Genomic DNA, 288,358 nt, shown 5'->3' with positions numbered 1-288,358 from the left:
GTGAATATTATTATAGTGGGGAGCAGCGAGATATGAATGTAGCTCACTGCTACAGAAAGAATATGACATTTTTCCTTCACGTGGAATCCATCTCTTCTAATGAACCTTCATACCAGCAGTATTTATGAATAATATATGGATTTATGAAAAAAAATAATATCTAAAAGATTTAGATCCCTTATTATGCATTATGGGTCCAATATTATGCAAGGTGATGAATTGAATCTTGTATTTTGAGGTATTAAGCTAGCTCCTGGCAGGGTAGGATGTCTACGTTAAGTTATTGCCCTACTCTGTATTGGTCTAGCTGAGATACTTGACTTTCTTCACTAAGCATCAATTATTGTTCAATGCTGACAGGTCAGATATCAGATCTAGTTTTCCCCACCAGTAGTTTGGATTGTTCTTCAGGAGAACTATTTCATTACAAATGAGCAGAAGTTTCAGACATTAAAGTCTACTGGAGTTAAAAGTTATTCTGTTTGTATTCTCCGAATCCTGATGCCCATGGTTCTTTAATTTCTTTTCCAATGGCGGTAGAGGTGCTTCCTACACCCAGAGCTGCACCCATCCTACATCTGAGTTCGAGAGCTGAGAGGATCTGTGTAGCACACAGAGGTACCGCTTGAGCCTCTACCACATTTGCAGATGTTTCTACAACATCTTCTAAGGGTGGGTGCATGAAAAACAAAGCCCAGTGAACACAAATGTAGCAGTGATTGAGCAGCAAAAAGGAAGAATACACGAGTTACCTGTATATAGATTATATACAGTTATATAATATATACTATATACTTTTATGCAATATATATGATACCTGTATATAATAATTATAATATGTAATATTATATATACAGTGTATATTAGATGATGTCTGTAATAATTATACTATATAATATACATGTGTGTATATATATACACCCCGAGGTATATTATATCCATTCTATATAACAGTGTCCTGGTTTCAGCCAGGATAGGGTTAATTTTCTTCTTAGTAGCTGGTACAGTGTGTTTCGGATTTAGTGTGAGACTAATGTTGATAACACACTGATGTTTTAGTTGTTGCTAAGTAGGGCTTATCCTAAGGTAAGGATTTTTCAGTTTCCTGTGCTCTGCCAGCAAGCAGGTGTACAAGAAGCTGGGAGGGAGCAGAGCCAGGACAGCTGACCTGAGCTAGCCAAAGGGATATTCCATACCATAGAACGCCATGCTCAGTTTATAACTGAGAGGAGTTGGCCGGGAGGGGCGGATCGCTGCTTGGGCATCAGTCAGCGGGTGGTGAGCAATTGCATTGTGCATCACTTGTCTTTTCTTGGGTTTTATTTCTCTCTCTTTTTGTTTGCTTGTTATATTCCTTTTCATTACTATTATTATTATATCTTATTATTTTTATTGTTATTATTATGTTTTATTTTACTTTAGTTATTAAACTGTTCTTATCTCAACCTACGAGTTTTACTTCTTTTTTTCGATTCTCCTCCCCATCCCACTGGGAGCGGGGAGGAGTGAGGGAGCGGCTGTGTGGTGTGTAGTTGCTGGCTGGAGATGAACCACGACAAACAGTCATGGAAAAGATTGTTAATATTATTTGAATAACTCTTCTCTGCAGAGATTCTGTCTAAACTGAGAAAACTTTTGAGTAAGGAGACTTTAATAGCTGGTCTGATTGGAAGGGCACAGATAAAATGAGCAGCTGGTCCTGGTGATTTTATTTGTAATTTCATGGATAGCATTCGCCAGAAAATGTCAGAAGAAGATGCATGGTATTTCATCTGTATGTTTTGCCTTAAGCCTCATCTATGGAAGTGATCACTAGTGTATACACAACTAATTTTTTTAAGGTTCAACAATTTGCAATATCAGGGAAAAAAATTGTGCTAACACTGAGGCACTAGGATAGTAGAAAAATGACTGACAGAAAGACAGCTCTTTTCCTGGCAGTGCAGTGCCACAGTCAGTGGTTGCTCACAGTCTCAAAACTGCATAGGGAACTTTTTGTCAACACAGTGTCAAAGCAGTGTCTTCTGGGACAAAATTGCATTATTTATGGGGACAAAAATTTCTTTTCTGTTAATATGGAAGAAGCAAGGACAACCAAATCAGAGCTCTGTAGGTTAGCCTGTTTTGAAAGAGAAAACTTCAGTCTGGAATCCCAATCATGTATGAAATGACTAATTAAAAGAGGACAAAGTTATTTAAACGTTGTTAACTTTGATCAGGCGGAACAAGAGGGAGGGTACATATGTGTGCACATACTCTGTGCCTTCATTAAAGGCATAAATCATTAGTCTGGCTTGGAGTCACGTAGAATATTTCTTGGTGATCTGGCTATGTCTGAGTCCCATTTTCAAGAGTCACTTGGATGCTCGGGCACTTCAATGCCTCTGAACGTTGGAGTCAGAGGCACACTGGGGTAGCTGGTTAAGATGGGACTTTCTCGGTTGCCATCACTGAGGTCTGGGCTTTGGCTGAGTTAGACTTGCATGTAAAACTGCTGCAACTTTGAACTATTTTTTTCTTTAGCGTTGTGTTCCTGCTGCTGTATGAATAATAAATTCTGTTGTTTCAATAATTTTGGCTGGCCACTGTATACTACTGGTTGCTGATTCTTGAAGGGAAACCACCAAACTTGCCAAGGGCTAAGAGCAGTTGGCATACATGGAAAGCTGTAATTGGATCCTCATTTAAGAGGAGGGGAGTTATGCAATTAGGCAATTAGGCAAGGACAGCATAAATGTAAGCCTGTTCCTGACAGTGAACATGCAGAGACCAGAAAAAAAAGGTAACTAATCCTACAGCTGTGATATGGAGGGACATGAATTCCTGTAAGGGAGAAGGCACACTCCTGATGACCAAGTCATTCTCCTGACGCTCTCCATGTGATTCTGGAACAAAACAACAGCATCTTCTTCTGTTTGTGGCCGAGTTTTGTAAGCAGTTAGCCCTTTTAAAACAAGAACATTTGGTCCACAGCTGCACTGAGCTAACATCAACCTTCACCTCACGTTTGTGTTGCTGGAGAAGGTCACAGGCCTGCTGTGAAATCAGCAGCCACAGGTACCTTCTCCACCCTGTTACCCGCAGAGAGCCCCGGGGAGGGTACGAGGGTGGCTGCAGCCCATCGGCACAGCTGCTGCATGACGGAGGCAAACAAGGGATCATCGAGAAAGCCATTCTGCCCATGCTCAGGCTTTTAGAATGTCTTTCTTCTTCAAATAAATAATAAAATAGTTAGAAAGCTCTGCCTGAAAACTAGGAGTGAGGGAGAAGTGACAGAGAAGAATATCAGTGTGATAGGACTTGAAAGACTTTTTTTGAGTTAAGAAATATTGTTTCCGTCTGGGACCCCAGAAGGTGCAGACACAGGAGAAGCAGAGATATTTTTGCTTCAGATTATGCAGGCGCTGGGGATAATGGTAATTAGTTCATCTGCTGCAGAAATGTAAAGTCTCCTGGCTGGAACTCAGGCATACTGCCTCATACCTTGGAGGAGATTAAGTATTGTTTTAACTTGAAGCCCTACAGGGAAGACAGGTGGACAGAATATAATTACTTATTTAGCCAGGACATCGAGGATAACTGTCTACCTCTGAAAAAGTATATCATGCTCTCTTTAATAGCTGTGAGCAGACAGGATCTTGTTTTTTTCATCTGCAACTCAGATTTCAAATAAATTCATAACTTTCTCTAGTGTGCTGTATACATTTGGAAAGGGCAATTTTTGGAATGAAGATTGAAATTTCAGGGACAGCACTTGCTGTCATGTAAAGAAGGAATTTCTAAACTGTGGAGGGGATCATCCTTTAATATCTCAAGACAGGAGCCCTCAAAACTTGATGCATAAATCTTGGTCTCAGTTTGTTTGAAGAGATCTATACTAGATTGTCTTATCCATGCCTCCTGCGTCAGTACAAGACTGAATTTCGTTATACCTAAATCATCCCTAGTAAATTTTAGCACAAGGGTCCAGTCTGGTTTTCATGGCTGAAGAGTTTTATTTGTTCTGATTTATTATTGAAACGGCTTTTTTCTTGTAGCGGAAAGTGTGATAAAAGCAGAGTGAAAAAAATGGGCAGGCAAGATCAGCTTATCAGTCACATTGATGGTTTGTCGGATAGATCATACGTATGTCTCTCATCTTTCAGTGAGTGTGACAGCAGTTCTTCAGGATGGTGATTATGAGGTGAAAATGTGCATGGTGCCCACCTTGGTGTGGCACAATCCCATGAAGTGAGGAACAGCCTAAAAGCAAACATTTTTCCCAAACTTCAAAACCTAACAAGGACATATCCTTAGTGAACTTTTCCCCACTTCTCAAACCTCAGTTTTGCATTAGTGGGAATGGTGCACACTGTTGAAAAGCATCGTCTAGCCAAGAGAACTGAATTTAACTTAAAAGTTACTCAGACTCAGACAACCATGTACCTAGAGGCACCCACACAAGTGCTTTGGACAGTGAAAAAAGTGGTGACTGTGATATCCATGAAAGAAATAGAGAAGTGGAGATGGGCAAGGAGGGCCTGGCAAGTCAAACTGTTCTGAAATTGCTGAAACAGGATCCCACAAATCTACAAACTGATTAGTGATGGATCTGGTTAACAAGGACTCAGTCACATCTGTGGATGAGAAGAACAGGGCGCTCTGAAATCCAGTAAGAGTTTTACTACCTTGAGTTCAACATTAAAATTATTTGTGGAAATAGGAAATGCTTAAGACTGACAGATGCTTTGTGTCAGAGTAGATGAAAAATTGGAACTATGATTTTAAAGGCATTAATTCATTGTTATTTTGTTTATATATACTTGCCACTTTTAAGGAAGACAATATATAATTTTTCAGTAGGTGACAGTCCAAGGGTAAAGGAGTGTATGTGCAGAGTAGCTGGAAGGACTCTGAGTGGGTGAAGAAACTCATAAAATGTGATCTTTTAGCAGAGAGAAGAAGCTGTTAGCTCAGTATACTGTGAAACACTTCCAATTTTCACTACCTTATTTTTTAAAGTAAAGGCTTTCTTTTCTATTTCAGTGATTAAAAGGAAAGAAAAAAAAAAAATCACACTGGTGCAAATGGCCTGGAGGACGAATGCCCTGTTCTGCCATAAAGGTTACTGTAGTGAGACTGTCTCCCACAGGCCACGCAGCAAACCTGTGCATCATCTGCACGTGGTGCTGAATGACAAAGAAGGCATTTTTTTAGAACTTGAAAATTTTCTTGTAAGAAAGCTCTATCTAAAATTTTTAAAGTGGGCAAAAAACTTCCATGTCTATGCTGATCCTTACAGAGGTCCCCATTCCATGTGGCATTTAAGCACATCTTTAACTGTTTAGCTAGATAAGGACTGCAGCTTTCGTGTTCTTTGCAAATATCATATTCTATGCATGAGCTTACTTTTTGTGATTCATTTCCCCTGTAAAATAAATTACAAACCTTCAGATGGGATTTAGTCTGGATTTCAGAGATAAGTGTGTGTACATTTTTATAGATCTGGTTTGTATATGTCTCTGCAAATATATATAGTTATTTTATTATAAACCCCTATTATTTGTTTTCCATCAAAAATTGCAGTCAAACCCAAGAGTTTGGTTTTGTCGAGAAATCTTTTGATCATAAGTGATACTACATGTGCTCTGACTGATGAAATGCATGACAGAAGAAATCCTCTCTACCAACTTTGTGGTCTCCCTATTGCTTATGGAAGGACAGGACGTGAGGTTATTTTCTTCTAAGGCCTCAGAACTGTTTTTCATGAGTGATCTTTGGGGTTTTTGCAAGAGTTTTCTTTCTCTGACTAGAGAATTATCCTTTGGTTTGTGGGGAAAAAAAGCATAATGTGTGTAAAATGTTGTAGTGGAATTCATGAAAAGCCTCTCTCAAGTTATTTTTATCCCTTCATCTGGAACTATGGCATGAACTAATTTAGCTTCCCTTCCTTGACCAATGAGGTCAGTACCTTTCAATCTTAAGGGAAAACCAGTAAATTGCACTTACTTTAAATTCACTCTTGACAAGACGCAGTGACGTGGAGTCAAATGTACATACCCTGTAGGTTACAGTGCCGTTGAGCAATCTGCTCCATTTAGCTATTCTGGGTCAGACGGAGTGACCCAGAGGAACAGCCGTATATTGGAAAATCACAGTTTCTCCTCCACTCCCCTTACTTCTGCGGCTGTCCTCGTGTATGTGGGAAAGGAGAGCACTTTTTCTCTGCTGTCCTACAGAAGCTAATTTCCCATCACTGGTGTGGCATTAGGGCATGGGTTTTTGAGCAAAGAGTAAAATGACCCTGCTTGTTTATCCCATGCTAATTGCCAGCTGCCAAGGGTCCTGCTTTCACCAAGCTCACGGATGGGAGCGGGTCCGGGACCTCACTCCCCATTCCCAGGCACACAGACAGAGGGAAGCAGCCTGCGGCTCTCCTCCTGCTGACACCTCTGATCCCAGCAGGCATGAAAAGAAAGGTGAGTGGTGGGGCTCACTCCAGGGAGGGCCTCTAAAAACCGGTATGGGTGTGTAGGGCACATCGGCAAGGCAGCAAGTTGAAAATAAGCTGCGGTTTCAGACCCCTAAAAGCTAAGTATTTAGCTTAAGCTAGTTGTAACCATCACAATCAACAGGCAATGCTACAGATTAAGGATTCATCCCATCATTCTCTGACAGGTGCCTAAAAGAGACTTTTCCAACCAGAAATAAAGACACCTTCCTCCCCACTGGCTGTGGCAGAATCCAGAGTATGACTCTGGCTGGCGAGGGGAGGTCAATGTGCTCTGTCTACAACTTGAGATCCCTTCAAATCATCTTTCTGGTAGATAAGTAATGTTTTTCGCTGTCCATTAAGGTATGTTTTTAAGAGGGGGTGAAGGACAGGAGTTGGCAATGGTAGGTACTGACTGAGAGCAGTAGGGGAGGCAGGAGAGAAAGCGTTAAGATTCCGATGCTGGGCATAGACGCGGGAGGCACTGAAGGTGGCAGAGCAATGTGGCTCCAGGCAGGTGTGGACTGACACAATCAAACCTCGCAGAATGAACTTGGGCAGCCTTTCAAGGCTCCTCCTCGATGACTGTGTTTGAAGAGTGGGAACCAAAGGAGGGACAACATTGTCCCAGGAACAAGTCCTAGGACAATCTTAACAGCATGTTAAGTGAACCTCAGGGAGTCTCGGTTGTTGCTGTAGAAGCCAGAGGAGAAGGTGCCTGTGATAATCAAAGTGAAGGGCTGAAAAGGTTTTAACTTGAAGCCCTACAAAAGCATTGGCAGAGTGGGAAAGGGGGACAGGTTAGGTACAAAGATGAACAGATAGAACCAGAAAGATCCAGACTCCAGGTGGATATACAGATCAAAGGAGAGAGCTGCATTAAAGATGAAACAGAGAGTAAACGCTTGAATCAATCTCCTTAACATCTGCCAGTGCATGAAATCTGAGGTGTGACATACATAATGAACACTTTAATTGAGAGAGGGGGGAGAAGTGGCAACAAAGAAATGAAGGACATCCCCAAATCTGGGAGAGGTACATTGCTGTAGCTGGATGGAGCTTTCACAAATTAGAGGCCAGCCGTGGTGCTGTTATTCTAAGCAAAGCCTTTTGATCCAGCAGAGGCAAATCTTCCTCCAGGTTCAATGGGAGCAGGTTGAGGCCATGTGTTGAGGGATAAAAACTTAATGTGTGACTTGATAGTCACAATCACCTGTAGTAAGAGCAAAATACAGGACTAGTCTCATATGGCAGTGTTTTGCACCTAGCTGCTGCGAGTACAAATGCATACATAAAACGCTGAGTTGTGGAGAGTCCAGGTGAGAGACTTTTAATACCAAGTGAAGTAGGTGTGCCATATCATTGCCATAACAAAGAAAGAACTAGAGAGATGTGTTTAAAAACAAAATCTAAATCATTAAGTCTAAACAACACCTTCTTACAATTAACCAGGCTTTTCCTATTCATTAACAGCCAGAAGTTTTTGCACGTCTACCACTGCTTTCTCGGTGCAATAGGCCTATGGTCATCAATCCAAAGCAATGTGTATACTTCGCCTGGTAAGATAAATCTTGCAGAGGAAGGAAACAGTGCTGCAAAGTCATAGGAGAAATTCTTATCTAAAAAAAAGTCCTGTGTTCTGAATTTAGTCAGGACACCAGCAAAGAGGAGTGAATTAAATATACAGCGTATGAAGCACTAGTTCAATTGCTGAGTGTAAAACTATGAATAATGTCCTATGTGTTATCAGTTGATTCACTCAGGGAAATTTCACTGTGTTTTAAAACCACAGTGACTGTCCCAGCTGGTATCAGAGCAATGGCATTTCTCCTGATGACCTCAGATTTGGTTTGATAAGCTCTTCCATCACATGTAGTGACTGTGGAATGGCAGCCAAACCTGGACGCAGCTTTACAAAAAAGCAGACATCAGTGTCAATATTCTCATCTTGTTTCTCATGCTCACAATAGGATCAATAAATTGATGGTAATCATCTTTAACTGCAAAATGTATTTTAACAGCAGCTTGCAACCGGCTTTAGAATGTGTTCAACTTACACCATTTTGGAATCTATCATTTAGACATCTTATTCTGCATTTTGATAGGAGAGCAAGGTCTTCTGCTAAAGGAAAGAAAGACAATTGATCAAAATAAGTCTTAATAGCAGCAAATATAGCTTCATGGTACAGGACATGTGTGCACCTGTGTGACATGGGTAGGGGGGTTAGGCTGGGAAGTTGTATGGTTGTCTGCATGCATTTGTCTCAACTAAGAAGCAAACTCCACCTCACCGACCATGGCTCTGTGTGGGGTGGCTCAAATTTGTCTGTGCTTTTGCGCACAGGAGACATCCAGGCTGAAGCGAGCCATCTCTCTCTCACTGGTGTGTCAGAGGGCTCTGCTTCACGGTGAGGGTCAGGGCAGCCCCCCAACCTTTGGAAAGATGCTGCACAATGAGGAAATCTGGGCAAATGTAGATCTCCTGGAGAACACCTCGCAGGCCTGGAGGGGGTGGCCAGGGTTTTGCAGGCAGGGAGCAGAGGTGGGAGAAATGCCCCACGGCTGCAGGGCTGCATCGGCAGTCTTAAGAAGACCCTGAGTTCACCCACTGCCTGCCCAGCCTCCAATTGCTACAGCACATATTGCTTGGGCTATGTGCAGGGTCTGCGGTCAACATTGGGCATGGATTTCCACATGGAGAGGAGACAGAAGTGCAATATATTATAGGTGAGAACATTAGAGGAGAAGAGCAAGAGAATTTGATGTTTATGCCTCCAGGCAGGGGCAATAGATAATTTTGATGAGTACTTGTAACCACACAGCAAAACTAAACTGTGATCAGTAATTTAATGGTATGGTAAAATGTTTTGTTGGTAGAGGAGAGCTGGTGCCTGCAATCAATCACTCGATAAACAGAGACAAGCCTGGAAACTGATCAGGACTTTTTGCAGATAGGCAGAGATTTAACCAAAGACAAGGAGGAATCCTTGACTCATTTGGTGTGATTAAATGCAGGTTCATGTATTATCTGTTACAAAGAATATCTGTGACTGTGAAAGATCATTGGTAGTGAGGCACACAAAATGTCAGCTGCTGCTTTCAGGGAGTTGAGCAAGATCTATTGCCTGGTGATAATTAACTATCCATCAATAAATGATAAGTGCTCCAGGAAATCAACATGAGGAAGAAGTTGTTCAAAGGAGAAAAGCAAGTCATCAGAAGGAGCAAACGTACTAGAACATTTACAGGAAATAGATAGCACAGATCTAATACACATGAAGGTGGTGGAGGGTTGGTAGGAAGATGTCAGAGTTGCCAGCATCTGGCTGGAGGCTGCAAAATGAAAAAATGATGAAAAGAAAACTTCCAAAATAGGCCAGGTTCATTGCACTGCAGCGATGGAATTTGACACAGAATCTGTCCCTGTTGCACCAGGCTGACTGTTGGCAGAAATATAAAGATATTTAAAGGTAACATTTGCCAGCAGAAAGAAAAAAACCTTAACACTTCAGTTTTCCACAGATACAGGCCAATCAACTCCGGTAGTCCTAACCTCAACCCCTGCCAGACACTCGTGGGGCTTCTCCAGGCAGGCAGGAGCATTTACTAGCAGGTGCACCTCCCAGTCAAGCTGCTGGTCTTCCAAGAGCACTAAGCCTCCATTAGTCACAGGGAAACTCCATGTTTCAGTGGACTTTCCTCTCCTCTGGTAAGTGCCTGATTCATAAAGCTTACTCCAAGACCTTTTTTCTCCTTGTGAGCCTCTACAAGAACAACAGTTTGAAATAGCCTTCGGCTTCTTCTTTTCTTCTATATGGCTCCTTCTGTGTCTTTGGTGAGCATCTTTCAGGACTAAACAATTACAGCGAATTACATTAGACCACTAGGTAGGGAGAAAGGTGAATGAACCTCGATGTTTCACCTAACATGGGGATGTGGGGAGGACATTACCCTTGCCTGCAATGACTACTGTCTCTCGGTGCTGCTGAGTTTAGATTACAGTAACTGAGTTTTAGTCCCTCAGTTCAGCAGTGGCAGAGCTGCTTGCAGGTGGAGACGGACTTCTAAAGCGTGACAGCGAAGACGTGAGAGAAAGAAGGAGACAGTGCTTGGAGTGTCAGGTCTGACTAACCCTTCTTCTGCTTGCAAAAGGATTGCTCAGATGCAGGATTTCTAAGTTCTGCAGTTATTTCCTGACCCTTTTGATATTGCAGGTATTAGAGGTAGGTGGAAGCAAGTAGGAAGTCATTAGAAGCACAGGAATCACAGTTCTGATGTTTGTTAAAGATGTATTTCTAGCCCTGGTGAGGATGAAGGAATGGCTGAAAACAGAGACATGGCCTGTCTGGCATAGAAATTGAAATGGAGCTCCTGGTCCAGGTAGCAAAGCGCCTACTCTTGGCTGTTCCGCTAACAAGTGTGTTTGGGCTTTCCCTTGTGCCATGGCAATCATGTAAGGGACATGCAGGAACCCAAATTATTGATGGAAGCAAAGAGCTTAAAGGGAAATAAGACAAATCTCTAGAGAGCCAAGCTTTATTAATCCCACTGCCTGTGGAGCGACTCATTTCTTATTTCATTTTTCAGATATTTAGATTTTTTAAAGACAATCCCTAGGTTTTGGAGGTTTTGATGTGAGTCTGGGGTATCTAGGAGTAGCAAAAGTGGAAAACAGCTCTCTAAGGTATTGTTATAAAGACAAAGCAGGGAAAAAGCACAGTAGAGACTGTGAACATGTAGAAAGAGGAAAGAAGTCCTTAACATGATCTACATGATGGTAGTTTATTAACACTGCAACCCATCAGCAGAACCAGATTTCTGATAATAGCATTCGCGTCATTTCCACGCTGGCCACGCAGATTTTGTTGTTGGAAATCACTGCACTTTGTGGCATTGTTGTAATTCTCAACTCAAGTACCAAAGGCATAAGGAAGGCTAGTACTTAAGAAAAAAAACCTTAATGCAAGGGTACTCTGCGAGTGATAGCTAGCCTAGGGCTTTCTGCCGGGCTGGACTGGATTAAATGTTCCAACTCCCCTGCCTCAGAAGGTCACTTGGTGGTTGAAAACCTGGGATTGCGTTTGCAAAATCTCTCTCATACTGGCTTTCTTGGTGCACCAGCAAGCTGGCTCCACGGCTCTCCTGAGGGCCCCCAACCCAGGGTCTACCACTAGTCCTGGCATGGAGTTTTACACCCTTCAAGCCTTGCTATTTGGCCTATCATTTTCTTGGAGTAGACCTAACAATACCGCAAAACCTCATTCCTGCCTTTCCTCGCATCCTCTGCCTGTGCAAGGCACTCTCATCCACTGGTCCTGGCATTGCTGCCGGGCTGCTAAAGCTCTCTGGGAATTTCCCAAGCAACCCCCCCCCAGCTACTGTCAACTGAGGTTTTAGGGCAGCAGGCCTCAGTATAGAAATGGCTGTCACCTACTGTTTGCATTGTGGTAATACAAGGTCTTCTGAGGGGTTTGTTTGCTATCAGGTTTTAACCATGCTAGGTGAAGGCACTGTGCAGTTAATTTCTATTCCTTGTACAAAGAGCCAGCTTAGTTCATCTCACACATGTCGATGAGAGATCAGCCTGAATCAAGTTTGTTTTAGCTGTTAAATCACATTTTTCAATTATTTAAATAGTTCAGACAGAATTTGCACAGTAACATTTTAGCTTTTTATAGCTGTCAAGAAGTAATACAAATAATTACCACCTTCCCTGGTGGGTTTTATCTGATTAAAGTGACATGTCTGCTTGTGTAAGATATTTGAATAGAGACATTCAATAAAGTCAGTAACATTTAATTTCCCCTCTCCTCCTCTTTTTTCTTTTTTAAGCTACATTTCATATTTATTTTAAAGTCTTGTTTTGAGGTTTGGAATATTTTTCTTAAAAGACCTTACAAAAAGAAACAATTTAGCAGAACATTTTATATGCTCGTAATGAAATATTTCCTCACAGTATAGCAACGTACTAATGTACCTTGTTCATCCTAAGGAGTACGGCACCTGTCTGCACTAACTGCTGTGGAAATACCACTGGAGTAAGGGGTGAGCCAAGGTGGAAGCCAGAATTTTCTCCAGACTGCAACTGGGAACTGCTGAAGGAAGCAGGTATTAATCCAGAAGCTGCCTGTGGTGTCAAGGGCTTGGTGAACTTGCATAGAAGAAGCCTTTTGTAGCATGTTTTGCTGGTGCAAAATTCCCTAGGATTATATATTCTTGAATGCAACTTTCCACTGTTTCATCTGTTACCTGGCTGTATATACAGAGACATTTCTTGCAAAAGGCTCGATGCCTGTGTCAGCTTTCAGGGTTGGGCTCATTGGCACAGAGATGGTAAAAACGAGGTGTTTAAATTCCAGTCATAGTTTTGACTCTTAACTCATTTAGACAATAAATTGTCAGGTTCTGTGGCATAGGATTTGCACCGTACTCCTGCAAGAAAGAGTAATTCAGACATCTCTCTTAATTAGTCTCTCGGGCTTGTGTTCTCTAGAAGGTCAGATCAGGTTGCCACGGTGGTATTTTTGACTACAAAATATCTTTCAGGTTATGAACAGCAGGAAGGGAAAAACGAGCCTTTTAAAGTCCCAAGCAATATGCAACAGCTATGAGACCCATGCTTTCTGTTAGTCCTAGCTGGTGTTTACATGCATGGTTTAGCAAGCACTGGCTAATATATCTTGTCTTAGACAAAAAAGCAGATGGCAGACTTGAAGCTTGCCCCAGGGAACCTTGTGGCTCAAATTCCCTTACAGAGGGAAGCTTTGGCAAGATGAGAAACACATGAGAAAGCCTGTCTGTGGGGCTGAAGGAGCCGAGGCCGCCCCTCTCCGTGCAAAGGGGAGATGCCGGTGCTGGGGGTCCCCGGAGCTCCCTCTCCCATGGCAGGGGGCTGGGGGCCAGGGCTGTTTCGTGTGTCCCTGTGTCTTTAAGCTGACATAAAATACTGCCTAGCTCTCATCTTTTCTACCCGCTATTAAAATACCCACCAGATCCCCAGCTTCTTTTGTGCTTTATTTCCTCTTTTTTATGGTTTCGGTTTAGATGTGACATTTCCCTTGGTTTTTTTTGAGACTGCTGAAGGTATTTCGCTCCATTTTAAAGCTGTCAGTGGTCTGCATTTAGATTTCTGAGTAGATTACGTGAGATGAGTGAGGTTGAATGGTTTATAGCTCCTTTCCTCCCTAGTGCTGCCCTGTGCTGTGAATCCTGTAAGCCAACACATTGATACCTTGCCCATAAAAATGATTCTATGAAATGCAGTTTCTTATGTTACTTTATTGTTACTAATGTTCATTGATTTCTACTAAAAATCCTTCACAAATACTAAAACACTGCATGGAAAGACACAAACATCCACAGCAGAAATGAAAAACGGTATTTCTTTTTATCGATGCTGTATTTCTTTGAATCTGATCCTCGGTTACACTGAGGCCACCTTAAGCTGTTTCAGAGTATAAAATAAAAAAGCACCACTCAAAGGGATTTTAGATATAATTTAATCCTACTTTAAGAACACTTTTCCCTGTCGGTGTAATATAAAGTGGTCCTGGTTTCAATGAGAACCTTCCCTTACTCTTGCAGAGACTCAGGACACTGAGGGCAGGGCAAACAGAATTTATTTACCATGGATTTTAACTCTGTACATCAAAATACAAAATACTCCTCATTGGCCTATTCTAATAATTCTGCACAACTGACGAGAGAATCCAGGAGGGCTTCAGTGCAGCACTATAATAAGCAACTGCAGAAACGTTTATCATTCCTGATGGCAAAGATTAAAAAATTCACCATTTATTTCAGAGAGATAAGTATGACACCTTAACAATTCTGTCTTTTCCTTACTGCAGACATTTCCATTTCAAGCCTTGACAATATTAAGGAGGAGATTTATTGGAGTTCATCACACAGCCTGGATTCTTTGGAGCCAAGGTATTTATAATGATGTAAAAGTGACAGTGTCAACAGTGATTTAAATCATTTAGTCACTATGATAAACACTGTGTTGCCCTAAAATTTAAGGGATGCGCTGAGAACATAAGTCATCCAGAATAAAAAACAAAGTCAGTGGCAAACGGTTTGGGTTTGCAAAACCCATCGTGACCCAAAATAAAAGATTGAATGAGAGGAGCTAATGATGAAGTCATAATATCCATGAGAGAAACGCTCATGATATCTCATGAGCCCATGAGATAAAGACAGATGTCCTGTGTGAACGCAGTACCTACCTTTATACCTGAAGAAGTCAGTACTGCATTTATCAGCAAAGAGCTAGAGCAGAACAGTATAAAGTACAGACAAGATACTTGATGCTTGACAGACAGCAACTGCTCTGGTTATCATTTTGCTTAATGAAGGTTTGATGTAGATCAACTCTTGATCAATCTGTTAGGTGTAGCCTGGGATAAATTAGAAAGCAAGATACGGAGATGGAGGAAAAAAAAAAAAAATCAGACTTCCACCCTAAACTTCTGTACTTTATATCAAGGTAGGAAGAGATGCAAGAGAATGAGGGAAGGCAGGAGATGTCACTCAAGATGGCTGAAAGAGAATAAGAGAATTGATCTGAGAATGATCAGAGAAATTAACAACGAGGCAACAAAAATGTTACAAAGAAATATTTTGAACTCGGGAACCTTGGAGACAGATCTAAATTCAGAAGTCCTCTCTAGAGGCTTAAAGAGAAGAGACACCGGGAAAACAAAGCAGCTAGGTCTCCAACACAAGATACAAGCAGGTGTTTCTGTAGGACACCACATCAGGAGCTGGGAGAGCAGGGGAAGAGCAGAGAGGTAAAGAAGTGTCCTCAGCAGCTTGAGATACCTAATGGCCCAGCTATGCTATGTTCAGTTTGTCCAGTATTTCCTCCTGTTCCCTGGACTTGATTCCCCAAATTTCCTTCCCTCCTTACTAGCTAAGCTTGTCACTGCCAACACCATCTAAACAAACCATGGTGCTCCTCAGAGCACACCTCACCTAATCGAAATACACTGTACCAAAATCATCCTGCGTAAAAAGTCCTCACCCATATAATTTGGGTTTCTAATTTGTAATTTTTAAAAAGTGTTGTTGTTCATACATTTCTGTTCACTTTTCAAAGAGGATCAAAAAATAATTCATGCACTGAACAAGCTGTAGGAAAGTTTGTTACTATGAGGTTTGTCAGAAAATTTCTTGTCCTCTTACAAGATCCTTCCAAGTTCTTCAAGGCCAAAGTGTCTTGAATACTTCCTCCTTTCCAGCAAATTAGGAATTAAACTCAGCTCACCTTGGAAAGTTAATTTTCCATCAATTTTGTGTGCAGCTGCCTATAGTGTGATAGAAAATGCCCTTCAGCAATTTTTATACTTCAGCCAGTCAGTTGTGGTTCTGAAAAAAAAAAAAGAAGAAATGACAGGCCACACGGGTGCTATAAAAAGCATTTAGAAATGTACTTACAACAGGGAGCTGGATGTTTCAAGACTCAAAATTAGTAGCTATTTCCACCTAACTTTCTAGATTCAAAAGGAGTACTTAAAAGCAATTGAAAACTGTTGGTTGAACTTGGCATGAAGTCAGTATGGACAGAAGCAACATAAGAACAACAAATGGCTGTAGGAAAGCTATCCTGAGTGCATTTTCATTATGCCTAAGTAGGTATATGATTGCTTGCGTAAGCCTGCAGTGCACGTTCATTGTCAAAAGCGTGTTTCCACACAGTCTGGCTGCGGCAGTCTCAGCCTCCCCTGCAGGGATCACTGAGTCAGCGGCAGAGGACAGGGGCTGAGAAGCTGTTTAGGTGGGCATGAGTCAGGTCCAGCGGCTAAACATAATAAATTTCTTTATCTCGCCCCAAATAAATAAAACCAAAATCGATTTCTACGTTGTAGCAAATTGGTATGGTTGAATTGTTTGGAAAACATACTAGCAATGGCTCAGCTCGGGAGAACTGCCCTGGGAACACTACAGAAGAGCCTTTTTGGTTTTGTATAGCCATAAACAGGAAATATGCCCTCAGCTTTCAGGGTGTAGTCCTGAAAAGATTTACCCTATGGGAACAGTTTTAACAGAGAAGAACAATCCCCTTAAATGAAACTGTCTGCTACAGTGAATAAAATAAATATCATGTAGGAGTTTTTTTAAATCAAACCCATAGCTTTTGCCAAATTGTTTTAATTATTAAGGAATTATTTTAGTTATTAAAGAATTACTTGCTGCCTCGAGCAACATTTGACAGAAGATGATGTAAGAGGTTTTGTTTTTTTTTTTTGAAACAGTGGACTGTTCTATTTCAATATCTCTCAGATGAAATGTTATGATTTCCATCTTTCAAAATACTGGTTCAGACGTCTAACGGAAGGTTTGCAAGGCACAAAATGAAAATTCAGCAGTCAGCAAAAGCTCTGGTGGAGAAAGCAGTGGAGGACAAAACTGGGCCTAACTCTTGAGCTTTGTCTGCTGCCCTGTTTGTGCCCATCACTGGTACCTAAGAAAAGCAACCAAGAAGCAAGCAAGAAGAAAAACTGTGAAGTGAAGCAACATCAGTTCCCAGAGCTTGTCTCCCCCAGTCAGCAGTGGGGCAAGCCATGTCGGTGAGTGGTCAGGGTCCTGGTGTAGCCTGGAGACCCTCAGTTATTGATGGACCCCACAAAAGGGATGCACGCTGCTGGCACAGGCTGCACCATCTCTGGCCTGCTCCTGTTTACGCTGTGGCTGAGAACTTTTTTGGTGCCTCCTTTTCAGTGCCCCTCTTTCCACTCCTGTCACAGCTGTGAGCAGAGCGCCGCTGGCCCTGAGATCCTGTGCAAAAATGGACTCCCCCAAATTCCTTCTGGGTCCTGCTTTCAAGCAGGAGAGGCAAAGAAATCCCTATCCTTTCTGAGATATTGTATGCCATGAAAACACAACAGCGAAGAGGAGTAAAATGTTAAATAAGACAACTAATGTTTTCTAGTACCCCATGAGAAGTGACAGACTCCCACTTACATCCTGTATAACGTTGCTATCTGAGTTGCTGTGTGTTTGAAGCAGGTGGCTGCATCCGCATCCTACATCTGCAAATCCCTAGCAGGCTGCTTCGCCTTCTTTTTGCTTTTGTGTTATTTCCTTAAGACACCTCCCATTTTTACTTCTAACAGCACATTTGTTGATTCTTCAGAGCCTAGAGATTTGACTTTTCGCTTTGGCTGACGGCACCGGTTTGAGGCCGCAGCAGTGGAAAAGCCCGAGGATGAGTCTCGCTGCTTTGCAGCAGTGGCTGCGTGGGGCTGCTCACCAACTGGCGTTACCAGCCAGGGCATGCAGGGGCTAGTGAGACAAAAGCGACCTGCTTTTGCACCTCTTCCTGGCCAATGTAACTCTGTTTTCTGGGGTTAACTTTTGTCTGCCAGCTAATTAAAGCAGATTCAAGTGTTTTGCACTATGGGACCATCCTTTCTCTTTCTCCCTAGTGATTTCTGAAGGTATTTGGGGAAGCACAGCTGAAGTTAGGCTCTGAAAGAAATGTTCAGGCCACCAAGGGTCACAGTGGGAATTGGCTGCTTATGGACTCTCAAATGGACTTCTCTGTGCTCTGCACCTCTCTTTTGGTACTACCTCTGTTTAAAAATCTGACTCATGCAGCTTTATTTGTCAGGGCAGATGGAGAAGGACAGAAAAGAGATTAGTTTTAGAGCTGGCTTATCCTGAGGTGATAGCTCTTTGAAATGTCAGCACTATTGATGATGGGCCTACTTCATCCACGTAATTAAACACGTCTACTGAAATGTCACTGCTGCCGCCCAGCGATCTGATGGACGGCTCTGGTTGGGGGATGTTCTTAAACGGCACAGCCAAATTGTTGGGATGCTGTGGTCTCCGTCAGATGTCCCCTTGGTTCAAAAGTGATGAAATGCTACTGAAGGTAAGGAAGGTTAGTCAGTGTTACATGAAATGATTAGTCTCGGTGTCTAATTGTCCTGTCTCTATTAAGGAATGGATTCACATGACCTTTTCCCACAACTCCCAATTTTTGACACATTCTACTGCCTAAACCTTGTTTTCTTAGCCCTGATTGAGCAATGCGCATGGACTCCCTTCAGCAAATGACTGACAAAAGAGACTGCCTCTTTGTTGTAATTTGGATTTTATTTATTTACTGAAGGTACAGAAACCCGTTCAATGACACTCAGCAATCTCTTACTCCTCAAGGACGATGCTAGGATTTCCTCCTCAACCTGAGTTATACCTTGCCTTGCTGTTCTTCCATAGGAAGGCTAACAGAAACTGGCCCAAGGAGATTTCTAATGGGAAGAACTCCCTACTGAATATCAGAAAGTACACAAAGCTCAATATTCAATTTGGGAAAAGTAGGTCATGAATCTCTCCTCCAGTCATGCTGTACATCTATCTTAAAAGGAAAAAAAAGGGGGAAAAAAAGCAAAAAAAGAGAACCCTTAGCTCTTAGTCTGGCAAGAAATGTTCCAGGAAATGAAAATCTTATAACTGCTGCTGCTCGTCAAAGACCTCATGAAAAAGAAATGGAAGACAGTCACCAAAGGAAACTTGAGATGAGTTGTGGGACCTACTGCGCATTTTCTTTTTCCTTTGCTCTTCGAGGGAATTGCTTTCACCAAGCAGTGCAAAATATCAGGGTGCGTGCAGACAGCATTCTCCTGGAATTTGTGACAAACTGCTGCGGAGCAGTGTTAGATTCCACCATTTATGTGCAAGATCTGGTTTTGGACATAGTTTTTAACATTGCAGGCCTATATTGCAAAAAAAAGAACGAGCCATTTCAGCTGTCAGTCTCATTAATTATTACACTTTCTAGTATTACTGCTATTTGTTGAGGCCAGTCCATTTTTTCCTAAGCTTTTATTTTTCAAAAGTCTAACCCCTTGCCCAGACCCACAAACCTCAGGATGAAATATGTGCAGATTTTTCTTCCCTCAAAAGAAATATACTATTTGAGTTTTGATCTGTTGTAGTTCTGGGTGAAATATTCCAACTTTCATATAAGAAAACCCAGAGGTGCAAATGGCATTCCTCCCTACTTCCGCTGTTGGACAGCGATAGCTCTCAGAGGCTTCCCAGCCGAGATGAATGACCTGTTGTGCTAGACTTCATCAAACATGTAGTAGGAGACTGCGTCTACCACAAAGAGATTATTTTCTAGATGGAAAAACTGCATAAAGGGCAGTCAAAGGAAAGTATTGTTAGCTATATTTCACAAATAAGGAAACGAGACACAAACGTTAAAGCCCAAAACTCCTCAGATGCATTGAAACCAGTGGGAGCTTGGTGGATTATTGCTTGAATAAAGCAACATAACCTATGTCACACAGGAAGTCTTTGGCAAAGAAATGAACGGAGATATTGCAGAACCTGTGCCAGAGATCAAGAGTCTAGCTTTCTTTTTGAGGAAGAAAAGCTAAGAAGGAGTGAAAATTTCTGTCTGTGGGATATTGTGCTGACACACACAAGCAAGCAATTAGAAGGATAGAAGAATACGGTTATTCTGGAAAGTTACTCTGCAAAAGAGTTTTTCTGCCAATATTTGGTGAGGCATCTCACGAAGTAGGCAGAAAATTAATTCCATGTTTGTCTAAGTCGTCGTTTAACCCCAGCCAGCAATTAAGCAGCATGCAGCCGCTCGCTCCCTCCCCCCTGCAGTGGGATGGGGGAGACAATTGGCGAAAAAGAAGTAAAACTTGTGGATTGAGATAAAGACAGTTTAATAGGACAGAAAAGGAAGGAATAATAATAATAACAACAACAATAATAATAATAATAATAATAATAATAATAATAATACTAAAATATACAAACCAAGTGATGCACAATACAATTGTTCACCACCGATGCCCAGCCTATCCCTGAGCTGTGGTGCCCCCCCTGGCCAACTCCCCCCAGTTTATATACTGGGCATGATGTCATATGGTAAGGAATACCGCTTTGGCTTGTTTCAGTCAGTTGTCCTGGCTGTGTCCCCCACCCAGTTTCTTGTGCACCCCCAGCCTTGGCTGGCAGGGCAGTATGAGAAGCTGAAAAGTCCTTGACTTAGTATAAGCACTTCTTAGCAACAACTAAAATATCAGTGTGTTATCAACACTATTCTCCTCCTAAATCCAAAACACAGCACTATACCAGCGACTAAGAAGAAAATTAACTTTATTCCAGCTGAAACCAGGACAGTCTGGGAGTTTTTTAACCTGTCCTGGACCTTACAAGACTCAGTGATGCCATGGAAGAGCAGGCTGGAAGAGTGTCAGTAGGTTTGCTTCCAAGCTGTTCACTTTGGTTCACTCACTAAGCTTGAGTGTGGCTTGAAATTGATACAGGCACCACCAGAACTAAAAGCGTATATTTCTAAAATTTGAACTTCATAGAATCACAGAAGGGCTGAGGTTGGAAGGGACCTCTGGAGGTTATCTGCTCCAAATCCCTGTTCAAGCAGGACCACCTACAGCCAGTTGCCCAGGACCATGTCCACACAGCTTTTCAGTATCTCTAACGAGGGAGATTCCAGCACCTCTCCGGGCAACCTGTGCCAGTGCTCAGTCACCTTCACAGGAAAAACGTGTTTCCTGATATTCAGAGGGAACCTCCTGTGTTTCAGTTTGTGCCTGTTGGCTCTTGTCCTGTCACTGGACATCACTGAAAAAAGCCTGGCTCTGTCCTCTTTGCACCCTCCCTTCAGGTGTTTATATACTTGAGGACCAATAGGTCAGATGCTTGAAGATATTCAATATGTGCATCTTTACGCACATATACAGTTGTTTGGAATAGCCTGGGCTTGCTTTTTTCTTTTTTTTTTCACACATTCTTTTGGAAGGGTATAATTGATGTCAGTGGGAATTATAGGCAGAGTTGTTCTGGGTCAATCTCACAAAGCCCTTTACTGCATTTTTAGATAACCAAATAGATTCTTTAAAATCTACATTCTTTAAATGCTACATACTGTTAAAAATCTGGCTACAGTCCCGTTGTATGAAGCACTCATGTATAAACATATTGCAGACTGAGAGCAGATTAGAATATGTAGTGTGCAATGAAGTGCAAGTTATAGCAGAGTATTTAAGACAGACATGAGCCTTCACAATGCCAGTTTCTCAAACCTGCAGGAAAACAGACCATTTAAAAAAAACCCTATTCCATGGGATTATCCTGTGATCTGCCTCTCCTCTTTCAGTTTAATGTGCTCCTTTTAATTACCTTTACTAAATCTACATTTGATGAGTATCAGATGCTCTACTATTACCTTTACCAGCATTTGATCATCTCCCACAATGCTTTTCCAGTCCAGATGTTTTTTTCCATTCCACAGTTATATCAAAAAGTCTTGGATGTCTGGAACCAAAATGGAGTAAGAAACAGAAAACATACAAACAAAATACATATCTCTGAAACTTTGAACTAGAGCTTGTCTCAGAAAGATTTTTTTTTGCTAGGTGGCAAAGGGGAAATGAGATTTGAAATACTGAGGAAACCCTGCATGGAAGAAATGAAAAAAGACATTTTCTTGAACAAGGTATAATTACAACTAGACACAGTTAAACCAAATACTTTTCCTATACAGTGTGTGTGAGTACAGTGACAAACGCAAAGAAAGAACATACTTGGCTACTTGCCGTATCAGTATAATTCTGGTTAATGCCCACTGCTACTTTTTCAGACAATTATAACCACTGACCATGAAGCAGGGTCTAAATGAAGCCTGAATCCTCCTCTGAATACACCATTCATCTCCTGTAAGAGGCAATGAGTGAAACAGAAGTCTACTGCATGTGAGGCTCTGTTTAGATCTTTAAAGTAAGAACACAGAATAAGTAAATTAAGCTGCGGCACTGTTTATTACAAACAGGCTGTATATCTTAACTTTTCCCAAAAGATTGCATAACCACAGATCCTAAAAAACACAGACACACACACAGACATGCACACACACACATTTTTTATTAGACTACAGCCAAACGAATTATAGCATAGTATAAAGAAAGAAGTTGCTATAAACTGAAGTATGAACAAACCCTGTTTCATAATAACTAAGGTATTGACACATGGTTTATAGATAAGCATAAATGGCATTTTCCTCTTTTTTTGGTGGCTTTTATTACTTTTTCTGTTGATATTCTAGGAACATAACTTTGAACCACTGCTTTGTAACAAAACTTACACAAGGTAGAAAGACTGAAAACCATCAGCTTGGGGGAGAGTGCAGAAGATAGAACAGAGAATACGAGGAAAATTATAGAAATAGGAACTACAGATATGGTGAGTGAGTAGGAATAGAATTGATATGTCCAAGGAATCACAAGGAATAGAGATACATGTTTTTTCATAATGTACTGACATCTAGATCACAGCCAGGCCCTCTGCTCAGTTCAGTACCTATAAAACCTGCTTGGTATTACCCCAAAACAGTCCACCTGTAGAAGGCATTCTGCTGATACTGGGTGATTTTGGTTTAAACCCTTCCAAAACTAATAAAGGTGAAGTGAGAAAAGGTGCTGTGCATTACTGCAAGTTGGGTGGCACCTGTGCCTGTCCCCCCACTGTGGTTTGGAGCAGCACCCTTTGGGATAGAGCCTTGAGGCCGCTGGGGCAGTGCTCCTACTGCTCAGCTGCACCCCAGCAGGCTGAAAATGGAAAGCAAGAGTCCCCTTTATACAGGGATTAAAATGAGAGGGGAGAGAGGCAGGGAAGATTTTAGCACCCAGGTGACAGTAGAGGGAGAACATCCTCACCTGTCAGGCTTGGGAGAGGAGAGTATCCTCACAGCTCCTCCCTTTGGTACCACTGGAGGAAAGCAAGCTCTTCCTCCTCTTCCAGCAGTCTTTAACTACATACCCTGCTCCCCATCCTCCATGCCAGGCTGGGGAGTTTCTGTGTTTTATGGGCAGATCTTTGACAGGACTCGAGGCTTCACAGTGGAGTCAATAAGGCTACATTTTGCCATGCCAAGAACAGTGAAAAAATTGTTCTGTTCCTCTCTGTGTCCTCCATGTCCTCACGAGCATGTTGGGATGCTGAGACCAAGGTAGCGTTCCTCTGCCATGACAGGCGTCCATCCCACTGATGCCTGTGTGTGCCTGGCTCTTGTTTTCACCTGCTTCTGCCAGATTTCCTTTGCCAGGAGTGAGTGCAGGCACAAGCACAGCTCTGCAGAGATGTGCTAGTGCCACAGGCTGGGGAAGGAAAAGGAAAGTGAGCACCGCCAACCTCCAACTCTCATCTTCAGTCTTGATTTGTTCTGCGTTCATAGGCCTGAACTCAAAAGTGTTTACAAAGATTGAAGCACTTCTTGTTGCTCAAGAAATTGCTGCACTGTCACAGATGAAAGTTTCAGGAGCAAGACAATACCCACATCATCTCTGCTCATCTACCGTGTGATACATTTATTTGCAACCATTCCATTCACTTGGCTTTACATAGGCTATTTATGTTACGTGGGTCATAGGTTCTCTGGATATTATATAACATGGACTTTTTTTGGACACCTTCTTTCTGCTCATCTTTAATTCCCAGTGGCAAGTGACTATCATCCCTGTGGCAATTGCAGTGATGTCTATATAGAAAAATAATATTAGAAAAATACTTAATACTTAGCTTCCTGAAAACAACTCCAGCAGTTGAATAAAAGGAGTCAACATCCCAGGACCAGAGAGTTTTCCCTACACCACCTGCATGTGCTAACGTAGGCTTCAGATAGATAAAGAGCATAGATTTGCAAGGTTGAAAATGTTAAGCTGAAGGAATAATACAACATATGTGCTTTTGTGAGTCCCTGCAGCACGTAGACTTTTAGATAAAAGAGAATGTATTTAGGGGAATTAAGTATTTCTCCCGAGGTGAAAGGAAGAGAGAGTTTCAGACACCTAATAGGGAAGAGTGACTTGTAGGTGAAAGAAGGCAAGGAAGTTTGTGACAAGGCAGCTCAAGGCAAGAGGACAAGGAACTAGGGGACTCTAACCCACACTTTCTGGGCTTCAAAAGTTGCATTGCTCCTTCCAAAACCCAAATTATGGTGGAGGAAGAGCTCACTGTTGTTACTTAAGTTTGAAAGCACAAGCACATTTGGATGTTGAAGAAAATACCGATGTATCGGTTGTCTTTTGACTTCCTCTGAAAAAGAACAGGAGGTATCCATTCACTTCACTCAGAAGACAACTCCTTGAGTGATTTTCTGTGACACCAGAGATCAGAAATCACTACTGGATTCCTGTGCTTTCAGCATTTTGTTTCTGTGTTTCAGGGAAGCTCAGCTAGCCGTTTCTTTATCCATGCCTTTATTTTACTTGTAGCTGGTGTTTCCTGTTGCCTGAAGTAGAGATTTTACCCATCAATTCATCTCTTTGTTATCATTTGTGAACATAAGAAAGAATAATTGATGGCATTGGTGTATAATCCTACATTTAACAATTTCCTGAGGGTTAAAGGCTTTTCTCTCTATTGCTTTAGAGATAAAAAAAAAATCCCATAGGCTCAGGTCATAATTGAAAACACACTACTTTCAATATAGATTAAAGCACACACAGGAATGAATGTCTTTAATTCATGTAAACCCAGCCCTGAAGTCCCCCTTTTTCACTGTTACCGTCCGTTAGCCACCAATTTGAAAACAGCAGAGAAATGATTTGATTTCATAATCAAATAGCTGAGCAGAAACCATTTCCTCCAGCACAGCTTTTACATTTATATTTAAATGAACTGCCTGTGGCTGGGAAGTTCTGCCTCATTTAGAGACAGGAGTTAAAAAGACCTACTGTGAGACACAGGGCAATGCAGAATTAAGAGATGTGGGTGAATTTCAAGTGTCTCAGACCCAAAAGAAAACATACTACTCATTCGAGTGTGCTGAGGCTGAGTCCGGAGAAAGGTTGGACCATGGTGCGTCTGGTCTCGTGCATGGAGCCTGGCCACCACAGAGCTGCCTACAGCTGGCCCGGGACTGAGGGACCTCCAGGAAGGGACCTGCTTTGGTGTAACCTGGTGTAGCTCTAAGCAATACCATCTTACACCACCTGCAGCTCACACTGCGAACACGGCCTGTGGGAAACTTTGGAGAATGATGGGAAATAACTGAGAGCTCATCCAGCAGGTAAAGGAGTAATGAACTAGCTTTGGATTCAAAGCAATGGACTGGAGACCTGTCTCTTCTATTTCCTCAGTAAAGCTACACTTAGCAAAGAGCTATTAGCTTAAACACCAATTTAGTAACATTAGTGTATCATGCTTGGTCCTCCCACAGACATTTTCTTCTTCACAAACTGCTTTACAAACAGGAGTTAATTAATACTTGTAACACACTTCTCAGGGGAGAGCATAACAGTCTTACCTCTCTTTACAGTCAAGGAAACTCAGGTATTGGAGTAATTTGCCCAGTGCCTGCCAGGATACCAACTTGAGAGAAATGAGACGAGCTAGCAGCGATCGGTGATCCTATCCAGCTGCGGATGGAAATGACCTCCTGCCAGGCAGGACCTGCTGCCTAGCTTTGTTCCTCCTCTTTTCCCACAGGGATGCTGGTGCTCTCACTACATGACAAGTCACTGTAATTTCACAGGAGAGAGAATGACAATATATAACTAAAGCATAACGCAGGACGAAAAGGTCAGGATGGGGCAGAACCCCTCTGAGAGAAGTCTTTCAATAACCCGCTCTCTTCCTTTGCATGCGCTTTGTCTCCAGGTGTTAAAACAAGAAGGTTGCCACTCATACCTGGTATTCGCTCCTTGACTCAGGTCTCTGGTTGCCCAGCCAATTTTCCCAGTCAAGTATTAGGAAAAGTATCAAGTACTGAGAGCTCCTGCTGCAGACTAAGTGCAGTTATTCTGCATGTGCAGGCTGCTGCTCCTGCTGAGCCCTGCAGGGGAATCGACTGCATGGGCACCGAGAGGAGCAGCAAAAGAAAATGCCAAGCCAAATTTACTTGGGCGGGGAAAATATTGCCTTCCTGGCTGCTTCTAAAAGTCTTCCTGCTGTATTTTATTGCTGAAGAGAAGAAGTTAACTGCATGAGTGTGGAAGTTTGCAGGGAACCATAACAAGATGTAGGCAAAAACTTAGTGGTCAACAAGCTTTCTGCTACAAGGTGAAAGAGGAGTGAGACAAAGGGAAGGATTCCTCTGAAATAAAGTCTCTCTTGCTGCTAATATGTATGCTTTAAAATGGACAGAAAGGTTACGGCACTGTGCAGCTGGCTATCCTGGAGAACTGAAGCCTAGTGGCACCTACGTGGGAGAGAAGGCAGGAGCGATGGAGTTTGTTGAGGGGGTTGCATACTGGCCAGTGTATTTGTCAGCCCTCCAGGAAATCTTCACACTGGTGTTTCATACTTCTAAAAATTATGAGATAGTGGTTTTGGAAAAAGGAAGCTGGAGTTACTATTTTCACCATTGCTTTGTCTTCTTTCTGTCCAAAGCCTTCTTTTAAAATTAAAATCATATATATATATCTCTATGTTTTAATTATATACATATATATGGTTTTAATTATATATTGCTTTAATTATATATATATATATAGGAAAAAGAAAGATAAGGAAAAGGAGAAAAAAAGTCAACATAAAAATAAATTTAACAGAAAATACTCCCCATATTCACTGTGCTCTGTAAGATGCAACTCAGAATTTATAAATTGCTTATAGTTACTTCCTCCCCAGCTATTCTCCTCACCTCTTTCTTTCTGAATTTCTATTAATTTCTGCCCATCATCAGTGACTACTATTGGCACTGTTATTTGCATTTCCTACCTCCAGGTAGCTCAGAGCAACTTACATCTCTTTTTACTCATCCTCATGTGATACAACTTCGAAAGAATAAAAATACAACAGTTACCAATGGCTGAACTGCAGAAGATCAGTGATAAATTTTCATTTTCTTCCATGAAAATGTCATTAAAATTTGTTATTTTCTGTGTAACACTCACCCTAGGCAGAGTCTAAGCAGAGAGCCTGGACTCCTAAAGAGTTTTTCCCTTATCCAGTTGGAGCAGGTATTACAGGGGATATTTTTCCTAATGCTGGCTGGCAAATCTATTTTGGTGCAAGTTAACAACAGCAGCAATTGTTGTTAAACAAAATGGATAAACAGCAAGGCCTTGACTTTTGGAAGCATATTTCAAACTTCAAACAAATCACTAGTCAATGTATTTGGAGAAAATTCCTTCCATGTCCTAGTGCACCTTAATAATAGTTTGTAAGCCCTTGGGAGCAAGCTTGAACAGGATTTCATTAGAAATCATGCATGTCGTTACAACTATTCTTCTTCAGAATAGGTTGACTCCATTTAAAATGTTGATCACTCTAATGGTACTCCAGGAGAGGTGATTTGCAATGAAAGGCTTATGATAGTGTCTAGCAACTGAAAAAGCAACAGAAAGTGTATTCTGAAGACAGTATACTTTGAAGAAAGCAGTATGTGTTCTCAGCTTCTTTCCTTCCCTTGCCCGTCCTTTGGACCCAAAAGGGAGATGGGTCCAAACTGCACTGAGGTTGTCCAAGGTGCAGACGTGGAGGTGTGGAGGCTGCTGATGGTCAGAAGGGGAGTCACCGAAGGGCACAAGACACCTTGAGCGCCTCTAACACTTCTGATAAGCTGAAGTCCCACTGATTGTTTGCATCCTCCTTTTTTATAATCAGCTGGTTTTAGCCTCCTAAACAACAGGACTTGGGCTATCCCATGCTCTCCACACGTCTCTTTGCCTTTCAGGGTGCCCTCCCCATGGTAATGCTTAAGGACTTTGTTTAAAATCAACTCTATTTTACCATAAGGTCTCAAAGGTGGTAATTTCCTTAAATCTGTGGGGACTGAAGAAAGTGCCCCATACTAAAACAAGGGCCCCATACATATAAGTATCAGTAGATATTGAAGGGAAGACTAATGCCCTCACCATTTATTAGCCATCAGAGATTCAACTGGTGGGAGAGATACTGAAAATGGGCCATCATTACTGCCGCATCTAAGAAGCTGCTAGTCAATGCTGGGGACGCAATGTCTTTTACAGTGGGCACCAGTCTCATTTCTGTAGAAAGTTGATTAAGTCTGGGACGTTAAAGCCAGCAACATGTTTTTCAGATGGCATCTGGTGGCACAGTGTAATAGACTATGCTATTTGCTACATCATTGCTCATGAAATATTGTTAGCAGGGTGCAGACCATTCATCCATTAACACCCCGTGAAGTCACCTTGAATCCCATGTTTCCAGAACAGTGGAAAAGACTTCTATTTCACAGCTGAAAAATAAACCATTTGGATGCTTTTAGAGTGCCTACCACAGAATTTACCTATTTCAACAATGCTCTCTTACCTATCACAATTTTTCAGCTTTAAGATCTCATCTGGAAGAGATGCAAATATCACTCCAGTTGCTCCGAACAAGCAATATGCCAGAATTTAATATGACCCTTTGTCTCTTCGGTGATAGTTCTCTAAGAAGATATTTTTAAAGGTATGTACCATACATATATTATTATATATATTATATCAATCTATTCTCTAATCATGCTGGGATATGGAAGAAAATGTTTAATTCCCATGATTTGTTGCAGCTTCAACACACCATTCGCATGCATATTGCTATCTATACAAAAGAAACAAATCCTTGAAATCAACAGTCACTAAAGTAATCTATCTGGAGAATTTTCCTATCCATCCAGTTTGGAAGCTGATGGCCAGGGAGATAGACAGCTTTGAACTCTGATATCTGCTATGAGAAATCATGGACAAAATAATGATGGTCCATTAGTCCATATTTGTCTGGAACTGCAATACTCCCTCCTCCTGCCCTCCCTCCCCCCTACCCAGAAAGCATTTACGCAGTCTTATCTTGAATTTTGACTTGCTCTTGCCAGTGGTGGGCAGAGTAAAATGAGGGTAGTTCACACTTCTCTGTGTGTATGTCTGGTTTTCCGTGGATGCAGCAAGACAGTGCTGCACTGGTTCAGGGAGAGGTTTCCTTTGCAATTAAATGCTTCATTTTTAGAGTATGAAAAATTAAGGTTGTCAGAAACTGATGGCCCTCTAGAGGTAGAGTGCACTAGAATTGAGTTAACAGTGATGTCTAATTTCAAGGAGAGAGAAAAGTAACCATACAACAATTTTACAGCTCCCCATTGCTCTAATGTTTCACTAAGAACTAGACACAAGGTCAAATAAAAAGAGTCAAATATTGAACAGATGAATGAAAAAGGAAGGAGTTTCTTTGAGCAGAACTACATGAAACCTTGGAAACCTTCCTTTCTCACTGAAAAAAAGTTCACACCTTTTGAAGTTCAAACAATGTCAAGAACCAAATCTGAACTTTGATATCAGCTGTGAGACACAACGCATAACAAAAAGAATGTCCATTACTCCAGATTTTTCTGTAATTTCTGTCTGGCTTTTGATCTTTTTTGCAAATACCCTTTTTCCTTGATGGCAATCACCGTGGAAAACCCTTGGGACAGCTAGCATAAGCCACACAACTAATCTCTGGCTGTTCTGATGCCACTCCACATTTGATGGAGGCACTGAGGGCTAGGACCAGCCTCATACACTTTGCAAAGGATTCAGTAAAGAGTAAGAGATGAGACTGAGAAAAGTGAGGGCTTCTGCAGCTGGAGAGTGGCCAGATGAAAGTGTTAAACATTATCAGAAGTCTAGAAAACATGATCTAGCAGGAAAAAAAAAGATCAGAAGAAAGGAAGTGGCACAATTTAAGTGATTACAACAGTGGGAAGATGTCATAATAAGTCTTCAAATACATAAAAAGCTGCTACCAGTGGGACTAAGACAAGGAATAATGGGTTTATACTACAGCAAGGGAGGCTAATAAAAAAAAATGAGAGAGCCTTTGAATGTTAAGGATAGAGAGACACGTGAACGACTTGCTTGGGAAGACTGAGGACCCCGCATAAAAGCTGTTTATAAAGGACAGGTGATGTCTACATCTGTTGGAAATTTGATCCTGGTGAGGCTGAGAAGGACTAGATGACTGCTTTTAGCTCTCTTGTTCTGTGTTTCTACATCTTTATTGCCCTTGGGCATTGTATCCCTCACTAGATTACTCACTACACATTTCTTGAAAGCTTGGCTAAGTTAGCTTACTCTTCCTCCTCTCGAGATGCTCTAGCTAAAGTAACATACGGTGGAGCCTGCCATTAACTTTTGTCCGTACATTTTTCTGCTGGGGAGAGCTGGTTGCGTCCCCAGCCTCTTTTAGTACTACCAGAAAATGGCGATCATAGACAGATATTTGAGGAGAGGCTCAGGTGCCTAAACTGGGGTGTTTAGTCCCATTTTACACCAGGGATCAGTTTCTAGAGCACCCTGCCTGGCCTCCAGCTGCCACTCCATCACTTTGGTAGCAACAAGCTATAGTTAAAAGAACTGTTCCCCTAGAGTGACAACTGCTGTCCTACGCATGTTCTGACATCACGGACCGTGTGACAGCCCTGATTCAGCACACTGCGCAATCATGCCAAGAGCGCGCAGAGCAGGGAACACCTGGCCGGGTCGAAAAGGGAGCAGGCTGCATGCACCTCTCCACAGGTGTAAAAGGCTGTGCAGAATAAAACCCTGTAGGAAACCAGATCTAAACGTTCTTGTTATTCATGCCCACTCCTCTGGGCGGCACATTCCTTTGTTTGCACATATTAGCTGATGATCTGATAAGTAATCCTGCTGAAATCAGTAAGATTATTATTACTAATTCATGTGGAGTCCTTAATTACAGTGACTGAGTTAGACACACACACTTTAGTGAGTGCAGGACAGAGTCTCTCTGCCTTTGCCATAGGTGCTGTGTCAGGTGGATTTTGCAGTGGTAAGGCTGGTGTTTGCAGGCTGGCTTATTTGGTATGAGTATGAAACGTGGTGCTTCCACCTTCCATGTCTTCACAATGTTATTCTTGGCAACATCCTAAATTAGCTATTAATTTCCTTTACTTATTTTTGATTTGAGGCTCTATTTGACTAAATATTCCAGATAGAATGAATCATAAGTACCTGAGTTTAAAGCTTCATATTGTACCAGCTGAAAATTTATGTTGTTATTTAGTTATACAAGAAAAATAAATAATCTGCACTGTGTGTACTCTGATCCAATGTCATTGAAGCATTTTTGTCATTGCCTTCAATGGGAGCATGATTAAAATTCTTATAAAGTGTTTCATTAAAAACTCAAGATACCTGTGGAAGTCTGTGATAATTAGTTCAATTAAAACTGTATTCTGAAAAACCAACTGCAGTAATGACAGCCTGGCATTCGGAGATTTTGTGTAGTAACTCCAAACTTTGCTTAATTTGCATGCTAAAAGCAGAGGCTATAGCCCCCCCCCCCCCCTTCCTTAGGCATGATTGTCATGAATATAAGCTAATGAGCAATCACCAACACTAGCAGGCTCTACGGCCCCAGTAAATAGGCTGAGATAGATTTACGAGATGGATCTGTGAGCATGGGTGGGTAGAGCTGGGGGACCTGCACCAGCCACCATCTTTCCTTGCCCATCCGTCTCCCAGACTCCAAAGGGAATCGCTGAGCTGCACTCAAAGCAGTTCCCACATCGCCAAGGTTTGGGGACAGTGATATTGCCAAACCCCAGCACTGGCTGCAGTGTGTCGATGCCCAGTTTAGCCCCTGTCTCTTAGAAGAACTGAACCAACTTGCTCAGCTCAAGAAGTGGGACTTGCTTGAGACAGAAAACCTTATTCCACCAGGTTTGCCTGGCATTTCTGGCTCAGTAAACACTGAAGTGGTGTTACCGAAGGAGGAATCTTTGCAGGGTGTCTGATTACAAGAGACTTTTAGTGTGAGCTGTGGATGCAGCAGAGTAGAAATTTATCATCTTTGCCACTGCTCTCAAAAAAGAGTGGGCTGAACAGACCCAGAGCACAGATTTTCAGCTGCCAAAGGCCAGGATTAACAGCAGCTAGACTTCACCTTTACAGGATGGCTCTGTGCAATCCACCCCCCCACCAAAAAAAAAAGATTTTTCCAATAATAAAGCAACTGTCAATAGAAGCCATAGTTCTCTCATTTGTTCCAGTGGGGGTGGTACATTTTTCTCCTTTTACTGTGCTTTAACTTTAACTGCACTTTCACTTTATTATCAGTTTTAATGGATGGGTGACTAGCTTCAGAAAAATCCAGTCTGGTTTTCGTGTAGCTTTTGTGCCCTAAAAATAATTTTCAAGTTTGATGTGGAATCTGTACAAAACTAAAACATCTTGTGTTTGAATCAGGGAAATTCAGTTAAGTCTGCCAAGTTTTACTGTGCAAAATTGGATTATTCCATACCTAACATGCAGTCAAAATTCACAGTTGGGAACACACAGAAGCATAGCCAAAGCATGCAATAAAAAGAGCTGTGGGTCTCCTGTATGCTTAAATGAAACAATATTTTTGATCCTGTAGTCTAACATCTCAGCATTTAGTAATTATTGCACATAGTGGTCTGTTGTACCCTCATGTGTTTCATTTGCAGGGCACATAATTTAGGGTTTCTTCTTTTTTAGCTTAGAAGTTAGTTACTTGACTTATAACCATTCTGGGTTTCTAGTTCATATTTCAGTCACTTTCCTTGTGGGTCCTCTAAACTATATACCATACTTCTCAAAGATCTCTAAAATACAGAGTTTTCATTAGCTGGTGCTCTTAGCATTTGAGAGGGTTAATAATTCCCTTCCTTCTCAACTAAGCTATCTCATTTTCAGCTTGTTGCCAAAGCACAAAGGAAGTTCAAGTTTAAAGATGTGCAATCTCAGAAAGAATGAGTCTTAAAAATTAATTGAAAACATACACCTTTGGTCACTTTTAACTTACAAAAATCAGGATAATCTAACATGCTGGGACCGGAAAGATAAATCTTTTCCAAATGTGACCAAAAATATCTGAGAACAAACAGAACCAGAGGAACAGAGTAAAGGTGGTTGGGATGGCAGAGAAGTTGGCTGCAGCCAATTACAAGGACTTCTCTGGCAATGTGTTATCCCATAGATCAATGTGATGCTGAGAGGAAAGAGGAAAATAAGAAGCCCAGGACACATAAAGGTAGAATAAAGGCAAGAAGGCTGAATGTGAAGAACAAGCACCAGATTGTAAGTACAGATAAACTGTAATAAATCCAAAGGTGAGCAACTTTAAGGGAAATGGTCCTATCATTATCTTTTGATTTTCTTTCTGTAATGTCTCATTTGCTGAAAGTTCTTCAGCAGCACTAACAGTAATATCAGTCCATTAAGAACTCCTACAGCACTGAAATACTTCTTTGCTGCGGTGTCTGTAAATGGTAGAGAAACAGTTCAGTACTCCATGTGTATAAGTGGTTCTCTAATATCAAACCCTTGGGTTGAGGGAATGAAATGAACTTCCTTATCACGTTTGACACTCATTGTTTTTCATTTAGTTTCTGTATCTTTTTTCCTTCTGATCTTTTTAAAATGATGATATATTCTGAGTTCTGCAAGACCAAAGCACAGATATCTCTCTCTCTTTAAAATGTTCTGCATTTTTCAACACCATCACCTCAGTGCTTTCAAACCTCAGAATAAAAATCTGAGCTGATACCTCCCACAGTGCCTTATCAGGAGACTTATTGCCCTTGTTTCTACATTATGTCTCTGGTAACCTGCTGCTGATTGTTAATCACAACTAGTTTCTTTTGGTCTTCCGGAGGGACCTGCAGGTGTTATCTCCCTTCTGCTTCACTACCCACTTCCCCTTCGCTGGCGACTTTCTGAGCATCCACATAAAAATTCAAAGCACACACAGGGCAAAGTCATGGAGCTTTAATCTTGGTCCGAAGTTAGTCCTGGATCCATCACAACTGACACTTGTGGTAATTTGACATTGAAAAAAGAGTTATCCTGGGCCCCAGTTCTCATAGAACCGCTGAAGCTGAGCAGTAAATAATGAAGTGTACCATCTAATTGAATTAGGCATTAGTGCTCAAGGAGCACTTCTTGAGAATAAGCATATGGAAGTATCAGTGAACAGTGACAAATAACATAGAACTGAGTTTCAAGCTGGACAGCCTTGATGTTTTAGCTGGACTCCTTAGGAAACACTTGGCCTTCCTGTAGATCTCACTTGCCCTAGAAAGTGCTCAAACTTCTCTTAATTACTTCAGCTTACAGCTACTTAATATATTTCTTTACATAATCAACTAGACACATCCTGTTTGCTGCTCACTGTGACTTAAAAAAAATTAAATAAAGAAAGCATAATTAAATAACTGCTAAATAATCTTTTATAATGTTACTACAACAGTTCTTTTGTAAGTTACTAATCACAATTATGCAAATGTTAATTAAGGTTATTACTGCTCAGTTTCTATTGACTGGGGAAAAACTAATTCATAGGCACAACCAGCTGTATCATGTTGCCTTAAAAATTTTAAGTCTCTGCACTTATTGAAACAAGAAATCGAGACTCTTATGGGACATTATAGTCACTGTACAGAAGACATGCATTTTCTGGAGAATTGGCCTTCCATACCATTTCCCTTCCTTATTTTTCTTCTCTCATTTTACTTCCTAGTGAAGTATAGGACCTTTCCAAATAACATTAATGAAGGAATGGGGTAGGGAGAATGAAAAGAGTGGAAGAGATGAGAGTTTCCATCTGAGCTGAGCCGTGGATATTAGCCAGGGTATGCTCAACCCTGCTGTCCTGGTTTTGGCTGGAGTAGAGTTAATTTTCTTTCTAGTAGCTGGTACAGTGTTATGGTTTGGGTTCAGTATGAGAAGAATGTTGATAACACACTGATGTTTTCAGTTGTTGCTAAGTAGTGTTTAGACTAAGTCAAGGCTTTTTCAGCTTCTCATGCCCAGCCAGCGAGAAGGCTGGAGGGGCACAAGCAGTTGGGAGGGGACACAGCCAGGGCAGCTGACCCAAACTGGCCAAAGGGGTATTCCATACCATGTGGTGTCATGCCCAGTATATAAACTGGGGGGAGTTGGCCTGGGGGGAATCACCGCACGGGGGCTAACTGGATGTCAGTCGGCGGGTGGTGAGCAATTGCATTGTGCATCACTTGTATATTCCAATCCTTTTATTATTATTATTGTCATTGTATTATTGTTATTATTATCATTATTTTTTTATTCCTTTCTGTTCTATTAAACTATTCTTATCTCAACCCATGAGTTTCACTTTTCTTTCCTGATTCTCTCCTCCATCCTACTGGGTGGGGGGAAGTGAGCTGGTGGTGGCTGCATGGTGCTTAGTTGCTGGCTGGGGTTGAACCACACCACCTGCTTTAACAGCTTCTCTACTTCAGGATCTAGTCAGGTGGTAATAAGCTGAATACTACATGCCCCTTCCATATTTCTGAGGGTGCCTCTCAAGTCATTCCCTTACACCAAACTGTTTCTCATTTTTCTAGGTTTGCTGCCCATTTATACTCCCAGAAAAGTGTAAAGGGGCTGTGCATAGTAAGCAATTATATATCCCACTAAGATCACAAAGAATGTGGCGCGAGTAGTTCATCACATACCGAGCAATATCTATAGGTCAGAAAAAACAGCAAAAAATGCTGATGCTTTGCAAACACTGGCATAGAAATATTTGTAAGAGTAGTAAAGAAAGAAGCTAGAGTAATGCAAGTGGGAGGAAAAAGGTACAAAAATGTCATGTAATTCCTTGCCTCAGTGACACATGCTGCCACCTCGTTGGAGACCTGTGACTGCTCAAGTTGCCCTGTAAGTGGATAAAAAAGGCCTAAAAATTTCAGCAGCAGGTTGAGCAGGATAAAATAAACTGCTAAGGTCCTGGAAAGTGCATGGCCATGCTCACACACAAGCACAAGCCATTTGTCAGCATTACTAGAAGGTAAGCAGAAGCATCAAGCAAAGCCTACAATTAAGGCCAGAGTAAAACGCTGTAGCACGTGGCCCTCTTAGGAGAGGCCGAGTTCAGTGCCAGCAAATGCAGGCACGTGTAGCGTCCTTCGCTGTGGGCTTCTTGGCATTGCTCAGCTTCTCTCTCTGTTGCCGCAGAGGCTTTCTCCTCAGAGCCCCTCCTGCTTGCATGAGGGCACCCATCAGTCTCGGCACAGGCATTGGCATCCCATCTTTTGCACACAGCAAGTGCTACACAGACTGAGCGAAGCACGGGCAGCCACTGAGGGAAGTTCAGCGGAGCAACAGCTTGCTGTCAGGGGCTATGCCAGCTGCCTCGAGGACTACGTGGAGTCAGGCTGAGCCATGGGGCCAGGTTCAGACAACCAAAAAGAGAGTCGCTTGATGGGGTGAGGTTTCCTCCTCTTTAAATACACGTCCACCAGCTGAGTAAATATTGAACTTAGTGGCATCTTTCACCACTCAAATGAGCTCGTTTCTTCCTCCCAGGCAGAGGTCATGGCAATCCCCATGTGTCAGAGCAATGGTCCCACCTGTCTGGCACTGGGAAACCTAAGGCAGAGATAGGGTGATTAACCTGTACTCCTCCCAGTCATGTGTTTCTGGACATGTCTGATAATAAATGCTCCCTTTCCAGGATTAGACTGAAGCTGCCAAAAGTGGGAACCCAGCCCTGTCTGGTGGTCACCCCATATTGACAGAGGCAAGCCCTTCCTTCCTCCCTCCCTCGCTTCCCTCTCTCACCACTCACCTGTCTCTGGTTTAGCTGTAAATGAGTCAATGAAAGGGCAGCCACTTAGCTAGGGTTTTCACAGCGATGCCAGAGCCTTACTGCGCTACTAAGGAAAACAACCAACTAAGCCTTGCTCCAACTACTGAAAAATACCAAATTAAGAGGCAGAAACAGATTCCTGGTCTATGTCTTCCGATATTGATTCAGTCCCTTAATCAAGGGCCACGGCCAGAGCTGCAGACTGCCCTAATTTAGATCGAGTCTGCAGCCACCGTTTGTCCTTCAGATCAGATTGCCTTGCAGAGACTGGGACAAAACTCAGTCCTTGTCCCCGAGCTCTAGGCACTCTCCCCTCTTGGGTTAGCTTTGGGTATTATGTACGTGGGCTCATGTTTTGAACAAATATATCTTTAATTTAGCCTCAATTCCGTTAGGCCCCTAAGTTTTGGGGTGTCTGCAGTCTTCTCTGTTAGCTACTGAATGTATTTAAAAGTATGTGGAAAGTAGCAAAATCTATTGATCCCTTAGGGCATTCAATTTGCCTCATTTGTCAAAGCAAAAAGCACATATCAACACACCACTTGAGCTAAAGAATATCTAGGAGAGTGTTGCAACCAGACAAGCTCTGGTTTCCACTGAGTAAATGCTGTAATTTCTTTTGAAGTGCCTGGTGATATGAAATAATGAACCAGTAAGCTTTGGACTAAATTGACTATCCATTTTTGTCTCGCTGGTTAATGCTGCATTCTGTGATTATCTAGTCTCATCCTCTTACTTCAGCCAAAGAGGAGTATTTTTAGCACAAATCACAGCATCTCTCTTCATCAAAGGCCAGAGAGTTTAATTGTGGCTGGTCAGCAGCAAGCACTTAATTTTGAGAAAGGGAAGACCAGCTCCACGTGTGCTGCATCAGTGTTCTGCTCCAACAGGTTAGCTGGAGTACTAATTTCACACTCAATCCATTCATAGAAAAAACATGCTACTTAATCCTGTCTCCTGGCCCTTTTATTCACTCTGCTCCCCTTAGCTCCTCAATTTACACTAACTACCAAGTGAGCAAGTGTAAGTGTTAGTCAGAGCCAATAAAGTCATTGCAGGAAGCAGAAAGCAATACTCTTCATCTCCCTGAAGTGAGCGAAACACTTGAGTGACGTTAGAGTGACAGCTCTGGAATTGCAATCTGTCTTTCTCCCACGTGTGGCAGGCACATGGCTGAACGGGAGTGCAACACTCTTCTGCAAAGCCACACTAATCTAACTCAGCTTTGAATTGCAAGGACCATGGTAGAGGTAAAAGGACAGCTTCTTTCTTAGGTTTGCTCAACATTCAGAAAATCAAAAAGCTCATTTTCTACCACTCATTATTGTGGTTACTTCGGCCCAACTGTGTAAGGCACATGCATTGGAAAAAAAGAACAAGGTTTTTCTTCAGCTTTTTAAGATTGGCATGTATGTAGCCCTTTTTTCTTGTGTAAGCAAGAGAATCTGGTACCATACCTAGAGAATCATTTTCAGGGACTCACATGAGTTAACAACCTGGGTAGAAAAAACCATTAATATATTTTAGACTAATGGCACGACATGGGCTATCTAGCGACTTCCAAATCCTGGCCTGAACAATGATTTTTAAATTTACAAAGCATGTTTAACATAAATAATCAATTAATGAATACAGTAAGAATTCTGTTTTATATTTTATATAACTATGTATAGTTATACTATAACTTTAGTAACCTGTCATTTACTAGTAATTAATAGCAAACAGTTCCTTGTGATGGTATCTAAAGAGCTGTAACCTGATCAGTCCTCTTAAATGCTTAGTATTTTAATGTATAGACATGCAATAACCTAGTCTTTGCTTGAAAAGAGCAGTCCGAAAGACGAGATGTATAAAGAAGAGGATGGAAAAAACAGGATAGCAAATAAAAATAGTAGCAACCCAGATATACAGATCCTTCCACAGCAGTAGGAATGGCCAAAAAAAACCCCCAAAACAAAACTCCAAGTAACAATTCTCAGATTAAAGTGCCTTTACAGAAGTTAAACCCCCATATGCCTTCCAACAGACATACTAACGCTGCCCAGTGCTGCATAAGGAATTGAACTTGAAGGACAAGTCTAAAAAGTGACACCTATTTTAGTCCACATAGTAAAAACCAGCAGACTTGGCAGTCATCACCATGTTCACAATATGCTGCCTAGAACTTCATGACTCAACTCGAGGTATAAGATCCAGCTCCTGAAGCAGGAGGTCAGACCCCTGTTTTCAGCTGGAAGTTGGCAGCACAGTTGAGATGACACACAGCTGAACTGTGTTTTCCAAACTGGCAAGTTAAAAAGAAAAAAACGCTGTGAGTGAGCAAATTCAATACAGCAGAAAAGGAAAAACTAGATCTTTCTAACCAGTCTCCCCTGCTCATATTACAAAACCAATGACAAGCCATTTTCCAAACGTAACTGCAGCCCTGGGTCTTTTGTCTTTGATCAAGCCACAGCATGCACTGGCTGTAAGCCTGACCTCGGGCTGGGTCCTGTGGTGGGTGAAGTTTAAAGCAGCGCCGGAGCACACTGCTGGGTGAGCTGGTGGCAGGTCTCTCCCCTGCTTCCACCACCACTCCTCTCTCCATCTCTTGCAGGCCATGGGCATATGGTCTCCCTAGTAGTGCCCCCAAAGCTTGATAGGTGAAAGGGTGGAGGACTGCCCTCTGTCATGTGATCACTTTTATCTACAGAAAAAAAATCTCTTACAGACATTCTTCCCTGCAAAGAGAAACCCCTTAGGGAGAAAGAGAAGTTTTTCACTTCCAGTGCGAAGGGAAGAAAACTCCAAGGTGAACTCTGCTGTGCGGGCTGAATGCTAGATGAGGTAAACATGCAGCTGGAGAGCGAATGTGAGTGATCTGGCTCTCTTGGGGCTTCTCTGATGGGGTCGTAGGAGTTAGAGAGACCAACCAGAAAGGTGTGGTTTGGTTAAGGTCATGCAGGAGGTCAGCGGCTGTGCCAGAAACAGGACTTAAGGCTGCCTTTGTCCTGCCCAAGGCTAATGCTCTTTCGACTAGATCGCTCTGCCTATTCTGCAAATAAACCCTGCCTTTCCCTCTGCCTTGAATGTACTCCTGCCTGTTCCTATTTATAAAATCAAACCAGATGATCCACAGGACCATGAAGAAGAGAAGATAAATTAATGGCCCTCAAAGAACAAGAAGTGCGTGCACAGAGCATTTGTATGAGGTAGAGGAGCAATAGTGTAGAATTTGCAAAACAGAGATTTCTATCTTGAATATTTGTGAGTAATGTCTCCAAGAGCATGATGGTAGGATCTATAATTGTTTCTTTCTCTTTTTCTTTCATTCCCCCTTTTCATCTCTCGTCTTCATCAACCTTTGACTTCTGCCCAATAAAAATTCTTTTGTGCCACTCCTTTGATTCAAGTATTAAGGGAAATGAATAAAACTCTTAAGCACTTTTCTGTGAGCAAGTTTAGTGTCCTTCCTTTAACTGATTTATTAGCAGAAAACCACAGGTTCCTCATACTGTCTACCTTACCTGTGAAATCTTTCCCTTGCCCTCCCTTCTGGGCACACATGGGTTTCTGTCCAGTGTTTGTAGCGTGAGTTGTGCAACAATGCCCCACTTCATGGCAGTGTTTCTGAGGCAGAACTGCAATGCCTACAATAACAGCAGCACTTTCACAGCACACAGCTCTCCTTTACCTAAAACTCCCAGTGGGGGCTGTCAGCTGCCAATGATCTTCCTGAAAGAAAGAGGAGCTGAGAGAAACCTGACTGACTTTTAATCAGATAGCATATGGTGCTGAGAAGAACAAAGAGGCCATTTTAACATTTACCAAATTAAATGGTTAAGTAGGCTGGAACGGGCCTGACGCTGATGGCAGACCTACAGCAACAGCCCATTGGGCACTGCTGTTTGCAAAACATGTGCTGAAGTTTGGACACTCCTTGCGTCAGTGGTGCGAGGGAAAATGAAAGCATAGCAGATGGCAGATTGGCAGTTTGAAGGGAGATACAGCCTGGCTTGTCTTACTATTTCGCCATACCTAGATCAATATTTTATTCCCTTGTTCCCAGGCTGCAAGTGCTCTGGCTTGTTCGGTGTGTCATAAAAAAAGTTGCTGTACAGATTTCAGCTGTCGCCCTGCTAAGTGGTGGCAATGCGGCTCCAGGCAGCAGCAGGCACTGCCTTTGTTAGACTTCATTACTCGGGAAAGGAGTTGTCAACAGCTGTACCCAATTGCAAATCTTCTGTATCAGCACTTTCGAAAACCTTTGCAATTTCAACAGAAACACCAGCAGCGGGAAAGAAAAACAGTTTCTTTTCTTCATCAGTTTGACATTTTGGGAGACAAGAGAGCATGACAGCAACTGAGATGACTTTACTGCTTGATAGGACAGGCCAGCAATAGCTAGTTGGCAGAAGTTTCCTCAAGCTCTTCTATCCCACTCTCTTTTCCCTCATGCCGAGTCCTTCAACACCAATATTTGACTTGATTTTAAGGAAGCCAAGTCTTCGATCCCACCATGCTCTGGATCAACTCGCATGCTGCAAATTAGCCCAGAGTGCCCCTTTTTGGGGCCCCTATGCATTGACCTTGCCTCAGTGTCACACACATGGCTTATATTTTGTCTTTATCTTCCTCTGGCAGCTTCACTGTGCTCATCTTTCAAAGACCACAGACCACTTGGAGGGCCAGTGACCTATCTGAGCACTGGGAGATCATTTCTTGAAATTATCCTTTGGGTTCATTAAGGCTTTGAAGTTTGAAGTGCAGCTGAAGGCCCTGTGCCAAGGGGCAGCAATGCACTCATAGAGGCTGTTGTGAATTCAGACATTTGCCTTTCATTCCTCTGCCTGGGCCCAATGCACTCAAAGCCGCAAGTGAAATTACCCTGAAAATCTAAAGCCAGTCGGCAGCAGAAAGTAGATTACATCACAAAGCAAACCTAAGCTATGAAAATACCAATTTTCTCTGCATAGGAAAATTTTGGAATCGGGATGTACAAGATGTTTTCAGGTCTAACAACAGTTATTAGAATAACAGCTTGCATACTGTACAGATAAAACATATTACTATAATAAAAGTCAAGAAAAACATATCCATGTGAATAATGGTTTTGCTGAGTTTGCTGCTAACCTGAAGGATCTCACATTAATTTTTATTTGGGTTGACCTAAATCAGAAATGATGACTACTTTCTTCAATAACAACAACAACCATGAACCTGGAAATACACTCTTGGGTTGAATAAAACATTTTGTTTGACTTACAGCATTGTTTGCTTTGGGGCCGTAATCTTTTTTACTGTTGTTGATATTTTATCTTTTTGTTTTGAACAAATAGACCCATTACAAAACAAGAGCACTTTAAAAAAAAAAAAAAAAAAAAAAAAAAAAACTTTCAACTGTTTTATTCTACCCCTATGTTTCTGGCCAAAACTGTTCTCTAACAGATTCAAATGAGTTTTGGCCTCTACAAAATTGAATTTCCTGATAAATTTTGGATCAAACCCCAGTCAACTTTCTCCCAAATCTGATAAAAATCTCCAGCTAATGCTTGCTCTTGGTAAAACAACAGTGAGACAGCAAAGACCTAAGGGTGATAACAAAGAAACATTTTGGATTTCGTATGATGTATCTCTAAATCAAAGAGTAGTTGCATGTCTATGTTTTTTCCATTCACTCGTTCGCTTTCTGTGTTTGGGATTAACATTACCTTTGTTCATTTTGAGGGGGTGGGGAAGAATTTCTGACTCAGGATTCAAGCCTTTGGAGCATTAGCTGTAAATTAAAACAGATGCTTTGCTGAAGATAACCCAATCAAATCAATATGGAGCCAAAGGAGCCCCTCACATGATGAAAGCTGGCTTTTAAAGTACTGTAAAGCTGTTTTACTCTTCAGTCCATCGATTTCCTTTTCCTGCTCAGCTCTGATACAGGACAAGTTGAGGCCACTGACCCTTCTGCAGAGCCCAACATGGAAAGTTCCCCACGAGACCAGCAATGCGGCTGATATCGCCGGACAGATCAGCGGAGGGTTTATGTGCTCTGTAGGACGAGGTTACGGTGCTTTTAGCTGTGTTTCGTATTGCTCTGTATTGCAAACTATGGTCAGATTCTCGTGTGCAGAGCTCAGCACCAACACAAACACTGGCAAGGGGAGACCTGTGATCACACACAGGCACCAGCTGCTTCAGAGGTGTCTGCTCCACACTTCTCTGAGCACTTGGAAAAGCCACACGCTGCCTCACTGCAAAGCCCTTCTTTTGCCATATCCTGCCCCGAAGAAATCAGGCCGTGTGCTGTGGTCACTCTGCACGCCAGCAGCCACTTGGCAGTTTTGGGCCTCCCTCGGGCTGCAGAATTGCAGGGATGGCTGCCCTTGGAGGCACAGGGTCACAAATGCCAGCAGGGAGAAAGTTTCAGGGAGAAGCGTCATTAATGCTTGCTCTTTAATTTTCAAAAGAGCCAGCATTTGGCATTTTTCTTAAATACCCAGCTCTTGGAGTCATCGGATTACAGGATAACTTCCAATGCATCTTTTCTTCTTAAAGTAAATTTCTGACCTCATGTTTGCAGAGAAACTCTGCAAGATATCACTCCTGAAAGCCCAGAACAAGGCAACAACACAAAAAGAATTAACTCTATACAGTTTTAAAAAACCTCAACTCACAACTTTTAAGACAGTTTCATAACTACAGGGATCAAGACAGTATTGAAGTAATCAGAATGAAAATACTTCCCTCTGCTTCAGCTTGCTTATCTATTTTTATCTCTTCCTGGTTTGACTTAATTATTTCTGGTATCCCCCTTCCTCTAACTAGCTAAGAATTGAATTGTTTTCCCCTGGGTTTAGCTTGGCATTTACAGGCTGGCTAGCTCGGTACTAGATTCTGTAGCTTGTTTATTCTTGACTTTTTAAGGACATTTTTCAATACCTTTGTGAGTAAGCAAAATAAAAAAAAACCAACAAACCTCTGCTGCTGCTGAATGAAACACCTTATTTGTGCATATTCTGTAAAAACCTGCCTTTTAGAGGAATTATATTCTTTAGAGATTGAGGGTTTACACTTGCAAGTATAGATCCTTATCGCTGCTAGAATTCATTGCAATTTTAATTCATTGCTATGATTGCAGAGGGATATTCTAGGATCTCTTTAAAAAATGGTAACTTTAAAAAATGTACATTACAATTTAAATTTTTAAAAATATTTATTTTTATTTGGAAAAAAGTGCATAGAGCCACTGAGGCTTTTCTAGATTTTCCTTTTTTTGCAAAAGGGTTCAAGTTTTAAATTTAAGATTTTAATTTTCAGAGCAACATTTTCAGAAAAAAAGGTAATCTTTCCTGCTTCTCACTTTAAATTTTATTTCTTTTCCCTTCATGCTTCATTTAGTCAAAATCACATCTTAGTCTGAACAGTATGCAACTTTCTTTATAACTGCAGAAGTTAGTTAACTCACAACGTCAGCTAGCTTTCGGTGTGGTCTATTCTGAAAGCATAGTCCATATATTATATACACAGCAATCCATACCGACAGCTGTCTCCCCACATCAGCTCTCCGGTTTGGCACCAAGTTGCATATCAATATATTTACAACCTAAGTCACCGGAGAAAAATATTTATGAAAGTCATAGTCTGCAATGTAAACATAAGATGGTATGCCCAGAGCTGTCATCCGCACAGAGGACTTTAGCTAGCTAAAGTTTTAGAGGACCTTTTGTATAAGAAAAGACAGGGATTAAAAAAAAAAAAAAAAAGGATTCATATTAGGAAGAAAGCTTGCCAAATGTGAATGCAACTTATGAGAGAGCTTTCTGGACACATGCATGTGGGACAATCCTCCTGTACTTTAGTAAAGCTGGCTTTTAACTCCATCATTTCTCTGCATAGTAGAAAATTAAGGCAACTCAACCTACAAAAACTTTACTTGGAATCTTGGCTGTTCTTGGCGAATCTTAGATGTTCACTTTTTAAGTAAGACTAACTGATAAGTTTTGCTATTTCAAACATGAATGTCTCTTTGTTCCTAGGATACTGGAAACAGCAACAGAATTGAAAAGCGACTTTACAAAGCTCTGAAAGCCAGGGAGTAGATCATATGTTTTGCCTGAAGCTAAAGAATCTACTTCCACAGCAAAAAAGGAAAAGAGGATATACTCTAAAGATCTTACCAAATAAAGATGTAAACTAATCTGAAGGATGTACGATGACTGTGGAAGGAAATGCAACAAGAGAGACCGTATTCAAGGTGAAAATGGGTAGATCTTCATAGAAGTGTCAGATGACATCATAATTTTTATTTTTTTTAGTATTATCCAAATTATTTACAAGTTATACTAATTACTATTTCATACAAGTGACAATCATCTAGGGTTTATTCCACAGTAAGCTATCATGCAGCTCCCAGAAAATTTCCTAGTAGAAGTGGGTCTTTGTGAAGAATCAGGGAGAGGGAGATGAGCTTGTAGATTTGTTCTAGAAAGATGTTTACATTTATGTACTATATTATGGAGACAGTGACAAAATGGTGGATGAAGGTAAGTATCACATGTCATCCAGAAAGCATCCTGAACAGGGTACAGGAGGATGAAGAGGGTTAAACATACACAGTACTTTGACAGTAAGCATATGATATTCCAGTTTGAGGTCGCAGGGAAATAGGATCTGTCGGTGAGATCTCTACTTCTGATTCATACATATCTTCTTCCTTGTTTTAACATGGGGCACACACAGACTATCCTTCAGATGAGAAAAACAAGATCGGGCTTGACCCCCAGTACAAAGAGTTATGTAGCCCTCACATCAGCGTGACTCATGAAAATAAACTCCCCTGGCTCCCCATCTGCCATACATTAGCCAGCAGCAACTTGTCCTTGAAATGAACTAAGTACAGGTTTCCATCTGGCCAGTGACCAATTAGTCAGCTTGCATGGTGACCTTTTGCCTTGTGATTGCTTTTAAATGAAGTATCCAAAATCTGTATTGTTCTGGGTAGGAAACATCTGAAACCACTTTCCAAAGAGCGCTTGGCACCTCCCCACTATTATACCATTGTGCAATTTAAAATACATCATCTCACTTGTTGTTCAATCTAACCATTTGATCTATAGCCCTGCTTTCTTGCTGTAGTCATTCCTCTGGAAACAAAGAGATCTTCCATTCCTTTCAAGATTGAATTAAAACTGCTGTCCCCAGGCGTACTTCTGCTAGATCCAAATATCCAGCAATCTACAACATACTGAGACTGCCTGTCACCACTACTAAGAGACAGGTGGGAGGAATCCTAAAAGTAAACTTTCTTTTCCTAATTTTGGACATGTGATGGTACACCAGACTATATCAGTAAGGTTGAACTTGGAGCCCAGTCCTAGAGGTCATAGCGATAGCTTACAGACGGCTTGAAGATTCAAGTCAAAATAAGTTTTATTGACTGCTTTTGTTGTTAATGTATAGTAAAGCACCCACAAATTTTTGCAAATGCTACCATTTCTTAAAAGTATTTAGTTTTTTCAGCCTTACCCCCTGATAAAACAAGTAATGGGATGAATAGTTTCTACCCATGACTGGATTTGGAGACACCAAAATGATTAAAGACTGACATTAAAAAGAGCAAAGTTTTCTGAATACAGTTTGCAGTGTAGTATTCACTCAGATGCAGTAAACTTAAATGCAATTGTAATCTGTAAGCAGTTACCTTTGTTTTAGATAAGGTTTTTTTTATATTATGGTGCTGCCTTATACTTTTCCCTTTTGTTTAAAATATTTAGCTTAGTTCCTTGTAAAATGATTTAATAATACATCATCCTAACTAGCAAACACTCTCTATCAGAAAAATCAAACATATATTCTTTAAAATACCAACTATCAAACCAATATTATAATTTCTAACCTCTTACACACTAGAAGTGGAAAAAAACACCCAGCCAATATAATTGGTTGCATACAATTCATCTTTGTGGTCACAGGATGGATTAGATGGCCTTTGGCTCCCTTCTGAACTTTTCTATGATGGTGCAGAAATATAATTAAGTGATGCACCTAGAACATTTCTGGCATAGGCCAGTGGAAGGAGGCACTGCCTTTCAGCACGTCTAGCTGGGCAATGCGTGTGGCACCAGGTTACTCTCCTAATTTGCCTGTTGAACACATTTTGGTATGATGTAGTTACATCTGAGTAAAGCTGGAGAGTTCAGACCACTGAATGTATCTTTTCTAAGGTGTGGTTTACAGGCAGTAACATGCTATGTAAGAAGTATTAGGAGGGAAAATTTCAGGAGTCACAACTTGGACACATTGTAGTGCAAGATACCACACAAAAGCAGAGAACAGCCTGCTCGCTTCAAGCAAAGTCTGGGGGGGAACGTCTCAAGAGACATTCCCAACAACATATGCTACACTGACTGATCAGACGGTGTATGTCTTTATCTTTTGGCTCGGGTTCAGCTCTTTTGCCTTAGCACAACTTGTACTGGCAGCCTATGTTGTCAGTGAGTCACCTTTAATGCTTGCAAAACCCTGTGCCTGAGGCTCACCTTCATGATGTACAGTCTATGGATTGCCCTAAACAGTCCTTTAAATTCCCATGGGTGTCCTGGCACCCCGAGTCATATAAAGATGTTTCTCTCCTCTGTGCTTAAGATGGAGGCGAGTGGTATAGCACCTGTTCTGCTATTTTGTGTCATAGAAGAATTGCTTCAGCATGACAGGTTCCGTCATCTCCTCATCTTTTGTGTGATACACCTGTGATGGAGCTGTCTGTCCACCTTTACCACTGAAGACTATCCACTGATAGTGTGACTGAAGCTACAGCTACCTGGAGTCCTATGTTCAAAGCCTAATGAAGACCTGGCGATTGTTATGCACCTTGTTTGGCACTCAGGCAGATGCTCACTCCTCCTGTTGTCCCTCTGGCAGCTCTTAACTCCTCTATATTCTCTATATGACTGGGCTTCCAGCAAGTGTGTGTATTTGGACTGAAGTTCAAACCAGGCACCAAAGACCTCTGTGGGCTTCCATCAGTGCTAAAAGGGTTGAGACAGCAGCAGTGTCACAACCAGTGTCACTACAACACATCAGTGGGGCAAAAAATGTGGTGAGGAATTGAGAGGAAAGGACAGGAACCATGCAAGAAGAAAGTGGGAGAAACAGCAGCAATGGGGAGAACCAGAGAAGGAAAGAGGAAATGTGTTGAGATCCTACGCTGAGGAAAAACAGAAATGAAAATATTGATGGGAAGTAAATGAGAAGAGCTAGAGAAAAGCAGAAGCAGTTGAGGGCTTAATGAGGGAGCAGAATGGGATGACAGGAACCAACAGAAAAGCCAGGAGTTACTGAAGCTAACGACAACCTGCATGAAACTGGCAGGAGGGTTCCCCTCTGCTAAGCAACTGTGTCCATCTCAGGCTCCCCTGGTTAGCTCAGACCGCCTCTGTCTTCCCAAAGGTCCTTGCCCAGTCTTCTTATGAGGCTTGCTGCAATTTCTGCCTCTCCACATCTGCTGTTTCTGCCCCAGGGAATTCTGTCAAGCATTTCGAGTCTCCATCTGATGCTGTTCACTTCTGCCAAAACCCTGTTTAGCAAAACCAATGTTTATGGCTGTGCAGACAATATAGGTAAACATGCAAATCAGATCATTAAAGAAGCTGCAGAAAATGTCTGATAAGCAGCTGCACAAAGCTCAGCGCCCACATCATGGGGAAGGAGCAGTCTGCATCTTTCCCAAGGGCCACGGAGAGCACACTGTTCCCAAGCAGCTCCGGAAGGAATGGTTGTTGCCTTGTGTAAAGCCCCACACTGCCCCTTGCACAACCTTGTGAGTAAATCCAACCCTTTTTTGCTTTGCTAAAAGCTAACATACAACAAAACCAGATATCGGTAGGAGATGTCTTTAGGGGTTGCAAGTGACCAAGGGTCACTGCATTAGCACATTTTAATTAGACTGACTCTGGAGGAAGCGCTATGTTGTCAGGCATCCAGGTTTCAAAGTCTCAGCATCAAAGCAAAAGAACTTGCATTACCAGAATGACAAATAAATATCACTGAAGCATTCCCTAACAATAATGGAAGGGCTGATAGCTGAGAAAGATTGAGCCAAATTCACTTAGCTCGGAAGGCCTCAAGAAATTGGTGTAATTTGTTAGCTCATAGCTACATGAGTGGAAAACTAAATGTAACGCTTGATAGCAAGAGTTCCTGCCACACAGAAAACAATGGAAATCAAAAAAGAATTGCTGGAGCCAGGAGATATGAGTAAAGATTGGAGTTTTAGCTATATCAAAGAGTATAGTCTGAAAGGAAGAAAAAGTAAATAAGGATGTAGAAAATGTCCTGATACACCAAACAGTTTCTATTGAATTCCAAAAGAAATGGAAGTTGGCATAGTCCATTATCTAGAAATAAAACACATTTTTAGTTCAAATGCAGCCATTTTTCACAAGGTCAAAAAGACTCAAATCTACTAAGAACGAAATATGAACAAAAAATAGGCTAGCTAAAATTGCATTCTGAATTTATTCATCATTCATTTGATCACAGATGGCATATAGTTCAGCAACGATCTGATTATATGATAAATAGTTGGTTACTGCTGTGGCAGCAGAAGATACACAGCACGAAGAAAGTGCACTTTTACCGTATTGTTACTGAAAGCTGAGATTTTATCAAAGTGCAAAGGGTAACTGGAGCAGGGCTAATGTTAGAATCAGTAACTTCCAAGAAAAACTTAAAAAGCTCCAGGTCCTGACAGAATTATGTGATCAGCAATTATTAGTGAGTACTGAACAAACGACTTCATTATACCCTGAGAAAGGATGGGACTGATGGCACACTTCAGATGAGGTGTAAAACTGATCTCATGAATACCTCTTGTCCTTAATTATCCCATCAACCTTTTGGCTTGAATGGAGATTCAGTCCCAAAATCTTGACCCAAATGCCTCCTGGAACACATCTGACAACGCAGTATTAATTTCAGCTTCATTCATGTCACAATATGCCCCTTAACGTGCAGCACTTCGCCGTCCCAGAGGAGCTGTGTTTCAGCACGGCATGAAGTCATTCTTAGAGAGGCAGGTCAAGTTTTACAAGGCACTCAGCAATGAGATATTTGAGGATGGAAGATGTCATATGATTTTGTTGGTAGAGAGGCAGAGGCTCAGAGAGTTCAGTCCAAATAGTGATCATCTGACCTGACCATTCTGTGCTCTGCTGCTTCTTCTTTCAGCATATGTTCTGCTCATTGACCCCTATAACTGAGGGTGAGGGAAAACAAAAAGTGGGTAAGACCAAATCAATATGTTGAATTTCTCCCTGTAACAGGATTTATTATTTATCCAAGAGAAATGAAGAGAGGGAGAAATGGGGAGATCAATTGCTTTTAACCCACCACTAGAGTTGACCTCACCTATATTTCTAAGGTAGCTGTTGTTTTTAGAGGTATGCCGTCAAGGGTGGACACAGCTTCAGTGTTCCTGGTGGGGGAATGAGGCTAGCAGGACAGCAGGACTCTGATGTAATACCCTCCTAGTCATTCCATAAATCTATGTCAGACATATGCAGCTGTTACTACAGCTACTTCTGATAGTGAATTGTTCTGTGGCCTTGCCTAATCCTGCATTAAAGCTGTTATTGCTTATACCTTGGTGTCCTGGTTTCAGCTGGGATAGAGTTAATTGTCTTTCTAGTAGCTGGTATAGTGCTATGTTTTGGGCTCAGTGTGAGAAGAATGTTGATAACACTGATGTTTTCAGTTGTTGCTAAGTAATGTTTAGTCTAAAGTCAAGGATTTTTCAGCTTCTCGTGCCCAGCCAGCGAGAAGGCTGGAGGGGCACAAGAAGTTGGGAGGGGACACAGCCAGGGCACCTGACCCAAACCAGCCAAAGGGGTATTCCAGACCATGTGACATCATGCCCAGTATATAAACTGGGGGGAGTTGGCCTGGGGGGATCACTGCTTGGGAACTAACCGGGCATTGGTTGGCGAGTAGTGAGCAATTGCATTGTACATCACTTGTTTTGTTTATTCCAATCCTTTTATTATTATTGTAATTTTATTATTGTTATTACCATTATCAGTTTCTTCCTTTCTGTTCTATTAAACTATTATCTCAACCCACGAGTTTTACTTTTTTTTTCAATTCTCTCCCCCATCCCACTGGGTGGGGTGGGGAGAGTGAGCAGCTGCATGGTGCTTAGTTACGGGTTGGGGTTAAACCATGACACCTGGGCAACTATGGCAGCACAGAGCTCAGGACCCACCTGAAAAACAGGACAGGTATTTGGGCACCTGGACTTCACATCAGCCCACATGCCCACTGCTTAATGGAGATGAAAGCTGAACAAGTCACATTAAAACCAGCACTACACAGCAGATGCAGCCTATGAATGCAAGAGTATGAGCACTGGAATTCAAGGTGGGAGGAACTCCAGGGCACTCAAAGTTATACGTGCTGTAAGGATGGCTTTGGCTTTGCATATTTATGCTATTTCAAGCTGTAGAGTATGATTTCTCTGGTGTAAATTACTCCTCCAGCCCCAAATTATTTCTAGGTACTTTCACAGGTTATAAGAGTTAAAATTCTCACCACTAATGTCTTGTGCCTTCTGAACCACGTTGACACAGTTACAAATGAAAAAAAAAAAGAGCAACCATGGTTAAACAAATAGGCTCTATGGAGGCCTAATCAGGGTATCACATCAGCTCTCTGCACCCTTCCACTCTATCCTTCTATATGACACTGCAGTGTCATGTTATTCCTGAGGCCCATAGAGGAAATAGGACATATTATTATCAGGTTGCACTTCTAGCTGAAAGAAAGGGTATAAAAGGCTTCCACAACAGAAAGATGTGGTCAAACCTTTTGGGTTCCTTCCAGGAGCTCAGTCTCCATGAATAAAGATGATAGATATTCACAGAGAATACAGGACGGATGGGGATAACAGTGTATCATGTTCTGGCTGCTGCCCACTGCTTTGCTCCTGTGAGTGGGCTGGAAAAGGAAAATATGAAGAGAGCTATCTTTGATTTTATGCTCTCTCATCAATGGAGGAACCCCAGCTGGGAAGCTACAGGCAGCACAAAACAAAGCAGACCAGAGAACCTGGTCCTTATGCAAATATTTAAAACTATGCATGCTGTTACCATATGAAACAATACCCTGAGGTTGAGAACTGGAGGAAAGCATTTTAAGGCATACTGTGAACACTAAACAAATGTAGGCTTTTAACCTGAAAAAAAAAGAGATATAGTCTGATGTTCTAGATTCTTTGGTAACCCTTATAATAAAGAATTGTACTTCTCTCCACCCTGCATTGCAAGCAATATTTAGTTCTGTGGTACTTTTTTACAATAACGATGCTTATTGTAAATCTGTACAGTGAAGAAACTTTAAATGCATGGTCTAAAGAGCAAACCAAAATACTTCAAAAAAGAACAAGCACGAGATCTACTTTTGCTGTAAAGGAGCATTTCTAGTAAATCACATCTCACTACTGATTAAAGTTCCGCCATCTGGAGTTCACCAAAGTGGCATCTGGCATTCCAACAATTTTAGGAAATATGCTGGAACAATAATAATAAAAACGAACATCCTGGTTTTAAGCAGGCAGTTTCTCCAGCTGATCTTTTTAAGAGATATGCTCCAGTTCAAGCAGAAGGCTTGGCACACAAGCAATGATACTTAGTGAAATTCTATGGCTTATGTTGCACTGGAGGTCCACTGGCTGAACATAATTCTTCCTTCTGGCTTTAAAACTGTGGCTTAAAAGCCTCACCTAACTGAATTGCTTTAAGTATATAATCACCAGAGGAACCCTCTATTGTCCAAGGCCATAGGCACCTCCAGAGCATGACTGAGCCCCATTAAGGCATGAATTATCTTTGAGAGCACCTACTTACTATTCTCTATTGGATAGAGAGACTGCATTCCTAAATTATTTACGATTAAGCAGAATGCATTTGGGTCTATGACTATGCATACTGTATCAAAGGCTTGATCTTAATTAAGCACTGCTCAACCTATTGCATTAGGATCCTTTCTATATCTCTGCTATTTATGATCAATAGCACGGACTGCTGAGTAATTAGGCTGGGATCAAAAAAATTCCAGATGCTAAACCTTCAAAAGGATGTAGGTACCTGATGTTCCCAGGTACACACAATCCTGCCTGACAGTATTTTAGGGCATCCAAAGGAGTCCTTCCACATATCTCCAAGAATTCCTCAGTCTTGGCAATGCTAACTTAACACAGAAGCTGCTTCTGGCCAACGCAGCACAACAGGATCCACAAAGCAGATTTTTACCCACACGATGAGGTTAGGGATGCTCTGAATATGACTAATTGTAGTCATGGAAAACAAAAACATGGCCATCATTTACATTTTATAGCACAGTGATAGAAGGGGAGAAATATGAGTTGTTCTCCCCCTTCTTTCTTTTAAACAATAGATTAGTGGCTAAAGCCACCATAGAGAAAATATGGGACTACTCTGGGTGGCTGATTCTATTTTCTGGAACTGGATGCAGCCAGGTAGGCTAGACTTAAATGAATTAAGTACAAATAGACTATTTATATTCAGAGGCTTTTGTTATTTGGATTTATGTCATTACAAGAGGAGATGCCTGGTTCTGACATCGCAATAACTGACAAATAATCATGCATCAAAAATGTATTGTACCAAGTTATCCTCTTTCCACAGTCCTGTTCTTCAGCAGTCCTCTCAAAAAAAGTGTCCTATACAATACACGCTCTTTTTTAAACAAATTTCTTTCAGAATTAATTACTTCTGTGTTCCCTAAGCTCCCTTTGCTAACACAATTGTACATCGGCATGTCAGTGATCCATGAATTAAATTGACAGCGATCAGAGCAGTACCAGTTCTACTAGCCAAAATGTATCTTTTCTATTGATGACGCCAGTTGTGAATATACAGTTAGCTATTTATAAGTGAACTCCCAGTGCTTCATGAATACGTGCATTTCCTCCACAATTATATGAATAAATTTGTTCACAAGTCTGGTATATTTACAAATACTTTGAGAAAATCTCAGTGTCAGCTGGACTGAACTTCAGTGAGGTCTTCTGCATTCAAATGTCACTTTATATAAGGATACATACTAGAACTTCACAACAGCCATCAAGCATTACTTGTATTTGAATAATAGCAAGCAAAGTTCTGCTTCTGTATTTTAAGTGCAAGGTATAGTAGTATATTAATAGCCTTAAAATAAAATAGGAAAACTAAATTTTATGTGAGCCTTCAGTCAATTTTTTATATTTTCTTGTAATAATAATATCACAGACTATTTGTAGTAGCTTGAATGTGACATTGAATATGTGCAATGCATTTTTCTTCCTTGCCATTTTTCTTTCAGTCAGTCTCTCTGTCTCTCTTCTATAGCTTTAACCCTTCCTACTTCTCTTTTCTGTACTTTCCCCAATATATGCACCCTACTCTTTTCATTGTGAAGTGGCATACGTTTATGCAAGACTGTTTACCCTGAAGGATGTAAAAGTACTCTGCAAACTTCAACTGATTAGCACATCGTAAGCAGGCAACAACACCGTCACCCTGATTTTACCACCCTTGGGTTAAAAATTACAATACTATTTAACAATACACAAACTTCAGGGTCTCTTTTTCAGGTTGAGGTCAGCAGCTTGTGTGCAGGATTCTTCCTGTGCTCTGGATGATATCTCTAGCTGAGCTTATGCAGATGTAATTACCCAATGCAGATGCAATTACCCAAACTGGAATTTTGCCAGGACACGAGGATCAACACGTTTGTGAAATGTGCCATGAAGTCATTCGCGAAAAGTAGTTGGAAGCTCATTTTTAAAAAGTGTCACCCCAAAGGCAAAAGAAACAGAACTGCTGGAAATCATGGCACCTCCTTGGAGTTTTTCCAGCACCAATCATGCCCTGGTCTCACTTGTGATGGGATCTCTCCCTCATGGCTGGGAGTGCAGAGGAATACACTGTGCTACAGCCTTGGCTTCCTTCTGCAAGTGATTTCCTCGCACAAAGAGGAAAGAGTCTCAACTCTTCATATTTTTTTAATAAAATGTTTTCCTCTACATCCTATTCCATTGCAAACTTCCAGAAATAAAAAGCACGTTTAAACTTCTCCAGTTTCATTTTTCTATGTTTTGTGTTTCTTTTCTTCTGATGTTTTTGCTTTCATCTGCTGACTTTATTATACCAATTTAGCTGCCGCAGATGTTTTTTTCCCCTTTTCTTTTAATGGGTATGGCAGTGAAATGACTGCTTCTGGCCTTCTGCCCACAGCCGCTACTTTTTGGTGTCTCCTTTTCCCCTTACTATCTCTTTAAGTGACATTATGCAACGAATCTTACAAGCACTACGACATGCTGACAGCTCTTTGTCAGCAGACTGAGCTCCCACTCAGCATTGAAAGTGGTATCCCACGCCATCTCATCAGCCAAGGCAAATTGTCACATCGTCATTGATTTTCCTGAAATCAGCAGAACTTAAACAGTTTAATTCAACTGGATAAATGGACTGCTGAATTCCCAAAGTACACCCAGAGACTAAGACTAGGTTTTTTGATAACTTCAGCAACAGCAGCAAAATCATAAGCTCATCCTACGTTTTCTCCTCCCCACCCTTTAGAAATCTCCCATGGAGATTTCTCCATACTGGACTCTGATTAGTACCAGCCAGGGTCACTTTCTTTTCTTTCAGGCTTAGTGAATTAATGGCAGCTAACTTGCCTTGCTGCAGCACATCAGTGGGACTCAGCAGCACTTCCCTGCTACATTTCATGTATTTCCCCTGTGTGACAAGGGTTTGGAAGAGATGTTTGTGATAAACACTTCCAGCATCTTGCAGCCACAAGCAGCCGTCAGCTGTGCAGCGTGGCTGGCACAGGACTAGAGCAAGGTATAAGACAGGGCCCTGATGCAGACAGCTGCCAAGTTCTATATCCCGATTTCCCCCATCTTTGCAGCATGGCGGTGGACCCCCTTAATAGGGGACACTTGATAGCAGCAGCTGGTCAGCCCCTGCCCTGGGCCTTGAGAGTCGGAAAGTACAACATGAGAGGACAAGGGAAGAGCTCTGTGATGCTACTCCTGCTCAATGCTGCAAGGTTTTGACAGAGAAATGCAAGTATTAACATTTCAAAATGTCTTCCCTGTTTCTTTAAAACCTGAAAGTTGTTGAAGATGGTCAAAACTGAAGGGGAAAAGTAGAGAGAAGTTTGGCAAATCTTACCATTGTACAATGTTGTAGAATATCTTCTACTCAATTTGACAGCTATTTCCTAGGAGAGCAGATAGTACTCTGTGCACCCCACATAACTTAAAACAGCAGGCCAAAATCACAGCCATATGACATCTCTATTACTTGTTAATTCAAAGGATTTCTTTTTCCTTTAGGTTCCCTCCAGCTCTAAATGCAGTTGCATGTTCAAATATAAAGTTTCCTGACCCTTAAAATTCTGAGGGAATAAAATCTGAGCTGCTGGTTTTAGTTTAATCTTTAATCTCAGAAGGAGCTGGGCCAAGGAGCGAAGAACTGCATATTGCCGATCTGAGCCCTTCTGAACAGCATAATCTAGACGTTATATATAACACCTCTCCCTTGAGAACTTCCGTGTGTTTCTCAGATTTTACAGGTAGGAACACCAAAACTCCAGATGGTAAAAGTGTTTTGCCTGAGATCATGTCAGTGATTACGGAGATATTTCCTGACTCTCATTCTAATTGCTACGTAAAAAAATCATAGCTAAAAATTGTAGCCGAAGCCCTACTTCTTTTCCTTCCACTGTTACATTTTCCCTGTAATGCAACATTTTGGTCTTGCTCCTTTTCTATATATGATGGTCAGGTCCTTCCACAGTAGTATCCTTCTTGGATACAATTCCAAGTAGTTACTGTTGATTTTAACAAGCATATTACTGCATATTTGGCTGACCACAAGCTACCAGAAGTAGATGAGGTTTTATACTGCTTTTATTAACTGCTTTCAGATCTACTAAGTTTTCTTGCCACATGGAAAGATAAAATAGAGATGAAGGCTACAGCTGTGTTCTATTTCTTGGTTTGTAAGACCAGCATCAGAGTTTGTTTACAATCCTTTATAGTGCTGTTCACCTGCGGTCTACTCTACTGCCCAAGCTTGCTATTGACTTCAGTGCTTTCGACAATGTCTACAGATGTATCCAAGAAATGCTTGGAATCAATAATGTGAAAAGGGAAATTATAAGGTTTGTTTGTGAAAACGTTGTGAGGAATATGCTTGCTTCCTAGGAAACTGCAACTGAGACAAGAAAATGTTGAAGAAAAAGACCAACCCCATAGATCTCCATTTTCTATTTAAAAAATGGTGGTTCCATTTCTGCTTGGTTCACCTGAGGTGGAAAGTCACAAGGAAGAAGGGAGATGAATCATTCCCTGTACCTGAAAATGACAAGAAAAAGAAAGGGAAAGGTGCTCAAAACAAAACAAAACAAAAAAGAAATTGCTAAGCTCTTAAGCTTTGGAAAAATAACCTATAACCCATGGTTGGACAGAATGACATGACAGGTCTGGGTATAAAGCCATCACTCAGGACATTTATCCAGGAACAAACCCATACAACAAATCTGACTGCAGGCAACTCCTTGGAAATCACATCTCAGTCGGTTTATCCTCATTTTCTTACCAGTAATATGTTGCTGGGATTGCCACCAGCCACTGGGATGAACCACTTCTAACTCAGAGTACTTCACATGAAGCAGCCATGTTCCTTCCCCACTATGGCACTTATGAGGCAGAGTGTCCTTATTGATATTCTGTGTCTTGCGAGAAGTGGTAACACAGAAGCAGCAGGGTGCTTATTGCTCTTGTCTGCTGAAAATCCTGATCTGGAATCAGAAAAGCATATTATGAACCAAACAGACTGTGTTGAAATTGGGAAATATTGCTTGATCTGTTCTTTCGTAAAGAAATACATTGAAGATAATTTGCACCTAAATAACTTAAGCAAGTTATTAGTGGACTGTTTTTCACTAATGAGATTTCCAACAGCACCTTAATTCACCTTTTTGCTAAGTATCCTCTTGCTTCAGCTTCTTCATTAAAGCCAACTATTTTTTGTTTGTTCTAAAAGCTCTCTCAGTACAGGCTATAGCATTAATTATTTTTCTCCCAGTCAGATAATGACTGTAACCTAACATTTATACTTGCCTCCTTCCTCATCAAAGATGATAAATGTTCCTTGGTACTAAGTATTGGTGAAAGCTGAAAAGAATTCCATTAGATCTTCAATCCATGGCAATAATTTATGTGATAAACCAGAAATCTCACAGTAAACCAAGGATTTCCTAGCCAGAAGCCTTAAATATTCTAAGATGAACACAGATGGTAACTGTACAGTTCCCAGGAGCTCAGGAGGAAACACACTGTGATACAAAGATAATCAAATTATTTTCAAGCTTCTCAAGTGCTTTGTGAATCCCTATATGTCACTAAATGTCTCCCACACACTAGTTTCTACTTTCTTTAAATGAATTAAAGTTGCAAAACTTAAAGAGCTATCACATCATCCAATTTAGAAAGTTTAGAATGGTCTACACATATATCCTTATTAAAAAGCAACACAGAGGTTAGTTTGAAAGGGTACTGTTGATACCTATATAGCTTGGCCCAATTTTGTAAAATGTTATAAAGATCTGGCTGGAGAATTCATGTGTGATTAATGTCTCAGCTGTGTGCCATTGGCCTTCTGCTGATAGTGAACACAGGCTGAGAGTTGGGGTTGCTCAGCCTGGAGAAGAGAAGGCTCTGGGGAGACCTTCTAGCAGCCTTCCAGTACCTAAAGGGGGCCTAAAAGAAAGCCAGAGAGGGACTTTTTACAAGGGCATGTAGTGATAGGACAAGGGGCAATGGCTTTAAACTGAAAGAGGGTAGATTGAGATTAGATGTAAGGAAGAAGTTCTTTATGGTTCGGGTGGTGAGGCACTGGAACAGGTTGCCCAGAGAGGTTTTGGATATCCCATCCCTGGAAGCGTTCAGGGCCAGGCTGGATGGGGCTTTGAGCAACCTGGTCTAGTGGAAGATATCCCTGCCCATGGCAGGGGGGTTGGTACTAGATGATCTTAAAGGTCCCTTCCAACCCAGACCATTCCATGATGACTCTATGATGAACATTTTCCATTTACTTCAGCTGGCAACAAATTCTACTTTTAGGGAACTGTGTATTTGCTATTCAGTTCCAAGCAGTTGTATCATGGAACACTGTGAATCCAGTGATACAATGTGAATTCATTAATTTCTCTGATGCAAATATTTCCTTATTCTATCCTTACAGACGACATAAACATATTTTGCCTTTTGTCTATGAGTGCTTCTGTTTCTAAACCGTATACCATATTCAAAGACATATCGCTACAATTCTACAGTTAATACAAACTACATTTCCATTAGCATTTTGGTGCTTCAGTTCATTTCATTCTTAAACAAATTAGTGGTTTCTAAATCAATTTCTCTCCAACCGTTTGTAATAGATTGCATGGGCTTCCTGAGATCCTGCTTATTTAAGTTTTCTAAGTGAACTTACAGCAAGGCAAAATAAAACAGTAAGCGACATACTGTAAGGAACAGTTTTATATGAATATAAACAGGTAGGAATAGGTAAACTCATTAGTCTTTTCCTATGCAATTTACATATGTCATCTCCTTCTGATTATGCTCAGTGTTTTTGTTTTTCTTGTGCACTGCAGCAGATAACCTTTTGCTTTATTGCACATGTATCTGTGCACCTTAAGTATCACCTGAAATTTCTGGGTTTGAATAAATCTCAGGTTTCAAATGAAGTCTTAGACAAAGCCACTGTATTCTGTGTGGTAATGGATAGTGTCCTGGAAGCCCTTGTAGTTTAATTACAAGTATTCCTCCACTGACAAAGTCTATATTTATTGAAAATTCAGCTCAGTTTCTCTCAAAGTTCATCCTGCCTGTTCGAGTCTTGAACTCGATTTGCCACAAGATTTTGTAGCCTGGTTTTCAGTGAAACCTCCAGTCCAATGAGTTTTCAGTTTTATTCGGTTCTGCACAGATCCAATGACTGTACATGTTCACAGAAAGTATTTGTTAAATCTCTAGTATCTACAAAACACAATTTTAAAATATTTCTTTCAAAAGTACAACAGCTTAATTCCACAGAGATTGACTCCAGGTCTGTTCTTGTATCAGTAGCAGTCCTGGGTAATCACTCTGACAAATGGCACATAGAAAGGCAGAATTTAAGTCAATGAGTCCTTTGGTTATTAAAGATGATTACAATTTGGTTATTAAAGATTATCATGATGACACAGCCCACCTTGTTTAATACTTACAGTTCTTGAACTTTTTAAACATCTAGTTTCCAAGAGAGGAAAAACAGAAAAAAGAAGAAATCTGGTAGAGCCACTCTGTCACTGAAATTAATCCTCTTTTGTTTTCCTTGCTAAGGAAGTCTGATGGTGCCAGCTCATAAGCACCTAGGATTTGGAGAGGCTGTTGGTTTCCTTATATCCTCATACATGAGAAATGCAAGTGATGATACTGATACCACCACTCATGGTGGTTTTAGGAAAGGATCGAGAAGCCAACAATTTTTCAGAGGCCTTTTGTCTTCCTGCTTTTTCCTATCTGCAGAAACAAGAAACTCCTTCTAAATGGGGGCCTTATCATTCCAATATTCTCCTATCAGGGCATTCAAATGACTAGGAAGACAAAATTGAAGGTTTTTTCCTTTTCTAAAGAAAACTCTACCGCTTCCATGAGGTATTCAACTCTGCCTTTACTTCGCATTGTCTGTATTTTCCAGTGTATAATCCAAGGCTTTATTGCTGGCATCTCTAATTTTTTTAACCAATAAGTTTTCCTTATAGCAACAGGAAAGATAATTCCATTGAAGTGAAAGAATAATGCAGCCTGAAAACCACAAATATAAGTGCATCTAGATGAACAGTGATAAAAATTAGACATGTATATATTAATATTTTGACAACGGAAAAAGAACAGAGAATGAGATAAGACTTCTTAAAAAAGAAGTCCTTAAAAACAGAAGTTATCTAATTGCTTATTTTACCTAGAGATAGAACAATCTATTTCTAGCTATCACATAGTAATGAGAATCATTATCTTGAACTCTTCTTTAATTAACATCAATCCTGATTAGTCAGAATATATTAGGCTTTTTGTCTGTTACCATAGTAGTAGAATCTCCAGTAAAGGAGGTATTCAATCAGACATTATCATTTGCGCACCACTCCCATGTAATTATTATTTTACCATGTTTCATGGATTTTTTTTTTTTTTTTTCCATTTTTGAAGGGTGAAATCTATTATTGGTCAACCCTTTCTTCCCCAGAGCAGATCCTGGCATGCCAAGTCTTTGCGTGTTGTAGGTGAGTATAATGACCTAGAAAATGTTAATGAATTTTAATCAAAATGGATGCCAAAAGTCCGATGTTCAGAATACCTGTAGTTGTCTTGTACTATGTTGCACCTTGAGGTTCTCTAACTTTTTTATGCTGAAATTTCAGGTTACAGAAAGTACATAAAAATAAAGCTGTTTAGACAGTGTAAGCTATTGACTGTTCAGAGAAATGAACGGTTTGCTTCCACACCAACTCTTAACACCAGGATGCATTTGGATGCACCTGTGATCAGAGATGGATTGCAGGGTAAGGTCTAGATGAGCTAGCTGTAGGAGCAACGTAGGAGACAAAAAGATGTATAAACCATTCTTCATTTTGCTTGACTTTTTTCCTGCTGGCATATTCTTTTGTTGATTCTTACCTTTGTGGTTATTAATAAGTGCTATAAGTTTTTGTAGAAAATAGCAACTTCAGAATAACTTCCTGAAACTATCTGGTGAAATTTAACAGGGAATAACATTTTTGCTAGAGCATTCTACAGGCGGGTCAAAAATTTTTATGAATAAGAATATTTTTTTTTTATTCTAGTAAGTTCCACAGGCATTTGGAGTAATGTCTGTTGAACCATATATCAAACCATCTGTAATGCGATTGATTTCATCCAGATTGAATGAAAAAGAACACCAGACCTAGTGTTACCAAGATGCTAGATCACCAACCTATGTGGTGCTACATGGAAGCATTGCCCCTGAGCAGGGCAACAGCTGAGCAATTCTGAGCAGGGCTGAGGGAAATTCAGGTGCTCCATTTGAGACACACGGTATCAGAGAGCCAAACCATACTGACTAGCCACCTGGGCTGTAAATGCTATGGGTCTTGGATGCCTTCTACTTGGGACAGGCTTGAACAAAACACAGCCCATCCAGTGGCATTGTGGCACTTTTGTTCAGGCTGAAAGTAGGTGTTTTTCAACCTTCTCATGCTTGGGACAGAATAAAGGGACAAGGTTGATCTTACCATTACGCAGCATCTTATGCTCTCCCTAATTAATTGCCAAGCAGGAGGGCAGCTTGGCTCTCCTATAAACAGAAGAGTTTTGAGTTGCTCTAGTCAGTTATTATGGGCTGGCAATAATCGTGCAAAGGTTGCTATGCTTATTTTGGCTACATTTTCTTCTTCAGGGTACTATCGCCCAGGAGATCGTGTAGGTAAAATACTGATGCTGTCTTTCTGACACTCAGGGATTCCCCTTCATCTAATCATAAGGCAAGTGCCCATTCATGCAGCCCTTTGACAGCTGCACAGTCTATGGGTCAGTTTTATCACTAAATGAGCAGATATGGAAGAGCATTACACTTTGGTAAAAATAACTATACCCTGCAAAAAAATCAATGCTTCACTTCAAGTTACAGATGTAGATTAAGGGCACTTAAAAATATGCCCATTAGCTACATGCACACTAGTTTTGCAGGAAAAAAAACCACAAGAATATTACCAACTTTCATACGACTCACATTTCAGCTTTACTACAGTTCCAAGCAGGGAATAAGGGATTCAGTCAAAGAGGAATTACAAAACTAAAACCTCTTGCAGCGCTTTGAAAATTGAGACAGACACAAGTCTCTAGTGAGCTTAATGAAGTATCAGAGTAAAAAGTGATTTAGCTTCCTAAAAACAGTACTTTTGTTTTCTATTTAAAGTAGGAAATCAAAGGCCTGTCTTTAAATATTTTATTCTGTGAAGCAGCCAAAAAAGGGTTCACTTTCAAGCCTGAATAGTGAATATGGAGATAAAGTAGCACTTTTGAGAGCCTTTCATATGACTTTCTCCTTGGTTGAAACACTTGAAATATGGAAGTATAGTGTTGCCACACTCTTTCAAGAGGAAAAGGAAAGGCTATAAAATGACTTCAGTGTTTTGTGATGTGATTCAGGAACACAGCACTAGACAAATTTTCAGTTTAACTGGAGGATTAAAGAATGGGACACAGTCAGAATGAATATTTTGCTTCCTTCATTTTCTATATGTAAATACATGAGCAGTCCTGCTTCAGCAATTAAATACTACCCATCTGTTTTTTTGAACTTGGAGTGATAGCTCTTAGTAAATCAATTACAAATGTTCCAACCAATATAACGGTAACACAGCCTGAAGTAGGAAAAACTACAATTGAACTTGTCCTTATTCTGTATTAGAGAGCGCAGCATTTAGGCGGTTCTGGTTTCCAACAAATCCAACAGCCCCCTCTCTGAGCTCTCTGTTTAGCTTCACCCTACTCTCAATTAACACCTCGTTAAAATGCACACATGCTAGGCCTTATTTGTTGACCATCACTTTTAGTGCCTTAGTATACCTGCATTATTTCCTACAGTTTTATCTGAACTGCAAACACAGCCATGGAAAGTCCTGCTTGAGAAATCATCAGAAAGTGGAAGTACTGACACAAGTGCATTTGCCATTTGCCTCATTATTTGTGTTTGGGTTTCCAGTGAGATGTGGATATTAAATCAGAGGTAGAGCAGAACAACAAAAGGCATCCTAGTCTGTCAGCCTACATGGCTGCTTCAAGACTAACTCTTTCCACATATTAACACCCACATTAGCTGAGACATTTTTTTCCTCTGAGGAACAACCACCACCACCAAAAAAAAAAAAAAAAAAAAAAAAGCCCCTAAAACCCAAACCCCCAAACAAGTAACAAGTGATGAAAAAAATACGTTCAGACTCAGTGCACACTGAAACTAAATGCTCTGAATTCTCCATTGATTGCTGGTTCTCTCCAGCACAGCTGAATATATATGCCACTGTGTCAATGAATGTTTGGTAAAACTTGCAGACAATAGTGTCAGAGGTGACTGGATTGAACAAATCTAATGACTTCATTTGCAGCAGTCAGTCCTTCTCATCTGACAGCTGTCCTCTGCAGAGCATCACGTAGCAAATTGCTGCTTCCACACGGACCTGCAGCTAGTGAAGGCTGGCTTTTCTGATAGCACAAGTAGCTGAATTTCTCATCTGCTCCACACTACAGCCCAACCCACCCTCTCTAGACAGACTTGCCCATTCTTTGTGTTTAACCTTTTAAAAAAGAAACAAACAGGACAGAAAGTCAAAGCCAGTAAATACCTATTCCCCAGAAAATTCTTGTTGCCTATTCACTGTGACATTTGTGGTTTCTTTCTCAAAGACTGCTCTCCACCTCCCTTAAACTTTTCCAGTTTAAACCAGTCTGTATCACTGGCTGTGCTCTGCAACCTGGTCTCTTCCCCATCATACAACAGTTCCTCTTTTGACTAGTTATATTCATATGAAAAACTAGGAGTCATTTGAAGTCCAATGAATTACCCTGTTATGAAACCAGTGTGGTGCTAATCTCTTTGTCATATATGGTAATTTAATCATTCAGTTCTTAACTATACCCCCTTATTTAAAGCTAAGTCTTCAGCTAGTTGAGACAGGGCTAGCTTCTTGCAAGTCAGTAAGGTTCTTGTGATTTGACTCCATGCTGAGGACTTAAGTCTTCAGTATCTGTAAAAATGTGCATTGACGCTATAGGTACTCTGCTATAGATGACAGACTTCAAATGTCAAGAAATGGTAGGCTGCATTTGAGTGTTTTGGACCCTGGATTTGGGTGCAATGAAACACTGTTGACCTTGTCACCCACTAGCCCCACCAGGTCTACTGAAGGAGATAGTACCGTGGTGGATCCAGACCCCAGAAGTATGTATCATCAGGAGTCTACTGTTTCCAATTTTAATTTCTTTTTAATAGCTACTTTCTTCAGTTAACATCTGTACTATTTTACTAAATCATGTTTTGTTCCATCCTGACCTTCTCTTCTATCTTTCAAAATCAGCTGTCTTGTAATTTGATAGAAAAGGGTTTTTTGTGCTTTTCAGATTTGTTCACTGTTTTTCTCCTCATAAGCCTCCTGGGTTTTGGTATATCTGCCGTAAATAATTTCATATATTCTTCACTTAGCTGGTTTTACTTTTTTCTCTGTGTGTTACTTAGTCATTTAAATGTTACAGAAAATCATGATGCTTCTGTTTGATTTTGCAAAGGTGAAATCCATTTGTTCAACCAAAAGTCATTCTCATACCTACATATTTCCTTTGTTCTTCTTGTATTTATTCAATTTTACCCATTAAGCTGCAGGAACATGGTAAGAGTTTCTTGCAGTGCATTTCTGAAGGAAGCAAACAAGCCTGCCACAGAGAAAACAGGATGCTTACCTGTCAGGGACTGATCTTTGTAAAGCTCAGGCTATCCCCGTAAGCACAATCTGAGCTGAACCTAGGTGATGGGGTAAGCTTCGTACATCGCTTGTCACAATCGCTTGTCACAGCCTTGTTCAGGTGTTAAAACAGTATCTTACTTCACGAGCAGACACATTAAAAATCAATCAATGTCACTCCTGAGGGAGCAAGTCCCTTCTCAGCATGAACTATGGCTCCACTATTCCTAAGAATTTTGACTTTGATGACTGATTTGTTTTTCTCGATTAGAAAAATATATCTGACAGCCTCTGTACTTACTGACAGAGAATGCAGTTCAAAGCATTTTAAAAAGAAGCATCCTTGGCAATTACACCTACTAAAAATAAGTAGTGCTTTACAATGCCATTAATTACTATAATTACTGTGCTTTGAGTGAGGCTTGCAACAGGCGAGGATCGTTTCAGCACTATGCATTGTGGCAAAGCACAGCTATGAGACATTCAGTTTTCACAGTGCATATTTTCTCCCAGATCCCTGAGCATAAATTTCATCAACATTAATATGAATTTCAAAACCCATATCCAAGTGCAAAGGATCTCACGATGCTTTTATACTCTCAGGATCTAAACTATAATTTCAACCATTAACAAGCACCATTTAGCATTAGATTTGCTAATGTTATATTATAGTTCTGGCAATTCTGTACAAGATGCATTACAAGCTCAGTGAAGACTAAATTGTGGTACTGAATAAACACTCTAAATAATGAAGCAGAAATAAACAGTGAACGTTAATTTAAGCATTTTACTTCAAATTTTCTTTTAAATAACAAAAACAAGCATGGTTTGCAAAACTCAAATCATACCACACCAGTAAAAATCAAATATATTGCTCAGGGATCCCTGTAGGAACAAACTCTAGCTGCACAATGTACTTCCCATCATCTAAATTTTGCCTAGGCTCAGATTTTGACCAATATGGTTCAAACTGTTAGCTCCCGTCTGTGGCATTACATGGGCCATTTTGCCAATAAAAGAACAAGTCAGGTACTAGCTGAATCAACACTGATGACATATTTCAAAAGACTTTGTTCTCATGGTAAAACCCTGTGAAACAGCAAGCAAATATACCTGGCAAGTCTTTGCATACATAAACTAAGGGACTGCTATCAACATTTTTCTTTTGGTTAGTCCCTCACTGAGAGAATATGACTCTGTTGTGTTACTATGGGATGTTTCCACTGTCACCTGCACTCACACAGGCTGCTTTAATCTTGGGGTCCCCACCAACAACAAGCTCCAGCCACTCTGTGTCTTGCACAGACTGATATCAGCAAAAAAATTATGTGACAGCATTTGCTCCTCCAGCAATACATATTCTATCAAAATGGTTGAGTCAACGTTTAATAAATGATATATATTAGCCAAATGTATACTTTGCCATGAAAACAGGTGCATCTGCAAATATTTTTCATTAGAAATGTAATTAATATGCATAAACTTGTTTGTCAAGCAATTTGCAAATGAATCAAGAATTAAATTAAAGATGGAAGCCTCTTCCCTCCCCTGCCCCCCTGCCCTTTCCCTGTCTGGATTAAATAGAATTTAGAGAAGTTTTCTGTGTAAATTTTTGAAATAATCTCTTTGACTCAAGCTTGTTGTTGTTTCAAACTTTTCTTCATTACCACAGTAATTCTCAGATAGTAGAAAGTTTTATTTCTAGAACTGGTTTTCGCCTGCAGCTAGAGTCTCCTGATAATATGGTGGATATACTGCCATGAACAATGAAATCTACAGTCTCAGATATGTAATAGAGACAAAACAAGGACTGCTCTTCACAGAGCTCAATACCATTCCAAAGAGGCTACCCCTATGGAGAGAGCTCAAAGTGACTCAGTTGCTTACCACAGAGACGAATCGTTATGAATCAGGTTCCTTTCCTTGCTAATGAATTGTTAACAAGAACCTCGCCTTGAAAGATATTCTTTATTCACAAATATTTGCTAAATAATTTTGATTAATCCGTGTGCCTCTGACTGTTCGCTGCTGTGCGTTTAGTCACCCAATCACACAGTACAGCTCCTGGTCCTTGGCTGGAGCACTGAATCCTTTTAAAAGCAGAGTGACAGAGAGCAACTAATGAATAACCAGGACTGGCTCAAGCTTCTGTGATCCTGTTGGCAAGATGGAGTTTTGCAGCCCTGCGGATGAAGGCCAGAACTGCGCTGCTCTGTTCACAGAAAGGGCACAGAAGGGAGAAGGGATAGAGCTGGGAGAGAAAGAGAGGAGGAAGGTCCCTGAGAAGACATACTTGCTGGGATGGCTAAGGATGGAGATGGGTGGACTAGGACCAGCAATGGCTACTTCTGGGAGAAACCCCTGCCTTAGCAGTAGTTGCCATCTTACAAACCCTGATCTTGGCTTCCCAGTACACTGTATTAGGTAAAGCAGGTTGTGCGGCTCTGACCCATTTGCTGCCCCAAGCAGCAGCTCATGTTGCCCATACCTGGTGTCACTCTCTGAAAAGCATTCTTCCAGTAACAGCGTTTGAATAAATAATAATTTTGTGCTAACTTCCCCCATGTTTTTGCAATTCAGACACTGTGCCAGCAGTTGCCAGCAGTCATGAGTAACGGGAACCCACACATTAAATCAAACCAAACGTGGTTTTGGGTTTGGGGTTTTTTTTAAAGACTTAGTAAGTGGTTCCTTCCCACTATTTTTATACTATCAGAATGATTCATCTCTTTTCCATGATCTATTAAAACTTTGGCTGTTCTGGACACACATTTGAAAAGGGTGAAAACCTATTCCCAAAAGAATTACCTCTGGACTGCGGACAAGACTTCACCACTAACCAGCCCTCGCACAGTTTCAGCTTGGTTAACCAGCACAGACATGCCGTAACTCTGGGAGACAAAAAGTTGCACATTCCACTGCTGGTCTCCCAAGTCCTTCAGTTTATCCTTAATAAATACATCCACCGCAAGAAACACAGCTTGATAATCTTCTTTCATTCTTCCTCCTACTACATCACAAATCAGAGAATGAATATTTTGAAAGGGAAGTTTAGAGACCACTCTTTTGCTGCTCTATCACAGCATCAACAGTTTCCCCCCCCCCCCCAGTTTAGTTTACTTTGATCATGTGTCTCTAATTTTGGTTATAAATTGGCAGTTTCTCTTGCTCCTCAGCAGAAAATGATGGTAGGTGGTCAATGAAAGCAAAGATGGAAAAACCCAAGCTAAACCATTATTATTAACCAGTAAGTGAGATGTTTGCATAAAGCGTCACAGTTCTGTATCCAAATGGATTTTTTGTAGAGCATGAAATTGCACAAAAGTAGCTTTCAAAATTGTATGAAATTATTTCTTCAGCTGAAATATCAAATCCATAGATTTTGATGATTTAGAAATAATTGTGTGGATCTTAATTTCTTCATTTCTGTGAAAACCAGTATATTGTGCTTCTGGCATCCCATTCAATGGAACTAATTTTAAATGAAGGATTGAAGCATGAATTCAATTGAAAAAAGGTGCCTCATGTAGGAGAAACATAAACTGATTTTTCTTCTATCATCATCAGTGACAGTCAAATTGGCCAGCACTTTAAATTAAAGTCCACATCTGAACTACTCAGGTAGTGAACAAATCATATTATCTATCTATATCAGTTCACCAATACATTGAAAAATTCATTATTTGTTCCTCTGCCTTCCCCATTAATTAGTTAATGTTTGTAAAATGCTTTGAAAATGAAAGAAGCTATATAAGCAACACTATTATCATTACACACTTCAGGGCAGATAAAGAGTAAGCTAATGAAAGTCTGCAGTAAGAAGAAAATGGATGAAATTTAAATGAGGTGTATTCTGCAGGGACTGGGAGGGTGACCAGGTGGCACAGGGAAATTCAGATAGGACTTAATCATTACACTGTGATTCTGCGATTTGTTGAATGCCCAGCATAGAAATAAATTGGTGATCTTAATCCATATCCTAAAGGACAAGGCTCTCCTTCATATCAAATCATCACCTTTTAATAGGGTTTCTCTACAACTGAGAAAATAGCACTTCTGCAAAGCGTACAGCGGACAGTACAGGAACCTTCTCCCCCTTCCTGCCTCAATGCCTCAATAGAGGTCTTCTATTTTCAGGGCCATCTGAGTAGCTCTTTCTAACACCACCAAAAATTAAAAAAAAAACCAAACCAAACCAAAACAAAAAAAACCTCAAAAATGTTTCTTTTCCTCCCTTTCCAAACAGGAAGTGAATATGTTTCTATAAATTGCATAAAGGATGAACATTATGAGACTCTGGGGTACCCTACAGTAACAGAAAACTCAGTGAGGCTATAATATAAACAGAAAAGATGCAGATTTACAGAGCATCCTCTGTAGTTTGTCATCTTCTATTATTGTCCTCATCAACCTCTGTTTATTAAATCTTTAAAAATAGCTACAATAGCTTATGTTATATTGAGCACATTTCCTGATAAGATCAGGTACAAAAGATTAAAACAAAGTGGGCAGGAATAAAGCAGGGCCTTACCAGAAAGGGGTTGGAGTCAGAAGTTAAGCAGAAGTGGAAATGGGGAATCAAATGGGAGTGAATGAGAAAGTTTGGGTTGGGACTGGGTTTTGGCACAACAAAGTTGAGGAAGTGTGAGCATTGTTCACATTTCTTTTCTATCCCTACCACACTTACTATCCTGGTACATGATTTTTCTTTTTTTTTTTTTTTTTCCTGCTTAACACTTGCTAGTGCCTGTAAGTAAAAATGACATTCAATTTTAAGCACCAGTGCATAGCATTATGTAATGCTCTGTGATCTTGGGTCTAAGGGAAACTGTAGTTGGTAGCACAGCCATTCTTGACTGTAATTAAGGCCTTAAGAAAAAAAGCCAAGGTGGAATATTCATCAAAATGTTTTAAGACATGAGGCTGCACCTTAAATACTTATTTCTGCCCCTTTATGCAGGTGAAGGGAAATGCATGCAGTGCCTGTTTCCTGGTCAGGGTGCTCTTGACTTCCAGATCTGGATTTGTGTCACCTGGACACTTGTCAGAAGTATTTCATTCATGGTCCCACTCACCCTAGACTTCTTCCAGTCAATGGACAGGGATGCATACCTCCTGAGACTGACTCCATTGCCCATCCAAATCTCTCCAGGTAATGAGGTTTTAAGCTCCTATGCTGCAGTTATGAGGCAGAGGGAAGGTGGGATGAATCCAGGACCTGAGACAAGCATGGATCATCATTGCCTCATTGGAGAACCACGGCTTCATCTCTTCTCACTGGCTCTGGGAGAGAAAGACTCAACTGCATTAATATGGGATGTTCCCACAGCCACCTGCACTCACACAGGCTCCCCTAATTGAGGGGCCCCCACCAGCAACCAGCCACGGCCACTCTGTCTTGCACAGCCTGAAAACAATTCGTTCGTTAGACGAACGCTAAAAAGCCACAAGCTTCATGGCATAAGACCAAGTCTTCAGTCACTCTGGGGCATCCAGGACCCTCCTTTGGGCTTAGCTGTTCTGGCAGGGCTAGTTCCCGCTCTCCTCAGTTGTCACTCATTGTCATCAGCCACACATTAGGCTGGATTTTTTCTAGATCATGACCCAAAACTTGTCATGACTGCCCATGTGAAGTTTAAGATTAAGGATATAAGGTAGCAATGAAATTTAAGAGAATAATCCAGTTTTTAGGTCTCTAGCTATTTTCACTTTAAAATAAGGCATTCTCCAGATTTGCTGGTTTCAGAAGCTGAGATAGGTTTCAATATTTTGTTGCAGCTCTTTGTGAGTTTTTTCTATGAGGGAAGAGTTAAAGACAGGGTGTTAATAAGGTACTTTAGGAAGTAGACATGCTGCCAGTCATTTGTTTATAGTTAGTGGTTTGTGGCTGAATCCAGCTTTACTATTTTCCTTCCAGCCCTCATGAAGCTGAGTTCATCACTTGGAAATTTACTTTTTAAAAGCCTTTAATTGTCATTTAATATCTAAAACTCTATTTACACACAACTGCTGAGCTGCTGCTAACCACCACCTCTTTTTGATTAACACAGTTCAGTCTGTAAGATTGGTAATTACACATTTAGGAAGAAGGACGGTATAAGAGAAATGGTCAAATCCAGAACTACAATCCCTTCATTTTATTACCTCTTTTTTGATTCTGCTTTTATGTCATTTTGCCTCTAGACTTTTGTTTCCTTCTGTAGTTACTTTAGTGCCTTACTGCTATAGCTTCTGTAGACAGAATATCTGGAACTCTCCATGTTTTCACATTTTCTTTCCATAAAAAACACTACTGCTCCCTTCCTGAAAACAAGATCTCAAGAGGGGAATAAATGTTAATAATGAAATCCCAAGGGTAATGGTCGCATTGATTCTAGTAGATCTAGTGTTGTCTTTACAGTCTGATCATACAAACTCTGGGAAGAAGTTTGAGGATCTCTTTCTTCCTGAGACTTTTTGCAAAAACTCTTTAGAGAAACCCTGCTGGTTCTTCTACTCTCAACATACATGCATGCTCTGCTGCAAGACCATTGTTCATTATTCATGAGTTTTGGAGACCTGAGTTTAAAAGCCACTTGAAAACCTCTTTCTTGAATTTCATCTTTTCAAGGATTTAAATCCTTCGGATACTTTGTATTCTGTGTTCCTCAATACCTTAGTTGGCAAAAGCCCAAGGGATTATAAGCAATATTAAGCAAAACTATTTCTGCCAAATTTTCTCATGGAGAGCATGAAATATGGCTCTTTCAAAAAATATACCTCAACGTTTTATACAGGAAAAGTATATCAGATCAGGGTGTCAGAGTTAATGGTAGAAAACTTGGAAGATCTGAGGGGTATGCATTCCACATTTATACACTCCTAAGTGTTCAGCCACGGTTCTGCCTCATTTTGACCCAAAGATGGAATAACATTTTCTAATCTTTCATAACAAGCTTAGGAAGAGCCTGATCAGCCAAACTTTGAACAGATTTAATTAATATGATTCTTAAATGATTATATTTAGATATATAGTTTGTCAATACCATATGCACAGTATTTTTTAAAATTTATTGCAGTACCAGTAGTCAGGAGACAGAACAATTAGACACTGACCTATCTGCACTGCTAAAAGATATACACTTTCCATCCTGTAGTTACAGAAGGCATGTTTCAGTCTGAAGTCAGAGCAGAGAGAGATTCTTGGACTAACCAAAACTTCCACGGCCAGTGAAGGTTTGGTAGTTTAATCTGACCTTTTGTCTGATTTCCAGGAGGTTTCTCTGGAAAGGCTTGCCAGTATTCTTGGCACAAACCACAGAAAAGTTGATGTTTAGGTTCCATACCATTTGCATTATCAAGGGAAGATGACAGAGGAAACACACTCTTCTTAAAAAGAAACAAAATTATTAGTAAGCTCATGGGAGAGACAGGCATGAGTGAGAAGAGAAGAGAAGAGAAGAGAAGAGAAGAGAAGAGAAGAGAAGAGAAGAGAAGAGAAGAGAAGAGAAAAACTCTTTCCAGAAATAACCTAATATTTTAAAAAGCAGCTGCAGTCAATTTATTTTGCTCTTTCTCCAAAGACTTAATATACAGATGTCAGCCAAAACTGGGACAAGAAACAGCAGGAACAGTTGCATAGGCACTACTACATTGTAGTAAAAAGAAACAGATTTTAATGCAAGGATAGATGTATTAAGAGATAGATTCATGTTCATTAAAAGGAAAGCAGGAGAACTGCAGAAATAAAACCAAGGTTCCCTTTAAAAGCACTGAACAGTTTATTTCTCTGCAATTTGTGTTCTGTACATTCAGATCAAATCTATGCTTTTGTGGGGAACTCACTGTGAAATTACATAGTACCACCAACACGAAGTACTAGACAACAACGTCAAGGTTGAAAGTCAAATGCTCAGCAGCTGGAAAAAGCCAAAATAAGGGTTACAAGGGCAGCCTCAGTTGGATTCTTTTATATGTATATGCTCATTTTGAAAAGGAGCTGCCATAAAACTTTAAAACAGCACTGAACAAATTTCCTCCCCTAATCTTATTCTTGGAAGTGGCAAAACTGTTGTTGCTGAAAATTTCAACTCAATAACTCCAGCTGAGATATATGCTTAACATGACAAGTGTCAATCCACAGGATTACATTTGAGCAAAGTTGTAGGCAATTAGGGAAATAAAAGGTATTATTATGATAAAAGGAAGTACTGAGCAATCTCAGCTACAATCTTAGCTACTAGTTCTGCATATGATACAGTCCATTTCTTTAACGCATACTTCTCACTGCTGTTGCAAGGATTAAGAGCACTTTATGTGAACCAAAGTGTAACCAGCTGTCACCAGATCATGTTTTCTTCATTCCCTGCTTTCAGTAATAACTGAGTTCAATACATGCACATTTTAAAGAAAAAAAAAAATAATCAAAGAGTGGTTGAAAGAAGACTCAGATGTAATTATTTTCATAGCCTGCTCTTGTTTCTGTTTCTAAGAAATAGAAGACTATTTGACTATTGTCAAATGATAGACTGTAGTAGAATACACTCAACTTATCTAGAGCATGCTGATATAGGAACAGGTATAAAAAAAAGATAAGAGAAAGAAAGAACAGAAGTGGCAGTCCTGGTTCACCATCCTGGCTCCCTACTCCTCCTTCCACCTCACTAATTTGCTTTGACTGTCATTCTGATGGTAGGACTGCTGCTCAGTCTCCACCTCTGCTTAAGTCTTGGCTTCCTTGAGGCAAATTACCTTTGCTTAATAAAAGCACTTAACCATTAACAAAAGATCTGATACTAACCAGTTTTCCCTGCTGGACCCTTAAACAAATAGGTTTCTTAGATAAGCAGGAGACCAGGAAAATTCATGTGTTTTATCTTCAGCCGACAGTTCTATTCTTGCTATATAAGTACATCTTATTTATCCCCCTTTTTTCCCTTCTCATGTGGCTTCCTAGATGATGACCAACCTTAGTTGTTGTCAATTTTTGCCCTGCACCTTATTTTAATGCTTTCTTCATGCCATACTTTTACACGGTCTCTTCTAAGCTAGTTTAAAGTAATTTTCAAACTGTGAGGGGGAACAAAGAAAAAGGACCCTGATGTTGGTTTTTACACTTTCAGGATTCATATTCTAGCCTGTCACCTTTTTCCTTACCTTTCTACTCTTCCCTTTTTAATTTCTTCCTCCTGCTTCAGTCTGAATCAACTGTTGTGCTGGGAACACTAAGAACAGTCTTCATGCATTTCACCTATGCCACATCATAAGCCTATGGATTAGAGAAAGAGACAGAATGTCCTCCCCAAGGCACATCCCTTCCTCACTGCTATGCAGCCATATATTGAATCATAACTACAGTCCCCTTTCTGTAGTACATAAATGAAGCTGTGCATGGAAACATGAGGTGGTTCTTCATACATCAGCATTTAGTCTGCCCTAAAAAGTGGATCAAAATCAGCTACAGACTCCTACAAAAGGACCAAGGATTCACTCAACAAGTCTCTTCCAATAATAAAGGCTCCAGAGACCAAACGAGTCCACCATTCCCACCTGTGAAGCTCCAGGTTCTTCAGAATTACAACTTTTCAACTTTTGTAGCACCTTACCAGTCAATGGTGACACCACACCGGTGTTACTACAAAGAAATTAGTAAGTCTTCTTGCTGATGATGCACAAGAAAAATCAAGAGCTCAGCTCACTCTTACTTTTGCCCCCTTTTTTGTAGCACTCCTCCAATAGTAAGAATTTATTTTAATTATACACATGGAAAGAACTGCCAGTTTTACCTAACGCCTCATTTCAGAATTTTCTGACTTTTGTGCAATTTAGCTGTAATTTTAATATAACTGCAGTGTGTGTTAGTGAAGGGGAAAATGTTGCATTAAAATTACAGGTTAGACAGCTGAGGAGTAGTGTGTAATTCAGATTGTGGCCTTAGTATCCATTATCTGATTATTTCCTTGCCAGCACTTATACACACAAGAACAATTGGTAGTTTAATGAAATAATCATATCCATGCAATCTGTTTAAAATACAATAACTTAATAATACCATCCACATAAAGTTTTAGACTGTAAGTGCGTTACTTCTGGAACATTCTGCAGAAGAAATTAAATTGTAATCAAGTAATTATCTAATGAGGTGTTACACAATACATTTTTGCCAGCAGTAAAATGAGAAACAGAACTAAAACAGATTAAAAAAAACTTCCTCCAAAGCGATAAAAAGTTTCAACTCTACAATATTAGAATTATGGCAATGCCTAATCACTGTTTCAGACTCAAACATTTTATGTAAAAGCCATAATGTACTTGTCCCACAATTTGTACATGTACATTTGTACATGAAATTTCATCTGAACTTCTCCAAATATGATATGAACATTAAGTCAGCCTCAAAATACCTATCTGAAAACAGCATTAATACATTAGGGTACATAAGGGTAAACTGAGGCACAAAGAAGTTGACTGAATTCCTTAATTTCTGAAGACTGTGTATTGCTTTCAGTAATATATGGAGAAAATAAATGTTTTAACCTTATGTCCAGATTTCACAAAAATGCCAGCACTCTCACAAAGAGCCAGATTTTCAGAAGAGCAGAGATCTTACTTAGTATTTTGAAATGTAAAAAATAACTAACATATCTTGTGTAAGGTCATTCAGTTCAGCCCAGAGTTTTAAGGATTTTTGTGTACCTAATGAGACTTTTACTTGCCAGCTTTTATGTGCTTTTGCAAATCCTGCCAGCTATGTATTTGCATCTTCACATTCCTACACAATTCTGTGTATTTGGTCCTTAGACTCAACTTTTTGAAATACTCACATGCATACCTGTATTGGTTTTGTTGGCAAGGTTTTGGTAGCGGGGGGGGGGGGTTACAGGGGTGGCTTCTGTAAGAAGTTGCTGGAAGCTTCCCCTGTGTTCGAGAGAGAGCCAATACCAGCCGGCTCTAAGATGGACCTGCCGCCGGCCAAGGCCGAGCCAATCAGCGATAGTGGTAACGCCTCTGTGATAACATTTTTAAGAAGGAAAAAAAAGTTGGGACAGGCAGATTCGGCAGCCGGAGAGAGGAGCCCACAGAGCAGGTTTTCTGGCAGGACTTGTGACCCCGTGGGGGACCCACGCTGGAGCAGTTCGTGAAGAACTGCAGCCCGTGGGAAGGGCCCACGTTGGAGAAGTTCGTGAAGGACTGTCTCCCGTGGGTGGGACCCCACGTTGGAGCAGGGAAGAGTGTGATGAGTCCTCCCCCTGAGGAGGATGAAGCGGCAGAAAACAACGTGTGATGAACTGACCATAAACCCCATTCCCCGTCCCCCTGTGCCGCTGGCGGGGGTTGGTAGAGAAGCTGGGAGTGAAGTTGTGCCCGGGAAGAAGGGAGGGGTGGAGGGAAGGTGTTCTGAGATTTGGTTTTATTTCTCATTACCCTACTCTGGTTGATTTGTAATAAAGTGAGTTAATTTCCCCAAGTTGAGTCTGTTTTGCCCGTGACGGTAAGTGATGAGTGATATCTCTCCTGTCCTTATCTCGACCCACAAGCTCTTTGTTATATTTTCTCTCCCCTGTCCAGCTGAGGAGGGGGAGTGATAGAACGGCTTTGGTGGGCACCTGGCAACCAGCCAGGGTCAACCCATCACAATACCTAAAAACACATAAACTTAATTTCACAGTGTGCACGACTATGATGGCAGGACTGGAGTCTCAGTGAGAGGAGCGGATATGGGCTGCTTACTGGAAACTGTACCATGTACCGATCCTGGTACCCTGCTCCCGTGTGCGTGGGTCTGAACAATACATACATGTGCATCCAGCTGTAAGGTAATGAACTAAATACATATAAATGTATTTTACTGGTACTTTTGATAAGTCCTGGATGAGACTTCTGACTGCTTCACTTAGTTTTGTTTCTAGCTTAATTACCATTCTTAGTCTATTCAAAATCCTTTCTGAAATTCTTTAAGTCAGCCACACACTGCAGACTGTTCAGCTTGGTGGAATCTGGCTCAAGGTGCTCAAGCAGGTCACCTACCTGCTGGCCCGAACTATTAATGAGAGTCTCTTCCTCAGGTTGTCTAGAGATCTGCTGCAATTCATGTCTACCTGTAAACATTATACTCAGTAATATCTGTGTTTAGAAATAGTTATGTACAGTATCCTCAGCTAACTCCCATACATGATGTCTTGTTAGGTCACATCCAACCTAAGCATGAAGAAAATTGGAATAAAGCTGTAAAGTCAGACTAGTTTCTGACTATCCTACTATTTGGATAGTGATCCAAAATAGCGAGAGAGAAACTGGTCAAATTTTGTCAGTGGTCTGGAGATTAACCACTCTAATTTCTGTAAAGAAATCTAATCCTTGAACAAAACTTTTTGTCAGACCTTTAGGATGAGCATTTCAAGAGAGACCAATAGAGAATAAATCCCAAGTCCATACAGAATATTTCACCCATGAAGGGTGAGTATTATGTTTCTCTCATGAGTGTAAAAGCTCCAAAAGTCATGACTGCACAGGCGTGAATGAATTATGAAGGTCTTTTGCTTTAGTAAAAGGAGCAGATCAGCATTTGTAGGCAAGACATTCTATTTATTCTATCTATTTCTCTATCTGTTTTAATTTAAAGTTGTTTTAAACTGCCAGTTCTACTACTAAAGAAATGATCATAGAGGAAAATAGATCAAATTCATTAGAAACACGTAATATGGGTTTCTACAGGTGATCATAAATAATGTTGATTTCTGCAAATGGTTCTCAATTCCATTTTTCAATGAATGGCAGGCATTCACAAGACTCTCTTGTTTCATTCACTGCTGCTCTTCTGCACCAAATGAGACAGGAGACCTCAGAAAATAAATAAATGTGGGACTGTGTCATTTAAGACCATCAGAATTGGAAATTGCAGAAAAACAGAGCTTTTGCCTTCAGAAAGTCTATTTCATCTGAGTTCTTATCCTGAATTGGATAGAAAGTGCAAATAACAATGCCTTTGAGAGAATAAAATGTTATGAACTGTGTCAACTGGAAGAAAAATACTGTAAAGTTACATTTAGAGCTGGGTCCCCAATGCTTTTAATGACAGTGCAGGCTCCCACGGGGCCTCATGGGAGCTGTAGTTCAAAGTTCCTCACATCCTTCCCCTCCCCACTCTTTTCCAGAGTCCCCTTGCACTCTGACTGGGATCGAGGCAGATCCCAGCACACCTTGGTTTTCCCTATACTTCATTGCTCTCCCATCTGGAGCAATAGGATTCTGTGGAACTACTTCTTTCCGTTCTTCTAACTGAAAATCCTGAAGTTCATCTTTTCCCACAGAAAACTTTCTAGCAGGCATATTTTTCATCTCCAAACTTTCTACCAGAGGAAGAATGACTTAAGAGGGAAGATACATCAATGTTATGAGGCAAGAGGAGGAAAGAAGAGAAGGGGAAGTGAAGACCATGCAGTTATAAGGCTAATAAAGAAGTCCCTGAAAAGTTTTAAAAATAGAAAAATGGTTTTGCTGCACATATGCTTCAATGTTTCATCAAACATTACCAAATAAATTTCAGTGAGGCACTAGAAAGAACACTTTTGCCTCCAACATTTCTGAAATTTTCATACTAGCTCTGGCCGACATATCCCTTTCAGAATAATTTTAAAGTTGTTGGTTTTTTATATTATGTTGTAATGTAGTTATGGCAAGCCCTTTTCTTCTCTTCTTACTTTCCAGATGACCTGAGCTCAGGCTAACTCCCTGCTTTTGATGGGTCCATCCTTTTCTTATAGATGTTTCCAGCCACCCATCTAAACTTTCACTGCTAGTAAACAGATGAATGTATCTGTTTAACAGGAGGATGAAGTGTCACCACAGTCCCTGTAGACAATGGCAGTCACCATCCACTTCCAGCTAAGCATATGCTGTGTGAGAAGAAAGTATTGTTCTGCTTTTCCAAGTGTTCAGATGATAGACACTAGGCCCTGAAGTAAGATGACAAAAAAAAAAAAAAAAAAAAAAAATTCGTTTATCTTTTGCAGAAAACTTCCACAGCTGGTGCTCTAAAAAACTTGTGCTGGCCAAGATGACACCGGAACATAGACATTAATTACCTTATTATTTGATTTTCTTCATCCTCAGAGTCTTCCCATCAATCTTTAAACTCTACTCAATAGTTCAGAGTCCAAAACTGGCATCAGGTTGGTTTATTAGCTTCAAATAAGCGAGAATCCCTCTTTACATGAGACAAGCCTGAATTGGAACTCACTTAAACTGCCATAGACTTGTAGCCATCTGACACTGGTATTTTGTTTGTTTATTTGTTTTGGGTTGGTTTTTTTTTTTAATCATCAAAACAACTGGTATTTTTGCTGCCTGGTATCTCTTTATTCACATTCAAGTCAAAGGTCTCCAAAGTACTGTATGCTTCAGCGTATAATGGAAAAAAACCAACCACAAAACAACAGCTCCAGGGAGAAGTCCAATATAATGAAAAGCAATGGCAACACACACTTTCATGAACATAAGCTTTTCAACTGCCTGCCGGTTTTGGGATCAATGAAGTGTTTTAAGGAGAAGAATGTATTTGAAGAGCCACATTTGATGCCTGTATCTTTTGTGCAGAATTTACTCTACTCTTTCACCTTGTCATACAGACACAGATCACTGCAAAACAATGATACACCAAGTTGGATGGCTTTGTCTCCTTCCTCTTTCTCAGCAGCAGTTCCAGATCACAGTGCTTTTGATTAAAAGGAGGTAGTTTTGTTTGGTTAATTGGTTTCTTGTTCTCCCAGAACTTCAAGGAAGCAATAAAGAACCAGTGAAAATGTTTTCTAAAAGCTCAGAACTGTTTTGGTTCTATGAGCATCACCAGTAACCACAACAAAAAACCCTCCTGAACCTAATCCTCCAGCCTGTCAACCAGTTTTAAAGCATGCAAACGTAGTAATCCATGAAAAAAAAATAACCCAGGCAATCCAGATTTCAGAAGGAGAGTGTTGTGTATACTGTTAGGAGCATAAGAAGGGACAGAGTCCTTTAAACTACCTTTTAAAGCTCAATCAGACGTAACTAACCCCCAGGAAAATGAGTCCAGTCCACACACAAGTAATTTTGCACAAATGCTAAAGCACAGGAAAATATCACTGTCAGATGACAGGTAAATAATATGATTAAATTGGGTCTCAAAATAAGGGGGGAGTCTCCAGGTAGCCAAAGGAAAGATTAGAGACATGCAGGATAGGCATCAATTAGAAACAGAAACCATAGAATTAAAAGCTGATCCTGAAACAACAGGGATATAGTTCAGATTAAAAAAAAAAAAAAAAAAGATCCCCAAATGCTCACCTACAAGAAGGCTTATTGACAGAGATGGGTAGATACTATTTCAAAAACTTTAGGTTGGGAGTGCATTACTGTGAAAACCCCCTAAGACATTCCTGCCATGTGCCATGTTATGACACAAAGAATTGCTCTAAACGAAGGTATCATCTGTCCCAAGTCTGCTGTTGTATGCTGAAGGCTTACAGCTCAAAGAAGCTCTGATCTAACTAGCACTATGTTCCTCGCAGTGCCTGTGGGCTCTGGGAAGCTGGGAGTCACTGAAACAGAGTGGATTCGGCTGACGCCTCTCCTTTTCCAAGGGTAGCCTCCATTTGAAGGAATGAGAAGAGGGCCAGTCTGGCAGCATAGTGCCGCTTGGCAGTGTCTCCTGTGGGTTCTTGATGGCCAGTAGGCTTCAGCTATCAATGATAACGTATTAAGTTCACTCCATGTCACATGGCATTTTCAGATAGCTCTAAAGTGTGTTTCAAGGATACCAGCCATATGTGGAAAAAATGCTAAAGGTAAGAAGGGTTGAAGCTCTGAGATCCGTGGTGCTTTGTTACTGGCTGGGCTTAAACCATGACACTGAGATAAAAGGACCTCCAGTCCCTGTTTCACTCTTTGTTTGCCCTATACACTACAGCACATACAGATAAAAAGACACCTAAGTACACTTTCTCTGCTCAGTTTATCTTTTGATCATCTCCCTAGCTGCTCCTAAATTCTAAAATGGGCTGTAGGGACACAGTCCTATGGCTACACGATAGCACCAATGACAGCTGCAAAGGCATATCATAGCAAAATATTCAGAGGCTCTACTTGTGTTGCTCTCCCTGCTCTGATATGGCTTGCATGCCTCTTCCTGGGAAGGCAGGGAGCTTAGCACCTTTCAGGGTCCTGACACATACAACTACAGCAGGAATGCTAAATATTTGCAAAGAAAACCTTACTCTTAGGCTCACTATTAAACAAGAGGCATCATACAAAGTGTTACAAGTCTGTTGCAGAGACTCTGAAATCCCTGGGAATTGTAAAATTATTTCCAAGATTCCCCCCATGCTCCTCCTCTCTGCCAGCTCAGGCTGAAAAGCCAGATGCCTGGCAGGAATGACCATGAGGACAGGGAGAGCTCCTGCTCACTGATCCAGTTTGCTGCAGTTGACTGATGAGGGTCTTGGATTTGTTTGTTGTTTTTCAAGAGTTCCCACTATGCTCTTGCCAAGATGTTACCAGACTGGAAACTTTTACACTGAACACAGCTGGGCATGTTGTATTGTTAGCAGAAAATTAATTAATTAATATGATTTATGTAAATTTAGGAACTGTTTAGAAGGCTTCATTCTCAATGCAAGATTCAATATTTGTTTAATATCTTGTCAGACATTAATTATATCCCCAGATAGGAAATTACACTCAACTGTCGCAAAATAGTTCTTACCATTAATTCTGTCAGAAACAGGGAAAGATTAACTGTACTATGTCTGGCACAGATTATTTAGCAGTGCACAGGCTATTAGTATGAAAATGCATGCATCTTCTGAAAAACATATGGAGTAAAAAGGATTGTAATTCCATTAAGCATAACAAGATGAAACTAGTTTAAGAAGGGGAAAAAAAAAGGAGGAAACAAGGTGTTTAACTAGAGACAAATAAAAATTAAAACCATGAACAGAATTTATGGATTTTTAGAGACAGACTAAACCTTTTAAAAAAGTAATTTTGACCACTACTCAGATGCTGTAGAATATCTTTGATCTGGTCCATATCTATTCCAGTGCCATCCTTCAACACCTGTAACCAGCCTTAATTATAATAATTTGTACTAAATCAGATGCATATTCCATGTCAGGAATAACCCACAGTTATATCTGGTTTACTACTACCAGTTCAAAATCCGCTGAACATTTTGCATCTAGGCTTGTGCCATCCAGAATCTCCTGGAGTCAAAGTTCACTTCAGTTCTGCAATTGATTCATGGTTCCTATGGGATACTGTATTGTGGAAACATCAAAATCCTGCCTGCCATACACTTCTTACCCAGTTAATATGAACTTTTTCTAATCAAAAGTAGAAATGAGAAAAGCATGTACCAAAATCCCAAATTGTTTATCTGGTCTTCTACAAATACAAATCAATCAAAACAAATAATTTAAAGGCTGCTTTTAAGAGGACCTTTTGCCAATTCAAAACATTGGCCTCTTTCTTCCTTTCTTTTGTTTTATAAAGGCACATCAAAACTATTATGATTGACCACTATAGGCTTTGTGCAGCTGCACAGCTCACATGCAATGACATACTTAACCCAGCATCTCCTCCCACCTCACTAGCATGAGAGTTAACTCCATCATAAACTTCTCCTGGACATCATAAAAACAGTGTAGCTGGTCTCTAACCTGGCATTTCAACTAATGTTTACAACTGCCAAAAAATGAACTGTAGATTTAGTCCACATAGTAAAATGCAGTAAGCACAGAACAGGGAACTTTGATATGCCAGTATACTCCTGAAACTCCTATTACAATTTTTGCACATGTCTGCTTAATGCTTTTTACTCATTCATGCCTATAATAATTAAAAAAAAACAACAGGCGGTTGAGTTTATCTTATTCCAGGGCTCACAGCTCCCTGGTACCATTCCTCTGTAACACCAGGCAAATGCATCTTGTCCTTGCCCTCGTAATCCATCTTTTTGTTTTGACTCGTTAGTCATTGCCTTTTCTTTGAAAGACAATGTCCTTTTGATCACACTCTCATGCAACATGCTTTCCAGTAAGAAATTCCCAAAACTTCAAAAAGATAGTTAAATACTCCTGCCCCATAAGTAAGTCTCAGCTTCAATCGTCTGATTTTGGCTTCCATAAACTCCACAGCAAAACTTACAGTTTTCTGTGGAAGAAAGACCTTTTTTTGTGCTTTTAGGGTGTATCCAGTGATGTGATGGATTAGATACCAATACCCACAGCTATCTCCAGAAGAGCCAATACATCTATGAAGTGCAGTGTGGCATTGTGCTAAAATAAATGCCAGGAGTGTTACAGCCACCTTAGCCTAGCATCACTGCCTCGCAGAAGAAGCAGTTAGTTCAGGTGCAGCATCAAAGGGAGGCATGCACCCATCAGGTGAGGTCTGCTCCCAGTTTTGAAGCCAGCTCTTTAGGTACTAGCTCAGCGGTCTCTGCAGTATGTCCCATTTGCTGTGCTTATTTATAACTTAACGTACAAGATACCAGAAATCAAACTTGTTTCCAGCCTTGGAAACTGACAGTTATTCTGATGCTTGTGAGAGATGAAGGAGACTTGGTGAAAGATTTGCTTCACCTCCTCGTTTTTCAAAGTACATGTACTTTCACCTGCAAAAATTAGCATCAACATTAAAATACAAAACGTTTGAAAAAAATTACATAAAAATTATTGTTACACTGTAAAACTATCCTCCTTGAATATCACCTTGATCAGATAGTTGTACAGGACTAGAAAGACTAAGAATGAATGAATCATATCTTGCTCTTAGCTCTGCATTAGTAATTTGATGCCTCCGTATAGCACCTCACCTGCATATTAAAGACATAAAGGGGCTTCTAGTTTCTGCAGCCTGCCTCAGGAAAGAGAAGTGGTGCAGAGGTAGCACTTGAAGAAAAGAGGAATTTACCCGAAGAAAAGAAGGGATTTGACATCTCTAAGCAGGACTTGGAGAGGGTGGGACCTAATGTTTCAATTTGTATGATAAGCTAAAAACAAATGGAGAAGGAGTATTGCCAGTCATTGCTTCAGTTCATAAAGTTTCTTAATATACCAATTCCCGTTCAGCTTTTCTTCCACCCCCACTTTCCTTTATTTGTTTGGAAGAACAGTCTCTCCGTTGCAAAGTCACTCAGAGTCTTTCATTTCCACATGTCTAGCATAGGAAGACACCTCGCACAAATATTCTTGGTGATTTTGATTCAAAACAAGATCCTACACACAGCAATGCCAGTTCCTTTAGTATTCATTACTAAGACACATCCCTAACAATGATTAGGCTTGCAGGACACATGGAAGAGTATCAGTATAAAATCTATTCCTACTCCATACAATTTCTCTTGCAAAACAAATGCATGGCATGTTGCCCTGATGACAAATCCAGAACAGTTTTGCTGAATTCAGCAAACATGAGGCATGTGAATATGAGATTAAATTGGCTCTGGGAGGGACGGCGCACAGAGCAGATGTGTGGATATGAGGATGTTTGAAGTTAGAATGCAATCTGCTTGCAAAGGTGGCCCTACGGATCAGGTGCTCCGTAACAGCTCTTCAGTGGGTGCGATGAGGTAAAAGTGAAATTGCTATCTGAAAATGCAGAACTGATAGATCCAGGAGAAAAGTGATAAAGAGCTCTGAAAGGTGACAGTATTACTCATTGACTGTGTAAATACTTCTGGTTCTTTCCTGCCACAGTGCCTTTGTGGTGAGGTACTCATTTTTCTTCTGAACACAATGAAAAACTTTATAGAGATTAAAACATGCAGAATGTTTCAAGTGCAAAGTTAAATTTGAACTTTTATTTTAAAACACTGTTACTGAAAGCCAAAAGTAACATTTTGTGTTTCTATTTTAATGAGCTACTGACAACTTTTCCACCCCATTTAGGTTTTAACACTTCTTTTCTTACAAGCAGTTATTTTAGCTGATGGGGAGCAAGGAAGACTCTCGTTCATCCATACATTCCTGGTGAAAATGCCTCCCTCATGCTTTAGATCCGTGCAGAAATCTTAAAGAGAAACTTTCACAAAAGTGAATTATCTAACTTCTTCTCAATCTACATCTGCAAACCAGAAATATGCACATAAAAAGTTGTAATATGTGATGATATTTTGTAATAATAGTTTACAGCAGACTTGGGGCTCCTTATTTGAGGACAAGAGAGTCTGTAAAATAATTCATGTTTCTGTGCAGCAGGTCAGAAACACCACTTCTGCCACCCCCAATATTGCCCAATAACAACTAACAGAACATGAGGACTGACGCGTGTTTCTGAGCAGGATCTTCCCTTTTTCAGGATTTAATTTTTCTGCTAGGTTCCAGATGAAAAATGAGCTAATATTATTCTGGTGGGATTACATTATGGTTTAATAAATTTATTATAAAGACGGAATTGCCTCAGACATGCATAGGTCTAAGCTATACAATATTTCAACACACTACTGAGTAGCTTCATTGAATTCAGTGGGATTACCCATTCAAGTAAGGATTCAGCTAGCACAGCAGGAGGTTACAAATCTAGTTCATAATTTTTAAGGCTGTAGATTGGAATATGACACAGTTAATATACTGTAGCCTGAAGTTCTGGTGATTAAAAAGACACACATTTAAGCAGAAATAATCAGAAAAAAGAATTCTTAATTAGAAATTTATATGATTATCAGCAAATCACTTTGAGATCCTTTGTCAATGAGAAGTGCTATATAAATGCAAATTTCTTTCATGGTATTAATATTATTTATCCATTTAATTGGAAAAAAAAAAACCCAAGATTTTTATTGTATTTTAGTTAGTAAAATACTAAATATGAAGGGCCAAATACATCCTTGTTGTAAGCTTTTGAAACTAACAGAGTTATGGCACAATTGAATCTGACCCTAGTATCTAGAGGATACTAGGTTTGTTCAGTGTAAAGAAGAGGAGACGGAGGGGTGATGTCCTTGCTGCCTACAACTTCCTTATGAGAGGGAGCAAAGAGGGAAGTGTTCATCTCTTCTCTCTGGTGTCCAGTGATAGGACGCAGGGAATGGCTTAAAGCTGTGTCAGGGGAAGTTCAGATGGGATATCAGGAAAAAGTTCGTCACTGAGAAGGGTGGTCAAGCACTGGAACAACTCCCCAGGGAAGTGGTCAAAGCCCCAAGTCTGTCAGTATTCAAGAAGTGTTTGGACAACGCTTTTAGATATAAGGTTTAACTTTTAGGTTGCCCTCTGTGGAGTCAGGAGTTGGACTTGATCCTCATGGGTCCCTTCCAACTCAGGATATTCTGTGATTCTGTTCCGCCAAATGTCTACTATGTATTATTGAAAACAGTAAGCAATACAATTTTAGCATAAGAAATATCATTTTCTTATCTAATCCAAGCTCTGTGCCTTCATCACACTTTCATATCACTTGTCCCTTTGTACTCCTAATCTATTTACAAATGCAGTTCTGGTAATTTAAACTTTAAAAAGTTTTTTAAAAACTGTGGCCTGGCCTGTTTACTCACATTAGTTGACTCAATTCCATAAAATACTGTCACCAACATGTTTTCTATATGAAAATGACTTCTTATAAGACCTTTCCAGGTTGGAAGACTCAGATGTTTTGCTGGAATGGAGGAAAATACCCAAGATAAATATTTTCAGCAAAAAAACAGTAGGAAGGAGAGTTTAGGCCTTTTTTTGCCTATTTAAAAAAACAGGTGGTTGGAATAAAAATGTTAGATACAGAGGGAGAAGTGAGTGTTCTTTGAAACCATAGCAAGACATGGAAGCATATCCATACAATGTGTTCTGTTTTATAGTAATACTCAAGAGAAGGACCAAAAAAGTGATCATTACTAATGCTTTCCTTCATTTATTCTACAAAGTTAGTAACTTGTGTTATGGGTCTCTCACCTTAACTATAAGGAGTTTCAGACATATGAAGCCAGACCAACCCGTAGTGCAGCAGGACAAGTGAATGTTCAAGGGAGGCCTGAGCAGGTTAACAAAGAACTAGGTCACCCTTCCCACTCACTTTGTTTGATTACCAGCTCCTGCAAAGCCTTGTACCTGAAAGTCTCTGATGAGCTTCACACTATGAAATGTGAAACATCTAACCAATGTTTGCAGTGAGTGATACAATAACTGTGCCGTACTTTAGAAGGACTCTTCAGGGGGACAGCATGGAGGGTAGAAGTCTGTCACTTAGCACACATGGAGGGGGAGAAAAAAAAATTGGATCACTAAATGGCCACTAGAGATCAGTAAGAGAGGTTACAGAGCTGGAGGGACTTGATGCTGGCTGTACCCTGCAGTACTGGTTACTATAGTAAGCTCCTCTTTCTGGTTGAACATGAGGGAATTTAAGCCTGTTTTTCTGGAAACAGTTATCGCATTGGTGCTTTCGGAGGAAAACGTATCCCACTTATCCTCAAAGGTAAAAGTAGAAATGACAGTCCAGACACTGGTCAAGGTGTTAGCATTACTGTAAGACATCACATGCCTATGACACTGCGTAATTCTTTCACAAATTGGCACTCTCCACAAAATGTAGAATGTCCCATTCTTCACATACTTTACCTACTTAAGGATTATTAAGAGCTCTTAAAAATCAAAGCACCCTGAGATGAGATTTGGTCAAGCAGAGGGCAGGGTGCAGAGGGTGGAGGGATTGGTTTCATTCAAGAACACAGTAAAGAAAGCATGAAAAGGAGTTCATGAAGTGCCTGAAGTACAGTTGAATGGAGGAGAGGAAGAATTTTGGAACATATCCTGTGCATTTGCTAGCACAGTGTACTGAAAAACACTTTCATTTCAGATAGCACCCTGATATCTGCTTTCACATCCCATGGCATTATATAGCTGCTCTAAACCAGAGCACCAGAGTTGATAATAGTTTCCTAAACACATAGACACACAATCAGTTCTAGCAGTACCGGTCAGACTATCCAAAATCAGAAACAGAAAACTCCATGCAGGAGGCAGCAACACACATACACACACGCACACATATTTAACATCACTATCCACACACTAGTTTTAAAACTTAAACCAAAAAAAGGTATATTCCTTGAATATGTATCATAAATGTAATAAACCGTTATTTAAAAAGAAAAACAATGGTAGCAAATGCAGAAGTAAAGGTGGTATGAAGCTTTTATGGTTACGTTCATGCATTGAGGAAGAAAGGCAGAAATGAATGTTCTTGTGGAGGATGCTTATTACTGTTTACATCAAAGCAAACTACCATTTAAATGTTAATAATTGCATTCTCTGCCAGCAAAGATTGTCTTAAAGGAACAGAATGATAATCCCAAGGGACGTTCAGAGATGTATGTTAGATCTGGACTGACAACAAATTACTGCTGACTCTTTGAAAAGAATAACCAAAGCATTTAAGGATGAATCTGCTGAATTTAATAAAAAATTTCCAGGTGATTTCATTAGATAATGAGAACCTTACTACATACTAAGTTATCAGAAGGTCTTTGAAAAAGGACAAATAGTGACAAGTACTAACAATACAATACACTGTCAGCATTTGTTTCCAGTCCTAAGACCAGATACAGGATCCTTACTGCTTAGGGAAACGCTGCATTGCATTACATTATGAAGTCTGATCTTGATTTTATAGGCTAGATATCATAGAAAAATATTTTTTTTATTTCAAGGCCTTTGGTATATTTTCTTTACCACACATTTCTAATTCACTAATCATTCATAACTCCTCTAAAATCCCCAATAATATTTTGAGTTATCATCTTCTACCTGCTTTAGTAAATCACTTAGCTTAAAGCTAAGTCTGAGGTGGCTCCTTTCCAGGGTCCCATTAAAGGCACCAATTCTGCATCAGGGAAGCCAAAAATCCAGGCAGCTGCTAACACTTTTAGCATCCACTTTATTTAAGAACATAAAACCAACTGAAACAGGTCAGACTAAAGATCCATCTGGCCCAGTACTATTCCTCCAACAGCGAACAACAGTAGATGCTTAAGCAAGTAGATACTTTAGGAACAGCATAAACATATCATAAACATGACACTTCAGTATTATTCAGTTTCTGGAAAATTTTTGGCTCAAGAACTTCCTGCTTTAGAGACCACCGACTTTGTGTTTAATACCCCGATAGATTTTTCTTCCACGAATGAGTCTAATTTCTTTTTAAATCGACATAAGCCTTCAGCGTCCCTGACATCCCATGGGTATGAGCTCGATAGCTGAACTACATATTGGGAGAAGGACTTTCTCTGTTTGCCTTAGCCTGCCTCAGGCCAGTTCTGTTTGTTCTCCTCAAGTAAGCTGTCATTCTCTCCTCCTCCCTCCCTAGCCACCCACAATATTATAAACTTTTTCCATAGCTCCCCTCAGTTTTCTGGTTTTTAGGCAGCATCTTCATTTATTTACCACAGAGAAGCCATTCCATACTCTACGACCGTCCGTCCTTTTTTAGAAAACATATCTGTAATCAGCAAAGTTTTCACCAAACTCACTAACTGTTGAATATATACAAGTAGGTGCATAACAGAAGCACACAGAGTATTCTCCATGGCAACAGCATTATACTGCACTATACTATACTTCAGTAACTTTTTGGTTGATTTTAATTCCCCACCTACTTCTGCAATCAACTCAACAGTACTGGTTGGGTATAAAATCTGTTTAGATACCCAAGACCTTTTTTTTTCTTCTTGTGCTAAGAAAAACACACATCTCTCTATCTTTTACCAACTGTTATAAAAATAGTAAGAAGAAACGTTAACACTGCCACAGATCTGCCACTGTACCAACATGGATACCCAGCCTTGCCCACAGAAGGCATTACAGGGGAGAGGACAATCCTAGGGACTTCTCTCCCTAAGGAATATTTCTGTCCTACATGTGGTCTGAAATGATCTTCAAAATCTAGGTCCTCAGCAGAGAAAAAGTAAGTTCACTGTTGAATAAATGACTGTGTGAGGCTCCTGTGCTTTTAGACCTCAGCAGTAGATAAAACGTGCAGACAATGAGATTAATAGTATAGACAAAAAGACAACAAAGACATCTAAAGCTGAAAGAAATTGTAAATAATTATCTGAATAGAAAATAAGTAAAGAAACTGGAAAAACTAGAAAGCTTTAAGTTATCACCTGGTTGTCGAGTTGTGGATTTTCTAAGCAGTTTTGTCTCTAAGACTATGGCAATTAAAAGTTTTTAAAAGCTCTTTGGAAAACGGATAGTACTGAACATCTATGCCAGCAAGGTAAAAGAATTCCTGTGCATAAATCTAGAAATAAGGATATATGGGCAGCAACATCTGCCCATTATCTGGAATAGGATAAGACTCAAAACAAAAAACAGCAAAAGCAGCAGGAGATGTTAGCTATAAAAGCAATACAATCCTGATTTTTTCCTGACTAAGGGAAAGACATCATTTAACTTCATTGGGTCTTGGATCTGGCACTAAGTCCTATTATACAGGCCAGATGTAAGGAATTTATTCCCCTTAGGAGAAAGCAGGAGAAGCAGATGGCTGTTTCTAGCAAACACATTGCAAGCCATAGGAAGATGCTGTCTGTATTTCCTGTGAAAACTAAAATTTCACTAGAAATAAGAACATCTCTAAAACCAATGCATTCATTTAATGGCTCAGAAAACAATAACTTACTTATTATCCCATCATGCCTAAAGGTATTAAACATCATATGCTGGATTTGTTCCTTTGCTTCTTAATTCTTTCTGTACTTCAGATGGTGGATGGTCTCAACTTTTGTACTGCTGTACCCTAATCTATTTTTAATATCTCAGTGTTGTAGCATTCAGCCTGCAGGGCACATTTAGTTTTAAGCGGGTGAGTAAGTCCCATTTAATTCAATGGCCAATTGTGTGCTCAGATAACTTGCTGAATCTAAGTCATTTGCATTCACCAATAAAAAGTAACAAGAAGTTAGCCTTCTCTCATTTGGGACCTGAATGTTAACGTGTAACTCGGCAAAAGGACTGACACTGGGAAATAGGGTGCTTGTGCTACTGCATTACCCTTTGCTAAACAGAAGCTGGAAAGTCCATAACTAACAGAATGATGTGTTTTGAATTTTGGCTGTGTTTTTTTTTTCCTCCTCATCTCACTAATGGTTTGCAAATATTGTTTGCATTAAGGCAGCATCTTAAAGTGTTCATCAGTATCAAAAATGTATTGGAAAAACCTTTATACTCTTCTGTTCTGTATTTGCTGAATAAAGACCAGTTTAATACCAATCAACAGAACGTAAGTTGACAGCAGAGTGTGGCTGAGAACAACCACTTCCGATGCTGCATTTCCTGGTGTAATCCAAAGGCCTGAGCTTTCAAGTCGGGGTTGTGACCAGACTGCAAGAAGAATCTGAGACACTCTCAGGGAAGAAATATTTTATTCAAAGATGTACTGCTGCTAAAATAATAGCAGAGGGGATACTGGGAATTGCCAGCCATGGAAATTGTGATTTATTGTAAAAAGAGTCCACAGAATGTATTGCTTTTTGAAATTGTGCTACTATAAAACATCCTCTTGAAGCTTGCTAAAGTGAGACCTAATTTAAGGCATGTCACTGCATCTTTGCTTTACATTGTTCTCTGTATGTGTTACAGCAAGAGTTACAAAGGATCACAAGTTGCCATCATATTTTTCTTATGACTAACAATATAGCTTAAAGAAAAAGAAAGGAAACCTTAACTCTGATATTTTTTTCCCCTGGAGTTTAAAAAAAAAAACCAACAAAAACCCACCAATGCTGTAAATGTTATTTTCATACCTTAAGTTTCATGTCCTTTATACCTAAACCAAAAGGAAAATGTTACATTGTGCAAATAGATTTTAGTAGCAGCATTAGGAAATTCTCCTGTTCTATATGGATCAACAGCAGAAAAGACAGCTCAGGATCCATCTGCTGTGCCTTTGTTTACATAGACATAGCTCTACGTGTCCCTTCTTTCCTGCAGTTCCTGATGCGAGGAATAAAATGGGCTTGGTAGCTTTCAGGGTGGCAGTGTTTTACAAGATGTCAGACCAGAATTAATCCTTAAGTGGATAAGGACGTTTCATTATCCTACCATGGCTAGGTCACAGTGCAAAACTAGTGTGTAAAACCAACTATGTCATGGTGAAGTCCATTCACTTAGTATAATTTCACAATCTAAATTTTCATACAGTGCTATTGAATTTTCTCGAGTGGTTATCATCTTGGGTATGGCTTTGCTTCAACCATGGGACCAAATGGTATTACCTTATCACTTGTTCAATAGCACATACTAATGGACTCAGCGAGAAAATTATTTGTGCCAGTAATAGATTTGTAGAGTCTGGCTCCTGTCAGCACAACAAAACTCATGGAATCACCTCATCAAAGAGCCAGGATGAACAGCTGTTCCTAATGAAGTGAATGGGAGGCTTGATACTGACATTAAACAAGAATGCACCTGAAGCTTCTGAGAAGTCAGCAAGAATGCGCAGAGAACAACTCAAGGCCAAAGGTAACATGTTACGGTTAGCTTCATCCTTCATAAACAGAGCTATAGCTCAAAAAGGACTCAGGAAGACATTAACTTGCTTTGTTCTGTAGATAAGTTTATTTCAAGGCTTCTTTCTGCTTTTCATTCTCTTTTACCTTTCTGAAAAACAACACTATTTCCAGATGAATTCTCCATACTTGGTCTCAGTTCTAGAATGATTAGGGTTTTTTAGGGAAATAGACTAAAATCTGCTTGTCTATTTTGATTTATAGGAGAGTAAAATAGTTCCCAATTGTTTAAAAAGTTATTTTTAATTTTTTTTTTTTTTTTTTTTGCTTGAAGATTACTCAGATACAACTGCAGTTGCAAAATAATCCCTTCTATATAACTGCTGTGCACTGAGGAGAAAAATCCAAGCTAATGAAGGGCAGGGCAGGGCAAGGAAGGGATAAAGTTATATGAGTCTGCAGTTGTAACATTGAGTTTATGATCAATAGAAACTGTCCATTATTTTACACTTAAATTTTTAGGACCACAAAATATTGTAGGCATGTAAGAATGGTGTAGCATTGGCATTAGGTTTCTGTTATGGACTGGCTTAAACCTCATTGAAACTGGTGTATTTATATAGGATAAGAGAGAAGTTAGGTACATTTTTCCACTGAAAGGTGAATGCAAGGCTGCTGGGAAAAATGAAGGCCTAACATTAAGGAAAGCATTTCAGAGTATTATTTTGTGTGAAGGAAAGTGTGAGAAGTGATGAAAATTGAGCAACAGTGAAAAAGAGAGGAGATAGATGAAAGCCTACCACCACTTAGACTCTAATGTTATTAATCTGGCCTTCAGAAAAAGCAGAATATGTAAGCCAAGTTGCTGACTGAGAGAGTCAGTGCTGTGGCCTGGATAAACATCTTTGGGATTTTCTGATTCCTCCTATGTTAAAGACATGCATTCATGGCCTTTAAAAAGAAACAGAACAAGAGACCATCTACCCCAAATAACAGAAACTCAGCTATGAAGACAACTAACTCATTCCCCAGTTTTGTCTCCAGCTGGAATAATTCAGCAGAAGACTAGGAACTCCAGTGTAAAAGCTGGCCATGATTTTGACCATCCAGCTCTGGAAGGACAGTGAAGTCTTTATCTAGAAAGACAGCATCTAAACACAATATCATTCTTATTGCTGTGTCCTGATCGCAATTTAAATGGTTACGACTGCAGGAAATTAAAATGTAGATGTTTCATAGTAGTCATGACTTCACCAATCTAAACAAAAGTATTATTATTCGTATTGTTAAATGTCCATTTTAACCACAAATACTGATCTCTGACAACTCTGCTGTGAGAGAAGCAAGAACTAAATCAGAACTCCCTTTAGTAGGTGGACATACTAATATTCCTGGAGTAGTTAAAGTTCAGTATTTCTACACTTTCAGAGCAAGAAAAGCAAATATCTTTGTGTATAATATTTATCTCGTAATGGATTCAATGGATTCCAACACATTTCACAGAAAGCAACTTATTTTATTACCTTATAGCTCTAAAGAGAAAGACACATGAATACAACCTTGATTAGGAGTATTGCAAATAACCAATTATTTTTTATTACTTTCACTCACTGTAGGCAAGCTAAATTAATGTTCCGAGATAAGAGACTTGACTAGACAAGGAGGGAGGGAGAGAGTGCTGCGAATGACCTTCAAGGTAAGACATTGTGCAGTGACGAATAGGAAAAGGTAGAACAGTAAGTGAAATGGGAAGGGGGAAGGAGAAAGGAAAAAAAAAAAAAAAAAAAAGGAGTTGTATGCTCAGAGCATCAGAGCAACAGGCAAAAGAGAAGAACTCAGCAGCTGCATTTTAAATGGATAAGAGGTCAAAGCCCAGTTATTGTAGTAAGAAAAAGTAATCTAGTAGGAAGAGAGCATGATTGGCGCTAGGATTTTCTCCTGTATTTGCTATGGGTAGCGAGGACAGAGAACCATAGATGATCATTGAAGAAAGTCATCCACAAAATAGTTTCCTGAGATACTCATGCAGACAAAACCTGCTCTTTATTTCCTGAAAGGTACAGGAAAGGCAACGCAAACAAAAATGGTACAGGTGTTTCCCTGTTCCTAGCTGTAATAGAAATCACAGGACTAAGGACTTCCAATGCCTCATAGATATTGATGGTGAAATTTTGATTTAAGGAAAAACAAATACATTTGGTTTCTTTCCAAAGCAGGATTATCCTTTCACTCCAAGTAGAATCCAAGAACGTCTGCAAAAACAAGTCAAGACCTGAGCTGTACTGTGCAGTAATGTCTCCTGTACTTCCGAAGGGGCACATATGTAAGATGCCCTTCATCATCCTTACCCAATATCCTTTTTTTACTGTCACCTTCTTTTTTAATTTTTAATTCTTTATTTTAAATCCTCACTTTGAAAAACATTAAAATGGGACTTTTACTTCTCCTTGCTCAAGAGAAGGAGAAGCACTTGCTTATGACATCCATTCATTAAATTCTCTTACATCCAGGAAATATATACTCACCACCTCTTCTCAGTAGGGAAACTCTTCATTACATGACACCTTACTGCTATGTCATATATATCTATATGCCTCATCATGCTCAGCTACATATATATAGATAGTATGTACATATTTATATGTATACATGTAAACATATATATGTTTGTAAACATCATCCAAGTAGCAAAATATCTTGCTGGATGATTTGCTTTATTTTTATTATCTCCTATTTTTCTAGTAAAGCAGCTTTCCTGAATTATTGGTAGTAATTATTAGAGTCTACCACATTAAGACATGGGGCCTTGGCTTTGCTCAGAAGATGTGGGGTTGGCAGCCTCCATGACTTTATCACAGCTCTTGGCATTTTTACTATATTGAGGTTGAGTCTTAGAGCTAAAATCACATGAGAATATTTATTTTATTTTAAAAGAAAAATTCTACCCTCTATAGTAGATAAGAAAAGCTTAAACCTATGAAATGAGTGAGTTCTAAAAGTTCTAAAACTAGAAGGCCAAGTAAATCCCACCTATGTCCCCACTACTTACTGCTCCTATAATGTGGTCAGTGTATGTCTAAGTGCTTTCATGCGTGTGTATTTTAACTCAACACCATTTTTTAGCTTGATTTGTGATTATGAATCCTTGAGATTGAAAACACTCACACTGAACTCTGCAGCAGAAGTTCAGTAATTCAAATTTCATGTTCCAATGTAGAAAGGACATCTCAAAGAAGAAAGTGTCATCTATTATACCACAGTTTTTAGCTACTAAAATTGTTCTTGTCAGTTTTGCTATAGAAGATGAAAGGTGGGAACTTCTTGTCTTATAATCACTGCAAAACTTTTGTGCAATTTTTCTTTTGTTGTCTTTATAAGGAGACTGAAAATGCATCCACTGAATATAAGCTCCAGATGTAGATCTGCTGCTATCTTGTCATATCTTAAAGTGATTTTGAACAAAACTTTACTTACTTCTTTCAGATGTAGATCAGAGAAATAAGCAAGTAGGTGGTTGAAGAGGAAAAAAAAAAAAACAAAGTAAGGTGTCCTTTTAATTTTGTTGTCTTTGTTAGTGGTGAGGACTCAGCACTGATAGAGATTTCTACTGTTTAGACCATGCAACTTCCTGGTGTTTAAACTGTTTGAGCACCGAGGATCCTATGCTTGCTATGGCAGGGAGAGTTTTCCTCCCACTGACCCTACCATGCTGAGATTCTAATGTTGATTACATCTTTCTTGTTAAGAAAGCAACTTATACTGCCTTTCTTAAAAGCTGACTTACTGCCTGATTTGCATAGAAAGGGAAATTGTTCCAAGAAGGACGGTAGCCATATTACACTAAATGGAAGCCAAATTTGAAACACAGTCTATGATATTTTTTAAAATTATGTTTAATTACATTTTATATTATTATGCTTTAATGTCACTATACTTCCAATTTCTTGAGAAGAAAAAAACCCAAATTATCATAAAGAGAAGGTCTTTTAAAATATTTTGTTCTAGAAGGAAATCAATTCCTCATAAAGGACCCCTTCTCATTTTGTTCTTGCAAGACTGCCACACTAACTTTGAAAGCTCCAATAAGCCTCCAAAACCCTGTAAGTTGAGCTCAGTTTTAGCAGCCTTTGAAGTTTATCCATTGCTAGTCGTGAACTGTTCTGTTCTATACTATTTCAAAAGCGATAGAAGAGATATTCTCAGGGGAGAATTCAATCAAATACAGAAAACTAGATTTACTCCTGATTATCAAGTCTGAAAAATGCCATCAGGTTTAGGTAGTCATGTGGTGCCAGGCACCGTGTATTGAAACACATCTCACACTCAAGTTTATGTACTTCACTGATACCTAGATCTTGCTTTTGATTTTAATATCTCTTGACAAGATTTCTGAAATTAATGTGATTGATATCAAATTAGCTCTTGGTTTTGCCTGCTTGGTCAGCTGCAATCTTTCCTTAGCTATCTGACTGGGAATTCACTGTTCAGGCATGTAAGAGATCTCAGAATATCATGGGCTTGATTGAGTGCACGGCTCATGCCCCAGGGTACTCCCACTGATCTCTAGCTGTTGCTACAGAAAGATATGGGTATCCTGGCGGGTTGGTTTTTTGTGTTGGGTTTTTTTTGTTGTTGTTGTTTTTTTCCCCCTCCAATCAAACCTGCTAGTCCTATCCAGGCGTCTTGGATAGCTTATGGTGTCTCAGACAGCACAAGATGCCTACACTCAGGTAACTGAATTAGAGGCCTCAGTATCAGACAACAATTATTTTTCTTCCAAGCCTGACAGCCAAAGAGTACTGTAGCCTCACCTGCTCCAACAGCACACAGGTCTCAGGTCTGTTCCCATGGAGTTGCCCTCTTCCAATATACCAGGCTAATCTGATTTGATGATCATCAAAATCTTAAGAAATATGAGAGATTAAAGCTTTATTTTTGCCTGGAAAGTAGCAACTGTTCTGGAGATCTCTCTCAAAAGAACAATTCACCCTCACAACTGCACCAACATGTTAAAGCAAACAAAGGGAGAAGTTGCTTTCTCTCTATTAACTGTCCTTTACAACCACATTGCTCAGCTTTAATAAGAGTGGATCCCATGCAGAGAATGAATCCAGGAGTAGATGGAGGAGAAGCACTTTTATGAGACCTAACTCCATCCAACACTTATCTGTGTGAATTACCCTACACCTCTTAAAAAGAAAATAAGTCAATATCTAAACACTGCAGCCTGTCCCTTATATGTTCTCCTTTCTAAGTTATTTTCACCTGTTTTACTTCCATGTAATACTGTTGACTTAGTGAAGTTCACCCCATTACATATCAGTGTGACTAAGGGCGGAAGTAGGGCCATGTTATTTCCTTAAACATGTATTTTTTCAACATAAATTTTATATGATGCATAAAATACACAAGAGATGGCAAACAGTTCCTCATATTTCAACAACAAAACATTCATGCTCAGTAGCTGGGAGAAAAAGCCAAAGGTTTGAAAAGCACAGCAAGGACAGATAAAGTTTTTGTCATGACAGCAATGACAAAATTACGGAAGCCAGGGACCAAGAGACTGTGCCACAGCAGTTCAGGACACACAGTATCCCAAATGGTTTAATATTGTCCATTAGGAAGAGTAAAGCAATTAGTCTCCACTGAGAACATCTGTCCACTGCAGTCATCTTACATAAAAAAAGCTCCAAAATGACTACTCCCAACTTTCCATTTAAAACCTGAAATAATGCTATTTTTATTTTAGAAGGAAGTCTTATTTTGAAGCAGAAAGATTATTTCTGTGTGCTTTAAAAAGAGGATAATCTGGGCTCAGAAGATTTCATCACTTTGTGCTTTACTACTTGGCCATGGAAAACGCAGCTGCCTTTCATATTGGCAAATCAGCTAATCACTGTGAAATAGCAATTGTTTTGAATGGATAATTGACTACAGGTGCAATGAATTACATATCCATTATTGGAGCCAAAGATATAAAAAGAAGTTGGGGTTTGTTTGGGGTTTTTGTTTGTTTGTTTGTTGTTGGTCTTTTTTGGTTTTTTTTGTTTTTGTTTTTAATTTTAAACTGTTTCCTTTCTAAGGCAGCAACCCTTTGGAAGCTGCAATTGCTGGAACAACCTTAAGCATTGCCTTAGGAGACACACATTCCCTCTGCAATGCTATAGGGAACAGCCAAATCAAAGCATCTGTTTCTTTTATGTTATTCTGAAGAAAAAGGAGAGATAGACTTTTGAGGGGGAAAGAGGAAGACAAGTACACACTATCAGATCCACAGTCAACCTGTGATATTTTCACTGACCACTTAATAACAAAATAAAACAAGCATACAGAAACATTCTCAAATCCTATACTGCACTGGATTTCTAAATGACATAACTTGTAGCCCTATCTCGAGGATTCATGTGCTATACTGTAAAGCGACCAAGAAGTTAACTAAATCAAGTTAAGTGTGAACAGCACACACTGCATGCAAAAAGGTCCAAATATGAACTAGAGCACTATATGCTAGTTGCTATACAAACACAGATCAAGAGAGAGGAGCTCTGAAGAGCTGAATCATTTGTTACAAGAGATTTCTAAATTGCTCTGCAATTTATACATTTAAGAATCAACATCCCCCACATTGTGACATACGGTAAATTTAGGAAGCCACAACAGCATCTGTTCAGCTTCACACAGCAACCTTACACCACAATTCAGCAACAGGAGGTAAAACAGTAGCTCGATTCCCAGAAAGAACCAAGTCAGGAGAAATCTCACCTCCATAGCTGGAACCAGTATGGAAGTATTCTCTTGCCTTTGCCAAAAAAGTAGCATGGAAATCCTAGCATTGATACACTTCATCAAAGACCTTGAGGAAAATTTAGCTTTGCTCAATGGAGTCCAGCAGATCTATAGCTGGTATATTCCAGCTGTGCTTGCTGCTTAAGGAATTATGAGCAACACACTGGACAAGACATGGTACTTGAGATCTGAGACAAGCTCTCCATCAGAGGAAGACCACTACTTTCCAACAATTTCCTGGTCTTTGATTTTCCTTGGGTGTTCCTTCCTCAGAAGCAGCTTGCAGGGCTGAGTCTGACACATAGCAAAAGTGCATACGCTCATTAACAGCTTGATTTCACAATTGCTTTCACTGTGTCAGCCCCTATCCTGCTGCCCCACCTCACCTACAAAATCCCTCAGGGAATCTATTTATCTTTCCCCTCCCTTCCTAGGGTCAGCCTGGTGCTATGTCTCCTTGAGACTTCAGAATAACCAGGGAACGTTAGGGTTATTAGGGGAGCACCCTCAGTACAACATACCTTCCCCCAGACACAAGGCGCAGCAACAGCCAGCCGGTTCCTTCCCTTCCTCAGCAGTATTGCAGCCCTGAAGATTTAATCTACTAAACTTCTGAAGTGCAGGGCCAGCATACACTGAGATAAAGACATGGACTAATACCAAAACGTTCAACATCATATAAAACCAGGCAGATTGTTTCAGATCCGTATCCTGTCTCCAACAGTGGCCATACATAAGTAGCCAAAGGAGAGAAAGGAGAGTGCAATCATTTGTAATGCTTCTTCTGAGTGTTCTTCCAGCTGCCAGCTATGTTCAGATTGGGGATTTCCCGATCCTCACATCATTTGTGTATCTAGTGACCCTCAATGGGTTTCTCTAACAAGTACTTGTCCACTCTCTCCTTGAAAACCTGTATCACCCATCTTGCAACAACAGCCTCCTTTGGGAAGAAATTGCACTGCTCTATTACTTGCTGCATTAAGAACCAAGCTGAACAGAGTATTTCCTTGGTTTTCTTCTGGCTTGAAAGAGTATAACACTGCTGAGGTGAAAAGAACAATGTTGCTTCTCACATGGGCAGAGATTCTTAAGCTGTCCATCTAGTAACGAGAGAGAAGTGGGAGGGGAAGAACATAGAAGGGAAGTGATAAGAGGAAGAGGAAAAAAAGAGATAGAAAGACAGCTTTCTGAGCTGAAGATTTTCGTGTGACAGGTAAAGAACAGGACAAATCTCTGGACTGTCTGTTGGGTTTAATACACTAGAGTAAGAATGAACTAGAAATTTTCTTTAGTCTTCAAAGAAAGGTTATTCCCTACCTGTGTAGAAGGCATTTACATGCATGCCTCCTATTAACTTGAATAGGAACTAGACATGCAAATCTCCCTAGAAAACTCCCAGTGATTTTTGTGCATAAATCCTGCAAGAAAGGATAGGTTAATAGGCCCACAGGTATAAAATAATTGCATGCTTATTAAGCTCTGAGATTTTTCTTGAAAATAACTCTAATAACTACTGCTTTTTTTGTAGAATCAAGGGGACATAACTATATTAAATTACCCCTGTGCTGTTATGCAGAAGGTGGTGCTTTGAATTGCTAAAACACATAGCAGAGGCTTTAGTCAAAACTGGTCATAGTCTAATTTATATCTGACATTGGCTGGTGAATTTCACTCAACTTGTTCAGTAATTTATTTGATGCATTTGGTACTTTTCCCTCAAAACCACTTCCTTCACAAATACATACATAGCTATTCATATATATTTATGAAAAAATTTATTATTACTTATCTCTGCCATGCTTAAGCCTTATTCAATACTTGTAAATAATCATTGAGACTGGGCATTTCTCACTTAAGTATGCTTTTTCAAATGATTCATCTTAGCATTTGGAAAGTAATGGTCCACCTCCTCCTCTGGTGTGAAGCCAAAGATCGCCAGGAATCTGTGCCACTCCCTGACTCCCTCAGGAGCTACCTATTAGCACCAGAAGACTCCTCAAGGCGTTCCTCAGTGGGAGTCCTCTCTCCCTGTAGGCCACCGAGTGCATTCCTTAAGCTGCAGATGATTACGTTTTAAATTACAAGAGTGCTTCACACTCCTATGCCACCTTCAACTTGAGAAGATGAATCTAAAGACGACCTGGTAATTATGTAGTCTCAAACACTTCTGCAAAGTAGGAAACTGCTTTTGCACTCAATTTATATAAAATAAATTCTCAGGGGTTAATTAACTTGTGCAGTGCTGCTCAGGATGTTTGGTCATGGAGCCCTGGATACACTGCATGAGTCTTGATCTAACCAACTCTCTAGCCATGTTCATGGCTTTATTTTTATCTTCTGGTTGATATTTAACTATTGCTTTTGCTGCTGGCAGGGATTTTGCCTGTCACAAGTGACCAACTCAAAGAGTCATGCATTTTCTTGGTCACCTTACAGACTTGGTGCTGCTTGGGCTACTTAGGAAGGCAATATCACAGAGATGTCACTGTTTCACATAATGTAAGGCGGCCCAGGCATTATACGATGGTGATTGAATCTGGAAAGGTGAGCTTAAAGCTACAAAGAATCTGATAAGCTGGATTCTGCCTTGATTTATATTCCTGTGCTTTTTATGAATACGACTATCATACTGTGTATTATCAAGATCAACTAAATGGTGACTCTCTCATTGTAATTTCCGCAAAGATAGAACAGAAGAGAAAGCAATTAAGAGGATTCAGGACATTCAGGCTGAATATCACTTCAGCTTGCTAACAGTGAGCTCTGTTAGATCTTTTGCAGAGAGGACTGCTCTCCTATTTAGGACAATTCTGCAGGGAAAAAAAAAAAAAGGAACCAGGAAAGTAAAAGAACAAGGGCATATGGGCTTTCTTTTTTTGGATGGGAACCACACTGGCTGTTCACTGTAGCATCTAGTAGCTTCCTAATCTATACTGCTTCTGCAGTCTCTAGATTGCTGCTGAATTTGATAATGGAACATCACAACTGATAGTAAACATAAATCTGTTGACTTTTTTCTCCAAGAGCATAAGTCAGCCAAGATCTCCATACCACAGCAACTGGCTTGGAACAGAAGGTGACAAACTACACAATATCCGTAGGAAATCAGGCTGCAATCTGCTAGGTGTATGCTGTCACAGTGCATGTGTCTCTTCTAGCTCTGGGACACGCTCTCCTTGGGGAAGAGTCTGTCGTCCCTGAGACTGCACGCCTACCAAGAGCTCTGATCAAAGCTTAGCAGGAGTCAAGTGCCAATCTGAAAACACTGCTGCCTTTATTTGCAATCAGCTTTAATGCAAAAAACCATCATTTTGATTCATTATTCCTGAAGCTGTTGAGGCTTCTATGCCTTCTAGTATGCTTGCAGTTAACAGCACCACAATTTACAGCTTTTCCTTGAGTACCTCCACGCTCCCATACACTGTCGGAACGTGCTTAATGAAAGTCATTTCTGCAGCAGATAAGAACCACTTTTTCTTTACAGGGGCTTTAAATTGTAATGGTATATTAAACCACAACTATGGATTGGAAAGGAAAAACACAACAACATGATTAGGCATTGAAACACTCAGTAAAACTGTTACTTATAATGAGTAAGAAGATGAAGATGTACAAATAAAAGCACAGCATGTTTTCTTTGAGCATCCTTATTAATGAGAGGGACTGTGGGGCTTCAGTATTAAACAGCCAATGAACGGCAGCCATTTACATCCGAACAAATTGATCCTAGCAAGATTAGCAGAGCTGGGGGACAGATTTCAAGACTCTCATTACTTTATATGGAGACAGATCTTAGACAGGACTGTCTCCTCACCTTCAATAGGGTTATCCCTGAATAGTGTCTTAGAGGCAATTTCTATGCAGGCTGGGGTTTTCAAGGAGGCCAAGGGACTTAAGTGCTCAAGGAAAATAAGCACTTTGTTCCCACTGATCTGCAATGGAGCTGAAGCATCCATTTCCATCAATTTTTAAAATAAGCCCAGGTTTTTCTTTCCTTGGAAGGAACTAATATAAATGCACTTGTTGGTTGTCATGCCACTGGGAACTGTACTGAGTTTCTATAAATTGTTGGAAATACTTGACCAGTATGTTTAAGTTGTATTTTGGGGTTTTCTTTTTACAAAATTATTATGCAGCAGAATCAGAGTTTTGCAGCAGCAGAAGCAGGAATAGCTTTTCATGGAAAGCTGCCAATCTCCTGACTTGTCTATAGAAAAAGATGAGTGAAGCAAAAAAATGAAAAGAGGTTTTGGGGGTTTTAAAGGCATAAATAGAATGAAAACTTCAGAAATGACAGACCAAAATAAAAGACAATGGCAGGTAAGTTTCCACCTCTAAAACCTTGATGTTTTTATAGTCACCTCACACACCCCCTTTTGAGCTAAAAACCATAATATTCATCTATACAGGGGATTCACATACAGGGTTTGTGGGAAGCTGAATGGGCTTTCACTGCAAGAAAACATTCCTCTTTTCTGGTCTGTGTAGGAGGACCCAGTTATTCTCTCCTATTTAATCAGCATATTCACTTAGAATGTGCTGACTGTTCTTGGATTCATAACTAATAGGCAATATACCAGTTTCATCAAACCCAAAATGAAATGTGCAATTTAGAAAGCTAAATAGAGCAATGAAATATGTGATTATTTAATAGAAAATAGTGATTTAAGATCCTCAATCCTGTTCAGCTATCACTGAATTTTGTTTGTAACATGCAGTCTAAAGTCATAATTTTCTAAATACACTGTACATGTAGCAAACCATTTAATATATGCAGCTTTGCCCATACTGTTATTGTAACTTTAGTGCATAATAATGTATGCAGGGCTAGACAACAGGAAGGCTGGAACACCTTAGACCCTGGAAGGTCTGCTTGGGAATCACTGCATTGCCCCTTAGGCTGCAAGACTGTCTTGACTGGCCAGAAGAACAGAGAAGAGAACAGGCAAGAGAACCTCATAGGCAAGTTTTCTGTGATCTCTATAGAATGATTTTCTTACACTATAGTTTACAACTATAATTGCAATACACAAAAAGTCAAAAGCAGGCATCCTGGTCTTAGTAGTAAATATTCATGAGGATTTGCATTTTAAAGTCAGCCTCCATCCAGAAATTTTAAAATTCTGTTTTCTCCATCTTTCCTCCTTCCCTCTTTTACATCATTGATTTCAGCTATTGATACTGACTATACCCTATATCTCTGGTTGCGATAATAAATTTGACAAACTGAGCTCATATTTCAGGATGATCTTCCTGGGGTTACCATCTTTTCTGAAGCCCTCTCCTTACAGCCTCTGGCTGAAGACACAGGACTACTTTTCCATCACTCACCTTTCCATATGAACCAATACAGACATATCCTGGGGATGTTGTGATCTAGGGCCCATTTCTACCAAAAGAATTTTAACAAAGCCAAAGCTATCCTACCACTTACATTCCTAATAGAGACAGCTCTTAGGCCATAAGTCATGCAAAGGGAGAAAGTAGAAACAAATAATAGACAAAGAGATGAGACAAAGTCAATTCTAGTAAGTTTAAAACAAACAAGTCAAAGCATTAGAGATTTACAAAAAAACCAAACCAAAACAAAACCAACAACCTAGAGACATGGCAAGATAAAAAAAAGCTAATAGAAGAAGCAAAGGAGGAAACAGCAGCTCTGTAAAAGATCAAGGGTCAGCCCATTGCAAGTAGCTCCAGAGACTGACATTTCCCCACGTGACAGGTGCCTGACCAGCTGAGACTCTGCGCGTGACTGCCCTGGGAACGGTAAATATATTAATGCTCAGCCTAACGGCATGTTCATCTTAGCTCATTGCTGGTAGTATTAGTAAAAGTTAGGTAATTACTAGGTAATTGTTATCACTGTGTACTCATAAGCATATCATCCTGCTTTCAAATCTCCACGCCTTGCCAAAGGTGCCCAAACAGAAGTCACCCATAGACATGAGGGTTACAGTGTGACAGAAGGAAGTAATCCGCTCTCCTTAAATATTTAGCCAGCTGCATTGCTTACTTCTGTCTCTCCATGGTCTAGCATAGAAACAGAGGTGATGGGATGACTTAGAAACATTTTAATGGTAAGGTAAGTACCTCATTTGAGAGATTTGTTACCCTATTTCTTCTCCCAAAGACAGATTTGGGAATCTTCTTATAAGGAGATGGAGAAATTGGCTCATTAAGAAAGGAAATTATCAGCATGGGTTCACTAAAAAGGAGTACTGTCAGAAGAATATGACAGAGTTCATTGATGAGGACATCAGGACAGGAGCCAGTCTGATGTAATATAACCTAGAATCCAGAAAGTCTTTTGACAGCATTTTTTATGGGAAGTTAAGCAGAACAGGCCTAGTTTCTGGAATAAAAGTCAGAGCAATAACCTGCATATAAAGCTGACTGCTGAACTGAGAACAGAGAGGCATTTGTAAATAGTGGTAAATCTCATTTTTAATAGGGAGACGTGATCTCTAGCAAAATGGAGTGGTAGGCCTGGTTTTACTTAACAGTTTTAATATATTCACTGTATGAAAGGAGGAACAGGTTGATACGCTGATTCTATGCAAAAGGAACATCATAACTCTTATTTAATTATATAAATACTAATCCTTTCCTGTAATTGTACCATAAATCACAAAAGTTATCTGATAAACATTAAAAGCATTAGACAGATTAGGCAAGATTCTCCTTTTTTCCTTTAATCGTACCCTTTCAATGATATATACCTCTTTATAGCAGTTGGTTATCTAGCACCTTCAGGATTTGTGCTCTGAACTCCTGAAATTTGCGACCAGCTAAGGACTACTGAGGAATTGGGCCTTAGTTTAAATCTTTTAAAATGAAAGCAAATCATTGAAGGTTCTTTTGGCTTCGAGATTCTTATATATATTTAAAAGGGTGTTTGCTCTCTGGTAATTGTTAGACAGGTCGCAGCTAGACCTTCCAGGTTATAAAGGAGATTAAGGAGAGCCAGCCAATGCACTGTGTTGCAGTACTGATGCTTCAAGAAATGCCATGACAGAGATGTCCTTGTGAGTTTGTTCTTTGCTCCCAGAGGTTCTTCTGAATAGACTCATAGCTCATTTGTTACTCACATGAACCTCTCCTCTATCCATGGAAAGTCCATATGCTCTCTGTCACTGGAAGTAGACCACTCTTCCCATGAGCTCAAGATGCTGCATCTGAGCAAGCTTGCCAATTTCCATGGTGCTGTGTTTCTTGCTAGAGAGGGAAGATCTGCAGAGGTCATACAACAGGGAATAGCCTTAAAAAGGGGAAGAAGGATAGAAACTGTCTACACTTCTCTTCTTCCCTTTCTGCAGCCACTGTTACATTTGTTCAGCTGTGATGGGATGGGGAGAGGTATGGTGAGAATAGGTCAGAGAGGAACCATCTATGTAGGCAGCAGGGTCATGGCAACAACAAAAGAAAACCAAAAGCAAGAAGTGTTGCACTCAGGCAGTTTCAGGATAAATACAGGTTGCTGGCAATTCAAAATGGATGTGGAGAAATTAGGACAGTATACTTGTTTAAATTCATTACTTATTCTGAATCCACTAGTTCCAAAGGGTACAAGATAATCCGAATTTCTTTCAGAAGATTCTGCCAACTTCTGGTAGTGCTAGAGCAACAACGAACAAAATACCACCAAACAGAATAAAGATAGCTTTATGAATGCATAAAGTGGACATTTTATTGTACCTCTTTTGCAGCTTTAGATGCTATACAGTTGACAGCTTAGATGATCTCTGGTCTCTAAAGCTGACTGAAATACCGTGCATGTGAAGAGCAGCCAGAATTGAGGTGATTCTCTGACATGAACTCAGTGGTCTCACTCAAGGTTCAAGTGAAGAGATGCCCATGGCCCAGAAAGTCACAGTCCCCAGGGAAATACTGGATATCACATGAGGGCACCCAAGGTCTGTCTGGAGATGAAGACTCCATTTCTCTCTGATGGCAGATGTAAATCATTCAAGTTTTTAAAATTGGCATAATAAGATGCTCTGTGAGAATGAAAAATGTAATTGGGGAAGAATGATGGAATGATGCAGGGTAATTGTTGTCTAGCTAATCAGGGACATAGTTCTGCCAGCTAAGCCACTGAAAGTGAAGTGACAATACAATCTTTCACCAATTTAAAGTCTGATTCTATTGTGAAGCAATTAATTTCTCAGTTCACAAACAAAAAGTTGACACTTGGATCCCAGCAGAGAAGGGAGCATGCTTTAATCTTGCCTTGCAAAATTCTTCTCACCCATTCAACCAAGGGAGTTTGTTTCTTGGCGGACATGCAACTATCATTAGCTTTTAATTATCAGTATAAATGGCAAACAAGCATAGATGGTGCTTGAGCTAGTCCATTTCCCTGACAAATTTGCAGGGCTGCTTTGATCTATTATTGCATATTGGTGCACAATGCTGAGTGTGCAAAGTAGATTTGCAAAGCATGGATCCTGAGGATGTAGGATGCAAGGATACTTGGGCAGTATTGAGCACTGGCCTTACTGAACATGGAACAGCATCCTGCAAAAGGGGAGCGATGGGAAGACTTGATATAAAAAAGAAAACCATCATCCTTGTAAGTAGGCAGCTGATGCTGACAGGACAAGGCAAACTGGTGAGAGTGATAAGGCAGCCTGTTGAGCTATCTATTCCCAGCTGTTAGGAATGAGGTTAATAAAACAGGAAGAATTTGAAGTCCTAGTACATGGATGAAACTGCCAGCACTACAGGAACATGATGGGGCAACCTGTAGGACTGGTACGTTAGTATCAAGCTAACAGGAGCAACAGGCAAGGAAAAAAGGGAGAAAGGGCTGCAAAATGTATGAGAAAATGGTACGTGCTTGCTCCAAGTTCAGGTGGGAGAGAAGAGGCAGAATTGCAAACAGTTCTGAAAGAAGAAAATAAAGGGGGCGTTCCCAGCATCAGCCTATTACAGATTCTTAGTTGGAAGCAGAGAATGAATGCAGCTGTACTTGGGAATGGATTAAAACATACAGAGCACAGAATTGGTAAGAACAGGAAACTGGAAGTAATCACATGATATTTTCAAGGATGTTATTGTAAGACAAGGACAATCCATAACTTCATTGGGATGCATGTTTATATATGCCTACATATATCTGTGATTAGTCAAATTTTTCCTGCCAACCAAATGTCGTGGTTTAACCCCAGTCGGCAACTAAGTACCACGCAGCCGCTCACTCACTTCCCACCCCCCCAGTGGGATGGGGGAGAAAATCGGGAAAAGTAAACCTTGTGGGTTGAGATGAGAACAGTTTAATAGAACAGAAAAGAAGAAACTAATAATGATAATGATAACACTAATAAAATGACAATAGTAATAATAAAAGGATTAGAATATACAAGTGATGCACAATGCAATTGCTCAGCACCCACCGATCGACGCCCAGTTAGTCCCCGAGTGGCGATCCCCCCGCTGCCACTCCCCCCAGTTTATATACTGGGCATGACGTCACATGGTATGGAATACCCCATTGGCCAGTTTGGGTCAGGTGCCTTGGCTGTGTCCCCTCCCAACTTCTTGTGCCCCTCCAGCCTTCTCGCTGGCTGGGCATCAGAAGCTGAAAAATCCTTGACTTTAGTCTAAACACTACTTAGCAACAACTGAAAACATCAGTGTTATCAACATTCTTCTCATACCTAACTCAAAAACATAGCACTGTACCAGCTACTAGGAAGACAATTAACTCTATCCCAGGTGAAACCAGGACACCAAAGGAGCATTTAGTGCCACCCACCTCTGCAAAAGTCAACTGTAGTTCATCAAACAGCTTCCGCATTTGATGATGCCCTAGTTCCCAAACTACCTAACATCTGACTGCATAGCAGCACTTCACACAGAAGAGGAGCAGCAACCCTGGTAGCACTGCCATACACTAAGTGAACCCATTTCCCTGTTGCAAGATTAAACATATAAAATAACTCCCAAAAAGAGCGCTTATGCCAAATTAGCTTAACCATAAGGCCATGGCTTTTGGGATGCACTCAAGCTAAAAGCTAAGATGGAAACAACACATTTTGGGGAACCTAACTACTAGGGGAAAGGAATTCTATATTTTTTTTTCCTCTTCAAACTAGGGAGAACTGGCTGGAAAGACTGAATATCTTTTGTAAAATATCACAAAAGAAGACTTTGCTAAGAAAAGGACAGTATGAAAGCAGGAAAGTAAGGATCAATGGACTTCAACAAAAATAAACTCAAAAACTGTCAGGAAGACTTTCTTAGGAATATAATCCAAGGGATAAAGGTGTACTGTTTGAGAGTTGGCACTATTAAGAGAGACTTTATTAGAGACACAATGACAAAGCGTCCCAATGCAGATGACGGATAAGAAATGCTGCAAGAGAATATTACAACTGTATCAGAAGCTTATTGCATATCTGAATATCAGAAAGGCATTGCAAAGAAAGAAGTGGAAACAAGACAGATAGCTGCAGATGACCATAAAGGAATAGCCCAAGCATGAAAATCTACAACAAAAAAAAAGAAAAAAAAAAAAAAAAAGAGTACTGCACAAGATAAAGCTAGCAAAAGACAGAATTAAATAAGCAAAATAAATGAGAAGCACAGGGAGGCAAAGGAGAATACAAACCCATGTCTGACAGGAAAGGAGAGCAATCAACAGCTGCTGTGAAGAAGGCTGGTTTGATATTGCCTTTTGTTCCATCTTCAGGCAAAAGGTGAAGAACATTTAGATGAATTAGATACAGTTGCATGAGTGATATTTGATGGAATCCACCAATATTTAAAGAACAGTCTTAAAGCAGTTAGCATCAAAAAGTGATGAAGGGTAGAGAGATCCCAAGGGATTGAAGGAGGAAAAGTAAAAATACCTACTTTATAAAGGAAAAAAAGTGTGGGGGAAGGAAGGGTAGAAGACTCAGAGAACTACAGAATAGTCAGCATGCCTTTGTTTTTTAGAAGAATTCTGAAACAAATGGCTAAACACCTATTTCAAAAACTGAACTTTGTTAAGGACTGAGAAACATTCCAGTGGAGTGGTCAAAAGCAAATCTTGTGAAACCCTTACTTTTCCTGGTTTTTGGTTTATTTTATTTTACTTTACCAGGACATCTGGCCAAACAAATTAGGAAAAAAACTGTGACATATGAATCTTGATATGAGTAGGATTTCTGACACTGTCTGCTATGCCATTACTATGACCAAACCAGGAAAACATGGTCCTAGTGTGAATGGGCAATACTGAGAAAGAAAAGCCTCAGAACAATTGTTCTCCAAACTTAATTGTAAAAGTGGGGGCAGACTAGGGGCAACCTTTCTAGCGTGATTCTTGCAAATATTACCCTAAATCTGGTCCTGTGCATTATTATCATTCCAGCTCAAAGAACAGGATTTGTGGAAGGCACCAGTCTAGAGGGATGACAGGACTGGAATGCAAAGTGATCATACGGTGAACGACTGCCTGAAGTCAGCAAGACAAACACCGTAGAGACAAGAAGAGAACATTGTACTTAGGAAAGAGAAACCAAATGCTTGAATAAAAGCAGGGAATAACTGACCAGGCTGCTAGAAAGGATCTTAAATTTTATGGACCGCAAAGTAAATATGCGATGCTGTTGCAAATAAACTCAATCAATAAATAAAATTATACATTTCATATTGCCACATTCAAGGTATATAAGTCACAGAAAGCCATTTGAGATGTTGATGTGTATTTCATTGCATAAACGGCTATCTACATTAAAAGACGGAAACAATGTAGTTTAGCTTCCAGCAAAGAAGAGCTAGGTGAGTGACACTGGGAAGGTGAGCAATAGGCAGGAACTGGCTACCCAAAGAGTATGCGAAACTGAATGCTTTTGAGCAACCAATGAGACAAACATCTCTCAAGAGAAGGTCATGGCATACCAGGATCCTGTCTCTCTGCAAAGGTATGGAGAAGATTATTTCTCAGGGGCCTTTCCAGCCTTCTACATCTGTGATTCTAGATTCATGTGAGAAAAGAGCCTTTACCAGAGTTTCCTTAAAAGATAAGATGTCTGAAGTTAGGCTCCTTTGAAAAAAACAAGTTTAAAAAGTACTCTAATGATGTAGGCCTTGGTTAAATAGTCATCTGGACAACAGTTTGAGAGTTTTCACTTTCAGCAGGCCTGGATTACAGCCAAAGGCATCAGCATTGCTCTCGCCTGTTTTAACTTAGAAGTGGGTATATCAGAATTTTGTGCAGAACTGGAGGAGGACTGGGCCCACAGTATTCTGGGTCTGGTTTTGGAAAAGCAGTGATATCTGCTCTGAGCCAGGGGATCATCCAGGTGAGCACAAGCAAAGCAAAGAAATTTAGATGCTCTTGAGAAAAGGACATTGCAACCTTCAACAAGTCTCAGGAAGTGCGTTGTCAGAAACATAGCATGTTTCTTTTTCATTAACACCCAACTGTAGCCTTAGTTTTCTGCCTAGAAACCTTCTTAATCTAGCCAACAAAAATTGATTCTGATTATCCTTTCCCCGGATTGAAACCAGGCCCATTTTGATTCTGGTTCTCAGCATCTTTCATTTTCACAGACCTCTGTGGTTCCAACTCTTGATAGAAAAGCTGAAGTGTGATGGGAAGATGCATTATCATTTGTAATTCATCTTGCCGAAGGATGTTTTCCATTGTTGTTGTTGTTATTATCATATAAATTACAACTTCAACTAAACATGGCAATGACATGCAGGACTAATAGTGCCATAAAAAAAATTTATTCTAGTACTCTTTAAAAATATTGATTTAAAAGAACAATAAAATCTGATTTTTGTCTGCTGCTTCAAAGTGTCATTTGGTTCATTCTAAATATCAATCAGCAGAAAGTTAAAAACCATCAAATAATGAATGAAGTAAAAGATAAAGACGCCATCACCAAAACTTTGCATCAGGGACAGCAATAAACACTACACATTCCTGAGAGAAGAATAGAGTACTGATTTATTGATCAGTAAACTTCAGATGTTTTGGTTTTTTAAACACTTGGAAAAGCACCTAATTTCACTATTGAATTTCTAAGATAACAATGGAAACAAGGCTTTTTCCGAAAGGTATTATGGTCATATAAGGCTGTAACTTAATCAGGCAGTACATGCAGGTTTAGGGCATCCTGTACCACATCAGAAACACAGTTCGACTATAACTCTCATCTGGCAAGAAATGGATCTGTCTCTTCACATTTCTTTAAGAAATCACTCTGGTTAATTTTGCACCAACAAGGTCTATGACAGATCAGGTGTCAACTGCTGTCCTCACCTGCTTAACTTTATTCAGAGTAGGCATCGTCTGTCCTTCCACAGCCAGCATAAAGCTGGCAGAAAGCTTAAAGCCCACATAAGCTCTCACTAATTTGACAGAAACATGACAAATTCAACACTGGATCTGGATCAAAAATTGTACTGCTGAGCAATCCATTCATGCATACACCTCGTATTAATGATCACAGAGACACATAGCTTAAGAGGAAGGCTAGCAGTGTGTGAACTAGGTAAAGCCAAAAGGAAGAGAGATGTAAGGAGTTTCATACTCAAAAGGTAGTAGTATTGGAAAATGGATTGAGATGACAGTTATGGGACCATGCAGGTGCTGATAGGAAGTGTATAGTATGTGCTGTCAGTCGGCAACATCATATAGAGATGTCTCCATGTGTACAGCACTTGAGAAACAAACAGCAGTTTGGATACAGAAAGTGTTGCTGCCCAAGAAACCCACTGAGAATCTCCCTAGAGGGTTGAATATAGTTTAGCAAAAAATTCCCACAAACTCTTAGCTCTACCAGTGGAGATCCAAGGTAAGGACCTTTCCTTTCAAACAGAAACAGGCTGCCCTTGGGCAGGACAATCAGGAAGGTGATGGATACTGCAGCAATTCACCTCCTGCATTCAGTGGTGCCGAGACATGTGTGTGATAAAAAGGCTCTTACTGTGCTCATTCTACAGACCCTGAGAGCTTGACTGACCGGCCCACACTACACAGTGTTGTTCTTGGCTACAAGGGACTTATCAAAGCCCTGATAAAGTGAGTACATTAAGTTAGATAAAGATGTAGCCCTCTTTACTGTAGGATCTAAGCACTGATCTGTAAGCACTCATCTGATCTGTGAGCATTTATCCTCACAACATTCTCACGATATAGCACCCGAGGCACAGATGGCTAGAAGTTGTATGTTCAAAGGTACTTCAGAAACTATCTGTTTCTTTAGACAGGTAATTTTTGAAGCTCTAGAGCTTCATTTTAGATGCCACAGTCAGTCTCAAAACTTCCCTCTGGCAACTAGAGCTTCAAGTTAGATGACAGTCTCAAAACTTCCCTCCAGCTACTTCCCTAAGACTTGTGATACTTTAAAAGGGGTCCAAGTTTCTCCATACAAAACTGCTAAGACACTGAAGGCACAACATAGCTAATTATGAGCTGCTTGAGGTGTTTGGAGCTCTAGTTCAGAACCTAGAAGCTATGAAGGAAGATTTCCAGACGAGGCTTTTCTCCATCTCAGAGATTTCTAAGGTAGGTGTGATCCTTTCTGTGGTCTGGGACTTCTGAGATGCAAGAAACTGAGGCTGAAGGGATTCATAGCCAAGTCTTTTACATCTCAGCTACAAATCTGTATCACTGGACTAAGAATCACAGAATGGTTTGGGTTGGAAGGGACCTTTAAAGATCATCTAGTCCAAGAAGTCAGCTTGAACCTTATGTTTCCAGGTATTTATTTGAAGACCCTTGAACAGAAGAAGTAAAAGGCAACAACATGGTGATGTAGGAACTCTCAGCTTGAACACAGAGTTAAAAATTTCTGTGCTAAATCAAGCATAGCTGAATTCTGAACACGCCTCACTTAAATTCCAGGTAAGTGCTGAGCAGCAGGTAAATTAGCCTGTGTTGAGCCTTGTGCTGCAATGACCAGATAGCTTTAAAAAAAGACAGACAGCTCACTATACCTTTAATACGGTTCTTCAGAAAAGTAACAGCATTAGCATCAGATGCATTGGCATGTCTACAAGACAAAAGTGTGGCACTGCTCAGAAATGCTAGTTCAAGTTCCCAAAGCCACAGAGCCTCACTAAGATAGCCTTGCACCCAGGATACCAAGCCCTGCTTCACTGCAGGGTAATGCAGTTGCCCATTTGATCTGAGGGCACTAATAATAATTCCTCCTTGTGTTCAGTAGCACGCACACACTGTTTGCAGTGTAAATATGCCACCATGGGCAGGGTAAATTGCACAGGGCAGTCAGTGTCAGAAAAATGACACAAAGCTTCCTTAGCCCCAAGCTTCACCACCCTCTTTACCACAATACTCCCCAGCATGGGCAAGGGGGATGGCTGGGCTTGAAATACAAACTTTCACACACCTTCTGGCAGTCATGTGGGGAGAAGTTAGGAATGAGCACTGAGGCACAGCACAGCTGCAAGGGCAAGAGAGAAGCCACAGCAGGATGGGGTCCTTGTAGTGGCCCCGTTCTTCCCTTGCTGCTGTACCCAGATCCTGGCAGTAACTAAAGCCTAGCACTGCTGTGCTAAAGAAACATGTCTCTACAGAGGAGACGCTAAAGTGAAGCAACATCCTGACAGTTCATAAACCCTGTGCTCATGTATTTGACTGAATTTAAAAAATTCTTATAGGCAGGGACTGTTATTCCTTGACACTAGTCCATATGTGAATCTCTCAACAAGTGAATGCTTCTGCTCTTTCTGATTTACTGTACACACAATACCTTCTCTCTAGACTCGACAGTAAATATTCTGTTTATTTTCTTGAATAAAAGGGAATGTCCAATCTCAAGGCTGCAAAGTCAGTATAAGAGAATCAAATTTATTCAGAGAACATGTGCAAGGCTGTAGTATGAAAAAAACAACAAATTCAGGTGAGGGCATATAAAACAGAGTAAAGAGAAAAGGTTTTTAGTTACCATTTTATAAGCCGTCAATTTTCCTGCTACAGTCAGGATGTCCATGCAGGTCTTGCTCAGATGCTGTTCACATATGCAATCACTGTTAATCCCAGCCCTAAATGTCTCCATGAAAACACAGACAGATGCTCAAACATTTGCCAACCTGCTAACCTACTGGCAAAATAAGCACAGAAGTGTGTAACAAAATGCCTTACGGATTTTCAGGAGCAGTTACCTTCGTTTCTTAAGACTTCAGCAAACAGGACGATACAGGAGCCACACTATCCTGCCCCAATTGGGGTGGAAAAATGAGGTCAGACTGTGTCTGTCTGAAAGGCAGCAGAGTTTACGTGGAAACACTACACCTCTCCCCGAACGACCAACAGTAGGTGGCACTGGTGGTATTCACACACATTTTCAGCTGTCTTCATTTCTGAAAAGGCATCCACTGATACCTTTCGACTTTCAGCAAGCAAGAATGTGGTGGAAAAGAACTCAAGTATTGCTCTCAGTGGCTTATGAGCCAAAGATTAAAAAAAAAAAAATACATTTTGCCATATTACTGGGGGCTGAAGGAGGACTGACCCTCCCTTTCTCTCTCAGCACTGTCTGACTGGGTCTTCACATTGTTAACCTCGCTTTCATTGTTTTTAATTATTACAAGACAACTGATAGAAATACTATGTTGCACATAATGGTGTCTTTATAACCATTAATTATGCTGTTATATTACATGTGAGAGTTGCCAAAGGGCTGGATTCTGTGATAGTGAGCTATCAGTGCTGATTGATGGCATTAATATCCTTATCTTAAAGTGTAATTAGACATATTTGGAAGTGTTAACACTACACAGGGGTTAGCAGCATCTAAACTGACTTTAGAAACTCCCTAAAGGTTGCTTGTCGTACATATACTTGCTTACAAGCTTAATCAGAACAAAGTAGCAAGAATAGGAAATGGCTCAAAAACTGTACAAGAGAAATCATTTGTGTGTGACCAAGAGAATCAAAGCACCAAGGAACAGGAACTGCCACCAAGTTACCAAGCTCTGTAATGAAGGTCACCACTCAACCACCCTGGTTTTAGATTAACTTCTTGCTTGAAGTTTAGGAAAGAAAACCAACAAAGCAGGGTAATTCAGAGTTGGAAGAGGGTTTACGTAATCTAAAGAACATAAGGTAATCTAGCCTTTTTCCTTATAAACGTGCTAAAAGTTGCTCTTTCCAGTCAAAGCACTTGCACAGTGGTACTGTTTTCAGCCTGTGAAACCTTTCTTAGCAATGGCAGCTGGAGCACACGCTGCATGACACGCAGCAACCAGTCCACGTGGTGCTTTGTTTTGCTTCCACCTTGTAGAGACCACACAGCTCCAGCACAGCCCCTGCTCCTGCTGCTGCAAGCCTAGTGCTAGCAATTCCTAAACTCATTTTTTAGAGATAAGATGTACAGGTAGAAGAGGTGCAGGGCAGAAAAACAACTTCAGGCACCTTTTGTAAATCCCTACTGGAATATTTAATTTCCTCTAACATGAAAGCTGAATAAAAGTATCCAGTGACACATCTGAAGGTCCACCTCTGTCTCCTCCTGATCTAATCAAGCTGGAAGTTTCCCTGAGATATTGGCTCTCTAAGCACACAGGTGTGCAATTTTACTTGATATCCAACCTTTCAGTTGTCTTTTCTTCTTTTGCACATTTCCGTAAAATCCCAAACCACCCAGCACTCAGTGAGTTCAGACAGTCTATCCTTCATTTAGAGACGATATATAAAAAAAAAAAAAAAAAAAAAAAAAATCACAACTCAGACCCTAGAGTTCATCTTCCAAAATCTGTTTTGAGTCAAAAGAAACCGAAAACAGACACAAAACATTGATTTATAGTTCCCTAGCACATCTGCAAATCAAGATCCTTCACATGAAAGGTCATCTTATTTCCAAATCTTTCCAAGCTCTGTCTGCCAACACTCAGTAACTCCAAAAATGCAGCTAGCCAGTTTGAAAACTTTACTGTGAGGGTGATCCTAGAAATCACACCTCTTCTTAGGTCTTCTCTGCTACCTATCTTCAAGTTTTCTGTCTTCAACTATCTACTTAACAGGAAAGTGTACAGGAGATAGAGCCAGATTTTATTGGAGGTATGTAGTGGAAAGAACACACACTGGGACATGTGAAATTCTAATTTTTCACCATAAGGGAGGTCAAACACTGGGGCAGGTGCCCAGAGAAGTTGGGGAATCTCCAAAGTTGGAAATGCTCAAAACTCTGTTGATCAAGGTACTGAACCAAGGTCCTGTTCTAGCTGGACCTAGTTTGAATCAGGCACTGGACTAAATGACCTCCAGAGGTCCTTAGCAGCGCAAAATTTTCCATGATTCTAAGTTTCTGTGTCACACTTGCAAATATAAATTATGTTACGTATTGCAGAAATAATCTTTTAAATTTGTGATGCTTTTGTATCTGTGCATAGCCACTATTTGTCTACAACATTCTGTTGTACTTAAATAAGGATTATTTACAGGATCAGTAAAAATTTGGCTGACTTGACCTATTCTCTTCCTACTTCTTTCAGTAACGGCTAAAAAAAAAAATTATGCCCATGCTACCTAAGGGTATGTTCAGTTATAGCACCAGACTCAATCAATACTTGAACTGAAAACTGCTGGGAAACTGCCTCAGGCTTAGATGCAGATGCTTTTTCTTCAGCAACAAGCCATGCAGTGCAAGAGGACAGTTCTTGATACTGGAGAAGGGGGCACCAAAAATATCACATATATCTGCCTTCTCACCAGAGAGCACCTCAGAACTTCTTTAAGTGCAAATGATTTAATACTGGTGCCTTGGCCAAAACTAAACATGGTTGTTCTTGCATGTCCTTCCCACCCTACCCTTCCTGTCTGTTGCGTTTCAGCTAGCAAGAGCATTCTTCCCTACCATGGAAAGCCCCTTGATTTTTTTCCCTAGACCCTGTATGTGAGTGGAAAAAGAAACAGGAAATCCCTCTCCATGTTTCTTTTACAGCTGGTATTCCTATGTAAGTCCTCTGACAGAGGCAAGGAGCTGAAGGAGTGTGAACTCCTGGCTACACCTCTGTTGTGACGCTCTCCCACCTCACCTTCTCCCGTCCCTTCGTTCTTTGGCTGTTAGGGAGGCTCTGCAATGTACATCTTGTAGCTGCGTGTCATGCATCGAAGTTCACTCAAGTGAGCTATGCTGGTCCTAAAGCTGCTTTATGGCAGCCTAGAAGGCCTGAAAGGCCTGCGAATAACAATGCTTCAACCATTTAATAAAAAGCACATAAAACATTATAAAGACTAAATGCGCTGCAGTACAGCTGAGTAGCTCTGTGCTTCAGAAATGTGCTACGAAAGATTCTTCTCCCTTTAGCCCTGCTCTTTCAAACACTTCTCTGTCTAGCATCGTGATTCATTTTGCTTTGTCTTACAAAATGTGACAGAAGTGGAGATGACAGCCCAGCCCCAGAAACTGAAATTGGTTTTCTGAAAAACATGCCTTTACTGACTTATTATTATGATTATAGATCATGGAAATTCACTGATTACTGCAAATGAGGAAGATACAGTAAGCTTCCACCAAAGGGATACAGTAGCTATAAACAGGCTGGCACAAGCAAATAATGCACCCTGAGATTAGCATTTTGAAAGCAATGGAGCAAGGAAGATATGAGAGGGACTAATCATTCACAGAAAACAAACTATTTTATTTGGTCTGTAATGAGGCATTTGAGGGTGTTTTAAAGTTTCAGATTGTCACCGAGTGAACTATTCTCCTATTAATCTGTTAGAGAATTGGTAAACAGCCACAAAAGGAGAAGCACATGCCTACGGCATTAGAGGGAAAATTGCCTACAGATTACAGTAACAACTATTTTCCAAAGGCTGGAAGAGCACCTGAGAATACTACCTCTGCTGGTAACTCTATCTCTGCAAAGGAACAAATGCTCAACAATTATCTACAGTGCCAAGAATGGCCACGTTTTCTGAGTACCTCTATAAAAGCAGCCAGGGACCAGGTTTATGAGATACCGAAAAGCCAGGTAGCAAATTACCAAAAGAAAAAACAAAGTATTAATTTTGCCTGAGAAATGGTAGGGGAAGGGAATGAAATGGAAGCTTTCTTCATTTTATACAGGACTTCTTTTTTTTCTTTTTTATTTTAACCTCAGTCCTCCTACATACCTTTCTCCATGTCCAGGCACTTGTAGGGGTGTGCCACTTCAGGGAGAAGGTGAGTTCTCTGCTGTTACACAGGTCAGCATGCCATGCTGCATCAGTCAGCCTAGATTACCAACAAGGAGTTTTAATGAGTCTGTGTATTTTGTTCTCTCTTCCTTACATCATGTTGCAGATGGTATCTGCCAGTGAAAAAGCTGGGGGAGGGCGGGAAGGAGTTTTCCTGAGAAACACTTTAAAAACATTGTCTCTGTCTTTCCAAAGCCTTCACTGAGCTATGAAGGCTAGTGGAGAACCTGGAAAAAAACAAAAAAAATCAACACTACCTTCACAAGAAACAGAAAGGGTGGTTGTTTAGGGTTTTTTTTTAAGACTAGGGCTGGGAATTCAGACAAACTGGCTCAAACTATGCACCGGCATAAACTGGTGTGGCATCAGCAGGTCCTTTGTCCTCAGCTATGAGCAGCAGTCGAAGTGTATGCGTGCACATCTGTGAGGGGCTGTATGTGCATATTGGTGTGCACGTGCCATTGGCAACACCTCCCTTATTGCTCAAGTGTTTTTAGCCTCACTTCTCCCTGATCTGGTGAGGGGAGACATTAGAGTGGGTGCTGGCACTAGGACAGCAGGCAGTCTGTGTCTGCCAGACAAACTTCAGAGTGACTGCAGCTTCCTGGCATCAACCAGTACAGCACCACTGTCTGATGGTGGAATATGAGATACAGCTATTGGGCACCTCCAGCCTTCCTCCTCTCCACTTCAAGCAGGTTTATCATTGGTGTCCCTTTTTCCTCTTAACAGGATATAACAGGAAGTAGAAGAGCTACCCTATATGACACAAAAATGATGTATAATTTATTCTTTTTAAGTATCTTTACAGCTTCTACAATAGACTGAGAATTGCACTTGGTACTTTAAATGAAAGATCTGTTTCTTCTGCTGCGCTTTGCTGTTATGACAGTTCAGACTGTCTGCTCCAAGGAAAACCTAAAAGAAAAGAGTTTAGATAAGCAGGACCATCATAACTATGCCCTACACGCCAACACTCACACAAGTATTGCAGGTACGCTGGATAGGAGCTGCTAAGGACCCAAGTAGTGAAGCTAGATTGTTGAAAGGGAACACTTTCTGGACACATTACACTGGGGAGAGGGGAAATGGCAGGTATTTTTCCACAAAAAAATAATTGATGTCTGTGGACTTAACAGCCATTACTAAGACTCTGTTTACCCAAAATATCTTTTGGCTCACACCTTGTGCGTGAAGTATTTCAAAACAAGAGACAATAAATTTTTGATGATAGTGAAGACATTTAGAGTTCATATAGATTATATTCTAAGATTGGAACAAACAATAGAAGAACACAGAGAGATTGCAAAAACCTGACGTGCAGTTTAAACCTCCCTGGATAGAAACATAAATTTAAAGAAATAACCCACTCTGATGAAAAGTGACTGAAGAAAGAATGCAGAGAAATCCCCATGACTTACAGGTCAGTATATCTCCATCTGCAGAAGAAGGAAGTATACAAAGATTTATGGGAATTGTAAATTGGGCAGGTGGAAGAGTCTTTATCTATACTGGCTGCTGAAACTGCTAATGCAGAAAAAAATGAACAGTAATGTGAAGGAGTAGGAAAATATCAAGTAGTGGATAAAGGGATAATCCAAAGTGCTAGACAGAACTTTCAAGAAATGACTTTAAGCGAGCTATCAGGTCCTACTTTTACTTTAAGGTATATGGCTCATGGCAGACAAGTCAAACGTACCCAGAACCTTATCTAGAACTGATAAACATGAATAAAAAAAAGGGTTTCCATCTGCATCTAGAGGCATGAAAATTATTAAATGCTTTGATATGAGAGAAGTATAGACAACACAGATCACAGTTTCAGTGACATTTGTAAAAAAGAATAGTAGACACACCTTTCTAATTTATGTGAACTATTTTTTCCAGGTGCTACTCAATGGTTTAGTACTAGAAAACACACTTGGAAAACATGTGATGATACCACATACTTTGTCTAGAGCTTTCAAGAGAGCCAAGGTTCAACAAAACCAAGAGTCTGATACTGTGCCAGCATACATCTGAGGAGACATCCAAAATTTGTATAGATTCATTTGCTTATTCAAAAAACCAAAACAAAACCACAAAATGTTTTGGATTCTGAGTGATAGTATGTTCTTCCAGGTACAAGGAAGGGCAATGAAAATGATCGAGGGGATGAGAAGCTGCTTTATGAGAGAAAACAAAAAAGGGTAGAAACTTCAGTCGGGGGGGGGGGGGGGGAGGCCAGAGGGAATAAGATTAAGGCGTATTAAATCATGCAGGCAGTGAATAAGCTGAATGCAGAGCTGTTGTTCATGAGATCCTGCAATACTAGGAGTAAGGACGACTCAGGCAAGACCTAGAGATTAGCTTAAAACAGATAAAAAAGTACTTCCTTAAATGGCAGGGAGCGAACTTCTAGTGTTTGCTGTCAAAGCAGGTTGCAGAAGCAGGTTCAGAGAGAGCTTAGACAAACCATTGACCAGAGGTCCATAACCAGATAAAAAAAGGCCTAGGCAGGGATGTACCCCCTAACACACAAAACAGTCCTGGAGTCTGGGGTAATACCAAGGCAAGGGGTGGAGTGGTCTCTTTACCTTCTGCAAAATAACCACTCTACTGCCACTGTCAGAGAAAGAGCCCTGGGCAGGATGGACCACAGGTCTGGCTGAGTGGGACATCTCCTATGGCATTAAATGTGACAGTCCTAGCATATTTTAGGAGAATTGGTTCTTCTAACAATAGATAAATGCAATTAGGAAAACCACCAACACCTCTATGCTTCTAGCTCTTTTTCTCCTTCTCTCCATCTCTTATTCTTTCCTCTGCTGTTTGTTAAGGTATCAGTCATTATATTAAAGACTCGTTATAGTTATAAGTGCTAACACCAACTTCTTATTATGGTTACCAAATAATATTCTTTGGAGTTGTGAAAACCTCTCAAATCCACCCCTTCTTGTCCCCATTCTCCTCAGTATGCATCCCATCATTCAAAAACACACTCTCTTACATGACAAAGGAAGTGGTATGAAGAACCATTAAACCAGGGGAGCTTCCCATTGAACCTTTTTTCTCTTTGCTTCCAGAGAGGTATTAAAGTGCAACTTCTCTCAGCCCTGAAATGCAGCTGGCTCAGAGGCAGACTGCTGCACGTGTTTAATAGTTCCCAGCAGCACTAATCAGTAGGTAAGTACAGCAGGTTAAGAAGCATACTATGTTGGAATAAAATGAACAACCCCATTTCAAAGGTCTTATATTTCTTCAAAGCAGTCAGGGAGAAGACAAAGAGAGAGATAAACAGACATAAAATGCACTGGAGAAGGCAATCAGAAAGGGTACTGAATGTGTGATGGAATTAGAGAGGTGAAAGATGATGAGATGTTTGGCAACTAACTTCTGCTGAAAGCAGGGAAACTTTGGGCTCTGGAGCCCTTTGACCTGTGCCACATGTGTCAACACTTTGGTTTAAGGAAGATTTTCTTCATAATTTAACAATTAATCCTTGATGAGAACCTCACAAGGCAGATGGCTTTTTAAGCTGTGGTACAGAAAAAAAGTCATTCTGTGGTAAGAGCAACAGTCCTTGAAGCTATTACACATTTCCCAACCCACCCTATGTTATTTTTTAGCAAGACTGCTTTTCTTTATAATTCTGGCTTTTATCTTCTGATTCTTTCCCTCTTTTTTTTTTTTTTTTTCCCAGCAAAACAGTTTTTTCAGTAAGACAAAATGAGTCAGAAAAAGAGAGTCAAACCACTTCAGTTCTCAAGGCAAGGACCTAGAGAATGTGTGGTCCTAGGAATTCAGAAAAAAAGCATTCAATGATTTGTGGATTCTGTGGAAGAAAAAGCAACACAAACTAGTGTTTAAAAGATATGAATCCTTATTTCCTTAACGCAGACATTTGCCCTAAATCCAAGATCACTAAAATGGCAAACTCTGCTCTGGCCCAAGCCAGATGTGCATATATGCATGCGTTCCTGCAGGAGGTTCCCTATTCCTTATCTTTCTCCTTTAGCTATTATGGCCATGTGCACATCTTACTTGCCAATGAGAACTGCAGCCAGTACACAGCTTCCTGCTTTGGAGATGTCAGTAAAGCTATTCAGGGAGACTTCAATTAAAAAATAATTGAATAAATTAATCATATTTGACTACCACAAGTCATAGATGCAAAGCTTTTTTATTTCATTGGAAGGACTGCTATCTACTACTTGTAGTGCTTAGTGTCAGCTCTCCGTGAGAAATTCCACAGGCCTGGACCTACGTAAAAGAACGCCTCAGGACAGCTAGACATTGCCTGCAGCATCACTGTCATGAAGTCCACTACAGATCATCCTTGTATTTGCTTTCTTTGATCAGGATGTAAAGAGAATTATTAACACCCAATAGGCAGAACAATTATACATGGAGCCAGTTCATGTCACACGAGCCATGATTGAGTTTAGGATTTCTGAAGCTTGGTGAGTTCAAGTCACTTCTTGTTCTCTGGACAGCTACTTACTCAGGGCAGTGTTTGGCTGCCTCATGGAAATGGTGCCTTCTGCATGTGATGCCCCTCACTGACAGTGGCTGGGACGGGTGCCTGTTAACTCCTGCCAATGGGCAAAGCATTGCCAGTGTCAGTTCAGGTGCCCACATGGAACGGAAGCCGCATGGGGTTTGTTTACATTTACTGTTCTCCTCTTACACGACAAACACTTGGGAGCTATTAGGTATATCTGGTCTCAGTGCATATGGCAGAACTGCTGCATTTTCATTCTGCATGCTGTTGTCCCGTGTCTCTTTAGGTATGTCTGTTATGCCAGGAGCAAAGCAAATTCCACGTGGCATTTCCTGTGCCTGACAGGATACTGGGTTCTGTGCTTTGCATATGTTGATCTTGAACCACACCTTCACCTCGAGGGTCTGAGAAGATATTAAGTAATTAGTGTTAATTTTGAGAGCATGGTGGTCTGGGATCTGCTCTGCAGTAATTGATACATACTGTATAAAAGGCCTAGCTATTAGGTTGTTTAACGTAAGAGTATGCTGTGTTTACTTAACAGACATTTAAAGAGCAAGGAGGATACATTAAATGGTTACACAATCATATTTCCTCCTAGTCCCAGTCTACAGCTGAAGACTTCTAAGACACAATGTAAATAGCAAACCTTCCCTTGCCGTGCAAAGCCAAAAATATTTCGGAACTATGGAAGTAAACAACCACATGGTAATTTTCCCCTCTTCAGGAAATCTGGATCAGGTTGATGCAGGCAAGCTGATCAGGCTAAGGTAAAGGACTCTGAGGAGCATGAAGCTGCTCCCACTTGCTCTTCATTAGCTGGGGTGAGTGACACGAGTAGCAAGGGCAAACTGTGGAACACTGTTGCAGTCTTCAACTTCTTACATCCCAGTTTAAGTCCCACTTGTATTGGAGGATCCACAACTCTTCAGTATGAGCTGAAAGACACTTTCTTTTGTGGTGAAGGGACCACAAACTTTCTGCTGGTGGAAGGTCCTATCCACTTGCAGCAGAGGCTTACTGCCCCATTTTGCACAATATTTTTGGCAAAGGTCTAGTTTCTCCCTCCTTTGTCTTATTTCTTTTTAAATCCTGAATCATTTTAATAACACAGTGTATAGGGTAGCCCTAAAAACACTTGTATTGGCAATAACAGAAGGTGGAGCTGGGGATAATCAGCAAGGGAAGAAAATGCTTGTCTAAACACATCCCTACCAAAACAAGCATTTCAGGAACACACAGAAACATGAAAGTAGTATAAACATAGGAGTTAATATTGGAAAACTATTAATCCATTTTAAATAAGTACCAGTAGTCATGCCTGCCCTATATGGACTTTCCTAGTTTGCTGAAAGAATGTTCAAATATAATACATCCATATTATGCATTTTAGAAGAAATAAAAATATACTGTCCTCTGATCATTGATCAAGGAGAGTTTCTAAGGACACAGTGGGTATGGTGAGCTATTCCTGAATTCATACCAAGCAAATTAACTCCTGAAACAGGAAAATGCAGAAAGCTCTCCTGAGGAGTTGGGCTAATCCACTTGGCATGTTGCTGTGCTGCTCCTGCATCCAACCAGCAATCTCTGCCCTGCTTTGCTCTGCACAAAGATACCAGCTTGCTCAGGGAGAGCTCAGGATCCCTTCATCATGCTCCATTACACAGCTGGAAAGAATCCTCCCATGTCTCCCACGGGATAAGTTATACTGTGCCACTGTGTTTGTCAGAAGTTGAGAAGAGAGACAGCTTCTTCAACCTCTCCAGGCATTTGAGAGCCTTGCTAACCAGTCCACTGGGAGTCTCAACAACCTTGGCAGCCTATGGGTCAGTATGGACTAGTAGCTAGTGAACAGGTATCTCCTGCCTATACCTCTGAAGGACTAGGGAGCAGCATACAAAGATTTTACCCCCTGCATCCCTCTTGGGGTTACAAGGAAGTCAGATGAGTACATACAAGTGCATGTGTCACTCAGTTCTGATCTATTTTGTTTGTTAGAGAGACAGAAGTTAGATAATAAGTGGCACAGACTCCAGCACTGACAGCTGGTCACCTCCCAGCTTTCCTCTTCAATCCACAAACACATCAGAGCAATCAAATATTATGTGAACAGCTTCCTCCATTAAGAAATACGTAACACATTGATTTGTTTTCCAAAGGGGTACAATGTCTAGGATCCAGCCTAAGGTTGATCCACCTAGATCCTTTTAAGATCTTTATACTTTCTCCCTCTCCTCTCTCCTTTATGCATTTCAGTTTCTCCCTGGCCCTGCTCTGAATGCATGAGCACAGACAATATGCAAGGTGATGCAGCCCACGGCCAGAGTAGGACAGGCACAACCAGAGCTGCAGTTCCTGCCACAGCAAGGTATGAGGCCCGCAGACGGACCCTGTCAGACTTTGAAAGGATAGAGCATTGCTGTAATCACAACAGAAATACTTTGTTCCACCCCCCCACCGCCCAAAAAAGGATGAAAATAAAATATTTTAGGCTTTCAGTTTAAAAAAAAAAAAAAAAAAAAAAAGGTCAACTTAAGTGCATGGCTGGGTCCTGCTTAGTATCTGTATTTCCCTGGACTTCTAATTTCTGATCTCCAGCTTGATTTGCTGAATCTTCAGATTTCCCATTTAGATTACAGAAATGCTGAGTCAGGACTGCAACATAAACAGAAGATTCAGGGGGTTTATAGCATTATTATACAATGCATTTAGAGAAGTCTGGAAGACTGACTGACTTTAGGTTTCTCATATACTTGCTATTGAATAGAAAGCGGTATTGAGAATATAATTATTTTAATTGCAACTTTCATCCTCTTGAAATTCTAATCAAGGACCAAACTTCAGTAAGGAATCTCACATTTCTAATTTTCCTCAGCAAAATTAGAAAATATTATTCCTGTAAGAAGTTAACATATGTCTTCTACAATTACTAATGGCAATTTGTTTTTAGTATTACTCAGCTGCCATCTCTGTTTAGCCCTTGCTAAAATAATCTCTGGTTTTGGTCATCCAGAAAGTTTTCACCGCTGGGATACAGGCATTTTTATAGCTTTCTTTCAAAGCTATTGGGATTTGGGGGTTGCATTTGCCCTGTGACTTTGGACATTTTGTATAGTTTCTGTGAATGACTGCTGAAATTACTTGTTTGAGTAATTTCTCTGTGGAGTAACAATTTTATAATCTCTGTAAAAAGCTCCTTGCTTCTGATGCTTTTATATTCGTTTGGGCTGGCAGACTATTAAAGAAGAAGAGTTACTGATCTCAGAAGAAATTTTTTCCTGTTAACTGTGCTTTTCATTTTACCTTTGCCTCTCCAGCAGTGAATACATGCCAAAATGGTAGTTTGTCACCTTTACGCAGTTCATATATGAATTGTTCTTTGGGGAGAAAGCGAAGCAAGAGGGAATATAAAGAAGAATCAATCTCAGATCAACCATACTCATTTCTCAGGGATTTGACATATGAGCCACAAACATTTCCGTATGATGGGCTCCATGCTGATCCGGTGCCTCGTTTCAGAGCAAACTGCAAGCTGGCTACAGCTTGTGGTTCCAAGAACAAGCATGGGAGGGCTGTATGGGTTTGCCACAAATACCTTTCCTGTGCCAGTGGGAGGCACAGGAGATTTCTGCAGATAGTTTCTCTGGGTGCAGTATAAGGTAAGAACAGCATATCAAAGGAAGTGAGACTGAATTTCTCTGCCACACTATTTGTTTTCTCTCAATGAAGGACATTTATGAAGGGATTATTTTCATCCCTGTCTCTCCTCTGCATACTCTATGTCTGCACTACACATCTCCAGTCAAGGACTTGCTTTGTTTTTTGAGCAGACTTTTGCTTAGATACTTCTGCAATTCTTTTCCCTTTAGTTGAGATAGTACATGCTATTCTAAAAGATCAATTGAAATACAATTTAAAAAAAATCTCAGCATCCTAGAATGAGGTTTGTTAGACTGTGCAATAGTCTCCTGGGGATGTGGTGGAAATGACTTTGCTTGCAACATATAGAACTGCTGAGACAAAACACTAGAAATTATAGAGTAAAGAGCAAATGAGATTTTTTCCGGGACTGAGCTGGGATTTAGCAGATGTAATAGGTCAATGCAGGCAGTTTTGACTTTTTTTTCTCCCTACCTCTAACTCTGTGTAAACAAAGAAGGAACAGTTTTCATTAAAAAAAAAAATATATTTACACACAAAAAAAAAAATCCAAACAAAACCCCACAGAAAATCACTTTTAGGGAATACAGTCTTCCATGCTTTAATTGAAACTACAGTTTACTACATTTCTGTAGTGTGCTCAAAGTCACCATATACTACCTTTGTTATGGTTTAAGCCATATTTGCTTTAATTAAGTACCCTCTTTGAATTGGATGCTCTCTAGATTTGAAGTAACATATCAGATTTTCTAACATCTACACCTTGTTTTACATTTCTGTAATTTCACAAAGTTGTGTGAATGCACAGATTTTTTTTCTAAGCTGGTAAGAGTTAGATCCTTGTCTGACTTAGTTACTATTTCTCACTGTTCCTCCATCCACAAACTACACTAAATTTAAGTTCCCACAAGCAAAACCCGTATTGCAAGTTGAGGCAATCCCACAGAACATGCCATAGCATCTATCCATCAAATTCAACTGTGAGGATGCTATTTCCTTCCACCTCTTCATATAAATCACAGTTAAACAAGAGCTATGAAATATTCCTGTCCTGTATACTTGAAGGAAGTAATTTTTATGCTATCTTAAGTGAGGAAGTACTGTTAGATGTCCATGGTATACCAGGAAATGGTAGGCTTAAAGTGTTCCTCTCATTTGCGTGGGTAAAATGTGATAAAACATATATTCATAACTTGAAGGTAAAGCCAGAGTAAAATTCTATTTAAATGCAGGTAGATACTTATGGAAGTTATGGTATTCCTCTGGCTCTCATCTACATTGTTTCACGTATAAGACAGAAAAATCAAAATATGTTTTGGGAGGATGCAGGGCCAAGTTCTTTGTCATTTTTTGTTACATCAGAAGTACACTAGAGTCCACCAAGCACTGTGGGACTGACACGGTCAGACTGCCTAGCATTTAGCCCTGCAAAAATGGAAGCGCTAGGTGAATAGGAACATAGATTCAAGCCTATACAAGCTTGTGGCTTTAACACAGTGAACTAAACCAAGATTTTTCAAATGCAGATGACAATGGCTAGCTGCATAAAAAGATTTACATCTGATTTTATAGCTGATTTCAGAATGTGCTTGTCTTTAATCTTGAGTGGAAGGGTATCAGAGCCTCTGGGGAAATACAATAAATAAATGGGAAAAAAAAAGGAGAGCAAATATTTAGGTGCCTAGCTCTGGGCCTGTAAAGACGACCAAAATGGAACAGCTGGAATACCCAGATTTATTCTTTTAAGAGACAGCTAAAAGGGAGATCTCCTTGCCCTTCCCTGTTGTTTCAATTTCAAGAGCATATTATTTCATGAATTTATTTCTGGGATAATCAGTGACTGTCATGAATATCTGTAATGAACTTACAGAACCCTTGGATGAATTCAAGGAGCATTGGATCAGTCCCTAAAGTGCAACATGCCTTTTAATAATTGATCCCCTGGACATCTGGAACTGACAAATCTGTACAAGTGGTAGGTCACAAACTCCCCACCCCTATCGATGGAGAATTTTAAGGATTTGGATCACCCTTTTTAAGCCTGAACTCTATATTTAGTTGGCTTTCAAGCTCCCTACTGTATCCGGTTTTCCTGTGGGCTTATGTTTTTATTTTCATTTGATTTCAACAGATGTTATTTACTGCTATTTCCCTCTGCTTTGGAGAGGATTTATCATTGAGATGTATTTTCATTTTAGTGCACAGATACATTAAATCCAGGCATGAAGCCTGACCAAAACAGCTGGAAAGTGGACACTGAAATTAAGGCTATAGAGCTGCTTCTCTAATCTGCTGAGCAGTTTACATAAATGCAGTTTAAATAAAATGAGTCTGCAAACAGAAAAGCTTAAAGGATATTAAATCCTGGCTTTATAAATGATGGCCAAGCTAGCAGGAACCACCCCGTAGTGTGTAATCTTTCTTTCATGTAACAAGGTTATCTGGCCTCATAAGCTTCTCAGGGTAAACTTAATTAAAGCCAATGAAGAGAAAATGCAAAAGGGGAAAGGTAGCTGTTTTGATTTCAGAAATTAAGTATTTTCAAATATATATTTCTGTGGGATGGAGGTATGTCTCCCTAGTCTTAGTGGGAGAAAGCTTAATTTCATATTTCTTTTTCTTACATTTATACACATGCACACACACACACTCATAGCAAGCAGGGAGAAGGAGGTGGGGGTGAGTGGACATTTCGCTTTTCCTGGGAGATAAGAGCTCACTGAATAATAAAGATTTCCCCAAGGACAGAATATGCTACATGTGTTGGCAATGAGTTTGTCAGTGTTCCTAACATTTCTGTACAGCTGTAATTCATGGATTTAATAAAATATTGATATCTGTTTCCACAGTTCTATCATGCAGCAAAAACCTTTACATGAGCTAAATTAAACACTTCTGCAAAGGGCTGGAGACTGCATATCATTTCTTGCCCTGGTGGAAAAGCTCTGTGCCACTCCATCTGCTGTTCCAAACGCCAAACCTCACAAATATCACTGAATGGGAGGGCTGTTGTAAAGAAGTGTTTGCTATTTTTTTGAGTTTCTGTTTAGCCTGGTAAAACATCCCCCTATCAGTTTGTATCACTGAGCTGTTGCTGAGCTACAGGCCCAAGTCTAATCTCAGATTGATGAAAAACATCCAACATGACATTTGACTCAATCTGCTCATAAATAATAATACTACTACTTTACATTTATATAACCCTTTTCAGCAAGAGCTCTCCCAAAAGGCCTTTTTGACCTCCAATTTATCTATTGTGACTCTCGCTGAATTAGAGGCAAGCATAATGTTCTCCACTACCACGTACAGCGTGGCAATAGCCGCAAGACAAATTACATTTAAGATGAGATTCCAGTCATTTTAGCTATGTGATGCTCAATAATCCATCCCAGCAGAGATCACCTGTAACATTATTAGCATCTCAGTCACTCAGACAGCTGTCAACTGCATAAAAAGCTACCTGCCCAATAAGTGCTACCCCCTTTCTTCCAAATCTGGAATTTCCAACCCTCGTATAATATACACACACCTTACCTTGACAATACTTACTCCAGAAAAACAATACTTTTAAGCACAGGATTTTATAATTCACTGTTGACTAAAACCAGAAGTTTCATGAAGTTGAAAAAAAGAGGTTCCTGGACTTAGTCTGGCTTTAAGGTATTTGTGCCTCAACCCTAACCAGGGAAACACCAAAATACTGAAGTTTACCACTGTGACACTGTCACATCGAAAAGGTTGCATAAGTCATATCAAAACAGGGCTTTGTTCTGCTTGTAGTCAGGATTTTTTTCCACTTTGGCTTTTGAGGCTAGATTTTCAAAGGCATCTAGGCATCAAACAATGCAGATAGGGATTTTGAGATTCACGTGCTGTGCCTGTTGCAGCTGTTGAAGCCTAAATCCCATGAATAAAATTGCTTTTGATAAATTGGGAAGGCTGGCTTTAACAATCTGCCAATGCACAGCACCTATCTACACATCTGTCTTAGAAACTCACTAGAAGATATTTTCTCCCTGTTCCTGCTGAAAGCAGAGGTACAATTCCTATGGCCTTCTAGAAGAAGAGAATTTAGCCAATGTGGCATCTTTACTTTTGTGTAAATCTTTTCATTTGTTTCATACAGAGAGTACAGCATAATGTTTTTTAAAAACCTTCAGTTACTTAGGTTACTTTAAAATATCTTTATGGCTCACAGACTGTCAAAGACAGCTGATGACAAACTTTAGAAGAGTACATGGTAAATACACAGTAATAGAAAGAGAACACACCAACTCCAGCACTTGAAATTCTCAGCTTGTATGAGGGATCCAACCATAAATTCCTGTTCTGAATCAGGAAGAACAAGGACGTGAACCTTGCAGTGAGAGCTCATGGATTTTAGCTATTCTGGCATGATTTTTTATGATCTCTGATATTACTGTAAAATTTTAAAGAATTTTCCTCTTAGTCCAGCTTAGCTCTATTCCCAAGATTATGCCCATAAAGCCATTACATAGCACCTTGTTCTTGCAAAGAGGCAAATGTGATCAGCAATTACCAAAAGTAAACAGGATGCTGATCTTATCATATGTTATAGATTGAATCAGTACTGTAACAGAATCTAAGACAAAAGTCTAGTGAACCAGTGATTTTTCTCTACACATCCTGGCCTGCCCTGTCCTTTGTTTTTCTCACCTGCTGATACCCTTGTCCCCACGTCCAAACCTGCAACATTTCCCATTTCTGTTTGGTGTCTGCGTATCACATCTTGAAAAGTCAGATACGTATTTGCTATACAGAGACAGCAGTTTTCAAATCTGTGTTTAGACCAAAGCCCCAGGGTAGGGTTACAAAAAAATCTCACAACTCTCTACAGTGTTTCAGCTCTTAACAGCAGACATCCCATAAGCACTTACAGTTATGTTAATTATATACTATATGCCAGCTTTGCAGTTTGGCATCTGATGGTGAGCTGAAACCAAAAGGTTAAGTCAATGGTTCTGATCTTGTAACCTAAGTCTGAGCTACTCATTCCTACCTTCCTTCGGATGAAGTAATCACATAAAAATAAAGCACTTTCTAATAAAAACAGTAAGTGTTCAGACCTCTGTTCAAGACAGAAGGAATTTTGATAGTTCTGATTTTATGGACTGTAGACTAGGGTAGCAAAAGTATGTTGATTTTCTTACAGGGGATAGAAATAAAGTGAAATGAAAGCAGATGGATCTGCCCTAGCAGTGAACCATTGGATACAATACTTTGCTTCAGTGAGTATCCAAATTATTTTCAGGTAGTTTGGCACATAGGTAATTTATGTGCTTCGTTCTCCGCCTGCTATTTAGAAGCTGTTTCTCAAGTAGGGATTGTTCTCTGAACTGTTCACCTTTGCATGCACTATTTCACTCTTAACTCTTCTAATATTCTTCTTAAGGTTAACTTAGTGAAGTGAATTCAATATACTTTTTTGTTGCACTTGGAGACTCTGCTTGCGGCTGGGGTCAAACTGAAAACTGCAAGGGTGCTCTTAGGTGACTGCTTGCTTGATGACTGCATGTATCATGCAACAGAGGCTGTCCCAGCCATGATACATTTGCCGTCACTGACCAGAAGAAACTGTTAGGGCACAGTGTCCCGCAAAGGGCAATGCTACCAAGTACCTTTTTTTTGACCAAATATATAAATTATTCTTTAGAGACCTCAAATACAAAACCTGACTACTATACAATGCAGTATATTTCATTTAATATTTTGGAGTATAAAACAGAAGACTGAAGCACTAAGTATTGTCTCAGTTGAGCTGTATCAGAAGACTCAGTGTTAAAATAACAGCTTGGGTACCCCAATTTCCTGATCCCACAAACAGCAAATTAAAATGTTTGTTTGGCTGAGAAATATCAGACAGTCAGCTCATACAAAAATAAGCTCAAGGTAATGGTGATTGAGGAGTGGGTCACAATGAGGAGACAACAATGGTCTCCTAGAGGTCCTCTGTCTCCATTGCAGGATGGAGTTGGGCTCCACATGTCACTGCACCTCTAGCCTCAGCCCCAGCAGCCCCCCAGCTCACTTCTTAACACACAGAGCAGTTCAAACACCCTCCATCGTCCCTGTATCAGCAGAGCACTGCTGTTAACCCCAGTATAAGATATATGCTTGAAAGGCTTTTAAGCTACACATGATACAACGTATAGATATTCAAGAAATGCACATGGAGTCTGAGAACTCTCAAACTCCCTGGGGATAAGCAGCCCTGGTTTCTACAAAGTTTCTTACTTTCGTAGTCCTCATTGAGACATTTAAAAATCTGATAATATTTTTATCCTTACTGGTATCAGTTCTCCCCTTCATTTGGCAGGGTAGTCTAGGATAGAGAAGCGATACTATTCTTATTGACAGATACAAAAGCTTTACAGAGGACTTTGCTGGAAAACAAAAGACTCTATCCACAATGGGACTTTAGTACCTGGAAATCATAATGCTGAACTAAGAATATAGGCTCTCTATACAAAAAGACTCAAACACTTCAGAAGACTGTGATGCACAGGTGCCTCAGTGCCTACAACAGTCCAAGTTTAAAAAAGCAAACAAAATAAAACACCAACCCCTGCAATAGTCAAACAATCCAAATGTGTATAACAGCAGCATTATTATAAGGAATTTCTAGGTATCATCACCATACCTATCTGGGTTAAGCTACAAATATACACAAACTTATGTCTTTGGAGAATCCTAAATCTTTCAGAATCATCTGAAAGGCTACAGAGCTGACACTAGAAGATTTACAGAAGAGGATAAATCTTGGCAAAACACTGCATAGTAGTTCAATTATCCTGCTTCAGGGAAATCTAATTTAATTGCTGGAATGCAATCACTTCCGATAAGGTTTGATACTAACATCATTATGTGTCTGTAAATATATCTTCACCAGATGTTCTTTCTAAGGCAACTAAATAAAATTGATAGCCACCCACTTCAAATAGCAAACTATTTGTTGTTACTATTACTTGTAAAGCATCTAGTCAGATGTCAGTAACTAATTTTATTAAGAAAAAGAGATGGTCATTTCCTCTTAAAAAATTCCCCTAGTATTTGTTATTGCAGTGTTCATTTTCTATATAATTCTCCTAGCACAGTACTTCATTACTGTGGGGCCCACTTATGGCAGATTGCTCTGCTGTGTCATTTCCTGGAGGGTGAAATGAAGTCCAGCATCTCATCTCATGCATGTTTGAATGAACTATTCTAAAATTTTATGTTTAAGAATGTTGGGAAACTGCTTTCCCATATTTCCCTAACATTTGAACAGTTTCAATAAATGCAGCTGAACACAGTTTTTCATTGCTCTAGTTGTGCAAAGACACCTTAAAGACAAACAATGTATAGCTCCTAAAGTCCTTTTACACTGCAGGATTATGACATTAGGTACAACTAGAACTCATGCAGAAGCCCCGTGGTCAGTGTCAAATGAAGTAGGTAGGGCACCAGTTAGAGTGGGGTCACAGAGGCACAGCCCTGGGTAACTGCACAAATACATACTCGGGGATCTGCAGCCACAATGGACCCCCCCATTGCTGGCAGCTACATTCTTCTTGCTAGATTAAAAATCTGGGTACATGTTAAGGAGCCACAAGCATGCTTTTAGAAAGTATCCTTTGTATAAGAAACAAGCCTACCTGACTCCGATATCCTTCCACATCCTTCTGTTAGGAATATCAGTGATACAAACCTATTACTATAACAGGATTCCTCCAGCTTATGACCTGTATCTGAGAAGCCTTACTTTGTAGTTCTCCTCATACAATTTATCAGCTCCATCCTCAGAGCTTGAAGTACCTTACTGTCACATTTAGGCAGACTGTTGATCGGGGTTGCAGGTTTCCCCGCTTTACAGGATGTCACTATTGCAAGGAGAGTTAAGAGTGATTCATTTGCATCGCTTCTCATTTTCAAAACAGACATCAGAAAGAGCATTTTACACTGTCTTGGTTGAAGACAAGGTGTTAGGCTACATGGCGATTCAGTTAGACACAGGACAGCCATTCTTATGTTCTTACATGTTTTAATGTTCTCTGATATTTAAGGAAATAAGTACTTAGAGGTTCTGAGTTGCAGCATAGTGGCATTTGGAGTGTATGAAAGCTAGGAATGCAATGCAAGTCCGGATGCTGATACTGAAGCTATTTCTACTGTACAATTCATTGACGAATTCTATCACAAGTAATTTGTATTTATGAAACTGCATAATAGACCCAAGTGGGTTTTTTCAGATGTTAAGCCTATCCAATGTAATCACACTGTAGTGAATGTATCTATTGTTAGCATTAGCACTGAGAATTTAAAACTTGAATAGATTTTTGTTACCTAGGGAAATTTACGTATGTAAATGTAGGCAGCAAAAATCCCCAACCTATCAGTATTGAAGTTTTCTTGGTTTGTATGGTAAAAACCTTAAAATAATTAATCTTCTGTAGGGACACAGTTTAGCAAGATGTGCTATTTTGAAAATAGACCTTTAAGCTTTGTAAGCCTGCAAAATTTGCAAATAGATGAGAACCAACCCTTAGTAAATGAGATAAGGTAAAAAAGTATGTCCTCTTTAACTAATTGTAGACTTAATGCCTAAAGATCTTGTGAAATAACTTCTGTTATGCTAGGTATTAATATAAATTAGCTCAGCTGTGAGCATGGCCTCTCTTTTCTTAAGAGCTGAATAGATTTGCTGTGACATTACTGTAAAAACCTCTGGAGATTCTCTGTGGATAATGATGAATATTGAATTAATTTCCATAGCATTAAACTACACTGAAACATTTGACTCCTAGTTGTATTACCTGTTTTGTTCCCACAACCCCGCCAAACAAACTTCATATAAGTTCTGTATCTTCAGCTTAAATATCAGAGCACACACCATAGCTATCCTTCTCCCAAATAGCCACTGGCTTATCAGAAAGGAGAACTGGACTCCACAAGTGAAATTTTGTAAAATTTTGTTTAATAAATCCAAGTGAATCTATGTGAAGTGACACCTGGTCTTTGTCCAAGGACTCACAAAAACCTGTTACCTCAAAACAAAAGTGTGCTGTTGGGAGTAGAAGGAAGAAAGCCCAGACTGGTAGATTTCCACGTCTCAAATTACAATGCACAGTGATAACTATTAGAAAGTCTACATCTTCCAACTCTTTCTACAGAGTTTTTCTCTTTATAGTTTAAAAAAGCCAGCACTATCTTGGATACCACTGTATAGAAGCACTTGACACTCTTGACTACAATACAATCTTCTCGTACTCAGAACAAAATTCCATTTGTCTCCCAGAGGGCTTCCTGATCAGAGCCATCAACATCATTCGATCTGACAGCAGACAAAAACTCTCTTCAGAACAACATACTTTACCTATCTCCATAGCTGTACCGGAGCAACAAGTACATGAGCACATTGATACTCTCCAGAGAAATGGAGTTACGTGCAGAGAACCATGGTCGGCAAGATAGTGGTACACAGATACAGAAGGGGATTAAAGGACTCCCACCTTATGCTTCTGTGGGTCACGATAATCTTACTCTAATTCCTATTCCCCTTTACAGGAGGGAACCTATGGAGCATTCAGATGAAACTAGAGGTGTGGGAAAACCGGGCACATACAGGGGCAAGGCTGCGACTCCCACTTAGGAAAAGTCCCACAGAGCAAGACTAGCACTGGAAGTAATAAATCCACCACTCAGGGTGCTAGCTGCTGTTGCCTGTAATTCTCCAAGCTGGTGGAGACATTTACCAGCTTCAGTGAGACCCACTACCCGCACAAACCCACTCATCTCTGGATACAATTTAACCCAAGTTAAATAGCTCCCAGGCCCTCAATAAGATTCACCTGAACTGGAGATTGGTTTCCAAGAGTACCTCACATTATAGACGTTTTCCCTTTATGTAGCATGAATATTTCCAGCACAAGTCCTGCTTTTCTTTAATCATGTCTGAATTTGTAGCAGCAGAAATAACAGATATGATCAGGGGAAGCTCTGGAAAAGTGTCTGTCAAGTTGTTTGGAGTTTGTCATCCCCAGAATGAAACTAAGACAAGTTGCTGACATGGAGGAACAGCAATTGTGCTTTCAGAAAGCCTCTTACCTTACTTGGTGTTAACAGGAACCGTTAAATTAGCAGGGAGCATTAATTAATCCCCACTGGTACTACGTATCCTGTTCCCTGAAAGGCAGGAGATATATTTCAGATAAGATTTTGGAAGCACAACTAGCATAGAGCACAGTGAAAGAGACAGGTACAAAAAGGTATAAGGATTTTGTTTGACTGCAAGATGAGCCTTGCTTCAGCTGCTTTGACTGGATTCCAGTTCACAAGAATATCTTTTCCCTTTAGGTCTGCACCCAAGGACAGGTACAGCTTTGTGGCTCTTAAAATGGACTTGAGATAATTGTCTACTTTGTAGCTTGTATACTCTTAAAATCCTATTTATTTTTGCAGTGTTAATAGCCAAAGCATCCAGGGTTCAATCCAAACTGCCACAGGAGCCCATGAATGAGCTGCACTGAACAAAGATGAAGCAAACTTTCTTCTCTTCTACCAATCTTCTCAAAATAGGTCATCAGGATTGTACCGTCTGCCTAAGGCACTCGAAGTCTCTTTAGGTTAGTCATTTATCAGAAAACATCCAAAATAAGTTACACATTTTCTGCTCTGTGCTGAATTTAACCTGAAATAAGATTTGTTTCCAATTTTGATTCCTGATAATAGCTAAAATTAAAAAGAAAAACAAACAGAGGGTTAAGAGTAGGGTTATTTTTGGTTGGTTGGTTTTGTTGGTGTTTTTTTTTTTTTTTTTTAAACAGAAAGATGAAACTTCAAATAGTCTTGAGCAAAAATTAGAGTCAACTTTTATTTCTTAAAACTTGCTTAGATTTTAATCTGAGAATGTTTATGCATATGATGATACTTGAAAATAGCTTTCTTAGTGCAATATCTTTATAGGAGTGATTTGGAATATAAGCTCATTTAAGATTACTACATATTGCTTTCTTTTTTAATTGCCAAAAAGCAATGCTTTAGAAATGATGGTTTATTTAATGTTTGTATTTATAAGCCTATTAAGAATGATCTTAACACTAATACAGTAGAAGTGTTAACCATATTGTCCTCTTTTCTTCTGATTTTCAGTTATGCTCTTAATATATCAGGCAACCCTCTTACGGCACAGATCTTCCAAGTATTGGAAGCCATCTTTGACAGTTTTCACCATTATTCCTGTCAATGCTAAAGAATGAACACAGCCTGGGGTCAACAGACTGACCTCTAAACCAGAGGATCTCAGCCTGTGGTGTGCAAACTACCTGCAATTTGTAAACCATCAGAAAGTATTTTAAATTATGGGGTGGTGGGAGAAAAAAATATTCCTTATCCATTAAATCAAGGAAAGAATTTAAAAAGACGGGAAATACAAGTAGCAGATGACTATTTAAAATTTAGTCTAATTTTTATTTGACTGAATGCAACTGTGTCAAGCCATACACAACATGGTCAACAGTAAGAACAGTTAATTGTTCGATCTTGCATCAGCACAAGTGCAATCTTGACTTTCTGAGGTTTTCCTGCAGGACTTACCTATTCAGGCTGCATAATCTTTACTACTGCTGAAGGCTTTAATATTACCACATTGCTTTGGTAATCAGTGGAGCATAAAAATCAGGTATTCCATGAACCTGTTTGTAGGATCACTTTTGAAAACAGAACAACTCTGATTTATGTTAGAAAGTTGTGTTTCATAATCTAAGAGATCACAAAATTCTAAGCACAAATTGACAAGAAAAAGCTAAGACTGGTGTTTGCTTTTAGCCTAGTTTGATCAAGCTCAGTTTCTGCATGTGAGTATGTGTGTGCTTTTATCTGCCTCTCTCATCCAACTAACTAACTATTAAGCCAATTTCAGCAACATTGGACAGCAAGTAAAGGTCTTTGAAGTAAGTCTCAACATTCTGGATGTCAAATTTTCTACAAAATTACTGGAAACAGGTAGCTAGGTAGAGATGAAAGGGCATCCATTGCCTGCACTGAGTGAGTATGTTACAGTGTGACCTCAATTCATACTAAACCTCAGGGAGTATACAGAGGATAGAGAAGTGCTGAGTGTCCCAACATGAGAAAAGTTTCCATCTGAACTCAAATCTTTATTAACTGTGACATAAAGAATCCCACCATGGGACTCCAAGCCACTGAGAACCAGACCTCATTACTGCCACTGCCAACCAAACCACTTTCCCAGTTCTATTCAGGTGTGTTCGCAACCTGCATGACTAATAAAATCTCCCCAAAGAAGAGCCCTTCCTCTGCCATAAAAAAAATTAGTCTTTGCGTTGGTGTCTCAAAAAAAAAAAAAACACCAAAACAAACAAACAAAAACCCCCACTCCCATACAGTCTTTTGATCTCATCACATTATCACTTATCATGGTGCAAACTGTTTTGTTCCTGAATCCAAACTCTCGAAGCTGAGAAGGTATGTAGGATGTCACATCTCATACAATCATACAACGAAGCTGAAAACACTGTAGATACTGGTATTCATGTTCATGCATTGCACTTTCAACTGACTGTAAGTCATACAGCTCTGTGCTTAGTATGAATCTATGGAGAGGAGCTAAAACAAATGTAACAACTTCCCCCCCTTTTTTTCTTCTTTTTTTCTCTTTTTAGTTTTCTTATTATAAAGGCAGCTAAGGAAGGTTTAAAACCTGGCACACATTAGAATTGCTCAAACTCATACCCAACTGCCAGTAGCACCAGCTATTTCAGCAGCCACAATACAGACATACAACTCTTTCTCCTAGGAATGCCCTCCACACTGAGAGATAGAGGAAGATATGAATAACACATTGCCTCTAAGAAACCTAGGTCTTCAAAGTCTTTAGGCTATTTCTTGTTCTCACAGAAACAGAAAAGTGCCCTGATTTTTAAAAATTTTATATATTTTTAAAAATTATTATTTTTTCTGTACTTCCTAATCTTCCTGGCTAGTTAACTAAAATGTAGCACAACATACAGCTTGTAAAAACATGAGACATGTGGTGTTCACAGAAAGGGGAGCGGCTGCAGAGATGCCTGCAGAGGATGCTGGAATAGAGAAAAGAAAAGGGTTTCAGTAGAGCATTTTATTAACTAGTGCTTTTTTCCTTATATCTTTTTACACGTGCATTTTTTAGAACTTGCTCATCCTTCTTCTACTCTACAGCTCAGATGCTGAAATGAGTAGGGACATGCAGATCTAAATCAGTTGGCTAGCATTTCCTTGGGATATGAAGGTAGACTGGCTACCTCAAACCCCTTCCTTCAGCTGGTATATCTGTCAGAGTATAAGAAGTACTTCAGCAATGTTTCTGATTTTTTATTTTTAACAGTCATTTTCAAACCTCCTGGAATACATTGTTTTGTTTAATATCTTTATCAATGATGTGGATGAGGGGATCGAGTGCGCCCTCAACCAGTTGGCAGACAACACCAAGTTGGGTGAGAGGCTTGATCTGCTTGAGGGTAGAAAGGCTCTACAAAGGGATCTGGACAGGCTGGATCAATGGGCTAAGGGCAATAGTATGAGATTCAACAAGGCCAAGTGCCAGGTCCTGCACTTGGGTCACAACAACCCCATGCAGCGCTACAGGCTTGGAGAAGAGTGACTGGAAAGCTGCCCAGAAGAAAAGGACCTGGGGGTGTTGGTTGACAGCTGGCTGAATATGAGCCAGCAGTGTGGCCAAGAAGGCCAAGAGCATCATGGCTTGAATCAGAAATAGTGTGGCCAGCAGGACTAGGGAAGTGAGACCATACCTCAAAGACTGTGTTTGGTTTTGGGCCCCTCACTACAAGAAAAACACTGTGTCATGGTTTAACGCGATAGTGGAACGCGTCCAAAGAGCAGCAACAAAGCTCGTGAAGGTTCTAGAGAACAAGTCTTATGAGGAGCAGCTGAGGGAACTGGTGGTGTTTAGTCTGGAGAAAAGGAGTCTGAGGGGAGACTTTATTGCTCTCTATAACTACCTGAAAGAAAGTTGTAGCAAGGTGTGTGTCAGTCTCTTCTCCCAGGTAAGAAGTGATAGAACAAGAGGAAATGGCCTCAAGTTGCACCGGGGGGGGGGGGTGGGGGGGGTAGGGTTTAGATTGGATACTAGGAAAAATTTCTTCACCGAAAGAGTTATCAAGCACTGGAACAGGTTGCCCAGGGAAGTGGTGGAGTCACCATCCCTGGAGGAATTCAGAAAACACGTAGACGAGGCACTTAAGGACATAGTTTAGTGGTGGACTTGGCAGTGTTAGGTTAACAGTTGGACTCTATAATTTCAAGGGTCTTTTCCAACTAAATTATTCTGATTACCAAAGAGCCAACTCCAGGTGACACCACTATACAGGCCTGTAGCATAAGAGCACCTTGAGTTTTCCTCAAAGTACAGACCTGCAAAATTGATCCTGCATTCTAGTACCATCCTTTGGTACTAGAGTGCAGGACTACCTCCATTCTCAAATTACTCTCTATAGTCTCAGCATAAAAGTCTACAAGGGAATGAGAGGTCTTCGTTGTCTAACTCTGGCTGTGCCTCGTGTAACAGAAGTACCAACCCCTGCATTATGAACCTGTATTCACTTGCAGTAAAGGAGGAAAAAAATCTGAAGAAAGAATATTCATGTAACTTAAAAATCACATTGTCTGCCCCATTGTCCTCACTTTGCCTTCCTTCACCGGCGACATTAAGTATAAACAACCATAGATTTTAACCACCACAGAACAAGGGTGTTAGCATTAGTCTCTGAACATCTTGCCTATGTTGGCTGATGACAAACCTTCTGCTGCTTGTACTTTCTCATTGCTCTTATGCTGCCAGTGTTTGATAAAGTTCAGTGAAATCCAGAGACACCAGTCAGCAGTGCTCAACAGCACTGAGCATAATGAGTGATTAACTCAGGGCACAGATCTTTTGTTAATGGAGGCTATTTAAGAACTTAGGTAATTTGTTTATGGAAAGATTGTGACTTGGTAGTATGTGATTACAGTATTTGCTAGGTCTCAGCAGCAAAGAGCCTCTGCCCACAAGTAACACCACTGAAGTAATTAAAAGAAAATAGACCACTGATTCTACTTGATCAAAATGGGGCTTTTGGGACATTACTACAACAAAATGAGAAAATCAAAACAATAATAGCTGTAGCAAAATATTTTTGACAACATTTGTATTTCTGAGTAAGATGGCTTTAACCCCTTCTCACTGGGCATCATTCTTGTGTAATTTAATTAGCTCTGGACAACTGCCTAATGTTTACACCAAGTTTACCCCTGCTGGCTTCAGCTGGAATTTCTAGCAGTATCCCTTATTTGGCCAGGTTCATTTAATGTACTCTTGCAACTTACAGCCCCCTCCTTATCACAATGCTTTTTCCTCACAGCAAAATTTTTCTCCAAGGCCCATACCTTTTGAGCACCTATTTCTTACTTCAGTTCTGTGGGTGGAACAAGGGTAACAAGCACAGACTCAGTTTCTTAAGGGAGGAGTAACTTATTCTTCCATTCCCACCTCAAATTCCATGTGCTTCCCTTGATACATACTGATCATATGGACATGGTGAGGATAAAGTAAGCATGGAGTGTAACATTTGGAAACTGGCAATTAACAAGGAATTTATGATGCAGCACAAACTAATGCGTCATAATGCTACCTAGAACTTTTATAAACTTGCTTATAAACTGAAAAAACATAATAAAAAGCATGATTAGTACTAAATACTTATATTCTGCACACTGGGAAAAAAGGATTATATCACACTAAAAAAAAAGCTGTAGGATTCAGTAGTTAGACTTCTTAATTCTGAAAGATACTATCAAAAAGTTTGGAAGTACAAAAATCTAGTTGAGAGTTGAAGTTCTGCTGTCTGTTTAACAAATGACCAAGGTATCTCACATCAGCTTGCATACCTATTCAGAACAAAGTGAAGGATCAACTCCAGTTTCTTTATAGGACTCACCATGTTTTGGGAGAGGGTCAGCAGAAAGCTCTCAGGGAAAGCGTGAGTCTGGAGTACATGTCCATCCTAAAACAAGTCAGGAGAACAATAACATTAATTATTCTTGTCTTTTTCTACACATGCTAATTAAAGACTCTCTAAGATCCTAAAAGACTGCATTGCAACATTGCAGTTCCCCTTTCTTATAAAATACCTTGATTTAAATAAATATATAGAAAAAACAGAGAAGTCAACTCAAGTATAAAACTGGCTGTGACCATGTTCTCCCCTAGTGTTTGCCAAGCAAAGCTGCACCCCTATAAACAGGGGCAGAAAAGCCACCCTCTTATTCAAAATACCTTGTTGGACACAACCAGAACCACTTTGAGTCTATGACAGAAATGTAAGGGCAAGTTACTGGACTGCAGAGGTACACAAAGAGAGAGCTAAGAAGGAGCAACAAAGCTCCAAGCTCATCACTAGATAAAAGGACCATTGCCAGAGAGCCAAACTTATGAAAGCTTATCTGCATTTCTAATTTGGAACTGATGGCTTCAATTTGCTTGTTAAGGCTGGGGAATCCATGAGTTGAGGACAGAAAATTCTCTACATCTTTGCCCTGCTTCTGGATTGGGAAACTGATTAATGGGCTTGAAAGACAGCTAAGGCTATCACAGCTGCAGAATAAAAATAAAGTAAGCTAGTTAGCAGCTTTTATCTTCTAAAAAGGCAGGACAAATAATAGAGCTTCACCACACACCAGAAGGCCTTTCACACTGAAATACTGTTGGCTCACTTCTATGGCAGCATGAATGCAAACTGCACAGTGTGGAACAAGTTGCAGTAAGCTGGTGAAGAAGGCAATTAGCAGGAGCAGAAAACTCCAGGCTATTTCCTTTCTTACCACACATTACTTTAAGAAAGCACCACTGCATGACACATAACTCCCCTTGCTACCTACTTTAATCTATATTCAAAGAACATTAAGCAGGTAAGGCAGGGTAATGTTGCTCACCCAGCAGAAACTAAGTAAAGATGAGCAGGGAAGATCCATTCATCCTCTCTTCCAAAAAAGAACTAGAGGGTGTCAAAGAAAACTAGCAGGTGGCAAGTTCAAAACATGTATTATGTTTGTCACATAATGCCTAGGGAATCTCCTTGGCACAAAATGCTATTGATTTCAAAAAATTACCCAGGTTCAAAAAACAATTTGGCAGAAAAGAGGAGGATTCCTCATTTTTATCACATTAATGTCACTTGGAAAACTCAGTTTTGTAGAGCTGAACTAAATGACTCTAAGTGGCTATCTTAGCCAGAAAACATAGAGAAACATTGCAGAAATAATGTTGGCAAACCTGCAGAAAAAATATTAGATGCCTGTAAAATGAGAAGATATTGGTTTTGTTCACTAATATGTGAAATGCAGCATTGCACGCTGACTTGTCTTTTGTGTTACTTAGGCTTTGTGATTACACTGCTGATTGATAGTTTACACCTAGTCATATATTTAGCAACTATAGCGAATTAGGTGAAGAGGTCAACAAGTAGACAGCAAAAGGGGTCAAACTTATATCCAATAATGAAATCTCCATTATAAATAAAACAACATACAGTGAGATCTTTTCATCTGGCTGAACTACAGCAACTACTCTACTAATCCCATCAAATCCCGTTTTATATACTCCACTGCGAAACACTTGGCATCGGACACAGTCTAAAAATCAGTTGGAAGAAGCAGTGTCTCTCAAAGCCCATGCTACTTACGTGCTACACGTGCTCTGCTTCTCTAAAGACATTTGCCACAACCACTTGGATGGGCCAGCTACAGAAATCTAGCTAGGATCTGCTTACATTCCATTTTTACTTTGTTGTTGCTGTTGGGTTTCTGTTCAATCAATACACAGTGAAAGGATTAGCCTAATTTCCTACAGAACCAGCCATAATGTGACACCGTGGCAGTGTGTGTGCCTTGGCATGTTCAACCAAAATTACAGAATAAGGAAGAGGACTTAAAGATACTCAGTTCCTACAGGTTTCATACAAGACAGAGCAGAGGAGAAGGAAGACTACGATTAGCAGTTTTGAAAGTTCATTCCCCCCAAACATTTTTATCTTTTCAGGCAATTTTACAGCCAAACATGGCACTCCACGTTTTGCCAATACTCTGCAGAGGAGAGCTGATAGGGGAAACAGAGGAAAATGTTCTTGGTGTTTGCAGAGACAGCAGAATATCTTTGCATTTTTCAGTCAAAAAAATATTTATATGAGAGGTATAACCTATGAGATTCCTTCATCCTATTGCTTAGAGAAATGCTTGCATTTTTCTACAGAAAATGAGTGTCTTGCTCTGTTTATTCTGCTCCTTGCTCTCTTTTTTCCTACAGTGATAAGCTTAGCCCGCTCCTTTCTTTGCTCCTCTGTTGGACAGTGAACAGTTGGGCTTTCAGGTATATTTTGTATTCTGCTGAGTGCTTTTTTCTCCACTGGGAAAGCATCCTAAACCTCTTCTTCAAACTTTGTCACCTTTTCTTCTAAGGTGAAGTACCACTGCACAAGATGAAGAACTTGATATATTTTAAAATCAGTAAAGGATATTTTTGTCTCTGGTATTATTACAAATTGTGCCATTGCAATATGTTATTTACTCATACATTTACTTCACTCACTCTCTTTATGGCAATAAGATCACAACTGCAAACCTGAATTCTATCCATTTGTCTTATCTGGGCTCTTCTTTCCTTGCTACTATCACTGTCTCTGGCAAAACACTGGCTTGTACACCTGTGTACAGCTAAAAATTAATAAATGTTCCATTTGCTTTCAGGATAAGAGCTCATTTATCTTCTGCCGAAATCTTGTCCATTGCTCTTGTGAAGCATTACCTTGCACAAATGGTGCTGGTGATGTCCTCTCATCCAAGCTGTTCATGGTCAGCTAGCATTTGCAAATTTGTGGAAGTCAATGTAAAGCAGCATAATGCTTGGATGTTTTCAGGGTATATGGCACTTTGCTGCTTGTCCCAATTCAGGCAGCTCTGCATGTTGCTTTTGTGAACTCAAGACTTTTGAGCGTTACCTCCCTTTCTACCCACATCTCTTTTCTGGACTTTCTGCAGTGACCCCAGTGTCAGAACATTGTTCTCCTCTCAGTTCTGCCCTTGTGATTGCCTTTCCTTGTCAAATCACCATGCTTTCTTGAAGGTTAATTCTGGTTTTCCAAAAGTCTCTCTCTTGACATTTTCCCTTACACCCCATCATAAGCTCTGATCAGGATCTCATGCAACCCCTTGCAAATTGACAAATTGGCTCTTTAGCCTCAGAAGAGACACACACTTTTCTGTATATTCATTTTCTTTTTCTGCTCTGTTTAAAAGCTGTATCTCATGTTTCACTTTTACCTGGAGTGCAGGACTCTCTCCTCAAATTTCTGTAATGTGGAATATCATAGTTAGTCATCTCTGCCTGAGTTAACAGTAGGATATTAAAAATACAAGTCATCTATTGTCATAAAAATGAGGCTATATTCTGTCTGTCTTCCTTGTGACTGGCTTCCACTGCTCTCAGTGCTATTTGAGCACATTCCCATCACCATCCACATTTCCACAAGTGTTTCAGAGAGGTAAATTGCTACCAGTGGTTCCTTAGCTCAGTAATATCAGTGTTCAACAATCACTGAGAGGCAAGCAATTTAGCAGAGATCCATTTATTTCAGGGTGCGAGCTCTGACTGCTTAATTACACAAGTCTCTAGACCATACAACTGCCTTTTTACCACCAAAACATCTTAAAGATATGATTATTACAGAAGTAAAAAAAAAAAAAAAAAGCAGCCCACAGAATATTCGTGAGGAGAAAAAGGATTCATAAGGGACTATTTGAAAGAGAAAACATGAAAACAAAGTTAGGTGCAGAAGGGAGCAATAACCTGACAAAGGAGACGAAAAAGTGTAAACAAGGGGCTCTCTCAGTTTTGTTTCATTGCCCCCAGTATACCATGAACCATTCAAGAAAAATGTCGTGGAGGACTCTAAGTAAAGTATTGCCCCTACAAGCATCAGTCTTACAAGATGATTTTTTTTTTTTTCCTTCATAACTCAAGCAGGAGCATGAGAAGGCTCTTCACATCCCCTGGTCACCAGCATGAATTCCAGTGGATAAAGTTAATTTGACCTAATGGTGTGAAATAAAAGTAATACTCTCTGTTACAACCCTTATAACTGCCAAAAATTAGGTCACTTGAGTTATGTTCCCTATGCTAGGTAATACCAATGTGTTAGTGAAAGAGAATTACTGAGACCAGCAAAAATAGGAGGATTTTAAGCCAATGAAAAAAGGACTCACATGATATTAAGGCCAGAGATTGCACTGAACTTTTGGTCTGGCTTTTGGATGTTATTTCTTCCTTTACCTCCTGTGTGTGTCTGATCAAGCATTGACAGCTCTTCCAGATTTGTACAGCCAAGTGATTTGAGCCCCTTGGGTAGGAGCTCTTCAGCTTAACCGACAATGTTAAGTTTTGTGCTTTTCCCTGGTAACCTGCACATGATAATTAATTTTATGTTCCCTGTTATTTGTCCAACCAAAACAGCAATTAATTACATATATTTCAGTCTTACGACCAAGCTTACTCGCTTACTCTCTCTCTTCCCAGCATCATTCTACATCCACTAGCCTGTGATAATTTCTCTACTCAGTTTGGCACCTGTATTTAACAAAGAGTAAACACACTGAAGGGTGGGATGACCTTAAAACGTAACTGAACTCAGCATTCGGCCCATAAGAAATGTGGGTGCATGTGGGTACTGAGGGATTTCAAAAGCCTTGAAGTACTTTGTTTAGATGCTGGCAGCATAAAGTCCTTGTTTTGGAAATATTTTTTTTCATTGCTATTATCAATTCCAAGGAGCTCTCTGGTTTTTCACTTTTCAGTTGGAATCCTATTCATCTTAACATTAATTTGATTTAAAGTTGACATAAACTGAAGGAAAGAGCTTGAACAAAATTCATATTCCCTTCATCTATGCACCAAAAATAAGTAGGATGCAGCTGAACAAAATGTTTCTTTTTGGGCCAAAGTGAATTCTGGTTTTTCTTCTCTCCAGCTGCCCTTCATGTGTCTTCATGCCTGCTTCATGTGTCAGCTACAGAGTTCTTTAGCAGTGCAGCACCAAACCGATCCCTCTATTATTCATCCAGCATTACCTGAGTGTGCCCCTACCCTAGGCACTGCCCTTTGCCAGCCTGCCAGGATGGCTGGTGGGCCTGGCCCCACGGAGCCCTCTCTCCCTTCCCAGGCTAGCTGCAGAGTCCCTCTTGGGCCAGATTTGGTGTGATGAGGGGGAACAGGAGGACAGAGGGGAGGAACAGGACCAATTTGTTCCACAGCAAAACAGAAGCAGAGCTGCTGTTAGCTGCTAACTTGAGCCCCCGTTTATCTGCCCATGTAAATCTCTCAGCTTCTGAGAGAACAGGGATGAACATTTCACTTGCCTCTTGCAAGAGTCCTTCATCAGGCTTGTCTTCTCCAGGACACAGAGAGTGAGAAGGGATTGTACTGAGTGGTACAAGTACCCCCATGGCGGGGTCTTTTGGCTAGGTTCACAAACCAAAACTTTCAGTATCACACCTACAGAAGATGAAACAAAGAGTTTTACTTTCCAGCAGTACTTCACTTAACCAACTGCTCTGTGGACCAGCAAAATCAGTCACCTAACAGAGAAGGCCTGTAAAGGTCAAGCAAAATTGCAGTGGAAGACTTGGTGATATATTAAAGTGGTTGCTGATGGCAGGGCTTACTGAAGGCTGTCATGGGTATAGAATTCACTGTATATGCTAAGAATGCAACATTTTTAACGTGCCTTTCATCCAGAAAGGGAGTTTCTGCAACCCGACTTTAGAGATGACCTAAAACCGAGGAGTTAGGCTGCAAAGCCACTCAAATTCTTCTGTACTGAAAACACACCCATTTTCCAAACCGCTTCATTGAGATGACAGCTAATTCTTTTGGATTATCAAATTCTAGTTTTCACCAACGGGAGTTATTTAGACTACATCATGTTTTTCATTTTTTAAAACTAGCATGCGGAAAAGCATATTAAAACCCAACTTCTCCAAAAGTCACCATTATTGTCCAAGATATGTTTTGTTTAGGAAATTTAATCTGGCTCTGTTCACAACACACAGGAACAAATTTGCTGTTTCTGCAGTGCTGAAATGAGAACTCTTTTGTGCGTAAAATACAAATTGCAACTAGACAAGAACTTCATATGATGAGAAGAGTGAAAGAATTTGGTGGACCATTGGATTTTAGCATCACTACTTTTGTGGAAAATGGCACAGGGGCCTTTCATAACCATGAACATTCAACGCTCATTTGAGCAATCACACCTCTCACAGCATGCTTGTTCCCTGACATTTATGCTCTCTCAGCAGCCCCCTCATTACAAATCTCTAATGCCAATTCTTGTGTCATTTAATTTTCCTGTGAAGGTCTTCTACTCACCGCCTTACCACACTGTTTTGCTCACGGTTTCTGATGAAATTGCAGCCAGGATAATATCAAACATAGTACGAACTGGAGAGGGGGAAAGCATTTAATCCTTGGAAACTTCACTGAAATTTTCTGTCCCACAGAGGAGGACATTTTGATAAAGTACATCCTCAGAAAAAAATACTTTGCCTCAAGTGAGTTGAGGTGCTGTACTTTGACAAATAAAAACCTTTAAGTTGTATCTTGGAATATAAAATGCTGTAATTCACAGTTCAGGATACAGTGGCTGAAGATATTCCGTGCATGAATACCAATCCCTGTTAGTACTTGACCCTTGGAAAGGTCATTAAATGGTAGTCTCTGAATGGAGCCAGGAGGCTGTAAGCAGTTTCTTGGCAGAGTTGATAGAAAGCATAACTTTCAGCTGTTGGCTACTCCCCCACCCCCACCCCGCCCCTTTCCCCAATTGATACTGTAACTGTGAGGAATTTTTTGGAGAATGTGGGACTAATGAAAAGAGTGAAACCATGAGGAGGATGGAAATGGGGAAGAACAATTTAGCAGCAGCAAAGAGAAAACTCAAAGTGTGAAGGGAAACAAATGGACTTCAGGGAAAAAAATTAAATTATATTTTAAGAGTCTTACTGATGCCAGATGAGGAAAAGGGTTAATTAGCAGATAAGGGAGGAATTTTGCAAAACTGCTCTGTCTGAAGAATGGAAAACTTCAACAGAAGTGATAGAGGTAAACAGACCACAGCCCCCATGAAAGGTGAAGCAGCAAAGCCTCTGGAGATGTCAGATGCTGAAAGGCTCTTACTGTAGTGCTGATACCAACAAACTGTCAGCCCGGGCAGCACAGCTTCTCTGCATAAAGATACAGCTTCTAAAAGAGCTCTCTCAGTGACGCAGAGAGTAGAGCTGGTGCTGTAACAAACTCGGCATGTTGTTTGCATTGTCTGGTAAAATCCACTAGCAAACTTTACTTCTGACTTTTAAAGAGGTTTCCATCCTCCCTCACTCTGTTTCCCTGCACCCCTGCCCCCCAACAGGCAATTTTGTATATCGGTAGGTCAGGTTTTTTGGCAGGCTGACGCAGTGGACAAATCTGTTCACTACCCTGGTGTGCCCCCATACCAAAACACGCTGGTGATAATGCACAGGTCACGTGTGTGTTTGTGCAGGGAGCAACAGGGGGATGGGATCAGTAAACGAGTGATGCCACGGAACAATTTCATGTGAGCCGTTGAGTCCCTTTAGTCACAAATAACTTTCTGTGTGAAAGCCCTACAACATCCACCTGTACCTGCCCTGCTGGAAAGAAGACTCCTGAAAGAAAAAGAAAACCAAACTCAACAAAACCTGCCGTCCCCTCATTTTCCTCCCTCCCAGAACATATTGCTATTCAATACAGAAATTCACCGTGTAGGGTACACGGACTTTTCCTGGGCTCCAAGACAAGCGGCCACTCTCAGCCTGAGCAGAAGCACTGCAGGAAACCCGTGATTCGCCCCCCTCCCCGGGCTCTCGCCCTCGCCTCCCCGTCCCCGCCCGCCGCTGGGAGCCCGGCCGGGACCGACCAGCGGGGGGAGCTCCGAGCACGCCGCCCGCCGCCGCCGCAGCCTCCCCCGCGCCGCACCGGCGGGTGCCCAGCCAGGCCCGGCTCAGGCCGCTGGGGTTTTAGCAGGAGTAAGGGAAGCGGGAGGGAGAATAAGGTCAGTATCAGCCCCTCCCTCCACAACTTATTGCAGGTCTGCTGTTCTTGCAAGAGAAGGAATAAGCTTCCCAATGAGATTGGCCGGTCAGACCTAAACCAAGCAAAACTGCGGGAAGAAAAACTAGCAAACCTATCATCTAAATATTGCACGATGTTTTTTAAATAGCAAAGCAATAGCACAATATAATTTCATTAGCAACTGGAGATCAGAGGCATCCGGGCTTGTTTCCAAGCACTGCCTGGCTGGAGAAATGAAATATTTACAGAATTTATCAGCCTGCTATTAAGTCTTCAATTCTGCAACAAATCCTTTTTCTCTCCACCCCCTCCCCAAAACCCACCAAAGAAATACTTGTGTACACATCCAACGAGGCCCCAGGAACAAGCCCTTCTATTTTCAGCAAGCTTGATTTTTCTGTTCGATGTGAAAGGTTGAACATACTGCTCACCAGGTGTTGTAGGCAATTTCCTGTTGTGTCTTTATAAAACCCACGCAGATTCTAGTTAAGTGATTACGTCTCTTACTGTTTGACACCTTTTTTCCCCTTTGTTAAACAGTATTTCCTGTTCCAGAGTAATTCAGGTTCTCTCACTGATCTCATCTCCTCAATCATTTAATACTGACTGAGCACACCATCTTTTTTTCCTGTCTTCTCCCTTGAAGAGGTAGCTGCCTTCCATGCCTCTCGCACAGCCTCTCACAAAGCTGACTCCTGTCTCCGGGTCCTTCCTTGCAACCAAGCCTGCATTTGCATCATACCCTCCCTCACACACACGCGCACACACACTTTTCTCCTGCTGCCTGACCTTTCCTGGCAGGCACAGCTGGTCGCCCTGATTTATTATTCCCTCACTAGTTGTGCTTGCTCAGGCATATGGGGTCCCACTACAGAGGGGAGGCTGTGGCACTAAACTTCAGCTAGGAAGATGACATTTAGCAGAGACCACATGCCTCAAAACATGGTGCTTGCAAACACATCCCTCTGCTACCACCTGATGTTGCATCCCTGTCTGGTCTCCTGGCTTGGTGATTCTCTTCATGCAGCCAGGCACAGCATTCTCATGTTACGTTTCTCTGAGACACCAGAAGACACTTCCCTGTTGAAACGAATAAAAAACTAGTTTGTGGATGACTGAGGGACTACAAACTCTTCTTAATTACTTCAGAAACCTTTTTTTGCTTCCTTAGACATGCACTTTAAAAGGTCCTCTGATTGTAAGGGGATAGATACAGTAAGGCTACTGAATGTCTGTTCAAATGTCTCATTAAAATGGGAGATACGAGCTCAACCCTGTTCTTGTTGAACAGGTGTACACATCATAGCTGTGCTAATGGGCACTTTTGTTAGCAACCATGGCAAAATGCTGAGGCTGAGCTGGCCTGCTTGTACTTTAGAGGTGCAGCTGCAGCATTGTCATGTGGCAAAGGAAGAGACTGGCTCAGTTATAAAGAAGCATCCATTCAGGGCTCAAGAGGCCAGTTTTCTGACTCACTTCTTAGACAATCACTGGATTATCTGTTCGGTATCTTTTCACACCTGAAGAGAGTCCTCCAGAGAACAGAAAAAAAAAAAAAAACAAAACAAACTAGGAAAGGTTCAAAAGACAAGATCTGCAAAGATACATTTGATGAACTAGGTGGTTTTGATCTAGAGAAGAGAAAACGAAGAGGAAACTTCCAACTGAGGACCTTCCTTGACAGGCTAAACCTTTCTAAACAAAATTCCAGATCAGTGACTCAGGCCACTGCTCAGACATAATGTTGATGATGCAGAGGACTCCCCGATCCTCTACTTATTCCCAAACTCCTTTCGCCTTACGTACAGATTAATACACAGACACTTAAGATGTTCAGCAGATGATCCACTATTTTTCTCCTTGTCCACACTGTTGCCCTATTATGCTATCTGTTCTCCCACTTAGTTTTAAGCCTGTGTCCAGACTGCTGCAAAGAGGAGGAAAATAACCTGTTTGTTCTCCATGTTGCTGCCAAATTGAAGAACTGACTTAATTGCAATAAAGCAGATTTAGGTTAGGCATTCTGAAAAGCTTACTAGTACTTATGGGTAGGAAAACAGGAGAATAGTTCACTTGAGGAGACTATGGAGTCTCTATCCTCTGATGTATTTCAAAGGAGGCTACACAAAAATCTGTCAGGATTGAGAGTTCCTGCAGTTTGTCTTAGGCTCGGGATGACACCTAGGAAAATTGCAAGGCCCCCATATGCTATGTCCAGTGAGAGGCAAGGCAAGGAAGAAAACATCTTAGGTAAAAAGGAAGGGAAGCACTGTGTAAATGATGCTATTCTCACACTAAAGAGAAGAATTACAGCACTATCATTTTAGTACTAATCAGGAACATTGAGTTTCCTTAAATGTGATGTCTACCATAGTAATTCCCTCAATTTATAGATTAACTTGTTGAAATGCTATTGCTTTCACATCTGTGTCTGAAATTGATTTTCACCTTGACAGACATGACTAGAGCTCTATAGTAACTTTTCTTTCACCTTTGTTTGATTTTGCTATAGTATATTTTTAAAGAAAGGGTATATTATAGGCAATAATCAATTAAAGTAAATGGAGAAAAAAGGCTACTGTAAGACAGGAAATCATGGTTCTTTAACCATAAGAGATGAAAAGAAATGTGAGAGTTTTTAATTTTAACAAACATCAACAAATGAAAACATGCAATAAAAATGAAAAAAGATCAGTGAGAGCTGAAGTCTCATTTTGTAAATGTGTATAGCACTGGTTATAATTTCTGTACTGAGATTTTTCCTTTTGTAGCCACCTAATAAGCACAAAATGTAATTCTGGATTAAGGTGTGATAGAATAATATTGGGGGTATAAAGGAGAAGCAGCAGTGCATTTCAAACCAAATAGTGGTGAACAAGTCTTTATTGAGAAGCAAAGCATTGTTGACCCTCTGTTTTGCTGCACCATGTGGAATTCAATCCAACCAGATGATCCCATCTGAACTTGGAACTAGTTTCTTCTAGATGACTATCTGTGCAAGTATCCGAATATGCCTCCGAAGTGCTTGAAGATGAAATACAAATAATGGGAGGTGATTCTAAATTGCTTGGACTGTGAGTGAGCCAACTCTTTCCTTCAAAACTTATTTCCTGGAGAGATTCCAGACTTATTTTCAATTAAAATGAGAATAAAACAACTCTTGCTGTACTTGCTCTTCCGAGACTCCTCTTCTGCCTCAAACTGCAGCTCTCAAGCATGTGACTTCATTTAAAAAAATTAAATACTTTTAGGCCATCTGCGTTTTTCTGCATAGCAAGCAGCCTTATGTAATCCTGTTCTGCTGACCTCTCTCCTGCTGCAAGGCTGGTCTGCACAGCCATTGCGTTAGGAGGAAATGGCAAGAGGCCTTTTGGAATACTCTCTCCCCTAGCACGGTCATAAATCAGCCTCCCAACTCCTACACTTCTGGGCACTGCATCCGTTGTTGTGTCTGACATAAGACCATCCCCTGGGTTTTAAAGCATATGTCCTGATCTTGCCTTCTCAGCAGAGGATTTGTGGGAGGGGATGAGAAATTCCAAAATCTGAATTCCTTCGGAAATCAGCGTCATCCAGTGTTGGTGATGTGTCCCCTTGGCTTATCAGATGAGCAGCCCCTTGCACGTCACCCTAAACTTTACCACAATTAGTCATGAAGCTAATCCAGAAGAACGGGGAGAAGGGTAGTGGCTGCATTGTTTGAAGGCCAGCTAAATGAGAACATATGTGCTACCGAGGAACAGCTACAGCTACGTCCTTCAGTCTGAACTACATTGTGAAACAAGGCTGACATAGCCTCAAAACTATTAATTTCCTGTCTTGTTGATAAACTTCAGTACTCTGCTTAAGAACTGTGAGGCTAGAACGAATCTCCTCACACCTTCTCAACCCTTTTACCATTTTTCTAAAGGAATCCTTTCTGGATTGATTCAGTTAAAATTGAGAATATATCAAAATAAAGGTGCTATTACATTATAATACTATATTGCAACGTATATTCACCCTTGCTACAGCATTTTATTGGCTATCTCTTCAACAATGCCTGTGATCCAAGCACGTGGCAACTTAATTTGTGACAGCAAATCCAGAAAAAAAGCAGAGCAAATGTTTCTGTTCCTCAGTTTACCTGTCTCTGAAGCAGCATACTAAAGGCCTTTTTCCTGCAATTTATTCTGACAATTGAAGACTGACCAGTTTTGGAACTATATATGAAGGACATTGGTCCTTCACAGAGGTGGAGACTCTATCCTTGTACTGTCAGGTTGAACTACAGTCATGTTTTGGGGGCTATTTCAATGTTTCAGCTAGCCAAAAAGGCAGATAGTTCCTTGCTGCTGTCTCTGATACATTCGTTCACTGACTTCTACCAGTGCACCATTTTTCATCACTCACACTAGCACATACAAATATTGAAAAGCAGAATTTTATTCTGTAACATACCAAGGTGTTTGGAGACTTGAGGTATGTCTATAACCATGGAGTGCCACACTTGGATGGAAAGCAACACCAGCTTGAAACATCAGCAGTGATGTATTATGTCATCTCGACTGTGTGTTATCTCTATTGTTATATGGATTTAAAAAAAAGAAAAGTAACATTTTTCTGACAATGGAAGCAGTTGTTTTTAAGCAATAGCGTGTAGGACAGCAGGCAAACAGAGAAAGCCGGTGCTCCTGGTACAAAATGATGGCCATGCTCTCCACCAGAAATGGTTTCATTTTGGGACTATCAAAATGATTCTTAGGAGTCCTCCATCCAGGGCTCAGGGACAACCACCAGCGTGGTAGGTTAAAACCAGGGTGTACACTAGATGGCTTTATGCCAGAGCACACTCAGGTTCTGTGGAGATTGAGGTTACTTTCTGTTGTAATGGAAGCCTTACCCCTCACGATCACACAACTATTTTTATGCAGCCTCCCCTCACCCTCACCCCTTCACAAGCACAAGTTTTCCAGCAATTTGTCTGAAATTGCAACTGACAGGCCGATATTCACCTCGGTAGCCTGGCCACTCTAGTGTCCCCAGTATGACACTTTAAAGGGCAGCGTGAGCTCTTTCACTGCTGATTACTCAGGAGGTAAAATGCTCCATAGGAGAGGAACGGGAACAAAGTACTCCCCTTCACATGGGAAATGTTAGAAGATGAGGAGAAGAAAAGGAGTGTAAGAGGTCCTAGAGAAAGGAGGGTGGGGATAGTAAACAACTACCACAGTTACCACAGAGAGGTTGTATTTTACTCTTGCTTTACCTGCAGGCTTACCAGAGAGTGGCATTTTGGGAGTTCTGCTTCATACCGAGGGGAAGATAGAGACTCAAATGCCCACAGGCTAAAATTAATAGAAATTCTCAATATGCCATCTCAGTATTTCCATTCTGCTGTTTCACATTGTCAGTAAACTCAAATAGTAGCACTGTAGCCATCCTCTCTTTCTGTTTTCAAATCCTTCCTGGCATGTATGAATGTGAATAACAATTTTGAAATAAAAGCTGAAGTTTTGACATAGCCATGAAATACTAGAGTCATGAGCCTATAAAACATAGGCTTTACGCATTGTCTCTTAGGATGTAACTGCACAACAAAATACAAAGTACAGCGTGCTGATCCAGCCTGCATACCTGGAACAGTTCAGCTTTTCCCTGCTTCTCAGCCCATTCTAAATGGGATTTGTTATTTTTCCATAGCAAATTGCATGGCTATGCAGACATATCTTCGGGTGTCTGAGAGGATATTTAAGCACTGCAATAATTTACATAGGAATACGGCTATTTCTCCATCACTTGGAGTCTTTAAATCAAATCTGGAGGTCTTTTTGATGATTTGCTGCATCTCCAGTAAAAAACATGGGCTTTCTAAGGGAATTTCTGAAGAAGAGTCTGTATTTTGTAAGAAGTCATGTTAGATAATAATAAAGATCATTTCTGATCATGAAATCTATTACTCTTACTCAGTGGAATTATTCTGGATTGACAGCCTTATAATTAAGGCAGAATTTGATTTTGATTTTGCAACTAAAATACCACATTATCAACCATACAAAAGAAGGGAGCAACACTGAATTTTTAAGTTCACTCTAACCATCACTATTTCTGACTTTTGGGAGTGCCTAACACCACATCATTAACAGACAAAGCACTAATGGCATTAGCAAAATTATCTGGCAATGTACAGAAATTTTGCTAGTATATATTATATAGGCTTTTCCTCAAAGCAGATTTTTGGACTCACTTTCTAATATCTGCAATCTTTTAGGTAATCATAGGATTGAAGTGCCTGTCTGAGACATGAGGTAGCTTTCTTTGTATTTTTAGGCAGCTGAAATGAATAATACCTTAATCCCTTGGCTACTTCATTTGTAACTGCTTGGTAATTGTGAAATGGTACATTACTGCTAAAGGATTAATTTAGTTCCTGTATGACAATTCTCGGCACATACCACATCTGCAGTGGCCGTTCTCAAAAGCAGGTGACTCAGTTTCATCTAACAAAGAGTCTGCACCTTCTCTGCTTCTGATTCATTTCTGAGAACTTAGAGTACAAACAAATAGCATTTCCATAGCCCTTGCTGATTCAAATAGTATCTCTCCTGAAACTGCAGGTGAAGGAATGTTCATTCTCAGACCACTGCATATAATACCAGAGATGAATAAAATCACAGGTTTGCAAAAAATGCTAGAGATAAATAAAATTATAGGTTTGCATGAAAAGAGGCCATTGTTGCAGGTTTCCAGCCAAACCTCTCTGTGGAACCAGGTGAAAAATAGCTGCTTTCCCAATTGTGAGCATCAATACATATTTTCATTGGTTTTTTTTCCTGACCATTCAAAATCCCTGAAAATAAATATAGAAAGAATATAAGACTGTACAAACTGCTGACCCCTTTCATATTTGTCTGAAGGGAAAGAGATACAGATAAACATCAGAAAAGGACATAAGAAGTTGCCATTTCTTAAGATGCCTAGGCTAACAATACCAAAGTCTGGAAAGATGCAAGGTCATGTCACCAGGCAGAGTATTGAACCAATTAGGATATGGCTTACCAAAATGTAATGGAAGAATTGTTCAAATCTGCACTAAAATTAAAATGTTTAGTGGAAAAATCATGTACTGCTATTCATTGTACAACGTTCTGTGCTTACAGAATCCTCCAGGACTGGCATATCTGAGCCATAAGTAACATATTGCTCCAGCTCTAGACTGTACAACATAAAGAACTAAAGATATAGACAAATTTAGCAGATATTTCTGCTGAAAGTTTAATTACGCTATAATAATATTTTTGCACCTCTGACAGAGCTTACATTCAAGGCTTTACAGGAATTAAATCCAGTAACACTCCTTGCTACAAAGGCAAAATAAAGAATCTCTTTCTCTCTAGCCTCAGCAGAACTCCTGTGCTTGTAGACACCTATACTGGGGGTAAAACAGGATGGGAAAATACCTTCTGTTAGTCCTCTCAACAAGGAACACTTGGCATTTCAGAGGCTGAAGGCTAGCACCATTCACTTCTCTTTTGCTCCATTCTCCTCAGTGGGACATAACAATTGGGTAGAAAGCAAAGAAACTAAGGAGAGAGTCACAACAAAAAAATGGAATGGAAATATTAGGACATTTGGGAAAGAGAAAATAATCAGCAAAGAAATTAATAGACAGCAGGTAAAGGTGAAAGAATTTAAAAGCAGGCAGGTGAACTCCAATGGGTTCTTCAAAAACCAGGGTGATCCAAGATCTTCACATTGAAGACTGGCAGCCACTTTGGGACCCTTCCCTGTGCCTTCGTAGGCCCTGCGGTGGCAGTACCATGGAGACTCGCCTCTGGAAGTACCTGGCAGTGCACAGGAAGAGGGCTTACTGCAGTATTTTCAATAGCCAGCCTTTGGCAACTGCAAGGCTGCGGTTAAAAGACAGCAGGCTGGATGAAATAATTCTGTAAACTAACTTCTCATCTGAGCTTTAGGTTGTAACACTCTAGTTTTTGTTTGTGCATCTATCACTGCTTGACTGGCTCCTTGGAACTTTGAGGTAGTATATATATTTATGAATGATAATATTTTGATGCATTTTTCAACTCAGCACCTCCAGCATGGAACATTCGGTTACAAATGATAGTATAATTGACATTTTTATGATGACAGTTAGTACTGCAACTTGCAAAAATACTTGATTTCCAATATCAAGCTAATATACTCATCCAATGCCTAAAATAAATTTGCTTATCTTAAAACTGTGATGGTTAGATAGTTGAATTTGCTGTTGAATCATCATATTTTATTTGCATGTGTCACATCAAAGGTTAATAATATTTTTTCATTTGAGTAGAGGTATTGGAGATCGGCAAAGCCTGCCAATAATTCAGATGTAATTGATGTGTCTGCTTGCAAATGCACAGATTTCATATACATCTTGTCTGTTATAATGTGACTCATTCTTCTGCCCATGGTCATTTGTATGGGGTGACATTTGTGATTTAATTTTACAAATTAAACTTAAAGCACCAATGTAACTTAGTTTTTTTGGCACAATAATTGGACAGTATATTATAGAACATTAAGGTCTATTCCCATTCTCTTTCAGCCCAATTCTCAGCAATGCAATCTATATTTATATGATGCTAAAAAATTATTGATATCAACTTCCTCCATCTGTTGTACAACGAGATACTGAAGAGGCAACAGACTCATGGGTAATGCAGGGTGTGGAGCTTGGGAGATATGGATTTAGATCTCAGCTCTTTCCTATTCTGTCTCAATGACTTAAACCCTCTGTGTTTCAGATCGCTGCCAGTACAACAATATTAACTCTGTTTCTCTTATGTATAAAGGTAGTGATAGGCACCATTTATCTTGCTGAATACACATACTGTCTGACACAGCAGGTCTCAATCTTGTTTGGAGCCTCCAAGCATGACTGTGATGCCAATACAGTGAAAGACAATAGTGTATTCTGTATTGATTCACTCATTAAAATCATTCAAATATTTATAACAAGAAGCCTGCTAACAGGGACTAGAAGTATTATCCCAGACTCTGAAGTTCTCCCATGTATTATTTTTGCTATGGTATTTGCATCCTGCTTCCTGTGTGATGACAGTGGTGTCTCAAGAATTTCCTCTCCACAGCCCTGTAAGGTTCCTTTTCAAAGCAGAAGACTCCCCCGTACACTTGCTGTTCATTGTGTGACATGACGCTGAAGTCTGAGATCAGCTCAGGGAGAGGAACATTAAAGAAATTTCTCCTTGAGGAGAATTTTTTTTTTTTTTTTTACCTGAGCTAATTTCCTTTTTGCTCATGTTAGGGCTTGTTTAGGGTTGGATTCAGTAGCTTTGAAACTCGCAGGAGTTTCACCACTGAACTATGAGGGAGAAATTCATAAATGTACTTTGTGGGCAAAATTTACAAGTGAAGTGGATAAAATCATCGCTGAGGATGCAAATTTAATGCAAGGCCATAGAGGAATTTTTGAGTATGTTAATGTACCCCAGATGATGAGTACAAACTTTACACTCTTCTAGACATTTCCTCACCTCTGAATTTTGAAGAGTATGTTTTGCTAGGGGCAGCTACAGTTCCCAGGAGGAATACGGTTTCTTTTGATTCCTCTCAGTCTGCATTCCATATGGTGACACCAAACACCACGTCCTGTCCTCAGCAGCTGCAAAGCTGATGGGTGTTGAAGGAACTCGCCACCTTCAGTCCTTGCTCCTCACTGTGCCAACAAGAGCCCCACACCTACTAGTTTTCCAGACAGCAAAGGTGGCATGAGCTGGACTATCTGATAACAGGTCTGGTCAGAGCCATTCTGAGTGTGAAGACTTCTGGTCAGAAGATGCTAGATAATATCTCAAGGGAAAAATGAAAAATGTTTCCAGTAATGCCGAAGAAATGCTAGCATCCTGAATGTGAAGATGTATTTCTTCAAATATCTAGCTCAAATATCAAGTAAAAAATTTCATTTCCTCACTGGGAGATTCTTTGTGTTGGATACATATATCTTGAAATATTAAAATCCCTCAGCCTGTAATTAATTAGCTCAAGTAGCTTTGATGATGTTTACAGAGAGAGAAGCAGTGGAGATTGCCTGCAAGGCTCAACAGTCTGAGTAGAACAGGCGTCTTCTGGCAGGCAGGGGTTTTAATAGCACTACTCACTGAAAAACAGCTCAGCCAGGGTTGTATTTTGATTATTGCTAGCCTACTGTGGAAGGTGGAACTTCTCTGAATGTGAGTGTTTGGACATCTGATTAACTGTTGTAAATGTAAGAATAAGGCTGGGGGAGATTTGACAAGGAGAACTAGCATCTGTCAGAGAGGGCTTGAGTCAGAGCTTCCACTGCTCACAGGACTGCTTCCAGTTTAATGTATGAATGTTCCAGGTATTGCAGATTACAAACAGTAGCTGCAGAGATGTAAAAGAAAACCTACTGATGGAAGGGAGAGCGAGAGCAGATGGAGGGCTTGTTTCTGAATAGAAAGAATTAAGAGAGAAAAAAAGGAAGTGGGGACAAAGAGAGAAAAAAGGAAAAATTGGCAGAGCAGTATATCAAAAAAGTATCACAGAAAAAAGATGCTGTGTTTCCTAAGATTAACAATGTCTGACCTGCACATCAGACCAGTTTTACTCAAACCATGTATGCTGTTTGGTTCGTGCTTTACGTGCATTCAATTACAGGGGTTATCCATTCTCCATAGGGGTTATCAATAGGGGTTATCCAATTCTTTGGGTTAATTCTTCACTTAGTCATCTACTGATAAAGAGCAAATGCCAAATACTTTAAAGGAAATAGCGATAGTAGGGATCAGGCTATGTCTTTCTCATTGTGCACTGTGATTTTTTTTATAGTTGCTGCTGCGGATACATTTTCAAATTGGCTTGTGGCCCAGAGACAAGACAAACAAAAAACATTTTCTCTGATATCTTTATCATGTTTATTTTCCTCCTTTACTTAAATGGGGATGTTCTTTTTGCCCTAAGGTTACAAAGCAGGTGCTTTTCAAGCTCTCCGAGACTATAAAATGAATTCACACAAATTTTTAAATAGAAAATTATTATAAAAGCAAAACATTTCTAGGGTTTACATAAGAAATCCTAATCTAACTCAGATAACACGCACAGAATCACAAACAACCAAAAGCTTAAAAAGAAAAACCCTGAAAATATGTGGCAAGGAAATGTGATTTATCAAGTAAGTTTGAGAAAACTGATCTGTTTCTCAGTATTCTACAAAAAGAAGGAAACACTAAATTAGTTTATCTAGTAAATAACTTAGTGAAAAATATTCATTTATCTCTTGTTATTGTACCCAATATATATTCAATTCAAGCCCTGGTCCTAGATGTGTTTATCTTAATTATAATGTTTAGTTACATCTCTAGATGCTCAATGACTGGATGCTTTTCCCAGTGATGACAACTACCATCAGATGCCAATAACTAGGAGAATATTTTCCCTACAATGCTTGCTGCCCTGAGGTTTGATCCTGTATCACTGAAATTGGTGGGAATTTTGCCAGTGATTCCAAGTGGTGCAGAAGGACATATACCATTAAAATCTGCATAAATGTTCCACCTCTAATCCCAATATTTAATAACTTTACACAGCTTCCAGCAGAGCTTCCTGTAAACAGTTCTCTAAACTAAACTACCGTTTCTGGGGCTTTGTTGAACCAAACTGAAAGTAAACACATTCGACACAGAAGCAGGACAGGTAGAAGAATGCATAAACTATAGCAATGGTTTTTGGCTGTGTTACATTATGTACATAAATTTACAGACATACGTACACCAGTTAATCAATCACCTCCGGTCAGAAATGTCAGGGTATCTTAAACAATATTGTACCATGGGACTGTGTTCAGGCAATTCCTTTTAACTCTATTATAACTATTCATCTTGAGCCAATATTAAATTTCATTTATCACAATAGGTGTCAATAGCTATACCATCTTCAGTAGCATCTTCTAGATAAAACCACCCCAATGTCTCTCTGCAGCACCATTAGCAGTATTGACTGCTCTATTTTCTCTCAATAGAAAGCCCCTCACAAATATCTTATTGTGGAAAAGGCATCCTCAGCAGCACTAAACATCTTTTAAGCAACGTTTGAAGGAGATGAGATTAAATACTTAGCAAGAGTTATGGACAAGGCTCTATGCCATTTTCATTTAGGGACTTTGATCGTTAAGGCGATGTGCTTTTCCTTGTCGGTGATGTTTTATTGTCATTTAAGTGGGCTCCTGCCATACAAAGGGATGGAAAGTTATTAATACTTTGGCTAAAAACCCCTCCAACCATTCTTCATTCAACTCTCAACAACAGAGCAACTGACAGAAGCAGCGAGGTGATCAGAAGATGTATGGAGAGGACAGCTGATTTTTCATCAGTCATTTATCTTGTCCCCTTTTGAGACTGCATGCTGGGACAGAGGGTGTTCAATTGGTGCCCAAGGGATTATCTCAGATCATCACTTAGAAGTAATGAAGGTATGCTATTATTCTTCTGCTGCAACTGTAAGAAATGTTAGCAAGTGCCAAGGAATATAGTCTAGCTGTTAGAGTAAAGGACAAGGGGCAGCTGTTTTTTGCTTTATAGCTGCTTGGATGATTATCTCAGCTGAGTCATATTAAAGAAGGTAGGAGTGGAATGGTGGGCAGAGGTGGAAATCAGAACACCTATTTGCTCTTAATTAAGTGGCCTCTTACTCTTCCTACCAGACTGCCAGTAACGTTAAAGGAAAATAATGGCATTTGATACATCACAGGAGAAATTACCTGAAGATTTTTGCTCTTGGAAGTTGCTGCATACTGCTATTAGTGTGTCTTCTTGGGTAAATTACTCAGCTCCTGTGTAGAGTACGTGACAGAATATGCCTTTCTAGTCCCTTCCACTACTCTCATTTTAGTCATGAAAAGGTTTTGTTGCACTGAAATGACATCTGTATTGCTGCAATCAGGGAGAGAAAATGCATATGAGATAGCCTGACTTCGGTGCTCAGGCAGCTGACAAGCAGAGCTTTCTTTCTGACCTCTGGGAGCATATGTCCCTTAATAGAAAGAAAACAAAACTGGTCTCAAAACAGACAGTGACAGAAACTCAGGAGGCAGTGGGAAACTGAAGAACTGTTTTTAGCTATTATGAAGTCATTATTCCTGTCTTGCACTGCCAAAACTGCAGGTTTGGGACCACATCTCTTCAAGTTTTTGATAGATTTGTGGCCAAATAGCTCACACATGTTATTATGGCATTTTCACACCCAGATAAAAACAAGAAGCTTGGGCAAATAGAATATTCAATTTAACTGCTACAAATGCTTTGTTTACTTTCAAAACTATGTAGAACTGCTTCTTCATAAAAACAGGTTCATCCCTCTCTATATAATAAATGATTAAACTGTTATCCTGTCAGGTATGGCTATTCTCTAAGTCAAAGGAATGCTTTTTCCATTTCAAACAGGTGTATCACTACAGAAAGTGGGAAGTAACACAAAAGTTACAGGGAAGCGGAAGGGAACAGTCCCATCCATACCCATGTGGGAGAGTCCTAGAAAGAAGCGTACTGGAAGAATAATCTTTGAGGTTTTTTGTTAATGATCTTGAATACCAAAATCATTCAGCAAATGGCTACATGCTGCAAACAGGTACAATGCAACAAGCATTTGACTGAGCAAATATTATGCTTCTGTTCATTTTCTAGAGGTAATAAAGTATGTAAATTTAGACATGAACATTAGATGAGTCCCATCGGCACCTGACAGACTAAAAGCAGAAGTCTGCCAGAGTTTTCATACTGTTCCCTGCTGCTATCTCCAATTTTTGAGTTGCATCTCTCCTGACTTCATGGAAAATGGACTGTATTGGGTACAAAGAACATTGCAGAAGAATGCCCTGAGAATACACACAGTGCATTTTTACCCTATCCATATGATGACCTGTTTACTTTTTGAAGCTTGGAGTTTCATGACTGCAGCACGGTTATAACAGTTATCGCCAGCAGCTAGAGATGACATTTTTTAAGTGACACACATGTCTGACAGTTGCTTTATGGACACATTTGCTTTCAGTGAGACAAATTTTCAGATCAGGCGCAACTGCATCAACTCACAGACCATAGCTGAGGACAAACCTACCTCACTGTGCTTCACAGCCGCCTGTTGAACTGCAGTGCTGTGCAGTTTGGGTTACACACTCCTGATGCTTGTGAAACTGTGGCTACACTTAGCTTTGAGCACCACGCTCTAAGCACTTGCACACCATCCCTGCCAATGTGAGTTTGCATGTGAAATGACCTTAGAGACGTCTGAAAAGCTTGTTGTCTCAGCAGCTAGTTTATAAGCCTTAGCCGAGCCTGAAAATTCCTCCTTAGTGCCTGCTTCACCTTACGCCTCTCAAAAATAAATAGTAAGTAATGAAGGGCAAGAGAAAGACATACCATGCGTGCTCCTCCTGTGTTTGTTCTGGGTTTCCCTCCAGGTCCTCTCCTTCCTGTCCTCTCTCATCTTCTCCTCATGCTCTCTGAAAATACGTGACTGGAAAGGTCAAATGTTATCTACTTCCTCAGTTTGTTGGAGGCTGTTTAAAAAGTTTCTTCCCAAAGCTCCGTAAAAATTCAGCCCTTTTCAATTTTTTTTTTTTTAAATTTCTTGTGAAACTCAGACGACACTCAGGAAAGGGATAAAATACATGGACTGAATTTAAAAGTATGCTGCCAATATTTCTTGCTCTATGGAAAGGCAATCTCCCTCAGCACACTGGAAAATGTCCAAACTAATAACTGTAATTAATAGCTAAAGTAATCGCATCCCATGCAACTGCAGCATGTGACCCCTCGTAAGCGTGAATACATTTTCCTTCTGGCACCCACTGACAGGAAGAAGTATGATCTTGCTTGCATAGGAAGCTCACCCACTTGACTCGAGCCCCCGAGGACAACCACGGTGGCCCCGTGGATCTGCTACCGGCCTTGAGGCCTGCTGGGCCACGGCGCCCCGTGACGGCCTGTCAGGCAGGAGGCAGAGGCCTCCTTTCCGCGGGGGATGGCGGACGCCCAGCGGCAGCTCCTGGTGGGCTGGGCTGGGCTGGTAGGAGAGGGCCGCCGACAAACCCACAGAGATGGCGGGTGACACTGTCCTTGGTGAGAGCGGGGAGGGCAGGGGAGGGCTGCCCGCGGGGCCTCCCTGGGGGCCACCACCCTCCCTCTGGCTGAAGGGCATGGCTCCGGCTCCGGCTCCGGCTCCCCTTAGAGTGTCCCCAGTGCCCTCCAGAGACGCCGCCAGAGATGGCGGGGCTGGGGGCAGGTGTCACCAGAGGGTGTTGCACCTGACAGGCCGGGGGGGGCATTTCCCCTCTTCCCCAGGCACAAGAGGGAGGACCAGCCGTCCCCAATCCCCTCCCTCAGCCGGTGCGTGTGGCGGGCCGCCGAAGCCCTGCTCTCCCTCGCTTGCCACGTAACTGCGCAGCACACCTGGCCGAAAGGTGCATGAATACCCACAGCCCCCTTCCTGCCATGGCAACGCGCAGCGCCGCAGGGTCTGGCCTCCTCCATCGTTCAGAATAACTGGGACCGTATCCACACGCGGTCCTTCCTCAGGGCACCTCGTGCCCCCAGGGGTGTAAACTATGGGGTAGCTGCTGATGGTAGACCAAGCGGGCGGTTATGAGCACCCGAAGACAGGGAAGAGTAAGAGAAAATTATTTTTCCCAATACCAGACACCTGCCTGTTTCATAGCCTGACCAAGCAGAGGGCATTTTATGCACCAGTGCCACCGTATGAGGGCAGTTGTGGAAAACAGCCTCAGGCAGGGCCGCTGAAGGACACAAGAAATTCAGCAACAAAACGAACTATTCATTTAAAACAGTTACAAAGGCTGTGAAATTACGCTTTATCCTTCTTACACTTTTCACTTAACTGAAAAACAGTCAGTCCGGACAAAGTTCAGCCATATAAACACAAGCACACACACGATTCAGTAGCATAAATATAAGCAAACCAAGTTTGATACCGCTCCCAATTAAGCCATGGCAAGTGAGTCAAGGGGTGAGAAGCCAAACGAACAGAGGAACTTACTAAACAAGCAGAGCAATAGCTGGTGCCCAGTCCTCTGCTCAGCACTCCCATCATGCAAAACAAAATACAGTTACATGGGAGGTAATTAAATGAGACACCGCTTTGACCTGCTTTTTGTGAACTTGAATGCATCAGCTTTATACTTAAAAAAAAGTGGTGTCATTTATGTAGCTTGCTGACCTTTATACATGATCTGTTTACGACATGTCTGTACTTTCTTATCCTTCCTTGACTTTCCTCCTTCTATCACTGTGAAATGGTTTTGTTCATTTATTTATTTACTTTCATCTATTTTGAATATATTATTATGTTCAGAAATAAGTACACTGAAAAACATGCTAATAAAAAGCTTAACTACAAACCTCTAATGTAAAAGGTAGACTCCTTTAATGCTTTGCCTCCATACAGATTTATAATTTTGTCTGGAGGTCCCTCTCCCACATATTCGTATCAATAAACTACTTAGAAAAATACATGGCTTGATGCCTATTTTTAAAAAATGTATGTTCTGGACTAATGCTAATGCTTAAATAGAGTGGGGACAGATCTACATTGTTGATGTAATCTGTTGATCTACATCATGATAAATCAACTTGTAGATCTTGGTCTACATGCTGATATACATTATCTGGACTGTGACAAGAGTCTGCACTCTTGTAATGAAGTTCATGTTGGATTTACTGCAGGTTTTGCATCTTTCATTCCACAGGGCAAAAAAGTTTTTTTCTGATGTTTTATGTATTTCGCTGTAAGAAGAGTCTCCTATTTCTGTATGCAGGTTCAAGGTCATCAATAATCCACAGAGGTAGCAATGGAGCAAAGAGCAAACATAAAGCCCTTTGCCATTCTTAAACCCAATCCTTCCTAGGTACAGGAAACACAGGATTAATTGCTCACACTCTTAATTAATTTTATGACAACACAAATTATCTCTGTGCTGCTTCTGACTATATATTTTGGAAAGATATTGCAGTACTGGGAATATCTTTCTGGGAAGCTGCAGATTCAACTTTGCACTATCCTGATAAACAAGTGCAGCTGATACAAGGACCTGGAATAGCTTCTTCATTTTCTAGTCTGGAATTTTCCCAGCTCTTCTGTACTGTATCCACACAAAACTAAACTGCTGGGGCATTCTTGAGGTAGGGTAGTTTCCTCCAAGAAAAATGGTATTTCAGTCTATGGTAACTTCAAATCTGCAGTCTGTAAGCCTCTTTAGTTTGCTGGAATTACAGCTGTGGAACCTGCTCCTCTGGGGTTGTGTTGTACCCCTTCACTTGTGTCAAAGGAAAAGGGGTTAATACTATTTGCTTCAAACTTGGCATAGACTCAGTTGAGAGAGCAATCTCTGAACAGAAATTGTGCTTGCAGTCTCTATCCTGTTTGGAAAACTTCAAATGAATAAAAACATATGAAATGAGAGGTTTTGAGAAAATCTATAACCACAGGGGCATCTCTAATAACCTGGTTTGGCTCCTAAGGTGCCTCTGGAGAGTTGGTTTAGACCAAGACCTTTGGAAATACAAGGAAACAATTTCCCACAGGACAAATTGATGTAGAAAAATACAGTTGCTAGTCTCCATTCTTTAGCTCACAGAAGAAAAAGTTTCAGATAAATAGACTTTTTCATATCCCTAAGGAGACAGGAAGTCAAAGATGCAGGCATGGTTAGGTTTGTGCGTTACTTGTAAAAGCAAAAATTTCATCTTGGTAACCTTCTGAGCAACAGGCTTATGCAGTCATATGCTGGAGCACATTAACATGCAGAAAGCATTCAAGGAAATATAAGCCTGTTTCCTCTATTGACATATATACAAGTGTAAAAGGGTGCCATGCACAGTCTTCATAAGATACATGCCCTGATTTCTCAGAGCTTAACCAAGAACACATATCAAGCCTAGCCTCAGAATGATAAATGGTGGAAAAGGTGAATATAATTTTACTCCTTATAAATGAAAACCAGTGATTTACAGTGTTATGCTTTGGATATAGAGCTAAGACATCTCCTATCAATCACCCAGAATAAAACTATCACTTTGGAGTGGCTGGAGACAGACAGACCTGCCGGAAACTTTGGCAAAACTTTTCAAAACACAGGTGCATCAGATTAGGCACCTAGGAACAGACCTAGGCCTATATGGGAAGCTAGAAATTCAGGAGCACTGAAAGCCCCGAGCCCCTACAACATAATGACTAGTAATGAAATCACCAGACAAACATTTGGTAGCCAGAGGTCAATATTTTTGCCCTTAAGGAGCTACACTGATCAGATCCTCAGTTATTAATAAAAGTCCATATTTTAAATATATAAAACTTGCCTGCTGTCTTTTTAAGTTTTAGCAATTTACTTTCCAATATGACAGTACACAATTGTAAACAGTGTAGGAAGAATATGGGTAGAGATGACTTAATAGACTAGTTCCAAGTTTATAAGCTCAAAAATATGTTCCAAAAAATAGACCAAGTGAACTCAAATTACAACATTTGAAAATCCTGAATTTTAACATAGTTTGAAAACTTTGCTGACTTCTTCACTTCCTAATTTCAATCCCTTAATTGGATCCTGTTTATTAGCACTATATGATGCAAATGGAGGGGTAGAGCTGTTAAAAGCTGAGCTTTTTTAACCAACTACAAGGCCAATATTATATACTTGGAGTATATAAAAAAGTTACAGCAAGACAAGCTAGTCTGATGAGATGCTGAGCTGAGCTTGGGAAGCAAGTTACACAGAGGTAGTGCTCTTGCTTCATGACAAGTGCAAGGTAATTCAAGGCAGCTTCCCCCTCACCAAAAGAGAGATAAGCAATAACTTCCTTGACAACAGTCCTACAAGCTCTGATTCCTTTAAAGTGGCTCCACTTTAAGACAGCTTTCAGGAGAGGAAAAAACAGGACTTAGCAGGCATTTGAGTCACTGGCCTGCCAGGTACTCACAGCTCCATCAGCTTCCATGCTAGTCTAGGATGAGGCTTAAACTTAGGAGTGCACAGTAAGATGCATTAACCACACCTCCCCTTCTGCCTCATAAAATGCAATAGGATAGCCATAAATAGATACGCTTTATCTAAATGTGTTGCACAGCTTTGAAGTGCATAACTAAATTTCATTTTGGGGTTGGGGGTAAGAGGAGCATCAAATATGTTAGCTCACTAACTGTAAGTTAAAACAAATGAAAAAAACCCATCATTTCCCACCCACGCACCTTTCCCAGAACTGAGATTCAGTATACCAAGATTTAACATCTCAGTTAGAAAAAGGAGCTCAGATACAGCAGAACATATGGCATGAAGAAGGTGCTAAATGGCAGAATTTGAAAATGATTTGCAAGATGCTTCATAAATATTCCAACCCCAAACACAAGCTGTTTTTCAGCAGACTTTTGATGGAAGTTATATGCTCACAATAAAATGATACATTTCTTAGCTTACAAATGGCCTGGTCTAGTGTCACTCTGAATGGCAAGAATTAACCTGCGTGTAGGAGGAGCTCAGAATCAGGCAGTTGCTAGCTTGGCCAGACAATGTCATTGTTTCCACTGCACTCAACAGCAGTGGACAATATTCAGTGACAACAATGACTTTCATAGAGGGCATTGCATCTATTGGCCCAAAGGATAAGCTCTCAAGTATAGAAAAATCAGTGCATGTCACAACCTATATTGCTCCAGCATACAGGACTTCTGGAAACATTTCAGCTGAAGCCTGCATGCATATTTCCAAATGAAGTCAACTGGAGATGCTGATGAAAATCACCCTGTTAGGCTTTCACTTTGGGTAGCAAATTACTTCTGTGTAGCTGCATTTTAGTTGACATCAGTTGACTGGAGTTTCTTACTAGGCATTTTAATAATATAATCACAGGCACTTAACAACAACAACAACAAAAGACAGGAATCCATTTAAAATCTAAGACCGTCCAAGCTCTTACTGCTGAATGCCACTGAGGAGATCAGTTGACATATGAAGTACTGCAGAATGCTAACAAGAAAGGAAACTTAAACAAAGGCCTTTGGGCCACACTGTTAATTCTCATGTAAGTTGCCACAAATCTATCTACTGTCCACACAAATGAGACATAATCTTAAATTTCTATCTATCGATCAAAAAACCCAATTTTCTTTCTCTGAGTGAAGTGAAAACAGAAGGATCTTGCTGAAAGCTTCACAAGCTGAAATCTCATCACAAAACCAGATATTTAAGTTAGTTTAGCCAGGTTTGTGATTCAAGAGAACATTTCCCCCCAGAATTCCCTCATTTGGGTCTGCTTTTGGGTGGTACTCAACACACAGCTCGTAAAATTCAGCACAGTAGGTAACATAACATTTTATTGTGAATGTTTTGTTTCACCTCCAAGGCATCTCTTAAATGTTAGTCTTTGAGGGACTCATTTGCTTTCATCTGCACAAAGCCTCCAGCTGGTAGCCCTGCAGTAAAGCCACAACCTTCCTATTTCATGACTCTTACTTCAAATCCTTTTGTGCACTGGAGGGATGCTGACAGGAAAAAAGAGTTGCACAAAGGTGTCCTGACAAGGACTCAGACAACCAAGGCCATGATGTGCCTCTGAACTGCCTCACCTCAATGTCTCATTAAGCATGGATGCTTCTCCTTTGGGGAAAATAATACAATATACTGGCATCATCTTTTTAAGCTGCTGCTATAACCTAGGTCTAAAATACATAACATAGACTCTTACGTTAAAAGGAAAGGATGCCTTGGAAGACCAACTGTCTTTATGTAGGACTATTCTGCTTAGAAGCAAAGAGCCATAGTTACTATTATTCACTTACAATATTGCAAATGTTTTTGGAAGCCCTAGAGAAAAGAAACCATGTGTGGAGACTGGGACTGAAATGAACCAATGTAGATGGCAAAAGGGGCAAAATGAAGGAAGAGGGGCAACAGAAGCCAAACGTAGAAAAAGATGCAGTCAAAAGATGACCTTCAAGAAACCAGATGCTGGTGCATAAATACTCATTCTGCAGAGTGCTCTCTCTGACAGCAAAAACAACTCCTTACAAGAACTGCAGGTGCTGCAGGACAAACCCAGAGCCCAGCAGGTCCTCCCTGCACAATGAGAATCATCCATGTTGGTACAGGGGGTTCACCTGGTAGGTAGCATCAGTCCTGTGGATGGAACTGGAGGCACTTTGACCTGGCTCTTACAGTCCAATCCCTCTCTGTACAAGCATCACAACATAAAATCCTTCTGCAAGCCACCTGAGACCTATCTTGAGACCAGGTGAATACTTTAATTCTGCTGCTCCTAGTAAAAGGCTGTTTAAGGACTCTCTTCTCTGATGGTTAGATAACTCCCCTTCACTTTTAACCTTAAGGTAATTACACATGATTTATACATGCTTCTTCTCCCCCTCTTATGTAGTACTGTATTTACTCAAGGTAATCAATCTCCTCTCATCCTTCATTAGATTAGCCAGGTCAATACTCATAGATTTCCATTCGCCACATTATTCAGGTAGGTCCCACTTGGTGAAGGTTTATTTAATCTTACCCAGCTCTTGCAGAGCACTGCTCTCTACACAATATTCTAGATAAGGCCTCATCTGAGTCTCTCACAATGAAATTACTATTTCCCCCTGGTTGACAGTATCTCACCTGAAATTGCCCGCACTTTCACCCTTTTCCCTGCTCCCTCACAGTTGTGCTACATAGTCATCCTGTCATCAAACAGGCCTGTTTCTCTCTCCTCGTGTTGCTTTTTCCCCAGCTGATGGCAATCCTGTTGACAGCAGAAGGTTTTGTTCTGAATCTGAATGAGTCTAACCCTACATACTACCCTGGACTGAGTATTAATCTTCATCCTATTTCTTTTCTTGTCCTTAAGGTCATCCAATTCTCGGAGTGTAACACTCCAGTCCTACACTGCATTGATGGCCCCTCCTTCGGCTGTGTCATCAGTGCAGTCTATTTGCTCCTCTCTCATTTTGTGCCAGGTTTATTTATGAAAATACTAAACAGCATTGCTTTTGAGACCATCCTTAAAGAACACTGGTAATAGCATCCTTCCAGCTTAAATGCTTCCCTTAATAATCTGTGTCATCTCCCCACTAAACCAGATGATACTTTACCACTGTACAGTTCTTACACAAGTCCACATCTTCCTCAGCTTAATACTTAAATCCATATTCTGTACCCTGTCAAATGTTCTATTGTGGGTTAAGCCACACTTGCTGAATTTCCTTTGCCAAAAAAGCAGGTATCTTACAAAAAAAAAAGAACATAAACATATAAGTTATTATGCTATGATCTTTCCCGATAAACTTATGTTGCAGTTGATCCCGATCCTGTTTTCATTTATCTGTATATACTCCATTATTCTTCCTTTCAAAATGTGTATAAAGCCATATGCACAAATGCACTTAGACAGGTCTGCAGCTTTTTGGATTTCTTTTCCCTTGCCACTCAATATCTAAATATTGGCAATATGTTTGCTGTTCTCTATTTATAAAAGCCCACTGTGACTTGATTCTACTGTAGAAAATCCTTGTGCTGGACATCTGTTTTCGTATGCCAGTCCCTTCAGGTATCTAAGACAAAGAGTCCCTGTGAGCCGGAGTGAATCGAAATCACTAAGTTTATTTTTCATATCTTAGTTGTGGAAATTTCCATTCCCTTCCTCCTATTAGCAATCTCCTCTATCCTTTTCTTCTTTCTCCCTCCCCCAAATTCAACTTCAAAGAAAATAAAGAAAAATATTTAAAATGGGAAATGAGATCGTCTTTAATTCTATCCCCATCCTCACTGCACAGTGCTTCCTTTTTTTTTTTCTTGTTATTTTTATTTGCATGGTTGAAAAATCTTTCACAATTTGCTTAAATTTCCTTTACAAGATCTGTCTCAGCTTGACTTTTGGCAGTTATCATTTTACCCCTGCACTTCCTGACCTCTCAAATGCAGCTTTAACACTAGTTCTGACATATGTTCTCACTATGTTCTTACATATGGGTAATTCCTCTCTTCATCTAAATTCCTTCCTTAATAGACACTAAAACTGATTGAATTCTAAAACTCCAGAGAAGAAGTCATGAATATTTTCATAAATAAAACCACCACATTCAGTTCATTACTATTTATGAAATCATGTTATTTAATACTGAGAAACATATGCTGATCAATAAATAAGAATGTGATTCTTAAAACATCAAGAAATACGAATATTTTGAATGAAAAATTACATAAACCCCCTTTTTTCCTGAAAATTAAAATTCTCCTATTTCCAGAAGTACATTCCGAAGTATAGTTACCATACCTTGATGTAAAAAAACCCCAAACCACAGCTACATCCAATAAGGATTTTCAATCATGCTTTGTATGATTAATTTAAAATACAAAGTTTCCAGAGTAGAAATCAGGAAATTGAGCACATCTGAACTACTTGCAACATAGATACTGAACTTGATTTAAGCCCTTAAATGATAAAATGGGCAAGAAAAGAGTACAAATAAAAGGAAAGAGTTTGAAATATATTGGCGAACGTGCTGAGTATATTAGGCTAGAGATTAATATGGTAACCTGTGAGATTTTTCTATTATGCTTTCTTCAGGAAGTGGTAGACTGTCTGGTCTAAGAAGACCTACTTTTTCTGATCATCACCATCTATGCTTCAAAGATAATCAGGGGAATGAACCCTGACTAACCTTACTCTGCTTTCCTCTCTATGGCAACTGTACCTTTATGCAGCTTTCCAGTAAGTCAGTGGCTGTCATTCCTGTCTTAGGTAGAGGCTCGTGTTGTGCACTTGGTGATGGATTAGAACCAAAGCTACGAATCACATCATCTCTGCCTCATACCTGCACCCTGACCGCTCACTGAGCAATATGGTTCAATGGTTAAAGGGGAGCTGGAAAATAAGACGCTGGCAAGAGGTTGTGCTTATCATGAGACATGGTAAGGGGAAAGAGTGAGTAGTGCAACAACAGCTTAGGAAACTAATTTGAAACAGAAGCTGCTCCCTTCAATGAGGAAATGATTTAGCATTAAACAAACAGTTGCCTTAGTAACTAATGTATTGCCCTTTCTCCTTTCACTTTGAACATAACCATCTCCGAACTCAGTTTTTCATCACCTTTTCTGTTTGCTTAACTGGTCTTCTTCAACTGTCAGACAGCCAAATAGCTCGCAGTGAAATGTAAATCTATTTTCTTTTTATGAACTGTCCTAAAATGCAAAATGGATTCCAGGACCTGCTTCTCAGCTTTTGTCAATGACAACTTCCATCAGATGTGGATCTTTATTTCCAGGCTTTGAGTAGGTAAGGAAGGTATTATACTGAAGCAGACAAGCATATTTCTGACAGAAACAGAAGCATCAGGTGTCATGTATTCATCAGGTCTACATATGTGCAGCAAACTTTCTGAACATCACTTCTTGAACAATGCACCATCCAGGATGAATAAACTGTGTAGTGCTTCTCTTGAAGCTTGAAGCTTCTCCTGTACCCCATGGCAATGACTCCATCTCTTTCTGTATCAGATTTAAGCCTGAATTTGCCTGAGATTATGCACTGATGAATCCCATGAGATCTGTCTATTCTATCCTGATTACGGGCTTAAAAATTTATACAGAAAACAGGCACACTTTTTTTGTGAACTGTCGGCTTTTCTGCAGCCTTGACGCAGAGCTGTACTATCCCTGAAGTGAAGAGATTCAGTGTGAAATCTCAACATGAACCCTTCTATTTGTATGGTTATAACTGCTATTACTATATTCAGTCAAGTATGTCCGGTGACATGGAGCAAAAAGAGATAAAGCTAAAAGGAGAAAACTCATAATTTGAGAAAAGAAATTCTCCCCATGCCTAGATACAGGGCAGATCTAATGCCTTGAGTAGGAGAGGGGAAGGAAGGCCAGGGACACTTGTCTGAGTCAGAAGTAGGACACTGAAGTTACAGTCCAATGATCTTTTCCATGCAGAAAACCCAGTGCTCTTAAATGGATGTTCTAGGGACAGCAAATTGACTCATTAGGTTTTTCTGATGTTTCAGTAAGACAATACCCATCAATCAATCATTAACACCGTTCATAGCCCTAGAGATATACGGTTGAATATATTATATGTTCTGGCATACAAGACATCTGTGTACATGCCGCAACCTTCAGGAGGAGAAATTACATTAAGAAATTGCTCCATCTAGAACTGGCAAGATAACCAGTGGTGGTAGAAGAAGCAGCTCAAGCAACAGTGGCAGATACTGCAGAAGGAGCATCAGAGATTACAAATTCGCCTGCATCTGTTTTTCTTATCTTTTTTTTTTTCTTTAGGTAGCCTCAATGTGTTTGACGTACTTTAATGTTAGACCCTTATTTGGGAAAAAAAGAAGAAAAGCCAAACAGGAAATAAATTACACACTCTGACATACAGCTAGAATGGCATTGAACTGGTGTTCATTCTGGAGAGGTTAAGACTCAATTATTTAAGCAGAGATCTTGTATAAAGACTTCAGTACTGAAAAATGCCTTTGTACCTCTTATGTGAATTAAGATTAATTATGATGCCTAGCTGACAGAATATTAGTCAGAAGCAGCTGAAAAAAAGATTGCATTCATTTCTTTTGTGTTAAAACCATTAGCTTAAAATAGTCCATAATTGGTTTTAGTCTGATGGTGAAAGCAGGGCTGCCATTTTTTTTAAACGGATGGTATACATCCAGCAAGAATACTTCCAGACAGGGCCAGACTCTGAGAGGGTCAGTCAAGATGAGTTTCTCTGGTAGACAGTTACGCAGCCATTTTGGACATCTTCATGTATGGAATTCCATTCTTCAATTACCCCAAATTCATTAGAGTTAAAATTGGTGATCACCAGAAACAAAATCAGAAGAGCTGCAGCCTGACATAAGATCAGTATTGCAAAAAAAGACTGCTCAAACACTAGTGCATGGGCTCAAAAGCTTTCAACTAATGTGAATTGCTAAGAAGTTCCACACATTATGAAAATTAATTTTCCTACATGGCTGGTGGGTAAAGGTTCATATTACGAATCAGTGGCGTTTCACTCATCTGTTTGTACTTCATGAGAACATGATATCTTGGATTTCATGTGAGCTCACTGAAATTAAATGAGTATAGCCTGAATTAAGCCTGCAGGATCAGGATTTATTAACATGAGGAGGTTGTAAGATTTGTTTCATGAAGGATTTTGATATTTTGCTACCTCACTGCTTTCAGGACAGGAATGAAGATTGAGTGTTTCAAAATTCTCAAAGGAAAATGTTCAAAGACTAAAATATTCAGTCAATTGATTTCTCCATTATTATACTGTAGTATGATCCAGAAATAAAATACAAATTCTATAGTCATTTCTGGGGAAAATCTAAACAGGGTCCTTATTATGAGAACACTGCATTATGGTGACGTGTACCCAACTTGGCAAACTTATCCATTTTCATTAGAAGTGGTATTTTTGATGGAGTTTTGTCCCAGCAGGTTTTCTGAGCCAGCCTCTGTTATTACATATTTACAGAAAGACAACAAATGAAGACTGAGTAGTTTTTGAGTGATGGAAGACCAGTGAAGATATTTTTAAAAGATATGCAAGCAGTGGAAGAGATATTTGGAACCATTATTAATAAATGCTTAACAAATAACTAGAATTAACAGTTGAGCTGATATGAATACTTATTCATATGGATCTATTTGCACACATTCATAGGATGCATGTGTGCAAGAGACAGAACAGCAAGTTAAAGGCTATTTATATAAACATATTGGACTATAAACAAAGTAAGAGACTTTGCAGAGTAACCCTCCCCATCAAAAGGAGGAGGTTAAGAAGAAATGACTTTTATTCTCTGTCACTCCTGATGATTAAAGTACTTCTCTCAAAGCAGGCAATGCTGGCTGCCCTCACACAGACTCCTGGAATGAGAACAACTGCTGTGAATAAGACAGGGTGAGATTTTCAGACCCTCAGGGAGGCACGTGCTAGGGAGCAGCAGCAGTAACAGGGTGAATAGTACAAATGAAAAAGATCTGGTAGGGTGGAGTTCTGCCAACAAGCAGGAGCAAGAAAGAGATTACTGACAGTGGGGTGGGACAGGAACCCAGACTATCAATAGAAGTGGGAATGAGATATTAGAAGCCAGGAGAACTGGCTGGAGTTTCTCCAGACCCGACCTGGCAAGCCTCGCTCTCCTTACACCTTCTGTAGGTGCTCGGGCAGTAAACATGCCAGCTGGAAAGGCCAAAAGGATTGCAGTGAAGCAGAGGGATATTGATTTAAAGGTCTTATAGCCATTTTCTTGGATAGCTGCTGTTCAGCTACCTTCCCATATCATTCGAGAAAGCTTGCCAGATTAGAGTTGGTCAGTGAGACAGCAAGCCGTGCTTCTCCTTTTGTTTGTGTTGAAAAAACTAGCACCATCCTCTGCCTGCAATGTTTCAAAGACCAACAGTTGTACACTTTCACAGCTCTTTAAAAGGATGAGTCTTTCCAGTGTGCTGTTATTGTTTCTTTTAATTCATCAAATACAGGTAGAGGTCCCAGGGACCTCCTAGAAGGCACATATACAAAATAGTCCAAAGTGTAATCTATTAATATAACCACCACAACTCTTACTCATGCAATTTCTGCTCTGAACAGCCTAAGGGATGATGAAGAAAAGCAAGGCTTTATTAGACTCATCATTTAACGAATTCTCCATCTCTTTATTTCTTCTTATCTCTTTCCAGTTAAAAAAAAAGCTCATATGTTCCATTTAGACACAATAAAAAGAGAGAAAAAAAATGGCCACTGTCCATTAGGCTAGAATTCCTAATTATCAGGAGTGATACCCAATCTAAAATAAGACCTGTAGCTCTGATATGCACTGCAAGGTGGATGCAGATAACTGAAGCAATAAAATGGAAGGAGGGATATAGAAGGCTAAGGGAAAAAAACCCATAGTGCCAGTATAACTTTATATTCAGTTACAAGTCAGGATCATGTAAGAAGCAATTATTTTCTCTACAGTCAAAATCCTAGTGTTGGAGATTACTTCAGTACAGGCTACAGAGTATTTAAAAAAGAAAGGCTTGAAAGCCCACAGGGTATAAAAGCATTTGTATGATTTGAAGAGACATGACATGCTCATCAGGATTATTTTCACAAAAACCTAATTTTTAAGCATAAACCATGTGCCAAGTAAAAGCCGCTAATATCTTCCCTATTTCTAAGAAAACCTGCCTGACATTCATGTCCTCTGTATGTGCATTCGTCCAATGTTTTAGGACAGGAGGCAAAGGATATTGTAGCCATCTTCAGAGCTACAAGTCTGTGTAGTTTTAATGTATGTTAAGAGTCAGACCTCAGACCTGTTCAAACATGATAGGCAAAACATCCAAAATACTGAACATAACAAACAGTTGTGCCTCTATTGACTGAAAAGTACAACTATATAAAGACTGTTTTTATCATTTTGTAAATTAGGCTTCCTAAACATATAAACCTGGGCAAAAATAAATTTTATTACCAGCAACTATAGACATCACATCACACGTACTTTTACCAACATTTAAACACAGGTCCTTTGATCCTCAGGATGAGTCTTTCTAGAGCTTGAATTAAGCTGCAGACTATAACTTACCCAACTCAGCCAGCCATGAGAGAGCAATTTGAAGAAACTATGTAAGATATAACAGAGCCATACTGTGGACCAGCAATCATGAATTCTAACTCCTGGTATCACAAACAAGACAAAAGCTAGCGGTCAGACAAGGCAGACCAGGCTGGGCCACACCAGAAAGACAGTGCCATTCAGTACAATTGGACTTCTCTGTGCCATCAAGAGGCTCGTCAGACATGACTTCCTACTGTTTTGTTAAGAACTTGGGTTTGCTCTACTCAGGCGACCAGAGAAAGCGCTCCAACCCTTCATGGGCCTGGTAAGAATTAAAGAGGATCGTAAATGCACTAAGAGGCATAATAGGTTGCCTAACACACATCTCTGCTCTCATACAGGACCAAATATACCTATGCCATTTCTGGCAGTTATTGTTCCCACAAGAGAACCCACACTGGACATTGAATACAGACAACCAATATAGGGACAACCAACCTCCCCATGGCCATGTTGGTAAGCACTGACTTGCTGTCAGATGTCCTATTCCGGCAGTTTATCCTATTGCAGGGCAAAACTCATTTGCAGCTGACTTGCCCGGACGAGGACTACAGAGAAACTGATTGTTATGAGTAACTCAGGTACCATCTTTACATTGTTAGCATCAATAATCCCAGGTGCTCTGCAATTTGTCCACAACCAATTTTCATAACATTCAGCATTTCCAAGACAGATATTTTAAGAAATGTATACATGGTAAGGATGCATTCTACCATATTACCAGCCTTTTCTCTGCTACCATGAGGCTTAGAAACTGCCTGCAGTTTCTAACAGCAAGCAGTATGAAATTCAGTACATTTGCAAGAGTACGTGCTTACAAGATTCCCTCTCCTGTATTTTGCCTTTTACAAGTAGTAGATTACTCCAGCAGAAATCAAGACAAAAACAACAGACATCTTAACCCTCAACTATGTGCAAGCAGTATGTTAAACTAAAGCAAAGTATGGAACATTTCATGTTGGGACAGCAGCAATTAATGAAAGCCCTCAGTTATTTTTATGAAAACTAGCCCATCACCAGAATTCTTTTCCTTCTTTAAAACAAAGGAAATCTACCATTTTTTTCCCTGACTAACCTGCTGCCAGCTTCTTGGGCAGAAAAAAAGAATCCTGTCCCACAGAAACTAGGCAGTCTTTCACATTGTGAGACAAGGACAAGGTCTACACTGAATGTGAACCAGTGTCTGTAATCACTGCTGGTTATCTACTGGTCTGTCTATACAGTCTTGGATGATGAACTAGCTATTCAGCCCTATTCAGGTGTCACTCCCCTGTGCAAGCTAAAAGCCAGTCAATGATGAGACAGAAACAGTCCTGTGGATTTTGAACTGAAACTCATACAACAGGGAGAGCACAACAAGTCCTCATATTGAGGTAGCCATTCCTAGCATGGTCCAGGTACAAACCTATGTGTGGCATAACAAGCTTAAGCTGCCAGGAGCAGAAAACATGATGAATGCACAAGCAAAACATGAAGGAGTCACGTTTGTAGGTCTGGAAAATCCTCCATCTGCCTTTTCAAGTGGTTCCAGCTTCTCATTCATATTAAACATAATTCCGAGCTGTGTTTCAACAGCATTTCTAAAACAAATTGCTTTAGGGAGTAGACATCCACTTTCCCAACCTCTGCTTGATGCCCAGCAGAGAATAAATAGCGCAATGCTACTGCCAGTTCAGAAGAAGCAATGCCATAAAGGAAATAATGCACACTTTTAATCTCCCAAACATCCTGTTTTCCTGCAGTTATTTATAATTTTAATATAAACTGTAGAAAATGCCCTGTATGTGTGGCTTGCTTTCCTGTGATCTCACCAGGTCCTTCTCATTATAATCATGGAAAAAATGGTTTAACTACATTCACTGAGTATCAGCTTCTCAGCCTCTACAGAGGAATTTATATTAATATGCAGCAGCAAAATGGCAAAGCACAGAATTCTATTTATCCAAGAGTGTTTGGCTGGAAGAAGGAGCTAGGTTTGATAATGAAATTGTGAGCCTGGTCCTTTACAGGGTGCACGCTTATACATGCCAGCCTCAATAGATGACTAAAACTGTTTGGACTGGAAAAGTCACTCCGTTTGCCCTCTATACTGCAAACAGTGATGACTAATGATATCATTAAATGAAAAATACGGTGCTGATGCAATCACACCTGGAATACTGTGCCCCGTGCTGAGCACTGTCATTACCAATGAGCTATTAGCATACTGGAAGGTACTCAGAAGAAATGGAAAACATGATTAAAGAGATGGCGCAATTGTCTTAGAAAGAAAGACCAGGAGAGCTAAGTGGCATTTGGCTAGGCTAGCATGGAAGAGGGGCAAGTTTATTGAAAGTCCTCACTTGAACTTTCCACTTACCCTCTCCACTGGGAAGGTGTCTCAGGGCAGCAATGTTCCAGGGGCAGTTGGCTTCCAGAGACAGAGTGTGTTTGGATTTCATTTCCCAGAGAGACTGGGACACCAACAGAATTTCCCAGCAACAGTGTAAACTGATTTCTTCAATAGCAATGTGAGAGAGAAAACATAACTATGCAAAATATTGAGGGTCTGAACCTAAAGCACATCCTTAAATTATCTAGGTCCAATTGTTGGTGAAATCTGCGAGAGCTCAACACCCAGACGACTTAGACATCATTTGTCAGCATGACTGAAACACTTAGAGAATAAATCCAATTGACTTTCATGGGACTTCCAATGCCCAAATGCAAATGAAACTGGAGTTACTTAAAAATTTCCACGCTTTTGAAGAGACTACTATCTGCTATTTTGCACAGAAGGGAAGAAAGGCAGAAGTCATACACTACAAGTGCTCTAGCCAAGTGTTCAAATATTAAGAGTACTTAGCAAAAAAAAGGGAACAATTTAAAAATAACTGAGAGAAGTTCAGTACCACCTACCTTATGGTAACGTGTAAAGCAGAAGAGACCAGCTCTACTTAAGGGAAGTAGGGAGGCTAATGAATGACATTAATTAGGACTGAGAACAAATACAATACACCTGAACTCCAAAAAAGAACCAGCCCTACACAAGATACCTTCAGGTAAAGTTTCACACACTGCTTATCAGTGCAGGGAATGCAGAGGTGACAAGCATAAACTCACTTCAGTCTGTCTGCAGGAAACCCAGCAGGGCTTTGACCACGTCATTCTGGGTAAAACCACGTAGTTCAGCCACTCTGGACAAGCCCTCTAAGCATCACCCTGTTTCTGAGGTGTAGTAAAGCAACAGGGTTGGTCGATACTGGAATTTAATAGTAGCCTTTTTCCTTTAGGAACTAGTGCCAAGCATAAATGTCTGAAACAATTCAGAAAGAAACTTGCTCTTAGCAAGGCATTATTTATCCCTTCAATACCATCATTATAAACAAAGTACATAGCACCTAGAGCACAAAGTTAGCATAAAGAGTCCCCAAAATAGGGTAGCTAGAACAAAAAAACCATAAAAATCAGCAGGAGCTTTACCCCGGGTTTTCCACAATTCTTCTGTGTCAGGCCACATGATCTGATGCTGGTATGTCTGTTACATAAATCAATATATATACTGTCCTAGAGAACATACCATGAATGGCAGCTGTCATCATGGGGCATGCACACTGTGATAGCGGGATGCATAACAGGGTCTGAGGCAGGGCTTCTGTCTTCTGATCTCTTGTCACTGTGCAAGAGGCTGGCTACTATAGTCCTTTCAAATTCTGAGACAAAATGACATTTCAAAGATTTCATGATGGCAAGACAGGGCTTGTATTTAAGGACTGTCTCAGCTAATTTGGGATCTCTGATCACCTTTACATTTACTTCTCTCTCCTCCTATCTCTCCCTTTACACATTTACAAGTTCCCTCACCTCATATTTTTGCCAGGTGGAATAAATGAGGCCTCCTTGCATCTCTTTTTCATGTGCCACTCAACTCTGACTGACACTCCTTGGGTAGACCTCTCTTTCCCTCCTTCCCCCAGCCCAGCTTGGCATCCCTGTTTCTCAATGATGGCATCTTTATACACAATGTTCTCTTTGTAAGTTTTCACCTTTAATAACTCACTGGCAGCCAAGGAATTTGCTCACTTAATTTCTTTTTTGACAGTTCTTTCCCATCATCCACTACAAGATCCTCACCTTTATCATTGTTTTAATTCCTCTTTGCTTGCCTCTGGACAGATTCCTACATTCAGTCAGTTAATACTGTGTGGATATCCGCAGAGCAGAAATCTTTATTTTTGAAGTGTGTATATATTATGCATAACTCATTCTTCATAATTATGCAGAGTGCTCTCATTTCTGGAAATGACTGCTCTTCTTATTCTGTCTGGAAGTAATAAGATACATTACAACAGGTGCCACAGATTGCAGAAACAGCACTGTATACAACACACTGATAAACTTACAAGAAAGCCTCCTCAAATGATTTCTCATTTAAGTTACTGGGAAACAAGATGTGCAGACAAGTGAAGTTTCCTTCAGCACAGTGCCCACCAATCTTGCTCTGTTAAGAATGAAGGGTTTTGCACTGTCTAGATTTCTCATCTCCTTTGCCCTGTACTTCTTAACCTGCCCCCTCCAATTGCCTGTTGGCATCAGCATTGACCACTCAGTCACCTATATCTCTTAATCTTACCTCATATACCTTTTTCCCGGTTGTCACTATAAAGGGAACATCCTCTACAATGTGATCCATAAGAATATTCCCTTATCTCTCTCCAGTAGAAAAGTCTCCACGAAGAATTATCTTAGAAATCAGTCAGCTGGTAGACTACTGTTTTGCTTTGATGTTTTTAAACAATAAATAGCAGAAATAAGACCAGCTGACTGTATCTGTAACTTATGTCCTCCATAAGCAGGCTGCCTGCCATTAAAAGGTTCAGAGGTAAGGTGTTGAAGCATCCGCATCTCAAGGGCTTACAGACATAGCGGGAGGCCATGCACGTAAACACCCAGCTGGGCACAGGCACAGCAAGAGACATTTGGCGGCTGGCTTGCGCGTGCCACGCTGACATGCCTCCAGGCCTTCTCATGTCAATCCAGCAGCTCGCAGCTCTAGGCCTCTGGCTGTTCACACGCTTGGCTCTCAGGCTTGCTGCTCTCCTCTAACAGCCTTGCCTGTCTCTTCCAACGTACTAGGATACCTTAATTCCTCCACAAACAGTAATGCTACTGCCCGGAGGGGACAGTGTTGCTAATCTGAAACCGTGACAGCTCCAGTCCCTCACTGCTAAAATAGTTTTGATGCTGCAAATATTTGGGACTTTACTGACAGTGCACTCATATCACAATAACCCTGCCCAACATTTTGCCAATGTCAAACAAGTAAGCAGTCTAGGAGCATCAGTAATCAAATTCCACAAAAAATGGTAATTCTTTCTTTTACCTGGTGACAGGAGCTTTCATATGGGTCACCCTAGATTTGCACCAGGTAACCCAGAGGTTAGTTCACAGAGCCATCTAAAAGCTTTTTATCATCAATTTCTAATCTGATTTAGGACTACAATTGCTGTAAATCCCCAATCCTAACTCAGTAGTAAGAGCATATTATCACCCATTGGTCCTGTTCTCTTGCACCCTTGACTTGTGAATATGATGACATGATCCTATCCTCTAATGTCACCATCATCCCCAAAGTGCTCATGACTCCTCATTCTTTACGCATGCAGTCCAGGCATATTTACAAACAAATCAAATACAAAGGCTCTTTCTTGTGAAAGCTGTGTTTGTCCTGCAAACTGTAGTTTTTCAAGGAAGCACACCATATTGTTCAGACTCTGTCAGGACACATGAATCAAGCCTCATCAACACCTCAGCACAAAACGTAACACAACATCACTGCTGTTACAGCTTGATGGGATGCTTTATTCAGCCAAGCAATCACATGGAGAATTTTGAAAAATGCCTTGTTGAAGACAAGTCAGTGGAAAACCATGGATTAGTGAAACAAATACACCAAATTGCAGTCAAATGCATCTTCAATCTGTTTCTGCTCTCCTCAGTAATTCCACCAACTTATTACCTATGACAATTCACACTAACCTCCCCTTAACCTGGAACTCTGAGAGCAGACACTATTAAATGTGATATAGGAAAGAATCTACAAGGTGATATAAATATCACGTTTCTTGTACATTTTTACTTCGGCATGACTTGGCCTCTCTTCTCCCCATCAGTTTCCCTAGATCTAACCAACTTAAGAACAAAAAAAACTGCACAACAGAGAACCCTCACATAGCATACTCCAGAGGAGGCAGGAAAATGTCAAAAGAAAGATCAACACATTTGCCTAGAACACTGCTTAGAGAATGAAACATTGATATATTTAGATAGCAGCTAATACCATACTGCATATAACTGCATCCTTACTATTCCCAGGAAATAAACAGATTTTCTGCAATATTTGTACTGGTATCATATAAACCATTTTTCCTGCAGTACTCATGGATCTTATAGGAGAAAGAAGGTGAAGACAAAAATCTCCCAAAACTGACTTGTACCTGAAACCATCAGCTGAAACTGCGAGAGTTACTGAACAACTTCTTGGTTAAACAAGACCTCCCTATCAAAGTATTTTCTAAGTGTTGCTTGCTTTGTTCTCAATATGCACAGATATCACAGATCCCTGAAGAGCAGCAGAAACAAATCAGAAGTCTGTCAGATCTTTTTTCTTTTCTTTTGAGAGGCCTCACACCAGCCAGCTGTGTCCTCATCCACAGAACAGCCCCTTTGCTTCCATTTCTCTCCAGAGACCCACATGGACTCAAAGCAAAGCACAGATCCTCCTGCTACCTCCTCCTCCCCCACCATAGAGAAAGGTACTCAACCCTTTCAGCCTAGTTTCCCTTTCAGCTTCATTGCCTTACCAGTATGCATTGGCCATTAGCCCGTTTCCCCTCAACCGCAGCTATTTCTGCTGAACCTGCTCTGTTTGAATGCTTCAGGCATCCATTTACTGTGAGACCTTAGGACATCCGTTCAGTCCAAATTCCAACTTCTACATGCTACCTCCAAGCCAGTAGCAGCCAAAAGGTGTAATTTTTAACTCTGGACCATGAAGGGCAGCACCATGCAGTGCAGTGCTAAGTTGTAGCCCTACAGGATCTGGTGTCTAGACACAGTTTTTGAGCTAAACATCAGAGATTATGTCATTTTGAACATCTCTTTGGAAGTGCTGCATCTCTGCTAGGCACTATTGGAGAACGCGACCCTACATTTTAAAGCAAGGAGAACTGGAAACCCATAGCTTTTTAAGTGGCAATCTCCACTTGTGCATGGTTGGTCCAGAGGTTATGGCACTGGCTGCCACTGTGGCAGTAAGCACCTTCAGAAACCCTGGGTAAGTCAATGGTCTGCGTGGGTCTGAGATCCCTGCCTCTAAGATGGGATAAGATGCCTGCCTCAGAGCTGGAACAAGAATTTGAGCTGGGTTCATCCTCCTCAATTCACTTATCAAAAAGCACAAGAAAGAGCAGCTTAGTTGCGATCTAGAAATTCTATAAATATCCTGATGTTTACAATCAGTGCTCAGAAAGAACAGGAATTTCCATATTAAATAATTCACATGTATCCCATACCAGAGGGAAGGAATTCATTCCTGTTCTGTGTTTACACAATGCTTAACACAGCAGCCAAAAACCAAAATGCAAATAAATTAAAAGAATGAATGAAAAGTAATATTCTGGAGAAGTATACAAAACTTAAATGACAGATAGTTTCAGACCACAGGTGACCACAAAGGACCTTTCCCTAATGACCCTACTTCCCAGAGACGACCACTCTTAAATTTTTTTATGAAAAAAGAAAGAAAAAGAGAGAGGGAGACAGAAGGAATCAAATCTAAACATAGCAGAATTCATTGTGAGTCACACAGGATATTTAGCTATTCCCTCCAACAAGAAGCATCTCAGGTTTCTCTTTAAATGGGTCAGGAATATGCTGGCTGCACCTGAAAGTTTCAGGGACTGTGAAAGCTTTTAAATTTGTTGTAGATCCTTAAAGAGAACTCATGCAAAGCTGATTTGTACTCTTGAATCCTCATGTCTAAGTTATTATGTTAGTATTAAATATTTGCAGTGGAAGATTTTCAGTGTTGCAACTTTAGAGGAATGTTAGACTGAAATAACTTAAAACCTAGTTGGTGACAAATAATATCCTTTCTAATTATGAACAAAGTATTAACGCTTTTTTTTGTCAGTAATTTTGTGTTTTACTGTTATCTCCACGCACACACAAATACACACACAGTTGGAATGGAACAACATTGAAATTAAGAAAAGGAAGTTAACACAAGAGGTGGCTGACAAATCCAAATGCAATAGCTAAGTGTATTAGAAGTACAAAACTAAGGCATCTTTTTAAATCTGAACAGGTGTAATTTTATGAAATTTACAGGAAGACAAGAAAACAATGTTTCCCAAAAGTCAACGCAAAACCACAGCCAAGCCAATTTCAGATAAACACAACATTTCTTTTGTGCCACACCAATAATGTATTTTGCACATGGACATTATCAAAGGCAGAACATGTAAGGGCAAGTATCTTTAACATTAAATCAAAGAAGAAACAAACTTCTTGGATCTATTATATGAAATACAGGAGAATGTGCTAAAAAGATTCAAATGGGCATCCATACTTTTTCTAGATTCTCAATTTACTTAAAGCCATAATATCTCAAAAAATCTCTGGAGATTTTTATAGTTGTCATATATGCAGTTCTTCATATCATGCAAGAAAATATTTGCTCTAGAAGCAATTTTGGAGGTGCCAGGCATGTACGTAAAACAGAGGTGGCAGACAAGAACATAGAAGATCTGATCATTCAGATCACACATTCACACAGAATTTTCCTGTGACTTTGGAAAACACAACTGGTTTGTCCTATTGCTGTAGCGATACAACAAAATATTTACATTACTGTTTTTCAGGGATAGGCTAATCCATCTGCATAGAGCTAATGCTTAGCTCTAATGAGCCCACAGTAAAGAAATATCATCAAAGCTACCTCTTGACAGCAGGAATGTACGGAAATTGTAGAATTTCTTGAAACGTGGTTTACACAGACTGAAATTAAAACATTTGAAAATGCTATACTATCCGAAGCTGTTGTGCAATATCTTGGTGAGATGCTGAACACAGCTGCTGTTCTCATTCTGATAAACTTGAATTTCAGAGCTAATTTAAATCATTCCTTGGAAAAAAAAGGTGTTTGTAAAAATGTAAGGATGCAATTACTGAGATAGGTAGAAACGCAAGAGATTTATGTACATAATGCCTCTCCTGAAAGAAGAGATGCTTTCCATATTATTTTTTCTCTCCCCAGCTCCACAGCACTGAAATGCACATTTTTTTGCAAAACAACCTCTCCCTAATTCAGGTTTTAAGGAGAATCTGGAGGGGTATAGGGCTAAGCAGAAAGCTAAAAATTGTAAACTTATTTCCCAAGTTTCTCCAGCATAACTAGCAGCATGTCAGATAGTCACTCGTCTACAACTTCTCTTGACTGAAATTAACAGACCATTCTGCCTGAATGTAATAGGCTTTTAATAAACAGACCCCCAGATTACCTAGAAGACAGGTAAAAAAAAATTGCTTAGAGGCACCCCTACGGGATGAACTCTTGAAGCGGTAGTATGAGCTTTCCCTTAACTACTGCATTGAGGTCAGAGAAGGAGCACACCATCTTCTTTCAGTGATTTAAGTGACATTGCCAGCAGTGCACAAAAGGTTTGGGGTTTCTGACAGACCTAGAGATTAAGGAAAAGTTAAGGCATGATTTCACGTCCACAGCTTGGTGTTTGTTATCTCCTGTGCCTTCTCTGTATCAGCTCATTTCGACTCAAGGTAGCACATCAGAATGTACCCTAGCTACTCTGACAAAATATATGGGGCAGGTACAGAAGAGGCTGTTATTGTCAGGGCAAATTACTATGCAGCTCATCTCATCAGTGACATCGAACTTTCCTACAAGGCAACGGTGCTCCTTGCCCATGGCATTATTGCAGGTGCCCCAGGTACTGCTGGTTAGGTTCCAAATTCAGAAGATATACTGATGTCACTAAGCCATATAAAGTGATATTCAATTATAGGGTGAAAGATACATGCCAGATCATTTTCCTTTGACATTCCTTTGACATTGTCGTCAGATAAAGGCTCCTTCTTCTTTGACTAAGCCTTCCTTGAATTCTGCTGCCCCAGGTTGCCCTGCACCTTTCTTTTTCACTTGCGTTAGAATTGACTGCAATTTGCACTCAGGCAATTCCACATGCTTGATGCAAAAGGGCAGCCCTTGGCCTAGGTCTGCTTAAGTAATTGGCAGGGTATAGAGATGCAGAGAGCTGGCACTGCTTTTCTGCATGGTAGCTGAATTTCACTTGGGCAGATGCCACTACCTCCCTTTGCAAAACCGTATTTGAGGGCTTTACGCAAATATTTCCAGTTTGCATGCCCAAAGGTTGCAATAGCTATGCTCTTCTTTATTATGGAAAATTAACTTTCTCTGTTGGAAAACCATGCTCTTTACTAAGGTCAAAACCCTCTTGGACAGCAAAACATAAAAAAAGGGCATAAGCATTCATGAGATAACAGCAATAGCAATGCAGAAGCTGTTCTTTTATACTAGGTGGCAATGTATTATTTCAGAAGGCGCTATCACTTGATGATAATGCTACTTTCATTGTATATAATGATTAATGGTAATTGCTTTTGTACTTCAGTATTTTTCAGAGAACACTTTGGGTTCCAATGAATACATTAGTGCCTCATTGCTGTAAACACCCTCCTTACAGCTTAGCCTACAACATAGAACTAGATACAAAGCAGTCGAGATGAGTGTTTTTTCCCTTGTTTTGATTTTTCTGGGAGATAAGTTTTTTTCTCTGAAGTGAAGGAGGAAATTATTCAAGAACTTCCACCTTAATCTAGCCATGAGTGGTATTCTAAGTCTTCCTAATGCATCTACAATTCCAATTCCCTGTTAGATTGGTTTAGTGTTAGGCCTGTGATCAAAGAATACAATTTCTTTTGCATTCCCAGGCTTTCCCAATAATGTAGAATGCCAGAGTTTGTGGGATGGAAAAAAAAAAGACACCTTTTCTGTTTTTCACAGGAACCATTTTATCCCTAGATACTGTATCATTCCACTATCCTCAGATATTCTTTACGTAATGATCCAGATAAAAAAATCTTTTTACAAACCTCCCTTGGATTGGCTTATGACTGTAACCCTTTCTCTCTCTTTTGTTTCCTCAATTCTCCTGTATTTTTAAATACCCTCCCAGCCCTGCTAAGTCTCATTGCAAGTACAGTGAAGTACCACGACAGATTGCCTAGGGAGGTGTTGGGGTCTCCATCATCAGAGGTCTTTAAAAACAGATTAGACAGTATCAGCCAGAAACAGTTTATGTATTGCTTATCCTGCCTTAAGGCAGAAGGACAAACTAGATGATTTTCTATGATGCTATGACTGTCAATAGGATTTTTGTACCTACATCTCCTAAGGATTTATGCAAAGAGTAATCTCATATTTCTTTGGATCAAAGAATTGAGCTTGTGGACTCTAAGATATTGCAGCAGTTCCCATTACCACACAACAGATAACACTAATATCTTGGATACATCAGTGAAGCAATTGTTTTGTAAGAATTAACTTTGACAGCAACAACGGCAGAAGGCTGAAATGCTCCTCTGCTCAAAGGACGTGTTCAAAGTAAATGAACCATCTTAGCTCTATTTAAGGTCCTGCTAAAGGGCTAAAATGGGATTATAAGGGTCCCAAGGCCTTCCCCTGATGATGTGATTTCCTTCTGTGTTGGCAGCCCACCAAGCCATATGCCTCCTTTAAAAGACTTCCATGGGACTGATGGCATATAACCTATACGGTGATCATCTGCAAGTTAAGAATTACATATGAAGCATGCTGGAGAATAATTACTATTCTATAATAGCATCTTGATGTTATATGATACCACACAATTCATGTAAATTAATACAAATTAAATAATAGTCTTTCCATAGCAACCATATTATCATAATCAGTTATTGCTATTACAAAATATTGACCACACGGTCATCAAGAAACAAAACCAGTCTTAAATTTAGCAGTGAAAAGCTGAGATTCCATCTTCAAATTCCCTACTTGCTTCAAATCAAAATGCCAACAGAGGGATGAGATTCAGTGAAGCTGTTGGCTCGCACTATGCTATATGGTTTTGCTGCTTCTTTACCAAGAAAAAGTCACACCATAATTTGATGCAAGGCAAATAAATAGACCTTGTTTTAGAAAGCAAAATTCCTTACCTAAAATTTCTGGGGCAGGCAGCAATAGACTCAGACATCTGTGCCACACATACACACACTTTTACAGAAGAGATCTCCAGTTTCTTTTTCGACCTCTAACAACTATGTAGAAGGTCAGAATTTTCCACAACCTTGTAGAAAGTTTCTGTGTAACTCTCTCTGCAGATGGAAAGATTTCCCTTATACACCAAAGAAAGAGGACCCCAACAACAATATTTTCAATCATAGTGCCTAAAGTTATTCAGAGACGGAGATCTTGAAATGCTCAGAGCTTTGTGGGTCTGGTAGTAATGATTTATGCATTTATTTATTATTGGTCAGACAATATTGATTTGCTGAAACAGAGACTGTCTCAGAATTAGGCACAAATTATTCTCAACAAGAATGTCTGCAAAACTTGTGTCTGGGCATTCAGTGGAAGAGTTCATTCAGGTGCCTCACCCACTCCTTGCAGACTGGATCTGTGTGTGGCTCTCTTTGGGGTCCTGGCTAACCTTGCACTGGATAGGGTATCTCAAGTTGATAAAGGAAAAAAACGAGAGCGCGCCACACCAGGGTAGTCAATAGAGAAAATGAAGGATCACTTTTTCTCTGGCCCAGTTACATTTAAGCTCTAGTAGATGACAAAGGTTGAATCTATGGTGTGATGGTTAGGGCATTTAGGATACTGTAATTCAAGAAAAGATTGAAATCAGTTAGAGATCTGTGCCTCTTTCTACAACATGCGCCTAACTGCTAGACAATTTGTTATTCTGTACGTATCCACATTTCCTAATCCTCAAATTTCACATAACTCTTCTCCCTTGTCATTACTTTTCATGTGAGTAATTTCAGAGGGTCTCTCTTTGGTTCTGCCTCAGGAGACAAAGAGCAACACGCTGACACTTTTCTGTTAAAGATAATTCTTGTTTTCATAAACTCAAGGCAATTTCACAGTTAAATTTAGGATCATACTCATGAATACTCACCAGTACTTCCAGGCATCTATTTAGTTATAGGGATACCTTTTAAATACCTGTTTTCATTTTGCTTTTTCAGATCCAAAACAAGATAAGAGTGTACAGAATCCAATGTATCATATTTGAAGGTCTGAAGGGCAGCTGGAATTTATTGCACAACAGCTAATTGGGATCTCTGCTTTTGGACTTCACCTGCATCCTTCTGCCAATATAATTCTTTATGTCATCCTGGTAAAGCCATCAGAATGTCAGAAGAGATTAATTTGCCTCCCCAAGATTAAAGCAGTGAACACATCAATTTAATCCAGAGTTATGTGAGATAGTCTCTTAATCATCAACAAGAAGGGTTATGCACTAATAAGAATTTTATAATCACTAAGCAAAAGATGGAGAAAAAAAAGACTGTTTTCCAGTTTGGCAGGTTTGCAAATAGCTCCTGATAAGAACAAACAAAGTGTTTTTACTGCTCTTATCAGTGCTTCACTTCAACACATCAGCCTTGCTTTGTCAACAGGAATAATTCAGCTGAGCCTTAGAAATGTGACTCTGAATGCATACAACTCTACCAGGAAACCCTCTCCCTGTACTCTATGACAGTAACCACATTGCTTTGGTGCTCTGTCAGGTAAATATATATGGTATGAGAGCCTTGAACTTTGAATCAAACAGGTATCTACTGCTGTCTACCCTGGAGCTGATGACATCTTGCATTAGCGTGGCCAGTTGGGAAATGCAGGCTGCCGGGCCTGGCGGCTCACAGGAATTCCTCTGACCCTGTTCCTCTCTGCTGTTTTGCAGGAAGGACAGATGGCCTATGATACAGAGAATACTCAATATCATAATGTTAATCCGTGGTAGTGGGGGAATGACTCTCAGAATGTTGAAAGTTTCAATAAGCCTCTTTTTTTCCATTGTATAGTGCTAAGATTACTCTTCCTTTCCCTAATCAGATTGTTCACAGAAGTCCTTCCCTACCAAAACTGTCTCAGACTCACTCCACTCTTTCACCCCACTGACATATCTACACCAGCAGAGGAAAAAAACCACCCTCTGTGCACAACAGCACACTAATCCCTGACAGCTCCTCTTCCTCCTCTCACTCACAGCATAGTCTTCACAACAGCCTGAGTGGCCTTTGAAGAGAAAAAAAACGGAAACAGACTGTCCTTCATTTGTTTTCTGAACTGTTTGTATATACCAAATTAATATTGACAAACGTTTTCATACCTGGGGACCCTGTACTGCTTGGCCTATTCAATCATAAACTTCAGTGATTTTTTTTTTTCCCCCTTGGAAGGTTTCCTTGATGTAACAGAAGACGGGGCTTTTAAAATTAGGAGCCAGTCTAGAGCTCATGAAAGTTACAGATCAATAGAGGTGGTGTGAAGCAGCTTGGCACTGTGCAAAACACCAGTCTGCTCTGCTGCTGCATCTCAATTATGCTGTGTGACACACCTGCTGTCCTAGTCCCGCTTTTCCCTTGAGGCAAGCCTGCTAATGTGCTAATTTATATGGTGCATAACAGGGGATTTGGAATAGAGGCCTTAGAGACTCATTTTCACCTGGTACCTTATTAGGGATTTGAGCCCACTTTGATGGAGATGAAAAGCCAATGAGTATAACTCGTTTGTGTCATTTAGTTCTCAATAGGTAGCCAGTTAGTGAATAATGGACTTGCAATGACTTTGTGCAGGTCATTTCCTTTAACAGATGTTCCTTTGTGGAGCTGCTATCCCATAACAGTTTTGCGGGTTTTCTTTGTGCATTAACTGTACATTCAGGAGCTATTTATTCCTTTCTCATTAAACAGAATAAAATTAATTACATGTTAATAGTAAAAACGCAACAATTACATATTTTGCATTTCTACAATATTTCTGTGGATTTCACATTCTACTACTTTCAGAGGCAGACTGACTGCAGAGGAGAGAGCTCTTACTGTTTTGCTAATGATAGGAGAGACAAAGAACGGTTTGGCTGCAGTTCTGGAACCTCCTAAGCCTCTCCGTGACCACAGAATCACAGAACAGCTGAAGCTGGCAGAGACCTCAGGAGATTGTCTACTCTAACTCTCCTGCTCAAAGAAGGCTCAGCTGGAGCAGGTTACCCAGGACCATGTCCAGCTGAATTTTTATTATGTCCAAGAATGGAGACTCCACAAACTCTCTGGAGAGTTTCACACAAGTGAAAAAGCTTTTTTCTTATGTTTAAATGGAATTTCTTGTATTTCAGTTTGTGACCATTGCTTTTTGTCCTTTCACTGGAGCACTACTGAGAAGAGTCTGGCTCCATCTTCTTTACTCTCTCCCAAGAGGCATTTATGCACATTGATAAAATACACACAAGGTTAAATAACCTCAACTTTTACAGCTTCTCCTCACACAACAGATATTGCAGTCCCTTAATCATCTTAGTGGACCTTCAATGGACTTGCTCCAATATGTCCATGTCTCCCTTGTACTGGGGAACCCAGAAATGGACACAGCACTGCAGATGTGGTCTCACCAAGGCTGGGTAGAGGGAAAGAATCACCTCCTTAAACCTGCTGGTGACACTCTTCCTAATGCAGGCCACAATGCTGTCGGCTTGCTTTGCCACAAGGGCACATTGCTGGCTCACATTCACCTTGGTGTCCACCAGAAACCCCAGGTCTTTTTCTGCAAAAGTCCTTAGGTAGGTCCCCAGCACCTACTGGCACATGGGGTTATTTCTCCCAAGGTGTAGGACTTTGCACATCCTTTGGTTGAACTTCATGAGGTTCTTTTCTGCCCACTTCTCCTGCCTGTTGACGTCCCTCTGAATGGGAGACAACTATCTCATTTATCAACTGCTTCTCCCAGTTTTGTATCACCAGCAATGTTGCTGAGCTTAAACTCTGTCCCATCATCCAGGTGGTTAATGAAGATATTAAAAAATACTGGACCCAGTATCAACCCTTGGGGTATACCACAAGTGATTGGTTTCCAGCTGTACTTCATGCCAGTTATCACAACCCTTTGAGCCTCATAATTCAACTAGTTTTAATCCACCTCACTATGCATGTATCTACTCTGTACTTTAGTAGTTTCTCTGTGAGAGTGTTATGAGAGACAGCATTGAAAGCCTTACTAAAGTCAAGATAAACAACATCCACTGCTCTCCCCTCAGTCACCAAAAGAGTTGTCACATCATAGACTCTAACAGGTTGGTCAGGCATCACTTCCCCTTCATATATCTGACTATTCCAATCACTTCCTTTTTCTTTACATGTTTGGAAATGTTTTCCAGAATTATTTGCTCCATCACATTTCAGGGGGAGAGGCGAGGCTTACTGTCCTGTATATCACTGGATCCTCCTTCTTGTCATTCATGAAGACACAAGTGACATTTGCATTCTTCAGTCCTCAGGAATCTCACCCAATTGCCATGACTTTTCAAAGACTGAGAGTGGCCTCACAATGACATTGGACCACTCCCTCAGCACTCATGGGTGCATTTGCTCAGGACCCATTGACTTGTGTATGTTGAGTTTGTTTAAATGTTCCCTAACCTGATCTTCCTTCACCAAGAGTAGAGTCTTCCTTGGTCCAGACTTCCTCACTGGTTTCAACAACCTGGGACTCCTGAAGACAAGTCTTACCAGTAAAGACCGAGGCAAAGAAAACATTGAGCATCTCAGTCTTTCCACATTCTTTGTCACAAGTCCCCAGTCCCATTCAGCACTGGGCATATATTTTCTCTAGTTTTTCTTTTGCTGCTGATGTACTGGTAGAAGCCTTTCTTGTTGCCCTTCCTGTCCACTGCCAGATTCAACTCCAGGTGGACTTTGACATTCCTGACCTGATCTCTGCATATTTGGACCGTGTCTCTGTATTGTTCTCAGGGTCACCTGTCCCTGCTTCTAATTCTGGTATGCTTCCTTTTTATACTTTATATACTCTGAAATGCTGCATATCGTCATATCTTAAGGAATGGTAATAAGAATTAAAGGTATTTAGACAACTTCGCAGTGTAGTTGCCTTAGCCACTTGGGATGGGATTTACTCCATCCAGTTTTAATGACCAGAAAGACACATAACCAGTCTAAGTTAATCATTCCCTGAAATTAATCTTAAAGTGATGAACAATCTCTGGGAGGTGACCGTCTCTCCCGACTGAGTACAGAAGCCCTGACTATATATATACAGTTTAGACTACGTGTCTAATTTTTAGATGACTAAAACAAATTTCATGCCTCGAACCACACTGTCCCATTTTGAGCAGCCAGTAAAGAAAATAAGATAAGTATGTGCATATTTGTGTTTATGTGTGTGTCCACTAACATGCACACATGTACAGGTGCTGGAGAACTAAACTCTACAGATGGAAGGTCCTTATTTCTGTGAACTTTGAAAAAGTAAGCCCCCAACCACAGTCTATTGCTGTACCAGTGATGGAGCCGTATACAAAGTTCTTTTTTTTTTCTTCTTAAACAGAAGAAGTTACGACATCTCATAAAGCTACAACCAACCACCGCACAGAAAAGAAATGTCTTCTGCTTAGTAGTGGTGAACAATACAGAATATTGAAGCCAGTGAAAATAACAGACAGGCTGGCTGTCAATGCATTACATGGACTTAGATATGTCTAACTTCTTGGCAATTAGGTTGGTATATCTGCAGCCTTCAGTTGGCTGAACACTTGAAATTCTTGCAACATAAAAATTTAAGTGCTGTGCCTTCCTTTTTGCTTGCCCTTCATTCACAACCCACATTCCTAGGTCAAGAAAAGCATTGATAGAAGTACAGCTACGCAGGTACACAAGGATTTTGCAGGTATGGCTCGTTTTACTCAGGGAATAGGTGTAACAGTCTTCAGCAAATGCATTATTGGAATAGGCAGAACTTGCTGACACCTCCATACCTTTGAGAAGCTGGCTCAAAGCGACTTCAGAAGGTCACATGCTGAGTCAGATGCAGACCTCGTACTATACTACTGGGGGTTCAGCATCAACCCCTCTGCTCCACCTCTTGTACCAATAAATACATTGGTTGCTTGTATCAGAAGGCTAGGGAACCATTCCCCACAGCACTTCAGAAGCAGCACTTAAATCTTTCAGGATTTAGCTACCTAACAGACAGTGGGAGGCTGGCGAAAAACCCCATCACTGAACAGCACACAGAACAGGGGAAGAGCTCAGCATTTTGAGTCCAATCTTCAACTAGTGAAAGTTCGCTTAACTGCTGCCCGAGGGATAAGACATTTTTTATTGTTTAAAGACATGGTCTCATTTCTTTCTTTGATATAACATTTTAATAACAAGTAGTTGAAACAAAAAATCTATCAGCAGTGATTAAGTTATAATGAAACCACAGTGATTAAAACATTTAAGTTATTCAGCATTCAAATGTGTCTGGATGTGAGGAGTCAGATGCCTTCAGAATCCCAGGGCTTAGCATGAGTACAAGCAAACTGCATAGAAAATTAAGTATTTTCATTAACTTTTGATTTTTGTTCTCTAAGGACCATTAATGCTGTGTATTTGGACAGTACGGGCTGGTGCCCACAATTTAAACAACTCAAGAGCTTTCTTGAATAAACTCGATTTATCCAATCTGCTCCCCCTTGGTTTGAACCCCAGGGGTAACAACAGCCTTAAGGACCTGCTGTTAAGCACTAACACAAAATGTCGAAGCTTGAGATTGTCTCTTCCAGATCTTTCAAATGTGTGAGCCTGACAAAGATCTTAATGGAGCAGGGATTTTGCATTTGCCACATTCTTCTGTGTGGAGAGGCAGATAATGCAGAAGTACAGCTTGAGCACCAGGCAGGGGCATAGCTGATTTCAGAGGAAATCATAATAAATGAGGGCTTTAGCTTATCGTTCCCTGCAGGCTGTTGTGCTTAGCTGCTGCCGTTCAGGTCTCAAGGTCTGTGAAAGCACGACACTGCCGTGATGACAGCCTGTCATCGTGATACTTGTGTTCAGCAGCATAACATCACATCTACTGCAGTGATATATCTCCTGAACTGAACTCAGGAGCCCAGATCTTGAGCTGCAGCCAAGTGCCGCTTTCAGGCACCCAGTTGCCCAGGAGTGGGCTGAACACAGGCTGGCAGCAATTTCAGGCAGTGGGAAATAGCGGTTAGCAACGGATGTTGGGACCCAGCTTAGGCTCTTAAGTAAAGTGGCCAGCCTCCCTAGCCTTCTCTGCAATGACATGAGAGAGGCAGGCTCCTGAGGGCAATTCGGAGCAGGAGGCTAACTAACTGCCCAAGGAGAAGCCTTTCTCTCCTCGCTGATGTCAGAGAGTGCTAACACAGACTGGACTGCTGACCTGGCACCTTGGCTTTGTGAGCAAAGTTAAGCTAACACCCCTTTCAAGACCTTGAACAGGTCTGCAGAGCAACCCGTTTCCCCATTCAAGTTTCAGAAATGCATTTGGAAACCTCTGTTTTCTTATACTCAAGCAAGACAACAAAGCAGGGTTGAATTTTCAGGGATTGTGTGCAAAAGGACACAAGACTGAGGCACTGAAAGTGAGTATTAGATAAAATGCCAAGTACTGCATCCCTGTACATCCAAGTACATGCAATCCTGAGAGTTGCTTTTCCCTGTCTCACTGTATGAATACCCAAACTCCACACCTGCGCTTTATAGTCACTGCTTTGTATAATTACTCTTTCACATTGGAGTGCAGAGTGGAAGGTGATACCTTACTGTGGAGCACTTCAGTACCCCTGCATTTCTGTATACTATGTATCTCCAGCTGGCTTTCCAACTAGTGGTAGTTTTGGATCCGGTCTGGTGGAAGTTTTGGATCTGATCTGGGGGTTTTGCTGCTCCCAGGGGACACTTTGGGAGGCAGCAGAGCTTGACCTACAGTTCAGCATTCCATGCCCATAGCTTGGCCTCTGGAAATTAAAGACTGCAAAATTGAGCTCCTCCTGTCTCCTTTTTTAAACTCTTTCTGAATTTCACCCAGTAAGCTCAGTACTTTCTGAAAACTAAGATGAGTTAAATATCCTGTAGCACACAAAGCTTGCTTCAGTGATGATTGTTTTTGAAATATCAGGCTGTCCAGACACTTGGAAGTAAATCCGATATATACTATTGATTAAAATACATTAATCCTAACATTAGGCCACACCTTTTAGTGATCCCAGGGTACCCACCCACCACTATGCCTATGCTTACAGCAGTTCAGGGAGGCAGCTTAATAGGTCAGACAGATCATATGTAGTGATATATGTTCCATGGAATAAAACAGTCAGAAAATAGGTCGGTGCAAGTTTATATGCAAAAAGGGAGGGACATCAGAGACAGCTAAAAGAAGTAAGATAACACTGTCACTTGTGTACATGCTATTTTACACTGTCCTGCTCACTGCTTTTCACTTCTCCCTGATTTTCCATTTCACACTGTGAAAATTATGGCTCCTTACACCAGATTTCTAATGTATTACTGCTGGGATCCAAATTCTCAGCAACACCTAACACACAGTGTTGCTGAAGTTCACCTCCACAGTCCTGGCACTCATTTAATACCAACATTACCCCCAGTGTAACTTAAATCTGCTCTAAATTAAGCTGGCTGGGTGAGTTTGGGAAAAAAATACTTCCCTGCAGTAGACAAAACCAAAATATTGCTGCTGGCCAAGCCACCCACATACCCTTTTTTCAAAGAAAATGTTTTTACTGATGTCTTCTCTGAAATGACCAAGCAACTGTTTATTTAAATTTCCTAACTGTGTTTCCCTTGGGAGCACCATGGCATCCTCTGTTGTACACAGCCACCTTTTGCACTAGGACATAATTCACCCCACGCATTCTCCCCATTCTCTCCTGAGCATGCTGCAGGCCAACTGTCACGCTGGGACACAGCTTTGGCAGGTGGCATTGCACCTCTGAGCACTGCAAGCTGGGGTCACTTCCTTACATGTGGCCACAGCTACATTTCCTGCTGTGCTTACATGTACATCTGCAGATGAAGAAAAGGAAAGTTTTCCATTCTTGAGTTTTTTATTTCAACAAATCTGCATATCTGCCTTAAAGTGGTTTAAAGGAGCGAAGGTCATGTCCTTTGTAAGAATTAAAACAAAACAAAGTTACAATCTTCTGCCCGATTTTTTTTTCTTTTTGATAATCCAGGTATATCGGTATACACCTTCCTTATGCTTCTGCAGTTGCCCTTAGATTAGCAGCTCTTCTATCCTTGCATTAAAGGTCAGTGTTGAAATCATTCTCTTTTAGGTATTTCTTCCTATAAAGCTTAATTAAAAAGAACAAAGGGCCAGATACTCTACTGCCTTCTGTTTTGCATAGTCATTTACAGACCTGGATCCATTCACAACCCACACAGGGATTCACAGCTCTTCAGCCACCCTCCAGCATGGACTGCCAGGCTGTATTAATATGGAGCAGGACAGAGAAGACAACTACTGAAGCAGTACTTAAATATTTCAAGATCACCGTAGTTGTCTGATTGACGCAAAGCTGTTGGCAGGCAGCCTGGTCACTGAAACAGCTCAGAGGAAGAGGGCACATAAGCTCAGCAGTGGATTGCAACTTTTGGGATTCTTAGTTGTTGTAAATTCATTTCACTGAGGAAAGGGGCTGTGGCTTTAAACTGTTCCTCCACAATGACACAATCTACCTCTTATAAATCTGCTGCTAAATTTACTGGGCAGAGCAACAAAACACTACCTACTCGGAACCCCTCTCTCATTTTATATCAGTACTAGCATGTCATGAAAGTGTAAATGGCCATACAGTTGAGTGGCAATGGAGAATCAAAATAAAACCCATTTCACCTCTCAAATTAATTTGGTTTTGCTTGCGTGATTTCTCTGTCATTCTTCCAGTTCTCCAGTCATCCATAGATTTTCAGGTTAAACAAGACATGAATTTTAAATGCAAGATGCACACAGAAAAAAGACTACTAGAAATTCTTTAGATACGCTTAAAAGGAAAATAAAGAGGGCACAGGCCTGGGCTGGACAACATTTTTCCACAATGCCTTTGCTGAAAAAAATGGATTTTCAACTAAATTAAGTATTTCCACAGTCAAAAGCCTGAAAATCAAAATATTTTGCTTTGACAATGCTTCCTGATATCTCAAGCATATTGTCGTTCAGTTAGTTCATATCCTCATTTTTCCGAGTTAACTGTGATGCACTGTAGTTCTCAGTTTCAGTGATGTGAAAATCACCCTGGAAGCTATAGACTGGCCAGGGAATCTGGTTTAGAGAAGGCAAAGGAAGAGAAAGTACCCAGGAATACACAATCAAAGGTGTTCTGACACCATTTTCAAACAGAGGTGAAAAAAATACATTAAAAACACAAAGGTCTAGGACATGTGTGTTCCCTTTCTCCTGTGGGTTACTGTTTTCCCTACTGCTTCAGAAGAACTGTTTTCCTCAGCAGGGCTCTTTAAAAAAGCATGGAAGGAGGAGCTGCAATCAGTAACAGCACATTTTTCCATCTTCATGAGTGAGCAATGGACAGTAGTCGAAGTGGGGACGTGGTTCTGTTCTCAGCATTGTTCTCACTGACTCATCACTTCACATCCGCTATAAAGCTCAGGGAATTTCTCAAAGGGGTAATGTGAGGCTTGGTTCATTTTATAAACTGCTTTGTGGCCACTATTGCCTAGACGTTACAGAAATTGAACATAAAAGAGCTCAACCTTGAATGAAAGGTGAGGTAGAAGCATAAAATATGAGTGCTACAAGAGGAAAATACATTAATAAAAGGAATCTTATAATCACACCTCTGCCACCACACACTTATTCATATTCTTCATTACCCTGGGTCAGATTCTGTATCTTTTTCTTCTGCTGAATAGTAAAAAATACAGCTACACTGGGAGGCATGACTTCATGAGAAAGCTGAAGCCCCCTGTGAGGGTAGTAAGAGTGAGTCCTCTGAGAATAGAGGATTATGGACAGACTCCCTTGTCATGATGAAAGAGTACCTTATTTTCTCTGAGAGCCAGAGGTATTCTAGGGTGGAGTAGAGGCCTGATTCCAAGTGAATATAACCAGAGTTCAGCAGAATATGGTACCAAGAGCACTCTTGAAAACAGGATCAAAGAACAAATGAAAAATAAAATGGAATCACCAATATCACCCCATCCTTTATTATTTAAAAGCTTTTGGCACTTGCAAGAAAAGAGACAAAACCAGCAACGTTGCCATACTCACTGTTTCTGGGGAAATACAGAACCATGGTTTCCAGATAAAATTACTGTTTGTGAAGTTTGATATATTTTAAAGTTCTTTGTAACAATTCATTGCATAATTCAAATGGCCTCTACACTACAAACACCTAACATATTTATGCTGGCAGGACTGTCAGTGCATTTTTGTTGTAAGAAGCTTGGAGGTCTGCTACAAATAATCTCCAAAGAGTAACTCTAATTAGCGGCTAAAGTTGGCATATTTCCTGCTATCTGAAATTAGATCAGAGAGTTAGGCTGAGATGAAAAAGCCCTATTAACTCCCCAGGCTTCCAGTTCCTGTTTATTGGTGGAAATTAATGTTTTGAACTTTATCAGCTACTACCTAAAGAAGTCTGGAGTCAGTGGTAACAGAGTGATTTGAGAGAGACTTTACTGCCAGTTGCTTCTGTTGAAGTACCACAGGCACTCTACATAAATATCTACAGGAAAACTTTATTTAATGGTTACATGTGGCTGAACAATAGTCAGGAAAGATGGTCAAGTGGCCAGCATGCTAGCCTGGCAATTGTAAGAAATGGGAGACATTCCTTGCTCCAAGGTACTATTTAATCATTTCTGCATGACCTAGAAAAAGTCACTTTTCGGGAGAGGGTGAAAGTAGAGGAGATTCACAAAAGGTTGGCCGTAGTTAAGCAAATCTTTGGTTTTCCTATAGCTTGTGGAAACAGAGAGGCTTCTCCAGACAAAGGAGCCCAGTTTTTTTGGTGTCCAGTGACTACAGTTAGCCTTTGTGTAGACCTCCATTTGTCTTCAAGTTTGTCATCTGTAAAACAGAAATAGCACTGCTCCACCTCATGGCAACATTAGACAGATGAATACTTTCCTCTGCTTCCTGGACAACCCGCCCTGGACAGGCACATCACCAAATTCCATCAGAAGCAAACACCATAGCCCTTTCCTCACATGGCTCTCCAGCTTCCCTAGGGCCTTTGGTGGTAAGACCAGGCTTTACATCTGTTTGCCTTCCACACAACTTCAGCAGCTCTGAGGTTTGCCACGGCTGCACGTTCCTCCCCCTTTTTTTATCTCTGCATGACTTGGAAAATATTAAAATGCATAAGCTCCTTTTAAACATCAGGACAGGGAAGGGACAGGTAGAAAGACAGTAGAAAGGAAGGCACAAGAAATCCTCCTCTTGGGAAATATATTTAAACTTCAGTTCTTAGAATTTCTAAACAAGGAAGAGATTTGTCATGTTGTATTTTGCTCAAGCAAACACATGGGAAGGGAGACAATTTTCACATCCTGGGGCTAAGCACAGAAAAACAATGTAATTCTAGAGTTAGCATGCAGACAAAGGAGGAAACATGTTATTAGGTCAGGCTACTTTTGTTTAGACAGAGCCATAGAGAATTTAGGCTATCTTTTAGTTCTGGTAATCAGCCTGAGCAGGCAAATCAATGTCTTAAGCTCTTGATAGCTAGAGAAAAAATAGTAAAGTCAGGCTCGTGTTTCCAAAGAAAGTTGTGGTTTCAAAGCAATCCATTATCCCATCAGCCAGTATGGAAATTTTCTGCAGAATCCATCTACCACAACAGAAAGATTTACAATTTAATCAAATCTGCAGTGGAAACTGAATCTTCACAGTCAGAATGCCAGTGTCTGTTTACCATGTCCTCCACACCACAAAGTCTACCACACAGACCCTTGCATTTATGATTTAAGATCACTCTTCTCCACCTTTCATTTCTAGCATGAGTGTTCTTAACACTATCTCTCTAGTTTTCCTCCTTAAGAGGACAGACAGTATCTGTACAAAAAGACTTTAAGGGAAGTAGGAAAAATCTACCTCCTTAGGCCTGTCTTTATAGCAAAGTCAACATAACTGAACTGTCGTCTCAGGAATGGATCCCATCCAAACAAACAGCCCTTTTCTTAAAGCCTGACAATGTTTTAAAGCCAAGTTGGTGTCAGCAAAGAAGCCAAGGGGCTAACAATTCAAGCGAGTGTAATTCATTCTGCTAGTAACCCAAACACCGTACAGGAGGGAGTGCAGTTGCATACTACCAGAGTTGCAGTATTGTCCTGAAGGTTCGTGCCCAGGAAATTCAAGAAAGTTCTCTCAGTACCTTCCAGCAAACTGCAGCCTAGCACGGCAGGGGAAGCTGTGGGTGCATCTCTGAAGTCTCAGGGTTAAATATAGATGTGTGCAAGGTGAATAAGGCAACCGGGCTGAAGTTCTAGGGCAGAAGCCTACAGAAGCAGGCTCATTTCTGTCACCATAACTTTAGATAACAAAAGCAAAGCTGCTTTACATCCCCAGCAGAGCAATGAGTGCATCAAATGAGCATCCAGCAACTAAGTACCGTAAGAATTTTATTTGCAGACTGCAGTAGTTTGCGGAACTGTTTTTGTACAGTTCCTATGAATTTCATATGTCTCTGTGAATGCTATCTGTACTTTTTCAGAAAAAAAAAAAAGAAAGAAAGAAAGAAATTTTGGGAAATTAACTCATCCATTTGGTAGGAGGACTTAGACACTGGCAGGGGTGTCCAGAAACATGAGATCAAACAATCAGGAATCCCTCACCTGGACTGCTGAAGGAAGCAATGGGCCTTCCACCAACAGAATGTGTCTGGCTTTGGACATAATCTGCAAAAACATACCATGGGTGAGGGCTTAAATACTCAGGCTGAGATAATATTAGTTAAAACAGCAGTTCTCTCCACGTGACCAGTGACAGAGACTGTTTAACAAAGGGAAATTCTTCAGCTGAAAGGAGTCCATTTGTTGCCAGAGGGCAACATGGAGACACTTAGTCTTTCCTGGGGATTTAAACCAAACCCAGGGACAAGACCAGAGTCAGACTTCACTCAAAAAACTGATGCTTAATATAGATCTGTCATATTTTACATTTTAATTGTGGGGGTGTTGCTTTTGCTAAGCCTGTTTCTTTAATGTACCATCCTGTTGTCCCCAGAGTGTATAACTAGGTGAAACCTGCCAGCAAACTGCGGACAGTTTGGGAGGCCCGAGAAGCAACCTCTGGAGTTGAACAGAAGGCCTGCAGGGTTCAGTGCCATGGGGATATGTAATAAGGACACTTAAAACTATTAAAAAAAGATGTGTCTTTATGTAGACCCAGGGAAATTAGTGTCTATGGGATAATGTACTTCAACCTAATCACAACAGTCTGGAGGCATTAAAAGAGAAGGATGAGACCTGGTTTTAACACAGATATCATATGCTTTTAGTAAAGGACATGTTACTATTCTGAATCAGTTTTCCAGCTGCAGTTAATAAGCTCTGGCTTCAGCTCCATTTGGGAGAATACAAAGCAGCTCTTTATGATTCCCCCACCCTAGAAATGGCTCCACTTTGGTCCGCTCCCCACCATGTGCAGTAGCCCCAGGGGAATCTTCAGCTTACTGGACGTTCTTGCTATTTGACCTCTTAGATTTGGCAGAGTGGATAGAGGAGATGTGGCATCTTGAAGAAGTTAGCCCAGTATTTCCAGAATCAGGACCAGGGCAAATGAAACACCCCAGCCTGTGCTGTCTGCGCTGGGAAGGCTGCTCCACAGTACTCCAAGACCTTTTCCTTTGTTGGCCCTCTTCTGGTGTTCTTGGCACAAAAGCAGAGGCAGCATGTCTACACCTCTAGCACAGTGAAATAGAAAGTTCAGAACAGGTTGTGGGCATTGCATGCTCCATGTCCTGCCCATATGTGCACAGCCTGTGCAAGCATGCCTGCAGATGAGCTAATACACGCTCAAGCACCTGCTCTCTTGGGTGTGCTCCAGTCATTCTTGCACTGAACTCTATCAGTGAAGCTAGCCTTGAGACCTTGGAGCTGCCCTTAAAAAACAGTATAGACACAGCATGTATGTCAGCAATTCCTAAACTTCACAAAGACAAACCTGCTGACTTGTCTAACCTAAAATGCACAATGCCAACCAAGCACAAAGTGAGTGAGTGTCAAAGAGCCCCTTTAGCAAACAGTCACCACTTCTCTCTTCCCACCACAGTAGCAAGGAAAGGCTTTCCATTAGTATATTAAGCTAAACAAAATATTAATTCTGTTTTATAAATGGTTAGCTCTTCCTCATCTGCTCTATAGAGAAAAGGTTTGTGTAATGTTGGGGTTTTTTTAATGTACATGCTGTTATTTGTCAGAGAAGGTAGCATAAGGAAGTATACCTTGTATATGGAGCAGAATCAGCTGAGTCTCATAGTGGTCTTGAAGGAACTTTGTTTCCTGCCTCTGGCAGCTGCATCAAGTAGTGCTGGACCTGACTCTTCCATGGAGCTTACCTGAAAAAAGGTACCACAGGTCAGAATCTAAAATTGTCGTAGAACACATAGAGCGAAATTTTGGAGTAAAAGCACAGTAAAAGCACAAGTTGAGAAATTTTGCTGAAAATGCAACAAAACATTATGACAAATTTCAAGTCCAGTAGGTACCTCTGCATGTTGCCGTCTTAAGTAACATTCAGTAGTATTTCAATTGAGTGTGAATGTTGCTTTAAGCATGCAGGCTGTTACCTACACCTTCCTGATTCTCCTATTGCTGAAGAGGAAGCATGTATAAACATGCCTGGTCATCCTTCACTGACCCCTAAAGTAATTACAGAGCTCTCTTGTAGTGCTGTGCTGACACATTATTCTGTACAACATAAAAAAAATGCTAAGCCCAAATTATAGACTGCACTATAAAAATACAAAATTGGAATACTTGAGACAAATTGAAGGAATAGTATGTTAGGATTACAGAAGAGTGTTGAAATTATTTCCTAAGACACTTGAGACTTAGGAAATAGGATGCAAGGGGAAAAAGACATAGTGGAGCCCCAAACTATGTGATTTTATGGAAGGTGTGCATGAAAAATCACACATTTGGTTATGGAAAGCTGTCCATTTTTCTCTGTCCAAACATTTGGTGGTCAGGTTCTGGAGAGCACTGAGGAGTCACTAGAGACCCAGATAAATGGTGGAGCTAGAGATATGATATCACCAGCACCAATGTTGTTGCAGAAAGCTGCGTAGTCACAGGCTGATGCAAGTGACACAAATGGATGATTTTTTTAATTTAATTGTCAAAAATGAAAACAGTATTGTCTTCTCATAAAAGCATTTTCCCTGTGTTTCATTGTAGTGTGTTTCTTGCAAAAAGCTTATAAGAATCATCTCTCTGCCTGTAACAGGTAAACTTAAAAGTTCCGAGTTTATTTTTTAAATCATGCATACATTTGAAGAAAGGCATTGCTGAAAGAGTTTTCCATTTCTGTGCACTAAATATTTTGACCATTCTCAAGCTTATCTGCAAATCCAAGGTCAAGATCAACACACACAAATTCCACAGAGCAACACAAGCAGAAATTATGAACTGTACCTCATTGTAACTGCTGAATGTCAGGTCTGAATGAGGCATTTGCATTTGGCAAGACGTGTTTTCTCTTGCACTGACTTCAGAAAGGTTTGTTACAGCAGAATTTTGCATGTTATTTTCATGATGGATTAGTCGTATTAACATCATCATTCAGTACCACTTTGTATCACGCATTCTTTACTATGGTCTTTATATTCCTGGATGATCCAAAAATTATGTCTCTCTGTAGCTAGTCACAGTAACTGATATGTTTAATGGATTTTCCATATAAAACTGATGCCACATACCAACATGGCCCAGCACAAATAAAGTGCAAGGGAAAAGACTGATGCTTTCTCTATGGTCTAATACCACTAAGACTAGAGCAACAGGTGGATTTGTGGCTACCCCCTAGTCATTCTTCTGCCCTCATATGCATGTCTCGTAAGAAAGCACAACAGTAAGCTTTCCAATGTTAATGTAAAGCTTATGGAATGCAGTTAACTGGTTTGGCTAGATGTTGGATCAACTCCATCAGTTTCTTTCCCTCACTGCTAAAGCAGTTCTGATAAAATGGTGTTTTAGCCATCTATGTATAACTGTTGATGCTCAGAAAACAAAACAAAACAAAACAAAACAAAAAAAAAACCCAAAAAACCACAAATGTAGGGTAAGACTTACCCGAGACAACCTGAGGTATCTTCAACTGACTGATCTCCTTGAAAGGTAAAGTCTATACATTAATCTCACCCTGAAATAGCAACATAGGATTCTAAGGCTACTTCTGTAATGGCTGTCAGAGCAAATCAGACCAGGTCATCTCAGAGTCAATGAGAACTAGAAGTGGCTTGTCAGTACATTTAAGAGAAAAAAAGTGAGCAAAGAGGATGCTAATAAATCTCTGTTGACCCCTAAGAACCTTAACCTCAGTTATAACCAGTCGTCTCTGAGTTCAAGGATCCACTATTGCAGCTGAATATCCTTTCTTTCTGGTAGAGCAAATGTTAGAAGAGTAAATATTAAGAGCTAGTAGTGGCTCTGACCAACTGTATGGATGCTTCTATTGGGAAAATCCCTGCTTTCGCTGGATTGCCTACTTTTGCTTCTGCTCTGTGCCATGAGTGTCATGTAAGACAAATAGAAAAAGGCGCAAGGACTGGACTGAGTCTTTCAAATTGCCAAAGTACTTGCAACATACTGCAACATCTGTGCTTTTCCTGGATCAAACCTCACCAATATTACAGAATCTGCTGCTGGAATTGGCTGAAAAGCATAGCTGATGTAGCCAGACCAGAACTCCAGATCACACTCCCAGATCGGCATGTTGGCTCAGCATTTTGACAGCAGTGCAGAAAAACAGTGATTATTTTTGTCATTGAAAGAAATGCAGATGGTATATAGCTGGAGTACTGCTATCAAGTTCTAGCCTATAGCCCTTCTAATGTGCCAAGCAGGAACCACCACATCCCCACAGTGCTCAACAATAATTTATTCTTTATACTATCACAAGTCACATTCTGTCCCTTAAAAACTTTTGTTCAAGGACTCCACAACCAATTCAGCTAAGCAAATGCTAATTTCATTGTAGCTAGTAAATAGAGGGCTCATTCAGCTCTCCTCAAAACTGGAAACAGAACAGGATTTTGCCATCAGAAAGATGAGGGATAGGACAAGCATCAGGCTGGTCTGCCATGGGAAAAGGAGGGTAAGGAACAGGCCTGACCAGAGAGCCAGGCTGAGCATCTTGGAGAGTGATGCTGGCAGTTTCTCATGTTGAGGAGGATTAAGAAGTTTTCAACTGTGGTGGATTGACCCTGGCCAGAAGCCAAGCACCCACACAGCCTCTAACTCACCTCACCCTGCTCATTGGGATGGGGGACAAAATAGGAAGAACAAAAGCCAGAAAACTCATGGGTTGAGAAAAAGACATTTTAATAGTTGAAGGAAAGAAGAAATAAGCAATGAAAAGGCAATCACTCACCACCTCCCACAAGCAGACTGACGTCCAGCCAGTCTCCAAGCAATGGCCACCTTCGAAGAAAAAGCCCCCACCTTCTTCTTGCTCTACCCCAGGTTTTATTGCTGACCATGATGTTATATGGTATGGGATATCCTTTTGGTCAATTCAGGTCAGCTGTCCTGCTGTGTCCCCTCCCAACCCCCAGCCTACTCACTGGCAGAGGGGTTAGAGTGGGAAAAAGCAAGCTGTGACACTGTGCAAACACTGTTTAGCAATAGCCAAAACACTGGTGGGTTATCAACACTGTTTCAGCTACAAATCCTAAACACAGCACCATATGGGCTACTATGAAGAAAGTTATCTCCCGCCCAGCCAGACCTAATACATCAACTTAGGCAAAACAAATTTCCCAACACTCCTCTTAAGTTTTAGCTTGAATAAAAGAAGAGGAAGAAAAGTGATGTCTTCCTTGGTAACAGTGACTAATGTTATGTTCCAAGCAAATGAGTAATTTGGGAATGATATTACTGCACAATTCATCAGATGATTGGCATAGTATATTGAACTGCTAATCCATCATTTCCTGATTGCATGAAGAAATCATTATTTTACTTAAGAAAGCTAGGCTTTATGGTTACAAACGAAACTTTCCGCTTGGGACTGGACAGAAGTATGCTGTATATAACCAATTCAGAAAGTCTGAAACTGTACCCTCAAGAAAAAATCACTCAATCTAACTGGGACACAATCAAGGACTGTTGGTGTATTCCTAACCAATGTAATTTTCATGTATGGCTTTGTAAAATACGACATTTAGAATGCAGGTCTGGTTTGGCATCCAGACCTCTGGATTATGCCTCTTTTGGGACAAAGCAATGTTGCTTGCCAGTCAGTACATAGCTGTTCCTATGATAAATTGCACAGCATTGTACCATGGAAATTGGTCTTTGGTGCTTTATACCAATTGTTGCTTATTAACCAAATTACTTGGAACACCAATATAAAAACTGCTAAAATAAAGTAGTTATGGTTGTGGGACTACAGCTCTTCAGACCAGGAATCCGGGAGTCCTAAATGGAAAGAAGGGTGCTTCCTAAAATACTGGTGACCGTAATTAACTAAAGGGAGGGAAAAAAAAAAGTCATTAAATAATGGGATCCTGTTTCGTCAGGCAGGATAATTAAAAGTGCAGACGAGGAGCTCCTGTTCTGTAGATAGCTCAATGGTGCAAGATCACAGCCATAGGTGGAAGGTGAAGAAATATAAAATTTCCACAAAGAGGGGTATAATTTCTGTGTGATACATATCTTAAAGTCATCAGAGGATCAAGAAGCTGAGAACAGACACCGTAAAACTAAACTTGACAGACAAACCACTGCTAGATGATAAACCAAGGACTTTTTGATAGGAAGTATGTGACAGTAATAACAACCTTTCTGTTCTAGTGCAGCCAGCTCAGGGCAACACAAAACTGAGGGAACTGGGGCTGTTTAGTCTGGAGAAGAGGAGGCTGAGGGGAGACCTTATCGCTCTCTACAACTACCTGAGAGGAGGTTGTAGTGAGGTGGGGGTCGGTCTCTTCTGTCAGGTGGCTGGAGATAGGACGAGAGGAAATGGCCTCAAGTTGCGGCAGGGGAGGTATAGGTTGGATATTAGGAAAAATTTCTTTACTGAGAGGGTTGTCAGACATTGGAATAGGCTGCCCCGGGAAGTGGTTGAGTCACCATCCCTGGAGGTATTCAAAAAGCTCGTAGACAAGTGTCCTGGTTTCAGCTGGGATAGAGTTAATTGTCTTCCTAGTGGTGCTATGTTTTGAGTTCAGTATGCAAAGAATGTTGATAACACACTGATGTTTTCAGTTGCTGATAAGTAGTGTTTAGTCTAAAGTCAAGGATTTTTTAGCTTCTCAAGCCCAGCCAGTGAGAAAGCTGGAGGCGCACAAGAAGTTGGCACAGGACACAGCCAGGACAGCTGACCCAAACTGGCCAATGGGGTATTCCATACCATGTGATGTCATGCCCAGTATATAAACTCGGGGGAGTGGGGGCGGGGGGAAATCGCCGCTCGGGGACTAACTGGGTGTCAATTGGCGGGTGGTGAGCAATTGCACTGTGCATCATTTGTACATTCCAATCCTTTTATTATTACTGTTGTCATTTTATTAGTGTCATCATTATCATTATTAGTTTTTTCTTTCCTGTTCTATTAAACCGTTCTTATCTCAACCCACGAGTTTTACTTTTTGTCCTGATTTTCTCCCCCATCCCACTGGGTGGGGGCAGGGTGAGTGAGCGGCTGCGTGGTACTTAGTTGCTGGCTGGGGTTAAACCACAACAACAAGGCACTCCAGAACATGGTTTAGAGGGCATGGATGATGGTTGGAGTTGATGATCTTGAAGGTCTTTTCCAACCTAAATGATTCTATGATTCTATGAAAAGCATCACTACAGCTGCCCGGAAGGAAAATACTGAGGTCCCTCCTACATTGCCTGGTGAGAACTCAGGTATCCAGCTTTCTAGTCTCAGTTCTGTTACAGTTTTACAGAGTAACCCTGGCCAAATAATCTCAGAGCAAAGTTGAAGTGACAAAGCCCTTCCCAGATAATCATGGGGGATTCTGCAATCTGCAAAACATTTTGAATGCACAAAAGTCCTAAGTACTTCATGGCATTCTTCCCCAGCATGAGTGAGCCTCTTCATGGAGGCAATTTTTGCCCCTCTCCTGAGAGGAGGTAGAAGGAGAATATCAACATGGCTACTCTTGACACAACATTTTATAATGCAGTTTATTGCCCTGCTTGACTCTGGGGTAAGATTCACTGAAGGACTTGAGGACTGAGGTATGCCCAGAATCATTTGGAGAATATTCTAATCTTTTCTGTGCATGACAAATAACAGGCATCCTAAGGGAAGAGCTAGTGCCATCAATCCTTGGTAGATCCACTGAACACAATCTTTTACACTGGGAAAACTACAAGAGCGGTTGTTTTTCTAGAAGTGATGATGACGTTGATAGGAGAAGGAGAAGGCTGCTTCAGCCCTCCGCCAGTGGGCTTGCAATCGTGTTCTTTTCACCTACCCCCACCCCAGCAATACAGGCTCCAAGCCTGTCTGGAGGAAACAGAGAAAAGTTTCACTCCTCATGTATACAATATTGCAAACGGAGCATTAGTTCCCTTGATCTTAAACTTAACAGGTATTATAAAGGTTAAGAAAAACATTTTTATGTTGAAAGAAAGTATTAAAGCCTTCTTCAATGCTTTATTCAAAAAGATGAAGGAAAAACCTTGGAAATGGAAGCAGGGCATCCCACTAGCACAACTGAATAAAAGATCAAAAGGGGAAAAGCTGTGTGAAATAATTCTCCACCTAGAACTCAATCTGCATTCAAACTCAATTTATGGATGAATGAATGATGGAGATCAGCTTAAGGGAAGTGAGCTCCAATCACCATCATTATTATTAGATGAGAAAATACAATCACGGTGGTCAAAATACTCACTAAAAATACCATCTTCAGCCCAATTCTTCCTTTACAGTAATTTTATGTTTATGCAATTTCAATTTGTGAAAGGTGCATGGAGTTTCATGACCACCTACAAAGAAAACAATATTTTATTTGAAGGACATGCCTGCATTTTAAGATCCAGGAACACCAATGCTGATCCAGCAGAAGAGGGAACTGATTTTCTCCTATGAATGTATTTAAACAAAGGGAACTCTGTCTACTCTCTATTCTGATATTAGATTTAAAAATACTATGCTTAGTCTCTAGCAAAAGTATAATCATACACAAGTAATATTTTAATAACTAACATTTTTATTATTATTATGGACCTAAAAGGTTCCTAGAAATATGTATGGGGCTGTCCAAACCTAGAGAGGTTAAAACATAACACAATGCAGGTGAATGATGCAAAATATTTAATGCAAGTGAAGCCTTGATAACAGCAAAGTCAAGTCTGCCATAACTGGTAACAAAGACATGCCAGAACAGAACAAGTTCCACATTTGAGGCAGCATTTCTCAGTGAAAACTGAACTTCTGGTCCCTGAGACAGGAACACAAGACAAGTCAACTAGCAAAAAGGCTGGAATAATCTACCAGTGTTGCCATTAAATACAGGCCAAAACAATTTTTTTAAATTTTCTTGTAATTCTAAAGTGTATACTACCTAGTTCTCAACAAAAATTACACATGTGGAGTTGGCTATGTTGCTGCATCAGACCTAACTGACACCTGGCTAGGTATTCAAAAAACATGGTTGCCTTTCCGTTTATATAACAACAGTGCAACTGATGTAATGAAACAGTATAATTTACAAATGCAGAGATACTGAAAAAATCATTTGTAAAAACATACTTCTCCTCGAGACTGCACAATGCATTCCCTATTTATCATGAGTATTGCTCAGAAAGCATTCATGACTGGTCCCAGTAACTTGCATCGTGTGCTTGTTGCAGCCACGAAGCCATCTGCTTCCTGACTGAATGACTCCCAGGCCACAGGCAGCCCTCCCCATGTTCTGATTCAAACATATAAATATTCACACCAGCATTCACAGATGGATGTATGTTGGCAGGAGTATCTCTAACACTTTCCTTCCCGGGAACTAAAGCTTTTTAGGAAATAAATCTGCAGTCATAAGGGAAAAGGGGTCAGGCATTCTGTAAAGTAAATGTATGTGAATGGATATTTGGAAACTTTTCTTTTTTAAGTCATACTCACCCACCTTTAACCACAGCCATTCCACCTAAAAGGAAAACAAATACAGCAAAACCTTCTCCTTATCATATGCCTCTCCGTCACACCTGTCACGCCCAAGGCTTTTCCACCTAATAATTCTCAAACCATACCAACAAGAACAACCTTTAAACAAATCACAAAACCTAAGTGAACAGAACAAGCTAATCTATTAACATTTTAAAAGGCTGTAATGTCATAATAGGCTTTTGCTGATCTAAGACCATACTGATGTTAAAAGTCGAGGTCACCCAAGGTCCCCAAGCCTGAAGCCTGTTTATTTCTAAAAGTTGTTAATTGTATTTCATGTCACTTTGGTTGTTCCTTCATTTGCGTGTCAAACAACACCTTTGATGAAAGAGGTAATTAAACATTTCCAAAGCTATTTGCAGTTAGTACTACAGTTTTAATGAAAATAAATAATGCAGTAACAAAGCTCAACTGTCTGATTACCCCCATCCCTAATTTTTCTCTTTTTTCCTTCTTCTTCTAAGTGAAAATCAAAACTGGGAGAAGATCTAGCTTCAGCTTCGCCCTTGAAAATCAGGTAATATTGTACAGCGTGTTCTGAATTCAGCTCACACTCACAGCACACATGCACACAGCTGTCATCCCACTTTGATAGCAAAAGCAGACCAAGATTAGAGCAGCAAATGCCCATCACCTTGAGAATTATCACTACTGATATAACAAGTAGCTTATTGGTGTGTAGGCACATACAGGAAGTTAAACCATTAGAGTCTGATCCTCACAGCTATTGTTGCACCTCCTGGAAGACTCAAGAAAGACTATTTTTAAAACTGCATGGCTTCAGGGTCAAAATGTGCTCGCTCAAAACTCCTTCCAACTAGTGGTTCTCCTCTCTTGCAAGTACTTAGTGACTTTGCTGGTTTTCTTTTACATAGAAAGGACTCAGAAATGACAATGATAGTCTCATAAAACCATAACCAGATATACAATACTGAGCATGGTGGTTCGTATATACTCTAAAACAAATTGAAGTCTCAGTTCCCAGGCAGGTCTGTACTCGGTAGTAAGTTCCTGAGAAAAGCCATTCTAGTAGCTAGTGTAGCAGAAATTCAAGGAAGCCCTTTTCAAAGCTTCATGCTTCCCTTTCAGATTCATTTCTATGTGCTCAGGGCCAAAGAATATTTAAAAAATTAAGTCTTAACAAGTAAAAGCACTCTTGCATTCCAGGAGGAAGAGAGTGAAGGGAAAGGAAGACACACATCCATAGGAAGCACAGGAGTATGTATAGCTGAAGTTCATGATAGGTCTTAGTTTTCTCTAAACCTCAGTTTCTCCTGGATTTTGTTTGTTTATTAACAGCCTCACATGTAGGTGTTAAAAGGGCAGAGAATATCCTTAAAATATGAAATGAACTACATAACTGTAGCTCTTCCAGTTTTCTCACAGCATTGCATATTTAATGTTTCTCTTTAGGCTGCAGACCCTGAGAAGATAGGGGAATGATAAGGCAAGATTTTCCATTTCCATTAGAAATTGTTTCTTTTAATCATCCACAGTTGCAGAGGAAATGCGCTCCCAAATGTATTTCAAAAGCACTCTACAGGCTGAGAAACTGGGCACAAAGGGAATCCAAAGTGTATTACTGCATATAATCCCAAGGTATGGGGCTGGGGGCAAGAAGGGGGGAAATTAGCATACTCACAGTGTCAGAAGTGGTGGAGCTAGCAGTATGACCTGCCTTTGAAGACCACCTGCAAACAACCACCTTAATTTCATGTATTGCTGTTTCAGATGCTAAGGATGATACTTCAGGTGGCGACACTGCTTGTGATGCCACTCTTGGGCAGAAATGAGAGGACTGATCACATGAGCAAGATCTACATCAGGCATGGTTTGTATCATTTAAACTACCTGTACGTCACTCTCAATGGTTCAGACTACCAAAGGTGGGCTCAAAAAGTTAAAATTTAAAACTGCAAGGCTTTTACGCTATACAGCAGGGTTACAGCAAGGTGTAATTTATTCTCTTTGGAGAGGGAGCTCCACTTTCATAAGCCTGGGGAACCAATAAGGCAAAAGTGTTTCAAACAAATAAATAAATATTACAGAAAAAAGCAAAGATAGCATGGGAGAGAGACAAAGAAGGGACAGATGGTTGTAACGGGCAATGCTAGCCTCTCTATATACAGAGGAGTTATTTGCTAGCAATAGCTTTATTAATGGTACTATCAATCTCTCTTTGAACATAATAGAGTATTTTTGCCACAATTTCCCACTCTCTCTGCCTGAGCTGTATCAGGGGAAGCAACACTGACTGGCATGCTAAATTTGGGTGTCACACTGACATGCTTGGCACAGGATGAAATGTCTGTGCTGGAAGCTGCAAGCGGAGCTGTGTTCACATCACCAATTCCCAGCTGACGAAGCACACTAGGGCTGTGGGCAAGGCATCAAATCAAGCTGAACATGCTCTGCTGGGCTTGTTCACTTAGTCCCAGCAGCAGCACTGGCCAGCACCAGCAGCAGAGTGGGAGAAAAAGCACCGGCAGCATCATGGGGGCCATAGAGCAAGGCATACGGGAGGGGAAGGACCAGGGGAGATAAGAAGGCAGCAGTAGCCTTTTTAGACAGCAGAAGGAGGACAGTGGCTTGAAGAGGGCAAACGTGAACAGAGCAGAAGGTTGTGGCAGCCACAACTGTGAGTGTCATTCCAAAAGCTTTGGGAACCAACAGTCTATTCATTTATCTCCCTAGTTGCTATCACCGGCAGAGCCGAACCAAGGGTAGCAACAGTGGGGAGTTTGGGCAGAAGTTTCCCAGCCTGGACACAGCCCATGGTTCTATTATGTCTCTCTATAATGAAGCATTTCATTGATGCCAAGACAGTTCAAAGAGCAGATACGCTGAAAACGGTATTCTCAGCTGCATTTTTCAGCAAACTGCCTCACGAGCAAGACTCACTCACAATTAGTTATGTTGGCAGCCAGCATTACATTGCACCTAGTGAGACACATACAGTAACTGAATGTGACATGCCACCATAATGACAGATCAAACTAGGACATTTCAGAAGACAAAGTGCTCCAATACGAGAGGCTTAAAGAGGCACTAAAGAATTTATGGAGAATGAAACTCAACTTCAGGGAGGGTGATGAAATTATCAGCCTCACCAAGAGCAAACACAGAGCCAAATGGCAGGATCATATAATCCCATGCTACTGACAGACAGCCTTGTTGGGAGTCTCAATACATTCATCTTCTTAATTGAAGCTGAGCTGAACTGATTTGATCACATTAGTACCGTCAGACAAAAAGCATTCAGAGAGGAAATTCTAAAACTTTTTAAAGTGTTTGAACGATGAGATTTTTAAATTAAGAATGAATATTAAATGCAATTAGTGAGTAGGAGCTGGTAGAAGTTTTTTTATCGAACTTGCTTTTTCTGTTTTCAGCATAGATATATTTTTGTAAAGATGTTTGGTTTCCTTTAAATATTTTCAAATTTTCACGAGGAAAAAAAAAGGATTTTAGAGAAAAAAAAAAGTGCTTTCTAAAAAGTCATTCCTCCTCCCTCCAAAAATCCCCACCTGTCTTTTCAATGAAAGTTCAAAAATACTTTATGAATTAAATGCAACAACTCTCCATTCCCTTCCCCACCACCACACACTGCCCTACTTCAAATTGCCCTCTTACTACAAGGACTAAAACTCTGATTCAGTGATGGTTGACTTGACTTTAATTAGAACTGAAAGCACTCAGTTCTCTGTGGAAATGAGTCAATGCCTCACAGTGTAAGTCCTTCAGACGTGGAGCGATGCCTTTATTCCAGCTTGCTACCTGCAGGTAGGAGGATGTATTGCTAGCAGTGTTGAGTAACTGTTGTTCATTTTCTGCATGAGAAGCAACCATATTAAGGAGGCTCTGGCATGAACTGGGCAACAGGGCAGTTTTTGTTATGCAAGACTGATCTGGTAGTGCTCAGCCACCAACCAAAGGAAACCCTTGCCAGCCTCCTTGGCTCTGTGCTGGCAAATGCAGCCCTTGCTTTTGGCACATGTAAATGTTCCCCTGCAACTCAGCAGAATCAGCTTCAGTTCTTCCCCTACAGAAGACTTCCTGTGAGACCCTGAGAAAGTCACATAAGGACAGAGTTCTAAAAGTATTTAAATTTTGCAATTTTAATGTTTTTAAATAATGCAGACTGCACTTGTAGGTATCAATGTGTTAGAAGGATAATGCTTACACCAGCAATGCAAGGAAGGGCAAAACGTGTGACCAAGACAAATGCATACAAGTTGTGAGGTATCCAAGTAATACACAACATGGGCCATAAGATCCACATGCAGGTTCTGCTGTGTAATTCATATTCTCGCTATAGAACAACTATAGCATTTTCACAAAAAAAAATTGTCTTCTAAATATGTAAACATCCTTACCTACTTCCTACAGGTTTGCACCTTCTGTTTGGGGTTCCTTCTCCTCTACTGCAATAACCTGAGCATCACATGTCCCCCACACCATACCCACTAGGAAAGAAATGCCATATGCTGTGGGTTATCTGTAGATACATGCATGCATATTGGCAGGGCAGTGTGTACGTGATAATAGATTAGTTAGCTATATAATTGCCAAGTTTTCCTCTTGTTTCCCACAGTATAGGCAGCATTTGGATAGATCTTCTCTTCCCTGATGCCAGTTTATAAGTACTTAATTATCTTTAAGATAATTTCAGATTTGCCTGATGAGGAGAGAAGGCTCTAAACTTATAAGACACACAAAACAACTGCATAAACTTTTTTTTTTTATATAGGTAGACTACAACACTATGGGCTTAAATCATCTAACAAGGGTGCTAGATGGCACCCCTTGGTACGTCTGATACACAAATGCACTGCATTACATTTTGAATGCTATGCAGACCAGAAAAGAGGAAAGGGAAGCCACCAGCACATCCTAATCCATATAAACAGAAGCCCATGGAGCTCTGGCTTCTGGCTGCCAAAATGTCTCAACAAAATCTGCTTCTTCAACATGCACAATGTCACAGCACAGTCAGCATATCTACAAGAATAAAGCACTATATTTGCACAGAAACCCAAGACATTATTTGGGATGACCTGAGCCTCCATTTTCAGTCTCAGTGTCACAGGTGCTTCCAAACACCTTAAATATTAATTTAGGGAGGAGATGTGTATACACTGGGACTGCACAGGCCCTCTTCTCTCACATGACATGGAGCGTATGGCAATAACACGGGAGAAGAGGGACAGGAGAGGATAAAGGAAAACTGCTTAGTCCTTCCATGGTCCACTCTGTGTCTTCCTTGAAGGTACTGGGAGCCTGAACTCAGCCCCGGCCCTGACAGCAAATAGAAGGCATCAAGGGAGATTACATGCAAAAAAGAGAATTACTGAGTGGACACCGGCAGTATATACTCAGAACTTAAAGAGTAGAGAAAACATATGGAGTACAAGGCCTTATGCTCTTCCTCCATTAGGAAAATCACAGGCTTGAAAGGAGCCATAAGGGGGACACTATCAATTTTGAGCTGGCATAGGCTACCGCTCACTTACAAGGAGGACTGCTTCAGCTCTCGTAGAAGCACAGAGCTAGGCATCAAATGAATGCTTCCATTCTCCTCTACTTTCTTTGGGGCTGTGATGTCCTCTCTTAGAAGGCAAACCACAGAGTATCTCCCCCCGAAGCTTCCTCAGTGCTCACCTGGAGCCTGAGCTTCTACTGACCTCCTGTATACTGACACCCTCCATTTAGTTCAGGGAAGCTGTAAGCACGTAAGGCTCCCGCTGGGGCCAAGGCCACTCAGTGCATTGCAGGAGGCGGTCAGGAACTTCCGCGGCCCAGCTTCTGTTCGAGGCTGAGAACAAAAATCCAACTGCTCAGGCGCAGCTGCAGCAGCAGGGCCTCTTTTACTGAACTTGCCCCTGATATGCCAAGCCCTGCTGAGCCTGTGGAAATCAGGTTTACAATAGTAGCTGCAGCCATTAGCTCGCTCTTTTGTGATTTCCAGCATTATTATGCTGTTTGCGAACTTCACTTTAAATGACCAGACTATAGGCTGGGAGAGATGAGACTTAGCAAAAAAGCACATGTACACACTGACACACAAAGTGTGACAAACCCCAATGGCAAGGTTGTGCTAATAGCTTGTTCTTTAGTGACATAAAATCACTGCTAAGATAATACAGGCAGCCTAAAACTCTAGCAGCCCTTTGACTGAGACAAGAGACAGACTCAGAAAAAGCCCCTTTCACGTCATTCCACATGGCAGTTAAATGCACACAGGACACAAAAACCTCAAAGAAAACAACTACCTTTCTGCCAGAAGAAAATACACCCATTTTGCTCACGTATGATGCACAGGGGGTAAAGCACTCGTCTCACAGAGGAAAAAGGCTGAAGTGTGCTTTCAAAAAGTTTTGCTTTAAAGTGGACTTCTAAAAGCGGCTCTTGGAAGCAGCTGTTCTTTATCCCCTTCCCTCTCCCATACAGAAGAGCCTTCTACTTCCAGCCTAAGTCTTCACCATGACATCAGGGAGAACAGCAGCAAAAATAAAACTAAATATATGTCTCTAAAGGCCTCTTCCACATTTGAAAGCTGAGCAGACTGTGGTTACGTAGTCACACATTGACTGCTACAATTGCACTTGTGCAATTATCTAATGTAGACACAGATGTAGTGCTTCAAAAGCATGTAACAGACCCCTGTGCATATGGAAATAGAGACTGTGTAGAGGATGCAGAGCCCACTGAGGCAGTTTATGTCAAATATGGCTTATTATTTCAGGCACCAAATTGTGTTTATGTGGCCCTAACTGCATGCAGACCTCGTGCAGGTGTGGAAGCAATATGGTTATGTTCACGTAGCAATACACCTGTGAACGTGTAGAGTGCAGCGCAGACATGCCATGTTGCTCTGCCCGGAGCCAGCTCAGGTTCAGAGTTGGTCCTGAGCTGATTCCAGGCAGCTGTTCATACAACGTAGTTGCCAGCACTCCTCAGCACACACAGGGCTGCTTACCACATGTGCAGCCCCAACTCTGCATAACTATCCTGCTCAAGGACGCAAGTTGCCTCCAGGCATTTGTGCCTGTAAACCTTTCCAGATGGGAGCGCACTGAATAGTACAAAGACACCAAAGCTGGTTTACATGAGCCCTTCTTCATTCAGAAACAAGAATATCAAAGGTTCCATAATCCAGGATATCCTCGTTCCCCATTGCCATATACAATGACAACCATGCAGGAGACGTGCAGATGCCATTAATCCATGCATATCCATGCTAACAGCACAGCTGAAGAGGCACAGGCATTGCTGTCAGAGGAGCTGTGTTAATTTACATCATCTAAGGATCAGTAGGCAAGGGAATACACTAGAGGAGGGGTAGCAAGGATGATTGCAGTCACAACCAATTTGTTCCTACTGAGCCAAAAGTACAATTTCTAATTTGGCAGGGCCAATAAATAAGCAACGACCCACTTACACCCTTGTTTACAAGAGTTTGGCTCTGTAACCTACGGAGGGAGACAGCCCAGCATACACCACACTTCACTCTATGCTAATTGTCTTGGATAACTCTTTATTTATATAAATAATTTACTTGGTGTATCCCACCAAGAAGACACCTGAGCCCTACATAATCTGCTAATGCTGACTTTAATGATCCATGTCCAGCATATGGGCACTGCCATTCCCATTCTGCTCCCCCAGCCCCCCCCCCCAATAAGTCCCTCTCCCATCTGTGCAGAGGAACAGATGAAATGATCAAGGACTAACAATGGCAAGGCCCAGGATGGAGCGACTTACCAGTTTGAACACAGCTCCTGTGGGATCTGATGGGCTTCCTCAGGGAAAGCGCTCTGCAGATGAGGCCTCGCTACAGAGACCTACTGTCCCTGGCCTCTAGTGCAGGCGGCTGAATTATTTGTAGTAAAACAGTTGATCCAGTCAACTTAGACTCTTCTGATCCTTGAAATGTCAAATGTGTAAGATCACACTTGCGAATGAGTCTATCATTCAGCTGGTTTCAGCAGGCAACAAATCTATTCTGATTTATGAAGCTGTTGGGATGCTTTAGAGCTTAGCCATGAAAACTTAACCTCAATTATGTACCTTTTTTAAGGGATGAACCTAAGCCTCAGCAAAACCCTCAGCTTTGAGAGTTTTAAAAACTTTCAAATTAGGCTGAAATCTAACCTTGTGAAAGGTGTGTTTTTAGACCAGGTGCTTTTTAATCCACTACAAGTAACAGATGTTTTTGACTGATGTGTTTGTATCTTCTCACAGTACCAGGACAGGCACTGCAAGCTTTGAATACAAATGGAGAGATTTTATTCCCATCAGGAATGTGACAGCTGCTTCATACTCATTGCCTGACATATAATTTTAAAGAAAAACTATGACAATTGAAATACTTAAAGTTTGTCAAAATGTAGTTTGACTCCATCTGAAAAGCATATGTTTGTTGCCAGTGTACGTCTGAACAATTCTGTATCACGTAGCCCAGTACTCCAAGAATGGTGCTTTAGATTTCATAACACATTACTATCTATTAGTGAGACATTTGTGCCACACTATACTTTATTATCTCAGATTCTAAATACTACAGCATTCTCTAAGGGCCCATTTCTTCAGCTATGTTTGTTGGTACCCTTTCCTCACACACTTTGTCCCATTAAGGCCTGTCAGTTTAATTTTATGGATAAAAGTTTGCAAGATGAAGCTAGATTACTAGAGTGATGACAACCCGCACATGGAGAGCTCAGAATATTTACAAAATAGTCCAAGCTGAACATAATGACAGTCAAATGTTTATCACTGCTGGAACAGAAGAGTGCACTGCTATTGCTAATTCTCCCTGTTCTACAGCTAAACAATTTTAGTCTCCAGGACAAGCGAGTGAAGAAATATTTACCAGCATAACATGTATGCATTATACAACAGAGCTGCAAGGACACCACATGCAAAGATACTAAATGTCAACATTTCAGCCTCAAGCAGGTGCTTCCCTCGCCACTCTAAGCAGATACTGACTTCCTTTTTGTAAATACTAAATGTGGATATAAAAGAAGAAAAAGTTTTTAATATTAAAAAGATGGAAAGGCAGGGGAAAGAAGTACTACCTGATGGTGGAAAACCCAAAAACCAGTATCTTCGTTTTTATGTGTCAATATCAATGAATACCAAATACCTGCTTTTCAAGTATTCCTGGCAGTATTCCCTTGCTTTGGTTTCCTCACGAGTCTTTGGTCACTTCACAAAGGCAAACACATTTTTCATTTGCTACTGTTCCCCCTTCACTGTATCCTGTATTTGTCAACCACCTCACAGTCTGTTGGCAAACACTAGCAACATCCAAGCAAGTAGGACAGGTCCATGCCCAGCCTCTCAGAGAAGGTCTTGTCTTGCATTTCCAGAACAATTTATTGCTCCGTGACATTTGTGCCATGTGTCACATCACTCAGAAGACAATTCTTTCTGTAGTAGGTAACAAGATGTCCCCTCCTTTAAATTCTTTCATCTCATCCTACCTCACTACTCTCATGAATCGTGCCTTCACATAGTCTTTCATTGAAGTTTTCCAGATATGCTTCTGGACGTCTCATTAACTTTAACAGCAGTAGAGGCAGGTTTTCATTCTCCTGACCAAAACTTCTTGTAGCATGGATAAAGAAGAAACCTGATCCAGATTCCTATCAGACGTCAGTTCTATCGTGATCAACAAGAAGGTTCATTAGCATTCACAATCCTGGTTTACAGGTAATACCACAGTTAATAATCAGTACTACACGTGGCTCACCCTTGACGCTTTACAACACATAACCAAGATAACTTGATGCACATATCTTCACTCACAACGCTCTCAGTGCAATTATGTGACCTCTGATATCACACAACAGAATTAATATTAGTCACAGTTTATTCACCCATACGCCTGAAATGTATGGGAGGTGCCACTTCAGCTAACAGATCACACATAACCTTTCTTCCCTCCGTTTCACCAAGAGGTGGTGAAAGACAGCTCCTTCTTGGTGGGGCCAGACCACAGGCTTACACATGGGCATGAGTGGAAAACCCAGTACCAGTTTAGCAGAGAGAAGAGTGCAACAGCAATGCAGCTTTCTCCTTAGAGCATGTGTCAATAAACACTGCTTCAGACTCTCCATGTGGGTATATGACTTCACTCTGTGTGTGAGACAAGGCATTAATACCCAATTTACAGCAAGAAGGTAGAAGTTTGGCAAACTTCCTGGTGGAGCAAGAAGTCCTCTACTTCACCAGTGTGTGAACTGCTGGTGCTAGCAATACCTGCAGAAGAAAATTTGGGCAATATCTACATTGAAAAGCAGATCCTCAGCCTAGAAACACAGCCACAGAGTGAAGAGTTAGGGCTTAAACTGACTGTCCCAAAGATGCCGCACCCAGAGATCCCTCCAGACCTGGAAAAAAAGAGGGCCTTTTCAGCTAACCTTAAGACAGACAGGATTGCACAGTTGTGTGTGCTGGGTACATGTTTCCGCGCGCTGAACCCTCCATACTGTTTAGGGCAAGAATAAGACCTTTTTCAATATTGATAATTAAATCAATTCATTCTATAAGCTAAAAAAGTCAGCAGGTCCTGAGAGCCCTGGGTAGCTGAACTAATACATGATATTAAGCATTAATATCCCAAGAATATAAAAAGGTTAAGACACGTCATTACCTTTTTGTTTCCAGTTTTCAACAAAGAACAATAGGCTGTTTCTCACTTGGCAGTCATGAGTTACAACTCTTTAGTCATAAAGGAAAACCCAGTCCATTACATTTTCTTGATGATTCAGGCAGACCCCTGTATATTGCTTTTCACTTAAAACATTTTGACTGATGATCAGATTAATTTCAATTTATAGCTTCTTTCTCCTCTCCCAACAAAGCTCTAAAACTGGCGTTAAGACTAACAAGCATGACCGTTCACAAACGTCGCTTCTTACTATTTGGAAAATGGCTCTTATGTGACTGCTTTTACTTTTGTAGAGAGTCATCATCTTTCACTGCTTTTGCACCCAGCAAGCATCTGTAGTTCCCCCAACCACACATCTACTGCTGTCTGTGCTACAGCCTCTATTAGTTTGTCATCCATCCCATACGTAATATGCTAGTCTCCACTTTTTCCTATGAGTGCCTAGTGACATGGTATGTGTTTTATTTGTGACTTTAATAAAAATGTTTCCCTCAGAATAAGGGAAATTCAGAAGATGCTGCAGATGAGGGAACTAAAGATATAGAGCCAAAATAATGGGAGTGCATTTCACCAGGATCTTGAAACAAATAAGAAAAAAGCCTGTACTGCAGTGGAGCCTCCATTACCACCCACCACCATGGAACACTGCCTTCTGGAAGCTACAAGAGCAACATGCTGTAGGACATAAGGAAAGAGAAAGTGGTTGGTGTGCCAAGCCCAGCAGACCAGCGACTACCCAGGGTATCAAGAAACAAGACTTTCTCTTTTCAGTCTCCTATTAACTTGCTTTCCAGCCCCAGAGCCCCCTTTTTGTGAAGCAAGTAGAACAGTACCTTTGTGAAATGCTTTGGGTAGAAAACACCAGATAGGTCTTGTCTAGAAGCCATACAAGTTATTGGGAGCCCTCCCTTCCGAATTCCCTATCAGATTGTACTCTACAGAGTGCAAAGTCATTGGTCTACATTAAGATGTTCATTGCGGTAGCAGCCAATGGTGACTTACAGGGAAGTGTGGTTTTGCTCTGGGTACTCTGCAAATACAGCAGTGACCAGATCTATACAGACAGTTTGAGAAAAGTTCTGGGCTCAAACTTCTTCCATGAGCTTCCATTGTTTCCAGAGGTTCTCACAAGTTTATCCTGGTCTCTTAGGTGAAATGTTACGTGAATCAGAAGAATCTCAGTGTCACTCTCTTTGGTGAATTCACAGAGCAAATGTACTTTTATTTCAAGAACAGAGGATTCAGCCATCTGTCCCATTAATTATTCCCTCCTGAATTCACTTCAAATCAACAGTTTTCCACTCCCAAAATCCACTTTCTTCACTCTTAGCCATCCTTCCCTCAGGCAGAACCCTTCATAGGAGCAGTATAAAGGATTCCTGGTTACCATGGGAGATGCAATCACATTTTTCCCCATGCTGGTACTAATGAAGCTCACCAGAGTGATTAATTTATCTTCTTCTTGATATATTTGCTCATGTCAACTCCAGGAAAGATTCTGTCAGTCAGGTTAACATTAACACTACAGTATCAACTCTTCAAAGCTTTAACTAGATCAGATATGATATAGACATGTCACAGGATGGTTTTCATCTATCTGACTCAAGGAAAGTGAAAATCAGGTGTAGGAGGCTTACTTTCTTCCCCTGTATTTGTCTCTCCACTCAGTCTCTCATACTTTCAGACAACCAAGGGTTATGCTGTGACAACTGGGAATGCATGTGTTTCTCAGATCCTCTTTAAATTGGCAATGTGAAATTTTTTTGTCCCAGCACATCCTTTGATCTCAGAATGAAATAACATTAGAATGGTTAAAGTATGAAGAGTGACATACATAAATGATTTACAGTGCTTCGCAGGCATACCCAATGGGAGAGCTGCTATTCTCTGTAAAAGTGAACATACTTCCCACTTTAAAGTGGCAGAAGTCATATGAGTAAGAGAAAATATATATGTTAAAAAAAGATATACCCCTGTTTTCCCCAGGCATAAACATCCTTCTGTCTTATTATCTATGTTTCAAACATCTGGCTTTAGATCATTAGACTCCCAACACAGATATAGTTGGGGGTGATGTATAGTGGAGAGAGGAAGAACAGCAGAAGCAAAATTCTCGTAAACACCTTCTGGGCCCAATTTAGAGAAGGCAGCAATCATGTGGGGAGCATCAGCCAGAAAAAGCTGCTTCTTCAGCTAGCTACAGATACAAGGCTCAGTAAGATGAAGAGACAGGATGCAGGCTTTGAGACAGAAGCATGTGGAAAATGGCACACTTATGTGGGTGCAGGACAGAGATCATGCAAAAAACCCCTCACAAATAAATACAAATATGTTGCCTTTCTACATGTCCCACCCCTGTCTCCCCCCAGGACCTCTGATCTCCCTTCTCCCACAAATCAAGCTGGAGCCTGCGGACTGCAGAGACTCGGTCGCCCTTCAGGTAGCAGCACTGATTGAAAAACGTATCTCCTCTTCCCTGCTATTTCATATTTGTTATTACCCTCTGCTGGAAATCACTCCCACAAAGTTACAAAGTGCGTGTCACACAAACACACACTGTTCTGCTGGGAGAGCTGCTCTCCCTAATCCACCTCAGAAAAAAACAGCAGGTTAGCTTAAAATGTTAATTGGGTGGTTTGAGCAAACTTGGCTAATGTTCCCTAATGTGTGGTTTAGGGAGTGCTCACACTAATCACTGGGCTAGAGGCAGTAATTCCTCATTTTGTGGGTAACGATGAGAAGCCTGAGGCAAAAACCACCTCCAGCTAGCTGGGCTGGAACTGAAAGGAGGTATATTTTTACTTTTTTCTTAAAGCAGAGATAAAGTTTAACATCTTTGAGATATGTTTAACAGACCACGAACAGCTACCTAACGCATTCTCATGTGAAAACTTCAAACCACATCTGAGACAAACACAAAATGCTGTTTAAAAAGTCATCAATTAAAATGCATAAGCTAACATACCACTTTCTTTACCTTGACAAAGGTCAAGGCTGCCTTCTCTGCCAAGTCCCAGGGTCCTGCACACCCTCCCCAGCTGAATGAATCTTGTACTAGCATCTTCCATCATTCCTCACACTACTTTGGCTAAGCATGCAATGCATTGATCACATTAAATGTACAGCTTAACTCAGACTTATTATAGCACTTCCACCCTCACAAGGTTTGTCCCTTTCTAAGAGATAGCAGTAGAAACGAAATTTTGGAATGGATTTGTTATTTTGATTTAGAAAGAAAACATAGGTATCTCCAATTCAGAAAGATGCTAAAGGTCCTTGCAAGCCATATTTGAAATGCTACTTCTTTTATAGCCACATCTCATCCACCGCGAAGAAAGATGACATGAATCTCTTTACCAAAAATAGTAACAAGAAGAGAGGACTAGAAAGATCGTGTCTTGGATCACCCAGACACTGTTCTTACTACCACAAGCATTGAAAAATACATATGTATCTGCAAGTACTGAAAAATTTAACACAAAAAAATGAACTTAATAAAGTTAGAATTTTAACCAGAGTAACACATTTTGAAATTGTCTCCCCCATCACCTCAGCTGACACAAATTGTCCAAACTTTAGTGTATGCCTCAATAGAAGTCAGTAGCACATTGCTGTCTCCTGGGTCACCAGGACCATGCCTAGCAGTATGTAAAATCACCATCCCTTTTATATTAAGATGAGAAATAGAGCTGTTTTAGTGGTTGGTGAAGGTTGCTGAGACAAGACTCCTGATTTTGCTGCCCTGGAGAACGCAGGAGGTTCTGCAGGAAGAAGAGGCCGATTCTATTTCAGTTTCCTACAGAACAAGACTGCACAGCTGCACTGTCATTAAGCAGGGTAGGGTCCCAGCTTTAAATGAGACTTTGAGTTAAGTTGTGATTTTTTTTTTAAATCCATCTCATCTTGTACAGGCAATTTCAAGGAAAGAAAAACCTGTTTTAAAACTGAATTTTCTATTTTTGAAATTGTGAAGTCAAAGCATTTCTTCAAATGTGCAAAAGAGGGCTGAAATCTTCCCCACTCAGAAACTGTGGCCACTGAAACAGGCACTATCAATCTCAAAATATCTACAGCACTGAGAACTGGCACAGAATTTTCAGGTTTGAGTTTTAGCAAAGCTCTCAACTGAAAACCAAAATTATGTAGAAAGAATGTTTGTTGATAAACAAAATAGAAAACTAAAACTTTTAGGACAATTGTTGTCTAACTATTTATAAGGCTGGTTTTTTTTCAAAAGGGAAAATATTTTTTTCTATGTGTTGCTTTAAAATGCAGTCAGCACAATACATACAGGATCAAAATCCACTCTGTGTCCCGGATTTTAGGGAGGGTTGAGATTGTGAGGGTGTGCCTGTCTAACTGAAACTGTAGCTCAAGCCTCTTTCTCAGAGTTAACTATTTCCAGGTAACTGTTTTCAGATCTGAGATCTCCCAAATGTCACACCAGAGCTGTCAATTCTGATTATAAGATTATTTATAAAGGACCAAATGGCAAAACCAGGAGGTGGAATCAGCACAGGTTACCATTTCAAATGGCTCAGGGGACACTTGGCTTTGAGACTAATTCCCTATCTGTGTCACATGGACCCTTAATTTATTATCTTTAAAGCACAAGGTAAGTCTCTGTTTTGTTCCTGGTATTTAGGGAAATTGCTCTTATGATTGCAGTGTGGCAAAGGCATACATGAGACAGCTTTTGGCTAACGAGCTCATACCAACAGCTGACAAGCGGAAGGAGCTATTGGTCTATCACTTCTTGGTAGGCAGCTCCCAATACCTCTGCTACTTACCTTACCTTAAAGCAGAAATTGCAGCGTAGACATATTTTCAGCGCGTCTCAGCATAAACAACCCTGGGCTACGCCCTCAGGTGTGTACAGATGGATACTGATAGACTGAGGAGGCAGTAACACTCGTGGGTCTTTGCAGTGCAGAAACCTGACAGGAGGCTGGGCTACTGTGGTTGCTGAAAGCCAGCCCACATTAACTCTGCCCTATATAGGCAAAGGCTGCTGAAGAGAAGTAATGGAGTTACGAGGGATGCCCTTAGCTCACTACTGACAAAAAGTGAGGGCTGCCCAAACCTGTCTTTTCATCTAAAAGTTCTTTTCTTGACATTGTGTGAAGCTAGGCCAACTTTCAAAAAAAAAAAAAAAAAAATTTCAAATGGACAGATGGTGAGACCTAAGCAAACCAGGGATCAGTTTCAAGTAACGTTAGTATCCACTGGTGCTTTCAGTGGGAAAATCACCATTAATCACTATGCCTGGCCTGAACATGCATAGGCAAAGCTTGGCTATTTTAATTACTTTATTGATTATTTCCCTAAGTTATCATTCTGAAACCTCAAAATGAAACACAATGAGTTGGGGAAAAGAAAAATACAGTTTCTTCTTTGCAAACATAGCTGTATGAGAAATGACTGCCCTGAATATCCCAGCTCTAATGAGCACAGCTAGGTGCACATCTGTGTTTCTATCCACATTGTTTTGGTTAATCTGTGCTCTTCTACAAATATGTATTTTACGAAAATACTAAGTACAATGAAGAATTGATACTGTGGAGTTATGAAACTTCTAGAATAACATACATGCAGACTTGATATACAGCTCAAGTAAAGAAGGCCCTGACCCAGCAAAGCACTCCAACACATGCTTTATGTTAAGTCTGTGAATATTGTCACTGAAAGCAAATGAGACTACTTGTGTGCTAAAAGTGTTTTGCTGGATTAAAGCCTAAAGAAAGAGGCGAACTGCACAAAAGACTTTTTATGACAAGCAGGAGAGAGAATTCCCACCAGTACTCTCAGAAACAAAAAAATGACTGGACACCTTTTCCACTGGTTACTAGGACATCTAACTCCCATTTACCCATGTAAACCTGTATTTACCACATAAACCTCAAATTCCCAGGAGTACAAAGAAAAAAAAAAAAAAAATTAAGCCTTAAAAACCTAAATAGTTAAAGGAAAAGGGGGTAAGTACTCTGTGATTTCAAGAAGAAAACTTGTTTTTTGCAATGTATCACTACCCTTTTAGGCACCTGGAAAACTATATCATAAAGGAAAAACCCTCACCAGTTATAGAAAGCATTAGGCTAGTGAAGGGCCCACAAAAACAAAATAAAGGATAAAGACCTGGTTCTTTCTAAAGCAAATGATCTTACATATTACCTTGGTAGTGTATAGGCATCTTGGGGAAAATAAAAATTAATCCAAAGTCACACAGAGGTAGGTACATGTTAAAACCACAAGCCAGGGTAAGTTACCACTTAGAGGTATACCAGAATACTGAGCAGCCATGCCAGGGAGAACAGGTCACAGGGATGGAGCAAACTGGACATGATTTTATTGCACCCCAGACCAGCAAAATGGTTCTAATCTCCTGAAATGCAATCCCCCACCTCTCTTCTCCAGAGGTGTGCAGATCTGCACTGTCCCTCCCACTCTGAGACATAGGTAGATGCCAGCAGCCAAGCGAAACAACATATCAACAGGGATAATTAAAAAATGAAGAGCAAAGAGTGGAAAAAGATCAATCTTCATACACCTCAGCTTCACTGTTACTCTACCACCTCCATTGCTGTGTGTGAATTGAGAGTGTCAGCATGACTGCATCATCGATTATACCTAAGAAAATGATTCTGCAAACAGTGGCCTTACATCAATAGTTTTCAGATTTTCTGTGCTGAATCACAAAACCTTGGTGTGAAAACATGGTGAGGAAGGCAGCAGAGATATCTTGACCAATTTGATGATTAAGCCCTGGTGAAAAGTTGCACATCCTGAATAGAATCTTGCCAAAAACACTCTCCTCTTGTCCTGTCAAAAAGTGCTCATCCATTGGACTGCTAGAAGTTTGCAGGTTTTGTGTAACTTTGCATAGATGCATTCAATATTTTCTTTCTCTGCTTTGATTCCTTGAAACAAAGTTGTCACCTATCATTTCAGTCACAGGTAAAAGCCCCAGGCTGCTGTCAGAGTACCTCAGAGACATAAGCCTTTGACATGGAGGGAAGCAGTAGCTGGTGTAATGTCAGCTCACCTTAATAGCACACTTTCTGGGAACAGAATTCAGCCTTATCAAGAATAAAGAAAATTTGTATTTGAATTTGGAAAAATGAAAACTATATTTTCTTAACTGAAGCTAGTTTGGGAGGTTTTTTCTCCTTGTCTCATTTCCACAGCCTACCAGTAAGATTACTTTCACTGAAAGGTTTTATTCAATTCTGTATCAGAGTGTACTATTTTTTCCAGTCAATCATTTTCAGATATTAAGGAAATGTGGCAATGAGTGATTTCCAGTAGTTTGAGATGCACATTTGGTACAACCCATACATCTCTGACGTACATTTCACCCAGCTGAGGGCAGTATCTTGCACACAATAATACGCACCCTGCATGAGAAACCCAACCACAGGCACATCTCGGCTCATGCTCTTGAGACTCTCTAAGCCTCAGAGACCAGTCTCAGAATAATCATAATGAAAATGACAACTTTCTCCGTGTCAAAGATTACTTCCCTTGAGGCTTCTCAGTTCCTTCTTCTCGGACCATTTTCCTTCCTTCATACTCATGTCTTCTTTCTCATCTACCCCTCCCCTTTGTCTTTTTTCAACTCAGTTGTCTCCTTTATTCTCTCCAGTCTTTGTCCTTCTTCTCTCCTCTCGCACTTAACCCTTCAGTAAAGAGAAGAGAACCTATCTCCATTATTTGTGTATACGTCCCCAAACAGTCAGTTGTTTGGGACTTGATTCATGGATGCCTCTCTGAAAATTCAGGCTGACACATAAAAAGAGCAATGCCTATAACAGCAAAGTGGTTACAAACTTGCAAGGAAAGATTCTCTGAAGGTCTTTCTCAGAGAATCACCACATGCTCATTTTTTTACCAGTGAGTTAGGGCACCAACGAATTGAAAACATCTTAATCCCTGTGATGATGGAAAAACAAACAAACAAAGAACCCCAAACCTTAATGCAATTATTCCTGAGAGTAAACAGTGATCAATTTGAGTAAGAGTGGATAAACAAGATGGTTTGGGGTTTGTTTTGTACATATATAAAATCGGTTCACTTATCTCAGGACTGTTCTCTTATTGTTAATCTTCTCCATGTGTTGTGTGAACTATTCTTTATTTGGGAACTTTCTCACATCAGTTTTGCGTGAAGAAAGAAATCAGACATACTTTACTGCTTAGATATCCTGTTGAGTCCAAACAAATAGTCCCATTAGGTGACATCAGCCTTACTAACCTTTAAGTAATTCCACCTACACAATGCTCCTTCAGCAGCATTTACACACGATGAAATGGAACACAAAAAAAAGAAATCAGAAAATGTTTCCAGTTGGATTGAGTCATCTGTACTTGTGAACATCTCATGAACTGTTCTGCAGCTCCAAGTTGAAATGACACATATTAACCTGCACAAGTGTAAAACTATGCATAGGCACTTAAATCTCTTTGTATAGATACATCCTTGCTCACAAAAGCACCCTATGTGACTGCAGTAATATTATGACTACCTCATACGTAAACTTAACAAGTAATGAAATGGCTGTGACCTCCTTATACAGACAAATTATGAGAGAAAGCAGATCATTTCACATTTTTGCAAAGTGAATTACCTAGGTACTGCTCTACATATGCAATATTCAAAATGAAGATAAATATTCCACACTGGTTTCTCACATCATAGCTGCTGGATGTTGGCATCTCCATCCTTGCTGCCTGGGACCTATCTGATGGTTATTGTGAAACTATTTATGTGCAAAAGAAGAGGTGCATATGCTCACCAAAACTGAGGTAGAAAGAGTTTATCCTTCTTTTGTCATTGCCTTAGTGGAAGGTGTCTGTAGAAGACTCTTAAGAACACGCTCCCACTGCTGCAGTCACTGCCTTTTTGGCAACCCCTATTTTTATAGCACTTAATGAAAATACTGTTAGTTAAATGAAGTCTAAGTGAGACTTTAGTATTCTTTCACCTTTGAAATACAGTACAAACATGAATGGATATGTTCCAACATAAAAATACGAACATTTCTGTTCCTGCTCTTATGCTGGCTTCTTACACAAGAAATAAATCTAAAGCAAAATCCCCAAATACAGTAATTTTCCTTACTTTAAAAAAATTAAAATGCAGGTGCTTTTCTTGAATTCTCTAGTGGTCTGGGTTTTTTACACAAGATGACGTATGCTAGCTGTAGTGCCCTAGAACACTACTAGAGAAAAATAACACACAGATAAGAAATCAGTAGTTCAAGAAATGTTCGAGTGTTGAAAAAGCAACTTTCAAAATGAGGGAAAAAAGTATTTGGGGGAGATTTTCTTTCAGCTTTTGTCTCTTCTGTATTTTGTTTTTACACCAGCAGATTTTAATACTTTTACTACAGCACTCGTTACACAGTATCTTTTGTCATTGATAACCTGCCAAGACATCTTAGTGATGCTCTTGCTACATCACTGGCTTGCTAAGGACAACACAGCAATGACAGATATTCACGACTAGAATTCCACTACCAGGCTGTGTCAAGTTTTTCCCAATTCTCCAATCTTCGCTTATCTAGCTAGCTGTCAGTTTGCAGAACATTTATACATCTCTCACTTCTGGAATATCTGAGGGCCCAGATTTACAGAGACAGTTAAACTCCTATAGATGAAGATATGGTGTTGGGGGTTTGGGGTTTTTTTGCAATGTCCTAATTATCTAAATTGATATATTTTTGCACCTTTAGGCACTTCAGTCTGTTCTTGCCCTAAATATTTTATGGAATAACAACTTGAATACATAGCTGTTGCTCTTAAATCGCTCTTAATCAGTCTAACCTCAATTGAAACACATCCCTCACATACCACACTCTTCCTGTCAATGACTTCGAAAGTATTTAGCCATTACTTGTTAAGGTTTGCATCTAAGGTTGGTACGTGTTTCCGCAGTTTCTCAAGACATACCAAGGACAGGTTGCTGTTTCTTCAGACTCCTCTAAAGATATGTTTACACTGCAAATCAAGCCCAAGTTTGACGTAGTTCTCCAGGTCAAACCTGCTCACTCTTTTTGTTGCTTATATACAAACACACACCCAGGTACAGACTGAGGACAAGCAGTCTCAGGAACTCCCTTAGGTGGAGCCTGAACACTGACAGCAAGGTCATACAGGTTGACCTTTCTGTTCCTGGTGATGTGGGTAATTCTTACATATCCAGGACCAAGCATGCTCATCTTATTCTATCCTAAGCTCCTCCTAAGCACAGCCTGAACATTTTCAGTCCAAGCTATAGCCAGTCTGTACAGTTGGATTAAGAGCCAGCAATGTGGAATCACACAGGCCACAGAAGTCACCATGATTAACCTCCTCTTAATGTCCTCATGCATTCAAAACTAAACAACTTAAAGGGAAGAATAAATTGGGGCAAAGGTCCTTCAGCATTCTCACCAGAGTTTTAAAATTATACAGGACAAAGTTCAGACAAAAGAGATCATGCTTAGACAAGAGGACTTCCACACAGAAAGCTACCTTGCTAAAACTAAATCCATGGCGTGTCCTCCTTTTAGGGAAAATGGCGTAAGTCCTCTGTGCACACACACCTATTGAAAAGAGAGCAGAACTTGGCGCTTCCCCTGTTTTAAAACAGGCCTTTTAAATTCCAGCTTGTAAATGACCTTGCATCAGTCCCTCTTTTTAGCTGTTGGGAACAAAAATAAAATACAAGAGCGGTCTGTGTTCTTCAGGAATACCTGTTTCCACTTACCCTGCCAGACATGTGAACAAGCACCAGCAGCGCTCGCTGGACACTGCAGCTACTGCCAGCTGTGAGAGACGTACCAAGTAGCTGCAGGGTCAGGGAAGAGCACATATACAGAGAGAGAAACACCACGCACGAGTTTATTAACCCCCTCTCACTCATCCTAGCATGAAATTCAATAAACAGAGCTTGAGGCATAGTGCTGTAGGTTTAACATCTTTAAAGGCAATGGGGAAAAATCCAAGAACATTTATGGAGAATAAGCAAAATCAGGCATGTGCCCATGCTGTGCGGTAGCCAGATGCCTAATGGTGATTACCGCACACTCTTTCATCTAAATAGACCGCAGGAAAGGAAAAGATTAAAACAATTTTACTTTATCTCCCTTATTTCAAACACATATGTGCAAGTGGAATGGGATGAGATGCAAAAAATTAATAATAAAGTCCCCACTCAGATTGCTCGTGTTCATAGGATGTTAAAAAAAAAAAACCACAACAACAAAACAAACAAACAAAAACCCCCAGTCTTTTCACCTGCCCCTTTGATGAATGTCTTTGGCACTATTCTCCAGGCAAGGATCAATACTTATTTCCTAAGACATTTATTTAGAGATTTAATACTTCCAGTTGAGCCCTGCCTAGGGAGTTGTTCCCCTCCCTCTGCTTTTTTTACTTGAAAGAAAGAAAGAAAGAAACAAACAAACAAACAAACTGCCATATTCTGATTTTAGCCTTCACCCTCTCTCTCATCTATCGTATTTTTTTCAGTCTCACAGGTTTTCTCTTACAAATTCTCTCCTTATTACAGTGCTTCAGTTCAGAGCTGTCTACCACAGCTGGGTTTTGAACACCATCATCCCAGCAAGGTTCAGCACATTTTAGGAAAACACTCATTTTAGACAAGAAGGGTTAATTACGAGGCTGTACGTTTACAGCGCTATTCATGTATTTCGAGAACATCCAGTACATACAGTTTTCTCCTGGAGGGAGAAAGTCTGCAAAAGAGTATCCAGATAATGCAGCACTTTTTGGCTGTTCAGAAAGGCTTAAGGCCAAGTACTGCTCTATTACTCCCATACAGCTACTGTTTTCAATAGGAACAAACACACAAACTAACAACAGAATTTAACCCTTCACTCTTCCATTGGCAAATTCTCTCCAGACTTGTGTGACTCTAGACTAGAGGTAATGTTCATGCTGCTAAATTTATTTGTTTAACTTTTCAGTGACTGTGTTAACAGAATCCACATAATTCCAGGAAAAGAAACAAGCGCCTTCTGAAACTCATAAAAAATTGCTCATCTGTTAGTCAGCATGAATCATTACTACAGCAGGGTTTCCCAAAAAGCATCACAGGAACAGAAAAAAAAGAAAGTACACCTCTCCTGATCTCATTAGTTTTTAAGTAGGAAAATGAGATAAGTAGTACCAGATTTTCTGTGTACAAAAGACAAAAACATGCCTAGGACCCTGTTTCTTGGGCACATAATCACATTATCACAACTTGACAAGCACAGTAAGAATTTTCTATTAGGCTTCTAAATAGCTGTTCAAGTGGTTTGTAAATTACCTGTACCTTTGCACCAGGCTGAACTTCAGAAAGGCTGAGAAGTGTAAGTATGGACATTGCTAGACTGGCAATATCCCTAGGTACTAGATCAAAGGTAAAAGATAAGAGAAGATATGGGAATTGGCAATAGGACATATTTTTACACACAATATCACAGTGTTGTATGACCTGTGTACACTGAGAACTGCTGTTGGGCTATACTAAATAGAGAGTGGGTACCCATGGTGTTCTTTGGATTAATATTATTCATTTCTCTTTTCCTATGACTTAAATACAATGATTTGATTACCTTGGAAAGATGTACTGGCTGCACATACCCAAAAGAAATTAAAAAATCAGAAAGATAGAAGAGTTGCAAACTCTGTCATAGGAACTGCTCGCCAGAGAGAAATCCATGTGGCACAAACTGAGCCCTGGTATTTGAGAACGGTGCATTCAGTGACCCACAGATTAAGAGGGATAAAATGCTGCCAGCTTTACTGTCTGAGCATTGGAACGAGATGGGAAGTAAATACAACTGGAAATCATTATGCCTTGTGATTTTATTTTTAGCTTCTTTTTGTTTGCTGAGTGCATTTGGCATAAATCTTACAGTTTAGAGATGGAACAAGTCTTAATAGGCCCTCTAATACATCCTTCTACAGTTTCCTAATCGACCCCTGTGGAGCATTCACCAGTACACTGGCCTGTCTGTGTTTACGTTTCATGGAGTTTCCACCATTTTCCTTGAAAACCATGCTACATCTAATACATAAATTATTCCACCTGGAAAAGGCTGGGTTGCAACCTGTCTGCCCTTCTTATTTAGTCTGTTCTCTTTTTCCAGCCTGTTCCTCCCAGGAGAGGAGACTGAGATGCTGGGAATTCCCAGTATGAAAAAGGTTGGGACTTGCTGATCACATATGTCTTTCTTTTTATAACACTGGCTGCTATTCAGCCTAATTGCTTCCTACCTCTGGGTTTGTCCCATTTCACATGCTCACACTGATTCCTCCTATTTGTCTTCATCTGGCACTTGAACGATCTAGAGGATGATCCTGTGCAACATCAGCTGCTGCTTAGCCAAGTTAGGCACATTACACATTTTCAGTCTTTCCTTGTAAGCAACCATGCTAGCCCCTCTAATCATCTGTGTTGCTGTGTGCTAAATTTCCTCCAATTTGCCTGTATTCGAGCATCAGGAGCTTCCAGAAACAGTATCTGAAACTGCATCATAATCTTATGCAGGTTTTTGAACTGCACTTGGACAAATACAGAACAGAGGAAGATGCAATTTAAATTCCAAGTGGCCAATTACCCCAGCAGCTGCATTCAACATCCTCAAAATTCCATGCCACAACACACTCATCTGAACCCAGACTACACTTTAAGAGAGGAGTTGGGGATGGAAATGAACAATGCAACAGGGCCCCATAGGCTCAGGATATTTTTTACTAGGGAAAAGCAGGGGCAAAAGCTCCTTGCTATTAAAGACCAAGAAATGGATATCTGTAATCTCTGACACATCAACAGATCTCAGCTGTTGCAGTACCATCAGCAGTGAATGGTGCAAAAAAGAATGCAAATCACATTGAGTTTTACAAACCAGATGAGAGCCTTTGAGCTGGACTTCTAAATGAACTGAAAGTTAATTCAGATATGAGGAGCTCCAGTATCTTCACCCTGTAAGAGACACAGTGCTGCAAACAGGCTACCTTCTCTCCTTTAAGTGATATTTCCAGTAACTCTTAGGTAGAAGGGGAGGGAAGTCTCCAACTGCATTTCAGTAAGCCAGCGTGGACACAGCAAAAGAATAACTCATTCTCTAAAGGTCACAGCTCAGAAGAAAATGACTGAATCTCCTCCCACCAGCAAACCCTATCTTCAGCCTCTTTTTTAGATCTCATTCAAAGACAAATAATTACTTTGGTTAACTACAGTGAAATTATGTCACTGAATTACTGAGAATGAAAGAGCATCTTAGCTGGTGTATGATGAAAGGCACATACACACACTGAGAATGCTTTCCGCACCTCAAGACTGAAAATAATTTTTAAAAACCTGCTTAAATTGAGCACAAAAGGAAAGGAATCTTGTAGTTGTGAGCATTTACATGCTGTCCTCAGGAAATGCTCAGCTCGAATATGTCACTGCAGCTCAGAGATGCCAATAAAAAAAAAGAACTGGCATATAAATCATTTTGCTTTATGGTAATAAATAGCATCTTTCTTGCCAAAAGGTAGCTCTTAATTTTCTGTTCTATTACACTTGTGAATGTGTTCACTTTTCCCAGCAAGAAAGCACTAAACCAAAATGGGTGTCAGAGTGTTCCCTGCGAGGAACCACACCCCAAATCCTTGGTGATTTCCAACTAGCTTATGCTAGTGTAAATATGGGATAACAGTGCCAAACCAGGTCTCGCAGCCAGATCCTCAGTGAATATAAGCTAACATTTCAACCAACTGCTGTGACTGAGAATCAGCCTCTTTGTCTCTGACAGTATATGACTTTCTATTATGCCTTACAGGGCTTTGCCACAAAGCCCCGCTAAAGCCCTGGTTAATATGGGACTTTATTTTCCCTACCTGTGGTAAAAGCTTATCAGCATGAAGCACAGTAAGCATAAGAACGGATGTCAAACACTTAGTGCTTATTATTCAATGGCATGACAAGGAACACCACGTTTATACAGCTTTGGCTGGAACTGCTTTACCACCAGAGAAGGGATCAAGAGATAAGTTAGATTGAAACTAATCTGACAGTCCTATTGCCAATGTCATGTTCTGTTCACTGGCTGCATGAGTGTGTGAACTTCACAGTTAACACCAATCCTGGTCTATTTTGAGTTAGTCTTATCCCAGTCCTAGTCTGTTCCAAAATATTCTGTTATTACAGCATTTTTTCATATGACTGTAATGCCATTTATTGCATTTTTCTTGCAAAAGAGAAAAGGGACGTGAACTTCGTGCAGAGCCTGCTAAACTGTCACAGTAATTCTGGGACACTGCCCAATGGAAACATCTCCTATCAGCTCAAAGATAGCCAAGATACAATGGAAAGCTGACCCACCTTACAATTTCTTTCAGAGAATTATGATGTCTCCAGCATACACATCCACAAGACCTTTAATACAGTCTTCTTAACATGATCTTTTGTCAGCCTCTTACCTCCTCCTTCGTCCCCTGTCCATGTTTCCACCCCCACAAGATTTACAGTCCTCTGTGTGCTTTACACTCAATTGAAGGCAAAATGATACTCGCAGGCCCAGGAAGGAGGTGTGGATATTGCAGGCACAGCAAGCAGCGAAGGCACCTCTTCTAGGCTCTCTGCTCTCTGAGGGTTCCCAAGGGGAAGATGACTATCAAGGACTAACACCTTTTCCATGGAGAGCTTTTTCCTGCATGGTGGTCCTCCCTTTGGGAAAGCTCTCCCTCTGTACTGTAGGTGAGCTTCCCTAGGATTCACGGCAGTTGTGTTAAGGGATCTGGGCTACATGGCTCTATGAAAGCCCTCAGAGACACCCCAGGCCTGGGAAGGTGGAAGGGAAACCTCCCCTGAGTCGTTCTGTGGGTGAGCAGGCACAAACCACATGGGCTGTGATTCATACAGACACACTTTGTCCAGGGAAACCACTGGCTGCCCCTCACCTCACAGTCGTTTCCCTGTGTCCTCCATTCTCCCTCCACATCAGATGGCAACAAACTTTGATCAAGGATTTGGGTGCCTGAGATGATATGGCAGTGCTTTCTGATTTATTGCTTTCCATTCCTCTCTGTTTTCCCAGCACTTTTTTTATCTGCACTCTTCTCTGTACTTACCTTTCACCCTTTCTTCTCCCTGTTTACAGGACAGCCCAATTACCACAAATTACTGGCTTTTCACAGAATTTATGATTTAGATCACGTACGTGATGGCAAAATGATTTTAAGAGCAGAAAAGATATTTTATGTTGTCTTTCCCATGAATTTTCTAGAGTTTTTACTATCTGGGGCGGGGTGGGGGAGTAGAGAACAAGCCATTTTTGATTAGTGGTGACTCTTACACTTACGTTATATACATTTACGTTATTCAGCTCTACGTTATTCAGTAGGGCATCTCCAACATCTAATGAGGAAGGGACTCAGAGAAGTCGAAAGACAGTCTGAGGGAATTCAGCATCCCACTGTGGCCTCTGAGGGCAGACCAGACCCAGAGTCCTGGTGACTGAATGTGGATGCTCAGTGTCGAGGGATCAGGCACCTGGGTCCTCTCTTCAGCCCTGTCAGGCACAGATTTTTATTGATGAATTTTCACACACACACACCCCTGCAAGCCTTCCCCCTATTTTCCTTCACTTAGTACCACTGCTGAACGATATCTAGGATCCTCTGTCTTTAACCAGAGGTCCATGTGAGCAGCTTTCTCCCGAAGCTTTCTCCTCAGCACAGCTAAGTCTTCTCAATTCCACATTGCTCTGAAGCCTCTTCACCCTTCAAAAAAGGCTAAATATTTTTGTTTGCCAAAGGCTCTGTGAGTCATAGAGAACATGACTCCTGTGGTATAAACAAAGTTCAAGACTGAGGTTACATAGTCTATAAGAGGAAAGCTCTTAGGCAGTGGAAACAATAGTACATCCAGATGCCAGACCTCCCTCAGCAGACACTGTCCCCAAACCCCTGCATGCAAAAAAAGGTCACATTTCAGCCTCCTGATCTGAAGACACCATGGTTCAATTTATAAGCAGTATTTCTGGCTATACAGCACTTCTCTCAGAAGTAAATGTAAACTAATGAGTTTACATTTTATTAGGTAAGAAGTTAATCATGAGAGTAATTTTTGCTTTACTGCGTAGTGCTATAGGTTCAAGGCATATCACGGCAGCATGAGTTGTTCTTGGGAGGCAGTGAAGTCAATGGGAATATCAACATGAATATCAAGGGAGGTATTGTCTTTCTGTTACATAAGTACATGTGATAAGATCACACCAGCTGTTTACTGTCAGGATCACTTACAGCATGGGGCCCTTACTGCGGTGGTTATGAAATGTGGTTGTCCTAAGAGAAATTTCAAGACAAAAAAATGCAATAGTACATTTTGCCACCAGAAATACCAAAATAAAATTGTTCTTCCTATTTTCCCAATAGGCTTTCCTCAACATCAACAGGAAAATATGAGCTCAAGTATTGGGTATTGGGTTGGTCATGATGCCTTGTACATGTTTTAGTGAAGATAATTTTCTATGGATGTATTTTAATCTTGCAACCAACAGATTATGCTTACTTAGGCATATACCAAAATTAAACAAAAGAGATCAGCTAAACTCTAAAACTCTTTTCCAGTAAGTTGTAAACTGGTTTCCTCAATCATATAATTTTAACATATTTTTGGGATAAATGCCAAGGAGAGACTTGCAGAGAAAGCTCTAAAGGCAAATGAGCATAATGTCACTGCTGAATATTCTACATTTAAAAGTGCGTATTTCAGGAAAGAGTATGGAAAAAAAAAGACACCAATGAGAATTTTTCAGAAGGGGGAGATCCCACTCTGTCCTCCCTAATGCAAAAGGGCCCCAAAGAACCCCCATCCGTATTGCAAAATATAGCCTCTCACACCAGCAATGTGGATCAAGGCTAAATGGCTTTATTCTGAACACTCCCTTGTATGTTGTATGGACATGGCTAGAGCAGCGACATGGCAATTATGGCTACATAAAGCCCATTCTGTAAACTGTAGAAGCTATGATAATTTTGGTCCCCAGGCCTGTCTGTGGGTCTGCCAGAGCAGATGGGATCTGAAAGGCACCAGTTAAATCTTTCTCTAGATTAACATGTGAGTTCTTTGAGGCATCTCTTGTGAACATAGCAGATCTGTTTCCCTCTGGCCAGTTTGCTACAGTGCAAAGCTCTGCCATTCACTTTTTGCTGTTTTTACTATGGAGCAGGACTGGCAGCTTGGTAGATTGTTTAGGTTTGTGGTAGTGGTGGTGGTGTTTTTCCCTCCTATAACTTAAGGGGAAAGCCAGACAAGATGTAACTTTTCTCCAAATGGGAACCATGGGCTAACCACATTACAGGCTCCATTCTCCCCGCCTCTGACATGCTTTTCTGCTCCTCTCCTCTCCCTGCTCCCACCAACACACTTGTGCCCAGTTTAACTATTTATTAAATAGCATTAATTAGATTAAGATAGTATCTCTCACAGTAATTTTATGTAGAAAAATTGCTGTTATGGCCCTTTGATGTAACAAAGAAGTTCTTTTGTCCCCCTTGTCTCCATCACAGAACCACACAAAAAGTGCTGGAAGTGAACTTAAAGACAACTAATCGGTCCCAAATGCAGCTTAACTTCACTTTTCTCTGACGCTTGCCTGACCTGTTCTTAAAAATCTCCAATGACAGAGACTCCATAACCTTTGCAGATGATCTATTCTGGCAATTCACTTGTTAGAAGTTTTTTCTCAACAGCTATCCTTAATTTCCCATACTGCAATTTAAGCCCATTATTTCCTGCTCTATATGGACTGGACTACATGAGAAAAATACTCCTTTTCACTTCACAGCAGCATATATGAAAAGTTACCAGTACTTCTTCCTCTAGACTAAGTTACTCCATTCTTTCGAACCCTCCACATAGGTCAGTTCTCGAAGGGGAAAAGATGTTGGTCAGACACCTGACAGTTGGAAATGCTTTAGCTAAACACCTGTCTAGCTAGCAAACATAATTGTTTTCACAAAATTAGCAAATGACTGGAACTATCAGCAAGACTCTTCCACATGGGAATATAAAGTCTCCATTGGCAAGGTCATGGTTGAATTAGTTACTCTACATCTTTTGTCGGTAAAGACAGCTTCAGAATGTACTCTTATCCACAGATTTCTTGCGTTTATCAGTAATTCAGTTTCCAAAATAAAACAAAGACACATTTTTTAGACTTGCTTAGTCTGTTAGATTTGGCATCTATTCTATCCCAGTGACTAAGCATAGCTATGTTACTGCTTGATTTTGATTACGTATCAGATAGCAGTAACTCTACAATATGAAAAAAAGCAAGAGTTTTCAGAGCTCCACAGCATGAACATACCAATACTAGATCAATCTCCAGCTTAGAAGTAGTCACAGATTCTTCAGAAAATAATAAGTTCAATCTTGGCAGCATCCATGAATAATGCTTTCTACAATCTCCAGCTGGCTGGAGACTCAATCCCATCCCGGAAAATGCTGATCTGGCTTTGTCTCTTCTTATCTAAACTCCAGCACAGTGATCTGGCATGAAGCCACAGCCCTTGAGAAACTCCAGCTAAGAGGAGAACGCCCCGTGCCTTTCCAGCAACACGGCTGCGACGACTGCATCAAACCTCCAATGTTCTGCCCTGGGGAGCTGCACCAAGTTCAAAGTTTCCATCATTATCTTCGAAGTGGTCCATAGCCTCGACTGTATACTTGGCAATTTTAGATGAAAGACAGAGGAAAGCAAAAGGTACAGGATAACTGGGCATGCTTGTATGTTTGTGCATACATGTACACCATGCCTTCAATAGGCTGCAGTGACCCTGAGGAGATAAAAAAACCCACAAAACTTCTCTACTTTATTTGTAGGGAAAGTTTAAAAATTTAAAAGTAAAGGTGTCACAGTTTCCTATCTATACATATCGCTTTAAGCACCTTCCAATTTCATTCTAACTGAAGGTAGAACAGTAGAATCTGTTCATCCTGATATACCAGAGTCACATTTTTTGAAGCTGAAATAAAGGAAGGTTGCTTCTGAAGTGTTCCCATAAGGCTTAAGATAAATTATTTCAAAACAAATAGCATCTCAAAATATTCAGATAATATGGTACAGCAACATTAAGAAAGCCACAAAAAATTATTTACCTTTGGCATTAAATCATGTTTACCTGCTATGGCTGATAAACAAAGGGGTAGCTCTGATGCAGTCAGGAGTGAGCACACAAAGTGAAATTCTTCTCCCAAGGAACTTCTACCACTGACTTCACTAGAGCCACAATTTCACCCATCTCATTTACTTCCTGACCGCAGTGATTTTCCTGGCTTATGTCAGGGTAACATCTTGTTCTTCTGAGGTATGTCCTACACTTTATTGACTGGAGAACAACACAAATATACTGGTTATCCTAACAGTGGCTCTTCAACTAAGTAAAATAGATTTCCACTCTTCCCCACTTAAATTAGTCAGTGACTTTTGGAGATAATCCTTTTCTCTGCATGTGTTTCCATCAAACTCCTAGCAAGTACATTTCTGATCTCCCCCGCTCCAGTATGTATAATATATTATACAGATATATATATATATATATATAATTATATATAATCTCAGTCCATTAGGGCAGCAGTGGGGGGAAGTGTGCACCCTCACCTTCCCATGGCAATCATCATAAATATCCCTTCTGTCCTGGTTTAACCCCAGCCAGCAACTAAGCACCACGCAGCTGCTCACTCACTCCCCCCCACCCAGTGGGATGGGGGAGAAAATCGGGAAAAGAAGTAAAACTCGTGGGTTGAGATAAGAATGGTTTAATAGAACAGAAAAGAAGAAACTAATAATGATAATGATGACACTAATAAAATGACAACAGCAATAATAAAAGGATTAGAATGTACAAATGACGCGCAGTGCAATTGCTCACCACCCACCGATCGACACCCAGTTAGTCCCCGAGCAGCGATCCCCTGCCCCCACTCCCCCCCGTTTATATACTGGACATGACGTCCCATGGTATGGAATACCCTGTTGGCCACTTTGGGTCAGCTGCCCTGGCTGTGTCCTGTGCCAACTTCTTGTGCCCCTCCAGCTACTAGGAAGACAATTAACTCTATCCCAGCTGAAACCAGGACACCTTCACTCCTCCTCCATTAAAGCCATACTGGGTGGCTACTGTATGCTTTCTCCTTGTGGAAACTAACATACCATAGTATTTTGATGCACAAATTACACAAGTGAGTGCCTAGCTATTAAGTTTTAAAATAGTATGCCTTTTAATAAGGTGCAATTAATGGTTGTTTACCTTTTAAGTGATGTCTTAAACTTGTACTTCTGAATTGTTCCCTCTGTTATGGAAAAAAGACAGGGGCAAAGTAAAAGAAAATATTTATTCCGCCTATTTTCTCCCTGCGGGAAGCTCCGACTTTGCTGCTGGAATCTTCCAGGAGCAAGTGCTTCTGACAAAACAACCTGTCTAATGAGGCAATCTGGGTGAAGAATACTGGAAACTAATCTAAAGGAAACTGAAGGAAAAGAGGTTCTGGTTTATCTTATTTTTTGGATGAAGACTCCAATAAAACTGTGATCTCATGATGAAGCACATTCCGAATGGTTCTGCTAAGCTTGGGCATGCCTCAAAGAGACTCTGATACCTCTTGGAAAATATTCTGGTTTAGAACAATTACAGTTCTACTATATTTTTCCTGGGTTGCTCTTCTTTTTCTTCTCCTGCATGGAAAATCTCAAGGTTTTACTTGAATGAAACCATCTGCTCCTGTGGCTTAAAGAATACCTGAAGTTATAATGCTTGGATTATGAAAAAGCTATCAGCACTATAGTTGGTAGTTGCACCTAAAAACACAATTTGGGCTCTTTAACAGTCAGCAAGCCCCAAAAGTGGAAGATGTTCAGGGCCCATGAAGCGACTTTCAGCCTGGTATAAGCACTTATACTTTCCAGGCACCACATGGAATTTGTGGTTGGCAGCATTTGCTTGACAAGCAAAAGGCCAGCAAAGAGGAACAGTTAATATACCTAACATCGCGTCTCCTATAAGTCCATTGGGAACAGGAAAGGAAACGTTCCTGGTACCTTCTCTTCTTCCCTGGCAAGTCTTTTGTGGATCATAGTGCTACTAGCAAAGTTGGGTAAAGCAACTTCTCACTTCACTCTTCGGGTTATTATTCCAATGCAAAGTCAACCACCCTCTGGCTCTGTGTTCTGCCTAGAGGCCCACATAGAAAACAGCTTATCATCTCCTGTTATAGAAGGCTACAGCAGAAAGGTGGTTTTATTTATTTATTTATTAAAAGGCTGCTTTTGCAGCTTGTCTTTTTCATGGAGAGAAATAAAATTGGAGTATGGCAATCAATTATAGCTGTCCAACAGCATGCAAAACACTTCACAACAAACCAAGACTCCTGTTCCTACGATTACCAGCATGCCTACAGTAATGGAAAAACATAGTTGCAGAGGCAAGATTAGCACAAGTGAACATCTACTGCATAGGAATTTTTTAATTATATATTTTGTTAAATCATTTCTATTAGTAAGGCTTAATGAAATGCTTATAAATTACACTTTATATGATTAAAAATGTCGCTTTTCTTTATGACCTTCAGAGATTAGTAAGGAGCAAAACAGGGCACAACACATGATGATGTTTCTGCCTTCACAGGAACACGTTGTCTTGAAACTGTAAGACCTCAGATCTCCCACTTTGTTGTATCCTAAATGAAATCAGTTTGTAATGAGCCTTCTTTCTCCACATCACAGCTATTGGAGTTTGTAACCAGATGGACAAAAGCTTGCTTGATAAATTCTTTATTACATATCCTCTGGCCAAGCTTTTCTCAAGGTGAGCCTGCACTTCAGTGACTGCAGTAACATGATGTTGGCAACTTTACAGTAATTATCTCAGGACCTTAACACTGTAGCCATGGCAGAATGAGCCACAGGCCTAAAATTCAAGTTCAGTTAACCTATGCAGTGTTCCATGCTGCTGCATCAAACATGTGTAGCGTGGTAACAGAAAGCTATTTTGAGTACGTCTACACTACCCCCAAACTTACTATTTCTGGATAGTAGACATATTCTGGACTAGCCTTAATTGTTCCCAAGTACATAGTCCTTAAAGAAGGAGCATACAATTTATAATTTAATTACATATCCAGGGAGGTCATGCAGAACTCAAGCACTCCTTTTATGTAACTGCAAAGGGAAATATCAGTTAATAATTTGGGGGGGGGGGTGGGGGTCAGGCTTTTCCACATATATAAAGACCTTTCTTGATCCAGTGTAGGAAAATGGAACTATAAGATGTGACCTGTATATCTCTCCACATGTCTCCTCTAACAGCTTTCAAGTGCTGGCAAGGAGATGTAAGCTTATCTCCTCGCTCCCTCAGACAATGTTATGTTATCGCAGCAGGAAGCAGATGGGAGCTCTAGTGAAATTTTTAGGGGTCAGTGGATGGAAATGCAGCTCCTGAGCAAACTCTTTAGCATAACAACATGTGGCATTCATGACTGAGTCTGCTGTTAGCAAGGTTGGGATCTAACTGGAGAGTTAAGCTAGGCTTTGATTGTTTCTGTAGGTTCTTAAAATTACATGCTTTGGCAGCTAACACCCAACTCAACCTGGGAAAGCTCAGAAGGAAAGGGTCTCCCCAGTTGTTTGCTCTCGTGGTCTCTGGGCAAGCTCTTGCAAAATCACGGTTCTAAATGAAAGCGATTTGCAAGGCTGCAGAACTCGGCAGACTCATTTAAAACAATTCACAATGAAAAAGTGGTTCAGACAAACGTTAATTGAAACATTCAGAAACAAGATTAAGGCAGGGGGAACCAATTGGCTGAGTCCCGAGCTCTTGCAGCTACTAGTAAATAGTCCAATTCAAAAGACCTTGGAAAAAGATGCTTTAAGCAAAGCCAAAGGACCATGCCAGCCATCAAGCAAGCTCGCAAAACACAGCCATTATCTGGTTAGATCACCATTCTTTTTATTGAAAAAAAAGATATCTATAAAGTTAAAATAATCAAATTAAGAACATATTAAATTTTAGGAAGAGGGATAGGGGCAGAAGTCTTTATTTACATGAGACTGTAATTGATTTCAATGCACTGCATAAAGGTTGAGACACCTACTGAGAGAACTACAGATTATAATCGTACCTGAAGGGTCAGACCCTAACCCCACACTCTTTCTCCTCTGTGCTACTTCTGTGTCCTAGCACAAGGGCAGAGTTTTCCTGCCATAGAACGATCCTCAAGTGGTATAAAAATAACAAAGCTCGTACCTAAGAAGGTGCACTGCTCACAGGCTGTGGTAGGAGATGGAGATAGTTAGAACATGGAGTATTTGAGAGCAGAGTGCAGGGCAATGTTCCAGCTGATGTAAGATAAAACTTACCCTTTGGATACTCTAAAATATGCCAAGAACTGATGCAATCTCCATGGTGTCCCAGGGAGAAGAGAACAGAAGGATACCCCCGCTCTGTACCACACTGGTTCCTGTACTGTGCTTCATAAGCCACGGGATTTGGCTTCAAGTCTATATGGGAAACTCCAGCCAGAAATGCAGGTGTGTCTTGATGTATCTGACTCTCTGCTAAAATTGGGAAACCATCAATTTAACAGGTAGTGTCACTTAAGATGCACTGGTGATTTGCAGCCATAGGGATCCCAAAGCTTTTGCAAGATACGTAGCCTCGAACGATGCTTCCTGTGGTGATGCTTTCTCCCATAAGGGCCAAAGTCTCAAAAGCTCAATTGATCCTTAAAATAGAAATTAGAATCACTCTCATAAAATGAAGAGCTTTTCCCCATAACTGATCCAATTCAAATGAAATGACAGTATCTTAAAATATTTCTTCTAGACTTTTAACTTTTTGTACCATACAGCCTAAAACATCTCCTCTGTGCGAGGAAATGAGACTTGTGCTTTTGTCTGTGATGCCTTTGATGGTGGCATTCAAAGCCATGTTCTAAAGATCAATACCGGGGATGATTAAGGAGATCACAGTCTGTGTTTGATTTTTTTTTGTGAGGAAAGGGAAATCTTATAGACTCAAATGGGTACTTCCGCCACTACTTAACAAAGGAACTTTGCCAGCGTTGGCTTCTGTGTACCCCAAGCACAGATGGCAATCCTACCTTAAGGCTGAGGACAGAATACACTCCCTCAGAAGTAACTGCTCCAGAAACATTATGCACCCCCCAGGTTTTTTCTCCTCCCAGTGCAGTCACAGGTTGGTGTGGCAAGTTCTTCAAACCACAGTGTTTTTAAAAAACACTGACGTTGTCTTGTTTCCACGTTTAGCCTGACTGAAGGCTCTTGTCCACTGCGAGCAGTGGTGCTTTCTGGCACAGGGACAACCACAAAAGAGCACCTTTTCCTTCTGTCCACACACACACATGCAAGAGACACAAGCACAAAACCCTTGGGGAAAAAAGGCAAACTCTACTGTGGAACTCACTTGCCCAAAGGGTGGAAGGCCAGTAAGCCTTCCTTACAGCTTGTCAGTCTCTCCATAAAGGGAACAGAAGAGATTCTGGGAAAGAGAATTGCTGAGAATGAGGATTTCACACAAATTTCAATAAGGAACTTGGGTAGGTAGTGCTACAGTTCACTCTGCATTTGCTTCTAGAATTTCACTGCAGGAAAAAGCAAAACATCAATACACTGGTAAGCTGCTGCACAGTGCGATGCTTCTAGAAGGGCTGAATTTTAAATTAGTTCAACACACCTGCCATCAGAAAAATGGAGATAGTGCCAGCAACTGATGATGTAAATGTATGTCTTTGAAACAAAAGCATCTACATGCAATAATGACAGGTTAGATAGCTCCACTGTACCCTTGCAAAGGTGAGCACAGGTGAAGGACAGCAAAATACAACTTCCCAGACCCCTGAAACCTTAGCTGCCTCTATTCTACCAGTACACACACACCAGTAGTTCTTCAAACTGTACAGACACACACTCATCCACACAAACAGTTAACCCACCCACTCATTTGACTAAAAGACTGTCCATCGGACAGGTTTCTCAACATCCTTTTTTTTTTTTTTTTTTTTTTTTTTTTTCCTTCTTTTTTTGTTGCATCTACTTTCTCTGGGTGAGCTGCTGTCCCACGGAACTAAGTAACTTCTTTTGAAGGGTTGTAACAAAGCTCACCAAGAGCCTCAATTCCCATTTAAGATTCCTTTTACTATGCTCATGTAGCCATAACAATCTATAAGGCCTGCCACTGCCTGAGACAAAGCTGTACGTGGGTCACACAAGAGGGCAGAAAGTGAAACAGCAAAACACCAATGGAGCGGAGAACAAAGCAGCAGAAAGCCATAGAGTGTTACATGACTTACATGAGGAAGTACGGAAGATGCAGCTCCTGTCCCCATTTCTCAACCCTCACCATTACTTCTACTGCTGCTCCCTGTAGCAGCATAGCCTGATCCAAGCTGTGACTGTCTCTAGTCCTCAGAAAGACAGCTAGCACATGCTCGGGAAATGTGGCCCTAGGAAAATCCTATGGGGAGAAAAAAAAAAAAAGCACTTCTGACAAGCACTGGCTAGAAAAGAGACTGAATTATGAACAAAGCCACCATGAGCATTCTTTGTAAGTAAGCAGGATTACATGCAAGGAAATGCCTGACTTCTAACATAAATTTTTCTTCTTACCCCAGATTGCTGTGGATTTTGACAAACTGCCTAGCTCAAAATGGGTTAGATCATTTCTCTTTTTATTACAGGAATTCTCTATGCTTCTTGAACTGTATATCCACCAAAATCTACATTTTCACAAGTTCAAACTTCCCAGAAAATAACCCGCTTCAACTAATTTATACACAATTTCTGCCTTACCAATATGCCACCCCACACTCTTGCCTCACTCCATAGCACAATCTTGGTGATACTGATCATCTTCCAAGAGCAGAAGCAGCTATTTATAGCACGTGAGGTCTTATGCAGACCCATCTGTACCACCCTACCTACCAAGTGGATGGTGACAACAGGTAAACATTGGAAAGAAATGAGATAGCTGGCAAAGGCATCAGCAATAGTTTGAGAAAGATCTTTTTCATTTGCATGCATCTGACCTCACTGGTATTCACAACTGATTAACATCAACTGCCATGGTCAACACTTAATTCACCCAGAAAGCTGCTGCTAGTTTGACTTCATTAATATTGACATCTGAACTCTGTAGCTACAGTGGATTACTATTAATAATCATTTATGGCCAGCGATTTGCACAGAGCATGCCTGTCTAACCTGGGAGTCAGGCGATGAATCTTCAGTAACAATTCACAAGCTGTCCACCTCTGCAGCTATGCAATAAGCTGCTTTACCTCATCTCTTGCACTACCACTACTCACACTTGTCCTACCACAGGTGTAATGTGTTTCCACACCTAACTCAGGCTTCTTTCACACTTCTGGGTAGGGCAGGAAGTTGCAACAGAGTAAAGTTTCTTTGATGAAAAAATGCCAGGGGAGGTGAGAAATACTAGATGGTAGCAGCAAAGGTCAAGACTGTAAAAATATGCAGGTGCGATACATTTTTATTACTCTAGGCTTCTGGTACAGAAAGATACCTAGAGTCCAGCTCCTCTCAGATGTCTAAGGAGCAAAATTCCACTTTGCCTTTGTATTTACAGGTGCAGCTACTGAAGTTTTATGGAATGTACAAAAAGCCCTTAACCTCCTCCTCCAGCAGTAAGTAGGGTTGTAAAACTAACTTCATACACATGCTGATGTGTTAGGCTGGATTAAGGCCACAGCACTGGGTACCTTTCAGGGTCAATTCGACTTGCATCATGAAGCACCTCCAACCTACCACCGCACAAGGCTCCTGTGAGCAATCCAGCCCTGGGTGACTAATAAAGAAATGAAGTGACAGTGAGGCGTGCGCGGGTTTTGTACCAAATCAGATCTCACAGTTTCCAGCTATCGTTACTTGATTCAGGCCAGACCGGCAGTGTCCCATGCAGCACTCCACAGCTCACAAGTGGAAAAAGTGACCCAGCTCCCTTCATACCCATGCCACAAACCGCCTTTCCTGGGCCAGCAACTGCTGCTCCGCTCCCGGCTGCACTTCCAGGTACCTGGCAAACTGCCGGGGGCAGCTTCATCGGACTATTTCTCATGCAGCTGACTTGATAATTTCTAAATAACTAGGGCTTAGTCTGCAGGATTGCTGCCTAGTCTCAGCATCTTCTTGTTTTATTTTAGCTTGCTTTCTCCCCCAAAACTGGGCAACCAAGAGATGCTGACAGGAATGACCCAGTGAAACAGAGAGGAGAGAGAGAACTGGAGCCTCTGGTACCATCGAGGTGCCTGAGAAAATGAAATCCCTAGGAGACTTTACAGATCTACAGGTTATTACTTTCTCTTGCCCTCCTCACACCATCCCCCCACATGCAGAAAATCCTTAGCCATGGGCTCATAACATAATAAGCTTCCACTTGGTTTTAATATATTTTCTCATATTAACTTTAGCCAAAATTAACACTATTTCCCTCCTTCAATTTTCCTCCTTCAATGCTAAATATATTGAACCGAGTTTAACCATTTTCTGGTGAAAAAATATCTTCCTTTTCTAGTAGAGAAGTTCAGAATATCTTTGTTATTTCAGTTTCCAAGAGACACTACAGAAATTGAGCAAGTTGGTATCATTTCACCTGGTTTCTAAAGCTTCAAGACAGAAAAATCACTGTATTTGAAAGTGCTTGAGCTTTTAGAAGATTACCATTTTCCCCATTAACTTGCAGTGCCACCATCACCACTTTGTGATGTGTATACAAGCCCAAACCAAAGAAAACTTCAGCTTCTTCAAGATTTTGCAGCTTTAAAATTGCTTTTAGCATGGACTTAGTGACTGCTGCTTCTGCCATCAAAATCTTCAAAATGCACCAGATCTTTGGAATTTTTAAAAATTAAAAAGAATTAAAAATTGCAATGTCAATGTTCTCTTACTCTATACATAAGAGCTCCTTATTGTTACAACCCTGTTAAGAAAATCTAAAGGAAGAAAACAAGAGTGGATTTTTACAGAAACACTCTTTGAATCATGTTGAGAAAAAAAAAACCTGATAACAGTGACATTTTTACCAAATCCTATGTTTCAATCAGAAGTAAAAAAAGAAATTTAAAAAATTTGACCAGCCGTACTATATTTGGGTCTGTGGCTGTATTCCCAGAATTTAGCAATAACACCCCAATACACTTTTTTTTTTTTTTTCCCTGTTGGAATATACTTTTCAGATATGGAAACAGCCTTTTCAACTCACGTGCAGTGGCGTGAGAAAACACAAACCCACACATACATAGACATAAAAATAATCAAGTTAGCATTCTTTAGTCTACAAAGTTTGCTAGACCTCCATCGTTAAAATTCATTAAATATAGGTATAAATTATTTAGAAGGAATTAGACATGCTTCTAGATAGAGCACTGAGGAAGGAGTCTCCTTATGGCCATAATGGTTGATAGTGGTAGCAATTAGAAACTAAAATTGTGGTCTACAGGAAATTTCAACTTTCTGAAATTTATTTTTCTTCTGAAAGAAAAACTGATTTTCTCATGAAATCTGAATTAACCCCCTCCATGCTTTTCTAAAAGTTCTGCTTTGATCAAATTTAGAAGTTTTTCCTATATTTTTTCTTCTTTTATAATACAATGCAAAATACATTGTAAGCAAAAGACAAATATCTAGGCAAACAAGGCACAGTCTTATTGATATTTGATTTTCAATTTCTTTACATGCAAGCGCACTGAAAATGGCATGTCCCCATACAAAACCTGTGTTTCAGTGAAACAGCATTTTCCAACAGGAAAATGTCTTTTTGGTTAATTTTTTCAGTCTCAGTTCCTTTCATGATACCCATCTTGGATGACAAGGGAAGTTATTTACTGCAAGTCTGAAAAAGTGGAGGCTGAATTCTGTCTTCTTGCCTCTCTTCATCTCTGCTTGTTCACAGGAGGGGAGCTGCTTCAGAGTCACAGTGTTTTTAAAAGAAGCCAGAATTAACTCTTCCTCCACTGTATCACAAGCAATGAAATCCGGTTTCCTACCACCTGTTGTCTTGTGGTTGGATTCTTTTGTCCCTAAGGAGGTGAAAACTGACTGAAGAGTCTCCTGCTGTTTCCCTGTCTGTATCATGTAATCTGTCTGGCGTCCCATAGAAAACAGGAAAAGTTGCAGCCTTTCCCTCAATGGAAACAGTAATTCAGTCTCTTTCCTGTATTTAGTCTTCTATTTCCCTAAAATATTTAGGAAATTTGAATCTTTTGGACCTCTAGTGCTCTATCAAATTTGGCTGAAAGTGCTCTGACATTATTAGGCAGGCACACAGGTATAGATACATGGTGTGGTCACAAAAGCATCATCTCTTAAGGACACAAGATAAAAAGAAAATTGCAGTAGCTGCCTGTATGTGTGACTGTTGGAAAGACCCTTGCACTCTTTTGCAGCCACATTCAGGCAAGGACTGTCTGTGTTATGAGATAATTAGCAATCTGATGAGCAATTCACAGATGAAAAGTGTTACATAAATCCCAACATCATTATAGCTAAGAACAGGGTGATAATTACAGCTAAGATTGCCTGAATACTTTCATTCCCAGTTTGGGGGATTATATTTTTTCCCCAAAGACTCATAACTCTATTTCTTAGTCCAATCCTACTCTCTTTGCTCCAGTGAAGTCAACTTCAGTGAGACCACTGATGCAATGTATTTCCCCCCTGCTGTCTGCCTGGAGCTGGTCTTCTGGAAGACTCAGTTAAAGGAATTCAGCTGCTGTTAAGTTTGCTGTGGTGAGTACAGCAGAGCGCTATACATTTGGATTTCAGAAGAGCTTTCACTGTCACTGATAATAAAAAATGAGAACAGAGAAAACGTAGCAATTGTAAAATGTTACCTGCACCCTACCCTTCCAAAAGAACACCTTCCAGCCTTTTTTCAGAGGACAGTGTATTCCTCAATATATAAAGGTCATTTGCATTTACAACCATAACAGGAAATGAAATAACCTTAAAATACAAATCAGCAATATATTCAGTATGCAAATCAACATTTTTATGAGCTGCAATAATGAGGAACAAGCAAATTAGTACTATTCCAAACTACCTTTTAATTCTTTCTGCATTCTCTTAGCATCAGCAGATAAACAGGACTAAAGATTTCGCTAACTGTCACATACAGCACCACAGCCAGTATATACATATTATTTAAAAACAGCACATAGTTACTACATACACCATTTAACCTCACAGAGGCTATCTGATTCTGATCTCATTCTTGTGTAAATTAGGAATTAACCTTACCATGTAGACATAATCGGCCTTACAGCGATGTAAAGCTGGCAGAAACAACATCCTCACCAAACCCACACCACTCGTTAATACTGTTCACAATTTATAAATGAAGCAATCAAAACTCAGTAATTTGGTAAAACCTAACGTAGTCATCATGAGCCATCTTTTAAGTGTTTCATCAAGCACTTGAGCCTTTTGCATTGCCACACACAAAATTCAGGCTACAGATTTATTAGGTCTCTGCCATGCACATGAGGTACCACGCACCAGCAGCTGGTTAGTAACTGACCACATGGAGGCTTTTAGTTGTAGCAAATCAAGGGTCCCCTAACTTCTGCCCAGGTAGGGCCAGACTGCCCCAGATGTCTTTCACTTTCTGATGGTTGCTGAGAATTGGGGCATGCACACAGACTGTTTCTGTGGAACAGATGATGCATGACAAGGTCTTACCTGTGCTTCCCAGGTCATGTGTCACATTTCTTAATTAATGCCAATGACAACTGTTGGTATGAAAGGTGTTCCTGCTGGGAAAACTTAGGAAAAGCTGGTACTTCACTGTTCACCTGTATTATGCAAAGCTTCACACTGAAACAGTGGGCCTTGGAGATGAAGTCATGCAAGCTGCTGGAGAGTTAGATTACTCTCTAAATACACAGTTTAGAGTCAGTTCTTGAACCAGACTTACTCCCCGTGAACAATCTGCAGCTCATGTTTCTGAGAAAGTGCCTGCATTTTTTGTGAGCATCCCTTTTCCAGGAACACTTCCTTAGTATATATACAGAAAATATGTAACTATCACTCAGATTCTCCCTTACTGATTTTGCCCATCACTAGGAAGCCAACTCAAAGTTCTGGCATTGCTTAGCAAAAAGGCAGGCCTGAAGACAAAGTGGTCAGGAAGGGACAACAGTGTCACATTTAGAATTACTTCATTGTAATGGGTCTTGTAAGAGGGGCACTGGCCTTCCCTCAGGCAGACAGTCTGTCAGATCTATTCTGAGTCCTTGTGAAGTCCCTGGCAGGTTGCTGAGATTGACCTGCAAAATCATGCTGGGGCATTAAGGCTGGCCAAAGGTTGATTTTTTCATCAGCATAGAAAGAAAATGATACTTTGTAAAGTCCCATCTACAAAGCTCAGTGAAAGTCTAGAGGTCAATGAAATAAATATAGTGCATTTACATTAGCAAATAGACAAAACAGCACACAACGTGTTGAGGAAGGGTGGTGGTTTCATATTGGACTTTAAAGCCAATTTTAGAGACCTCAGGGAAACCATGTATTTGATTAACTCATTCTTACAATCTAAACAGAGAAGGACTGACAACCGTATTTCAGTGTTTTTTTATGAAAAGACGAAGCATGCATAGAGCTGGTATCTCATGCTTTCACCTACTGTAATTATGGTAATACACAAAAAAAGAAAACAAAAAGCTTACTCAGCCCTGATTCTGCAAACATCTGACCAGAAGCAGAATGCGTCAGCTGCGTTTCCCAAGGGAAAACATAGTACTTGTGTTAAGTACTGACAAAAATGCAAGGATCCTCGTGTGCTTTGCAAACTTGTAAAATACCAATAGAAAAGCTTGCTCAAGTCAACTACTCTCAAAAATAAGGTACAGAAGACATTTCACTACCATCACGTAGCGTTTGAGTCTATGTATGAGTATTTCAGACTTGCAACACACTATTTGGCTAAAGGCCTGAGAGGAGGAGTTAGTTATCCCCCTGCCTAAAAAGCCATACTTTCTCTACCATGGGAAAAGCAAAGGAAGAGATCATTTTCAGAGAATGGTAAACTTTCATCATGACTTTTCAAGGTTATAATTATTATTATTATTCTACTGCTCAGTTTTAATTTTTTTGAGTAAACATATCAATTTTTATCTTTTTCATATCAGAACTTTTCAATCCATATTATATTATAAAGTAATGTGTCAACCTGAAGCTTAACCTCCAACACCAAGGACACATAAATTACCACTGGCACTGCTCATTTTAAGTGTCTTAAGTGGTTTACAAGGTTTAATATAGAGAAGATTGTGAAAATACTAGGGCTAAACACCCAAGGGACACTGGGGAAGAGCCAAGAACTGTGACCTTTTGGATGTCTGACTTTGCAGACACAATTGTTTCAGTGGTTTTCTTTCTCTTTCACGCCTTTGGTTTTTGGTTGGTTTTTTTTTTTTTGGTTGGGTTTTTTTTTTTTTTTTTGTCTGCTTTCTGTCTGAACTCCTAATTAAGACAAGCTTCCCAAATGCTACTGCTCAGAGCTCACAGGAAAGCCTCCCAAGAACTCCTCAGATATCTCACAGCAATAGTTTTATGCGTAGTGTGAAAGCAGGCTTACACATCATCCTGCAGCTAACTGCAGCTATTCAAGACTCCTTTATAGATATGACCATCAGTAACCTTTTATTCTATCACTTGGTATCAAAGCTCTTCTCAGAGCTGACAGGAAGTATTGCTGAACAATTCTGGGCAAGTCAGTTTTACTTCTCTATTTTAATGTTTCATTATAAGTTTTGCCTATGTGTCACAGCTCAGCCCCTGAGTCTTGTTGCCCAACTCCTCCACAAGCAGATTTTTACTGCCTCCTTCCACAGTTCACTTGCTGTTAAAAAGTTCTCATGATTTTACTTCCGTAACTAGAAAACACACCTGAGAGCAGCATAGTTAGCCTAGACAAGCTAAAGAAAACAAAGAGTAAAGTTGTGGATTAAATATTCAAATTAATTTCCTTCTTGCTCTGTTTCCCTGGGTGCCATTAACTTCCTTTTACTAAATGGAGAATGTTCTTTGTGAGCAGTGCCTGCACTGAAAACTCCCCAGCCACCTGGGAAGTGCCGCCACCTACTACAACAGTCACCGAGCAAGTAAAGCTCCTCGGGTTGCCCTCTCCACCCCACGGGCACCATGCTAACCAGTAACACTATCCCACATGTTCTCCTATTTAGGCCAGATGCTTGGAAGTCAGGTTTGCAGATATTACCCCACTACCTCCAGAGGTGGCACCACCAATGGACTGAGCCTGAAATTTTCTTCTAAAAAAAAAAGAATGAAACTCCTAGCAAGTTTGGGGGATATAAATACACACACACAGAGCATTTGGAGCAAATGTCATAGGTATCACCTCAGAAACTTGAGCTTTTGCTAGCCGGCAGAGAAAATTAAAATGCCAATGATATGAGAAAACACAGAATAGAAGCCACCACAGCAACTCTCAATACATTAATTTCTCACTGATAATTTTGATAGGGATGATCTAATTGCCATTTTTGTGCATTTTATTGAAAAGTGGATTCCACAGGGTGCTAAGCAACTTTGGCTTTTACATACTATGCCTAGCACTTTTCTCTAGCTAAGCTTCACCAAAATCCACTGAGCTCAAGCACAATTTTAAGTGCATCACTGCCCAGGACAAGAATGTTTAGCACTCCTTCTTTTAAAGATGCAAATTTATACTTGTCTGCTCTTTATGGGTCATCTTTCTCAACTTGGCAATGACCAACAAGAAAGTCATGAAGTGAGGAAATGTAACTTGCCATTCATTCAGTGTAAATACCTTGCAAAGCTACAGCTTTGCAATTTCCTTTCTTTGGGTAAATAATTTGAAATAGAGTAAGCAATGATAGTGGATGACTGGAAACAGAATCCCTCAAAGTCCCGGATGACTGACAGATACCACAAGTGATGACGTATTTTCTTTTAAATCCCCTTCATCTATTTTCAGACATTTCTGTTTGTGCTGGCTTAACAGCAGCTTACTGAAAAGCAATGAGATATATACAACATCTGTGCAAGTAATACAACTACCACACAGGCTAAAATACTGGTACTGTCATATACCTATACATAAACCAAAAATAATAATGTGCATATTACCCTAAGCCAAGTTTTTATGCAGGTGTGTCTCTGATCTATGGATGTTTGTGAGGTTTTAATTTAAATCACCCATGTTCACACTTAAAACCTGAAGAACAAGAGAGTGGAAATTTCTAGCACAGTGGGTTACAATGCAACAACACATGCCTTTCTCAAAGTATGGCTCCCCATAGAAACGTTTGGATTCATGAGGCAAGAACTGTGTCTTAACAGTTCCCGATATAGCTAAGGATTTACCCCAAAATGCTGGATATTGAGGAAGGTCGTATCATACTTGAAGAAGCTTGATTTCTGTTCTATTTTGCATTTTGTGAAGCTCTGTATCTCTTTTGCTGAACTCCTGTAGGTGGTAGTGTTGGTGTAATACGTCACACAAAATTACTGGGGCCTCTTGGGACACTGCCCAAACCTCCAGGAGATGTCATTCTTTAAAGTTTATTGGCTTACTTCCTCTAAGCATGGTACTCCTTATTCTTAGGATCGATAAACAAATAATTAAATTACATTAATATCCATATTTGCTCAAGAAACAGTAACACCTGTGGTGTCAGAACAGGTAAGTAGGGAAAAGCAAGCAGAGTCTATAACCAAGACAGCCCCCATTGATCCCGTTATTCTTGAAGTTTAGCTTACCTTTCTTAAAATGGTGAACAAATAATGTTGATTCTTTTTCTACTTCTGTCCTCTACCTTTGGCTAAACAAACAAAAACCCGCAAGAAGTTGTGTCATCTAGATTTACTACGGCTTTTTCTCAAAAAGTGAAAAAAATCAGAGATTTTTAATTTAAGAAAAATGTTTACTATTGAAAAACAGAAAAACAAAAGTTAGGGCTTTAGTCAAAAGCACATACAATTGGTTTTGATGGAATAGGTAATTATCAAACTGATAGTTTTGTTCTTTGCTCAGATAACTCCAGCTACTGGATGTGGAGTCAAACACACAGAAACTGCCTTCCTGCAGAAATGCAAAGCCTCCATTTCTACTTTAAAACACCATAAAAGTGCTTTATAATAAATATAAGTATGCCAAAGAGAACTAAGCTCTAAGTTCAGGTCATGGAAATAATAAGAAATGTTCTTCCAGAGGGTAGGCAACAACTGGTGATGCAAACGACTGCCATGCAGATGGCAAAGGGCTTTAAGAATTCCTTATCTCCTTAGCAAGAGGAGCCCCAACAAGAAAACCTCTCTGATAGTAAACCAACCTTAAAAAGCCCTCACAAAACTTTAACAGGGTCAGTCAGAGACACCTGCAACATGAACAAATGAAAACACGGCTGAGGAAGTGTTTGGAAAGCAGCAATCCAGCAGAGCATACACCAGCACCTTCACGGCAAGGATCTGAGTTCAGCTCAGCGCAGTTCTCTCGGTTGCTCTTGTCACACCTGATGACTCTCCAAGGTAGCAGCACTAAAGTAAATGCCTTTTCAGGCCCACTCTACATTTGGCTGTCATCGGTGAACCCAGCAAGGGCAACAGGCCGCTCCACCTCTCTTTCTTTACCTGCATGATACCAGTGGTCTCTGCTGCTTGCTCTCCTTAGCAGTGCAAGTAGTAGTGGCTGCTGCATCTTGGCAATGACTTGTTCCAGCTAAAATTGTGTTTTAATTTAGCAGAAAAGTCCATTTTAGTTGCCTGCCCCCCTTCCCCCCCCCCCCCCCCCCCCCCCCCCCGCTTTTGGGCAAATTCAACCGGACTGTTAAATGTCAAACACAGTAAAGATAAGGCAGTTCCACTGAGCGGCAGAATGAATCAAATGTCTCAGTTGCACAAGAGTGGGCTGGCGAGTCTCTGTTAAAAAGCCCACGCAGTAAATTTAGAGCTGCTCTTTCCCCCTACTAATCAAATCAGCTGTTCGACAGCACAATGTCTGTGCCAGAATAGTCCAAGAAGAAAGAACTGCCCTCAGATACATTTCCATGAGATCTGGAGATTCACAGGACAAAAATGAAGACACAGCTGAATAACTACAGGAAGCAGTAAATCATTTTAGGGAGTATTAAGCAACTGCTTGATTTCCAAAACTCTGCTTCACACAGGAAAGGATTGCAGAGTCTAACCCTTGTAGCTCACCTATGGTTCTGAAAAATGTAGTCCTTGCGCTTTACCTGACAGAGTAAAGCACTAAGAATGCAAATCTGTAAGGAAAGTGAGCTTAAATGTTAGAATTAGGCACATTTCTCTACCCCCCACCCCCCCCCCCCTCCTCCAAATGAAGTTCAGTATTGAGGATTTTTGCAACTTTTGAATGCATATCAGGAGCAAGCCTGGTACTTCCCCTGCTTAAAAGTGCCACATTCCTCATTTTAAATATGAGGTTATGGCATACAAAACCTTATCCTCTTTAATCAATAGTTCAGCCCTGATTGGTGGTAATTCAAAATAATCTCTGACAGAGGTTTTTCACAGTGAGTATAAAATATTTCAGTCTAGTACTCAGAGACCTGACACAGACACCACAAATGGTACTTGTTAGCTAAGCCGTCTGAGCCATGGGGTCTTTACCCTTTTGCATTACTGGCAGAGCTCCCCCACCAGAAGCAGAAAAGAGCAGTAGAAGAAATGTAATTCAGTGCTTACCCTGAAGATTATTGATATAGCAAGTTTCATGAGCCCTTAGTTCAAATCTACAAAATGGGAGTCACCTGAATTGAATTGCTATTAAGGAAACTACAAAGTCTCTGCTGGAAAAGCAAGACTTAGATTGCCATTCCTTGAGATCCATTGTAATGAAATCTTTTCACCCTAGATTGACGTACTGCCTAGGAAAGATTATAAAACACATGGCTGTCACTATTAGTACTGAACTGCTGGATCTCCAAGACTTTTGGGAAGCTTTAGCTTATCCATTACAAGTAAAGCACTCAGCAATTCCTCTTTCATAACCTTAGTCTTCTAAAGAAACAGATTAAATGATAGTTCAAATATAAGCCCAACAAATCACTTGAAATCTGAACTAAAGAAGATCATGCTTCTATCACCAAAGCTGTTAGGCATTTACCATTGTCCTTCTGCCTCATTAAGTTTGTTCTGTCTTAAAAAGCGTAAGACTATGTGAAATTCTAAGAATAGCAGAACAGGAAAATAATATCCACAGACATACTCATGCATTCCCAGTTGTAATTTGTTCTGGCCTCCTTTATTCCCCTCTTGCTATTTTTCCAGGAACTTGAAGAGGAGTGGTTACTACTCATGGAAACACTGAGCTTCTGTTATTTGCAGAAATACTCACAGACTGTGTGTGGAAAGAAGTTGTGCCTAAGGAAGGCAATATGCTAATAATTTAAAAAAACCATATATCCAGGTAAGGAAGAGGCTCAGTCTAGTGTTTGTTAGGCTACTGAACTACAGAGTGGATGACCATGAGATTTTTTGAACAAACAATCCATCCTTATTGATTCTCAGGTACAATAAACAAATTGCTTCTTAAAAATTGAGTGGATACCTATTAGCAGGATCACTTACTGAGAATTGGGGGGTGGGGTTGGGGGGAGTGGGGCAGGGGTGAGTGGGCTGGATGTAGAAAGGAAAAACAAAAAAAACACAGCATAAGCAGAACTGCCTAGGTAGAAAATGTTTCCAGCAGGCAATTTTCATAACCAATTGCTCAGTTGCTAAACAAGTGGTGTACACTTCATACATACTCATTTAGCCACAAACATGTTGCGTGACAAATACAATCAAGTCTAGGAAAGACAGAATGCAAGAGTTGAAAGAATTAAGGGAACTAGTAAAGGAAAGAAAATCACTTCATCTCTGGTCTGCTAGTTTTAATCCAATCCATATTAGTAGGCATGAAGTTTTAACCTTCCAGTGTCTGACTGTGAACTGGCCCATGTGAAATGAGTTGGCAGACTTTATCCCATCCTACTAAATGCAAGACTCAGCAACCTCTTCCTCTCCTCCTCTTTTGCACACATGTGCACACCCTTCTCAAAAATGGGGATAGTATTGGCAATCATAACAAAGACAGACCAAAGCTTGTGAGCGCCTGTACATAACTGATTTCTGAGCTCTTAGACATCATGAATGCAAGAAATGGAAACAGTACAGCAAAATATAAGCATCCACAACCATCGTACATGTTCCTTAAGGTCATAATCTGTTTCTTACTACAGACTTTCCTTGCCTGGTCTGACCATCATTTTCCTGTCACTACAGAATTACTGTTATGCTTTCAATGCTAATGTCTGGCCAGGTTCTGATTAAGGATTCAAAATAATAACAATCTCTCAATTTCAGAAGCATTAAGGTTAAAAAGCTGAATTAGAGAAAGATGTGATGCTCTCCCATGCAGAAAAATGAAAAAAAGTTATAATGTTTTACATGAGAAAGATTTAGAACTTGTCCAACAAAAAGAATGTTATGGATTTTGCACTAAAGGTTGAAATGAGCATATTTTTTTTCCCCTCAAGCAAGTAAAGTGTTAAATGGCTACAGTTTTCATAAGCTTTGTGAACATATTTGTGGGGCTTGGATCCAGTTTTGAAATAGCTATAAATTACTATAATTTGGCACCAATATTACACAAAGACAGAGGACATGTACAAATTTTATTTGCTGCAATAATCATTCAAGATTATTTTGTTTAAATGGCACCTATAATCTAAAACCTGCAGGTTCGATGTTAAAGACATCTGCCAAGTGGAGTCTGAATTTGCCTTCATGTGCTGTGAGCCGGGAAAGCTCTACATGAGCACCAGTTTTGACCCAGTTTTGATGACCTTCGACCACTAAAGAGCAGAGCGCACTTAGTGCTACCAGCTCTCATCATTTCAGCCTTGACTAATACTTTGTCAGAGGCGGTAAACTACAGTTTCAATATAATTCAGTATTTCATGACACTTTGGAACAAATTTCCAAGATGTTCTTTCAAAGAGAAAAGACGGGGATATAGAATTAGCAACAACCACTTGCAAAACCAAGTTTCCCAGTTTCCTGATACAATAAAACAACAGGAATGATAAATTGCACTTACATTCTCTCTAGTCCCACCTGGTTGCAAAGCGGGCCTTCTTGATGTGCCGGGAGAAGAAAGAGAAACAAACCTCACACTTCCAGTACCAGCTGAACTGAATCTATTGAGCAGAACATGAAGTTTTTTCTTGCATTATCTTCTGTCAGCACCCTCCTTTCTGTGGAGGAAAAGACCCAAACAAATCAGTGGTGTATCTAAAGAACATACATGTGTGAACAACTGCCAAAGAGCAGCCTTACAAAGTCTTGGTAATTTGGAAAGCCATTCAGCCCCAAAGGGTTTGGATTAGGTTCCACCAAATGTTGTTCGATAGTGAGTTTCACCTGGCTGAAGAGCAATGGTCCCTGTAGCAGAGGTACAGGTATTCAGGGTGCTTTGGGTTTTTGTGGGTTTTTTTGTTTGGTTCTTATTTGTTTATTTGGGGTTTTTGTTGTGGGGTTGGTTTTTTTTTCCAGGGAACTCAGAGTCCATTTTGAGGTCCACCCTGCTCCTTCAGACGCATAAGCCCCCGGTGAGGTTCAGGGCTGCCAGAAAGGTAACAGCTCAGAGTCCGTCCCACCTCCAAGTCCTGCTGTTCGAGCTGAGCGCAGGCCCCAGCACCAACAGCTTCCTCCCTTCCCGCCTTTTTTCCTGGAGCGGGAACGCAGCACAGGCTGCAAACTAAAGAGCTGACTGCAAAATGATTTAGTCTACAACAGCAGTATTTGACCAGCTCAGGGAAACCAAGTCAGTACAGGCCCATTCTGTGGAGCCCTCATAACTGATTTTTAAAGTGTCATACAATTGATGGTGGCTGAAGCTAAGATGCCAACGGAACTTATATGGATAAAGACAGTCGTACAAGTGCTCTCACACACCAGTAGTCTCTAAACTAATTTAGCCACGTCAGTACTGCTTTCACATTGGTAGCGGCTGGCCTTGTTTACAGAGAGTTATCACTTCTAAGGCAGCAGCTGAATTCAACAGCTTGTAGGCCTCCCTCCCACTGACATCCCACCGTGTAGGTGGGGAGGACTCGTAGGTGCAGAAGCAGGAAGGAGCTGCCAACACCAGTGCGTGACGGCTGTCACACAACAGTCTCTCACCGCTCCCTTACTCGTTTCGGCACGTTTCTGCTCATAGATGGCTGCGAGAGCAAATACGTTAAAATGATTGCTCCATCACCCAACATCACAGGAAACATTCAGCCTAATCGTATAGATTCAAGTGCTTCAAAATGAGCCACCAGGGGCTGTGAGGCTAAAAAGAATCCACGTGCCAAGCCATTTGTGTTTGGGTTTTTTTCCCCTCCTTTTATCTTCTTTAACATACATACATTCAGCTGCTTGAGTCTGTGCCTTGTGGAAAGTGGCTGAAGCAGGGTGAAGTCTCACCGAGTGAGACTGAAAGCCTCTGTGTGGAAGGGGGAGATGAGCTGCAAAGGCATCAAATTTGCGCCTGGAGCTGGAACATGCTAGTCTGAAGATGGCAGGCTTAGTGGGGAACACCAAAAAGCATGACTGTCACGTTGCCATCGCAGTAAGCAAGGAGACATTTTTCTACTAACTGAGGTGCAGGAGATCTCGAAAATAGTCTCAGCATTTGAAATATATGGAACAAAACTGACATACCCTGGGTTTAGTACTGGATTAAAATTATTTTAGCTCGTCTTCCAAAAAATGCAGTGAGTGCAGTTGGGGGATCGGAAGGCCGCTGCCAGTACAGCTCTGCTGGAAGAGTTGAGGAACTTCCTGAGTACTTTTGTCTAAAACAAACAAGAGGCTTTCCAGGAAGTTCTGAGTAATCATCCGACCTTGTGCATAGCTCAACTGCTACAGAAGGAAGAAACTATCCTGAGATGGAGAGACAAAGATTTAAATAAAAGAGAAAACGCACCAGCCTGTTTGAGGAAATTAAGAAAGAACAGACTGAAACGTGCCCCAGGAATTTTAGCAAAGAGCAACTAATCCAGTGAGACTCGTGAGAGAACTCCAAAAAATGAACAAAATTCAGGAGTTCATAAAGACAGCCTACTGACTTCCCACAGGGGATTTCCTCTGGGGCATAACACCAGAAGACCCTTCCCTCCCCTCCAGAGTTTAAAGTTCGACGTGTCTTTGTGTGGGCCTCTTACTGCTTTCTCCAACTAAACCAGCTTCTGTCTCTGGAGACGATGGGGGTATCTATAGTCTCTACAAGAGACCACTGTGTCTTTAAGCATCATAACATGGCAGAATTAAGAGATCCTGCAACCTATATGGTTGGGACAGGGATCCCATCCCCACCCACAGGCATCAAATCAACTCCTGATAGCAATACTACTCTGTGAGCAGTTTTTCCACCCAAACCAAATTAACCAGAGGTAATGATGCTATGACCTTTCCAGTCAGGCAATGCTGCTTTTTATGCTTTGGATTCTCCTGCATTAGGAGGCTTCAAAGGGACTAAAATAGAGAGGGGAAAAAAAAGAAAAAGGAATGAGCAGATCCAGATGAAATGAGCTTTTTCATGCCTACGAATGGACACTGTAATATCTCTCTAACTTAATTACGAGTACAACATGGATTTTTGTGTTTATTTTATGTATATGCATGTATATAAAAACATGCAAACAAGTGTAGTGTCTATTCATGTGCTACAGCTGCCTCCTCAGCTCTTAATATTGGCTGTCTTTATGGCTGTGTAAATACCTCTACACACCAGAGGAAATAGAATTAAATCCCTGGAAATTCAAAGGGGGCCACAGGCACACACATATACACACCCGCCATTACGGGTCTCTGCTATTGCTCTATCATTACATAAAACATAATAGCAATGTTGTAGGTTAGCAATAGTTTTAGGGGCACAGATACCACAGCATCTGGTCTGTCCTGAAGCCATCTCTACCATTTCCCCTTAGCTATCAGTATTTCCATGTAGACCCCATGGTAGAAACCTTAACTGATGCCATATATAGACGACAGCTCGTTGGGTTGCCCTGCAAAAGATTTGTCATGCTTTAAGCTAATTTTGCCTTGTGTACAAAAAACTGAGCACACACCCTGTCTCTGAGATAACCTTCTTTAACCTTTCATATCAGCACAGAAGTACTTCAGTGGTTTCTCACATCCAACTCATTCTTCTGAAGGATCAGAACAAGAGATGAAAGAAAAAGTGGATTACAAAGAGGAATTTAAATAGTAGTGTTCTGGCCTTGTTAGAAATAAGTATTTGTGTTTGTGCAGATGTCTAAAAATACATTTTTTTAATTTTAAAGTGGTAAACACCACCACTGATTTTTTTTCAGTCTACAGTTTTTTAAGATAAACTGATTCTGAAGTGTACATTGCCCCTTGTTCAAGAGTGCCAGCGAACACGATTTTCAGGTGGAGTGTGGGGCTTATTTATTTTCAGACTTTTAAAGCTATGATTGCAAACAGATGCATGGATGACTACCCCATCCCCCTCCTTTCCTGCAGAAGAAAAAATAAACATCCAAGGTCGATGATTTCTTTAGAGCAAACACCAAAACACTCGAGACAATAGAAGTTTTATTTCAGACTCCTAACCAGGGCCAAGCTTACAATCTGCAAAACATTCAGTCTTGATGTGCTCAGGAGGAGGAAAGGACAGCTGTGTGTCAGCATCAATCTCCTCTGTGAAAACAGAAACCTAATTCTGTGCCCTTTGATCTGATGGTGATAAACAGTAGAATGACTCAAGACACCACTTTTTTCCACTATAGCTTCAAAAAAAAATATGAAGAAACAGTTACAACCTGCATGAATACTAACACCTTAGCAGACACAAGCATTTACTAGATGTTACACTGGTCTTTCTGTCCTTTCTGTTCCTGCAGTTGTATTTGGGTTTATGTTCACACAAACGCCCTCCTTTTGCACAAGTCAGATTCCAGTCACAGGAGTTATCCTGGGGAAAATAAACTTCAGACTGAAAGCTAGGCCGGATTTTGATCTTACAAATGCTGGTATAATGTAAGACAGTAATCAAACTCAGTAATGTTGCTCCAGTGCAAAACCAGAGTCTGACTGGCATCTTTCTCTTGACTCTTATGTCCTCTGGCTTATGCCATTAATTTGACAAACTGGCAGCTAGCCAGGTACTCAAGACCATAAAGTTACAAGTAAAGGAATGGGATTTATTTTTTTTTTTAAGGAATCTGAACAGATACAATGTGGTTTTATTATTAATACATTTCTGTATAATACATTCACTGCTGATACTGCAAATTGGAGAAATTCCATTGAAACAGACTGAAAAACAATGCCAAGATAATTACTTTCCTCCTCTCCAACTCTGGAGTTGGGATACCAACACCTGTGATACCACAATCGGAACAGATTATGATCCACCAACAGCAAATAGCTTCCATGAAGCATACAGGGAACAGGAGCTCATGGCATTGGCCCAGCATTAGAGGGACTTCGAGCTACACTTAATGTCAAGGCAGAGCAAGGAAATACTGTTCACAGAGTAACTGTGAATCCCTAACTTCCAGTACATCTCCACATGACAAGGGAGATGAGCCAGGGGTACTGTCCTGATCTAAGCACTACTAACATATACACCTTCCTTGAAAAAAGCAGTTGCGTGATTATTCTTGAGAGTGGAGACTGGGGCAGTCTCTGAAGAACCAATTCATCAAAGTTTTTGATAGTGTAAACACCACCTTGAATTTTATTTGGAAAATTCATCGTTCAAGGATCACGCATTCCTGTACACTAATCATACATTGCAATACCTGTGTAAACTGTAAGGCATGACTATGCCTTACATTGTACAGGATGAAAACCAGATCCTGAGAAGATAAAGGCAACATTCTCAAAAATGTCTATTAATTTTGGTAACCTTGGGGATTAGGGGTATTCTAACTGCATATCTGTCCATAAGTGAAGTACCAGGTGCTTTGGTACCTTTGCTCCAATAACAGTTTTAAAAGTTCACAGCATGTCCAAGAAAAAAAGACCAAGATTTTTCAGATGTTGAGACCTTCAAAACAAATGGATGTTCTTTGAAGTATTAACCTTATGACTGCACTAAGAATATATGCTGAGTCAGTGACAGAGTTGGAAATGAAATTTTTGGGTCCTCACTGCTTCGGAAACTAAATAGTTGTGCTTTCCCCTCTCGCCCCCTTTGGTAGGCATATGGATTTTATCTGTCATCTAAGCTGACCAACCCTGTAACCCAGCAGCTGACCTCCAGCCAGCAGGCAAACTTTGAAGCCACATTAGAAATTGGGTCCATAGATTTGTCATTCTGATTTAGTGTGTTCATATAGAATGTGGATAATACACATGACATTGTTTTTCCTCTTCTCGAATGTATTTCGTGCCTCTCAAATATATTTTTAAAAAGTCCATGCACAGATAAGTATATGTCTGCAACATATGCCGTTTCCAACGTCTGGCTTGGCCTTTTCACTTCTATTGCTTTAGACATCCATTTCTATCCAAACTACGAACAAGGCTATGATTAGGGTAGAAATGCACACATTGGTAGAGTCCCCCATAGCCCAAGAAAAATCCACCATTAAGTAAAATGCACAAGACAAAGTTTAATATTAATTCTTAAAAAATGAGCTTGCAGGTCTTACATTTAATGGACACTTTTAACAGAGCATGAGCGGCAAACAGTCTGCAGCAATAATGTATATGCCCACACTACATTTAGGAAGAAATGGCCAATGTTTGTTTTCAGCTTATGTTCAGATCCTTTTTAACTATGCACACTAAGTTAGGGCCAAATTTATTGGGACAGTGTGAGAATTTTGTATAGTGAGTAAGTACCCCACAGATTATTCCTTCATATAAATGAGTCCAACCCTGATGAAAACAAACCCTGACAACTGTGCTGTATGCTCTGAAAAAAGGGTCTGGGACAAAGCTGTGTTAAGAAAAATAGGACACCTGAGAACACAAGTGCAAGAAATCACTTTACCCTAACAAAATCTGAGTACATACTGGAAGAGCAGGAGCATGCAAACTAATACTACGTAAGGGACTTCTCCATCATATACTGGCCATTTACACAGGGTCAGCTCCTGAATCAGTTTTCTGATTGATATTCACCCTGAAAATCAGAATAGCACACAGCTGCACACAAAGTATTTCAATGGCAAACAGTTAGTAAAGGGCCTCCCTGTCTACCCTAATTATTTGCAAAGCAGAAAACGATGCTTGTGTCCACGCTCCTTTGCCTTTCCTTCATTTCCACTTGAGCCTCTCAGGCCTCAATGCTTCAAAGGCAGAGCACGGTTTCTGAAAGGGCAGTCAGTGCCACTCTATTAGGGTGAAGCTTTTAGCTAGTGGTAAGGGGGATTTACTTAATGGGAAATCCCATATGTAGAACTCCTTTCATCACCTGTGGTTCTGCTGAAGGGGAAGGTTTAACAGGGAAGTGTCTGGACTCCAGGCATGAGCAGCAGGTAGAGAATTCCTTTACATGGGGTGGGAGGAAAGCCAACACTAAAGTTGGGTGAAAGTTGTACCTGTAGCAGACAGCCCTATCTCTACCATAATGGTCCTGGGGGGAATGGAAGGCACACAGTGTGGGTAGGGATTCAGCTCTCTGCAGGATTCCCTGCAGGCCGTTGGGAATAAATACCAGCAGCAGAACTGAAACAGTCCCAGCTGCTCTCCTCAGCCACACAAGGGCCAGCCGCTGCAGTCAGAGCGCTGCAAGCCACATACAGCTCACCCGCCACGATGGATCCCGCGACTTGTGCTAAACAGCATTTTGTCACTAGTGTCACCAAGCTGGGTCAGTCCTGAAAGAGAAGAACATTTCCTACCAAGGGGCTTGTTACTGTCTTCACTGTGAGTTTCCCTGGGTGACACGTCATCCAAAACACATGAAGTTAAATTCAGTTTAGCAGCTGACAAAAAAATCACAGCCTGCAGCAGTAAGGCTGCAATGGCACTAAGTAACCAAATAGCAGGATAACATGGTATGTATGCATCCTCACATTTCTTGTTTCCTGTGCTATAAGCATGCTGCAGAACTAAAATCTCACTGTACACTTCAAATATGAAACATTGCTCCCCCACTGCCCTGCAGGTTCCATTATTATTTACACAAAGCTGCGGAAAAGTCTCACTAAAAGATCAGAATTTGCTAATTAATCATAATCTGGTGGCATTTCTTATCTTCTCTGTGCAAGCATCAGCAGCTACACAAGGCTGCAGAAAATGAAGATCCTCCTACCATAGTTACTTAGATTGCAAGCTCTTTTAGACAGAGATAGCACAGCTTTTGTGCAAAGTGCAGCACCCAGCACAACAGGGTTCAGATCCAGAGGTAGGACTCCTTTAAGTGCAAATGAGACTTTATGCAGAATTAGGCAAAAGTTGTAAAGAACAAAAGGAGGGGAACTACAGGCAGTATTTCATCTTCAAAATACACCACAAGCAATATCCTAACATAATACAAGTGCAGCAGTGTAACTGAATATCTCCTGCTCCACTAAGCCAGACACTTAAAAAGCCACCGATTTTCAAAGATTTTTCAAAGCCACTAACCTATTCAAGAAAGTGGGCTTCCATAGTCCTGAGCTTCATTTTATACACCTCTCCTCCATGACCCTGCCTGTTTTGCTGCTGGCTTCCAGAATCCACCATCTGCTTCTAAAGTGGTAAATAGAATTTGAAAAGTGAAACAAACCAAGAGATGCTAGAGTTTGGAGTCCGTACCTGTACTGTATTGCTGACCAAGCTTTTTTCTCCTTCCTACAGCACTATCCACCTTTATGACATGCTTCACATGACTAAAAGCATAAGGACAACTCTGTCAGTTTAACCAAAACATACTTGGGGGTGGTGGGTGGGGGGCGAGAAAGATTTAGTCATCCTTGGTCCAGTCATTTTGAATCTCACGCTATGCTGAAGAAGCAGCTGAGATGCATCTTAAATGTACTTTCCACTCTCAGTAGTGTGAATAAACTCATTGCAATTCATTATACACAAAACTGCAAAATCCAATTTTGTTGTTTAAAGTATGCAGTTAAAAATAAGTGTTCAATCAGTTCTAAGAGTAGGGGATTTAAATGTTCTATCAATTTTGAATGGAGTTTCTTACTTTGCATCAGAACAGGGGTACCATTTTACTAAGCGTGCTTTGACTCCCTTTACCCGGACTAGATGTGTAGTGTAAATCTGACAGACCATCTCAGACAGTCAGCAACATTTAGAGTTATCATCTACATTTAAATAATGGATCATATCCAGAAACTTAAAACAGCAGTTTTAGAGATGTGTGTAGCAATCTTCATTTCACATTACGGGAAATAGAGATGCAACGACATTAAGTCACTCAGTGAAGGTCACCCAGCACATTAGCTGCATCCCCTCCTACTCATCTTTTTGATCACACTGAAGCACAGCTGAACAACAAGTCCAGGTCACGGTGCCTGACCTATTTGAAAATTCACCTACTACAACACACACTTCAACTGAGGCATTTGGGATGTGGGCCCCTGGTAACAAGCAATCCCTGCTGACAGGAAGCAGCAGGGAGGGGGAGTGAAGCGACCTAGGCTCTAGTCCAGACTTCTCAGCCTGTTGCTCATCAACTCACTTAACATCCTGTCACCACCAGCGTCCTTGAGAACCCGACGTTACCTTCAGCAGCCCAGGCCTGCGCCCTTCATCTGCCACATACATGCATTGGTACTTTTTTTATCATCACGTAACTCTTTCAAACTGGAGCACGGGGTGCAAACTACTACTACCTTGGCACAAACAAATGCAATTATTTTAGCTAGGTGGAGAAGAAAATCATCCATACTGATATGGATGGCATAGTCTATTTCCATGATACAAGTCCCACCTAAACCCCTTAGCAACAGCTAAGTTAGTCTTCTTCCACAGCTGTGTTTTATTCACTGTGAATTTCTGGGACAATAATATGATAAATTCCCAGCCAGGTAGACTAATAGAGTGGTAACTTGCTGAAATAGTTTATTTCTACACTGTTACCTACTTATAGTAATATCACCTTTCATTGCTTCCTCAGTGATGCTTAGATTGGGATCTTTCTGAAGCCGCAACACTCTTTTTTGTATGTACATGGTTCTGCACCCAGACTGGGCCATACTTGACTGTTATCTAGTCAAGCATAATTGGAAATTGTCAAACAACATACATCAGTTGGCCAAGTTTCACAAAGTGAAAGTAGAAGAGAGTGCAAGTCAGTAATTTATGTAAAGGGATACACACATGGCTGCATCCAACTAGCTTTGATTTTCTTTTCCGACTAAAAAAAAAAAAAAAAAAATTTATAACAAGGGGCAGATGCTCTGCCAAGGATACAATTATTTTCACCATCTGAGAATCTGACTAAGAAGAAATTTAATAAAGCAGGTTTGAAGCCAATACATCACAGGCGCCATTACTCCACAGAAACATAGCCATGCAGCGACCCTGCTATTGTCTGTACACTGAGAACTATTATCACGAAAGTCTGCCAGAAGACCATAATAGGAATAATGTACCTATCTGCTGGGTTTTGCTAAAATGCTAAAATTATTTTCTGGCTACTTTCTTGCTCTCCTTACATGCAAAACCTTTGAAATATGAATGTTGTGGCTCTTGAATTTTGTGTGTGTGCTTGTTGAAACCAAAAAAATTAATTCTCAGGGCTTTATGGCTCTAGATCCTTGTAAAGCCAGTATTTCTTTTACAGATCGAGTGTCAGTGTGATGCTGAGAAAATGCAGATGCTAACATTAAACACTTACTGCTCAAAGTCTGCTATATATCCGTCTTGTCATAACTGCCCAACTGAATGAGTTTTGCTACAGATGAGGGAGACAAAACCCTTAAAATACAACTCAAAAGAGGCTACTTCAAGGTATTTTCTAATGGCTTTTAATGTGCTTAGAATCATGCACAAGCCACTTCCCTCACCATGTTCTCCTTTTTGAAGAAAGCCATCAATAAGTCCTTGCATTCATTAGGAATCTCCTAGCAGACCACAGTATTTGTTCGTTAACCCCTCAGGATGTTCCAGGAAGAGTTTATCAGTATTTATGGTCTGGTTATGGTCTTTCATAATCCAGCAAAAGAATGAAAAACGAGAAAGGGTAGCTGGCCGCCTGCTATCATTGAGGAGCTTTTTCTTTTGGTCCAAAGGTACAAAAAAGATGAACCAGCAAAAGAAGGAAGGGGAAGAATGTTTCTGATAAATTCAATGACTGGACCTGCAACTAGGATAGCTCAGCTTCATATCTATCCTCATTTCTTCACACAAATTCACTTCTGATACAAACTTAGATACAAGTTCTCTGTTGCTCCCAACTCATCTAAACTCTTCTCACTGCAGTACTGTCTTTGAGTAACACAGTCGTCTCAGTCACTGACGCTTTCCTGATCCAGTAAGGTCTTTGTCAGGACCTGCTGTGCCCGCCTCCTTACTCTGTTAATTGCCTTTTGCAAATTCCTAATTCCCCAAATACTTTCTTCTCCTTACACACACAAGACATTTTTACGGATGTTTCCTTTTGTTTTGACAGGAGTGAGTTTTTTGGTTTTGTTTTGCTTTTGATTTTTTTTAAACCCTAAGGCTGAAATAAATGAGGGGAGGTCTCTCCCGGGCAGCACCTGCCAGCAACACTTGGTGCTCTGGGATCACAGAGTATCCCACGAGTGAGACACGAGTCATTGAATCTCGAGTCTTGTTCTGGGCAGTGGTGCATTCCAGGTTCCATCGTGCAGAGCTCCACTCCACACATTCAACCTCGTTGGTTTTGCCATTTGTACACCCTGTTTAAAGATAACACCTGTGCCTACTGGCTGAGGCCCCTAGGGTTCAGGAAAATTGCCAGCACTCCTGTCAATAAGGCAAGTTTTAGTGCCCGGCATTTCAGGAGATGGCTTTGAAGGAAAAACCTCTGCAAACTATTTGAAGAGAATCCTTAATTCTTCTGTGTCCCTGTAATTCATCACTCAGCACAGGAAGTCCAAGAGACGCACTGCCTTATGAGGGGACGGTCTCTTTCCTATTGATGACCATAACATCGCAATGTGTCTGCAGAAAGTTTGTGTGTGGAAATTGCACAGGCATGACATAAATCACCTCAGATTTCCTAGCAATAACGTGATCCTGAGGCAACATATTCAGTAAATTAAAAATAAATTACCTGATGTGATGGCCTGATGTGACTTCAGCAGACCCCGTGTCAGGCCTAGCCTGAGGCGGGAATGTGCCTTCTAGCTTTTCCGTAACAACTGTCTTTTTACAGTGAGTTAATTACCTACAGATACTGTGTGTTTAGAAGACATAAAACAAGACCAGCTGATTTCAAAACAACTTTAAAACTGACTTGAAAATGCATCTCCAGGGCCTCACTTACATCAGTGCACAGTATACAAGTCTAGCTGACATCACCGCTTACATGAGGGGACACAAAGGATGGTACTGAAAAATCTCTCAGGAGGTTGGGGATGGTCATATTACCTGGGTGAGAGCTCACAAATGAACAGTGACACTCAAAACCACTCGCAATCACACTCGCAGGCTGTGTACACCCCATTAGCCTTAATTTCCAACAGTGTGGTGGGGCTTTCCGAGACTCTGGGCTCCACCAGACAGAGCTCCCACCTTCCAAAGCAGCATTCAGAGTTTTATGTTTGCATCTTTATGCTAAAGAGACGGATAGTGAACTTAATCGACCGGTCATTAGAGATGAGCTTCCGATAAGCCTGCTGCTACTCAATTACCCCATTAGAATGGAGATTATGAATCTGGACAAAGGATTTAAAATCATAGTTGGTGTCTGTGTTTCGACAACAGTCAAAATCAGACTGTCATAACTTCAGCTAATTTAGGTCGGAATGATAGTTTTGATCCTGAATATTACAAAATAAGTTCTGCTTTTTATAAACTCATATCCAACAACTCAACTTCTTGTGGAGTAAAATCAAGGGCAAAGGAAGTTTGGATTTTTGAGCTTTCAAGTGTGGGTGTTCAGTTCATTTCCATATCTGTTTTTTTCAAACCAGGTCAGAGCTTCCTAAAAAGTAGAGGTCAGCTGTAATACAGACACGTGCACTGAGTTGTGGAACTGAGATTTGCATGCAAAGTCTGCCCATAGCACTGTTCCTCTTCTCATGCTTGCAGCTGGGCAGAAAAAAAAAATCCACAAATCTGCATCATACACCTACTCATCTTTAGTATGCACATACAAACATACAGCAGGATTTTGATTTCATAGAAAACCCAGAAAACAAAGGATCATGAATTCATATGCTTACATTCTTTTTTTCTAAGACAGCTGACAGAGCCCCAAGAGAATACATCTGTATCTTCTAATGATTTTTGGGTGTTGTGGTAGTTTATACAAAGGTGAAAATGCTGGGGAAAAATAAATAAGGTTCAACTTCCTCAGAACAAAGATAGATGTCAGATCCAACTCTTGTTTATTTACCAAACTTCTTTTAAAAATTACTATGGATGATTTTTTCAAATGTGCTGCTTCTCTCTCTTTCTAACCTTTTATAGCAGTATCTGAGTTTAAATGGATCAGATTCAAAGTATATGTTTTATTTTCTAAAAGTGCCTAACTGATGCATGTAAGAAAGGGTGTTTTCATTATCCCCATGCCAGGTATTACATATCTTCATACATATGGCAAACCAAACACTCCTACCTTAAAAATATAGCTCTGAAAATGCTCTTTTCATTCTTTCTATTGTCTCTGTATTCAGGTTGCCAACATAAGTGTCAATTAGTAACATATATTGTTTTCTTCTCTCTCTCTTTTTTTTTTTTTTTTTTTAATGTCAATCTTTTTTTCCTCATTAACCTTAGAGAACAATGGGGATGAAGTCCTTCCTGGGTCATACTGTTGAAACATATCCTTTTAGCCGACCTCCTTTTAATCCGAGCTCATATCATCTGAAATTTCTTTTCAGAAAATGGAGACCAAAAATGTACGTACAAAATTTGGTATGGTCTCTTCAATACAGTGAAAAGAGGCAAAACCCACCTTTTTGCCCTGGAAGATATTGCTTTGTATCTGTACCCTATAATATAATCAGACACCTTTTGCAATATCATTGAACTGAGAATTCATTCAGTTTAAATAGTAGTTTTCCTCTTTTTTTTCTTTCAGGCTAGTCCCCAGAGAAGTTTCTGGTCTGCTTGTATTTTGTATTTGTACCCTTCATCACAACATCTAATTTAATTCTGTCCCGTGCTCTCTATACACCTGCTCCTCAAGCCTCTCTGGTGCTTCCACAGGGCGGTCTTCACAGGCACACATCTCACACTAAACCCACTGGCCCAAATGTATTAAATATTCTGAGTTTACCCTATGTTCTGTGGTTGCATTCTCAAGGCACCAGTGAAATTCAGCCCCCCTTCTGGTAAGCAGTAGGTATTTAATACCTCAAAGAAACATTATAGCACAGGAGAGGAAATTATGAGAAATACCACCCTGAAATGAGATGGCATAAGTAGTATATACAGTCAGCAAGGTGCATGCACAGACTAGGTAAGTCATTGTGTTTGACCAGGACCTCATGATGTAAAAACTATTGCAATTGGTTAGGACCCGAGATTTAAATTCCCTATGAAAACAACTGAGCAAACTGGCAAACCATTTCAGCTCAGATTTGGAGAACCCTTCTTGCTTCTGCCCAGTATTTTAAGCACAATGGTAGGAAGACTACCTAAAAATAGACCTTACACAAGCCACGTGTAGGAAGACCACAAAAGATTCCTATCGGAGGACACAGGAAATCCCTATCCATAAAATACACACACAAAACTTACATTATCAATCGAATCTATGAGTCAATTCAATTCAAGTGCTTCTGAGTGGAGGAATCCTTCAAGCCCACAAGAGTAAAGCTTTGAAGTAAAACCTACAAATAAAGGTTACAGCAACAAAATAGCTAGAACAGCTCTGTGGTCCCTCCAATAAGCATGAACTCATACAGCTTTTTTTTTTTTCCTGTCTTTTTTATAAAAAAAAAAACAAAACACCAAACCAAAAACAGTGTAGTTCTGAGTATTTGCTATAAGCAAAAAGCAATTTTCCACCACCCGGCCAAAGCAGGTAAAAAAAAAAAAAATCAAAGTTGATAAATTTGACTTTCTACACCAGTGGGCTCAAATCAATTCTTACCTCTCCCATCAACAGTTTTTATAGGTGTTTGAAGGAGGAGGGGGAACGGAGGCCATGAAACCAGTAAGAGGGAAGAAACGGTTACCAGAACTTGCAGACTGTAAGGAAAACTTGCTTAGTAGTTTATTTTCAGGTTGATAAATTTAGCTTCCAGTTAATAAATTGGGGAAGGAAAAAAAAAAAAGAAAAAAGAAAAAAGAGAGGTTCCCTTGGTAAAGGAAAGAGAGGTGGGGTTTTGCTGCCTGAGCTCTTTGGAAGTGAATTAGACCAAGCAGGCATCGATACTCAGCCCTGGCCTTCCTCTGGTGAATGATCTAGTGAAGCACTTAACACTCCACAGTGACTTCAACTTTCTCCTGAGCTCAACACTACCTGATACTAGATTTTAGCAGAAGGCAGCTCTGCAGTGAACATTTTCAAGTGAATCTGATTTTGATTGATTTTTTTTTTTTTTTTTTAAATCCCTTCCTCACAAGCCATTACACTTTCTTTTCTGCCTGGCTACATGACTCAGCATCTACCTGTCCCTCATTGTCCGTCCCCCCGCCAAAGGAAGGATTTTTTTCCTCTGTATTGCTATGGCAACACATTGGTACTGGAATTAGAATCCCTTGCTTTAAGTGCTGGGCAAACAAGTCTCCCAGGAAAGCCAGTCCACAGAAAGTTGTTATAGCAGGAAAGTTATGCCAGCAACTGGACTTCTGGCTGTAACTGTCTGACTTAATGCTTTATCAGGCCCCTCTCCAACTAAGCAAAATGATGTAAGTGTCCTGTTTGAAAAACCCTCTCCCCCAAACACCTGGAAACATGGATTGTTGTCAGGCAGAATAAAGCATAGCAGAGCAAGGGAAGAGAAGACCGAAATGTCTGGAGAAGTGGAAAGTTCTCAGCCACACCAAAGTCCCTCTGAAATCTGGGCATGCAGAGAAGATATAAGAAGCCAGCTAGTTTGCCTGCTTTTTCTGCAATTTAGTGAACTTAAAGGGCAGGGCTAATTTAGATCATTAGACCAAGAGTCTTTATGGCGTTCTGATGCCTCCAGGAAGCTGCCTGTGTGGAGTGTTGGTCCGCCTGAAGAGACAGGTAGGAAAGGTTAAAAGTGAGCTAAAACTCCATTGCCTGATGCGGCAGCTGGCCTTGGCCCCTCCCTCAGCCACACACCAACAGGAATTTTCCATCTGTAAGAGGAGTAATTCTCTGTCCCAAGCCTTTCTGTCCAAGTGGACAAAGGTGTCAGTGGACTGCAATTGCAAGAGGAGGAAAAGAGAAAGAAAAGGAAGTGGGGGAGGAAGGGAGGAGAAAAGGAAGTCTGAGACAGCAGCAACCACTATTCTTTTTCCTGTGGTTCTGCACTGGCAGAGCAGCTGACGTGTCTGTACGCTACCACAGCTGAACCAGAGTCACGCCTACAGCTGCTTTGATGCTGACAGATTATTGCCTGTTGGCACTGGTTAGGTAAGTGCCTGCCTTGTGTCAATTAAGATCACTATGATATTAATTTATGCAAAGATGAGCCCATCTTTCCTGTACTTGTAGCTCTGCACTAACACCTGTTAGGTCTTGCAGTCTTTATGAACAGGGGCTCTGCAGGGCAGAGATTAATTTAACAGTGTCTAGCACAGTGCAGCCCTTATCCCTGGCCATTATCACCACTAAATATCAGGGAAGTAGATTATACTTCCTTTTCTGCAGACTTACTATCTCTTGCCTGGGGCAAAAGAGAGGCTGGTCTCCTTGCTCAACCATAACAGGAGACCTCAGTGATTTTCATTTTAACAGCCTGCCGCCTAAAGAAAGCTCTTGCAGGCAACCTTGATCCCACTGAACTCAGAGAGGGCTTTCAGAGGACTATCATCTCATTCAAAGGACAGAATGAAGTCAGTTGTGCGTCATGGTATTAAAGAGGCAGCGGGTATATTCTTTCCCTCCCCCTCAAGCAAACTACTGCCTGTTCTCAGAGCAGTCAGCCTCTGGAAATGGCTTATTTTCCAAAACCTGACATAGTCCCGGGCTGGTCTGAGAGCAGATGTTTTCTCCAGGAAAAATAAAAAATAATACACGGCAACAGCTTTTCTATGCAAACCACACAAGACTAACAGCTCTTTCCACTCCTTGAGATGTCTCTCAAGGATCCTCCAGTCAATCGAGATTAAAATCAGCATGACTGCTCATAATGCAAGAAGTCAAACAGGACACACCATCCAGCTGCATGCAAGTCCACTGTTCATTTCACCAGACCCCTTCCAAACACGGTACAGCCCATCCTTGTAGAATACAGAACGTATGGGTGCTCTTTAACACAGCCCTCAACAAGAAGTCCTCTTACAGAGAGCAGAAGGAAGAATTCCCTGTATTTAGATGCCAACTGCTTCAGTCACCTTGCTGTAAAGCTGTTTCAGTATTGCCAAAACCCAAACACTCAAGTCAGGCTGCTGGAGTTTTAAGTCATGACTTTGGCATTACTTTCCTTTTAGCTTTTGAATGCTGAGGAATGACAGAAACTTTTGTCTCTGGTTCCCCTGTGGACTGAAATATCAGTTTCTGAAAGAAGATGGAAGAGATTCACAGATTATAACAAAAGTTTGGAGAACTGAGGCTTCATGCAAACCACCACAAAAATCTTAAGACCTGACAATATTGCTGCTTCATACAGCTAAATGGTGCTTAACAATGCCTATGTTAGCCTTCAGCAGAGGCATTGGTAACTTCCACAAGGACATGTTCATGAAGACTGCAAAGGCCTTACTCTTCTATGCCCAAGACAGACTTCTTTTTTAGGTGGGTTTTTTTGGTTTGTTTGTCTGTTTTTAAGTCATTTCAGAAGCAGGAGAGAGAAATAAATGGAAAACTGTAAACGTCTCAGGTTTTGCTGCTGTAAGAACTGAAGTCAGTGCATCCTTTTTAGATACTTTCTTCTCTATTACACCATTATTACTAAGTTGTCTTAGTTCTTAAAACAATTCCAAACATCTTCTTTATTTGTTCAAGGGAAATGGAGAAACCCAACTCAAACCTGCTGAGAATGAGGCTACCTTGCATTTATCATCACCACAATGCAAGCAGGAGCTTACAGTGCATGTCTTCCATTCCAGCTCAGAAGCAAGTTATGTCTGCTCTGTTGGTTAGGCAAAATAAGACTGTACATTCAACTTAACATTTTTCTATCCACCACATGGTAGCATGTAAATTGTACGTTCAGTGAATTGTGTAATTTCATCAGGAATAGTGTTTTATGCATCTGTGGTCTAGACCATTCTCATTTTAGTGACATAACCCAGGGAGAAAATAAATGGACAGGGGATTGACTGTGGGTAAGAAGGGAAGGGAGAGTACATATCAGTTTCCTAACATGAAGAAAAATGTGGCATCACAACATGGAAGTGCAATGATACTGTCAGAATTTTTGTCAGAATTGGGAAGAGAAAACAAGAAGTGTGTCTTACAGAGCTCACAGATCCACTGGCATAAAGGAATTCCAAGGCACCGTGCTATGGCAAAAGCAGGGACACAGAGCCCCTCACATGATGAAAATGATGGGGAATACAGTCTCCCAAATAAAGAGGGATAGGCAACGGGCACTAGTGGGAGTTTGAGAGACATGTACCCTGGACAAAGGTTAAAATACTGTCACTATTCTGCGCTACCACAACAGCTTGAGGTGTCAAGTAATTGTTAGAATTGATTGTCCCTAAAACTGTTCAGGGTGGTACATGGAGATCTTGGGGGTAAAAATGGAGAGCCAAGACAAACCCTAGCACATTTAGGGACACTTGGTCTGGAAAGCAGCAACGGGGCCATAGCTACTCTTAATGTTATTTAGGACTCATCGTTAATGTCTGTTGATGCTGTGCTGAAAGCAGCCAGCTCCTGGAAGAAAGAGGAATTCCACATACTAAGTAACTTGATTGTTTTTAGAAGTCAAATTCTGTGGTATTGATCACATCCTTAACTGCAAATTAAAGTAATACCTACTGAGCAGCTCTTTCAGAGTCTCAGGTAGCAGATAAAAGGAAAGAGTAAAGGTCTGTTTCCGTTAGCCTTGATGTAGCACGTGTGTGACATTCCACTGATGCACATGGTATGTGGTGATAAAACAATGTGCAATAATGGAAAATGAGTCCATGAAACAGCTCAGCAAAGCAGTGTCCCAAGATATCCCAAGATGAAGACAAGGCTCTGAGGAAGCCACACTTTGTGGTACACTCACCTAATCCAACTGCTCTTCTCTGAAATTCTAAATAGTCAAGAGCACTCTGGAGTAGCAGTTTAAGTTTAACGAAAAGTTGTAGGATATGCAAGTTACAGATAATTTCACCCTCTGGTTGAAGAGAGAACAGAGCTTGGTGTTTTTCCAAATTTCCTCCCTCTTCTCTAACAACTTCCATTTTATCTATTCAATAAAGTCTGTTTTTTCATATATATCCTCTCAGCATATCAATGATATACACGTTAGTCTTAGCTGGGCTTGGGGAGCATTGGCCAGCAGAAGTTGCCATGTATATTCTTACGACTGGAAGCACTTCCATTCCAACACGGTTTCTCCAAGAGCAGCCTGTTGGCTGTTCTAGCACCCACACATTGCTCATGCTGCTTTTTCAGCCATGATTTGCCTACAGCCTGCTGTACAACATTGGATAGTCTCTCTTCTCAGGAGTGATCTCTTCACAGATTTACTAGGCTCAAGAGCTCAAGACCACATTGCACAACCAACATAGGATGGAGAAGACAATGCAAAGCTACAAATCTGGGTTTGACTACATAAACTATAGGACCTGCACTAAAACTTATCACTGTTAGTCACTTAGCTCTTTTGATGGGATCATAAAATCCTGAATACATAAATACTTATTATAATAAAGGGTGATCAGAGATATATAAATTATTGGAACTGTTTGAAAATAGGTTGTCTGGGTCTCTAAGTCCAATAGTGATGTAGAGATTAAAAAGAGGAAAGCCAGTTCACCTTGGAGAAACTCTAGAGGTTTTCTGTAGCTGTTCTTTGTTCTCAGTTTCAACTCACAGTTCCCCGTATCACTTCTACAGAGTCCTTGAAATGGCTTGTAAATCCTACTGCAAATACAAGTGTACTACAGTTCCAATTCCTATAAAAACTCCTCAAATTTCCAAATCCTAAACCAAGTTACATCCATTACCTTGCTCTCTTCCCATAATTTTGTCCATCCTTAAATTCTTTATGGCAAGAATTCCCTCTCACCTAGGTCATTTAGAGAAAGGCAACTACTAGGGAAGCAGCTATGTATTCCATTGGCAAAGCCAAATGAGTTGAATAGTTTCACCAGAGACAATGGGGTGCAGTATAAGGCAAGTACTAGATGGGAAATCGGACACCTTGGCTCAGTTCTCAGTTCTGCTATTGATTTGCTAAGATCCTGGGGCATGCAATTCCTTATCTGTGTTCCTGCTTTCCCCCATCTCTAAGGCTTCTCTGTTTATTCATATTCACTTTTGTACAGTGCTTTCAGAGCTGTAAAGGTACAAAATACTATTATTCCAGAAACCACAGAGAAAGAAAAAATCAGGCCCCTCTCATTTTAGTGAAAGTCAAAGTCAAAGCTCCTTTGAATCCCAAGAAAAAAGATTGTATCCTTTTGACTCAAATTTACTTCTGCAGTCTTCATGACAATAAAGCTAAGTATTCAGTGTGTGCCTCAGCTTTTTGGCAGACCACGGCCTTTGTTTGTAAAGACTGGCCAGTAAAAATGTATAGATAAATGTATGTGTAAAGTTAGGCTACGCTTTTTCTGTGCTAAAAGTATATCTTGACCTGGAGAGGTTGTTTTTTTTTTTTTTTCCCCTAAACAGTTATTTTACTTATTTCCCCAAATTACAGCATAGCCTATTTATCTTTCTGCTGAACTTGTTTGTTATGAAAGTGCATGCAGTGTATAAGACAGTCTCAGCTCACAGTCTGGGCAACTGAAATAGGAAGGGAAAACCTGAAGGAAATAACTTGCCTTCAGTAATAATTAACTCTCCCTATTGGTCCTCTCCCTAGGCGTGATCAGAGGGAAACTTCCTGCTTCATTCAAGATAATAACATACAGGATCTGCAAATACTTGACCAAATTCAATATGGATATACAATGACTTTGTTTCCCCCAGGAAAAGCATTTTTTCCATTTACTTTAGACAGGAAAAACCTCAAAAGAAGACATCATGATTAATCACGTAGACTGTTTACAAATCCTTTGAGTTGTTGTGCTGTGTATTCACTAAGTAAGTCTTGGGATCCAGTCCAGTTATTTTGTGGCTCTCTGAATTACTTAGGAATTGCTTCTCAGTCACTGCCTTACTGCTATACTGTGGAGAAAATCAAGCGAGACTGGAAGGCACACAGCAGCAGCATGCTTTCTTCTCAAGGGGAGCATGTGGCATATTGCACAGCCATACTCATTCAAACCTGCAGCACATAGTGAACAGTTGGCAAAGATGATCTCTGTACATTACTGACAGTTCTGATACATGCCTAGGGTCCCACTTAAAACGCATCACAGCTGATGTACATCCAAACCCATGAAAGTCAGTGAGGATGTATCACTATCCACCAAAGTTGAATTAGATGATGACAGTATCTTTTGGAAGACTACAAAAAAACCCACCACACATGGACAAAGGAAAAGGTTCTCATTTTTAGTAACTGCCTTAGTCCTAACATTCCTAGTGATAGAGGCATTCATTTAATTTATAAGCACGAACAGCCCTGGAACTGATGGAATAGGCTGTAGCCCAGGTTCATAAACTGTTGGGGACTGAGACGTGGTCATGCTTCCATGGCCTTTACACCAAACTTGTGGCTGCCATCCCACCAAGAACAGTCTGTCTGTGAGGCAATGGAAACTGCTGGGGGAAAGAGCTTTTCTCCCTCCAGCCCTACTTAATAGC

At 40.5% G+C, this 288,358-nt stretch overlaps 2 long non-coding RNA genes across 2 annotated transcripts; both read right to left on the bottom strand.

Moving 5' to 3' along the window:
• Window positions 1–15,739: 15,739 nt before the first annotated feature.
• On the bottom strand, window positions 15,740–24,240 carry LOC115344174. Its single transcript, XR_003924470.1, has 3 exons — window positions 22,125–24,240; window positions 21,693–21,781; window positions 15,740–15,841 (listed from the first exon to the last, which is right to left on the bottom strand). It is a non-coding gene; the product is annotated as an uncharacterized LOC115344174 (long non-coding RNA).
• A 33,097-nt stretch (window positions 24,241–57,337) lies between these two features.
• Window positions 57,338–267,497, bottom strand: LOC115343816. Its single transcript, XR_003924289.1, has 5 exons — window positions 267,347–267,497; window positions 208,604–208,717; window positions 144,157–144,222; window positions 57,688–57,889; window positions 57,338–57,443 (listed from the first exon to the last, which is right to left on the bottom strand). It is a non-coding gene; the product is annotated as an uncharacterized LOC115343816 (long non-coding RNA).
• Window positions 267,498–288,358: the final 20,861 nt, after the last annotated feature.

This window comes from Aquila chrysaetos, chromosome 7, assembly GCF_900496995.4.
Source record: "Aquila chrysaetos chrysaetos chromosome 7, bAquChr1.4, whole genome shotgun sequence".
NCBI lineage: Eukaryota > Metazoa > Chordata > Aves > Accipitriformes > Accipitridae > Aquila > Aquila chrysaetos.
The sequence above is the reverse complement of the archived record's forward strand: the minus strand, read 5'-3'. Positions and strand labels throughout refer to the sequence as shown.